At 35.8% G+C, this 261,575-nt stretch overlaps 25 protein-coding genes, 1 long non-coding RNA gene and 1 other non-coding gene across 48 annotated transcripts; 7 read left to right on the forward strand and 20 right to left on the reverse strand.

Moving 5' to 3' along the window:
• Positions 1-749: 749 nt before the first annotated feature.
• LOC121260475 (probable beta-D-xylosidase 2) lies at positions 750-6,732 on the reverse strand. Its single transcript, XM_041162356.1, has 7 exons — positions 6,251-6,732; positions 4,233-4,511; positions 3,596-3,765; positions 3,373-3,470; positions 2,451-2,801; positions 1,768-2,181; positions 750-1,694 (listed from the first exon to the last, which is right to left on the reverse strand). The coding sequence occupies exons 1-7, from the start codon at positions 6,662-6,664 to the stop codon at positions 1,093-1,095; spliced, it is 2,328 nt and encodes a 775-aa protein (XP_041018290.1). The 5' UTR covers positions 6,665-6,732; the 3' UTR covers positions 750-1,092.
• A 10,749-nt stretch (positions 6,733-17,481) lies between these two features.
• On the reverse strand, positions 17,482-18,242 carry LOC121260230. The gene has a single exon (XM_041162065.1). The coding sequence runs from the start codon at positions 18,091-18,093 to the stop codon at positions 17,482-17,484; it is 612 nt and encodes a 203-aa protein (XP_041017999.1). The 5' UTR covers positions 18,094-18,242.
• A 7,966-nt stretch (positions 18,243-26,208) lies between these two features.
• LOC121260477 (GTP-binding protein SAR1A-like) lies at positions 26,209-29,003 on the reverse strand. Its single transcript, XM_041162357.1, has 3 exons — positions 28,597-29,003; positions 28,101-28,232; positions 26,209-26,817 (listed from the first exon to the last, which is right to left on the reverse strand). Exons 1-3 carry the CDS (start codon positions 28,723-28,725, stop codon positions 26,497-26,499), a joined length of 582 nt encoding a protein of 193 aa, XP_041018291.1. The 5' UTR covers positions 28,726-29,003; the 3' UTR covers positions 26,209-26,496.
• A 12,062-nt stretch (positions 29,004-41,065) lies between these two features.
• On the reverse strand, positions 41,066-42,202 carry LOC121260478 (universal stress protein PHOS32). Its single transcript, XM_041162358.1, has 4 exons — positions 41,855-42,202; positions 41,647-41,759; positions 41,416-41,534; positions 41,066-41,317 (listed from the first exon to the last, which is right to left on the reverse strand). Exons 1-4 carry the CDS (start codon positions 42,018-42,020, stop codon positions 41,233-41,235), a joined length of 483 nt encoding a protein of 160 aa, XP_041018292.1. The 5' UTR covers positions 42,021-42,202; the 3' UTR covers positions 41,066-41,232.
• A 6,994-nt stretch (positions 42,203-49,196) lies between these two features.
• LOC121260480 (E3 ubiquitin-protein ligase MARCHF8) lies at positions 49,197-52,354 on the forward strand. The gene is made up of 7 exons (XM_041162363.1): positions 49,197-49,463; positions 49,578-49,649; positions 50,429-50,496; positions 51,032-51,161; positions 51,559-51,639; positions 51,755-51,850; positions 52,069-52,354. The coding sequence occupies exons 1-7, from the start codon at positions 49,326-49,328 to the stop codon at positions 52,138-52,140; spliced, it is 657 nt and encodes a 218-aa protein (XP_041018297.1). The 5' UTR covers positions 49,197-49,325; the 3' UTR covers positions 52,141-52,354.
• On the reverse strand, positions 49,991-64,378 carry LOC121260481. The gene is made up of 2 exons (XR_005939726.1): positions 64,336-64,378; positions 49,991-50,133 (listed from the first exon to the last, which is right to left on the reverse strand). It is a non-coding gene; the product is annotated as an uncharacterized LOC121260481 (long non-coding RNA).
• On the reverse strand, positions 52,564-61,843 carry LOC121260479 (DNA mismatch repair protein MSH6). 2 transcript variants are annotated; one of them, XM_041162359.1, is made up of 21 exons: positions 60,675-61,842; positions 60,160-60,256; positions 59,788-59,890; positions 59,644-59,697; positions 59,464-59,538; positions 59,180-59,248; positions 58,967-59,050; positions 58,271-58,459; positions 57,261-57,811; positions 57,025-57,154; positions 56,696-56,787; positions 56,414-56,592; positions 56,112-56,314; positions 55,904-56,005; positions 55,417-55,579; positions 54,841-55,130; positions 54,625-54,762; positions 54,163-54,242; positions 53,914-54,013; positions 53,624-53,753; positions 52,564-53,183 (listed from the first exon to the last, which is right to left on the reverse strand). In XM_041162359.1, the coding sequence occupies exons 1-21, from the start codon at positions 61,642-61,644 to the stop codon at positions 52,933-52,935; spliced, it is 4,050 nt and encodes a 1,349-aa protein (XP_041018293.1). In that variant the 5' UTR covers positions 61,645-61,842; the 3' UTR covers positions 52,564-52,932. The 2 variants fall into 2 exon arrangements, with proteins under 2 accessions (XP_041018293.1, XP_041018294.1); XM_041162360.1 differs by lacking the exon at positions 52,564-53,183 and adding an exon at positions 53,251-53,544 and having other exon boundaries at positions 53,606-53,753; positions 60,675-61,843.
• A 155-nt stretch (positions 64,379-64,533) lies between the features above and the next one.
• LOC121260482 (pentatricopeptide repeat-containing protein At3g62470, mitochondrial-like) lies at positions 64,534-66,953 on the forward strand. The gene is given in 2 exon segments (XM_041162364.1): positions 64,534-65,887; positions 65,890-66,953. Coding segments are annotated over 2 exon segments (2,058 nt in total). The 5' UTR covers positions 64,534-64,659; the 3' UTR covers positions 66,720-66,953.
• Positions 66,954-70,081: 3,128 nt separating this feature from the next.
• LOC121260231 (histidine kinase CKI1-like) lies at positions 70,082-77,019 on the forward strand. Its single transcript, XM_041162067.1, has 8 exons — positions 70,082-70,312; positions 70,419-71,039; positions 71,680-72,055; positions 72,166-72,728; positions 73,095-74,390; positions 74,677-74,892; positions 75,036-75,098; positions 76,735-77,019. The coding sequence occupies exons 1-8, from the start codon at positions 70,082-70,084 to the stop codon at positions 77,017-77,019; spliced, it is 3,651 nt and encodes a 1,216-aa protein (XP_041018001.1).
• Positions 77,020-77,615: 596 nt separating this feature from the next.
• Positions 77,616-94,509, reverse strand: LOC121260483 (bromodomain and WD repeat-containing protein 3-like). Its single transcript, XM_041162365.1, is given in 26 exon segments — positions 77,616-78,162; positions 78,528-78,586; positions 78,721-79,290; positions 79,401-80,214; positions 80,321-81,014; positions 81,017-81,167; positions 81,304-81,707; positions 81,796-81,840; positions 81,843-81,849; positions 82,183-82,242; positions 82,351-82,447; positions 82,857-82,927; positions 83,016-83,096; positions 83,721-83,791; positions 84,064-84,129; positions 84,132-84,231; positions 84,397-84,475; positions 91,190-91,267; positions 91,357-91,460; positions 91,587-91,717; positions 91,803-91,897; positions 92,133-92,239; positions 92,318-92,395; positions 92,502-92,611; positions 92,986-93,224; positions 94,373-94,509. Coding segments are annotated over 25 exon segments (4,491 nt in total). The 5' UTR covers positions 93,215-93,224; positions 94,373-94,509; the 3' UTR covers positions 77,616-77,972.
• A 6,986-nt stretch (positions 94,510-101,495) lies between these two features.
• LOC121260484 (DNA replication licensing factor MCM7) lies at positions 101,496-110,152 on the reverse strand. The gene is made up of 15 exons (XM_041162366.1): positions 109,930-110,152; positions 109,787-109,854; positions 109,395-109,454; positions 109,084-109,307; positions 108,459-108,636; positions 108,067-108,189; positions 107,802-107,891; positions 107,207-107,349; positions 106,697-106,874; positions 106,243-106,434; positions 105,598-105,770; positions 105,231-105,434; positions 104,073-104,238; positions 102,321-102,542; positions 101,496-101,880 (listed from the first exon to the last, which is right to left on the reverse strand). Exons 1-15 carry the CDS (start codon positions 109,967-109,969, stop codon positions 101,776-101,778), a joined length of 2,166 nt encoding a protein of 721 aa, XP_041018300.1. The 5' UTR covers positions 109,970-110,152; the 3' UTR covers positions 101,496-101,775.
• Positions 110,153-110,247: 95 nt separating this feature from the next.
• TRNAH-GUG lies at positions 110,248-110,319 on the reverse strand. The gene has a single exon. It is a non-coding gene; the product is annotated as a tRNA-His (tRNA).
• A 618-nt stretch (positions 110,320-110,937) lies between these two features.
• LOC121260485 (vacuolar protein sorting-associated protein 51 homolog) lies at positions 110,938-120,195 on the reverse strand. Its single transcript, XM_041162367.1, has 20 exons — positions 119,869-120,195; positions 119,418-119,557; positions 119,172-119,226; positions 118,951-119,058; positions 118,142-118,240; positions 117,931-118,008; positions 116,734-116,811; positions 116,288-116,443; positions 115,739-115,839; positions 115,541-115,608; positions 114,247-114,320; positions 114,039-114,105; positions 113,784-113,899; positions 113,116-113,382; positions 112,886-113,002; positions 112,409-112,480; positions 112,255-112,305; positions 111,827-112,054; positions 111,568-111,744; positions 110,938-111,362 (listed from the first exon to the last, which is right to left on the reverse strand). Exons 1-20 carry the CDS (start codon positions 120,052-120,054, stop codon positions 111,243-111,245), a joined length of 2,358 nt encoding a protein of 785 aa, XP_041018301.1. The 5' UTR covers positions 120,055-120,195; the 3' UTR covers positions 110,938-111,242.
• A 7,245-nt stretch (positions 120,196-127,440) lies between these two features.
• Positions 127,441-128,631, forward strand: LOC121260486 (bZIP transcription factor 53). Its single transcript, XM_041162368.1, has one exon. The coding sequence runs from the start codon at positions 127,983-127,985 to the stop codon at positions 128,418-128,420; it is 438 nt and encodes a 145-aa protein (XP_041018302.1). The 5' UTR covers positions 127,441-127,982; the 3' UTR covers positions 128,421-128,631.
• A 6,067-nt stretch (positions 128,632-134,698) lies between these two features.
• Positions 134,699-142,806, forward strand: LOC121260488 (probable glutamyl endopeptidase, chloroplastic). 5 transcript variants are annotated; one of them, XM_041162374.1, is made up of 11 exons: positions 134,699-135,049; positions 135,493-136,480; positions 136,748-136,876; positions 137,502-137,801; positions 137,891-138,349; positions 138,494-138,559; positions 140,829-140,889; positions 140,980-141,129; positions 141,257-141,394; positions 141,681-141,991; positions 142,400-142,806. In XM_041162374.1, coding segments are annotated over exons 1-11 (2,898 nt in total). In that variant the 5' UTR covers positions 134,699-134,754; the 3' UTR covers positions 142,401-142,806. The 5 variants fall into 5 exon arrangements, with proteins under 5 accessions (XP_041018308.1, XP_041018305.1, XP_041018306.1 ...); XM_041162371.1 differs by having other exon boundaries at positions 134,716-135,049; positions 142,378-142,806; XM_041162372.1 differs by having other exon boundaries at positions 134,716-135,049; positions 141,681-141,979; positions 142,378-142,806.
• Positions 142,807-143,972: 1,166 nt separating this feature from the next.
• On the reverse strand, positions 143,973-147,346 carry LOC121260490 (cytochrome c oxidase subunit 5C). Of its 2 annotated transcripts, none has more exons than XM_041162378.1 (2): positions 147,213-147,346; positions 143,973-144,371 (listed from the first exon to the last, which is right to left on the reverse strand). In XM_041162378.1, the coding sequence occupies exon 2, from the start codon at positions 144,339-144,341 to the stop codon at positions 144,147-144,149; it is 195 nt and encodes a 64-aa protein (XP_041018312.1). In that variant the 5' UTR covers positions 144,342-144,371; positions 147,213-147,346; the 3' UTR covers positions 143,973-144,146. The 2 variants fall into 2 exon arrangements, with proteins under 2 accessions (XP_041018312.1, XP_041018311.1); XM_041162377.1 differs by having other exon boundaries at positions 147,127-147,337.
• A 3,233-nt stretch (positions 147,347-150,579) lies between these two features.
• On the forward strand, positions 150,580-153,530 carry LOC121260489. 2 transcript variants are annotated; one of them, XM_041162375.1, is made up of 3 exons: positions 150,580-150,586; positions 151,393-151,856; positions 152,771-153,530. In XM_041162375.1, exons 2-3 carry the CDS (start codon positions 151,415-151,417, stop codon positions 153,322-153,324), a joined length of 996 nt encoding a protein of 331 aa, XP_041018309.1. In that variant the 5' UTR covers positions 150,580-150,586; positions 151,393-151,414; the 3' UTR covers positions 153,325-153,530. The 2 variants fall into 2 exon arrangements, with proteins under 2 accessions (XP_041018309.1, XP_041018310.1); XM_041162376.1 differs by lacking the exon at positions 150,580-150,586 and having other exon boundaries at positions 151,271-151,856.
• Positions 153,531-154,752: 1,222 nt separating this feature from the next.
• On the reverse strand, positions 154,753-165,545 carry LOC121260491 (histone-lysine N-methyltransferase EZA1-like). 14 transcript variants are annotated; one of them, XM_041162390.1, is made up of 20 exons: positions 165,326-165,544; positions 164,802-164,903; positions 163,581-163,852; positions 163,192-163,353; positions 162,749-162,833; positions 162,406-162,561; positions 162,237-162,284; positions 162,082-162,153; positions 161,420-161,455; positions 161,113-161,173; positions 160,831-160,944; positions 160,503-160,593; positions 159,659-159,812; positions 158,749-158,969; positions 156,996-157,127; positions 156,630-156,717; positions 156,450-156,497; positions 156,241-156,369; positions 155,335-155,412; positions 154,753-155,266 (listed from the first exon to the last, which is right to left on the reverse strand). In XM_041162390.1, the coding sequence occupies exons 1-20, from the start codon at positions 165,362-165,364 to the stop codon at positions 155,075-155,077; spliced, it is 2,280 nt and encodes a 759-aa protein (XP_041018324.1). In that variant the 5' UTR covers positions 165,365-165,544; the 3' UTR covers positions 154,753-155,074. The 14 variants fall into 14 exon arrangements, with proteins under 14 accessions (XP_041018324.1, XP_041018323.1, XP_041018315.1 ...); XM_041162389.1 differs by having other exon boundaries at positions 161,056-161,173; XM_041162381.1 differs by having other exon boundaries at positions 160,503-160,944; positions 161,056-161,173; positions 165,326-165,545.
• Positions 165,546-167,509: 1,964 nt separating this feature from the next.
• Positions 167,510-169,581, reverse strand: LOC121260492 (DELLA protein RGL1-like). Its single transcript, XM_041162395.1, has one exon. It carries the CDS (start codon positions 169,275-169,277, stop codon positions 167,535-167,537), a length of 1,743 nt encoding a protein of 580 aa, XP_041018329.1. The 5' UTR covers positions 169,278-169,581; the 3' UTR covers positions 167,510-167,534.
• Positions 169,582-174,635: 5,054 nt separating this feature from the next.
• LOC121260232 (DELLA protein RGL1-like) lies at positions 174,636-176,360 on the reverse strand. The gene has a single exon (XM_041162068.1). The coding sequence runs from the start codon at positions 176,358-176,360 to the stop codon at positions 174,636-174,638; it is 1,725 nt and encodes a 574-aa protein (XP_041018002.1).
• Positions 176,361-187,225: 10,865 nt separating this feature from the next.
• LOC121260493 lies at positions 187,226-188,232 on the reverse strand. The gene has a single exon (XM_041162396.1). The coding sequence runs from the start codon at positions 188,195-188,197 to the stop codon at positions 187,340-187,342; it is 858 nt and encodes a 285-aa protein (XP_041018330.1). The 5' UTR covers positions 188,198-188,232; the 3' UTR covers positions 187,226-187,339.
• Positions 188,233-193,606: 5,374 nt separating this feature from the next.
• Positions 193,607-195,099, forward strand: LOC121260495 (probable WRKY transcription factor 65). The gene is made up of 3 exons (XM_041162398.1): positions 193,607-193,919; positions 194,035-194,184; positions 194,401-195,099. The coding sequence occupies exons 1-3, from the start codon at positions 193,804-193,806 to the stop codon at positions 194,963-194,965; spliced, it is 831 nt and encodes a 276-aa protein (XP_041018332.1). The 5' UTR covers positions 193,607-193,803; the 3' UTR covers positions 194,966-195,099.
• A 2,106-nt stretch (positions 195,100-197,205) lies between these two features.
• LOC121260494 (ATP-dependent Clp protease proteolytic subunit 5, chloroplastic) lies at positions 197,206-202,331 on the reverse strand. The gene is made up of 9 exons (XM_041162397.1): positions 201,865-202,331; positions 200,611-200,727; positions 200,370-200,484; positions 200,058-200,150; positions 199,912-199,957; positions 199,732-199,804; positions 198,299-198,333; positions 198,115-198,203; positions 197,206-197,638 (listed from the first exon to the last, which is right to left on the reverse strand). The coding sequence occupies exons 1-9, from the start codon at positions 201,999-202,001 to the stop codon at positions 197,417-197,419; spliced, it is 927 nt and encodes a 308-aa protein (XP_041018331.1). The 5' UTR covers positions 202,002-202,331; the 3' UTR covers positions 197,206-197,416.
• A 591-nt stretch (positions 202,332-202,922) lies between these two features.
• On the reverse strand, positions 202,923-207,303 carry LOC121260496. 2 transcript variants are annotated; one of them, XM_041162400.1, is made up of 7 exons: positions 206,766-207,303; positions 205,137-205,847; positions 204,077-204,680; positions 203,863-203,963; positions 203,676-203,765; positions 203,460-203,587; positions 202,923-203,317 (listed from the first exon to the last, which is right to left on the reverse strand). In XM_041162400.1, exons 2-7 carry the CDS (start codon positions 205,803-205,805, stop codon positions 203,173-203,175), a joined length of 1,737 nt encoding a protein of 578 aa, XP_041018334.1. In that variant the 5' UTR covers positions 205,806-205,847; positions 206,766-207,303; the 3' UTR covers positions 202,923-203,172. The 2 variants fall into 2 exon arrangements, with proteins under 2 accessions (XP_041018334.1, XP_041018333.1); XM_041162399.1 differs by having other exon boundaries at positions 205,137-205,906.
• Positions 207,304-208,720: 1,417 nt separating this feature from the next.
• LOC121260497 (proline-rich receptor-like protein kinase PERK3) lies at positions 208,721-215,104 on the reverse strand. The gene is given in 9 exon segments (XM_041162401.1): positions 208,721-209,307; positions 209,310-209,364; positions 209,543-209,690; positions 209,775-210,018; positions 210,175-210,555; positions 211,683-211,895; positions 212,433-212,804; positions 213,042-213,407; positions 214,656-215,104. Coding segments are annotated over 9 exon segments (2,127 nt in total). The 5' UTR covers positions 214,687-215,104; the 3' UTR covers positions 208,721-208,990.
• A 14,100-nt stretch (positions 215,105-229,204) lies between these two features.
• LOC121260498 (peptidyl-prolyl cis-trans isomerase CYP21-4-like) lies at positions 229,205-234,507 on the reverse strand. Its single transcript, XM_041162403.1, has 8 exons — positions 234,373-234,507; positions 233,527-233,732; positions 232,796-232,829; positions 231,564-231,614; positions 231,302-231,387; positions 230,502-230,639; positions 230,241-230,397; positions 229,205-229,762 (listed from the first exon to the last, which is right to left on the reverse strand). The coding sequence occupies exons 2-8, from the start codon at positions 233,676-233,678 to the stop codon at positions 229,676-229,678; spliced, it is 705 nt and encodes a 234-aa protein (XP_041018337.1). The 5' UTR covers positions 233,679-233,732; positions 234,373-234,507; the 3' UTR covers positions 229,205-229,675.
• A 1,861-nt stretch (positions 234,508-236,368) lies between these two features.
• LOC121260499 lies at positions 236,369-243,113 on the reverse strand. The gene is made up of 8 exons (XM_041162404.1): positions 242,722-243,113; positions 242,533-242,600; positions 241,997-242,063; positions 241,737-241,891; positions 241,515-241,585; positions 238,155-238,223; positions 237,453-237,553; positions 236,369-236,850 (listed from the first exon to the last, which is right to left on the reverse strand). Exons 1-8 carry the CDS (start codon positions 243,076-243,078, stop codon positions 236,563-236,565), a joined length of 1,176 nt encoding a protein of 391 aa, XP_041018338.1. The 5' UTR covers positions 243,079-243,113; the 3' UTR covers positions 236,369-236,562.
• Positions 243,114-261,575: the final 18,462 nt, after the last annotated feature.

Genomic DNA, 261,575 nt, shown 5'->3' on the forward strand with positions numbered 1-261,575 from the left:
TATGTTGTTCGAACAGTAAGTCAATGTCCTACTAATTTTTTTCACTTAACGCGCCAAATTCTTGTTCGACTATATATAATATCCGTTCAAATGTTTATTTTATTTTGTTCGAATGTTTTTGGTCGATGTCGAACGGTTATTTTATTTGGGACGAAATTTTTCATCCCTATATGTAGTAAATACCTTCCGTTGATTTTTAGAAATGAAATTTGAATTTCATCCCTACATCTCATTTTTTGGGACGATTTTCATTTCCTCCCAAACAAAAATTGTTGCAAAAAAGAATTTTTGTTGTAGTCCATAAGCAGTAGAAATCATGTAGCATGGTTTGGGTCTTGGCTCAGTTTGGCCTGTTGTCTCCAACTCAAGAGTCTGCGCGCAAAGTCCACTCTAGTCCCCCAAGGAAACCCTTCAAGAGATCTGTCGATCCAAGTTCACACTATAAGTTGGATTCTTATTAAGAACGGTCGATTCTTTCGAATGGTAATTGTCGTTGTGACTAGTTGATGCAATGAATGCTACTGGCAATGGAATGGAGAAAGGCCTTGCGCGCGAATAATTGATATACATGTGGAGCTTTAAGTTGCATAACAATTGATATATACATGGTTCGACGATGATCTTGGGGATGGGAAAAATATCGATCGATTGGAATAAACTTAATATGAATTTGACCCTGCAGATCCCAACCATGGGAAATCAAGATACCTTGAATGATATGAAAGTAAAGCAAACTGGATGGAATTTAAGCTAAATCGTTGGAATTACATAGCTCACTGAATCCTTTTACATCATGAACATCTGTTTTATAGAATGTTCAAAATCTCACACAAATACAACTCCATAACCACACAGGTAGAGAATTCCTTTGTCAATCAATTCCTAAACCCAATTTTGATTTATTCACTTAAGTACTTCAAATTAGATGTTAAAAAAAGAGAAGAAAAAAAAAAAAAGGACTTTGGCAACAATCTTTCAGCTTGCGCTCTTGTTTGTGACTTTTCAGTAGTATGCTGTATGTCCATGGTATCCATTATTACATTATCATGGCAAAATGGGCATACGGGCAAACCCATCTTTCCACCAAGAAATCTATGATTTGATCACTCCAAGTGTTGCTGCTTGAAGGGATATAGAGTGTTTGGTATTCCCTATATGAAGACTATGTTCACCCATTGGAATTCTTCGAATTCCAGATCTATCCACCACACTAAGGAACTTGCACACATGGATGTTAATTCGGACTCGCCGCTGAGCCTTTGCCGGGACATGAACTTTTTCAAAAGCTACCAGTTGTTTGAATGGAACCCACTGCCCAGCAGGTGGTTTGGAAAATACAAGCATTGTGTGAGAACCATCCTTGGACCCTACATTTTTTACGTCTAGATCAACCCCGAGAGAGACCCTACCACACTTGGCATGTGTCACCCTGATTGCCTTGCCTGAGATGGTAGTGTTGCCACGAGCATGGCGGCCAGCAAGAGGGATAGCCACCACGGTGGGAGCACTAGCTACGGTGTGCACAAATTTTGTGTAGCTCAAACCGTGCCCAAATGGGTACACCACTGGACCTTTGTAAAATCTGTAGGTTCTTCCGGGATAGCCTCTTGATCGGCTTGACCTCATATCCATGGATGTCATAGGCAAATTTGAAAGGTAGTCTTGTGGGTACCATGTCATAGGCAACTTGCCCTCTGAAAGGCACCGAAAAAGGTTATTCAAATCGGAGAAAACTTTGTATTAATTCTTAAAAAAATTACTGCAAACCTGGATTGGATGTTCCGTACAAGACATCAGCAATGGCAGCTCCACCAGCTTGGCCAGGGTAACCGGCCCATAAGATGCCGCCAATGCGTGGATCATTCTGAGCAAAAGCCACATCAATAGGCCCACCTGACATCAAGACCAATATAGTTGGACCCCTTGAAGCTGCGGCTACCTTGGACACAAGATCTTGTTGGCGACCTGGTAAAAGGAGCCCAGTCCTGTCCCTGAATTCTGCCTCGATAGTTTGGTCAAGCCCTACAACTAAAACTGTTGCATCGGCGTTACGGGCGGCATTGACAGCCGCACTGAAGAGCTTGTCATCGGTGCAGGCGACATTAGTGCAACCCTGTTGGTGAATCGTTTTTGCATATCTCCCAATTCCTTGCATGGGAGTGATGTATCCACACGCAACACCTAGCGTTCCAAGCATAAAAATAGGTTCATTTCATCATGCAAATGGGTTTTATTTTGGTGTATTGATACACACAACGTATTTTCGCAGCACATTTCACAACAATATTTTAAGACGAGGATATTTTTGTAAATTAATGTTACTTTTATAAAAAAATTATATAAAATTACTCCTCATTTAACATATTATTGTGAAATATGTTATGAAAAATATTGTGTATAAATTATTTTACTTTATTTTTATAGGTCTTAGAGGAGGAATAAAGGTTTACCAGCATAGTTGCCAATCATGGTATCTGTGACATTCGAATTAGGCCCGATGACAGCAATAGTACGGTGGCGGCGAGGAGACAGAGGCAGCGAAGGTCCATGGTTCTTGAGAAGAACGATGCCTTGCCTGGCGGCTTCAAGCGCGAGCTCTTGGTGAGCCGGAGTGCACACATCTTTGGGGCCAAGGTTCCCAAATGGCTGCTTGGAGGGTTCCCCATCAAACATGCCCAGCCTCATTTGGACATTGAGTGTGTTTGCCAAAGCGCCATTGACATCAATCTCCTTCAATAGGCCTCTTTTCAGTGCTTCCTCCGTGTGCAAAGCCAGGAAAGGCCCGCAGTCCAAATCCAAACCTGAACATAACCAAATATACGTGTATTAACTTTTAAGAATCTCTCCATTTCATGCTATTCAGTTTATTAGAGTTATCATTTGGCATTGTGTCGAAAAGAATATCCAATATCTTAACTTAAATCAATACGGTACATTTTATTTGAAATTGGGAAGTTGCTGGATGGAATTGGAAAATTTCATTGCCATAGTTGTTGAATACTTTTATGACTCTGAAAAAGAAAACAAGCAAATATGCAATGAAGGTTCCATTCATCCAAGTTGCCATGGGACCAAATATCCATGTGGATCATGAGGATCCTATATAGTTGTCCTTATATATATGGGTCCCTACGTGACGAATGCCCTTCAGATGTTGTCTGCATTCTGAATACTACTTCCCACAAATTAGTTTTAAACATTTATGGTTTAATTCCATGCAATCGTATGTTTGGTAAAAACAAGACCTTGAAGTTTAGGATTTAGGAACACTTGATTATTAATTTGGAAGCATCCCCGGTTATAAATTTGTAATGGAGTAACATATATATATATATATATAGGACGAAGATGATGGCACGTGCTTAATCCAACCTGCTTTAATTGCATCGGCAGCTGCTTCTTCTGGTGTTGAAGTGTAATGTTGTGTATCATAATAAACCCCGACCGAATCACAATCCGAGACAATGTACCTACGGGGTCCACCCAATTAAACAAGATAGATAAGCATCAAACCGTTAAAAGAGTTGACCATGAGCAGTTGTTGAAGTCATCCAATCGTGTGGTGATTAACGATGCAGAAAGCAACTAAGCATACCCATCAAGACGCCAAACGCCGCGAACTGTTTTGCGTAGGAGATTGGGGTCAGCGCAGGTGGGGACACCATTGACCTGATTGTAGGAGCACATGACACTGGCCACCTTACCTTCTTTCACGCACATTTTGAATGGCACATCGAATGTATCCTCAATGTCCTGTTTGCTAACCTGCGTACAATCGTGACCCCCCGCCATCAGATGTCACTCATGCAAAAGTGAGCTGTAAATACATTATGGGTTTCATTACTTTCGTTTGGGTTGGGTGGCAATTAAATGTCAGCAACTGTAAGAGAAAACACAGAAACGCGAGTTGTTTGAAGTATGAGGCATGTTTCAATGGAACGACTTGAAGGATTTGGCTTTGTTTCATGCTTGTTAAGGAAAAGATCGAAGATGCTAATGACAGAGGATGTCTGCTTCACGTGACATTTGAAGTGAAATTCAGGTGATTCTCATAATGCCTTAAATTTCAAGGTGTGGGCCAACACAGACTGACCCAAGTTTCCTAACTGAACACGTCTCTAAATTCATAAAGAAGATCATATCAGACATCTACCAAATCATCTTTTCCACACGCATCTAATATCCTACAGCACCATAATTTCATTACTTCTCTGAAAACTGACTTAATTTACCTTAGCATTAAAGTGAAAGCGATCGACCCCATTCCAATTATCGAGGTCATAAGCCGTGAAGTGCTTGCAACAAGCCGCAACCTTCAACCGGTGGCCGGCGTTCCCCTGCAGGCCGCGGACGTAGCTGGCCGCGTACGTTCCGGCCACCACGGGGTCCTCGCCAGGAGTCTCCTGCCCACGTCCCCACCTCGGGTCTCTGAAAATGTTCACGTTTGGGCTCCAGAACGTGAGTCCGGCCGCACCCCCATTGTACATTGCTCGGGCTTCGTCTGACACAACCTGCACCACCACCGACACACGTTAGCAGTTTTCGTAGCTTTTGCGGCTCTAACCCCCAGATCAACTTGCCCGCGAAGTCCACACTTCTGCAATAATGGCGTGGGCAAGTTGACGAGAGAATTCAAGCAATTATGGTTCTGGTTGAGACCCTGCAGCTGCCAGCTACTTCTTCATTAAAACGCAAAAATGATAAAAAGTGAACGAACGAACGTACACAGCTTTTGAGTCCTAGTGTACTATTACTTCTCCCATCTTTCAAATCTTAATGCGAAAAGTCAAATTTACCGTCCAAATTTTACCCTTCAATTTGACTCTTCGGTGTTTTTTTTTTTTTTACCGAATTATTAAGAAAGTGATTTTAAATATATTAATATATTTTTTTATTTTTAAAAAATATTTAAATATATTAAAAAATATAAATAAAAAAATAAAAACTAGTTTTACAACAGAGCAGTGCTACTCGGCGGTAGCACCGCTCATCTTAATTAATGGCCAATTAGTTAAAGCAAAAGCTTGGATTATTAAGATAAAAACATGAATAATAATCAGAATAATTCTATCACATGTTATAAATATGAAGCAAATAATAAGTTACATGATCATCTCAAGTATCATCAATTAGTACCAATAATGTTTTGTGTAGTATTATTATCCTTTTCAAAAATTTTTTTTTTATTATTTCATAGATAAGTGTATTTTATATAAAGAATGATATGCATCAGTTACTATTTACTCTTATACTTTATATTTATAATTTTTTTTATAAGATATAGGAATATTTTTTATAGAATGTGAGGTGTGGAACGGTGAATAGTAGTCGATGAGAATAATTTTTTGTTTTATATAAAAAAACCGGTGAGTTATTCTTTGATATATCTGTGACTCTGTCTGGCTTTTGGAATTTATCAACATCGATTTCCAAAAGATATGTCCCCACGTCTGTCTCCCCATGATTCCAATACCCACTGGGAATGATGTAAGTCGATATCCTCCGGAAACCGATCGAATGAAATCATGTACAATATCTATAAGGAAAAATGCACTTGAAATTCATTTGGCATTAGAAATGCATACATCATAAATTCCAACTTACAAGGGAAACAATATTAACCCCACCAACTTATATTTAAGTAATTTGTATATAAAAAAAAATGCTATCTATACTTAAAAGTTTACTTGATAATTATACATGATGCTCGCATGTGTCAATTAAAAAAAAAAAAACTTTAGAATTCAAAAGTATCAAAATAAAATAGAAAACACTTATAAATTAATATTACTGCCAATATAATATTATCACAATAGACTTTCAACGAACTGCCCATTATCAAATCAAAACCACCCACTTCCCATAAACTATCCATTATCCAATAAAAAACTACTGCATGCCCACAACCCAGACTAGTTAACTCCCAGTACTGCACACTCACGTGGTGTATACAAGTCTTTGATCAGAACATGCAAACATTTTGATGATTCTTCTTTCTTTCTTTAGAAAAATGTAACCCGATATTCTTAGTTGTCGAAACTGACCAGTTTTCTATTCCAAGCAACACTGATCTGTGCACACAAAAGTACAAGAAGAGTTCAACCGAAAGCTGCTCTTTGGTTCTTAATAATTGAGGACTCATAGCATTTTACCTTTGCTAATATGCATAATGATATTCAGATATATTAATTGATGATAAATAATCTTCATTAATTCTTCAACCAAAAACACAAAAAGAAAGAAGTCTCACCCGTCCGATCGCCTCCCACAGAGATGCATTGAAAGAAGCAGCAGTGGTTATAACCTGAGGGAAGCTAGTGGCCCCAGGGAAGTGCCCACCAAACTTAGTCCCGGGACCCACATTTGAGACCCCATGAAGAGCCTCGGACCACCATTCATACCCTTTGATTCCCAGCCGTGGTACGGCTGCGGCATTGTTTACCAGCAGGCGAGTCTTCTCCCGCAGTGTCAATCTTCCAATGAGGTCTTTTACTCTGTCTGCTACTGCCAAAGAATCCCTGCAAAACGGCAACCCTCTCGTCCTTGCATCTTTTGGGTCACAAGCGAAGGGCTCACGCGCCTCGCAGCTGTGCCGAGAAACAGTACCCACCAGGAGGAGGAGGAAGATAACAAATGGCGATAAGGATATGGTGGCGGAAGCCATTTTTTGGGAAAAGAAGTGAAGAACTTTGTGTGAAGGTGTAGGCTAAAGGTAGTGAAAGGTTTATATATATATATATAGGTGAGGCATTTATGCTGGAACGGCAGTGATGATGTACTATAAAAGCATCCTCTTTAATGGTTGGCCAAAATTTATATAATTTATGTAAAAAAAATTCATATTCAATTAAACAAATTTAAAATAATTTAAGTTTTTGCTATGGTAATTGATTAAAGATGAAAAATTATAGTTAATTTATCAAATATTAAAATATTAATTTCTCACTCGAACATATGCGGGAACAACAATTCTAATCTAGGTATACAAATAATTTAAAATGTTACTACATTATTTGCATATGATTTAAAAATTAAAATAAATTTTAAAAATCTGGGTATACTAAAGGGAAAATGTTAGTGAACCTGTTGGTAAAATGTTACAACTTTATTTGGAAATATGAATTTTTTAATATGAATTTAATTATAATATAATTAATATTAATATTAAATTAATAGAATAATAAAATGTGATACAAATAAATTAAATAAAAAATTTATCAAATTAATAATATTTTATTATTATATAGAAAATAAATGAATAATCTAATATGAAGAATGAATTTAAATGAAATAGATAAATATAGAAAAATGTGATATTGATTATATTTTAACGATGAATTTAATCAAATCAACGAGGATGCGCTAACAGCTTTCATGATTGAATCTCCATTATTAACATATACATAAATGTATATATATTTCTTTATCTCTGTAAAGAAAAAGCGCATTGGATGGTGGAATGTAAAAGTTTGGCGCCAACTACACTTGATAAGTGAAAATTTACCTGCCATTTTTAAGTTGCAAGTATTGTAATAAAATAATATCTTTAATTTAAAAAAAACAAAAAAACAGAGAGGATAGTCAAAAAGAACACTCACGGGGTGGTGATAATCAGGTCTACAGGTGGCACATGTTGATAGGTTAAAGTTTGGGCATTGGGAGTGCTATTTCCAAGAGATTGCAGTTCCAATAATTAATCAGGTGGAGTTAGATGATCGATCATCTGATTGACTTCCATGCATGAATTCTGAAATTTCTAAATATATATTTATATTAAAAAACTCTTCAATTTTTATTATTTATTTATTTGCAATTGAAAATAAATAAATCTTGCGAGATTTGATTGCATAAAAAATCTCATGGTAAAACCAATAAAAACCAACAAATTGCCCCCATTTTTGTTTTTTTATGGCGTCAAGAAAATGTCGACGCAAGTAGTTGTAGTGCAAGTTTAATTGGAATAGCTTTGCTTGGAAGATCAGTCGAGAGAGCAGAGGGGTCGGAAAACCGATCCTTAAAATCAATCCAAGCCATTACATGATTGCATTACCTAAAGGATAGAAAAGCATTACTTCTCAAAATCAACAGATTGCAGTAGCAGCTTTGATCCAAGTTAAAAGCAACGACGAAAGTACGTATCCATTTTGGTTCGTGGGCACGATATTGTCTTTATGGGCGACAATATTTCAGGCAATTACTTGTTAAATTCCCTAAAATAAAGGGTCTAGCTCCAACAGTGGAAACCATGCGTAGAATTTACTCCTACAAAACCAAGAGAAAAGCTTGTATGTCTGACCGTTACAGTGTACTGCTCTTGATTTTTTTTTTTTTTTTTATGATTAAGGATGTAATTTTAAATATATGAGTGTATTTTTTTATTATTTTAAAAATATTTAAAAATGTGAAAAAATAATGATAAAAAAAATAAAAAGTGACTAGTGGTATAAACGAGCGGTGCTACTCAGACGGCAGAGTAGCACCTCTCCAAAACTAAACTATAGCATGTTGATAAAGTGTCAGCAATTTCTAGATCTGATTGACATAACTTTCAACATTTAAAATAGAGATTTAGAATTTAAAAAAAAATATTATCATAAAAATTCACCCGTACTTGGAGCATTAATTATTATTTTTTTAATTATTGGATACATACTATAATGTTGGGTAATGGAGCAAAAAGAGCCACTTGTTTTGTTGTTAGGTTTATTGGGAATGTGTCCATAATTTGCAGAGAAAGTTTATCTGTTTAATGCACTTTCCATTTTCAGATTTTTGGATCGACGTTATTACCAATACTGTTTTGCTATTATTGATGATAAATCTCAATAATTTTTGCTAGTAGTTGATGTGAGAATCAACCATTTTTTAACTTTTTTGGGTAATTTATATCATGCAATATGCATGCGGATTGCGTGTTGCTTTGGCAAGTCTAGAATACAACACATTAGGTTCAGCTACAATTTTATTTACAACTGTCCCTGAACCTGACTGTCCATGTCAGACACCGCAAGTACTCTGGCTCTATGTCATGAGGTGTGAATGGTCCAATATTGGATAGGCTTGTAGGCTGTACCGTACTATTAGATGTGAATATACATAAATACATATATATATATATAATTTCTAATAATTGTTATGAGATGTCAAGAGACTATATTAAAAATTAGAATATGATAGGTCATATATATCTAATCACATCAATGTGTATGGGTATACTTTTTCAAATTCTTATCCATAAGAGATTTTGTTCAATTATATATCTTATAGAATTTTATATTTTCAATTGACGTGGCATTTAAAACAGATAGATTGATCATAAATGAGAAGTATATAATATAGGAAAAGGGCGCTGCTACTCAAATCTCTCAAGTTATCTTCTAGTGAATTTTTTTTTTAATATTAAAAAAATACACAAATACATTAGAGGTAATTTTTTTAACATTAAAAAAAAAAATCAAAATACAGTACTAAAGACAACACAACTTCCATTTTTCATAATATAAAGGCATACGATCAAAATGGAAATATAAGTTGAGAGAGAGGAGAGGGAGGGGTTATGGATTTGCGTGTGATCGTACCCTTATTGCCCATAAAAAGGGCACCCTTCTTAGAAAAGGCACCGTTATCTTAGTTGGAGTCTGTTTCATACAACTTCTTCTTTTTATTTTTTTGTGCTAAATTGCAAGTTGCGAAGGGATAGGGGCCGTGTTAGCATTAAGTGCACATTACGTACTCCTTTTCATAAAGCTGCTTTCGAAAATATGCCCTTAAATAACGGCGGCCTCCTTTGGCAATTTTTCTCTAAATGCTTGCTTGCCCGCTTTCTTTCCTTTCGACTCTTTGAAATATTTCATATCTTTCCAACTTGAAATACAAGAAACCACATGAGTTTTAGGTTACATTTTCTATCGAAGGTTTTCCGATCATATGTTTAATGAAACTTTTACATATAATGTAGGGATGTAACCGGTCTAGTCTAGTTCGATTTGATTTTGGACAAAATTTAAGACCGAATTAACATGTATGTATCGATTTTACATTTTTAAAAATCGATTATGCATCAGTTATTCTCTTAAATCGACACATCTGATTTTACCGGTTCTGATCTAGTTTTTCAATTTTAAAGTATATGTACTAATTTATATATAAACTTAAAGTATATATATTACTAATAGTAATATAGTATTAGACTATTATTATTAGGCCATAAAATGTAAATTATAATTAATATACATTATATTAATGTATATCAGTACTACTAATTTACTAAAGTATTATGCACTTAGTACAGTATTTTATATATACTGGCAAATCGGTCCATTCAAAACTAGCTATATTCCTCCTATATTATCGTTTTCTGCAACGAAAAATCAAATGGAATAAAGTGGAAGTGTGTTTAGTCCAAAAGAGTAGTAAGGTGTGGCATGACACAACTCATCACCATGGCAACACTATCATTTTTTTGGACTCTATCAAAACTAATACTTTAGGCGGCTTCCCTCTTAATCTCACCAAGATTTGTGAAGATAAATTAGAGTACTCAAAATCAGTTTTTTAATATTTTTCATGTATTGTGTGCTAACGTCTGTAATGGGCGATTGTTTGATAACTTCGTCCCCTTACCATGCATTAGATAGCATTAGTCATGTTTGCTTGAAAAAAAAAAACATAGTACTTAACATGTCCCTACATAGCATTAGAAAACTAACCACTTCCACGAATAAGGCCCTGTTTAGATAAATAGTTGGTCTCATCTCATTCCACCTCAACGTTCAAATACTATTTAAATACATATTTTTCAATTTCTCTTTCATATTTTTTCATCTAATTATTATAATTTTTTTAAACTTCCATATAAAACATAAACAATAATTCAACTTTTTTCACAACTCAAAACAAAAATTATGTTAAAAAAATTATATTATAACAATATTTTTTAATTTTATAATATTTTTATTCAATATTTGTCTCTCATTTCTAAAACCTCAACAAAAATTTTAATTCAAACTATTTCATTACTATTTACAAACTATCTCAATATTAGTCACGAATTTTTTTATCTAATCTCATATTATCTAACTATCCAAATGAGTAGTAATTAAGTAATACTCTCGATTCAAAAAATAAAATTAACTTAGCCGATGTTGAAGCTAAAATTAGATGGCATTTGCCAAGTACAAGATTAAGAAACATAAGAACATGAGCATAAAACAAAGTAATATTCTTTCCACAACTCTTTTTTTCTTTTCTTTTCTTTTCTCATGTGAAAGCAAACCCAACTGATTTATTCCCTCTTTCTGGCCAAAATTTTCAACTAATTTGATGTGTTTATTAGTTTTGTTTATCTGATCAATTAATCGCCTGCGTGCATGTGAACTGCAGCCGCCACCACGAGTGTGCATAGACTTCACATGTTCAACTATTTTTCTACTCCTTATAATTAATCTCCTCTGTTCGCATGCCTAGAGTTTTCCTTAGCACCCATAGGCTCCGAGAGAGGGCTAGCTACCTAGCTAGATATCTCCTTCAATCACCTCAATTTTATAAAAAAAAAAAAATCAACCACTGATCTCATCTTTTATAGGACGGCATTCACTCCTTGTGAATTTAGTAGTAGATGCCATTTGGTAGTCTCCCAGGCTTTAGAGTATCTGCCTAACTAACGCCTATTTTCTCCCCTATATATTTTTTTTTCTTTTCTATTTTTTTTGCATGCCATCATCGTATGTGTACTTTTGGTAAGGACAACAGCAGTCTAATCAAAACTATGCATTATTATCCTCCTAATGGGAAGTAATTAGAATTTATATAACATATCTTCCCCCTTATTTTTATTGGAATTTTTTTGGAAAATGTTAGTTTGCGGTTGAGTTTATTCCCGTTTTGATAGTTTATATATTTAATTTTTTTTATTTAATGATTAAGAAAGTAATTTTTAATATATTGATATATTTTTTTAAATTTATTTAAAATATTTAAAAATATAAAAAATAAAAAATAATTTTTATACTAGCAAACATGGCCAGCAATTAAAGTTGGACGGAATGTTAGCTCAACTCATTTTTCTTTGTCTTTTCTCCCCTTATTTCATCTTATCAATCTAGCCACCACCCAATTTCTAATTCCTTAATTATTTGAGGCAGAGTACCTATCCACCCCATGCGCCAAACTTTTCTACTTATTTCTTCTTGTGCCTTTTGCTTTCCTTTTGATCTTCGATGGCGCCTCAGCCCTTCTGAAGGTTACAATCCCTTTTTTTGTCCCTTTTGTCCCCATTTTAGTGCTACTCGACAACCCAACATATATAATGTTAACTAAGCTAGCTGTTGATACTTGATATTCATGCTGCTCTTTCTTCAATTCTACTCTTTTTTATATGATATTAATCCATGCACTGCACCTGTAAGCAAGGCTGTCCCATTTAAGATAAGGACATTTCACTGGTCTTAATGGGGAAGGAGGTCGTTAGCACTACAAATCCATCACATTGTTGGGGGTAGTTGGGATGATAATGAGGTTTATGACCCTTACTAAACACAGTAATCATTAAAACTAAGCTGGAGATTATCGATGCACCGGCGGAAAACCACCTACTGGCATGTCATGATCATCAAAGACTGTGGGCCGGCCTTCTTCTTATCGCAACAGAATTACTTGATTGGATAAGGATTCCATCAGAAAAAAAAAAAAACAAAACAAAACAAAAAAGAAACAGGCCCGCCAAATGGGATCCATCCCCGTTATTAATGTTCAACTCTGGAATTATTTCATATATATTCTCTCCACAGAGAGAGAGGTCAGAAACAACCAAGCATGTGTGAAATGACAGATTCCAATCTTTATTTAGAAGATGAGTAGACGACAGAATGGAATTAGTGAATGGGGTTGGCGTGAGTGGATGGATGATCGGGTAGTGGGATGAGCAGAGTTTGAAGATTTAAATGCTCCTCATGTGTTTGTGCATATGCCATGGAAACCTAAATAAGCCAGAAATGAAATAAATGCTGCCGTACGTGGAAGTGATCCCGAGTCCCAAGAACATATTTGTATTTTTCTATCGATTCGGTTGTAAGATAATGAGATGCTCAAATTTGGATATACATAAACTAGTAAGGGTGCTACGTGCAAGACACGTATTCCCTTGCACGTAGCGCCCGATTGAAAGAATAAAATAGCTCTCGAGAAAGTATTTTTGCAAAAACAGATAACAATAACAATTCATTCAAAAAGTGTCAAAATTAATTAAAATCTTTGAAATAGAAGAATATATTATCATCTCATAACAACATGCACTAAACCTTAGAGTAGATTCATGAAAATTAAGTTAAAAACGTTGAATTGATGATAAAAACCAAGACGAAACCTCTTCAAAGATACATTCTAAACAACACCTAATTAAACACATTTTTTATATAAATTGAACAACATACAAAATTACTATTCAATTGACAAGCTCTTATTGTGAGAATTGCACATCCAAAATCGCAAAATTTATAAACACCATTCTTTAAATAAATATTATAAGGTTTGACATCTAGGTGAGTCATTCCTCTTTCATGTATAAACTGCAACGATTTTTGAATGCAATCTCGTGCAATTTTCGTGACCTATACATATAAAAAGAATCACAAAAAACTCATAAAGAGCAGAAAAATCCATCGTGATATGAAAATGAAAAATGTCACATGAAAAATAAAAATAAAAAACTTATAAAAAAAACTGAAAAACAAGGAACAACAGTTAAATTTGAAAAAAACTTATCAAAAAATCTATCATGTCATGCTTATTTTTAGGCAATCATTAACTGAGTTGAGATGGAATGTGCATCACGTGTCTACTTAAATGAAACAAATGGAATACAACGACAATACCGAACATTTCTCAGTCTTACTCTTAAGAACTATGCTTTATAAAAAAGTTTATCTATATGTGCAGAACATCTTTTATTGATAATTTTATACCATCATGATTTCGATACAATGAAAACATAAAGAAGACCATAATAGGATTTCAACTAATGCACAAAATCTTAACACTATATGTTATACATAACACAATAAAACCATAGATAAATTAAAACATAACACAACAACAACTTAGCATAATTTTTTTGAACGAAAGAGTGCCAGAACAACAAAAACACAATGATCACAATCAACAGTACCAGCATTAAAAATGAAATAAACAAAATGTTCTCACACGTACAAAAGAAAACTAAAACATACCAGAAAGCAAATGGGGAGCAAAAAAATAGCAGAAGAAAAAAGAACTAACCACAGCAGACACTAAAAAGGCCAACCAATTGGCACAACGAACTAACTTGAGAGAAGTGGAACATTAGAAATAAGACAGGCAGGAATTGCATGCCTATATTCAAAAGAATGACATCAACAAGAGAAATTCAAAGAATCATTAGAATACGAAAATTTTCAACCACATGAACTAATCGCAGTCAAACTAGGTCACAAAAAAAAAAAAAAAAAACCAAGTAAATAAAGTTTGAGTCAGTGTTTTGAACACAAAAAGAACAAGAACAAAAAAAATATAATAATAAACACAAGCTCGATTCTTGCAAGCATGAACCAAACCATTGTATATGAGGGAAAGGGGAAAAAGAAGCAATGGGTATATTTAGAAATGTACAACAACTAGCAAAAAAAATGAAAATGCCAATCAGTTACAACATAGATAGTACACCATCAGTCTGTTTGGTTCTAATGAACAATGACTAGGGATAAAATCAGAACTTACTCAACCTACCATAAGCTATTTTGTGCTTCCAAAAACAAAATACATATGATATGCATTTGGGGATCATTTTCCAATAAATGCCTCAAAATTAGTTTGGTTCAGATTTTTTTATTTTCATAAAAATTATATGACTCAAGTCTTTGAGATAATACAATTACTAAGCAGCCACATTTGAAACTATCAGACAACCCATCTCCAAATGTGGTCATCGCTGAAGTAGATGCAGTTATACTGTCGAGCTCTAAATCTCTTTTATGAAGTATTGAAGTTTTGACGATATTGTTGAAAATAACAAGTATTATCTTCGTTAGATCACATGCATCATTGTGGACGTTATTTTTAGATAAATTGATATTCGAAGAAGATCCAATTTCTCTTATATAGAGAATTTCATTGCTCTATGAATCAGAAGGTAAACTACACTGAAATTGTCCCCCTCTTTGAATTTTATGACGTCGAAGTATTTTCAACTTAGCATATATCTCTCTCTCCTTTTACAGCAAATCTCCTCTTTTTGCTTCTCTGATTGAGCAACGTACCAATTTCTTTTACAGGATTATTTCCAGATTCTTCAAAATTTATTTATAAAGAAAGTTAGATAAAAATTAAGAAAAGCAGTGTTAATGATATTTAAGTGTATTTCTTGATCTAATTATGTCTTACAGCTAGTTGCCATAAACTTATGGACGGTTACAAATTCAACATCAATTTGGGAGAATAATCTAACAAATAATTAAGAATATTATATCAAATATATAACTATACATCGAAATATATATAGATATATATATATATATATATATAATATGGAAATATAATACATAAACAATATTACAGGCATTTATATCCAAACAATAAAGAACAAACATTTAAACTGAAAGAAATCCCTACAGAATATATTAAATGAACTAATATAAGATTAATTACGATCAAAACATATAATAACGTTGTTACTAAACAAATACAATAAGAGTTTTTCATATAAAAAAGAAGAGAACGTACTAGAAAGTAGAGAACAAAAAAAAGAACAGTGAAGGTAGAGAAAATTAACAACAAGTGGAATGACGAAAAGTGAAACAACAACATAAGCACTAGATGATCTGTTAGAAAAAAAAATATATATTAGAAGAAGAGAAGACAATAATTGTATATTCACATTTATTAAATAGGATTATATTAACATATTAACAATAATAAGACATGTAAGAAATAAAATAAATATTTACAGAATACAAAATCGAAGGAAATAAAACACTGCAGCTAATGGGAGGAAAAAACCATCTTAAATTACAAATTGTAGATTTAGCTAAAATAATGTTAATAATATCAAATTTGTTGTTGAAGTATTAAATCTATCGAAGAATGAAAGAAATATTTACGTTATACTTCAAAACCATTTTATGTTACATGTCGATAAATATTCTCAAGTTTTTTATTTTTTATTTTATCGGGATTACTTCAATATTTCTAAACCAAATATATTTTGGGAAGTAAAATCTCAACATTAGCTGAACAGGAGCCGCCGGAGTTGATCGTTGCCTATCGAAACCAGCCACCGGTTTCCTAAATTGGTGAAGAACCAAATGGCCATCAATCAAATTTATAAAAATCAAGGTCGTTCGGTTCGGCAAAGTTGTAGCCAATAAACTGACAGATATATCATATATTCTTTTTAATTTTATTCTTATATAAAATAACGTCGTTTATATCTATTTTCAAAATAATAATAATAATAATAAAAACAACGCTATTTGATTTAATACACCAAATGGTATGGTTTTAGGTTAAGATTGAAGTCCTAACCCAAGCCTCCCATTCCTTCTTCATTTGTCCTCTTTCTCTATGGCCTTTGTCTGATTGTCCACCGGTGAAACCCATCTCGCCCCGACATTCTCTCTCTCTCTCTCTCTCTCTCTCCGGATATGATTCTGAATTTTAGGGTTTGCTAACTTTGCTTCAATGATATTTGTTTGTTTACTGGAGCGGCTACTTGCAAAATTGATCAGGAAATAACTCCATTCGGTTTGACTGGTTTTCTCCCACTTGATCGATCGGCTCAGCCGGTTTTATACAAACAAACATTTAGTCAATTTTCAACCCTAAAATGTTTTGCTTAGAATTGACGAAAGATGGACGCACAAACGTGAAAATAAGATAATTCTAGATTTTTTTTCAACGGAATTAAAAAGAGGACAATATGAAAGGTGTTAAATATTAATTATTAAATGTTGTTCTTGTTCATTAATTCTTAAATCACAACCAATGAAAAACTAATTGATGTATATTCTAGAAAAGTTCTACTCATCATGATCCCTACATCACATATCATACATGATTTTTAATTTTTTTTTTCTTTTATCAAATATGTGATATATGGATGATAAGTAGAATAACTCAATTAATTTAAAAAAAATAAAACAAAAAAACTTTATAAAAATAACAATAAATATAGTGTGCGGAACGAGGAGTAGGAAAACTCTCTATCCTATCCATAACAATTAATTGAGAAGATGGCAATCTCGTAGCTAGATGGTCCTCCTCCGGGCCGATCTCCCTGACCTTTACTGTACGTACTAGCCTTTCAGCACAATCAGAACTAATTGGGATCGCATAAGTGCATATATAATGCATATTTGACTGAAATTATTACAATATATATATATATATATATATATATATATATATGTGGATGGGCATATATTTTTAATGCGACAGTTACACAATTCCCAATTACGAACATTTTTTCTCTTTAAACACCCAATGAACCAATTTCTTCTTAACCTTCTTCTCCTTTATTGTATTCAAACCGGGCTTCCACCCCTTGCCTGATAATTGCCTACTCAGATATTCAGGCCTCCCATCTAAAATCTCCGGCAAGAACTCCGGCACAAAACTGATCTTCTCCGTCCTCTGATCTACGCCGCTAGTTTCCTTCTTGTGCATCGCATGAACCCCTTGTCCATCCCCTAAACCTGTATGACAGATCCGAGCAAACAAAGGAAGAAACCTTGGCGAAGATAAAACAGACCTCGAACGCCAAAGTACTGAATTTGCGGTCAAAAGAATTCGTCGAATTTCTTCGCTGGACAATGCAGCAGGCCGCCTCCCTCGCTTAACAGGAAGCATTATGTAAATCTTTTTGGTCTCTAAAATCTTGTCAGCAGGCAATGGACTTGGCCTTTTTTCATTCACAGCCGAGTGCAGCTCAACCACGACATGTTGCGAGTGCTCTAACATGAGCTCAGCCACGGTTAATGGTTTATCAAATTCATGGACGGTGCCATCCGATAGAATAACTTTGCCAGTGGCATTTGATGGTCGATATGTGACGTAGTTTCCCATGGAAAAGAGAGAGAACGAGCGAGAGAGAGAGGCTCAAAGGGATCAGTGTTCGTACGTTAATTATTAAGGGGTTGCAGATGATCAGATCATTAAAGCACCATGTGTATATGTTGCATTTTTATTAAAAATTAAGTTGGGGGGTTAGGATTTTGTAGGAGGTTTTGGTTTAACTGCTCCAGTTTGTGTTGGCCATATTAATGGTGGGCTTGGTATTAAACCACGTACTTAGATGGCGTCGTTGGCTTTGAGGTGAGACTGGTCGAAGATATTGACACTTTGACCTGATCCTCATTGGCACTCACTCTGCTTTATTTAGTAGCCTTATATATATATATATATATCTTTGAATGATCTTGGGGCCCTATATATAATGTGGAGTACTCCTTTGTAGTTTCTAGCCTGTACATGATACTTAAGAAAAGAAGTACTCAAGGAACGGCTCAACTGTATGGTAGTCCATTATTCCTTGGTATGATTAATAATGTTTTTGTAAGGGTAACTGTAAATTAATTAACTGAGCATCCTTAAATCATTCATGATAATGAAATAGTTGTTCATGAGCTGTCCCATGTCCACCTATAAATTAATTAATTTCCCATGTAAATGTAATTAATTTTGAGTCCACGTTTAAGGGAATTCTATGCATGTTTTCTATTGAGAAGCGTTCTTTAAATTCTAATTTAAAAACTAAGTAGAGAAAAGAAAAGAAAAGAATATGTTAATCAAATAATATTAAGTAGCGTCCATGAATCAAATAATCTAATAATCTAAAAGTGTCCATTAATCCTTCGATTTGGTAGACGATTTAAATAAGAGTAATGATATGTATAATCGTGAAATGCGTAAAGGTCATGTAATCGTTTTGAAAAAATATGGGATCCATTATAAAAAAATTAATTTTTTTATGTGGATTTCGTATTTACTCATTTTTTACAAAGTAATTGCGCAACGCTAGTGCAGTACTTCACGATTATAAATATTATTTCTCTTTAGGTAAGAGTTTAGCAAGTTGATTGTTTACATATATATATATATATATATTGTGCTATAATTAGGATGATTTACAAAAGGATTCAGATTTCTTTTTTTATTGGCATCGGATGTTTGTTCTCGTAAATGCACTTCAGGTAATTTAATAGAAAGTAATTCTTTTAGTTCGATGATCCCTAATAATTGTTTGGATTTAAGAGGATTCGAACCTTAGAGTTAAAAGATAACATACCACTAAGACTAAGACCTTTACCACTTGAGCTAAGGTTTGAGATTTCTTAATGTTATTTCACAATGGAGTTTTATAACCGAAGCTATCAGTTTCAAATTAAATAAATTTTATCATCAAATTTGCATATGCAGTATTAACTAATATTAAGTGAGCCAGTCACCGTCGATGAAAAAACCTTAAAATTCTTTTACAACCGGTAATTATCGTGATGCATATATATATCGCAAATAATGATTAAAACATTAGTCATAAGTCTATCGATCCAGTAATGATAGGCATAAAATCTTTTTTACAATTTCTTTTACAATTTTATTTTAAATGAAGTATATTTATGTGAAGGTAATGTGTATATATATATATATATATATATATATATAGAGGTATTTATTACGCATCAGTTACTATTCACTTTCATACCTCACACTTATAGTTTTTTCATAGGGTGTGTGAGTGTTTTTCATAGGGTATAATGATGTTTTTCATATAGTACTGTAGGGTGTGGGATGGTGAATAGTGACTGATGAGAATAATTTTTCATATATATAACTCTTTTACAAGTTAATTATAATTAAGAGTTGTAAGCTAGTCATAATTTTAATCATTTTTCTTTGTAAAATTTGAGATTCAAATAAAATAAAATAAATTATTGAAGTAGCACTATTACATTTATGGATTTTAAAACTTAATATTGTATGTAAAATAATATTATGAATGTCATTATTCATCGAAATATAATGGTTAATTATCACCAAAAATAAAAAGAGTTAGGAAAAAAATATGAGTACTAGGTACTCTCATCCTATCACAACATTCCATGTAAAAAATGATAAACTTACCATTAATCTGCAACTATTTTATAACTCTACTTAAAATCAATGGTAGTTATGTAAAATTAATTTCTAATAAAATGAAAAATTTAAAATAACTTGTAAAATAGTTATAAAAAGTTGTAAGTATATCATTCCTCCATAATTAACTGTCATCACATTTTATAATATAATGAAAGTACTACGCGTCAATACCCTCTAATTGTAGGTACTCTATAGTTAAAAGATGATAATCCTTTCAACTTCACCCATAAAATCATATTAAAATTATCTCTCGTTTAGTCATCACTCATAAGAAATGATATTTACAATGCTAAGTTATATGTAATTCCACCACAGTAAGTATTGCTCGTTCTTTTTTTAAAAAAAAATAATAAATCTAGAATGCATAGGACAAATTATTTTTTAATGGCGGACTCTCAAAAATTGCACAATATGATGACCAAGCATCACCATGGTTCGAGCACTGCCGCCTCAACAAAGAAGACAATATCCCCATAACTGCTGCTTGAGATCACCTAGAGCATAACAGAGTAGCATGTTCCTCATAGTACAGCAGAGCAGCCACTACCACTGCACAACACAACATAGCAGAATTAGTTAGGATTTTGTCTTTTACATTTTTTCTCTGCACATAACCCACGATCTCTCAAATTGTATAGGATTGGTTATTCTTTAGTGCTCTACTACTGCAAATTTATTTCAGAGGGATGTATATATATTTTTTATACTTCTTCTTAGGCCTGCTACCCGCATGGTGTGGGGCGGGGGGTGCCCTTCCCCGCACCCCGCCCCGCACCATGCGGGGTTGGGGATTTCCCCCCCGCCCCCCGCCCCCGGGAGGCGGGGGCGGGGTCCCCAGCCCCGGTGCCGGGGGGCGGGGGAAAAACCCCCATCCTCCCGGCCCCCCGCCATTATGTTAAAAAAAAAAATTTTTGGTCTAAAAATATTTTTTTAGACCAAAATTATAATATATTTTAAATAATAAATTAAAATTTATAAATATAAAAAAATTTAAACTCATTAGAGTTAGATTTTGGATTGATTTGGCCTCCTAGGCCAATCTTTATATAGGAGGCCTGCAACCTTCCCTTCTTCTTCCTCAACTCCTTCCTATTAAAACCTCTCTTTTTTCTCTTCTAAACACTTCTTCATGGCTAATGACACTGATACTGAAAACTCAATCCAAGTTCCCAATCCTAATCCACCTTCCCATATCTCTTCTCCCTCTAAAGATCCTAATAGTCATTTCTTTCTACACCATAGTGATAATGCTAACACTGTGGTGATCACACCACCCCTCTCAGGTGCAAACTACCTCCCATGGAACAGATCATTCACTCTTACTATATCCATAAAAAACAAGCTAAGATTTCTTAATGGAACAATCCCTACACCAGATCTGTCTAATAATCTCTACATACCTTGGTTAAGATGCAACAACCTCATTCTTTCTTGGATACTCAACTCCATATCAAAGGAGATTGCCTCAAATGTTTTGTATGTCACTTTTGCAAGGAAGAATGGGAGAAGTTCAAGGCTCAGTTTGCTAAGCTAGACAACATCAGTTATTCAACTTGGTTCAGTTGTGCAAGGGACACAATCTGTAAGTGATTATTTCACTCAACTCAATGCTCTTTGGGAGGAGTTACACAATTACAGACCTCTACCTCATTGCTCTTGTGGTTCTTGCACCTACAGTGCTCTTAAAAATGTTGGTGAAACTCAACAAATGGACTATGTTTTCAAGTTTTTAATTGGGGTTAAATAACACTTTTGATAGCATTAGAGGACAAATTATCCTTATGAACCCTATGCCTTTATTGGATAAGACCTTCTCATTGGTCTTACAAGAGGAGAGACAAAGGCATGCACGCACATTGACACTTCTAGCCCCTGAATCTTCAGCTCTAGCTGCCATTCATGGTCTGACCAAGAAGAAAGAAAAATCTGATGTTACTTGCTATCACTATGGGAAAGTTGGACACACCTAAGAAAAGTGTTATAGGTTGGTAGGATTCCCACCAAACTTCAAGTTCACCAAGAGTATACCTAGATACTCGAGTAGTGTGTCTCCTGGCATGCACTCAGCAAACCAAGTCCAGTCCCAAAGTCAAGAGAGAGCCTCTGTTAGTGCTTCTCAAATGCCCTTCACCCAAGCTCAAGTTCAGTAGATCATTGCTCTAGCCAATGCTCAGATATAACAGCTCAACCTCCATGAAACATCTCACCCTCAGCCACTCAACCAAATCAATTCCTTGCTACCTACACCCACGGATGCAATGACTAGCAACCCTCATTCCTCCAACATGGCAGGTATAAGCTCACGTCTCTTCAGTTTTTCAGATTCCTCTATTTTTTCCACTAATCTAAGCAACATCTTGCATCCCTCTTGCATCATCCACCACATGATACACATTCCACACCATAGATAATTGACACTGGAGCCACTGACCATATGGTCTACTCCACTTCCTTTTTCACCTTTATAACTCGAACCACTCAAGTATATGTTCAGTTACCCAACAAAACTCAAGCCAAAGTCACTCATGTAGGCACTATAAGAATTTATGATTCCTTAATCCTCACTGATGTTCTGTGTATACCCACTTTCACTTTCAATCTCATTTCTACCAACAAACTTACTCACAGCTCGTCTCTTCGCCTCATTTTTTTAAACAACCTTTGTTTCGTATAAGCCCTGTCTTCATGGATGATAATTGGGCTTGCTAAAGTCCACAATGGTCTCTACTTCCTTCTCCCTCCTTCTCGTCCAGTATTCTAGTATATTCCCTCACTTTCTGTGTGTTTTTTGTTTTGTTTTTGTTTGTTTTTCAGTCCAAATAAAGGAGAAATGCTGATTTGAGGTTTTCCGGTTGCCAAACTCATACACGTGCCCCACCAGGGGATTCCTCACCGGTCGATCTTCCAAACAACCAAATTCGACGCCAAAAGGAGTGCCGCGTCACACCCACGCCCAGGTCAAAGGGCGCGTGTGGCACCCACACGCCACCGCGAGATTTCTTTCGATGATGCCATGTGCGGCAACTTTGGCGCCAACGACCCTGGTACCTTCAAGATCGATCGACCGGCATACTCCTAGAGTGGCGTGTGTCCTTCATGCGCCACTACAACCCCTTTAGCTTGTGTTTTTGTGTTTTTGTTGTAGTGTTTTTCTAGTTTCTGTAATTTATTTATTTTTGTTTGTGTTAGAAAATAAAAGAAATAGACGATTGGATTTTGTCCATAACAGGAGAATCCCCTCCTCTTGTGTAGGAGGGATGGTGTTTTCCTTCTCCTCCTTTTGGAAGATAGGGGTGGTTTTTCGTTCTCCTCCTTAGGAATATGGAGGTTGGATACCCTTTTCTCCTTTGGAGGTGGGGAATGGTTATCTCTGTTTTTTTTACTGAAAATGATACTCTTAATTGAAAGTTTCTAAAAGTTAAGATAATATCCATCGTAAAGAAATTTGTATGCGGAGAAACTTTCAATAGATGTATAGTTTGACTTATATCTTGAGTCACAGTTGTAACTTACTTCTTTCATGGAATGAAATGATGTCTATTTCCTATAAAAATAGAAATTAGAATTTTGTCTTTTACACTTTTTCTCTGCACATAACCCACGATCTCTCAAATTATATAGGATTGGTTATTTTTTAGTGCTCTACTACTGCAACTTTATTTCAGAGGGATGCATTTATATATTTATACTTCTTCTTTGTAATCAACTATTCTTTCAGTGAAGGAAATCAACTTCAGTTTTCTCCAATCCCTTCCCTGTCATCCTTCCTTAATTCCTAACATGGACCTCACATTTTTTTCGAATGAAGTATTTGAGACTTGCGCATTCAAATATTGTAACTAACATTAATCTTTAGTGATTTTATTAAAGAATGACCTATTTTTGCTGGAAAAAAAAATATATAAAATAATTGCAAGCAAGCGTTAGGGAACTCTTGCTCAAGTTAACAACTGCTTTGGCATTTTTGCATTTTCAATTTTCAAACCTAGAAAAATCAAGCTTCTTTCTCATAATTTCTTATTGGGGTCAAAACAAGGCTATTTCACTGTCAAATAACTCAAGGCTGAAGTCTCTATGTAAGTGGTGGCCGTGGATATCCTCGACGATATGCAATAACTCTGTTGATCTACCATATATATATATATATATATATATATATATATATATATATATTGATCAGCTCATAATTCTGTTCGTTTAATTTGTTCAATAACTTGGAAGCATCGCATCCTTCTGAGCATCAATTGTCTTCAACTCAACAATAATAGTTGAAGAAAAGACTTCGAAATTTAGTATCGTACATATTCTGATTTTTCCATCCAGTATATAATTAAGGGAAATCAATAACAACCAAGAGAGACAGTTTGTCTTCTCAAAAAGCCTCGTAAATGGGCTCCAAAGCAGGACTCCACCGCCTTTGGTTCCCCAGATGGTGACCAGGAAGGCCAGAAGCCTCCCCTCCCAAAACCTCACCCTCACCTTCTCCTGCCACCTCCCTCGACTCCATCGTCATAGCCGGCGAAACCTTGGAACCACTTGGCTTCAATTTTCTCGCTTTCTTCTTACAAGCTAACTCTATGATTGCCATCTCTAACTCGGAAATCCTAAAGTGAACCCTACCTGAAGGTACCAGAAAGTAAACCATTCCCCCAGTAGCCCGTCGTCGGCCCGGATTGCCGATATGCGCCGAGTTCGACGTAGCTCCTCCACCAGAGCAATGGCGTGGCCGGGGTGTTCCAGCATGAGCTCCGCGGCCTTAACAGGGAGCTTGACTTGCTGGAGGTTACCATGAGCATCAATGAGTTTGGCTTTTTCGGAGTTTGATAAACTAGGAAAGTAGCAAGAAGCATAGTTTCCCATTCTTGGTATTCACGCAGAGAGAGAGAGAGAGAAAGAGAGGGTGCGAGGATTATGGGCTATGGCTGATGGGAGTGATCGATGAGAGCTGGGGGGAGTGAAGGTTTTTGGTTTATATAGCTTTTGAAGTTGAAGAAAACAAGGGGTCAAAATGGAAGACTAGAGAAGAGGTTAGGACTGATATTTTGATGATAGTGTCAAAAACGCGGATCGTTTATGTCCAGTTGGCTTTGGGTTTGGGCGTGGCCGTGACGCTCAGTCCTCAGACACAACTTACTATAGTTTGAAGGGGTGGGGTGATGTGGGTTTGCCCTTAAATTTCCTATGGTGGAAGGGTGTTTTGATACTTTTGTCTTGCTTGATTTGGGTTGTGTTGGACGTGGGTATATACGTACGAGCACGACAGTAGACATACCGATTTGATGTTTGTGGGGGATGATTAAGGATTCCACAACTCGAGTACATGCCACTTTACAGACAGCAATTATATGATGAACAACGTTTTGTGGCTGTGTGCGGGATGACACTAACGACTTTCAATTGTGGTCGAGACTCGAGAAGCTTGGCGTCATTACGGACAATATCACTACCAGCCTCTTAACAGGACATAAATATCTCTGAAATAAAATAAAATAAAAAAGGAAATATCTAAACGTGTCACGGTTGGATTAAAATTAATGTGATTCTTGGACAACAAAATATCGAGTATCAATTTATGTCTGATAGCATGTTGGCCCGTTCGTCTGGTGAAAGAAAGATTGACCCCCTAACTTACCCTAATTCTTTACCATTTGGTGTCAAGAGTCAAACCGAACTTGGGGATTGCGCCTTGAGGTAGTTTGACAAGCGCTACCTTGATTCACCTGCCTGGCCAACCTTTGGAGACCGCAGAGAATCCTGAGTATCTGCAACCAAGTCTCATTTGACCATTTCATTCAGCTCAATTTCATGAAATTCAAAGAGGGAGATTCCTGCCACGCAAAATTATCCTAGTCTCATTTGCAATTCACGAGGAAATTGCACACGGTTCTACATACACGGGAGGATAGACAGTCCAAAAGTTCAGGTCCTTTTGGCAAACAACTAGAATTCAGAAACATGACAAAAAAATAATAAAAAACTAGAATTACGAAACATGGACGCTTTTGTATCCTCTATAACTGATTCCAGATACAGCCAGAAACATCAAACGAATACAGTTTACTATTTTATGACTTATCACAAATATGTAGCAGATTAAAAAAGTCAAATAACAAATTACAGCGCCAATAAGATTTGCTACCACACTAAACTTAAGAGCAGTGACACTAAAACCTCCTTCCACACATATCCAAACACAATAATACATCCAATTTAAAGCCACTTTGAGGCTGAAACAAACAGGGTAATTGATACATGTTTTGGTACCTTGGGGTGTGGCCTGGTGGGACTTCCAGGTATAAAGGGACCGTAAATGTCTAGCTAACCATTAGCCTATTTGATGTATTGAGAAAGCCACTTAAAACCATCACCATACCCCATTTTCCGCACGATGCTGCACATGAATACCTCCAATGGACGGACATTAGAGTCTGCTAGGTTTACCTTCCCTTTGCCAGTAGTAAAGTTCGTCAGGCCAAGATGGTATCGCAACTCATCTTCCGAGGCAGCATATGGTATATCGATCTTGTTTCCCAAAACAAGAAAAGGGACATTAGCAAGGGCCTCGTCAGAAAGGAGTGCATCCAATTCCTTTTTTGATTCCGCAAATCTCTCCTTGTCATAGGCATCCACCAGGTACACCACAGCATCCACCTGTAAAATGAAAAAACAAATACATAATACCAGCACATGTTGCTAGTTAAAACATCATGTGAAGCCAAAATAACCAACACATATTTCAAACAATAAATTCCTGGGAAGTGAGAAGGCACAACCAAGATGTAAGACATTACAAAAGCACGTCCAAGGTCAGACTTATCAACTCATGATCAAAACACTGCCACATGTGGTGTAAGTAATTAGAAATTATGAAATTCTGAAAAGCACAAGTGACCAGCACATGTTGGTAGTCAAAACATCATGTCAAACCATGATAAGAAGCAGAGTTTTTAAAATTAAAAGTCCCTTGCAAGTGGGAAGGCAAAACCTAGATGTAAAACATGAGAACATCTCAAGCATCAAGGTCTCACTCGTCAATTTATAAAATGCTGCCACAAACAGTCTAACCTGGTAGAAAGAATGATAAGGATCGAATTCCAAATTTGTTTAGCATTTTTTTTTTTTACTTAAAACGGTATGTATTTCTCTATATCAAGTGTTTATGCATAGGTAGGTACGCAAACATTCAAATATTGATAATTGGTAAACATGGTTATCTATTTAGTACAACAGATTGCAATATGAATTTAAAACAAGAACATGAGACAGGAAGAGTTTTATTGGTAACCGCAAAACAACAGCATGGTGATGGATAGCAATATATGATTACAGAAGGATGACGGGAATTAAATCTTAGTTTGTTTTTTCTTTCAATACAAAAAGAAAGATATTCTATACAAAAGAAAGAAAGAGATAAATCAATTACACTTTTAATAAGGTATTCATGGCTTAATACCACTAATAAAGGTCTAAGTATCTATGCCAAATGGAAGGATAAGCACAACATCAAATTTAGTAAACAATCAGACAATGTAATGATGGTTGCACTCGACAGCTAGCAGCATACGAGGATAAAGAAGAATGAAGACTTGATTGAGAGCACAAATATTAGAATCTAAATGCATCCTCCCCCGCCAGGAATACACGCACACACAACTTATAACCATACCCCAAGTTATGGAAAATCAGATTGTGAGGGCAAATTGATATTATCAAAACATGGAAAACCTAGCCAATTAATTACAAAATTTTCGCAACATTTAAAACTAACTCTACTAACTGTACAACTACGTGAAAGCAACCAATGAAGTCAACTTTAGAGCAAAGATTGGGAAAGGATGTGGATCCATATAGAGAGACACTGCCAAAAAAAACTTTCTGAAGGTTAACACGGTACATAGCCACAACACTAGCTTGACTCTTTGCATTAAGCTTACTTTGGCATAGTAATCCTTCCAGACTCTTCGAGCGATCTGATGCCCTCCCAAATCAAATGCCTTGAACTTGATTTTTCCGATACTCAACTCCTCCGAGGTAGGATACTGTGTCGGCTGATGCTGTACCAGTCTCTGGAAATCAACAAAGAACGATCAACATTGCCACACAAAACAATAATAATCAAAATCAACTTTGTTCGATTGGGGAATTGAAAGCACAATTGGTCATCCACTAATTTGAAGCTTAACAAAACACAAAAAAACATATTGTCGGCTTAACTAGATCTTCCACTAAGTACTGAGGTCAGATTAAGCTTTATGTTTATTTACACATACACGTACTCCAAACTATATATGTTTGTATATGTGTGCGTAATTCATTTTCTGAATTTGCCCAGGCAATCCATCAGATCCTCAATTAAAGAAACGACGAATAGACAAGAGTCCAAAGTTAAAAGGGGCATAATCTCGGAGAAAATGAGAAGAGAAAGCGAACTTCGTCCTTCAACATATGGAGCAAGGTAGTCTTTCCAGCATTATCGAGGCCTAGGAACAAGATCTTCGCCTCCTTCTGCCAGAGACCGAGGGAGGCCAGGACTCCGTAGAACCAGTCCAGAAAAAACATGCTGCTGCTGCTGCTCTCTCACTCTCTCTGTGTGTGTCTCTCAGTCTTCGGATTGTGATTTATCTGATCGGGTCGGAGTGTGAGAGCGAGGGAGAGAACCGGAACGTCCGGCCGATTGGAGGTCTACGAAACGCCCTGGAGGAGAGGATTGATTGATACAAAGTATGAAAGCAAAGCAGCCAATATGTTATCGAGTGGAGTGAACAATTACCAGACCCTGGATCTGGCTGGTCGAGTGGAAGATGACGTCGTTTTGAGAGAGACCATAACAATTAACAGCAACGGCAATTGCTGGCTTTTTATTATTTTATACTGCCGACTCATTTTTGTACTTACATTTCTTGATTTTTTTTTTTATATTTTAATTTTTTGTTGTAGCCGTCTAAATAGATAAAATAGATTTTGACGAATATATAAATTGATCTTGTTTGTTGAGTTTATAACATACATTCAGTGATTATTCGGTGATTTTTCACTAAAAATTGTAACATTTTTAAGATATGTTGCCTTTCACGCTTCTTAAACTTACACATTATACCATCTTTCTAGAAATTATGCCTTCTGAGTAAGACGCGCATCCCATGAGTAACACGCGCATTCCATTACGGGAGGTAACGTGTGTCACAGTTTGTAAATTTAATACGAATACGATATAAAATTAACGAATTTGAATTTAATATAAATAGATTTAGGTAAAAACAGATTGACTTATTAAAACATAATTAATAAACGAGTTAGTCCGCTTAATCCAAAATCAACATGTAATAACCCATTTAAATTTTATTTCAAAATTATAATTTTATTATTATTGGATTGTAATAATGGTATTTATCAATATGTTTATGTTTTTATTATTGAGATTATAATTCTAGACTTATGTTCATAGTTGTTATTGTTGGGTTTGTAATATTGGTTTCTTATAGGTTAAAATCTAAAAAAAATAGATATTTTTTATTAAGAGGTAGTCTTATTATTACTATTATTTTAGATATTGTGGTTACTAGTAAATATATATTTAACTTTTATGTGAAATTATGTTAATCGGATCAAATGGGTTATACGGGTTAGTTCAACCCATTTATATGAAACGGGTTTGAAAACCAGACGATCGGATCCCACACATACCTAGGGGGTGAATAGGTGTTTCCTAAATTTACTGGACTATTTAAATTTATAATCAACCAATCAATAAATCAATCAGATCATAGTAAATAGAGTAATTCTATGAATCACTTACTATTCACTTTCACACCCTCACACCTATAGTTTTTTTATAGGGTGTGTGGATGTTTTTCATAGAGTGTAGGGTAGTAAATAGTGACTGATGAGAATAATTTTTCTAGTAAATAATAATACATCAATTTTGGTAACAAAATGGAAACTTATTTGAAGAATGTCTATAAAATCTAAAATCACTATGGGTGTAAGTTACCACCTAATATCCATTAAAAAAAATTTCATTCGTTTTAACAAATTTAAAAACACTTGCAAGACTTTTGAAGTAACTAAATCTGACTTGCAACAGCATGAGTATCTCACTCGATCTCTGTACACTGACAGCTCCAAACCACCGATCTTAATTTCTATAGTTTCACCACTAAAACCAACTTGTTCTCTGCACTCAGATAGCTCCGAAAATCCTTTCGACCAAAGAGCATGTCCACACCAATGAATTCAACAATACTCGAACACAACCACAATATGATGGAGGTACATTTATTAAGAGAGAATCAATTTTCAACACTCAATGAATCTCCTTAGGGTTTTCTCTCAAGAATACAATGAACATGACAGCTCTCGCCACTCTCCATGATCTAGACATCATGCATAATATTCTATATATACTTAGGGATTGAGTAGACCACTTAGAGAGTCCAAATCCTAATGAAAAGTAAACCTTGGATTCTTGACTGAAGTGTCGAGCAAAGTTTCTGTCTAATTGATATTGTCAAGCTCTTTTGACCTTCTAAACATTGAAATTTGAAAATTTTTGTGAAATATGAATTTGTAGATAATTGAGTTAGGTTTCCAAAAACACAAAGTTCATCTAAATTAGATAAGGGAATCGAAAGTTATGAATGATTTACTCAAGATAGGTCGATCTCACTAGGTCTTGCGAATTTGCAATCGTTGCACTTCTTGTTCCAAGTGCAACCTAAGCTCTCAACATATTTACAACTCAATTGGACTAAGTTTTATCACAAAAATATGCCAACATATTATTGTTATACTGACAGGGTTGAAATGAGTCATGTCATGTTGATCTACTTATAGTTAATTATTAAACAGGTCAAAATAGGTGACCCAATAAAATTTGTTATTTAAATGAGTCTTATTATGATTTGAAAGTCTGACCTATTTAGCTTAACAGATCGTGTTTGGATTGACCTTATATAGTCAAAATTCTATGACTTGACAAGACACGAACATGAATTACCACCCCTAAAATTTCCTATAGGACGAGCATGCTCCCCAAATGCCACTACCTTCACCTTAAAGCTTTCTTTCCGTGTTTGTGTGACTCACTTATTCATTTGATAGATGGAAGATCATAGAGTGTTGGTCATGAATTGTGGTTATGGATCCTCAAGGCCCATAAACAGTCGGTTGGATTGGTTTTTATGGTTTTGGGTATATTATATATATAGTTGATGATGACATATTTTCATGGCTCTTTGAATGTTTGACGACCGTCCTTCCTGCTCGCTTCCGCTTTGTGAATAAGATTTTTTTCCTCTTCTTGGCAAAGAGGGCATTGTTCTATACGTAAAAGTTTACTACTCTGGGTTTTCTTAGCATTAGATCATGGGTCTATTGGTTCAATCAAGCTAGATTTTTGTGTGTGTATTTTAGTAGAAAAGTGAAGAGGAGAAGTGGGAAGAGTGGCATAGAGAGGAGGCCAGAAGGATGATCTTCCATTGGGTAATGAAACTAAAGAGGGAGAAGAGAATGTATCTTTCCTCTGGAAGAAAGCCAAACTAAGAACAATATATACTTTTTTTTTTTTTTTTTTAAGGCAAGATAGTTATATTGTATTAAACTAAGAATAATGATAGGGTTACTACCTTACTACTACCCATCTACTACTCTTTTTGTATTTAATTTTTTTTAATTTTTTATTCTACTTAATGATTAAGGAAGTGAGTATTAATAAAATTATATATTTTTTTAATTTTTTCTTAGTGATTAAAGATGTTAAAAAAATACGTAAAAGAAAATGATAAAAAAAATATGAAATACCCTTGAGTAGTAGATGGGTAGTAATAGGGTAATAACCATATCACTACCCTTAAACTAAACAAAGAGAATCCTTGGTAGACAAAACTACCTTAGTTACAAACATATAACAGGCGGGTCTTTCCCACTATGAAAATCCAAAAGACGTATACTAATAATGGGTATGCTTCCAAATAGACATTTTGAAGCCGCTCATTGCGCTTTATTATGCGCACATCGATTATGATCTTGATGAAAGTTTTTAATACACCAACTCTCAAAAGATAGCAGGAGTATTCTTGTGTCTCTAACTATAGGTTCGATGATCCAATCAGTAGTTTTCTCAGGATTTTCAATCAATTTAATAACAACTTCTGAATCACCACCGATAGCTAATTTCTTTATCCGGTGTGCTCTAGCTTCTTCAATTCCTATTGAATAGAGTTGTTGTTTCTCCTTGGTTGGTATTCTTGGAATTAATAAAGCTAGTTTTAACAAAAACCACCGAATCATCTGATGTTTTGCACACTACAGCTGTAGTACTGCCAGATTCCCGAACTACTACATCAAATGTTAAAACATAATGTCTTGCTTGTATAGCCTTTTCATACACAGGGTTACAAAGATGTTTATTGCCCCTTGCATTACAATGATCTCTGAAATTCTTGACGGTTCTTGTCACAAAAGTCTCAATTTTAGGAATACAAGATTCATGAACAACTTTGTTTCTAAGAAACCAGATATTGTCTATTGAAATGATGGCAAACAATTGGAACCTGTGTTTATCCAGATTTGGAATTAACAAAGCAATCAATCCAGTTAACAATGTCTCTGCTTGCAAAGAAGGAAATAACAAGGGGCCAAGGTGATTGTCTCCATAATATTCTAGAAAATGGGCATCTTAGAAATATGTAGTCTAAGTGTTTCTTCCTCAAATTCACATATGGGGCAGCAAGATTGATCATCTGTTAAGGGAATGAATCTTTTTAGCAAGGTTCTTGTTGGGAGGATATTGTTCAAGATTTTTCAGATAAACATCTTAAGTCTATCATGAGTCTTGATTTTCCACACATTCTTCCAGATTTTTTAACTGATATGTGACTAGTTGCTCTATGTGGGTATGTTAAAGGCAGCATGGGCAGATTTCACAGAGAAATTTTGAGGTGTGATTGGTCTTGATTATTCTATCCTCCCTAGAGTGGAAATCAAACTGAGCTAAAGGGATCTTGATGATCTCAATAACAGTGTTATGATTGAAAAGGATATGGAGAAGCAATTCATTCCACCTTATAGGTTCCTCTAGTGTGAGTTCAGAGACTTTAAGAGTGGGATCTTTGAAAATAGTCTCATTTTGAGGGGTGAGAGTGAAGGAGTTGAGATTGAGGATCCACGGGTCAAGCCACACTTTAGTGTTAGTACCATTATTAATCTAATGACAAACACTTCTCTTAAGAAGATCCCTTTATTTTAAAATCCCTTTCCACAAACAAGAATTTGTCACTTTTGGGGAGGTGTCAAGGAAATAATTGTTTCTGAGATACCTATTCACAAGAAGAGTTTTCCAATTTGAAGTGCTATCATTAATCATTTGCCAATTTAACTTGCAAATGAGAGCTTTTTTGAAGTTGGTTGTTAATTTAAGGCCCAGACCTCCCATAAACTTGGGTTGACAAATAGTCTTCCAAGATTTTGGTGTGAGATTATGAGTTTTATTCGATTTGAAACCCCACCAGAAATTTTTGAAAGACCTATCAATGCTTTTTGAGATGTTTTGAGGAATCCACATAGTAGACATTAAATAAGATGGAATGGTACTAGTAACAGCTCTGATCAAGGTAGTTCTACCTCTTGTTATAGTAGTTTTGCCTTCCACCCAACAAGTTTTTGACAAATTTTTTCCTGGACCTCTTGAAAAAATAATTTTTTGGATCTAGGAATGGTTAAAGGAATACCAAGGTATTTAATCCTGGAATTTGCAGTTTTGAAACCTAACAAGTCTTTTAAACCTCTTATGTCCTGTAGAGTTGTGTTTTGGCTGAATTGAATAGAACACTTTCCTGTATGCACCCTTTGTCTAGACCAGGTATTTCTCCATACAATTTTGGAAGGTTTGGGCATTTTGAACAGTGGCTTTACCGAACAAAATGAGATCATCAGCAAAGAGTAAATGTGTGAGAATTGGACCATTGTTGCTAATTTTAATACCATTAAGGGTATTATTCCTCTCTTCCTTAGCAATTAACCTAGAGAGAACCTTAGTTCCCATGATAGACATAAAAGATGACAATGAGTCACCTCGTCTAAGACCTCTAGGAGTGAATAACCCTTTTGGATTCCCATTGATTACGATAGAAAAACTGACAATGAAAACACATTCCTTTATCCAATTGATCCATATGGGATAAAATTCTAAACAGGTAAAAATTTTGAGAATAAAATATCATTCTATGTAATCAAATGCCTTCTCCATGTCTATTTTGATGTTCATTTCTCCATTTTTCTCTTTTTTCCTTTTTAAAAGATGGAAGACTTCTTGAGCCATGATGGTAGTTTCTTGGATCTCTACTAGGAACAAAAGCAATTTGGTGTGGAGAGATCAGTTTTGGGATAACAACTTTGAGTCTATTAACAAAAATATTGGAGATGGATTTGTAATAGACATTTGAAAGGCTAGTGGGTCTAAAGTGGTGAACCATACTCAGGTTGCCAGTTTTTGGAATAAGAGTAATGTGGGTGTGATTTATCTCTTTGAGCAATTTTCCATAAATGAAGAAGTTTTTAACAGTAGCACACACATCACCTTTTAAAATATTTCAAAAATGTTTAAAGAAAAGACCAGTAAACCCATCAGGGCCAGGAGCTTTGGAGTTAGGCTTTTTCCTAATGAGCTCCCAGATTTCCTCATCACTACGTATCTCACAAAGGCTTTGATTATCACTATTTAAGAGTTTTTGCGGAAAAAGATCATTTAGCTCATAAGGAATATCAGGATTAGTGGTTGTGTAAATATCCTTAAAATGGTCAATAAACCTGGTTTGAATATTAGTAGGATCAGAGGTCCATTGATTTGAGTCAATTCTCAAGCTCTCAATGTAATTCTTTTTCCTTTTCATAGTGGCAGTCATGTGGAAGAACTTTGTGTCGAGATCCATTGTAGTGAGCCATTGGATTCTGGATTTTTGGCGCCAAAGAATCTCTTCCCTTTTCAAGGATTCATTCAGTTTTCCTTTAAGCTTTTCTCCCAAGAGATTTGAATGAGAAGTAGGAGTATTGGATTGGATGAGGTTGAGGGAGTTGGTCATACTTATTATAGAAGTTTGAATATGACCAAAGCAGTTTTTGTTCCAAAACTTTAGAGCCTTTTTTACCTCTCTTAGTTTTTTTGTGAGAACGAAATTGGGGTTACCTTGAAAGTTAATGTTCCAAGCTTTTTGAATAACCAAATGGCTTGTAGGATCCCTTATCCAAAACTCTTCAAACTTGAAGCTGATGTATTTTTCTTACTGCCCATAGTGTATAAGAGGATGGGGCATGATCAGAGGCATATAAAGAAAGTTTCTTGACAGTGGCATTAGGAAAAAGGAGTGACTAGGTATGATTTGCTATTCTCTATCTAATTTCTCTCTGATGTGATTCAGACCATGCCTATTATTAAACCAAGTAAAGATAGAACTAGAGAAATCTATATCTACCATCCCATTCTCATTCATAAATTTTTTGAGTCCACTAGGAGAATAGATAGTTGCATAAGGTTTTTCTCCAAACTTTTCATTTTGACCAAGAATGTCATTGAAGTTACCTACCCCAGCTACAGGTCCGGCAAAGTTATTGATAATGTTATGCCTATTGTCCCAAAATTTCCTTTTCCTATTGTATTGAGCAGGGCAATAAACAAAACTAATCAATCAAGGGTGGTGTGAAGGATTCGAATATACCATGCAAGCTATTATATTAACATCTAAGTAGATCAACTCAACATCCATATCATCTTTCCACCAAAGCAAAAAGCTACCCTATTTACCTATTGGTGGCATATTTACATACTTAGTTAAAACCAAGTCTATTTACAATATGTAAAGTATTAAGATCATCCAAAAGTGTCTCCGATAAGAAGATTGCATCAGGTTGGTGGTGCCTGATGTTTTCCCTCAAATTTCTGACTGCACGAGGTCGGACAATCTCTCTATAGTTCCAATATATTACCTTCATTGCTAATATGGTGGCAATTTTTTCCCTGCCAAAATAGCTTGAATATCACTTGAAATAAATTGAATGGTTTTTGGTTGAGAATTATTACCAGGGTTTGGGATGACAAAATTCGAACAATATATACCCTCTTAAAGATATTTGTGGATTTTTGAAGTTATTGTGACGCCCCAACTCCTACGTACAAAAACACGAGAATCGTGACGTCAGGATGATGACAACACGGGTCACGCATCCCAACGAAATGTGCTCAAGTGTGTGCAACATGCAAAAGTGCACAATAAAAAATCGCAGCGGATAATATAAATAAGTCATCTAAGTACCATAAGTTTAAATACAAATATTCAAAATAATAGTCGTTAAAAAGTTATACAGTCATCCTAAAATATATTACAAAGGCAAATACATAATAATTGATAAAACAAATCTCGATATACGGAAGCAATCCCAGATCACTCCTCCAACGAAGCCAAGCATAAGACTCGTCATCCACATATGCATCAAAATCTGCGATTCCATAAAATGATACCACAGGTAAGTAATAATCCAAATAACTCTCGGGATAAAAACACATTAATGTAACTAACGAACAAATCTCAAACCTCATTTTCTCCGAAAATGATTATTTTCCAACACACGCCAAAATCCCAATTCGACCGAAAAATAATCCGTCATTTTTCCAGAAAATTATTCACACAAAAATCAACCATTTATCAGACACTGTAGGCGGGAATCGCAGGCGGGACTATACCATCATCCCTGCTTACCACCATCCCTACCGCGTGCACCGTAAGCGGGAATCACAGGCGGGACATAACTACCATCCCTGCTTACCACCATCCCTACCGCGTGCACCGTAGGCGGGAATCACAGGCGGGACTCTACCACCATCCCTACAGTTCATTTTCACACAATGAATACTTATCAGAGCACTGTAGGCGGGAATCACAGGCGAGACTATACCACCATCCTTACCTCGTGCACCATAGGCGGGAATCACAGGCAGGTCACAACCACCATCTCTGCTTACTACCATCCCTACCACGTGCACCGTAGGCGAGAATCACAGGCAGGACTCTACCACCATCCCTGCTTACCACCATCCCTACAGTCTCTTTTCCTTTTTCTCAAACCAGTCAATCCAATCATTTCAAACATACTCAAATCATTTTACATGAAAATCTAATTTTCAAATAAATACATGAAAATCCAGTTTTCAATAAACACATGAACATGAATGTATGTACACGAAAATCCAGTTTCATTTACAAACATGATCATATGTGCAATATGCCATGTATATGAACAACGCCATAACAACAACAACAAACAATGCAAACCAAACACACAACCACTCCGTCCACAATCCATCTGACTCCCGAACTCCTCGGACTCAGTCCGACATAACCAACCAGTTCACAGATAAAATGAGTTAGTGCAAAAATACATTTAAATCACGAAAGCTCTTTGGAAAAATACTTACAGCGCTATATTATAATTTCTGAAGGATCACAGAGCTGCAAGAAGTGGCAACATAGCTGCAGAACAGTGCAAAATGCACTGTGGCCTTGGGTCTCAAAAACTCACTTTTGAACGGGGACAAACCAAGACTCGAAATTGATAGGGTAGGGCTTAGATGTGTCGGTGAAGCTAATGGTGGTGGTGGTTTACTGTGGGTGGCGGCGTAGGAGGCGGTTTAAGGCAAAAAATGCTCAAAACGAAAATGTTGATGGATGTGCTTCACCGGTGACGGATCGGGGCTAAGGATGGATGCATTGGGTTACTAGGAGGTCGAGGATGAAGTGGTGAAGAAATGGTGGCCGGAGGTGGCGCGACGGTGGCGCTGGAACTCAAAGGGTGCCGTGGCTTTGAGGAGCTCGTGGAAGCTAACGGCGGCGTGAGGGAGGCTAAAAATGGAGGGTGGTGGTCGCCGGAAGGAGGGGCAGCTGAAGGGCTGGGTGGTGCCAGCCATGGTGGCACGGCTGGGCTGGGAGAAGGCGACGCAGATGCGGGGAGGAGAGGGGAAAGCCGCGCGGGAGAGAGGCAAAAAAAAAAAAGAAAATGGAGAGAGAAAAAAGAAAGAAGAAAAGAAAATGGAGGAAAAAGAAAAGCGAGGGAAAGAAATGAGGTTCAATCCTCACATCTTGGGTCATAAAAATGATCCAATGAAAAATATTTTAAAACAACAAGTCAATTAAAATAATTTAAACGTAATGATAAAATGAAAATAAAATAATTAAATCCAACAATCAATTAATTTAAACAAAAATAAGGAACAATTTAAAAGCATAACAATAATTAATATTAAAGAAACATATCAAATTTAATTTTCACAAATTAAAAATCATAAAAATAAACCCACTAAAAATTCAACAATTTTAAAATAAGAGAATAAATTTTAAATTATTAAAAATAATCTTTCAATAAAAATACACTAAAATACGGGGTGTTACAGTTATATTGTTTGATAGGAAATGATAGAATATATAATATAATATAAAAGAAGATGGAGAAAAGAGAAAGTGGAAAAGAGGCTTTGATGGGTACATCTTTACTTTCGCAATTGTGATTGAATACAAGGTATACATCCCTATTTGTAGAAAAATTACATTAAGATAAGATAAGGTAAACATTATGAAAATCAAATAAAAATAATATCAAATCAAAGTGATTTGATAATTATGAAAATCAAATCAACATGATATCAAATTAAATTATTGATTTGAATTATCTTCAACATTCCCCTTCAAACTCAAGGTGGAAAACTTTGGAATCTTGAAAGTTTTCCACCTTGAGTTTGAAATTTGAAAGTAGCCTTCATATTCATTAATTAATCGTCGATAAGATGATAATGTTGATGATGATGTGGCTGGCAACTGGACCATCAAATTTGGAGATGTGGCCAATAATGGGCTATATATGGCCTTGGTCAACTATTGGACCAAAATCAAAAGGCTAAAATTGGATCTGGAGCTTCAAACAATGCTCATAACAGATCAAAATCCAATAAAAAATGTCTCACAGCTAGCAGAAATATTCCAAATGCATTAATCTGAGACGATACATAATTGAATGGCGATAAAAATTTTGTGAGAAGCAAACCTAGCGGAAGAATAAATATTCCACATGATCAAGCCTAGCAAGCCAATGACTCTAATACCATGATAGAAAATATAATATAATATAAAAGATAGGAAGAGATAGATTTTATTATTTATTTTATATTTTAACAGGAAACAACCAAAGATTAATTGACAAAGAAAGTTGTATAAAGAACTACTTTATGTACTCATGATGCATCAAATTGCCCCCTTAGAGGCTTGCAAGAAGATCATGTTTAGGGGTGTGCATCTAAACCAGATTTTTTTCTAGCCCGGTCTGAAATCTAGAAATTTGGATGAATTCGGACAGTTATTTGCCCGGATTGGACTCGTCCAAACCCGATCACAGATCCGGTAATTTGTAACCGGGTGTTTTTTTTAAAAAAAAAAAAAAAACAGAATTTTTGTATCAAAACTTCTAATCTTTTTAGTTATTAATGAAAACAGGAGAGGCTTGTAGATGGGAATTGTTTCAATATAGAGGAAAGCTTTGGGAGGACATGAAGATTCGTTCAACATTTCTGAAGCCAATGAAGACATGGGCTCATTGGATTGATCACAACGTAGATAAGAGCAGTACAAAGGTATTTTTTCAAGGCCTAACAGCACTACACTATACTAAAGAGTGGTGTTACAATCGAAACAACCCATTAAAGATGAGTCCTTTCAATTTCTCAATCCAATTGGAGACGTTGTTGAGAGTGTAATTGGACACACGAGGACACCAGTAACTACTAGAATGTCACAAAACTAACTCAGTATCAAATAGATGCACATACATCTATTTATACAATAAGGCGAGAGCTGCTAACACCAAAGCAACGAAGAAAACAACATTCCTATGCTGATTGCAGTCACTGGTGCTTGGCCGGAGTGCCGAATACATGGAACATTCTACTGTACGCATCCATGGTCATGGACGACTCTACTGATTGCAGGAAAAAAAAGTTAAAACCGGATACCCGCCCGGGTTGATCTGTATCCAGATGCACAATCTTAACCATGTTAATTGCCAGTATGAAATACCCATTGTGAAGTTTGGGAACTGTTACGCTTCAGTCTACAAAATTCAGCAGATTTCACCGATAGTAGGGTCCATGGCCCTTCATAGCTTGTTTCGTAAATTCTATTTTATAGTTTATTTTTTACTGTTTAGTTGAACTTGTAGTATAGTCGATAATGGGCTTGAGCCTGAGAGCAATCTTCATTTCAATTGTTTCATTGTGATGTTATTAGTCTGGCCCCATATGACAACCTTCTAACAATTCATACTATATGTACTGAGCTCTAGGAATAATAATCTAGAACGTTTTTTCAAAGAACTCTCCGAGCAAATCAGAATTTCACTGTTTTAATTTGTTAGGTGTTACAGGAACCAACTGATCTCTGGCAGTATCACTGGTTTGTTTCAGAGGTGGAACTTTTGGAATTTAAAGTTGGGTAATTCATCTACCTTCCACTCATTCAGATGTGCTGTGATTAGCAGCATTTCTCTGTTGTCATTACTTTTTCAGAACACTGGCGCTGAAAGTCGAAGTTTAGTTCCAAAAGAAAGGCCAGAAGAGGACTATGTGCAACTACTGGCAGGCTATCAGCTGCCGAATTCTGTCATAATGACATGAGAAATGCTATTTTTCAACTCGAATTTTGTCATTTTCAATCAGATATTTTAAGTTGATATTTTGTTTAAATAATCGACCTATTTAACTCTGAAAAGTAGCATTGGTTTATATGTCGCTCTCCAATGTCGGTCCTCTGTTCTCTCTCTCTCCGATTATCATCAGCTTAGAAAATAAAAAAAGAGCATACAACTATGGTTGTAGAAAGCTACGATCCTTAACATTATTTCTTCTTCTTACATCAGACATATGTGTACAGTACTTAATCCTTACTCCTACTCCACCGTTTCTCTAAAATCATCAACCCAAGTCTCAGTGGTGAATGCTGTGTCATAATTTCAAGGAAATGAGATCGAAGAAGAAACTCATTTATCATCTGGATGCTTCACGATCACCACGGGACACTTGGCATGCTTGGCGCAGTAGTCGCTCACACTCCCAAGCAGAGCCCTGCAAATATCGAACAAAGGATCAATCATTTCTGGGTAAAATTAAAACCACTCAATCAATCCAAGACAATAATACTTGGATGTGTATTCTGTAGATACCTCTTAAAGAAACCATATCCATGGCTTCCCATTACTAAGGTATCAGCTCCAAGTTTCTTCACAGTACTGCATATCACATCCTTGGCATCCCCACTTCCAGTTATTCTCTCCACGTTCGGCTGCAAAAACACCCAATATTCAATGGAATTATTAGAATAGAAATTAAACAATTTAACATTATGGTGCTGAATTCTAAAGCCAAAACATTATTTAAAAGGAAAAGAGGCATACGTTGTCGGTGCCGAAGTTCCTGATGACAGCTTCAGCTCTTGCCATCACTGAATTCACCAAATCACTGCCGTACTTTTCCAAGGCTGAAACCGCGTCATGGGCAAACATATATCCTGTGAAATCAAGCAAATCCTCCAAACCTTAAGAAAGGAACTAAAAATCAATCAGTAAAAGAAAATTAGGATATGAGAAGCAATTGAAATTAAACCTGCAGCATCTAGGGCGTAGACAGTAGGTGGTGGTTTGACATAGAGAAGTACGAGGGTGCTCTTGTTATTATGAGGAACGAGGTTTTCGAGACACCATGATAACGCGTACATGCTCTCCTCGCTCTCGTCCACTGCCACCACAATTTTCTGCTCTTCTTTCTTCATCTTTGCTCCTGATTCCTTTCCTGAGATCTAAACAAAAGTGTTTGTTTTAGTCTGAATTCTCGGATATATGGTTCTTCAGAAAGATCAATCTGAGCCTTGAAATGTTGATAACCAAGGGAAAAGGAATCAACATTTATAGGCGAAGTCGCCCGTGGGTTTCGGAGCTTCCCGTTTTGAGTTTCCGTTGGATCTCCAGATTGATTTTACATTGGATTGAAAATATGAGAAAAGATAAAAGAAAATTGTTAATCTGACCGAAAGTTGGTACCAATGGTTTCCCGACAATTTTTTCTTTTCCTTTTTCTTTTTTTTTTATTCTTTTTTTTTTTAACTTAGTAATAGAAAAGTATTTTTTAATAATGTTATGAGTTTTTTTAAAAATGTTTGAGGCTCTAAAAAAATGAATGAAAAAAATTAAAAATTTTACTTTTAATGGAGTGGCATGATTGTATTGATGGATTGAAAATGAGTTGTAATATAGTTATAAAAAAATTATAAATATATCATTATCCTTGTATCATTGTTCTAAAAATATTAGTCGCACCATTTGGAAACTGAAATAGTACTTTGGTCAAATGTTATTAAGGTTGTATTTGGTAAGTGACACTACTTTACTATTATTCACTGCTATTCATAAATAATTTATTATTTTTTTTTATTATTATTTACTAAATCATCTAAAATCATCTTTAACATCCAAACATAACTTAAAATAAATGACATGGCTACCTAAAACTTATTCAACTTTTAGGTATAACATATAATTAGAATAATTAAATAAATTATGATTTTTCAGAATTTAAATTTTGAATATGCACTTAAAAAAAATATTAAATATTAACCCAAAAGTCGTACCCAGTCCCTTTCTGATGGATCTTTGTGGTCAACATCTTGCTGAGCAAAGCTTAGCAACTGGTAGACCAATTATCTAACCAGCCAAAATCTACCAATGCTGTTGCATTCATAAGCTCATCCAATAATTCACTAGCTGGCGCATTTGCACGATTAATAAGCACACCCAATAATTCACCAACTGGTGCATGCATGTCACTTTCTCTGCCCCACCCCCCCCCCCCCCATAAGATATTTAAGATGGATTGAATTATTGGCATACTTCTTCTGAATCTACCTTTCAATCCTGGAAAAAGTGCAACTTCCTTTAACAGATCCAGAATTTAGGTACTGCCGGTTTGGATCACGGGGCTGCCAGTGTTTTTTATTCAGGCTGTGTTTGGATGTTAAGAATATCTAAGATGATCTGTAAATATTAATGAGAATATTAATAAACTAATAGTAAATAATTTGTAAGTAGTAATGAAATAGTTTGAGATTACTTGAGAATAATTGTGTTCCGAGACAGACCTCTATGTAAAGTGTAGGACAAAATCCCCCACAAATTGGACCATATAAAGTGTATGTAATGTTTGAGTCTTGACACGCAAACAGCTGAAATAGTGCGATGTACAGGTAGTAATGTAGTGCAACTTGCCTGGAAGGAGTGGTCATTGTCCATGCATGGAGCCCCATTTACGTACCTGATCTATAATCCGTTTAATGAGTGGTTTTGAAACCACGCCACAGCTTAAACTAACTTGCTTCAGAGGAAAGAAAGAGGAGTTGAAGGAAAGGAAAGGGAAGTGTTGGGATTTTGAGATGTTGTCTTCTTTGGTAGTGGAGGAACTTGACATTCTACCAATTAAAAGGGGGAAAGCAAATGTTTTAACGACAAAGAAACTCAACTAAATTCTTTTGATTTAGGTCCTATTTGGATACTGAAACGGTTTCATTTCATTTCTAATTTTTTACACAAAATATAATAAATAATATTTCAATTTTTTTAAATCTCAAAATAATAATAATATTAAAAAATAATATTCTAACAATATTTTATTTAACTTTTATCTAAAATCATCTTATCTCATATTACGGGCCCTTAATGGAGATCCTAAAAATGAAATCACTTTTAAACGAAAAAAAGACAACTTGGATGAACCCTTGTTAAGGTTAAGATAATCGGAAAAAACAAGTTTTATTTTTCCTTGAAAAGAAATTATCGATCAGTAGTACACTCATCGGGCTGGGCCCATACTCTCGGAGCCTCTGAGAGAAACTGCATAATGATGGGCTTTCTGAATAGCCCTAAACCAAATGGTCTTTACCTTCAGCATAAGGCTCTATTTTTCTTCTTTATTTATTTCTTCTTCTTCTTTGTTGGTATAAAATCAAATTCGTATGCCTACAGAAGGTTAGTATACCATACATGAACTTTGAAGCAAAGCCCGCCTTCAACTACCCGCTGTTCCTGATCAGGTAGGCAGGTGGTTAACTTGTACAATAGTGCACTCATTTTTTTTAGGGGGTTTGGTTGTACATTTAGAGAACATTTATATCTTTAATGAGTTATTCTATTCGAGTCGAGGTGTAGAGCATACTTAGTAAAGTATTTACGTAATATAATTTGTTTTGAAAGATAAATTTTAAAATTTATATATTACAAATTAAATTTTACCATTTAAATAATGTAGATGGTATGTTTTACACACCGAATTGAGAATAAAATAACTTATATTTAAGAGAAATGCTACTATACTGTTTCAGTTATATCACTCATTCTACCCTCATTGACGTAGCCTCATCATGTAGTGTCGCGTGGCTTATTAAAGAAAATTAAAAATACAAACATAAAAGGGATAGATGGAACTTAGAGTTTCAGTTTTCTTCTTTTTGTGTTTTCAAACCTCATTTTATTTTAAATATACTTTTTTAATAAGTTACGCAATACCACTATCAATAAGACAAAGTAAGCGGTATAGTTAGAGTGACATAGTAGCAATGCTCTCTATTTAATGTTGCAATATTAAATTTAGAATAATTCTATTTAGCATCTCACACACTTCACACTACACATGTTTTAATTTTCTTTTTCATCTTTTAATTTAAGAGGGATGATGAGTAGCCTCCTCTTAAATTTATAATTTCTAAGACCCAGATTTTAGTACATGTTAAATGAAGATCCAACCCAGCCTCCATTGAAAAGGGTGTTCGGTGCCTAAACTGTGTAGAGGGGTGGATAAATCCCAAATCCCTACACAGGCTTTATCTTTTTTTTAGGCTGTGAAAACTTAATAAAAATTTAGCAGACGTACCAAAACTAATAGGAAAATGATAGAGCCAACGAGAGTTGGTCCCAGCATGGGTCCGGACACTTTTTTCGCATTATTTATTTAGTGATTAATAATGTATTTTTAATGATATTGTAAATTTTTTTAAAAAAATATCTAAATATATTAAAAAAAACTGAGAAAAAAAAGGGATTTAACCTTCTCGCAACCTATCATCGGGCTACACTCTCAGTGGGGTAGCACTACTTAAACAAATATCTCAAATTTGTAAAATTAAAAAGAAAAAAAAAATTCTTAAATTCCAAAAGTGAAAAGGCACATGTTTTTTTTTTTTTTTTTTCCCAAAATTTCATTTTTCTAAAGCAAGGAATAATGCACTCTATATGCACAATAGAGATGCGTCTTTCTCATGTTTATTTATGAATACCCTTTGGGAAGTAGGAAGAATAGTCTTGGCTCAAGATCCACTTAATTGTTTTTTAGCAAAATGTGTAGAGTGGAAGAGATTAGAGATTGGTACTCTTTTAAACAAAAGAGTGTACAGAATGGGATTGATGTGGTAAAATCACATTCACTCCCTCAAAAGAGACTTGTTGCATAGTCTAATCCTAGTCCCACCCTAGTGATACAAAGTTGATAGTAACACGTTATTGGCAAAATTCCCACATCCAATAGCATCATGCCCACTGCCCAGCATCACGTTCATGAAGACTTGAACCCATTTACTTCTAATCTCCTAAGCCACTTGGGAGTGAACCTTCATTTTCAAGGAATTAAAGACCCCTTTTATGATGGCTCAAGATTTCAACTCAATAAAGAGTTTGTTTGAGAGAGATTACAGCACAAATAAGCAGAGTTTAAGAGTGTGTTTGGATGTTGAAGTGAATTAAGTTGAGATGATAAAATATTATTATTATTTTTAGATTTGAAAAAATTGAATTGTTTATTATATTTTGTGTTGAAATTTGAAAAAATTGTAATGATAAGTTGAGAGGAGTTAAAGACCCAAACTAAGCCAACCTATCATGTTTGAAAAAATGTTGATGTTCCTTAAAGCCAAGGCCTACAACAACTTTAGCAAGGTTAATAGGCCAATGAATGATTCCCAACTGCCTAACTACTTGAAATTTGCAAGGTATCAACCCAATCAAAATCCAAAATTATTTCTCAAATTTGTGCCAACTAAATCATTCACCTCAAAACCACCCCAAGGGTAGTTTCCAAAAAGTGATTTGTTCCTAAAGATGACTCATATTTGCTTAGAAAACTTTACCTAATTGTGAGATTCTATCGTGACCACCATAATTTCTTACATTTTCTTCTCTCTTTTTTTGGTTTGGTAATCAATCTCAAGCGATTAATTGGAAAGGGTTAGATTGATAGAGATCAATGTTACTTTTGGGGGCAACCATGTTAATTATAGCTTAAAGGCTTCAGTGTTATTGAGCAACACTTGGAAGTGTAAGGGTAGTGTCTGACGCTCTGTTTGTATTCAGAAAGTGTTTCATTTCATGTCATCTCATTATTATAATTTTTTTAAATTTTCAAACAAAATATAATAAATAATTCAACTTTTTTAAATTTTAAAAATAATAATAATATTAAAAAATAATATTTTTTTCAACTTCATATTTCATCTAAAATCATCTCATTTTATCTCTAAATCGACTTAATTTGGTGACGTAAACGCCAATGTCCCCACAGGCAACAACAACTTGCTTTAAAACGTTCAAACAAAGGATTCGAATCCAATCCCTTTATTGTTGCTATTTGTGAGCGTTAACGGCAGGATTCCACGCTATTAGATAAGACCAAGAAGGATAATCACGAATGTCTGGTCAGCAGCCCATCTTCCAAAAATATTTTTTGAAATAATTTTAATTATAAAATACAATAAAAGAAAACCAATCACAGCCTACATATACTACTTTTTCGGTCACCGCGTGGCCGTGGCTTTCTTTTATCCCAAAAGTGGGCCTCAGATATTTGAATTTTGGGCTGTTCAGATGATCGGAACCGTTAGACTGTCGATCGAAGGGTCCAGATTCAAACTCCGAAAGGAGAATTTTGAATTGGACACGGAGGGACAGGAAGGGTACAAAATTAAAAAAAAAAAAAGAAAAAGTGTAAACTCGATTTGTTTTCGTGAATGTGATAATATTCTGCGTTGCCGAGAAAAAACAAATAAAGTAATGATATTCTGTTAATATTCTAAGACAACATTGCCCCTCTATCTTTAATATATTATGCATAAGGACAGCTTTTTATTTTACGTTCACACAAATATTTTTCTAATTAAAAATAAATTGAACGTAGTATGAAAAAAAACTAATTTTCTTCTATTTTATGGAAATTAATTTTACAGAAGATTCCTTAAAATACTAGTTATTTATTTTGATATTAAATGGTTATGACTTTATCACATTAACATTTTTTCATTTTTTGTAATCTTTAATTATTTTATTTTTTATATGATTTATTTTAGAGTAATTCTACATACATACAAATTTTACTTATGATAATATTGTACGTACTAAGTAGCAGTCCCAATTTTATCAAGAGTAGTGCTATATGTATTTATAATTTTACTTTTAAAAAACTTACAAGGACTCATTTTGTTAGTTTCAGTTTGAGATTCAAGTTTTGAATTTTAAATTTTATAATTTACAGCCTATCAATAATTGACACATGGAGGAGCAAGTTTTTTTGAAATTTTTTCTTAAGTGTAGTTAGCATTTTTCTTTTATCAACATTTTCTTTTTTAACTTGAATTTCAAATTTTAAATTTTGAAATTCTCACAATTTTTAGGAGCTGACACATCAACGTGTATGGTTATGTAAGTAAAATTGTAAGTATAGAAAATATTTTTTCTGATTTTATCTTATGGGTTTCTAAACTTGAATCAATTAATTTTAAAACAATGGTTGTTATTTCAAAAAATATAATGTGGGGGTTATTATGTAAGATTTAAAAGAGTCATGATGATGAAAAACAATATAGAGTACTTATCTTTTATAGGTTGTGATATGACATGATTTAGATAACATGGTGAGGTTAGTTGTAGCTTTGGTTACTTCCAATCGGTAAATAAAGTTCACTTCAAAAGAAATTTCCAACATAGACAAGGGCAGTCCTATATGACATAGGCAGGGGAAGTCTTAAATGGACCACAGACTTTAATTTCTTTCATTAATCAATGAAAATATATCCTTTTACCATATGGTTTCATTTCAAATAAAAATAATAGGAACTTGGAGAAGCAAATACAGTTATCTAATACCATAATATATATTGGTATCAGTTTCACTTAGAATAAAAAATGTTTTAAAAAAAAATACAATACCTCAATTTTATTAATTACCTTCACTTGTGACAGAAGAACTGAGAATAAAAATTACTAGAACTTAAAATATGTGAATATAATTATGGAACAATACAATATTAACAAATCTCAAAGATATTATAAATTTCTTCAAAAAAAAATTCTAAAACTGGTTCCGATTTTACCAAATTCAACCTATGATTTAAAAAAGTATAATAAATTAAGAAAAACAAAATTCCTTTTTATAAGATTACATAAATATTTTATTAAAGAGCTATTGAGATTTGTAAAAGCCTATATCCCTTACTTTATAGAAACTCTTTTATAAAAGTTACTTTTAAATAAATTATTATTTAATAAGATATTAAAGAATAAAATATGTTAGTTATAGTATGGGAGCATGCAAAATTACATTACACGTACGAAGACTCGGAATCATCATCGAAGATTGTTTGACCCTTGATATAAGTTGAGGCCTTATTTGACCAACCTGGCCTTATTTGTTACGCCAATGACTTTACTTTCATAAGGCCTATTTTCTTGAAAACGCGTCTTTTCTCGACAAGTCCAAGCCTGACAATTAATTATTTTAATATTCAATAAATATAAATTAATAAATCCAAGTGAATATTCATACACAAGACAATACCCATTTTGATTTTGAAAAATGCAAGGGCAGTTTTGTAACTCGACGTTCCCTTTCTCTTTTATTTATTTAAAGAGGGAGGGAGACGCGAAGGGAGAGAGTCGACACAGAGAGAAACAGAGGAAGAGAGGATTTTTTGAAATAAGAAAGAGAGATCAGTTTAAGTTACATACACAGAGAGAAAGGTGGTGAAAAGAAAAAAGGAGAAGGAAAAATGGGAGAAGTTGTATTATTTGTGGATGATTTGAAATCGAGTATTTCAATCTATTCGTACTGTAGAATTTGCCATGAAGAAGAATCAGAGAGCTGTAAGAGCTTGGAAGCTCCTTGTGCTTGTTCAGGAACCGTTAAGGTAATTATAGATTACTGCTTGTTTTGTTGATGTGATTATGTTCTGTTTCTGCTTAATTTTCAATTTTCTAATTTTTTTTTTTTTTTCATTTTGTTTTTTGTCTTTCATTTTCAGTTTGCACACAGAGATTGCATACAGAGGTGGTGCAACGAGAAGGGGAACACCACCTGCGAAATATGTCTCCAGGTTGGAATTTATCTTATTCAAAGGGAATTGATTTTGGGTTCCATTTTTTCCTTCCCTCTGGTGTCTGGTGGGGTGGAAGGTTTGTCTATTGTGTTGGTGTGTGCGCTTGTTTTTTCTCCTTTGGATTTTGTTTTTTCGCATAAAAATGAATCGCTCGGCTGTATGTTTATGTATTTTTGTTCTTGTAATTCAAAGTAGCTGGGTCTTTTTAGTTCTTGCTAAAACTAGTTTTCATCGCCCTTTTGTTGTGTTTAGATTCTGGGGTGTCTCAAATTTGTCTTTTGCTTACTTTTCTTCATTTTTAAGTCTTTTTTCTTTTTCTTTTTTTTTTATCTTCTTTATATTATTGGGTCATGAAACGTTAAATTGCTTTTGACATGATACCTAATTAAAAACAATTATGGGCTTGTAGCTTTTGATTTTTAGCCCATTTTTTATGAAAAATTCTAGACATACGCGGTAAGCCTCGCATTCTTGTACACTTCTTAAAAATATGTGATTTGAAATATGAGGGTAAAAGAATAAAATCACATATTTTTAAGAAGTGTGCAGACTGTGAAGTTTCTATGTAGCCGGACTCTTTTTTTATATATTGTTTTTGTTTTTTTCTTTTTAACGTGAGAATAGATATATCTTCCTGAAAGTGAAGAACCAGTTCAATTTTTTTTTTTTTTTTTTTATATATAAAAAAGCTTCGACAATATACATGGTTTTATTGGAAGTGAAAAAATTAATGGAGATGAGTGTTATTAATGAGAATGAACTGTGAATTTGTGCAGCAATATGAACCAGGATACACTGCACCTTCAAAGAAGTCTCAGTTGATTGATGCAGCAGTGACCATTAGGTACTGGTTTCCAACTTGTTATTAAAAACAATCTAGAAAGAAATGGGTGCGTGACAGCGTGGCACAATCTTGCAGTTTGGCTAGGCTGAAAGCGTGTTAGAATCTTGACTCCCTTGATCACTCTCCTAAAAGACTAATGAAAGTCACTCACCTTTATTTACGTAGTTTATAATTGAAGTAAGCCACAAAACATGCTTTGCAACTAATCATTCTGTTAACGTGGGGCTAGTGTTTTTTTTTTATTCTCCCTTTTTCTGGACAAATATGATAACAAAAAAGGAAAAATATGGTCAGAGTGGGGCTTTCTCTGCATGCAGATGACATGAGTTGGCTGCACTTTCCATGAAATTTGCACTCTTTCTACGTCCTGATGACTATGCTGAGAATAATTACATTCTGTTAACTTGGGAATGGTTGCAATTTTCGAAATGTGCACCCTTTTGACTAATCCAATTTGTCATTTCTTCTGTTGTTTTCCCGTAGTAAGTAAGACCATTAATTAGTTAATCCATATGAATACAAACATTGTTAACAGAGAAAGCATGCAAATTCCAAGAAGAGAGCAAGAGGTGACAAATCCAGGATTAGGGACAATGAGCGAGTACTCGCAGTGCACGTCTGCTGCAGATAGAAGTGCTTCTTGCTGCCGATCCTTGGCCCTAACAGTAAGTTTGTTTTTTATTCAAAATCTCTGAGATTCCCAAATGGTGACAAATGTCCTTGTGGTCCAATGTTTATTGTATAGTTGTGATCAATTTTGCTATGAAAACTCAAGCTGAGCTGGACTCAAGAAAATTTGGAAATAGTAACAAAATTGGGTACTTAGTTGACCATTTCCTTGCCATGCAGCAGCCCATATTGGTAGTTGTAGAGGTGCATTGACCAAAATACATTAATAACAAGTGCATTCAGACTGTCCAATGATCAAGCATTTGGGCGGTTGGGGCCCTATATTGGGGCCACAATCCCACCAGTGCATTAAAAATTTCATCTGCAGTTATTGTGTTCATGATGTTCATTTACTTAGTTATTTATGCGACAATTTGTTGATTGAATTTGCAGTTTACGGTCATCTTGCTTGTTAGACATTTCTTTGATTTGCTTAATGGTGGAACAGAAGATTATCCCTTCACACTTCTTACAGTAAGTAGTTTATTTTCTTTTAGCAGCTGCTTCTGCGCTGCAACTGGGCTGGAACATCCGAACTGAACTCCTACTACTGAGTGGTTTAAATTGATCACGTTCTTGCAATTTGCAGGTACTTATTCTAAAGGTTAGTGGAATTATCCTGCCAATGTTGATATTGATGCGCATAGTCACAGCAATTCAAAACAGCATCAAAGGGCATTATGAGGTTAGTTCCTATTCTTACTATCAAAAATTAGTTCAATTCATAAAGAATGTGATCTCGATTATGTGTGCGAATGGGAACATGAAATGAATCCATATAACAAGGTGAGTTCAAAGTTAAATTGTCCTTGTAGTTTTTTGTTGTTATTATTATTGTTTTTTTTTTTCTTTCACTATTTACCAAATTGAGACTAAGCTAGGAACATTTTTTCCGCTTAGCAGGATTCTGAGTACGACACCTCAAACCTGGACGGAGACAATGAAGAAGACGAACAGCAGCACCATGCAGTCTAAAGCTACTCCTGATGTGTATAATCTCTACTCAGTTGAATTTGCATCAGAGCATTATAGCAGTGCTCACCTTTGTCATATATCTCCCACTTTTTGGAGGTACAAGCGACAAAGAAAAAGATAGATTCTTTCTTGAAAAATAAGTCATTCTTTCCTTTGTACCATCGAGTTAGGTATGGTATATAACTGTCTTTTATTCAGCCACCCCACCCACCCACCCGCCTAGCAAAAGTCGAAAATAAAACCCTAAAAGACTGAAAGATTGCAACAGCTACATGGACCAGCAGATTAACAGACTAGCTTTACCGATATGCATTCACGTCAAAAACAAGTCCGTTGGATGAACAATCAAATTCGTTGCGTAAATGGGCAAGGCCAGCCACTTTTTGGTTTGTTTGTTGAAAGTTGAATCCGCTACAATGAGGCTGAGATATAAAGGAATTTTACAATATGAACGCCACTCCTTCCAATCCAGGCACATAAACAATGAAGACTCAAGTTGTTTCTCAAATATAATTTATATACAAAAAAAGGTCGGTGACTCCAATTTACAGGTGAGATTCTGAAAGCAATCGGGTTGGATTTGAAATGTCATTTTCTATAAAGTAGGTCCCATTAAGCACGACCTCAAACTTACTTCGGGTTTTGAAATTTGAGAACCTTGGTCCAACAAAATTGGCAATGACTTAGGAGAAGGCGTGAGGAATCATCACTGGCCGAGATAAAGATTTTGATTTCACATCATTATCTGCTGAACGCCACCTAAGTCTCGCAAAACCATATATTTCGAGCAGTTCAACTTTTCTGTGTAAGTATCTGAACCCTATGTCGAAGTTCAGTCAGGCTGCTAAGACCAACGTTCTCAGGAGACTCGTGGCACCCCAAATTTTCTGCAACGTCTACAAACTTCTGGACAAGTTCTACCATTTCATCAACCCAACTTAGATTGGATAAGTTATTTTCAAATTTCTTCTTGTCTTTACCATATGTATCCTCGAATTCTCTAGACTTCGCAGCAGCCTTTTGAAGTACGGAATCGGGAAGTCCTGAAATAAATAATGGTAATTAAACTTTAGCTAAATGCAGTGTCAACTATGGCCATATTTAGTAATTAGTCGATAATAAGGAAAACTAATCATAAACCTAAACCAACACTATCTAGGCACGGGCATTTGATTTGCCCATTTTAGATTCAGACTCTGATGCACATAGATCCATCCCTCTGCAGCATTCATGACAAACTATTTATAACATGCTAAACCTTATCACATCTGCCCAAAAATGTCAAAATTTAAAAGTTCAATTATAACTTGCTAGGGGAAAAAAGAGTAAGAGCAAGCTCCGAGGCAAAGGTCATCATCCCCTACATTAAATCATTGCCAACACTCTAAATCGACTAAACCAAATAATTGCATGTTGGCCACTATACATCTGGTTCTTGAAGAAAGACCCTAAAGGAAGACAGTAGCAACGAAAAGAATCTTACCAGCTAACCTTGCAACATTAACACCATAGCTTTTAGGGCACGCACCAGGTGTCAACCTGTAAAGAAATGTAACTTCTTCCACATCTCCAACCCCATTTCCCACTCTACATGCCATATGACACAGGGAAACCTATACAAACATGAACAGACAGCATGAAACGTTCAAAGCTTTGTGGCTATTGGTAGAATAACAATCAGTGCCTTATTAAGGTTTCTAAATTGTGGAGATTTAAACATAAATTCTCCAAGAAAAAAAAGATAAGGAAAAAAGATAAAATCGCATGAAATACCTTGGGATCTTTCTGATAGTTTACAGCTAATCGGTGATAGTGGGTAGAAAACAATCCTCGACACTGCACTTTGTGTACAAAATGTTGAAGAACTGATTCGCTGCCGAGGGCAGGAAATCCAAAAGTAGAAATAAGGTCAAGCAGATGCAAAATTGAAAATATTAGAAAAGACTAATTTGCAGAGAATTGATCATTAATTTTGGATTCATTGCAATGCAATGGTTAGATTTGTCCATGAACAACACATACGCAATGGCTTGTCCATCTGCAGTTGATGTCCCACGTCCAAGTTCATCCAATGCCACTAACGAATTGCAAGTGGCTGAAGACTGCATTAACCGCAAAAAATATGTTAATGCATGATGTTGTTCAACAAATGAGATGCTGAGAGAACTTGCAAGAAGGGTGGGGTTAAAAATTTGTTCAACAGCAACATTTAGCATGACTCCGTGTAAAAGTTACAGAGGAGGAAATTTGTGTCCAGACTACAATCAAGCCATTCATGTGTCCTATAGACAGCTCAACCACAATAGGTTCGCATTTTGGTTGCGGAGATTTAATAAATTGAGCTCAAAAGTGAGAATTACAAGGACAAATCAATGAATTATAACATACTGAAGAATGTTGTGTTTCCGTTCTGCATGTAATCCATATATCACCCAATAAAATTATTCTGCAATGAAAACAATTTGATCTGCCGAGAACTCTTACCAGCATTAACGCGGTTTCTGAAAGTTCAGTCAGAAAGGTACTTTGGCCTGCCATTATGTGATCTTTGGCACCCATCCGAACAAAAATTTGGTCCACAGGTGACAGCTCGAAGTTTTCTGCAGGAACATCAGCCCCTACCTGGGAAGAACAAAGGTTGAAAACTACTAAAAGATAAGAAAACTTACAAACTGCATAACAAAAACCAGAAAAACTTACCTGTGCCAAAATTACAGCCAAGCACACTTGGCGAAGAAGAGTTGATTTTCCACCCATATTTGGACCAGTGAGAAGGATGAAGCTGGGTTGACCCGGACCACCAATTGTAATGTCGTTGGGGACAAATGTTCCCTTGCCTAAAGAATCACTTCTAAGTACAGGATGTCCCAAATTTTTTGTTGAAAAGCATGGCACTTCATCTGGATTCGATGAACCTATTATGGTCGGCCGGCATGTTGGCCCTTCATAAAAGTCGCTTGCAATCGCAAGACTGATCAAAACATCCAGCTCTGCAACATGTGCCAATTCCAGTCATTCCAAATAAATATATTTTTGCGTATAAGCTACAAGATTTTTTTCATGCACCAAATGAATGATGCGCAAAACTTTGAGCTCCAAGTAATAAAACATCATTTCCAATAAGGTATTTTAGTTTGGGCTACTATAGAAGATTATATTAATACCACAATCTGGAGATCCACCATTTCACCCAAAAAAAAAAACACAATATTTCCCTTCTCTTCATATCCATAATCATGCAGGCATGTGTGCACATGAGAGAGGGGGGGTGTATACCAGCAGTAGCAGAAGCCAATTGTCTCCACTTATTATGATGCTCACAGAATCGTCCAATTAACCTCTGCAAAATGCTTTTCAGCATGGATTCCTTTTCCGATTCTGCTTGCAAGAGCTCTCCCAACAACTTTTTAATATTTGGAGTCCAATATCTGAAGAAGCCCTGAAAATACCAGCAAAGAATTAAGAAAAGTATTGAAGGATATAAACAAAATAAAGAACTACTCAAGAAGTGAAATTTAGGAAATTAATAATGGAAAAAATAAAATCGTAACTGCTCTAAAATGATACTAGTGATCCTACAACCACGCCATCTTATTCAACGTGATACTGCTCTAAGATGCTTCACAAAAAATTGTAACTACAATAAATAAACGATAGGCACTACATCTTGTTAATTAGCCCAGGTATCTCAAAATTGTTCAAATATAGGATCAAATGTAGCAACTACTAAAGCTACTTCATTTGCCAAGCCTTTCGTTCTTACCTTTCTAGATGATCGTAACTCATAATCAGGAGGGATGCTCCCCCGCAAACTCTCTGGTACTTCTAAGAGGTATGCCTCTTTTCCAACTGTGACATATGTAATCTAACAGATCATTGGAAGACAGAAGTTGGTTATTTTTGTGGACCATAAACAAAGAATTAGACTACTGAAAATTCAAACACCCCAAACTGTTCACAGAAATTCATACTGATGCATCTCCAAGCAACTTTCGCTGTTCCTTGAGGTGTTTCGTTAAACTAGACTCAACCTCCTTGATTCTTTTACAGGCAGAGTCATACTCTGTATCGATTCCTCCATGGGGTATTACACGTCCTGAATTATTAGCTTCCACCCAATCAAAGGCGTCCTTGAAATGATTAATTACTGAATGAATGTCAAGGAGACCATTACCTGCATATATATAAAAGATGAGATGCCAGATTAGATTATTTTCAAAAGCATCATATAAATATATATATATATATATATATATATTAAAGCTAAACATACTGGGTGTTAACAGATGATGGAGGACTCTGGATTCAACATTTTCCAAAATAACACCCAGTGAAGAACATGCTTGGGCCATTAACTCACAACCGCGTAGAGCTGAAATGAACTCTTGGAGCTGTTTCTTTGCTGCATCCTCATATAGAACCACTTTGTTGGCGTTCCTTCCTTGAGCTTCACTGTGTTGAGTCAATGCCAATGGATATAAATCATGCTAATATTAACTATCCCTAAATTATAGTACAATATAATAAATTCTGCACCTAGGCTGATTGGATCTACCTGATGGCAAAAACACGTGCAAGCAACCGCTCCATGTCTGGGAGCCTGGACAATGCTTTTCGAAATTCAATTGCACAAGCTAGATTAATTCCCTAAAAAGCAAAATTATATATCAAAATCATTGTATGACACTGAACTTATAATGAATGCTACCAAACAATCCAGGTTCTATTCTATTTAGGAAGTCCATAAAGTTCGAATAATAAATTTTGAAACAACATTTGCTATCATTCTAACAATGAACTTTGTAAGACCTAACCAACAATATCATTCTGCAAAGGCTTGAGGCATGTCATATCAAGTTATAAGCATATCGATGTGAAACTCACCCGCAAACCTGCAACAGCATCCTGGCGTTCCCGAATTAACTCTGGACGAAATAGAGGCCTTGCAAGCCATGATTTGAGCAACCTCTTCCCAAATGCCGTCACACAGTGGTTCAATTGGGAGTAGAGTGTCCTTAAAAGAGACAGGAAAAACACATCAAAACAAGGTCTAAGGGACAATAAACAAAATGTATGTATGTGCAAGTGTTTAGATGTATACAACCACACAGTAAGGGTACCCTGAAGAGTCTCCATTTCTGCCATTTTCAAAAATCTCAAGGTTCTCCAGTGCAGCAGCATCAAGAACCATGTATTGGTTTGAGACAATATTACCAAAACCAGAGCAAGGAAGTAACTCAAACTTTGCAAAACGAAGTAATGTTTCATCCAGGAAAGCCTGCTTAAGATAGAAAAGAATGCCCCCAAGAGCTGAGAGTGCACAGCTGCCATTCTCCCCTGACCTCACTAGGTCTGAAAGAACATCTGGTAGGCAAGCCAGCCCATTTTCCTCCATGTGAGAATGGATACCATGAAAATTGGCTTCATTTAGAGATCCAGAAACTGATTGTTGCACAATGCGGCTGTAGATATTTTTAACTTCATGCAAAGTCTTCTCAGCATCCCAAAATTCCAAGAGTGGATCTAACTCATTCACTAAAGGATTTCTTGTGTGTCTCATCAGTACCCTTTCTGTTTCAGTGCTGAGCTGTTTTGCAGGTTTTACAATTTCCACAGGCCTTAACTCAGACAAGAGACAACACAAGGCACTGCACTCCTTATCATCCACAAACTGGCAAAGAGAGAAACATGCTTAGTTAAAAAAATCACCAAAGAAATTATTTAACTGATAAGTTAATGAGAAATCCTATACATGTACAGAAAAGTGCAAACCATTGTCCATTATGTGTGAGTACACATTATACTTGTAACTGTAACAGTTCACAACTGACATGAGTTTCAAAAAGGGAATGCAATGGCCAGCCATTACAGCTAATAGTTTAACAGCTGAATAAGCACATACACAACTGACAATAGCCCACAAGACCTTCCCACACCATTAACAAAAGAAGATCAGATGCATGAAAGCAATCCCGTTTGAAAACTGGTCAATGCAACCCAGCATACACGAGTATGAGCAAAATCAAAATAGTGTGCCATGTCCATAGCATATACACACAGAGAGGTTATGCCTGAGAACAGGAGAGTTACATTTGGTAGCAGTTGAAGTCAAACATTCTACTAGACTCACCTGCCCAAGAACAACCCTGCTGGTAGCAACATCTACCACACAAACACCAAAAACGCGCTCTGCATTTTGGTTTGCCAGTGTGCCTTCAACTACTGCCATTAGGTAAGAAGCATCAGGATTTGATAACAGCATCTCTCCCTCAGTTAGTGTTCCTTTTGTAACCACCGCACATACTTCACGTTTGACAACCTACCAATAAAGGGAATAATGTCAAAACCACTGAGGTCTAATCTTTCCATTTTTCCTTTCACAATATAGACACCAAACTAAGAAAAGAATTGCCACTAACAATCAAATACAGTAGCGAGATGATGACTCCAACATGAAAAATCATTCTTTGATCAAAATCCAATAACCAATATACTGACAATAAAAAGCCAGAATCACAGCTTGATTGAAGGCACAATTCCAGTTGAAAGATAAATTTCTTCAATTTGATCGAGAATGAGGCCTACGTGTCAGTATAATAAAGTAATCATCTAATCTATCTTTCAACTGGAATTTCCTAGACTTGACTAGACAATTAGACCTGTAGGAATCAGATTGACTCATCGTATATAACAAACTTACCTATCTATATATTAGTATATGCATGTATATATTTCTATACCTACTCAGTAATCAATTTAAGGAAAAGAATGACTACTAAAGAAGGTGGAAAGTTATCATTGTCCTTGAGTCTTCAAGCAAACAGACCTTATCCTTGGAACCTTTTTCTTTGCGACGAAGCTCTAGCTGTTCAGGGGTTTCTGTCTGCTCGACAACAAGAACTCGATAACCCTGATTCATCAAGGCAGATTATATTATATTCAGCTTGATAATAAAGAATGGGCTCATCAAAGAAATAGGGACATAATTAACTCAATAAAGAGAAAACCAATTGACAATAACATAAATGAGTGAGCCAACCTTTCTAGCCAATTTCTCCACATTCATTGAGAAGTTCTTTTCTGGGAATCCGCAATGCGGTTGTTCTCCCTAAAGTGCAAGTAGTGTCAATAAAAACCAGTAAAGATCATGGATATGTCAAACAGACATCAAAACCATATAGTAGACATTAGAATGAAAAAGAATCTAATCAAGTTTTTTATTTGTCCTGACTATCAAAATGCAGTATTACCCAGAGTAAAAATAAGGGTCAGCATCACAAGAAAACGAAATATTAGTTTGGATGCACTCAAACAGATTAATACCTTCATATATTGCAAGTTAAGCTCTTTCACCCCTACATGTGCATCCATTTCAAAAAGCTCATAAAACTTGCCCATCTGCTCCAACAAATAAAAGAAATTACAACCAGTCTGCAGTAATGGCAACGACAGCTTTTGTAACAATATCTAGCTTTATTCAGCTAATGTGACCTATATCCATACCTTGAAAAATAAAACCTTGTCCATATGCTTTGACTTAAACTCCCACCATTGTCTCTGCATGATTATAGAGGGATAAGATTGAAAACATACAAAATGAAAATGCTTAAAAGACTACTACACTGCTTGATGTCCGAAAGCAAGTACCTGGCCGCCTGACAAACTTCTTAGAAAATCAGGAGGCAAGTAAAGAGTCCTCGGATCATAGTTTGCATCACCAGGACGTCTTCTTTTTGCATCCCTGCGTTCTCTGTATCAAGACTAAACAAGTTCAGCAAATATGAATGAGCAAGACATCGACATTACTAGCCAAACAGCCAAAATAATATATGAACAGAAATCTCTGCATTATACTTACTACCTAGTTCCTTTTCTCACTCAAAGGCACTTTGATCGGACAATAATATTAATGTTATTTCAATCATACAATAATACATCAACAAGTAAATGCGGTCTTTTTATAGTCTTGATTGAAAGATAATTGGAAAAGATTAACTACAAAGATATATAAGAACTTACTCCCCAAGGAAGAATAACTTTTCAGTCTCACGCATACCAAACCTTTCTGCAGCATCGCCCGTTAAGGCATTACCAAGGTCATTAGATGCCTTCCCACCTACAGAAAGTGCATGCTCGAGTTCAGTCTCAGTGCCCAATAAGATGTAAAGTTCAAACATCTGCTCCAGTAACTGTAGGTTCCCACAGCATAAATCAGAACCAGAATGGGCATGCGGAAAATAGAAATCCTTCTTTAGAGTAAAGAAAAATAGATGAAGGAAAACATAGGGAGGCCCGGTATAAAGCTTTAATTCAATTAATATAATCCTATCTATTCCAATTTTACCAGCCACAGAAACCATCTAATGTGACAATTATGAATTATTCAAAACGCAAATAACACAGACCATTTGCAGCTCATGCTACAGATGAAACATAACATTAACATTTCCAGTGCATTCATTTATCCTACATTGTTCTTGTCTCCGCACACAAACCAACAAGAACGCGCCCAAACTCGAAACCCAATTACTTACTCTCCGCATTACTAAGCGTCTCCGTCAAAGAAATCTTGAAACCTCCTTTACAAGTATCCTGGCCACCACCGCCATTCTTGCTCTTCTTAGTAGACCCAAGCTTCTCTCCCTCACCGACCTTCCGCTTCCTCGACCCGCTGCCATTCCCTCTAAGTTTTCCTTTCGGCTTCGTTAGCCCTTCATTCTCTTCATCCTCCTCCAAATGCATATCCTCCCCACCATCCTCAATCATCTCTTCCTCCATATTTTTTCCCCAATCTTCATCGCTTGAATCATCATCACCACCGCCACTAACAGCATCAGTCTCCTCTACATTCTCCACCTCCTCATCTTCGACCACCACCTTCGTACCGCGCTGCCGCGACCGCTTATATCCCTTAACACCCTCGTCCTCCTTAACGATCTCTACCTCCTCGTCCTGAACCATCGCCTCCCTGGAATCTGAAGAACCCCGCCGCAACCGCTTGAATTTCTTCTTCACGCTCTCTTCGACCCACTCAATCTTCTCTTTCCCCAGATCCAACAATTCCTCCTCAGCGTCATCGTACTGAACCAAATGCTTATTAGCATCTCTGTCGAAAAATTTCACGGAACCCTCGTACCAGGACTTATCCAACGGCCAAAAGACCTTGATCCTCCTCCCCACAGCATCCTCACCGTAGGATTTATTAACGGGGGGAGTTAAGGGAGACGCGCCGATGACTAAGAGGGGCTTCTTGAGCTTGGATAGGAGAGGGGAAGGGGTGGTAGGGCTAGAGCAAGGGCAAGGGCTTGGAGTAGAATCGGGATTGGGATTAGGGTTTTTAGGGAAAGAATTGGAAGCGATTTTAGGGCTTTGTTTGGAGTTGGAGAGAGTGGGAGAAGGTGAAGGAGACGGAGACGGAGACGCTTTGGAGAAGAAGGAAGTGATTTGACGCTGTGGGTTAACGAGTGGCGACCGGCCATTGCTCTGTCGGCGTGACGGTGCCATTGCTGCTAATCACTCTCTGTGTGTTTGTGATCGTGCGCGAATGAGAGTGTTCAAGAGAGAGCTTTCTGGGTATAGAATTGTGATTTGTGAGTGAGGGGTGGCGGGAAATGCACCTAGAATAAATTCCCGGGAAACAGGTTTTGGGGTCGGAAATGTTGTTTGGCGGGAATTTTGCTGCGTATCGCAGTTCGCATCCTCAGAAGCGTCTTTTTTATTTTATTATTATTATTATTATTATTCAAAAAGTGGTGCTATAGTCACCAAAATAGTATTCTAAATGCATTTCATTTTTTCGTTTTTCTTCATGTATTTTTTTAATCATTATAAATATTTTTTAAAAAAATAAAAATTTACAATATCGTTAAAAAATATTTTCTTAATTACTAAATAATAAATAAATAAAAAAACTCATTCGAGACACTATTTAGATCCTGAATTTGAGACTCAAAGTATTTCTATTATTCAAAAAATATATACACAGTAACTTTTGTATATTTTTTATGTTAATGTAGTTCACTACGTCACTTTTTTCGAACCTAATACATATACATTAGTTTTGCACATTAATTATGTTAAAAAACAGTTCATGCTTTTATTTTTTTTAAATTATAATAGATTGTACTATAAGTGAAGTGTTAATTCTCTAACTTATATGTAGCAAAACTTATCTATAATAGTATTATTCATTTTGAGTAAAATTGTGAATCATGCTATTATTGCTATATTCTGTATTTATCTAATTTTGTACTATATTAATAAGCATTATTAATAACTTTTTATACTAAATATTATTAAAATAATAAATCATTAATGACTTTATGCAACATATGAAAACTCTTAAAATCGAATAAACGATTTTTATTTTTCATGCGTTAAATTCGTCTTCTAATCTTGCATTTGCATGTAAATGTTAATAGCTCAATACCATATATAAATAGCTCAATACCAAATAAAACGGTCCAACAGCATGAGAGGTCCCGTAGAAGAGCAATAGCATTAAAAGGAAGAGTGTTGCTAGTTAAAAATTTCATATTTTATATTTTTCTTTTATTTTTTACATTTTTTAACATCTTTAAATATACACCAATATATTAAAAGTAAATTTTTTTAACTATTAAGTAAAAAAATTAAATATATAGAACAATCAAAATAAAGAGACAAACTCGTGAGCGTAGTAAAATTTTCCTAAAAGCAGATATGAATGGTGTTGTGTATGGGTGGTGCGTTACGGCGGTCCATGGAATCTCCTTTATGCATGATGTCATCAATTCCAAGAACCTTCAGCTTCTATGATTGCAAAAACAACTGTTTTTTTCTTTGCCAACTCATGGATCATTAGGATTATGCTTTGACAATCTATCCAATAGAAATGATTTATATAAAGTTTAAATAGATAAGTCGCACGCATATTTTTATTGAAAAAGATATATCACCTTAAGAAAATGTTAAAAAAATTATTTGTTATTAGTAAAACCTATTTTTTTACAAAAAATTTATACAAAATTTATCTATTTGAGATTTATACCTAACATTACTCATTCATACGATAGTGTTTAACCATTCATAATAAATATTGGGTAAGGCTACTATGCCCGCCCGCTGAGCGTGCCTCCTAGGTGTTTTTTTTCTTTTTTTTAATATATTTAAATATATTTTTTTAAAAAAATATATCAATACACTTAAAATTATTTCTTTAATCACTAAAAAAAATTTTGACCAGCGGACAACTAGGGCGGTAAAACATGGAGGGCATAGAAGCTTTTCCCATAAATATCATTGGGTAGGAAAAAATCTGTTTGTCATCATTGTCTTAACGTAAATAATCGATTATATTCAAAATTATAATTAATGAGTAAGTTTTGTTAGGAGGAATGTTAATAACAGAATTAGTTACAAAGTAAAGCAAGGAGAAACAGACATTAGGTACCAACATTGTGTTATGAAAAAAAGCCAATTATCTTCACATTTTCAGTGCAACCAATAAATGCATAATAAAATATAAAGAAATGAATCAAACAACTCCCACGAACTAATCCAATGGTTTTTTTTTTTTTTTCAATCAAAAATCCAAAAAATATTTAAAAGTGGAGGAATTTCAAGACTACTGCTACATCAGCATGCCAGTAAAGACGATTTGTTCATTTTGGCATTTGATTGTGTTATTTAAACAAGGGTTAATGATATTACAATTATAATTATTTGTAATTATTTTACCACTCATTTTACAATCAACTAATAAAAATAGGCTCTTTAATTATAAATAAGAGAAATATTTTAGTCATAAAAAAATTTCACAGAAATAAACTCACAGATTGATTATGCTTTGACACGATATGTCATATTGTAAAATTATTTTTATTATAAAATAAATCTAATAAATCACATGAGCTACGTAATTTATGAATTTATTTTTATAAAATCTAGTTATATTTTTACCAAAATAAATCTCAATTTTATAAAAGAAAAAATTATATTCATCATCTCCACACACCACATTTCTTTTTTATTTTTTTCTTATAAAATGTGTAGAAGAATTCAATAAGTTGAAAAAGAATAAAACCAAAAAATAAATTAAAAAAATCTAAAAAATTAAAATAATAAAAAAGTGTGGTGTGTGAGGATGATAAATAGCAAAGCTCTTATAAAAATATCCTGGGATGTGCTACACAGAAGTCTCATGCTTATGCACACTACTTAAAAATATGTGATTTTATTTTTTTATCCTCGTATTTTATTTTTCACGTGTTAAAAAATAAAAAATATAATTATAAAAAATAAAATTATATATTTTTAAATAATGTGCAAAAATATGAGGCATATCTCTGGAATTTTTCTTTAATATAAAGTTATAAAATAATTATGAACACCGTTATTACTTAGAAAATAAACTTTAAAAAAATTGAACACCGGCCTTTTAGACGGTGCGTCTCTCTCTCACCAGCTGCCGCCATCTCCAATACCAACCACCACAACCGATCCTCCGCTCTCTCTATCTCTCTTATATATGGCTACCCGATGGCTCTGTGTCTAAGAAAACCCTCCAAAGCCTCGATCTTGCTCAGTCACTGCCGACACTTTAAGCCCCATTCCACCGTAATACCCAATCTCAATGGCCACTTCACCACCCAGCTACGCGCTCTCGATCAGGGACGACGACAAGAACGGCGTCGCGGAGAGCAAGTGTGGCTTCCTAGTGGTAGCTCTATGCCCTTGTCTCGTATGCTTCATTCTCCTCCTCATTGTACTCTCTATCGTTCTCCTTATCAAGTTCCATTTATTTTGCCACACTCCACTTCACTCTCTCATCTACAGGAAAAATTGTTAATTCCCAGCTGTAGGATTTTCAATCCTGGAATTGAATCATTTCCCATTATTAGTTTAGGAGGAATAATTCTAGATTGGAAGCATAGGAGGTTTTGTAGTGTCACCAAAGAAAATGTGCTGAAAACAAACTCTAGGGTCATTAATGTTAGATTTCCAGAGTTGCCCGTTGGTAGTTTACCAAGAAAAGCGTTGGCTTTTAGCTTTAGGGGGTTTGCTAGTGTGACAGGCAACGGTACAGATTCTGATGCTGATTATGAGAGTGGGGAAGGTGATTATGTTGATGATGACTGTACCAATGGCGATGGGGTTAAGTCATGTGCGAACCCAAATGAGGTTGACAGAGTATGCAAGGTGATCGACGAATTGTTTTCGTTGGATAGAAATATGGAGGCGGTTCTAGATGAATGTGGGGTTGATTTGTCGCACGATTTGGTTGTAGGTGTGTTGGAACGCTTCAAACATGCTCGAAAACCAGCCTTTCGGTTTTTCTGTTGGGCAGGGAAGAAGCCTGGGTTTACCCATGACTCGAGGACTTATAATGCGATGATGAATATAGTAGGGAAGACAAGGCAGTTTGAGACCATGGTGTCAATGCTTGAAGAGATGGGTGAGAAAGGCCTGCTGACGATGGAGACTTTTATGATTGCAATTAAAGCTTTTGCTGCTGCAAAGGAAACGAGGAAAGCCGTTGGGATTTTTGAGCTAATGAAGAAGTATAAATTTAAAGTGGGCGTTGATACGATTAATAGCTTGCTTGATACTCTTGGGAGGGCAAAGCTTGGTAAAGAAGCGCATGCACTTTTCGAGAGGTTAAAAGATAGATTTGTGCCTAATTTGCAAACTTATACAGTATTGCTTAATGGTTGGTGCCGAGTCAGGAATTTGCTGGAAGCAGGGAGAGTGTGGAATGAGATGGTTGAAAAGGATTTAAGCCTGATATAGTTGCACATAATATTATGCTTGAAGGATTGTTGAAGTGTAAGAAGAGGTCCGACGCCATCAAGTTGTTTGAAGTCATGAGGGCCAAGGGTCCATCACCCAACGTTAGGAGCTATACAATTTTGATTCGGGATTTATGCAAGCAAACCAAGATGAAAGAAGCGGTTGAATATTTTGATGAGATGACTGGATCTGGATGCCAGCCTGATGCTGTGGTTTACACGTGCTTGATCACTGGCTTTGGGAACCGGAAGAACATGGATGCTGTATTTGGATTGCTGAAGAAGATGAAAGAAAAGGGTTGCCTTCCTGATGGGCGCACCTACAATGCCTTGATTAAATTGATGACAAGTCGACGAATGCCAGATCATGCAGTGAGGATATATAAGAACATGATTCAGGGTGGCATTGAACCATCAATCCACACTTATAACATGATAATGAAATCCTACTTCCAAACAAGAAACTATGAAATGGGTTGTGCAGTTTGGGACGAGATGATCAGGAAGGGGTGTTGCCCCGATGATAATTCCTATACGGTTTTCATTGGAGGGCTTATACGTCAAGGAAGATCTGGAGAGGCGTGCAAATATTTAGAGGAAATGATAGAGAAAGGAATGAAAGCACCTCAGCTTGATTATGACAAGTTTGGAGCTGATTTCTCTAGAGCTGGGAAACCAGGCATACTAGAGGAGTTGGCTCGGAAGATGGAGCTTTCTGGTAAGTTTGAAGTCTCCAATGTTATTGCGAGGTGGGCTGAAATGATGAAGAAAAGGGTCAAGAGAAAAGAACCTGATGAGCAGTACACCTGAGTTACTTGTCAAGGCCAATGATACTGTGATACTCTGCCCAAGATTCCCACCCCCAAGTGCTTAGTTTTTGGTATAATTTTAGTTTGTTATTTGGGACAGGGCTTGCTTGAGCTGTGTTGTGTTGTGTATTTGTTATAGTTATTACGTTTTGTATTTTCAACTTTTATTATTTACTTGGTTCAGTTTGTAAATGACTTCTTTAATGTTGGGAATTACAAGTCATGATTTCACCTTGCTTTTTGCTACTACAAAGGAAAGACATGCTACTTTACTAATTAGAATAAAAAAACCTTAAAAAAAGAAAGAAATAAAAGACATATTTCACTTCAACAAGGAGCCGGAAGACTTGCTTAAAAAACATTTAGGCAATAATTTGCATATTAATGCAGTATCTTTTTGGATCACCAGCGTTTAATTCTTACCTTACTTGGCCATCTTCCATTAAAAAATTGGGGAGAAAACCTAAACACTCAAACCTACTGTCTTTTCAAATTATTAATTCAAAAAATATAAAAACACCCTTTTAACTTAGAAAATTATTATTTTTGATAGTTTGAACTTTGAGAAGATGATTATCAAAATTGATAGTTATCCAATTGAGTGGTAGTTTGAGGGGTATTTAAATATTTTGTCCAAAAAATAAAAATCACTTTATAATGTGGCAGGAAATACCTGGGAAAAACTCACAACTGTTACTCAGTCACAACTGTGGGAAAAACCACCCCACCATCTAGTAAATTAGTAATCTTTTCGTTCGTGGAGCAAGGCATCTAAAGTTCTAAACGACACTTATCTCATAATTTTATTAATAGTAGTAAAATGATTTAAATTAAAATATTTTATTAGGTTTTAAAAAATGAGACAGAAAAAGTCGAGTAAAAATATTATGAAATTAAAAAATTGTTTGAACATAATTTTTGTTTTAAAATTTGAAAATTTTGCATTGATTTTTAAATTTTGCTTGGAAATTTGAAAAGTTGTTTTGAGTTTTGTGTTTAGCTAATGATTAGGTAATAATTAAATGAAAATGTTGATTTAAAAATTAAAATACATTTTGTGTTTGAATGAAGTTTAAGAATGAAATTATGAAAAAATTTTAGAATACCTAAGAATATCGAAGTGTCCAAACATGTCAATCTAAAGTTTTACAATATTAAAATCATATACCTATATTTGAATTGGACAATGCTAACCTACTAGGGGGACCGAGAGTGGTGATCCCCCATTGTACCAAATACTAATTGGTGCAATTGCATTTTTCTTTTTTCTTCTTTTTTTCCAAACATTTTTTAAACATTTAACTTTTTTTTAATTTTATTTTACAAATTTACTAAAAAATCAATTTCTTAACCATTAAGTGAAAAAAAGTATCGATCAATTTAGAAGCACCATTATCGGTGCCCTAACATTGTCCTTTTGACCTCAATAGTCGCCCGATATGCATTTGTAGTAGGGTTGTAAGACTATCAGTTTGGACCAAAAAAATCAACAGGATCGATAGTCTTATTGGTCGGTCTCAGGGTGTACTTTTTTGTACCAGACCGAGACCGACCTAATTATTTAAATATTATATATAATATTATTTTATACAGTAATTGTATAAGTTAATTATTTAGTTTTCATCAAATGGATCACTATTAACCATATATGCAATGAAATTATTTAATATTCATTAACCATATATAAAATATTAAAGAGATCACTTAATTTTAATTTTTTTAATTAATTTTTATGTAAAAAAAAATAACAATGAGGAAAAAATTATCCATGGACTAAATCGAACCAATAGCAAACGGTCTAATCTGACAAAAATGATGAACTGAAATTTTCGATCCACGACCTTCTGAACCACACTAATTATATCCCTAATTTGCAGTGGTGAAGGGAGGGAAGGGAGGCTTGGCCCATGGCCCTCCGATGCAAAGTTTTCAAACCCCACCTATAAAATTCGTTATAACTTATAATCCATATTTTCTTTTTCCAAAATATAAAACTCAAGATTAGCCTAAAATAAAAATATCTAAAATTTTTATTGAGAATTGAAAGCTTGATGCATTCATTAAATCTATTCAATCTCCCTTACTCTCGTTAGTCATTTTTCTTTAGATTTATTCTGATTTTTTTTTTGTCTTGAACGATATATATAAATTTTTTAAAATAATACTACTCATCATCCATTTTACTATCATCTTTTTATCATCTCATAATATGATATTAAATGATTAACAATTATTTATTATGTTTCACTTATGGACCTGTCATTTAATGTCACGTCAAGAGATATTGAGAGGTTGATGATAAAAATGATGAAAAATGGATTTTTCTAATTTTTTTTATATTACTCTCTCTATATATAGAGATAATAGCAAAATATACACTATATAAAAAATCAATTATTAAGATATTACGCCGGCCTCCCAAAAAATGAAATCTTGGTCTTGCCACTGCTTTCTTGAGATCCAAATACACATTATCCACACCAGGATGGACATATGAGCAGTTATATTCTATTGACATTAGCGTTATCATATCAATTTAGTATTGATACAAAACTACAAAATACATGTCGCATGACTAAGACCCGTTAATTTGTAAATGGACGTAGTTTGGAACTACTTTTAGCATTTGAATTATTTTATTCTAAAACTGGTTTATAGATCAGTACACACTAAACATAACTTAAATGGTAAGATTTGATTTGTAAGATTTAAAATTTAAAATTATGTCATATAAACACTTTACTAAATATTATCTACGCCGATTTATAAATAGAAGTTTTCTTAGCATTTAATTCCCATATTTTTAGCTACTCGATCAATTTTGGCAATTAATCATGACTTCCCTAGACTGGAAACATTATCACGAAATGCTAAAGAATCAATTTCATTAAAGATTTGATTGAAGAATCTCGACTTATTATGGAGAGAGATTTTGATATCTTGGCATGCTTTAATTAAATGAATGCACTGTTTTTTAGTTGGGAGAGGGGGTTTCAACGTCCAGACCTCCATTTTAAAAGCTGAGGGTTATGTTAATCAAGCCGTTGAATTAATGCACTTACTATATATATGTATATTAATTCATGCATAACCTTCCTTCTCTATACTTTCTCAATGCAGTTAAGGTACGCCATTAGCTTTTGGTGATCAGTACTCGATCGATCGAAGTCCTGCATCCATGAAGCAACTTCATTCATTTATAGGGTTACGACCTTTGTCCTTTTTCTTTCTTCTGGTAATCCTTCAGCTTTCAATGAGTATACTTGTCTTGAGACTGACATGCATGCGTTATTTTCTTATATATTCATAATGTGTTTAGATTTATAAAACCTTCATTCCTCAAATATGCAGGCATTTGTAATGATGCTCCTACTTCCCATTCTACTGATCCCATGTTGGTATTCTATGGTCAATCGTGTTGAGCACCAATTGAAATACTGGAACTCAAACGAGTTTCATTCCATGCTGATGTCTGAAATTGAGAACAGAGCAAAGTTTCTAAGTCCAATAAATTCATCTGCAACTAATTTAGCAAGAATTTTAGGTTCCTTCCTCAATGGAACTGCACTATCATTCTCTGAGATCGAGACCAAGGTTTGTATCACACACACACATGTTTCTCTCGTGAACATTTTGATTACATCATTGGATTAATCATAGTAAGAAACAGCTAAGGATTTTATGTTTAATTTACATGCAGGTGGCTCCTGTATTGTTTCAAGAGTTGTCTACAATTCCATACTTATCTCAAATTTCTTATTTTGGATTAGACGGACTATTTTTCTCATACTATACCGAGGGCAATCAAACTCTTGCCATGTACACCAACTCCTCATTCTTCTCTGCTCCAAATGGAAGAGAAAACTACATCTGGCTTATGCAAGATGTGGACATTGAGACAGGAAAATTGTATGGAAAAGCCATTGAATACCCTCCCTGGACTATGGCAAATGCAAGTTGGTTTCAAGAAGCCTTGAAAAATAAACATGGATCTGCCTCGTTGGAAACTGGATGGAACAATGCTCAAGACCTTCTATTCCTTAACTCAGCTAGACTTAATAGAGGAGTTCTCTCTCTCGGGTTTCCAGTTAAAACATTAACTACCATTTTTACTGGTGTAGATTATCATGGTGGGAGCTTGTATTTGGCTACCCAAGATGGGAAAATGCTAGTAGAAGGGCTCCCAAAGACTCGTACACTCCTTGCTGCTAACGTTTCCTGCACCATGAAAGATGGTATGTCGAGAGCTTCTACTTTGACTATTCAAGAAACAGAATACACCTTTTATTGTTTGCCACTTGATATAGTGGGAGTGCAATCGGTACGTTTTAAGTTCATCCCACTATCTTGCATATATGAATTATCTTCATTAGTATTTATCTATATTCAAATAATTCTTCCATCTGTAGACCATTTATTTTTTGTTGCAATCCTTCTTGTTGCCGTGTACATGGTGTACATGAGATATATCACATGTTTTCTTTCCAATGGTAGAACATAAACTAATCTAGATTTTGCAACCACCAAATCCATATACTTCAAGCGTGGAGAACTCATGCTTGCTAAGTTGATGATCATGGACCTCACTTCTGTGCATCTCTCTCTCTCTCTCTCTGTGGTATGTTTTAGGCTTGAGAAAGCTATGAAACATTTCTGTTTCGAACAGGTCAAAGATGAATGCAGGCTTCCCCCACTTCCTTGACAGGCCAAGAGAGAGAAGTGTGCTCTTTTATATTTGCTAGGCAAAGAATTAGTGCACATACCTGGCGAAATGCTCTATGGTCATGTTTCATACCCATATATGCTAGATAGATTTGTGTCCTTTAGTTTGTAGTCAACTGTCCATATTACTGATCCAAACTCCAACCATACAATTACTTCTATGTACAATCGATACATAGATTAGTTGGGTCAAACAGTTCATACATAGATTTATTTTTCACTTTTATACTTTTTTCCAGGTATATGTGTTGGCTGTCCCGCAAAATGGATTAGTCAACCTTGTCCACAAGAACAAGAAAGTGGCATTGTTGCTCCTTATGGTTGTGATCGCTACAATGATTGGTTCCTTCTTAGGTTTTGTGTTTATAATCGTTAGAGCTGCCAGACGAGAGATGCATTTGTGTGCTGTGCTCATTAAACAAATGGAAGCAACTCAGCAAGCAGAGAGGAAAAGTATGAACAAGAGTCTTGCCTTTGCTAGTGCCAGTCATGATGTTCGTGCTTCACTAGCTGGCCTTACTGGTTTGATAGAGATATGCTATGTTGAAGTTATCCCTGGTTCCGAATTGGCTACAAACTTAAGACAAATGGATACCTGTGCAAAGGACCTACTAGGTAAGTTTGATGACTAATAATTTTTTCATCATATCTTACCAGGAAATTGTTGATGCAAGTATTTATCATTCTCTTTTACAACTAATATATGTATGCCTATACTTGTTTAGATCTACTGAATTCTATTCTCGATACAAGCAAAATCGAAGCGGGAAAGATGCTGCTTGAAGAAGAGGAATTTGATTTGGCCCAACTTCTTGAGGATGTAGTTGATTTGTATCATCCTGTCGGTATGAGAAAAGGAGTAGATGTAGTGTTGGATCCTTATGATGGTTCAATCCTCAAATCTTCCCAAGTGAAAGGTGATAGGGGAAAACTTAAGCAGATATTATGTAATCTACTAAGCAATGCAGTTAAATTTACTTCAGAGGGGCATGTAACTGTTCGAGCTTGGGTTAGGAAAACCAGTTTGCAGAATACGATGATTGCTTCTAAAAGGAACTGCCTGCCGTGCTTGTTTTACAAGAACAGTCAAGCATATAATGATTTTGAAACGATGGATGCTGCCCTAAAAGATCCAAATGTTATGGACTTTGTATTTGAGGTGGATGATACAGGTAAAGGTATTCCAAAAGAGAAGCAAAAATCAATCTTTGAAAACTATGTTCAAGTCAAAGAAACAGCTATTGGACAAGGAGGCACTGGCTTAGGACTCGGCATTGTTCAGTCTCTGGTACGTGAACCAACCCTGGCACAATCTGTCAAAATCCTTTTGTCCTTGCTTATCTAGAGTTCCAAATAATGAAACTCCAGTGGGTTATGGTATCTAAATTTCCATTTGATAATTTATATATTAAACACTGAATTCACTGGCACTAATAGGATGGAACTATCTATATCTTATACCAAGTGGTTTTTTTCCCTTTTAGAGCTATTATCCTGTGCTTGGATGGTGCATTTGGAGTGTAAGCTTGATTACATTCATATAATTATGAATAAAACCTTAGCTAAAGTGGCTTGATTATCTTAATTTTTAGTGATAGTCTTTCTTCATTCTATCGCTCAAGTGATTCCATTATCGTTTTAAATTGTGTGCTAGGTACGTCTGATGCATGGAGACATAGGAATTGTGGACAAGGAGATCGGAGAGGAGGGAACTTGCTTTAGATTCGATGTTCTACTCACTATATGTGAAATCGTCTCTTGCAATAATGTAGAAGCAGAACAGCTTGAAATGGGAGTTGGCACACATCTACTGGGGCTTAGCAGTCAGACCCCTAGCCCTGAGATGACTATTAGAACTCCTAGTCCTGGATTGTGTGCTCGGACTGCTAGTCCAAAGTTGACAATTCACTCCCCTAGCCCCAAGCAGAAGGCATCCCATGTTGTTCTCTTGATTGGAGATAATGAGCGTCGGAGGATGTCACACAGATTCATGGAGAACTTGGGCATAAAAGTATCAGTTGTTAAGCAATGGCAACATCTTCCTTCTACTCTCGAGACGATCACACATAAGCAAAACCATTCGCATCACAACTCTTTGGTAAAATCATATTTTTATTCTCCAAGTGAATACTTAAGCAGGTCTGCTACTAGTAACTCCATCACTGTAGAAAAGGATGTGCCTTTGAGTACCATGGATGGATCGGACTACATACTATCAGTCTTCAGAAGAACTACTCCTAGATGTGCATCAAGTTTTATATTAGTTGTGATCGATGCCTGTGCTGGACCATTCCCAGAACTATGTAGGAGTGTGACCGAGTTCAGAAGAGGGCTAAACAATACTTGTTGCAGGGTTGTTTGGTTGGAGAAACCAATGATGCGGATCATCAATTGCAAAGGTATTGCCGAGACCATGATGGAGCCAAATGATATTATCATATCTAAACCATTTCATGGTTCTCGTTTGTATGAAGTGGTAAGACTTCTACCTGAGTTTGGGGGTACACTGCTAGGGAATATGGGAAAAATGAAGAGAGAGAGTCTGTCACGAGTTGGGAAAATGCCTAGAGATCCCAGTTCATCTCAAGGACCAGTAGAGTTACCAGACCATGGTAGCAGCAGTGAGATTCCTAGGGAAAAAATCTTGTCACCCATTGAAAATCTATCTCATTTCAAGCCCAAATCAAGAAGTCCTCTGAATCATGGACACCCACCACAAGAGCAAGAAAGTAAGGAGTTGTTCTTGAGTGGGAAGAAAGTTTTAGTCGCAGACGACCAAGCACTGCTACGCAAGGTGACTGTCTCCCATCTTTTACGGCTTGGAGCAACTGTTGAGCTCTCAGAAAATGGCCAGGAAGCTTTAGAGCTGGTTTGCAAAGGTCTAAGCGATCAAAGGAAATGTGGAACTTCCAAGATTCTTCCATATGATTATATATTAATGGACTGTGAGGTAAATGAGCTTATGATTTTTAAAGACGAGTAATGCTATAGAGTGCGTAAGTGTCGTGTAGTCGTTTTGAAAAAGAATGAAGTTTATTATTAAAAAATTAATTTTCTTTTCATATAGATCCTATATTTATTTATTTTTTTTTAAATAATTATACGGTGCTTATATACTTATTACTGCAACTATAATTTTTCTTTAAAGATAGCTACAGGGCATCTTTTCAACACGAAGAAGGTTTGTCTTCAATTTCTTTTCAGTTAAATCATATACGATTTTTTTTGTTTGACAGATGCCTATCCTGGATGGATATAAAGCAGCAGAGCAAATAAGGAAAATTGAGAAGCATTACGGTGTCCATATTCCAATCATTGCATTAACGGGTCACACAGAAGGTGAGGAAACAAAAAAGATAATCGAGGCTGGAATGGATGTTCATTTAAGTAAACCCCTGGAAAGGGAACATCTGTTGGAAGCCATTAGATACATCGATAATAAATGGAACTGTGTTTGAGCATATCTTACTTCTTTTCTGATCTCTCAAGATAATATATTAATGGTGGCTATTTATGTTAGTTTGGACATTAAACATACATTTGCAAGGTGAAATCTTGCTTGCTATTACACAAATCTTTCTGCTTTGTGTGTTAGATGCAGATGTTAAAGATATTGTTTGACAATATGCAGTCCTGTATAGTTTTATCTGTTCGCCAAGTATTTCAAAGTGAGTCGGTTCTCATTTGGTTATGCAGTTTAGATGAGATGAGATCTTTTGTTAAAAGTTGAATAAAATATTATTATAATATAATTTTTTAATATTTTTTTTTGTTTTGAGATTTAAAAAAGTTGAATTGATTATTATATTTTGTGTAGAAATTTAAAAAAATTATAATGATTATATGAGATAAGATAAGATAATTCGGTAAAAAATAAAAACTTCAGTAATGCTGTTCCTGTATAATTCAAAACAGGACCTGCTGATTAATGCTTGAATCTTACTTGGGTACTTCAAACTGGGTTGCACATAAAGATCCGGGTCACCTCGAAACATGAAAGATAATTAGGAAAGTCAAATGCATTGAAGAATTAGCAAAAAAAACAGAGCAGGATTAGTTGATGCAGAGTGTGCAAGAACTTGGGTTGTAAATCAAAGCCCATCTTAAAACTTAACGTTATGGTCAGAACTCCTGCTTTTGTACCATAAATCAAGAGAAATTGAAGAGAATTGTAGCTGATAATTAAAAACCATCGGATTACATGGTCTTCTCCATGTATAATTTAGACAAGCTTTTACTTTCACAGCCTGTGGGACAATATTTACAGAGTTTCCAGCCTGCTGGGCATTTGGGATGTGATCAAAGTTGCTGAAGAACTTTACTCTTAGGCCTAATTTGATTACTATTTTCATAATACCTCACTACTATTTATTATTTTATTATTATTTTTCATTATTATTTAATATTTTATCATTACTTTTTTATTACTATTTACAGAATACTTGAAAATATCTCACTACCCAAAAAATAAAATTATTTTTTATTTTAAATTAACACATTTTAACTGATTAAATGCATAGTTACTTAAAATATACTATATCTGTGATAAAATCAAGAATAAAAACATCATTTCTCAAAAAAATTAACAATTTTCTGCTTAAACACACATTTGTTAAATTTCATTGTTTCAATGGAGCTCGCTTACATATTCGATCCAATAGAACTCCGATTACCAAAAATAAAAGAATGGACCAAAGCACAGCCGTCCGATTTAAATACCGGGCGGGATTGGCTGTATTTGGTCAACTCAATTATAGAATCATCAGGGTTACTAAGTAAACGACAACGTATGCAATTGAAATGAGTTTTTCACTTACAAAAACCTAGCACCAGGAAAGGATTGTTTCGCTCTAATTCCGCCGACTTCCTCAGCTCTGGTCGCACGGTGATACCTAGTTTAAGTCTCCTCCTCTTCTTGACTTGGCTTCCGAGAAAATAAGGTCAATTCACAATTAATTTTCTTCTATTACTTTTTTATCTTAGATTAGTAATAATTTCTTTTAAAATACCTGAGATTTAGGGCTTCTACATGCAAATGTATCAGCTGTCACAGACTCACAAGCACAAAGTTTCTCAGAACTGATGAAGAACTTGTGGTCCCTAAATTTGAACTCATCAAGTAAAAGAAGGTCCTTTCAAATATCAAATTGGGACACAACTGTTTTGGGTCAATGTGTTAATATAGTTGTTAATTCATCTTTAATTGTTTGTGGATTTAAGCCCCTCTGAAAATGCATGTGCATATATGACCAACTAAAGAGAGAAAAATTTGCCATTGCCTGATTAAAATGCAGTATTTGAAGGTTTTCACGGAGGCTGAATCTCAAGATCCTAGACCTCGGGTTAGAGCCACAGTTCGCCTTGAATCAGAAACATATTCTGTCAATGCAAACAAGGGTACTCTTTCTCAGCAATTGATTTCAATGAAAGAAGAAACTATGGGCATATTGAAGGAATTCATGACCAAATATAATGTTCCTAATGATGTCCCCGATGGACTTGTTGAAAGCTCTTCAGAAGACGATACCGAAACCCCTGAGAAGACCCATGTGAAGTCAAAGAAGACGAAATTAACATAATAGTTAGTACATTAGATGTCATGCAAGATGAAGTACTTGTGCCCTTTTCCATCTGAACTCTCTCTAGTTCTTAAGACTTTGCTTGTCACGGAATCTTTGTTCAAGTCTTTTGGCCGCGTGAATTCTAACCACAGAGGATCCGGAATATTGCTTTTAAGTGATTTACCAACTTTGAGGTAAAAGACTCGAGCCAGCAGTTGGGTGTTCACAGCAAGAAGACAATAGAGTTTGTCGCTGGAATTAGCAACGGGTCTCATTGCACATCTGAATGCCGGTTGGTGATTCAGAAACTTGAACGGGGGGGGGGGGGGGGGGGGGGGGGGGGGGGGGGGGGGGTAATGGGGAGATTTGATATGGAATGCTTGCAACACATATCAATATAGGGGGAGGTCAGTCTTGAGAGCATTTCCTTGTACAACCTGTTGACACCAAACTAACTCCAATTCTCCATATGAACAATATAAATGGGTGCTTGATAAACCAACTTGAATTCTCTACAGATATCACTGGATTAAACAAGGAGTTCCGGATGTTGAAATCAGAAAACTAGAGTGACTTCCTAAATAAAAAATGAAAAAAAATGGAGAATGTTATCATAGATCGTTATTAATTTTTGTTACTCATTTCATGAATGAACCATTTTTTTTTCCAAAATCAATTTGGTTTAAATCAATTCTTTTTCTAACCCCACACAGGCCACGACACTGCAGCCTGAAAAGCTAAAATCAGTGGACTAGAGAATTTAGAGCTCTTCAACCTTGCTCCATTTTCCTCTTCATAAAGTAATGACATCAATCAAATTGACACATATGTGCAAGAAGAATAACAGAGGACAACAAACTCGCTTATTTCACCGCCTCAGGCATCTCCTTTCCTAAGTCCCAGATACAATGTTGTAACCCCCATCAATCCAATTTTGGAAAACAAAATCCTGCTGTCAGAAATAAGACTTACTACAACCTCGACAATTTCCTTTTAAACCAATCTGACAGGCGCCTCATCTTACCCAGCTCAGGGTGTGAGAAATAAGACTCTGCATTTGACAACATAACCATTATGTCATGCTTCACAGCCTCCAAGCTCCGGTAGTACTCATTCTTTAACCTCAAACAAATCAGTTCCGGGTACAATGGAACTGGAAACCTGAATCCACAAAACCAAGGATCACAAATTGTATAAATCCCAGCTTTTCTTGGAACAATGAATTATATAAAAGATTACTACCCCTACAACCCCTGCCTCCTATACAACCAAGATGGGAAAAAATGATGATATGTTATTCATACAATGCTAATTTGTCCGCAGGTGATACCCTGTAAGTTGTTGAATGATGGATTATGTCAAGTCATTTATATGGGGTTCTAAGTGATATTTAGGTATAAAACAGTCATATGGTTTAGTCCATCCTCATGCTTTCAGCAGGCAACACATTAGTTACTAAGGGATTCGCAGGTAAGCACATATTCGATATAAAGAATAACGACAGCCCATGTCCAGCATTTTTCTACCTATTAGAGAAGTCTGACTTTTGGGCAGCATGATTCAATTTTGCAAGTCCAAAATAATCCTGCAGGATGCACAAGCGAGCTCTGAGTAAGTAGTGTTTCTAAGTGTCTCCCATAATCATAATTTAAGCTCCAAAATGCCAAATTTCTACCAAATCAAACACAAACAGGAACGAGAAGTTTGTGACAAAATCACCTTGTTTCCATCCACTGGCCGCTCCAATTTAGCAAAAAGAGACAGGAGCTTATCTCTGGTCTCATCATCAATATGGGGGTGCTCCCATAAAATGTCAGGATCATGCAGTTCCCAAGGACAGTGTAGATGGTTATCTCCAGGATCACTTCTGTAACTAACAGTATATCTTTCCCAAGGACTGTCAGGAAACTCTTGAGATTTGGGCTTTGAAGAAAGAATTCGACCTTCCCACCACTTACCACCTTCCCCATTTGGATTTCTCCACCAAACTAGGCATTTATCCCTATGTGTCCAATTTCTCCTAATAGCAGCATCATACCGTGTTTTCTCAACAACAAAATCAGGGAAATCAATCAGTTCAGGCAGAGTCAATTCGAATGCTTTACCAAACCCAACGGAGGGATTTGAAAATTCAAGTTTGATTTTACAGCAGCTATCCCCTGAGCCTGGTAATGTGGCATAATCAAAACCTTTAACTTTGCAAACTTCCACGGCACTTAAGTTTCTATTGATTGATCTCCAAGGACCTATTTCCGACAAGAGACTTGATTCTATAAACTCTTCATGGCCCTGACAAAAATAGAAAAGAATATTACTGTGAACAGAATTACAGAAAGCTGAACTCAAAACTGAATTACAAAAGGACCAGGATCCATTGATTGAAAACAATAGGGCGGTACCTGTCTCAAATATACAACTTCATCACCTAGCTGAGGGATGTAACGGTAGCCCTCCTCATGCTCTGACAACATAAGCCACGACAATTTTCTTCCAAAATGATTTAATTTCCTCCTAGCAGAAGAATTTGGTTCATAATCATTATACCGACCATGCTGATTTCTTGTAGACCTTGATCCTTGAAGAAACTGATCAGACAATTCCATGGAGGATTTTTCAGCATTTATAGATGTCCCCATCGATGCACGGCCACTTCGCAACTTGAAGCTATGTTTCACAACATTTGGCTCCCATGACGTTGCCTTTATCTTAATGGATCTTGTTCTACGTGTTGCATCATTAGAAGCTTCAGGGACAGCAGCTTCCGCATCATGATGGTCATTAAAAGTTGCAGTATTTTCTTCCAAATCATTATCAGAACCTTCTAAATCAGTTTTCGCCTTATAGAATTTCTCACTTCCATAAGTAGCATCAGACATCCTCATGTCTGAATACAAATGCTGTGACCTCAAAGAACTTGATGTGCCAATATTTTCACCTCTAGCACTTGACAGGTCCTCCACAGTTGTAGTGAATTTCAGTTTGGAAGGACTTTTAGGGTCTGTTGCTATCCTTGTCTTTGTCCTAATTATTAACTTTGTTGGCTTAAGTGGAGCGTTCTCTTTTAGTCTGTTTGAGTGGTTAGCGTCCACAACTTCATATATTTTTAGTGACTTGTCTCTGCATTGATCAGATCTAGACGAATCTTTGTATCCCATGTCAGAATTTCCATCGTATGGGGCTGCAGAAGCATCAGTGCCAAACTGCTCCTCATCCCTGCAAGACAACATAACTCCATGAGAATCGATTAATCAATTAGCATACAACTTTCCATATGTTATCAAATATGTGCTTTTCATTATGTTATCAAGTTTTCACATACCCATTCATATCATTCTTGTTTTCCTTTCGAACATCAAAACTTGCAACCGATTCACTAAATGCATCTCTCGGCATGAGATCTCCTGATCTTGAACACTTGGATGCACATCCATTGACCTCTTCCCACGTATGCTTACTCTCCTCATCACCTGCAGGTGCCTCTGAATGCTCCCTGGCCTTTCCACTTTGTGCTTTGTCCATGCAATCACTCCTGATCTGGTTTTGGGAAAGCTCCACATTAATTATATCAGTGAAAGAGGACATTGGATCTATGGAGCCTTTGTTAGTTCTGTCTTCTTGACTGGTTTCATGAGGTCTAGAGGATGGAAAAACTGGAGCAGCCTGATTCTCACATTTGGATCTTGCGTCTTCTGGAGGCACATGCTTCTTAGAATCACGAAGTGAAAACTTCAGGAGTAATCTTCGCTTGCTACCAACATTTGGATGAGGTTCAGAAAGTTCTGGAGGCTTGGGTACATCTGTAAACTCACCTACATATGAAAGTTCCTCTTTACCACATTGCCACTGCATATTCTGCAAGTTTGCATCAGTCCTGTTGATTTTGAGGTTTGAATCTTGCAGCAGCAACTCACTATCTGAGGAATCATTTTCTGAGTCATTTTCATCTTCTCCATCTGAAGACGTTCCAGTGATTCGAGAAAACATATTTAGCGCATTGAGTGCAGCAACACGCTGGGTCTCATAGTCTTAGCTTTAGAAGACTTCCTCTTGGAAACTTTCTGACTACTTCTTGATTTCTTCGTTCTGTTACTCCAAGATACAGTGCCATCACACTCATTCAGATTCCTTTTCTTCACTCGCCTCCCTGAAGAAGTCATTGACTCGACCTGAAAAGCAATCAAATCAGTCCACATAGGCAAAAGTAACCCCCCCCCCCCCCCCCCCCCCCCCCCCCCCCCCCCCCCCCCCCAAAAAAAAAAAAAAAAAACCAAAAAAAAGAGTAAAGGTGAAGGTTTCACTTACTTCAGTTTTGTGTTTTTTCCTTCTTGATCTGCGAAGGCTATCTCTATGGCTGCGTTCAACCTCACTGTCTTCTGCAGTGGACTCTAGATCACTAGAAGAGCTGGCACTTATACTGGCCTGGTCACCTTCACTGAAATTTTCCTCAGCAACATTGTACTCTGAATCATTATCATCACTTATTATGACTTCATTTTCTGGTTCCCAATACATGGCATCTACAAACTCTGGTAGTGGCTCAATCATTCTTTCCAAATCAGCCAAGGGGAGCATCTGATCATCCTGGCCTAGACCAAAATCCAGACCAACAGCATATTTTACGGATGAAGGCTGCCACTCAATGCCCAATGCACCAAGTCTACGTTTCTGATACATACTCTGATAGGGTTCTGGATATGGCATCATACCTGGCATTTCACGTCAATCTTTGATATTAGTAGTGTTTCTCAGAGATATACTATAAGCAAGATATATAAACAGGAGCCATGAACATACTTGAATCACAAAGAGGATCTTGAATGTTCCTGCGATGTGGGGAAGTTGTGACTCCTGCATTAGATGTAATATATTTCAGAATACCACACACAAATAAGATAGGCACTGAAGATCTTTGACCAATAATAAGCCTAGAGATTCAAATATAATGTTTCTGGAATTTAGTTAATGTGTTTTAAATCTGGACAAAAAATGACAATAATATTAAGAATAAAACTAGTTGCCTCAAATCAAATAGGATTTTTCCAACTATCACATAATGACCACTTCTGACCTTGCACATGATGAAGTTAAGGTATGCATGGCATTTGACCAACTGACTTTCTTCTTATGGAAATGAAAATAAATTTACCAAACAAGAATCAAATAGTAAGGGGTGACTATTACCTGATCAAGAACATTTCCCATGGCATCCCGAATGAGGGGACGATAGTCCCCTAGGAAGAACTGTAGTAGAAATTAGACAACATGGTCATAAGACAATTGCATACTACCAACTTAGGTTGCAAATGAGGGAATAATGAGGTTTATTTTGTATGTAAAATTTTGTGGTACCTGATCCATTTTGGCATCCTTTTGGGACTCGCCTTGACCTGTGTTTAGTAAATATATTTGGCCAACATCATCTGAAAGTACTATTGATGTCCCATCCCTTTGTTTAAAAAATGAATCATCACAAAAATCTAGCAAGAATAAGCAATGGGAAAGCAACATAGGATCTAAATAGCAAAGAATTTTAATATCAAATGCACATAACAAGAATCTTTGGGTAACTGAACTGAAAATTGAAGAACATAATTACAGATATGTACTGCTGGAAGGAAATCAAGCTACATAGCAGAAATAGCTTAAAAAGATTATTCAGAAAGAAAACTACAGCCTGGATACATGAAGCAGAAATTCCATCAAGCATTTTTTTGTAAGAGGAAATTCCATCAAGCATATGATTTAGAGTGATGACAAATGGGTTAAATAGTTTAAATAGGCAAAAAAAAAAATGTCAATCAAACCAAAATAATAAAGCAAAAATTGAATACTAGAATAGTCTAGAGGTTACTTACGGGGAAAACTTTCCATCGACCAACTTAAAACGTCCAATATCATATGTCCATATAGGTGTGCCCTCCCAAATCTGGAAACACAAAGAACCAAAGACCTCAATAAACAAAGCAATTTGAACACAACATATCATCGTAGAAAAATTAAAATCACAAACTTACATCCCAAACTATAGTCCGCCCATCATACCCAGCACTCATAGCTATCCGCGGATTGAAAGGATGAACATCCAAGACATAAGACTAGCAAGCAGCCAACAATTAAACAGTGATCCATGAAAGCCAAAATAAGAATCACAAACTATTGGATGGCAGATAGGACTTAAGATCAAGAAACCTGGACCTCATGCATGCCAATCATCAATAGGGTTTAAAAATTTATAATTTTTTAAAAACTTAGCTTGATCAAGTGAAAATTTAAGAGTCATGTCAGTGTGGAGGACACACCATCTAAACTGTTGATGTGGCAAGACTTGATTTGGAAATTCATATTTTTAAATTTCTCTCACAAATCAAATCATGTCATGTCAGCAGTATGTAAAGTGTGTCCTTATCTTCTAAAAAAATCAAGGGAAGCCATGCTAGAAGGCACAAACTTTGTGCGTCAAGTTAGATGAGAAAATGTAATAGCAGAATGCACAGCAGAAGAGAATGTTGCTTGAAATGTATCATTTTTATCAAGTGTACGTAACAAATTTAGGGAGGGGGAGCCTTGATAATGATGAGTTTCTACAAGCTTAGAAGGAAAGAATAACTTCCTCTAGATTGGTTTATTTAAGTCAAGCACAAAAGGGTAATGTCTATGCAATTGATACCATGTTTACTAAAATCTACCCATGGTAGGTTCAAACATTAGACAATACTTACAGATTCACTATGACCAGTTAAAGAATGTACTAAGCTACCATCAACAGCATTCCAGACACATATTCTGCAATCTGCACAAGCACAAAAAATAAAATAAAATAAAAAAGGGACGAGTCATAAGCCAAAATATAAATGATAAGATGCAACATCAGATTCTGTAACTTAATTAAAAGCTGTTAAATCCTTCATAAATATCCATAACAAGTGATTTGGCCCAGGATAAAGCAAAATGACAAATATTGAGCTAAGATGCAGGAAACTAGGAATGCTAAAAATAAGAGAATCTTATATTAATGTAACTTTTCTCCCATAACTACATAGTCAACTACTTTAAGTACTTTACCCATGATAGCTGCAAGCACAAACCGATTATCCAGACTCCATACAATCATATTAACACCACGGGGGTTGGAAGAAATCTATGACGTGGACCTCCTCGGGGAGGCTGAGGAGGCAGTGGAGGAGGTGGAACTTTTAAATGATAGGCCCGTGTCCAACGTCCAACTTTTCCCTAAAAAATGGGAGAAAGAAGAAAACAGGAAATCAAATTGAACAGGTCGATTACATATTAAACTGCATAAAAAAGAAAGTGCAAAATAACCCAGGAAGAGGAGGTAGAACATGGTATCCACCAAACTTTGGAATATCTAAAGGAATCTCTTGGGAAAGAGCTCACATGGGATCTACGTGATCTTGGAACCCAAATAATTGCACTGCCGTCACGAGAACAAGTGACGATGTTGTCATGACAAAACCTGAGAATATTACAAGTTGAGGTAGGACATTTAACAACATAGGAATGGTAGGTGTTAAGTACATTTGAGGAGGTGTTAAGCTCATTGCAATGACTATTGTCAAAATATTAATTAAATGATTGAATTTTCCCTCTTCTCATCAACATAAATATGTAGAACAATTGGAGATTTAAAAGAATATAAAGGTCCTAAGTTCCAATCCAATGTCTGAACTCCACTATCTAGCCCCCACTTCGGTTAAACATTTCTCAAATTGCAACCACTTGTTAAGGGAAGTGTTAGAATATTAATTGAAAAAAATCAACTTACCTCTTCCTATAAACTTTAACTTTTAAGACACTCGAACATTTAACATTCATTAATGGACGGCATCTGACTTAAAAACTTTAAACATTTAAAGGAAAACAGATCAAGGGATAATATCGTGTTACTTAGTAGCATCTGCTCAAGGTAAAAAGTTAGTCTAGTGTTTTCTCTCCGTACACTTTGCGAAAACTCCTCACGTTGATCCCGACGATGATTCTGCTAAGTTGATGGTGCAGTGGTGTTGCGTTGAGTCTAATGGGCTTCACAAGAGAGTTTGTGATAGATTCGAAATTATTCATACTTGTGAAGGAAGGAGGTCTGCTACATATTATAGAGAGAGGGTGGAAGAAAGAGCATGAGCTACTGGTGGAATCAAGCACAGTGATGTGGCTTGGGAAAACGCTGGAGGAATGCTTGAGAGGGAGAAGAGGGAGTTTTATAGCACCACCAAAGAAGGCTATCGTAGCTTTATAGCACAGAGGTGCTCGAATAGCCATGGACGTTACATGGTGGTTGCAGAATATTGTAAGGGAGGAAGAAGAAGCTTTATTTTCATACCAGAAGGGGAGAGGGGGAGGGATGGAGGAGGCTGAGAGAGGCTTTGTGGGAGTGGATGCAGGTAGGGAGAAACAGGGGAGGTTCTCTCGGAGGAGCCTAGCTGAGGCCGCAGAAGGAGGTGGAGAGGCCATATGTGAGGTCCTATAAGGAGGCCCTCATGCTGGCGATGGACCACCATGATCCGAGTGGGGGTGACGGTGGTGACTGGGTCACTGGCAGAAACATGCGTCAAGCCCTTCTTGGTGTACGAAAAAAGGGCTCTGGCAGGGAGGCTGTCGAGAAGGCTAAGTGGGACGTGTGCATGGTGTTGGTGGAAATGCAGGGCCAATTAAGGAAATTGTAGTTGGAGGTGGCAGAAATCCTCTGTCGTGTTGGGCTTAAAAAGGAAGAAGACAGGGTTAAGGATTTTAAAGGAAAGGGGTTGGGCTCAGAGCGAAGGCCCATTCAGGTCCTCCCTGTGCATTATTGTAAGTCCAGGGTGAGGGATCAAAGGGTGGGCTTAGCAAAAGGAATGGGCTTCAATGGAGGAAGGTAAAAGGAATGAAGGTAGATCACTCGGGCCATTTGGTTGGGCCTCAGCCCAAGGGTCAATCGGGAAGGAATGTTGGCAAGCAACCCAAGGATGATGGGCTTCAGCCCAGGGCCTAACGGAAGTGGAAAGAATGTCCTTGGGCTTCTTCCAGCGGTGGCTCTCATGTGCATCCACCAGAGACCACGCCGCGACACTCACAAACGGAGGTGGAACTGTCGGCGGGCACACAGAAAACGCCGACGACGACGGTGGAGCACTCCGATGATGGCCTGCACATGGTGGGTACGTGGAAATCGATGGTAGAATACGTGAAGGGCTCTCCGACACCTCTGGGTGGGGTTTCTCCGTCGTATGGTGGCCAAACAATGCCGATGAGGTGCGAGGGTGCAAGTGCGACTCCGGCAAACCTTCCAGTTCAATTCCTTGAGGACTCTAAGCCGAATGAGAAGGATAGGGTTAGTTCAGAGGATCTTTCGCACTCTGATAGTGAGGAACTGTTGACCTCTGATGAAGACAAATCCCAGAGACTTGTCCAGGCTCTAAGTGAGCATATTGGTTTGGACGAAATTTCTTTGGTGGAGGAGACACAAGGTTCACCAATGGACTGTAAGGTGGGTGAACCTATCCCCCTGAATTTTATGTTCCCTGTTCATCCTGAGGTTTCAGACTAGGTTTTTGATAAGGTCAAGGAAATGCAAAAATGTGTGGGGTTGGAGTGTGAAGGCTTCGAGGAACAGTTTATGACTTTGCTTACAACCATTGAAGTGGGGCACCAACAACAAAAGAAAAGCTGGATAAAAAAAACAGTGTGAGCTTAAAAGGTTGACGTGGTCGATGAATTATGAGGGCAGTTTCAACTAGGGGTGTAACCGGTCCGGTTTTGGACAAAATTTAGGACCAAACCGGTATGTACCGGTTTTGTATTTTTCAAAACCGATTACGCCCCAATTACCCTCCTAAACCGGTACATCCGGTTTTACCGGTTTCCGGTCCGGTCCGGTCCGGTTTTCCGGTTTTTTTAAAATGTAAAAAACATATAATAAAATGTTACTTCTTATTATAAAATGTTATTAATAATTTAATATATATATTATGCTTAAAGCATATGATCAATTAAATTTTTATCTTTAAGATTAAACTTTTATTTTATAAATTATAACAACATTATCTTATATATAATTATATTAATAACATATGATCAAATAAATTACAAATGTTTATATTTAAGATTAACATTTTATGTTATTATTTATAAATTATAATATGAAATTTTTTCATATATGATATATAATTATATATATTATATATAAAAATTTAACATATAATTATATATTATATATATAAATATTTTGTATAATATATAAAATTAATTTTTATATTTTTTTTTTCCAACCGGTCCGGTTCGGTCCGGTCCCGGAAACTACAGAACCGGAACCGGCCGGTTTTCATAAAATAGGAACCGGTTCCGGACCGGACCGGTTCAAAACCGGACCAACCGGTCCGGTTCGGTCCGGTCCGGACCGGTTTTCCGGTTTCCTGGTTTAAATTTACACCCCTAGTTTCAACAAGGGCAGGTAGAATGGGAAGGGGCTGGCCATCCCCCAATGAAACCCAAAATAGTGTCGTGGAATGTTCGCAGGCTCAACGAAGCCAATAAACGTCTTCAGATAAGAAACTTGCTTCGTGAATGGAAGGTGTACATTGTTTGTTTACAGGAGACTAAGATGAAACTGATTAATAGGAGAATTGTGCGAAGTTTATGAAGTTGTGTACATGTGGATTGGGTGCATATGGCTTCTAATAGAGCATCAGGAGGGGTAGTGGTGATGTGGGATAAACGGGTGGCGGAGAAAATTGAGGAATTCGTTGGGATGTACTCAGTTGCATGCTCTTTCAAGAGTGTGTCCGATAACTTTTTGTGGGCTTTTGCAGGTGTTTATGGACCAAACTTAGACAACAACAGTGTATTATTGCAGGAAGAATTAGCAAGGGGAGACTTTAATGTCACAAGATTTCCAAGTGAGTCTTCTGGAAATAGAAGAGAACGGCCAGCAATGGTAGAGTTCTCGGAATGCATCTTTGATTTGAACTTGGTAGATTTGCCACTAGCTGGGGGTTCTGCCACGTGGTCTAACAATCAAACATGGACTCGGTTGGACCGATTTTTAATATCTCCAGAATGGGAAAGTCACTTTCCGGATGTTTGGCAAAAGCGAATGCCTCGTCTTTGTTCGGACCATTGGCCTATCATGCTAGATTGTGGTGGTCTCCGAAAAGGTCAACGGTATTTCAAATTTGAAACCATGTGGCTGATATCTGAAGGTATTGTGGAAAGGGTTAGACAGTGGTGGTCCTCATATCAGGGTAACCCTAGCTTCATCTTTATGGGTAAACTGAAAGCTTTAAAAAGGGATTTGAAGCTTTGGAACACGCAATCTTTCGGAGATATAGGGGAGAACAAAAAAAGCAAGATGAGGGAGATCCAGGAGTTAGAGAGGCTCCAAGAGGCTCGGTCTCTTACCCAAGAAGAACTAGCTCGGAAGACAATGTTGGGTGCGGATCTTGAGAGGATTATTTTATTAGAAGAGACAGAAGAAACATCTTGGTGGCAAAAATCAAGAGCTTTGTGGTTAAGGGAAGGAGATCGAAGCACGAAGTTCTTTCATAGAATTGCAAACTCCCATAGGAGAAACAACAACATAGAGATGCTGAAAATTGACAGTGTCGAATGTAGGGAAGAACAAGTAATTCATGACCATGTAGTTGGTTTCTATGAGCAGCTACTAACTGAGCCGATGGGGTGGCGGCCTTCCCTTGATGGTCTTGTTTTTTATTCCATTGGGCCGAGTGATGTCTAGGATGGAGAGGGCCTTTGAGGAGGTGGAGGATTTCGAAATAGTGAGGAAAATGGTCACGGACAAGGCACCAGGGCCTGCTGGTTTCTCTATGGGCTTCTTTCAAGAATGCTAGGATGTCTTAAAGGAAGATCTTATGAAGGTGTTTCAGGAGCTTTTCTTGGCTAGAAAATTTGAGAAAAGCCTTAACACCACTTTTCTTGCATTGATACCAAAGAAGGTGGGGACTATGGAGGTTAAGGAGTTTCGGCCCATTAGCTTAGTTATACAAGATAATATCCAAAGTGCTTGCGAACCGTTTAAGTGAGTTAGTGGGGAAGATCATTACAAAAGCCCAAAATGCTTTTGTAAAAGGTAGGCAAATTCTTGATGCGGTTCTTATTGCTAATGAATGTCTTGACAGTAGATTGAAGGCTGGCACAACAGGGATCATTTGCAAGCTAGACAAGGAGAAGGCGTACGATCATGTTAACTGGGACTTCCTTCTCTACCTTCTTGGAGGTGCGGTTTTGGAGAGAGGTAGCAATCGTGGATTCGTTGGTGCATATCAACGGTGAAATTCTCTGTGTTGATAAATGGTAACCCAGCTGGTTTCTTCCATAGCTCACGAGGCCTACGACAATGAGATCAATTGTTGCCATTGATGTTTGTTATTGTTATGGAGGCGCTAAGCAGGATGAACTCGGCCTTGGTTATTAATGGCTTCGTGGATGCATTTTTTATTGGAACCCCAGATAGGGGAATCATTAATATTTCTCATTTGTTGTTTGCAGATGACACACTTATTTTTTGTGAGTCCGATCAAAATCAGGTTCGAGCACTAAAGGCCATGCTTCTTTGTTTCGAAGCAGCATCCGAGTTGAAAGTGAACTTCGACAAATCAGAGATGGTACCAGTTGGAGATGTTCCGAATATACCAATAGTTGGCTAGCACATTGGGGTGTAAGATAGCCTCCCTTCCTTTGACTGACCTGGGACTTCCGTTGGGGTAGTCGAGAGGACGTCCTTTTTATGGGATACAGTGATTAAGAAAGTAGAGCGGAGACTGGCGAGATGGAAGATAATGTACTTGTCGAAAGGTGGTAGGATTACCTTGATTAAGAGTACATTATCTAATCTACCAAAATATTTTTTATGCCTCTTCCCTATACCTGCAAGTGTGGCATTTCAAATTGAGAAACTCCAACGTGACTTCTTGTGGGGCAGAGTGGGGGAGGAGTTCAAATTTCATCTAGTCAAGTGGGAGATGGTATGTCTCCCTATCTCTAACGGTAGTTTGGGTATTAGAAATGAGGACTTTTAATCGAGCGTTACTTAGAAAATGGTTATGGAGATACAATAAGAAACCAGAAGCCCAGTGGAAATTGGTGATTGAGTGCCAATATGGAGGCTTATAGGGGGGATGGTGTACTAAAGAAGTTAGAGGAGCCCATGCAGTGGGGTTGTGGAAACACATAAGAAGAGGATGAGGGGTCTTTACTCGACATACTTGACTTCATTTGGGTGAGGGTTCTAGGATTAAATTCTGGAAAGACATATGGTGTGGTGACAATACTCTACAAGATTTATTTCCTTCACTATTCCAAATTGCAAATGCCAAAGATGTTTCAGTGGCGGAAGTCATGGGGATTTCGGGTGGGCAAATCCATTGGAATATCAATTTTAGTCGGGCGGCACAAGATTAGGAAATGAGTAGCTTTGCTGATTTTTACAGCCTTTTGTACTCCATAAAACCGAGCAATCAGCAAGAAGATGGGTTGTGGTGGATACCCGCAGGGCAAGGCTCTCTCGCAAGAGCCCCCCAATAGTCAATTTCCTTGGAGAAGGCTTTAGAGACATAAGGCGCCCCCCAAAGCTGCATTTTTTGTGTGGACAACATTGTTGGGTAAGATCCTCACAACCGACAACTTGAGGAAATGGAGGATAATCATAGCAGGTTGGTGTTGCATGTGTAGAAGAGGGGGCAAGTTGGTGGACCATCTCCTACTACATTGCGAGACAACAAGGGTATTATGGAATGAGGTGTTTAGTAGATTAGAAATTGATTGAGTTATGCCGGAGACAGTGGTGGCAGTGCTGGCCAGTTGGATAAATATAAGAGGCATGCAACATATTAAAGCGGTTTAGAAGATGATCCCTATATGTATCATGTGGTGTTTATGGCAGGAGCGAAATGAGCGGACCTTTGAAGACAATGAGAGATCATTGGAGGAGCTTAAAGCTTTATTTTATAGAACTCTCTATATCTGGGTCATTGCTGTTGACTTCAATGGCATGGACCTACATGATTTTCTTGTCTCTATTGCTCCTTCCTAGTTAGGGCATACAATTGTTTTCTTCTTGTGTATTGTACTGGGCTATGCCCATTCATTGATCAATAAAATTTGTTTACTTATCAAAAAAAAAATCGTGTTACTTAAATTTTGAAACGAAAAGAAAATGAAAAAGAGCATATGGTCAGACCAGGAATTTTTGAACTTCGGAATGTTCTCCTCCTTCAATGAGTCAGACATTGAAGTTTTTGAAGCCACAGCACAGCCACTGCACATGGAAGTAACACATAAGATATGAAATATCTGAAAGCAAATTACTTCCTTTTCCTATTCAGTCACTAACTGGAGCTGACTAACCTGAATTGCACATAATTGACATCGTTCTCATGGCCAGATAACACATCCATCTCATGCATTGGTTGATCAGAGTCATCTGGGCTAGATTTAAAAGCATTCCAAACCTGCAAAGTAACTGTTGTTGATGAACATATCCAAAAGATCTATAATAATAGCAACCAATACAAGTAAGCTAAATTTAGGTAGATGAACTATAAGAACTTAATTTTAGGGTGTATGTTTGAATATACCCTTGCAAAAGTGTCAGAACTACCAGTAACAAAAACGGTTCCATTGGCATTGTAAGCACAACAAAGTATTTGATGGCTCTGCAGACCATTGCTTGAGGAGGGTCCATTACTCGATGGACCACTGCTCTTCCCTGCAGTAAACTTCACAGTCCTACTTAAGTTCACATCACCCAGATTCAAACCAACTAGATAACAATGTAGAAACAATCATCTAACCATTTAAGACATCTGAAGGCTTTGGTGTGTATATTCGAGGCTTGCACTGGGAATACCTAGCATCCCAGATTCGACAAGTTCCATCATCCGATGATCTACAAATGTTATAACAGCAGATGTAATATAAAAAGAAAAGAACTCCAGCAAATCATTACTAACACCAGAAAGCTCGCTAGGAGTTAAAAGTTCCTAGAATGAATAAACTACTTTACATGAATACATAAAAGTGGTATTAAATCAGGTTTTTCAGATTAAACAATTATCACAGCAGATCAACTGCACAACTAGAAGGAAGCAACCAGGAGTAATGACTCAGAAAATGGGGCTCACGATAAAAGCTGGTAAACAGCACTTGGCCTGGGACTAAATACAATAGCAGTGACAGCGCCAGTATGCCCCCTTAAAACTGAAATCGGCATTCCATCTGGCAAACGCCACTGGGATAGAACAGAAAGAACTAATCAAATGTCACAGAATTTGAAAGAACATGAAATGCAGGATAGGGGTATACTTACAACTCGAATGACAAAGTCATTTGAAGCAGATGCCACCAAAGCGTTATTTGAACTCACAGCCAAGTCAGTAATGTCACCCTTTAATTCAAGAGTAGAGAATAATAATAAGATATGAAATACAAAAAGAGCAAGATGCATTATCAAAGTATTACTTTCACTCAAGATATGTACAATCCTAACTCACTTCATGTCCTCGACAACTGGCCAAGGAAAATGCTGTTTCCATTGACCAAATCTTGACAAGTCGATCATCAGAACCCGTGATAACATATCTTCCTAACCTATCAAATATAGCTACAAGAAAGAAGCAAATTTGTTAAAATTGTTTTATCAGCATTAAACTTTGTTCTAAATTTGGCACTATGACAGTATGAAACACAGATTCATATAGAAGAAAATGTCATGATGGACAATAGATATGTGGCAATATAATGCGTGTTAAGCAAATCAAGCTCAGCGATATTCTCAAGGAACAATACTAGTTCGAGAAAACACTGTCCATTTCTTTTTTAAATATAGTTATTAATTTATAGAAAAGAAATGCTAAAATCATGAAAATGCTTGGAAATAGTCCACATCAGTGGCCCACTTACTGTATCCTTTTTCCAGACTATTTACTAAGACATATAATATAACATGATCTCTTAGAATGGGATGAGAAACCTTACCACAATAAACAGCACTACGATGTCCCCTTAGCTTCATCTTATTTTGCATCTTTTGTACCATAGTCAATGGTTTAGCAACTGCATAACATGCAGAGCGAATGGATGGAGCACGATGATGCTTGGTGAACCCTCCTCCAATTTCCCTTAAATTTAGCCCGCGAACCTGATCAGCCTGCATGTGAGGCCAACGCAGGTAAGCTTGTAAAGGCTTAACTTGCTTGTTTCCCATATTCTCTCACCTGAAAAGGACAAGGAAAGTTCAGAAATAAGAAAATCAATAAATCAATATCATTTCACTAGAAATGAATAATAACACTTTTTTCGTCAATAAAATAAAGATTTTTCTAATGATGAAAAAGGGTGTTGTTACCCCAATACACAAAAAGTATACAAGAGTTCCACCTAACAGGCAAAAGGAAAAAAGAAGTAGAAATTCTTGAAAAGTGGAAATAAAAAGAGTTACACCATCTTAGGCGATTGGCCAATTATATAGGATGGTAAGGAAGAAAGATTTGAGCTCTGATGCCGATTTCTCGCAATCCTCAAAACCATAAAAAAATGATATCTTCTAGGCACTTTCTATACTATGTAGGTGGCAGTTAATGGTACTTTCTATACTAAAAAAATACCTCTCCATAATATTCCCACAAACTATGTAGGTGGCAGTTAGGAAAGAAAGAGAAAGACGGCTAGCTATTTGCAACAAAAAGATAGTCTAAAGTTCTCATTCAGGGACAAAGCTGCAGAGATGGAATTTCAATGAGTATTAGATCTCAATAAGGGAATGAAGATATGATTTAAAGCCATAAACACCTTAAATAAACATAACCGTGGAAAAAATAAATAAACGCTAAACTATTTCTTCTCATGCATGTTCTAATAGCGTTGTGTTAAGTTTACGATACTTGCATTCAACTGGAAAGCATCTTCAAAGAAGAAAAGGGTGAAGATGGCTTTGAAGATGCTATCTAACAAGTTAAAAAACTTGCTGACATTTCAGAATTGTCTTCTGGCTCTCTATTAGAGAACTACTGACCATATACTAGAAGTGTTTGGACACAAGCTCTAGGGAGTAGTTGTGCTTTAATTTAAATCATCCTTTGTTTCAGGAAAAAAGCTTGAAATTTATAATGATACTATATATTATGAAAACAGTTCACTATGTCAATCTAAAGAGAAAAGTTTGCTGTGCTTAGGATCTGCCAAATAAAGGTGCTAGCCTCCAGATAAGTAACAATGCAAATTCTTTCCTAATTCTAATAGTTCTCCATCCATGTCAGCATAAAAGAGCCTAAGAGAAACAAAACCATATACAGAAAAAGAAATTCATTGCTAAAAGCCATTTTCTCCAAGATATAAAAAACTCTGCAGATAAAAAAAAACATACAATCGAGAAGCGAAAAGGATCCAGATCCCAGTAGTGTGGGAACATCAGCTGCATTGGGAGTACTTCCTCCAACCTTGAGATGAAAAGGAGGGGCTACACTCGCTATCAGTTGCTTCAGAAGCCTTACCAAGTGATCCTTCTCAATGTGGGGATACCTAGGGGTTATAAAAATGACAAATCAATTCAATCGTATATGGCAGTAACACAAAAAGATGCACCATGTGAAATTCAATAAAAGAACATAAATAAATTGGTGCAATTCAATAAAAACTTTGGTAGAACAGAGCCAGCAAGCCCTGTGATAGTTCGGGGGATTGCATCTGAGCACCAGGATTAAATCCACAGTCCAGAGGTCAAGTAGGTTATGACAACAGAAAAATCTGATCGGAAAAAAGAAAACACTCCTATCAAACTCAAAAAACATGGACCTCCCTTCAAGTTTTGCATTAACTAAATCCACGTCCTTGTATTATGGGATACATTCAATTACCCACTCAACACAGTTTGAATATTTAATATCCACTGTCCAGACTTTATTCAGTCAGTGTCAGGAGATGACTTTTAATCACCCAAACCGATGACTCCCAAATCCATGCTAGAGGAAAATATATAATACAAAGCAAGGACGTGTGATATTTCAAGAGCTATACAGGAAGTGATAGCAAATAGGTTACGACAATAACAATAGGGCAGAAAGTAAGATTTATGGGATAGAGAAATAAGGTTAAGAGGAAAAACAAACCAGTCAGTCAATGTTATCTTCATAACAAACAAAAGAGATTTCCCATCATATGCTCATTATTCAATACGCTTCCATTGAGTAATACTAGTTTCCAGGTGAGGGGTTTTCAAATTAGAATTTTTCAGGCTACTGACAATGCAAAATTACAATGACTAGCATCAGAACATGTAGAACTCAATGAAAGAAAGGACACATGATATTATCTTGGAAAAAAACAAAATATAAATTAAAGAACATAAGAACAAAGTTTCTCGTTCTTTTTACATACTTTTTACAAGGTAGAATTTAGAATTTGACTAGGTAGAACAATATAACATGTATACCTCTCCACCAGATGATTATAGCTCAACGGGAAAGAGATGCCATCATCATCATCCTCATTATGTGTACCACTGCTTGAAAACCGAGCATGATATCTTCTAGGCAAAAGCTGATGTTCCAAAAGCTCATTGCAGAATTGCCCAAAAGTCCTTTGGCATGGCCCAGACGACAGGAAATGTAAAATTAAAAAGTAAACTTCTCTAAGGTCTATATCAACCTCAGTCTCAATGTGACCTGTAGCTCCTTTTTTAGATTGATCCTTTCCATGCACCTTATTTGAAAATTTTAAAGGCGCCATAATATGAGAAGGTGCATCAGCAGAGGATACGCACTTCCAACTATCCATATTATGAATCCAACCTGACACATTGCAAAAATGCTGATTCAAAACTATATATCACTTAGATGGATCCAAGGGTATATGCATACATAACAAAGATAATTTAATTCCTTGTATATGCTTGAAAGCAAGGAGTTATGGTCCACGCAATAATGTGTACTTGGGCTTTGCCTACTTCTATGAATAAAAATTCTTTATTACCTATAAAAAAAAAATGGTCCACGCAATAATGGCAAGGGAAGATCTGTTGTTAAGAAGGTATGTCAATCCAAAAAGTCAAGGATCCCTATTGGAGCTAAGGTCAAGCATCTTGGCCATTTCTCCTCAAGTTTTTTCCCTTTATCTCATATTATTAATGCCCTGAGTGCATCAATGTCCATGATATGATGCCCGAATTTTCACTGAGTACGAATGAAATTGAATCCCATCACTTAGTGTAGTTCTAAATCTATTCTTACCAAAAAAAAGTTATTAAAAAAATTAGACCTCAAAAGAGAGATAGTGAGAGAGAGTGAGAGAGAAACCCACCCCCCCCCCCCCCCCGGGGGGATAAAAGATAGTAGATTATTAGATTATATTAGTGAATAGGAGTCAGCAAATGTATAAAGGAAATCATAACAAGAAAACTAATCTTTCAAAGATTATGAAGGTAGTTGGACTTTCCTGTTTTGTCAACAAACTGAAGCTAGCAAGGAAAACATGAGGTGTTTATGGTCCTGTTATTGTATTTCCATATTAAAGAGTATTGTTCCTCTTTATAAATGATGTGGTTATATTGGTACAAATTACTAATCAAGGTAAACAAGACAGTATTCCCACCAGATATATGACAACTAAATATAAGCTTTTGGTGCTTTTCCATAATTTCATCATCAAATACATATAATTTGGGTCAAGGATCCTTTAACACAAAACACCAGCCTAGGGGAGGTGTTGATTTGTTAAAGTTCAAAATCCTAAAAAGTTTTCATGATATAAGGTATATTCTAAGTATGAATCATAGCCTTTCGAGATACAAACGGCGAATATAAAGAATATGAGAAAGTTATACAAATATCATATAGCTTTATTATTAAATGCATTTAACGTGCCGACTATCAAATTAGTTCATTTACATGGCCAAAGGTCATAAAAGCTAGTTGAAATCCAACATGCCATAAAGACAAAGCGAAGTGTTTAATAAAATGAGCAAAGCACTGGGCCGTTCAAAATTGGCTTGTTGGCTGAGATTGAGCATGTTCACAACCCAAAAATTGAGCTTAACCGACCTATATGCAAGCCCGACACAAATAATCATTAAACTAGTCATTTGAAAAAAAATGAATAAAGAAAAACAGATCATTGAAGTATAAAAAGAAAAGATCAAAACACCCATATACATATGAGACACTCATTTCATTGCTTCCCATCAAAACAGGTAATTAGGCATTACCTTTCTGTTGGAATTTGCAGAGTTTAGTAACATTTTATAATGCACAGATAAAAGATTGCAGGATGAACCTCAACCATTAGTAAAAGTAATCCTGCTGAACCCCATTTCTTGTCTTGTCAAGCTTAAATACATAAACTGGAGAATGGCTCGAACAACAAAGCTACATAGTTATCATGTTTTGGTCTGTATAGTTGGGCTTTAGCTCTAGACTGAGACACATGGCCAAAAGTAACTACATAACCAATTTAGGGATGTAAGGGTTGCATGGGTTATGCCAAAAAGGATTGTAGATCTCTTTGCAAACTGGAAAGGGTTATATAACATCCCACAAATTGCAATAGTGTGGAAGATGGTCCATATTTATATCGGGTGGCATATTTGGCAGGAAAAGAATTAGAGAGATTTTGAGGATCAAGAGCGGACGATGGAGGAGTTTAAAACTTCCTTTTTCAATACTTTGTTCCTTTGGTAGCTTCTATAAATTTTAATGGGTCGAGCTTGCATGATTTTCTTGTTTCTTTTTTATTTTTATTTTTATTGTTAATTAGGTGTTCCTCTTGTATACTTCCTATGTACCTAGACTATGCCTTTCGCCTTTTTCTAATAAAATCTACATTAGCAGTCAATCAAAAGAATTTTATTAATGAGATTCAGCACTCTACTCAACTGTGCCCTTGAGGGGGCAATCCATGAGACAACATATGGACCCCCATATATTTTTTTGATAGGTAAACGATAATATTATATTAATAATAAGAGGCTTAGCCCAGGTGTACAGGGGTATACAAGAGATAAACCTATACAAGAGTGCTTGCATAGATGATAAGAAACATGACATCCCATATATAGACAGCACATACCATGTATGATCAGGGTAGGTATCCGTATTAAATATCTCTGTCCAATTAAATACCCAATTACGCTTAAAGTATTCAATTTTAGAAACTAGTCTACCAAATTTTTTCAATTTAAAGCTTCAAAAGTTAAAGCAATCTTTTCTCATTTGCTAACAGCCTAAATTCTCATCTACTACCACTTTCAAAGGTAAGGATCACATTACCTTTTTCTTGGAATTTGGCATTTGCAGAGTTTAGTAAAATTTTATAATCCACAGACAAAAGATTGCAGGATGAATCTCAACTATCAGTAAAAGTAATCATACTGAACCCCATTTGTTGTCAAGCTTAAATACATAAACTGGAGAATGGTTCAAACAAGAAAGCTGCATGGTTTTCATGTTTTGGTCGGTATAGTTGGGTTTCAGCTCTAGACTGAGACACATGGCCAATTTAGGGATGTAAGGGTTGGCAATTGGCATGGGCTATGCCCAAACGGATTTTAGATCTCTTTGCAAATTGGAGAGGGTTATATGACATCCCACAAATTGTAGTAGTGTGGAAGATGGTCCCTATTTATATAGGGTGTTTGATGGGAAAAGAATTAGAGAGATTTTGAGGATCGAGAGTGAACGATGGTGGAGTTTAAAACTACATATTACAATACGCTGTTCCTTTGGGTGGCTTCTGTAGATTTTAATGGGTCAAGCTTGCATGATTTTCTTGTTTCTTTTTTTTTTATTATTTTTAATTAGGTGCTCATCTTGTATACTTCCTATGTACCTGGACTATGCCTTTCGCCTTTTTCTAATAAAATATTTAATTACTTATCAAAGAAATGGGATGTAAGGTGTCATGTTAGCAGTCAATCAAAGGAATTTTATTAATGAGATTCAGCGCTCTACTCACTCGTGCCCGTTGAGTGGGCAATCCATGAGACAACATATGGAATCCCCATATATAGACAACACATACCATGTTTGATCAGGGGAGGCATCCGTAATAAATATCTTTGTTCGATTAAATACCCAAGTATGCTTAAAGTTTTGGCTTTTAGAGATTAGTATACCAAATTTCTTTCAATATAAATATTTTTTTGATCAGTAAAAATAATTTTATTAAAAAGCGAAGCCAAGTTTTCAATATAAATCTTTTAAAGATTTAAGATATTTAAATAAGAATTTAAAAGATTTATATTGAATTAGATTTATATTGAATTAAAAGATCAAAATAAATCTTTTAAAGTTAAAGCAATCTTTTCTCGTTTGCTAACAGCCAAAGTCTTCATTTACTACCACTTTCAAAGGTAAGGATCATAAGTCCTCTGGCATAACTATATTTCTATAATCTAAGATTCCAAACTTCTAGAATAGCAAAACTATCGATCAATTTACCAAATTTATCACCATACAAACCAGAACTCTATCGCGATTCAGAAAACTATATGGTGTGTTCTTACTTGCAACATTGTCAAATCCAACAACAGTGAAGGAACTGATTTTCCGAGCATCTTTTTCGTTGTTTACGCAAAGAAAACTATGGTTTTAGCTTAAATTATAAGAAATATCACAAATAGTGCACTCCCTTAAACAGACAAACATCAAAATGAATCCAAGAAATTGATTTCGCGCTCCCCAAAGTGTTACATGTGCGTATAAATCAAGACACTAGCAGCCATGGCATCAATAATAGAAAAAAAAAATCCCGATTTCAACTATAAATACAACGACGGCCAACAGATAACAACAGGGAAAGCAAAAAAAGAAAATTGAAGAACCTGTGGATTGCTTCAACGAAGTGAAAGACATGCACAGTTGGATAAAACGGTAAGGTCGGCCGAGTCCATAAATGCAGTTCCTAAGACACAAACATAAAAGCCCAATTAAAATTTTGTTTTGCAATATATTGTACATACATACATTTGGGGGGGGGTGGCAAAAGGCATAAGATCTAAATCAAAGGAAGGCATGGAAAACCGCTGAGAAATCAGTTAAGTCGTATGTATCCAAACAAGACCTCGTTACGCTGAGTAGAGTTGGTTGTAGCTGTTGGAGATTAATTGAGGAAGAGGTTGTCTGAAAGAGCTCGTGTTCTGTTCTCTCTCTTTCTCTGTTTTTGGTTCTTTTTTTCCGGGATTTTCTTGTAGGGACCGGGGTTAAATGGAAAACGAATTTGGTTAATGAATTTTAATTTTTCTTTTATATTTTTTAAAAGCAACAACGATGAACGCTGGTTTTCCTCAAAAAAGATACACCACGTAAATAATCATTAATTCGGAACAACGATGTAAATTAATTATTAAATGGCGTCGTATTTGGTTGGGCTCCCAATGCGAAACGACCAAAGTACACCCGTGTTAAGTTCCCGAGCTGTCGTTTAGGGTTAAACCCACTGTTATGAGTAATTAGGGATGTAAATCGGTTTGGTAGGGTGATTTTCGGTCCATCATAGATCTCGAGACCGAACCGAATTTTTTTAGTCCATAATTTATGTGACTGAAACTGACCAATCTGAAGTTCAGTCCGATCCAATCGATTTTTCCAATCCAAATCAACTAGCTTAAAACCTTAGTTACGACAATTTTTTTCCCATATTCTTATTAAATAAAAGGCATTCTGAATGTGTCCCCACTTACTCTGAATGGTTGGATTCTTTTTATTTATTTTTTAAGAAACTTATATATTTAAAAATTTTAAAAAATGGTTACTTGCGTATCAAGTGACAATATGAACTGTATGTACTTTTGGAAGATTTTAATCTTTTATTATAGGATTTTTAAAATTATATGTTTTTCATCCATGAAAAATGATGGCAAAAAGCAGTATTTTCGGATCGTTTTTTAGCAAGGATTGAAAATGATGCGAAATAAATCTATGTAATGGGTGATATAAACAAAAAGAAAATTATTCGACATTAATTTCTGGCATTATATATAAGGGATAAATAGAATTGTGCCAACTTTGATCATTATTTTAAATAATATAGTTCCCCATTATACTAATGATCGTTTTGGAAGTATTTTGATTGTTTTCTTAATTATAGACATAACAGTGAAATGCTCAATTGGCTTTCCTGTGACGGGACAAAAAAAGAATCCCATGTGGCATGTACAACCAAAATATAAGAAGCTTTTTAAGGTAATATTAATGTCAATTAATCTAATTGATACCTGAAACAATAAACATGGATTTTGCCAACTTGTCTATTTTTTTCTCTCCAAAAAGTTAAAAATAGAGATTTACTCTAACCACAAATGGACCACACAAAATAATCTCACAAATTGATGTAACTTGATATGATTCGTCAAATTATAAAATTATTTTTATTGTAAAGTAAATCTGACAAATCATATGAAGTCACAGTAATTTGTGCCTTGTGGGTTTATTTTTGTATAATATATTTGTGGTTGTAGCACTCCTCTTAAAAATAAAGGCAACAAACAACACTTGGGGTTGTTCAAATGAAAATTCGATTGATTCCTGTTGCCTTGTTTACCTTACCACCAAACAAACTAATGACTACTACATCCATTCTCAAATTTCAAGTCAGGTACTTCAGCAACTTATAACTTAAATAAGCCTAACTCTAGCCCGCTCTAACAATCACAAGTACCTCCGAAATTCTGTAAAATCAAATTACAACATAATCCAGACATTAATTTTGAGCTTTCCACCTAACTTCACCTCAAGTGCTGGTTAATCAAAGCCATTCCTATACAAGCAAGGGCACACATCAGGCATCAATAAATCGGATGTCAAAGGTGTGGGGATGTATCTGCCACACATTTAAGGCTGCGTATTCCTCCAAACATTCTTTCAGTTGGGCTTCACTGTATCCCTGTTCAGAAGCAAACATTTGCACATTCAGAGGCCCTATTGTCTTCCATAGGACAAGCATTACTGTAATCCAAGAAAGCTATAAAGAAATAGAACAATCTCAAGTTTGAATACCCATTATTTCAGATACTGTATCCTCTCGATTGAATCCAAACAAGACTATAAATCACACCGCATCTCTTAATTCAGACATATTTAGATTGTCCTTGAAACCTTCCAGAATTTCATAGGAGTCAGATTTAACTCTTTTTATTTATGTTTTATTAATATATATATATATATATATATATTTTTACATGATATGGCTGGTTCAGTCTGGTCACTTATTCCTGTAGTTTCACATCCAATTCACTTTCAAAACCAATACCCAATTGCAAACAGAACTTTAAGTTTTTGAAGTCATTGCAAATAGGACTCAACCCTGGAATTCCGAGAACATACCTTCCGAGATATCCAGTTGAGTGCATGAGCATAGCTCACATCCATCCTGTTAGTCCTTGCAGCTTCATCTCGCAAGATCGAATAGATATCTGAGATAGCATCCAGTCCAGATTTTTGACGCTCGTCTGAGTACAAAGAGAACTTCGACATCTGCATTAACCTAAGTGCTTCATCCACATCACTCTGAGCCACAGTATCAGAAAAACGGAGTCTTGCAAGTGCCTGTAAACAAATGAAATCAATTCCAAGTGATGAACTAAATACAGATGAGCCCTTCTATCCAGCTATCTACACCGCACACCAAACTTGATTTTTTATATTTATTTTTAATTCCTGCTAAACTAAATGAATTCTTCTATTCATTATCCCTACACCACACACTTGCCAAGAGAAAAAAATAAAGAGCTAAAAAATAAAAATAGGTTTGTGGTGTAAGAATGGTGAGTAGAATTTCTCAATACAGATAACTATTGCTTGCTTCACCCTATGCATGCCATTCAACCCTTATAACAACCAGTTAAAAGCTTGTTCAATCAATACAATCAAACTTACTATAATGATATCTTAGGGGTGGGCAGCGGAACCCCGCCCCCATCCGCCCCGCCCCCGTGTGGGCAGGACGGATTCCCTGTCCGACAGATGCAGGGGGCGGGGCCAATCTGGCCTCCCCAACGGGGCAGGATGAGGGTGGCCCCCGCCCCACCCCCGCATATATAAGGGGAAACCCCCCCCCCCCCCTTTTCACTTTTCAATAGTTACTTCTCATTTTTGTTCTCAAATCTTCGAGGCTTCACCTCTTCTCTATCGATCTCTCTCCCAGACTAAGTTTGCGCCTACTCCAAGACATCGTAGCCTTCGTCCCTCTTCTCTCTCAATCTCTCTCCCACAGTTTATTGATATCCTTATGATTTGTTAGGGTTCCGACAAAAGGGATGGAGAAGAAAGACAAGGACTTGGGAACTGAGAAGAGGCTTCTGGATTCTGGAGGATCTGTTGAAGTGTGTGTGCATGTTGCAAAGTGATGAAGTTTGAAGAAGAAGAGGTCTAGAGGATACGACGTCATGGAGCAATTTGTACCTGGGTAAAAGTTGTCGTTTAAGTCAGGGTGTCGTTTCGTGTTAAGGTGTTGCGCACCATTTCAACACTTTCAATCACTTTCCCTTGATACAAACAGCAACCAACAACCAGGTTCGTTTGCAGTCTCTCTTTCGATTGGAAAGGCTAGCCTTTTACTATGATCAACTTCATATTCTTGAAGTTTTTGTTTTGCTTGTGGAGTTGTTTCTTCCATAAGACACCAATACGTCCGCGAGCTCCACAGAGGGCAGAGTAGTTGTGGGGGGGACAGAGGTCCACCCCCGCACCCCGTGCAGTGGATGGGGTACTCCACCCCCACATGAACGAGGGCGGATTGCGGGGAAAAATTCACTACCATCGCCCATGCGGGGGCGGGTAGCACCCCTATGATATCTATATAAAATGGATGTACTTCGCAGATATGTATCGCTCCATTATGGGGATGAAACTTTAAGACAAGTTATCCAACTAACTAGGTAAAGCTTTGAACAAATATGCAAATTTCTACCCTACATTTTCAAATTGAAGATTTGGCCCTAGTCCATATCTAGAAAAATGCAAGTTGAAAGCATAAAATGCTGAGATCCAGATGTAATGAGGCTGTTTGCTTCCGCCTGGACCTAATATCCTGTCAATCTAATTCTATTTTGATAGTAGTTGATATCCGGTACTCACAGCTGATATCCGGAGAATGCTGAGCAGAGTTCTGACAGTTGTATAGGAATGTGGAGTATTAGATTTGGCTTCTTCTTGCCGAATGCTGGAATAAGCACTAGCAACATACTCCTCCAGTTCCCTTGGGACACAAGGAGACACTCTTCTGGCTGCTGAAATATAAGCACTAGGGAAAAACACATATTAAGTAGTGCAATTATGTTGCTTGTAATATATAAATAGTGTAGATATTTGCAAAAGAACCAACCACGGGCAGAAACTTGTACTCTGAATTAAACACGTGAAATTAGCTGACAAAGCTAAAAGAATTGTAAGAAAAAAATATGACAAGTCACAGTCTCTCTCAATGGAGAACCTGAAGAACGTGGTAGCAGGCATTGTAGCAACAAAACTTGGAAATACAAATATGTAGAATTATTGTCAACCATGAGTCACTAAACTTTGCTACAATCTAAAAAGAAAGCAGCCTAACAAAAAATAAAATACGCACAAATTTATAAGAATCGCATCCACACAATTGATAATGAGGGTGATGTGAAAACCAAAAGCATGGATATATCCCATAACTTTCTGACAGCATAATTCCATAAGCAATAGAACTTTATAGGAGAAAACTCACAATTTGGCAATCACTCTACTAAACTACCAAAAACTTGCAATGTAACCCCTCCATAAAAATCAACCTTGAAAAGAAAATTCAAAATATTAAAAAAATATAAAAAAAATTATAAAAACGCTGAAAATTTTAAAAAAATAAAAACATAAATTAAATAGTTTTTTTTTAAATAAAAGAAACATGAGTTTTTTAAAATTAATCTAAAAGTTTGAGAAAAAAAATCTAAAGTGATTTTTTAAAAATTAAAAAAAATTCTTACAAATACTTTTATTTTTAAGAATACTTTTCCAAAAAAATTATGTTTAAACAAATAATGTTTTTGAATTTAATAAGGGTATTTTGTCATTGTTTGAGAACTTCTAGTGATGTCTTAGAGGTAATATATTGAAATCTTTTTGGTGGTTTTGAGGGGGGTTTGTGTATTTCCACAACTTTACATAATGCAAAAGTTACTTGATCAGGTAGATGTATCTGAAACAAATCATTCCTAAAATTGTCAGTAATAAATTTATTTTAATTATAAAAGAAGTTGTGATATATACCGAAGAACAGATGGATCGAGGGGAGTGAAACCAAGAGCAGGAGATTCTCTATTCTGGTGCACATAGACCACATGCCTAGCCAATTCAAGATCACTATCAAGATCTGCTCGATCAAGGATCAGCCATAGAAGGTCAAATCTTGATAGAAGGGCTGGAGGAAGATTAATGTTTTCAGCTGGAGTTCTTCGTAGGTCATATCTTCCCCTACACAAAATTATGACCTTACTGTAAGTGTTTGCATTGAGGACCATTTGAATAAAGAGACGTAGATAATTTTGTCTGCACTGGAAAATTCACTCATGCGAGCAGGATGTGGTAAAAGACCAGAAAGAGTAAAAATTGACTATGAAAAATAGAAAATTTGTACCAAGCTGGATTGGCTGCAGCCAGAACAGCAGTTCTTGCATTCAGGGACGTAGTGATTCCAGCCTTGGCAATGCTGACAGTTTGCTGCTCCATAACTTCATGTATTGCGGTTCGATCTGATTCATCCATCTTGTCAAACTCATCAATGGCACATATACCCATGTCCGCTAGCACCTGAATATAGTCAATGCTTCTGTATTGAATCCAAGAAATCCTTGAAAAAAAACTAGATAGAAGAATTTTTATTGTAATGATGACTTAAAGCTCCAGTTGTTTTAATGAAGTGTCAACAGCAAAGGCAGCATGTTTGGATACAATAGGTGTGGTTTGGATGGTGAGTTGAGATGAGATGAGTTGAGATGAAAGTTGAAAATTGAATAAATATTGTTAGAATATTATTTTTTAATATTATTATTGTTTTGGGATTTGAAAAAAATTGAATTGTTTATTATATTTTGTGTGGGAATTTGGGAAGGTTGTAATTATAAGATGAGATGAGATGAAACAATTCTTGTATCCAAACTGGGCCATATCTTAGATGCACACATACAACACAAGTATTCAGAGATTGTCATGCTATATCTAATGCTAGAATAAGCATCCAATGAGTGTCAACTGGCATGGAAGAAAAAATGTAGTGTCTCACCAAAGCTCCTCCTTCCAGGACCATCTCATTTGTCACTGGATCTTTCTGAACGGCAGCAGTTAGACCAACTCCACTGCTTCCTTTGCCAGTAGTGTACACTCCCCTGGGTGCTACATTAATTATGTGCTTAAGAAGTTGACTCTTTGCAACCCCAGGATCACCCATCAAACATATATGTAAATCTCCTCTAATCTGCAGTGAAGGGAAAAATATCACAACTTTTGGTTGTACCAGCTTGTCATATCTGCATAGCAGTTAGCATACTTAATTTGAATAAGTAGTGTGGGAGCAGAATAGCCAGGACACAGAGGACTGTGGTGGGAGTGTGGGTGGGGACATGAGGGAACTAAGATAGTTTCAATCTTATCAGTTGATGCGTACTTCTGAAATGACAAGGAGATTATAGCCTGCCAAACTTGGCTATTTTAATCAGCTTGCAACATGATTCGTTTACCTTCATTCCATCTTTCAACTTTCGGTGAGGAGCACCCACAAGGAGAAGAAGTAGAGCTTTTTTTATATCTTCATGTCCAAAAATTTCAGGTGCCAATGATCGGGACAGCTTATTATAAATATCACCATCCTCAGCTAAACGTGCAATTTGTTCTTCCTCATCTCCTCTAAGTTCATACCTGCAGTACAATAAAACTGAGTCACAGGAGTCCTTGATCCCCTAATTATTGACAACCTCATCTTATCAGGTAAAAAACAGCTTAAAGTTAGGCAAGAACTGCCATGAAAAATATATCTATAATCAAAGATAGAAAACAGAGAGAAATGAATAAATTAATATTCAAATACTCAGACACATACTTTTCGATGAAGACAGGAAAAAAAAGGGTGAGCAAAGGGTATTTGAAAGAATGATTAAAAATTTTATCAAACCATTGATTTTTTAGGGCTTTTTGGTAATTAAGAACTGAAAAGGAATAAAGAAAAAAACTGAGAACTACTAATGGCTTACTCTTCATATTTTTTCTTGAAATGTGTGACAGACATGGCCTCTAAGTATGTATCTGCAACTAAGCCAGCACGCATTGCTCTAAACCCAGTGTATGGAATGGGGAGAAAAATCCCAGACAATTCAATAACATCACCCGGGGCTACCTGATTATGTTCAACAAGACAAAAATAAGGATCTAAAAAATTAGTAGCAGACAACACGAAAACTTAAAAGAATCATGATATCAAGATCTGGAACAGTGCATTTTCTAAAAGGAAAAAAGAGATACTCTAATCAGAGGACGCAAACTTGAAAACTGAAATTTGTCACCACTTTACGAGTCACTTCTTTCCATGTCAGTTTACATTTCTATGTATGCTTATAACTTATACAGGTAGTCAATTCAAACTTCCTCTGGCGCATTTTCACCCATACTGAACTTATGGTTTTAATGAAAACTTGTTTCACCATACATGCCACTACTAAAAACGTAAATTAAAGATTATCCCACATGAATATCAGCCACGGAGGTGAATATCATTTTATTACTTCAAGAAAAAAATTAATGTTCACCCGCTAAAAAGAGTACATGAAAATTGACCCAAGGACAACCAACCTTTCTCGTGAGTTCTCCCCTCAAATGGACAGTCATTGTTCGTGGAATATGACCTTTTGGAACATGTTCAGCCAACTCTTGAATTTTGGCCTGCAATTGGACCATGTCACAAAGGTATTACCCAGAAGGGAAAATAAACATTATTGAATGAGAATACCAAAAAAAATGAGCAACCATGTTAGAATAAAAATATGAATATAGAATGGCTATTTGCTATGAACATGATAATCTCCTTTTAGCGAATGATTCAGTGTATAGTAAAAACCTCTTGAAACTTCAAAAACTTTGATGCCCTGAGCTGCAGAATAAGGTTCCCCTTTGTTTTGTTTGTTACACATCGCTTGGATGGACACTCAAACAGGGGCATGAAAACTCGAGCAGTCACTTCCTGTAAGGCACAAAAAAGAATAAATAAATCAACTAAAGCACTGTACAAAAAAGACCCAAGTGGATTTCCAAAACACTGTAACATTGGAAAGGAATGAAAAAGGAAGAACAACTTGGAAATGTTTGGGTTTGATCTTGCTGATTAAAAATTTCAAATTAAACAATATAATATTGATAGAAGGGGAACACATAGACGTGAGAGACCCTCAGTATGGCAGTGAATAAATGTCATGTAAGATAGCTGAACAATGTAGCAAAAGAGACAACTACCTGGTAAATTTCAAAACCGCAGTCTTCACATGTATACACAGCTACCTGCATTAATGGTTTCACATCTGAGCAACGTGTGACAATACCAGATATCCTCACAAGTTGGCCAATGTATGAAGCCTTGACCTCCCTGATAGTATATGGCCTTCCCTTTGATGAAGCTCTTATATAAACTTCACTGGAACACAAACAAAAACTAATTAACAATATCTGCGGTATCTCACAGTAGAATAGTAGATACAGAAATGAACATTATAGTACCAATATTTACTAATTCAATGTGATTGGTACTGGAATAACAACTGTATAAAAATTAGAAAAAGATGTCATAAAATCATATCAGAATTAGAATTTAGCCTCATATATGGACCTATCGAGACTTTAATATACTCCAACCATGAAAATTCTTCAAGAAATGTGTTGTAGTCATGTAATCCAAACAACAAAAAGCTGAGACTTTTTCACAATTGGTATAGCTTTAGTATTATAGTCCGGAAACTGCATCCTTACAGAAGATTCATTGTTCGTATATTAGTCAAACTATAACAATTTCTCCATTTGCGTACGACAGCCAAGGATTATCCATTTGTAATAAAAAAAAATTGGACGATCTCCTTGAACTTACAAGTAGCGTTTGATTTCTGGAGGCATTTTCTGAAGTGGATCAGAACCGTCCATATTCTCCGGCCCTTCATCAGACCTTTGTGTCATCAATATGTCATGATCATCATCCGTAAAGGCCTCCGTGGGTTCTGGCATGAGCTCATCAATTGCCTCAGCAAAAATCCCAATATACCTTCGGGTATTCTCGGTAATGCGTCTGAGAAATTCTTCATCCAAGTCCTTGTACTGATAATAAAAATGAATCAAGGTTTCAAATATAAACGTATAAAATTCAACTATTTCACAAGTAAAACAAAAGGGAGAGAATTTTACATTAAACAAGTCCTCGAGATCAATCTGAACTGCTCGGATTTTACGGTTCGCAACTTCTTGCTGAAATTGGGTAAAAATTAGGGCTAATCTTCGTGCAAAACAAACTACTTATCACTCTTTGGTGAAACTCCTGAGTTCTTTTAGTTGCAAGCTCTATATGGTTGCTGAGGCAGCTCAGTAACAAAATAGTCGTAATTTATAATATACAATTCACTATGCCAATAATGCTTGAAGCTGTTGTACTCCATGTTCGAGATAAAGACAAAATGCGAGACTAGATTTCAGCTTCGTTGTTCTGCTTCAATTTACCAGAAGCCAAACGAAGATCTAGGGTTTTAAAATCGTGTTTTCCTGTAAACGAGGAGAGAGAGAGAGAGAGAGAGAGATCTTACAAGGATGTTCATGTACTTTGCTTCGCCAATTGCATCAGCAAAGTTAGAAAGGAACTCTTTCGCCAGAACTGTGAAATAAATTTAAATAATTAAGAAAAAATAAACAATCTGAGAAAAAGGGAGAGAATAATGAGAGGCGTTACCTTTGTCTGTGCTGAAATCGAGGCCCTTCGCCATGTTCATGGTTTACCTGGTGCGAGAGAGATAGAGAGAGAGAGAGAGAGAAGTGGGGGGTTTGCCGTTTGGCGGCAAAAATGAAGAGGAATGCCTGGGCTAGAAGAATTTAGGCGGGAAAATGAGCCAGGTAAGATGCCCTATAGGATGGCATTTTTTTTTTTTTTTTTCTTATCCTTTTTAATGTGGGCGCTGTAACATGGCATGTACTATGATACAAATGCGGGACAGAGATCTGTGGTCTTGATTGAATCTTAGGGTATGGGACCCAAAAATACCAACAAAAATGTGGCTGCTGGGATTCGAGCCCAGGTCTCCACGGCCACAACGTGGAATTCTTACCACTAAACTACAGCCACCGTGGTTTGCTAACTAGAACTCTTTTTATATATAGCTTTCTATTATCTGGATGATATTCACCACAACAGTGACCTTCAACAAACCCAGTTCTTCATTGATATTAACAAGTTTATTTGTACAACTATTGACGCAGGAGAACACCCGAAGTTAAAAGTTTTCGATACTCTCTTCCTAAAGTTCCAGCTGTTCAGTAAGTTTCAAGTTCGAACCATTCTATTCTGTCCCCGGAGTCAGTTATTCATTTCTTGTTTTGATCATGATTACTGAATTTGTACCCAGTGAATAAAGGCAAGAGACTGATAAAACTCAATTTCAAACAAACCAATGCAAATCTCAATTGATTCGACAACCAAACCGAATCATACGTTATAGCCTGATTCAGTGGGATTAATCAGCAAATACAGAATGATAGGGAGGAAGAACAGAAAATAAAGCTGCCATATCCCGAATATATAGCGAATACTTTCAACTATACAAAAGTCAAGAGCAAGAAGGCTATCGAGTTATCGAAGGCTGAAAGATTCCCCCGTTCTCTTCACATAGTGAATTACAGCAAAAGGTACAAGCGAAGCTTACAATGTGCTTCTCATGTCCCATCTACGAGAGACTACTCATTATTTGCGATAAAGGGTGCATGTCCTCCCTCTGACTGAAGAATACTTGCACTAAATTGCAGACTCAAACCACTCTTCTCGAAGACATTCCATGTCGACACGATTGGAGAGCAACTATAGGCCTTGAAAATGAACTCAACTGACCCCAGTCAAAGAAAGATGTCAGTAACAACTATGGATAATCATTCTTTTTGTTTTTCAGATGTATGGTTGAGACATCAATGAAGCAGAATATGAGGAAGGAACGCAGTCCAAGAAATGGAGAATTAAAGGTCATTACAATCATCGGTCATGCCCCCATCAGATGTTTATGGAGTGACTGGATTCTGATGCCTTGTTTTGGCCAACTTTGCTTGTATGAGTCTGTCCAAAATGGGGGGCTCCAAAGGAATTGGGTCAAGACAACGCTCTGAAGCATTAACAATCACCTGCCAGACAGAGCAACCCCAAGACTATGATTTATTGTCTTCATAAATTATCTTACATTAAGTTCTGAACTAACAAGTAAACATACAAAGATGGTTTACTTCATTTCTCTTGAAATTCATCACACGAATGAATCTTATACTCCAATAGAGAGTAATGGGAGGTCAAATATTCAGAAGCTAGAGTCAGACTCTTTTTTTCTTTTACCTCGTCGAGAAGAAAGTCAATCACAGCTTGATCTTCAACAATTTCCTTCACAGGAGTCCGTAGGAACTGAATATCTAACTGAATCTGTTGGAATCCACTCCGATTGAAAGTCTGGAGTCGGACAAATTCTTGCAAACTTTTAAGACAAAGTTTTACTATTGTTGTCACCACTGACTCCTGCAGTTTACAAGCAGCTCAGTTCATGTTGTTTATATGCCACCATAATTATTTTCTTCACCAGTCTGCGAGGATTCAATACCTGTGTATATTCCACTTTTGTGAAAATTTCAATTTTTTGCTTAAACAATTTTGCTAGATGGGTTTCCAAAAGCTGGCTCCTGGCCCTTTGGGTACTGGACCGACTCAACTTTTCCTCTCGTAACGGATTGCTCCTTGATGAGTTAGTGCTTCCATTGCTGTCATTGCGACGATGCCTTCGCAGCCCTTCAGGCAAAATCTGCTTTACTTCACATCCTGTCGCTTCAAGCTGGTAAAGGAGTCAAAAGTCAAAAGGTGTGGTTAATTCTACTCTCAATTAATTTGCATGCATAGATTCATGCAATGCATACTCGAATGGAATAATTTAACAAAAACAGGCGGCCATACATAGCTTCTCCAATCTTAACATTTAACTGGAAAATAATTAACCACAGATACATTAAAAATGAAAAGCTAAGATATGCTGACCTCTTGGAGAAATAAATCAACAAACATATGAACTTCTCTGGGCTCCTTATGCTGTGCAAATTGTAAAAATATCAGTGAAGACAAAAAACCAAACCATTCCAATGCTGGCCATTTTCTATCAAATAAACAGAACATAGTCATAAAGCACACCCACCTTGACCCAATTTGGTGTCGTAAACCTCTTCTTCAGGAGAAGGGATATCCTCTGAGTTCTCATATTAATATACTGAAAAGAAAAAAAAATTTTGATTTGTCTCTTGTCAAATTTTTGGACAATATATAACATATTCAAAACAGACCAAAGCCCAAGGCACACATGGAAAAGATAAACAAGACTGGGAATGGGAAGTGACAACACAAAGGTAACATTCATGTCGAACTCTCAATTAACCCAAATGGCAGAAACACATTTCCAATTTCAAAGCGGATTTTGCATTCTATAAAGACGCAGATGGACATAACGCCAATTTGCCATCTGCTATCTGGGAACCATTATTGGTTACAAAAGAGAGACAGCAATGAGATTATGAAGATATGATGTCATCTACTAATCCAAAACCTACTTTTTTGTTCCCTTATCTAATATCATAAATGAAACAACAAACCAAACTACAAAAGTTTTAAATCATACAAGGTGCAGAAACTTCTCTCCAGCTGAACGAAATATTCGACAAATTTCTCCAGGAACAAATGCAGGCCCGTGCTCATAGCCTCTAGCACCAGCACCAGAAAAGGAAGCCGCAATTTCCTGACAAGTAGAACATGAAACTTCAACACAAGCCCCTGAGGACTAAGACAAATATAATTGCAGAAATAGTGCTTCAAAAGCAAATGTTATAAAACAATCAAGCAGCTCCTTGCCTCAGTGATTTTTGGGATTGCAGTTTGTTCAATGAAGACAGAAACTTGAGCCAGAACCAGGACAAGGCCAGCAAATGCTTTGTCAACTTGTGTCCCCTCCACAAAACCTTGATCTTGACTGACTGCATTATTTCCGCCTGAGAGCAAAAGGAAGTGATCATCAAGGGCCCCGAAGAAATCTTGAAATCCTTCTTGAACCAAATCAATAATCAAGGGTCTCAGCTGAACTAGTAGCTCCAAGTTGTCTTCTACAATTTGACGGAAGTCCTGGGGGAAAAACAGAAGAGGAGAACTCAAAACCCAAATGATTAAGTATGCAAACATATAACAAGAAGGAGGTTTCACAGCAATGATGTATAAAAGGTGAAAGTACTCAAAAACAAACCTAATGAAAAGTAGGGATTTTTTCTCACCACTCACCAAACAGTAAAATCATTGTCCCAAAAACATTGGATAACAGTTGCCAAAGTTTTTTTTTTTTTTTAAGAGAGAGGGTGGAGGGGGGGAAGAGAGAGACCACAGCATGCATGTTGAAATATTGGATGCTCGTTTATAATAATATCGTTCACCAGCAGAATAGAACTACCTATGACACCTGCATGTACATGCGAGTGCATTTCTTCATTTAAAAAATATGCAAGTACATTTTTTAAAACCATCTATATTACCAATAAAACATTCATACTGCCTTGAAGCACTGCTTTTTTGCTGGCCTCCAGGGCAGTCTGCAATGAATACTCCCCCACCCCCTCCTTTTGTTTAACATGAACTTCTGTAAGGGAATCTGCCATCTCAAACAGAAGTTAACTCAGAACTTTGAGCCTCTTGGAGTAGAAGATTGAAACAACATGAATCAATCTATGATTTTCAAGTTCTTTTCTGTTTGGGTCAAGTTGAAACTATAAAAAAGCATCAGAAATAACCTGAGATATCATGTAGAAGATGAGAAAATGTGCTCGCAACATACTGTTTGACAGCAACCTTTGCAGCCTGAAACCACATAGGGACAATCAGTGTACTAAATACACCCATCAACATGAAACTGTTGATAATATTCAAAATCAGGGAGCATGGAAGAAATGCACGTAAAATTAGCATCAGTAAATAGGCCACATGATTTTAAAATAAAACCTCCAATGAATAGTTAGGGAGAGCAGCCTCATGTAACACTTCATCCATCAGGAGCACATCTGTCCAAATAATTCCTGCATGCAAATTGGCAAGCATCAAAACAAATCAAACTCGGTTTGCATAATGAGTGTAAACTTAAACCTAATATTGAATTATTTTCATCCAGCCCACAATAAGATAAGAAAGCTAGAGTCAACTTTATTCCATAATTAGATAATATTAATGTTTTGATGCATCATCCAACTTTCATAGACCATGAAATGGAAGAAGGTAAAGAAACCCTCGTTCCTTTCTTTGGTTTGCAGGGATTTCCATGGACATGACGGTTCATTAGAAACAACATTTACTATGGCCAACTAACACTGGATACCTTAACCTATATCACCCAGGTTAAACATATCCATAGGTAACACTGAAAAGCTTGGAGCTCCATTACACCCTATGAACATGAAAGCTGGCATCACCACCACCCAACTCCACAAACATCAACTTCGACGTAGCAGTCCAAGAAAAGTTCCAAATGCTTGTTGTGGTCTGTCACAATTCAGTACATCTTCCCTAATCCCTATGTCAGGACTCTGGACCCTCGAGTTCCCACCAAATGAATCTAGTGTTGGAGAAGCCAAGCCACACTCCTTATGCTAAACAAGGTTGTCACCCTCGATATGGGCAAACTTATCAATGAAGATGACTCCCTCCATGTCATCAAATCCATTCAGCATCCTCCCTTATCTCAAATTAAATAATCGCCTTATACAACAAATACATTGTCACCAAGCTGGCTAAAGTCAAAAATTAGTCAGCTGACTAAATTCATCACATTGGCCCAATGGCATTACTTGATGCATTCCCATCATGCAAATTCCACCCCATCTCTTTTGCAATGATCATACTTTTGATCCCCCTTGAAACCCCCCGCCCCTCCACCACTTCTCTTGTATTGCTAAAAGAAAACACTACACCAAGCATCCAAAAGGGAATGCGTCGCGCATAATCTGAGTTGGTAGGCCTTGCAAATTAGCCCAAGCAGATAATAACGCTAGCATGAATAGAATTGAAGCTGTGGATATGGCCACAAGGCCCTTCTATAGAGCTCTGTTGGTATGTTTTGATGCATTTTTACACAATGAGAGATTGACCATTAGATGAAAGCATTTGTGTAACCAGTTTGTTAAGAGGGATTACATGTACTGATTCAAATAACTATTAAAATATATAATGGTGTAGAAGTCGGCGCAACAAAGTTATGTAGGGTTAAGGATAATGCAAAAGCATGATTGTTCGTTCCACTTACGAAGGACATGCAGCAGCTCTGTGGAGCAAATACGTTTCTTTACATATTCCTCAATTGCTTCAAAATGCCTAAAGAAACAAGACCCTGTCACATTCCTTGAGAAAAATTTTGCATGCTTCTATGCAGTTCAATCAGTCCAAAGGAACAATGAGCAGAGACCATAAACAGTTTGGAAATTAAGAAAAGATACTCCCTTACTTGGTAACCACGCCTTGTGAAAGTTTAATTAGTTGGCTTTCTGAATCAGGAAATATTATCCGATAAGCACGGATAGCCTCTGCAAACTCGCGAACAGAGGCCTATATTTAGAAAATCATAGAAATATTATTTCATTAGTGCAATAATTGTTTACAGGCAGCTAAGAAAGTGAGACTCACCCTAACTACAAGTAGAGAGTCATCATGGAGCACATAAAACAAAGAAATAATGTTCTCTAGAAGAGCTTCGATCTTTATTTTTCCAACCTTTATTTCTATGGGCCATAGCTAGAGATTTTAATGGCCTTAATTTACATGATTTTCATGTTCTCACTTCTGCGACCTAGATAGGTCTTTGTCACATGTATAACATCTTGTGTACTTGGGCTTTGCCTATTCTTATTAATAATATCGTTTACTTATAAAAAAAAGCAAAGAAAAAATGTTTTTAAAAAAATCCCAAGATGCTTCAAAAGAACAAAGAATAAGGAATTTCTATTCAATGCCATAAAATTGACTACTTCATTAGAGAAAAACTGTCACAAATTACCTCATGAGTAGCAGCAGGAGCTGATCCAGGATTGCTTTCTTCTTGAGAAAGATCATTAGGATCTACTGAAGCATTACTTATTTCTTCAGTCTTAAGCTGAAGGTCTGCAAGAGATTGTGCCAACTTGTCCAGTAGTCTGGCCTTTAAGCTTTCCACCTGCCAGGATATGAGAAATATGTTATCCTATGCACACTGATAAGTCAGAAGATTTTCATAATATTCGCTTTTTCACTTGAACAGGTAAAGCTCCACATTTATACTGCAAAAAACTACAAAATAAAGGCAATATAGAGTTTTTACAACAGTAACAACATGTGAACAGTCCTCATCAGTTCACCATATAAGTCTAGTAAAATATCCAGAAATAGAACTATTCCATTATATATTCAACACTTCTCTGTTATTCAAAAGACAGGAGCAGCTTGTAATCAGTGGTCAGTACAAACCGGAAAATCTAACTTTTTAAGAAGCACTGCAGCCTCTGCTCTTGCTTGTATAGATTCAGAATCCGAGAATAGCTTTCCCTGAGAAAAGCAAAACATAAAATGTCAACTTAGGAGACATGTTTCCAGATATAGTGATGACTATCAGGAACCTATGCAGCATGAAACTGTACTTTTCTTTACCCATCAGTGCCATCACCTTTTTATGTACAACCTATGGTTGCTAACAGGATAAATGGTTATGTTTAAGATCCTCAGGCATACAAGTATATCCATAAATGTAAGTCCTAATTTCACTCTTTTTTTCTTCTCTCTCTTGGGTAAGTGGAGAACTTGGGAGTCAAGAATTCTACGAAAATTTTGTCCAATGAACCCAAAAATACAAGTCATGCGGATTAACCATGACGTGAGAATTTGGCCTATTCAGATATAAACATCCAAAAAGTATTGGATTCTCTTTCAGATGGGCCATGAAAGGGGATAGAAGTCAGAAATGCCAAAAAATTTATGAATGGGTTTTTTGAATGATGTGAACAAATGTGTCTGTCTTCACTTATACAAAATTAAAGCAACTTGTGGCTCCCTTTCAACAGATTTTCAATCTTCTTTTCTTCATTTGTGGGCGTGTATGAGGGAGTATGGGAAGGGGGAATGAGTCTGTTATAGGCTTGCCCATGGACAGCACCTCAAAACTCCCCAATCTCATGTGATTTGATTCAAGAAGCTCTACACTAGTGTAATGCTACTTCCAGCCAGTTCACTCGTAATTACATGATATCATCCAAATGCAGAGAGCATAAGCACAATAGGAAATACCTTTAACAACAATCCACTACCAAAAATAGGACAACAGACAATCATATGAAAACTTTTAAATTCAGTAGAAGCTGAATGGTAACTTATACAATTACCAATAAAATAGTTCTTTTTTATTGATAAGTTGCACATGCTGAGCGGGTAGTGAACTGATGATGAGAAGAACATTAATCAATTCAGGTATTAACTATAAATCATCTATTTCTTGATAGGAAGTAAGTGTAAAGTTTATACATATTTATCTTTGATATTGAAAATCAAATCCAAGGGAATGTTTCAATGACACATGAAATAATGTCCCACTAGTCTCCTTTTATGGGTTTATTTTGACTTGGGGCTTCACCCGTGACAACCTGACTGGCATAAAATGAAAGGACAATATACCTCCAAGTTCTTTATAATTATAGCCATGGCTTCTTCAGATGCTCGTTTACAATCCTGGAATGATGAATCTCCATATGCCTAGTAGAGAGAAAAAAGAGAAGAAAACGGAACATTTCACCAATGGTGAAGATATTTCAATTGAATAGAAAGTAAAGGAATTGGTAGAAAGATTGGTCCAAAAATCAAAACACCCTGGTGAAGAAAATATAACCTTAAAAATTGGCATAGCTCCAGTGTAGAACCTGACTGCATCAGCATAGGCCTCTGATTTGATGCACTTTCCAAGCCTAGCAGGTAGATCATAAATGAACTGCCCTTCATCACAATTTACAAAGATGAAATCTGAGTAACTCATATGCGGAGAACTCCAAAACTTACATACAAGTATCTAAATGAATCACATAAACATGCTGTGAGCATGGAGGAGACAATTACCATTTATTACCACTTACCACAACAAATTTCAATACAAGGCTCCCACAAATGATTTTTTTTTTTTTTTTTTTTTTTATAACTAAACAAATTTTATTGATCAACGAATAGGCAAAGCCATTTACAGAATTCTAATAGAAAAACAAAGGCATGCCCTAAGCTAAGTAGGTGCATTAGAGACAAGAAAATGATTAATGAGCTGCAACTTGCATTGCTGGGAAGTAAAATAGTAAATATTTAAACCCACACCCCCGCCCCCCGGTTCTTCCAAAACAGCAACAATGCATGATATCCAACTATTATTATCAACTAGTATGGCTTACTACACGTCATCACTGGAGAGCCTGTAAGTTCACCTATCAATTAGCTTGTATCAATGCTGGTACAAGGAATCTGTCAACTTTGTTATATATTATATGCATCCTTCTCATTGGTAAATACTTAATAAGCTTGGCAATGGATATTCTAGGAGCTTAAGTTCACCTCTAGTGATGGAAGAAATTTTCATCAATCAAAGAAAAAATATATATATATAAAACCGCGCTGATCCCGCCATAAAAGATTTAATTATCACTGCTGCTATAATACCTGAACTTTACGAAGAAGGTTACGAGTGCGATGCAATTTCTCTACGTGTTCTCTCTTTTCAAAGAGCGAAGTGTTCACCCCATCACTTCTCGATTGCACAGACATGATCTGAATCCACAAGAAAAGTAAATGTGATTCCAAATCCATGCTTCTGTTCCAACTTTACCATAAAAGAAAAATGCCATCCAACAAAAATGCAAATACAGAAAACTTCTACATACCTTCTCAAGAAGCTGTTCCATATTTGACTCCATGCCTACGATATTACTATTCATCCTGCACAAGATACGAAGTTACGCTAGAGATTTCATATCAAGGGCATTCGGGACCCAAAAGAAATAGAACACGAGAAATCAGAGATCCACACAACCAAATTTGGCATCAACATCTCAGAAACATTTTCCACAAACTGGATAGCAGGGGTTGTAGCCACAATTCCTCAATCATGTAGAAATGGAAAGAATTACCTCTTAATCGTATCGGTAGCACTGATGAACTTGTTATAATTCTCATACACTAACATTTGTAGGTCAGTGTCAAGATTCTTTATCTCGGCCGCCATTTCTACATGCCTCTGCAGAAGCCTTTCTAAATTCGACTTGTGCACCTGCGAATTCGAGAGAAAACATATCAAGGGATCAAGACTTCCCATTATCAACTCCAACTAAATCTTCAATAACATCACAAAATGCATCGCAATCGGACAGATTAACCTCCCTAATTCAACCGAATACCCATGATGTGAGACTACCAAAAAGTGGTACAATAACAAAACAGCTCTATCTCAGTACACCCAACAGATGGCACTTTTTAGCATCCATTCCTATGAGAACGGCGCACTCTAGCTTCTGAACAAAAGCAGTAAATCACAACGGCAACGTTCAGATATACAACAGATCAGAGAAGGATAGGGCGTACCAGGAGGTTCATGTACTGGTCGGGATCGAAGGAGGAGGAATTTATGTCGTCCAGAGTGGTTCGTTTGGACGACGAGGACGTCGTATCAGGGGAGGAGGACATTGAAGGATCGGGGGAGTAGAAGCTCGAGAGCAGATCTCTCATCCGCTTGGCCTTGTCGTCCAGGGGAACATCGTCGACCCCCATTTCCGCTTCGGATTTTCGGTTGCTCAGAGTTGGTTCTGCGAGACCCCCTATCGGAGATTTGGTTTGGACGGACTGGAGACGATGTCGTTTGGCTACTATCGAGTCCAGACTCCAGGGACAGGTTAGATTCGGCGAAGTTACATGTAATAGCATTGCATTCGTTTCATAAAAGTTATTTTTAAAATTTGATGAAAAATAGATTATTTCTATAAATTTAAAATCTCTCTATTTATAATCTCATATTAAATTAGTTATTGAATTTATTAAAATAATATTATAATATTATTTTTTTAATAAAAATATTTTTATTTTTATTATATTTTAAATTGCACTAAACATAATTAATAATTTAATTTAATTCTTACATTATTATTACAAGACGGTTGGAGATTAAACGTGAATAAAAAAGACTTTTGAAGATTAAAAGTGAATAAAAAATAGATTTAATGAGTGAATAGACCCTTCAAATTTGAAAAAATCTATCAATTTACTATAGTTCAAAGCTTCACACTTATCTATTGGGCTAATCCAATGCAGTTTTATTTTGATGAAATTCATCATATTTTACATTTGAGTAGACTTTTGATAAAGCTAATGCCAATACTCTAAGAGTTGGGAAATATAGTAAATACAGCATGCTGCTCTGCAATGACCCAACTTCGTCGTATTTACTCGATTTTTTTTTTTAAAATGTTACTTTGCCCACTTTATTTTTCCTTCGTATATTTTAAATTTTGTTATTTTTTTAATTAATAATTAACGAAGTGACTATTAGTATCTTGATTTTTTTTATATTTTTTAAAAATATTTTAAAATGAAAAAAAATTGAAGAAAAATAAAAAAAAAAAATTTAAACTAGCGATAAGATGGAGCAATGCACTCTGAGTGACAAAGTAACACCGTTCTTCTTTTTTTAACCTGTTGTTACACTTAACTTGCATTGAGTCGTAAGGTATTCTATAAATAATAATAATAAAATATTGAATAATAGTAAATAATAATAAAAAGAATATGAAAATTAATAATAAAATAATAAATAATAATAAGTTATTCTCAAAATACCTAAAAGTATCTTAATACCTAAACTATGTATTAGGTGTGTTTGGTTTTCAATATTCTCTTATTATCACTATAATTTTTTAAATTTTAATATAAAATATAATAAATAATTTAATTTTTAAAAATTTTAAAATAAAATTATATTAAAAATTTATATTTTAATAATATTTTATTTAACACTATCGTCTCTTTATTTTCCTTTTCGGTAGGTAAGTAAGTTCTCTTATTAACTTTGACTATATCATTCAAAGAAAAAAATACAATAATTGTCCATACGACCCAAGTCAAATTTCCGAAATAGTTCCGAACGGAAAAGTACTGCCAAATTTTTTGACCGGAATAATTTTTCAAAACTGAGCGTCGTTTAGATTTAAAAAAAAGTAAAAATAAATTGAGATAAATTGTAAATAATAATAAGATAGATTATAAATAGTAATGAGATTTATGAATTAAAGTTGATTAATAATAATAAATAATAATAAGATGAATTGAAATTAGTTGAGATGGATTACGAATACAAACCTCTCATACTTCCAATTATATTTTTATTGGATGGTGCCACTCCAATGGCTCCTGAGTTCTGAGCTAGAGCTCCCGTGAGTTGTTTCTGGTTTTTTTTTTTTTTGGTTTTTTTATATATATTTTTTAATATTTTTAAAATTATAAAAAAAACAACACAATATTATTAAAAAATAATTACTTAATCATTAAGTAAAAAAATAAAAATAAAAAAACCCCACCAAAAGCTTCTAACGGAAAGAATCAAGTGGAGAGACTAGTATTTTCCGATCAATAACTTTTTAAATATTATCAAAACTTTTCAATTTTCAACCCGTTTCTGATTCACAACAATATATAAGCTTATTATATACTCATGCATCAATAATCATACAGGTTGGAAATGATTATTTTTCTCTTTCTAATCTGTTATGCGATTTTTATACATTAACAGTTAGCATCATTTGTGGAATCTGATTAATTTTTTACGCTAAAGGTAGGAGAGGACGATTTTTCGATGTGCTAAATCGTCTCAGACTAAGCAGATAAACTTTTCTCCAAATGAGTACTTTTAGCTCCTCCATTCTTATTTTTATTAATGAAGTCATCACAAAAATGGAACAAATAAACTCTTTCTCGCCCATGTAATTACCAATATTGTACACTTAAGTGCCTGAACATGGCATCGCGACTCAAGTGATCGGGTAGCTCATATTCCCGACCAGTAGGGTGTGTATTTTATGCATGGGATACGTGCATTGGCAGGCAAATACTATGCACTTAATTGCACAGTTCACCCAAAATACTGTGCACCTACCTGCATAGTGCCTATTGCCCATGCACATCCCGACTGTGCATGCAATGCACAGTGCGTGTTCGCCACAGTTAGGGGTAAAAAAAAAAAAAAGGTAAACCGGATCGGATCAGACCGAACTAGTGGGTTTGGCCCGATATCAGGTTTGGTTCGGTCTGGCACTTCAAAATCGTTCCGATTCTGGTTTTCTTTTTTCTAACACCAGGCCGAACCGGTTTATATATATTTTTTAATTTTTTATATTGTATAAAATATTTTTTTATATGGTTTTTTATATTATATATAATTTTTATATATACTATATAATTATATATAAAATAATTTTGTATTAGATGATAAATTACTAATTAATATAATATTAAATTTTAAAATCTTATATCACTATAATCTATAATACAATTATAATATACTATATGATATACCGAAAAAATCGAACCGAACAGGATCAGAACCGGTAAAATCGAAAGTACCGATTTAGGGGTATAACTAGTGCGATATCGGTTCTTCAAATCTCAAAATCGGTATATCTCAGTTTGATTCTAAAATATGTCCAAACTCGGACCGAACCGAAACAGTTACACCCCTAGCCATGTACTAACGAGAGGCTCGCCGCAGGCTCAAACTCCCTGCTAGTGGCCACCACTTGGGCCGCTTGAGGGTTATGTATCCGATCGGTTCATCCCCATCGCTGGGACCGAGCATGATGCACCTCATGGGTGCACGACAACGTGCACCCGAGAGGCTCACAGCCCATTCGTGAGCCCACTAAACTGAACCTACTGACAGCCACCACGTGGTCGCTACAGTTTCTGTCCCAATCTGGCTCATTCCTGCCGTTGGGAACAAGCACGGTACACCTAATGGGTGCAATGTGCACCCGAGAGGCTCACGATACACCTAATGGGTGCAATGTGCACCCGAAAGGTTCACGACAACGCCGTGAGCCCACTGAACTGAACCTACCAACGACCACCATGTGTTTCGCCGGCAGTTTTTGTCCCCGACCAGACGTCCCCCATCGATGGAGGACATGCACGCCGTGTGCCGCAAGAGGCATTGTGCACCTGCAAGTTAGCGAGATAACCCTTGGAACTGCCAAGCCCGTCGACAATTTCTGTTGCCAGCAAGACGTTCCATAGACCAAGTTCCTTGCTCTTCTAATGGCGGGCACCCTAGCTCAATCCGAGATATTTTCAGCCACCCAGTAACGACCAACAAGTCCCTCAACCATAGATCATGCCCAGCCACATAATGGTGGGCACCCACTCTCCTCGGCCATCACATGCATGGCCACGTGATCATCGGTCATGCACGATCACATGCACCTTGCTCTACCACATAGTGCATGGCGGGCACCCACTTTTCTCGACCATCACATGCATGACCATGTGATCCTCGGCCATGCACGAATACGTGCACCTTGCTCGGCCTCACAATGGCGAGCACCCACTTTACTCAACCACTCCACAAGTCGCCCGACCACAGACAGTACAGAGGGGAACGTCTCGACCAACCCAAAATCTACTCGCCCAACATACTCGCCCAACATACTTGCCCAACAAAATGTGGCATGAAGCCCCTCGCCTCAATTGCTCAAGCAACAGACCACAAGCTATAAAAGCCTCCTCATAAAAAATGAAGCTAGTCGCTCGCGTTCAGCATAGCGAAATTCACTCAGCAGTAATTAAAAAAAAAAAGAAGTAAGAAGAGCAATAATAGAAGAAACGGTGACCAATGACGGACAATTTCTGTCAAATAAAAATTGACTGTAGCAACAAAAATACCTGGTTTGTCTCTTTCATAATTTGTGTGAATTTATTTCTACGGACAAAACTGCTCTATGTGGTGTGGAACATCAGTCACGTAGCCCCACTCGGGCACCTCCCAAACATCTCAATATTACTCCACTGGGACAAATTATTTGTCACTAGTGCGCATGCGAGCACATCAAACCTCACTCATCGCGAAAACATAAAAACCCACAGGCCTCACCGGCTCATCTCCAACCTTTGCTGTGCTCGGCAGAGCAATTCAGGTTTGCCACCTCACTATGTGATTGGGGTTGTTTATGCTGACTGATTGACCTTTTTTGGCACGGACAAGCATCTCTTTCAGTAAAGTTAAGTCCCTTGACTTTCCGCGAAAAAATGGTCGGACACAAGTCTCTTGACTTGCCGACCCTCGAGCCAGCTAAGCCACAATGCATTGGTTGGGCTAGAGCTATAAGGCTCTCCCACACGATCAATTGGACACAAGTCCCTCGACTTGCCGACTTTCGTACCACCAAACCGGGTCCCTTGACTCGCCACGATGCATTGGTCGGGTTAGAGCTCTAGGGTTTTCCCACACAACCAATCAGACACAAAGTCTCTTAACTTGTCAATTTTCGTGCTACAAGTCGAGTCCCTTGATTCACCACAAAGTTTAGACCAGACACTAGTCCCAGAACTTGCCCAGACAACCCGTCAAACACAGGTCACTTGACTTGCTGACCTTTGTGCTACAAGCCGAATCCCTTGATTCGCCACGAAGTTAGGCCAAGCACCAGTCCCAAGACTAGCCCAAGCGACTAGTCAAACACAATTATCTTGACTTGCCGACCTTCTTGCCACCAAATCGAGTCCTTATAGTCACCCCTGGACAACAACACCAGCACAACATCTTCCCCAACAAATGCTGATCGTTACACTAATGCCACAACAATAGCCTCAGACTTTTAACACACGCCAACAAGACAATTCAAGTCTGAAAATTTTGCACTTGTGATAGGAGATTATTTACACTGACCAGTTTGACTTTTGCAGCACTATAAAACATCTCCTACCTACATTCCTGTCGAAGGTCAATAAGTGGGTCTAGCCTTATGGCAGCCCAGTCTGCCTCACGGCGAAGTAAAGACCCAGTCTTTCGGTTGCCCAACATTACTCCTAAAACGAGATCTCCTCCAGCAAACGTCTCGTATTTACACTTCGGCAACGAGTCAATAAACGGGAACAGGTCAAGGACCGCCCGACCTCCCGGGCGACCTACGATTGGGCAAGTCACTTGGGTGCTCAACCCTCGCACTTTATGCGGTCGAGCCAGCCTCCCGCTTATCTCACCCAGATGAGCTATGCGCTCCCATCTTTTGCGGTCGAGTACACTTCTCGCTATATTGGAGCTTCGCGCTCACATCCTATGCAATCAAGTACTAATCTCACCACATCCGAGTTTCGCGCTCGCATCTTATGCAGTCAAGTACACCTCATGCCACATTAGAGCTTTGCGTTCGAATCTTATGTTGTCGAGCACATCTCCCATTACATTCGAGCTTCGCACTCCCACATTACACCATTGAGAGTGTCTCCCGCCACATCTGAGCTCTGCGCTCACATATTAAGCAGTTGATAGCTTTGACCTTTGCAAATGGGTCTTTTCCAGTAAATATATTCAATATCTCCATTATACAATGAGAAATGAAATGTTATGAGAGACTGTAAACAATCATATTATAATGGGTTTCTTCTCCCTAAATGCCCTTAGACGTGAGCATTATGTCGAACCACGTAAGTTTTTGTGTCTCAATCTCTTACTTTTCCTGTATTTATTTTCTATACACTGTCATAGATATATGCACCGACATCGAACGACTGCACCGAACTATTATCGGGAGTACCAGACCACACTGATCAAGCCTTGAATCATCACAACAGGTCGTGAATAATTTTTTCTCTCATTCCGACCTGTTGTAAGATTTGTTATGCATCAAGACACTATGCTTTCGATCTCAAGTAACAATTGGGTGCCAAAATCTTAACTAACCAAGCCCAACAACTTTTTAAATATTATCGAAACTTTTCGATTTTCGACCTCTTCTCATTGTAAATATTTTATTTAAACTTTGATATACTCCTAAACTTGTCTATTACTCCTATGTAACTTATATTCGATGCTACCAAACGTTATATTTGTTAGGAGATTACAATATCTCCATATGAAGCTAATTTCAGGTTTAGTAGCAGTCTAGTTCTCAATTGATTAAAATAATGCTATATAAACTTGACGCCTAAAAACATCCTCATTGGCTAAAATGAGAAGGTTGGCTAAAATTTATATAATTGATGTAAAAAAATTTCACATTGAATTGAGTAAATCTAAAATAATTTAGACTTTTATTACAGTGGTTGACCAAATATGGAGAACCACAATTGATTCACCAAACATTAAAATACTAATTTTTCACTCCAAATAAACATTAAAATATTAGTTTCTCACTCCAATAAAAAATACTGTTTGGTTTGTAATTAAGAAATTTAGAGAATTTTAAATGAATTTAATCAAATATTTTTTATTATTAGGATTAAATGACTTTTGAAAATATGATTTTTTTTAATATTAATTTAATTAGAATATAATTATTATTAACATTTAATTGGTAGAGATATAAAATGTGATAAAAATAAATTAAATAAAAAAATTATTAAATTAATAATATTTTATTATTATATAGAGAGTAAATGGATAATCTAATATGATGGTTGAATTTTTTTGTAATAGATAAATGTAAAAAAGTGTGATATTGGTTAAATTTTGAAGATGAACTAAGGAAGTTAAGTATAAAGTGATATATGAGTATTTAATTATGGACCATCCCTAATAAAAAAAAGGCTAAATACCATCATATTGCAAATACATCGGCTTCTTACTGGCAATTGCAAGTTAAATTACAAGACATAAACAATGCAAACCATAGGATTAAAACATTATTCTATCATAAATTCAAGAAGACAAGTGGCCGATAGGTCATGTTGTCCTCCATACCTAACCCATTTAACAAAAACATGCAAAATACAAACATAAATTATTCAACTCTTGACCAAGAATATTCCCACGATAAATTCGAATTTAAATAATAAAAAAGGAATAAAATGAGCTGTCAAATTGCCTAAAACGTGTCCCGGCTGGCGTCACCCCTGACGCCAACCTTGTCACCACCACCCAAAAAACCATACAATATTGCCTTACCCACTCACACCTGCACACGTTTTCCCCTATAAAACCACCATCGTCTTACCTAGTTAACCTTCTTTCGCCTCACGTCTCGCCCATTCGCTTGATTTCTGCCTCCCCTACTCCTTTCTTCCCATACCTTTTAAGCTTTAGGAGATCTGTTTTCCCGGCCCCCTGATTATTCGATTAATCTTGCCATAGCTATTCGTGTTTTCCGATTGGGGTTCTGATCTGAGCCTAATCTCTGGGATTTGACACAAACCATTCGGGTTTAGGTTTCGATTGCGTCGATGAAGTTAGATTTTATATGACATTTAACGTCCTCATGCGTCGCGTTCGTTTGCTACACTCGTTCTCGGTTGTGTTTCTCTACTGGTTCTACGTTTTCTCATGAATCAATTCCCGATCTGAAGAAACATTTCTATCAGATTGACCGTCATTGATTTATAGGTAGCCTAACTCTTAGAACCCTAATTTCTGTTTGTTTCACAAATTTCTGATCCAAATTCGTTCAATTAATAAGTAAGAGCGCCGTTTTGGTAATTTCCTTTTGAGGGGAAATATATTGATGGCTTCGGTTCAACGATCTGCGAGTTCCGGATCCGATGGTGGTGACCCGCGTTTTGCGGTCGACGAGAGGAAGAGGAAGAGGATGCTGTCGAACCGCGAATCGGCTAGGCGGTCACGGATGAAGAAGCAGAAGCAGATGGAGGATCTGACGAACGAGACCAGCCGGTTGCAGATGGCGAACAACCAGCTGGTGCAGAGCATCAACGTTAAGGAGCAAGCCTACGTGGCGATCGAGTCCGCGAACAATATCCTCCGGGCCCAAGTCATGGAGCTTACCGATCGCTTGCGGTCCTTGAACTCAGTGCTTCAGATTATAGAGGAAGTGAGCGGGTTCTCGGTGGATATTCCGGAGATACCAGATCCGCTGATGAACCCGTGGCAGCTCCACCATCAGATGCAGCCGATCGTGGCGTCCGCCGACATGTTTCTGAGTTGATAGAGAATATCCACAGGCTCGGCCCTTTGGTGCGAGTCATTTTGTTTTCTAGCTTGATGTGTGTCGTTTGGACTGAAATAATGGAGTGCACCGTGTGGCACAGAGCTTAAACATGTTTGTGGGTGTTGTTTAATTTGGTCTCCTGTTTGGTATGTAAAAAGAGTTGTTATCGTTGTGTTCATGAGAATGTGATGTTTCTTTTTCAATGATACGTCGTTGTGTACTTTGAACTTTCAATTCAATATGCTTGTCTAATCTGGCATTACAATTGGTATCATTCAGACGACTCGAGCTTATTACACTAAAATTATTTCCTTCAAGTTCAACTCAAGCTCAAAATTTGGTCCTATTGATCCTGAAATTCCAGAATGAAAGTTTTAAGGTTTATTGGCATAATTTTAGAAGAGGGTTTTAACTTTGAACCCAGATGACAAAAGGATAGACCCAGTTTCCACTTTCCCCCATGTTTTCCCTCGTCGGTTGGGTCATCCGATAGAATGTAATAACGATGCCAAATTGAAACCATGAACCTAACCTTGGATTCAACTGTTCTACTATGTGTGAAAGGACAATTGGAAGGAGAACAACAAAACCTTATCTGCATTTATGACTTGTGGGTCAGCACAACCTCAATAATTGCGTAAGCGACTTCTTCAATCGTAGCTGTGACGCATCAAGTCAATATACAACATCCCGATCTCCATGTAAGCCAATTTGAAATTGTGGAAAAAATGTCCAATCATCTCATTACTTTATCTCTTTTCCAGAATCGACAGAAGAAATCCCACAGGCCGCCCGCCAAATGTGGGAGATGGGATTTGGATAAGGATAATGATAGGCTATCATTCATTTAATTATTTGAAATTTTTATTTTTTTAATTATTTTCTAAATAGTCACTTTTTTAATATTAAGTAAAATTTTTTTAAAAAATAATAAATGAATGATAGGAGATAAGTCATAAGAGCCTATCATTATGCTTAACCACACCCTCAAGTAAGGAAAACAGGGGGTGGGGATTGGTGGGGTCGTAAATTGTCATGACATCTAGAACGCGATAGCGTTGACATACTCTGCGGTGGTATTCAATGGGTTGAGATTATATAAGTAAAAGTTAAATATTGAATTAAATATTATTAAAATATTATTTTTTAATATTATTATTATTTTAAATTTTAAAAAATTAAATTATTTATTATATTTTATATAAAAATTTTAAAAAATTATAATGATAATATAAGAGATAAAATGAAACGCTTTAACTATCAAACTAACCACAAATTGTGCATTGACAGGTGATAAGAAACGAAGATAGAAATATGATATCCCTTCAAGAAGGATATCTCAACAAGGGAAAATAACTCATCTGCAGCAATTCAAATTTGATTGAAGAAATTGAAAAGGAATTTTTTTATTATTAATCCGTAAATAAGGACTTTATTGTTGGGGAAAATAGGCATAACTCAAGTACTATTAAAATTTATTAGAATCTGTTAAGAGGAATAAATGCTATAGAAAAACATTTTCAGCTCGTGATCTTGAAAACGTCTCTCGTTCCTCTCCTTCTAAAGGCACTATCATATACAAATTGGAACCATCTTCTAGATTGCTGCAAGTTGTGAATTCAACCACATTTCTCGGAATCGCCTAAACCAACCCCATTCTAACAAAGAAATCACAACATAGGATATTGGAGACTTCACAATTAATAAATGGTCAGTATACTCTTTACTCTTTCTTCACATGCAAGACGATCCATAACAATGGTAATGTTTCGTTATATTGTCTGAAGGATCTTTCATAACGAGGCCGAGCCTACCCAAAAAAAAAAAATATATTTTTTAGGAACTTTATAGCTCTTTTGGACATTTATAATATCTCATAATTATGTAAATACTAATAAAATGATTTGTGAATAAAAATGAACTGGTTTAAGTAAATAAATTTTATTGAGATTTGAAAAATGAGAGATAAAATTTATAATTTTTTAATATAATTTTTATTTTGAAATCTAAAAAAATGTGTATTATTTTTTGTGTTTTATTTGAAAGTTTGAGAAATTGTATTGAGTTTTGGGTTTGGATAATGATTAGATAAAAATGTTGAATATTTAAAATTAAAAACTATTTTATGTTTAAGTTAGGTGTGGGCAAAAACTCCTACCACTTCGATTTGGGACGACATCCACTGGTTTTGAAAAATTCGGAGTTCGGAGTTGGATAGGACTTTGTCACTCTGTATTCCGACTTTGATTAATATGGTTCATATATTTTATTTTGTAACACGTTTAATGATTTGCAGAATAGCCTAACGGTGGGCCCGTTGGGATATAAAATTTAAACACACCCCCAACATACATGTGGTCGAGCCCTCATACCCACAACAAAGGTTTCTCTCTCTTTTTTTATTTCCCTTTTACTTTCTTAAACGTTGTCCTTTTTCTCTTAATATATATATATATATATATATATATTCATCGTTTTCTTTTCACTAACCCTAAACCCTATTTTGTTCTACTCAAGTCTTTTCTCAACTTAGTCTCCTCTCTTCCTCTTATTTCTTCTTATTCTACAAATTGTCTGATCTCAAGAAAAAGTAATAGAAATGAAGATATGAGATCAAGGGAAAGGAAAAGCCTTGATCAAGAAAGGAATTTTTATTTTTTTCCATTTGGACAACAACTTCCTATCAATGCCTTCGTTTTCTTTCTTTTACAAGCTTTCTTTTGGATCTCATCTTTGTCGCGAAACTTCCTTTAGATTCGTCCCTTGATGTCGTTTGGGTGCAAGGAAAGCCTTTTCAGTCCAACCCTTGAATTTTGATCTCGTCTCTAATGTTGTTTTTTGATGTTGTTTATTTTTTTTTGTATACCATGTGTTGTTTGGAATTTTTAGGTATTTTTTGGATGCCACGAAAGTGATAAGAATATTGGAAAAAAAAGCCTAGCTCCGAGTTGGGCTCTGACTCCAACTTTGGCAACTTCGATTAGAGTCGGAGCTCAACTTTGTCTCCGACTCTGGTCGGAGTTGGGCATTCTAACTTCGTTGGAGTCGAAGTCCACTCTTAATTCGAGTGATATTTGAAAAAGAAATTAAGATAAATTTCAAAAATATCTGAGAAAACCCCGTTACCCTTTAGGGGGAATGATATGATATAATAATTTTTATGAATAGTAGTGAAATGATTTGTGAATAGTAATAAAATTATTTTTGTCAATATGTTTTATTAAATTTTGAAAAATAAGAGGGAAAAAGTTGAATAAAAATATTATAAAGTTAAAATATTGTTATAATATAATTTTTATTTAAAAATTTAAAAAATTAGTATTATTTTTTGTGTTTTGCTTGTGAAAGTTGTAATGATTAGGTAACTATTAGATGAAAAAGTTAAACATTTGAAATTAAAAAGTGTTTATATTTTAGTGATGTTTTGGAAGAAAATTATGAGACATTTTGAGATGAGATGAAATAAAATTAGATTCTTTCCCAAATAGCCCCTTAGAGCCTTAGAAACATAACCGTTCTCAGATATTCTTAAACTACTTTATTACTAGTTACTATCATTCACAAAATATTCACTATTATTTCATTATTATTCATATACCATTTCATTATTATTTACAAGTATTCTTAGTATCCAAACGAGTTCTTAAGCCCTGTTTGGATGTTGAAATAGTGATCTTAATCCATCTCGTTTCATCTCAATATCTAAATACCACTCAAATATAAATAATTTTTAATTTTTTAATTTTTAATTTTTTATTTAATCATTATAAAATTTTCAAATTTACAAATAAAAACACAAAAAAACAATTTAGTAAAATACTAAACTCGGTTGTCTAATTTTGAAGCTGGCCTTTTGAACAACCGGGCGATAATGGGTGAATATGGCCGATGTTAGACCTCAGAAAAGAGTAGGCCGAACGAGCCACAATGGGCTTGCGGATGAATTTGAAAACGAAAGTATATGTTGGGAATACGTTGAATAATAAATAATTTATGTGCAAATGTTTTGTAAATTAAATAATATATAAACTAATAAGAAAAAATTAAAAAAAGAAAATTCAGTGTTGAGGTACGTTGTGATAGACGTTTTCCTTAGAGTAGATTCTACCGCCTCCAAATTTAAACATGCACTAAGCTTTTTGACAATCTATTCCCAAGACACAACAACATTGATTCCTGTTAATCTCCTTATAGGTATATACAAAATGAGATTCTTGAACCCGATATAAAATAGTCAAAATCCAAATAAAGAAAGATAAAAAGAGAAAATGTTTCTCTACTTTTGTAGAGAATTTGGAGTGAGTAAATTTGTGAGTGGGATTTCCTATTTATAGAGAATGAAATTACACCTATGAAAAGTCATAATTGGAATGAAATAATGTTTGTGAAAAGTCACAATTTATTTAAATGAAACTTTACTTATGAAGAGTCACAACATATAAATGAAATGATATTTATTGGCGAAAAGTCATAACTAAAATAAATGAGCTATTTTGATAAGTCACAACTTCTTAAATATTAGAGAATACATTGAAAAGATTTATATTTCACCAAAAGACACAACCCTTTAATTGGTTGGCAAGTAATTAAGGCTCTTATTTTCAAGAGGCATGCATTGGTTCAGGTCACCATGACATCTTTTCATTTAAATCTAGACAATTGAACTCATACATTGAATAATGGTAATTATTCACATTATTTTTTACTTAACATTAAATATTTTAATATTTTTAAGTTTAAAAACCAACAGTACATTAATCAATCTTAATCTGACATATTACGTTTTAATTTGGACCATTTTTTCTTCTTCTAATTGAAGCTCTTATTTCTATATATATTTACCAAAGAAAGTTGATAAATTGAATCTATTTATTGAAATAAGTATGATCTGTTCTTAATTATATATAAAACGGAAAATAATAAGAACAAATTGTGTTAAAAGTTGAAAAGATAGATCGTGCGTAATTACAGTTCACGGTCAAATGAGCCATTTAGAATCAAGATAATTAAGGTTTCATGAATGTAATGATTTATACAAGTTCAAATTATGTAACATCACACAAATCTGATGTAAAAAATAGATCCTATATATATATATATTTTTTGCTATTTTATAACTTATAATTTAATAGTTAATATTACTCTTCATGTGTATGATTGTATACCCTGCATGGTATTGTCTGGGAGTTATAAAATATCTTCGAGGCATGTTGACAAGATTGTGCTACGTGTCGCTTCTTCTAAAGAAAGAAAAGAATGGCACCTTTCTTTTACTCAACATTTTGGGTGGCTTGCACGCACCACTTGTGTCACTTGACTTTTAAGCCAATTGGCGCACTTTGTTTTTTTGTTTTTTTTTTAAAGAAAAATTATCATAACTTACGTCTATAATTGATACGTGCAGAAATATCACAATATCAATCGTTATTTCATAAATTAATTAGTATATTTAAAGTTTTATTAGTATATTATTTTCTTTTATGATTGGTATGATTTTCACTACTATTAATACTCTTTATAAATAAATATTTAAAAGATAATACTCTACCTAAACAAAGACTCAACCTCATCCTTCATAGAAAGAGAGGATTCAATCTCAGATAAATATATAAGAGACGAACTCATTTTTTTATTTTACTAAATAATAAGGAAAACAATAAAGAAAATAATAAAATAGATGTGAGAAATAACGAATTATAATTTGAACCAAAAATAAATAATCTGTATTTTTTAACATTGAAGGAAATAAAATAAATTAAAAAAAAGAATTATCTTAATAGATAAAATGTGTAAATGAAAAAAATGAGAGAATGAAAGGGAGAAGGAGAGAGCCTCCAATGAAAATCAGATTTGGAGGCTTTTTAAAGAGAGATGCCTCGAGGGAGAGATTTCATCGAAAAGGTAATTGGCTCACTTGTTTAAAGGGTTATTTTGGAATTGATATTTCAATAGGAAAAGATGTTGTTAACTTATTCATATTTTTAATTATTATTTTCACATAAAATAAAACAGTTAAGAAGCAAATAATATTAAATTGCAAAAAATGTTTTAACCATAACTAAATTCTATAAAAAATAAAATTACAAAACGTTACTTCATAAGTTAAATTATAAAAATTACTTCGATTATTATGAATATATTTAGTCAATCAATTATCGTTGACACATTAAACTATCCATGAACCTGAACCCCTTTTTTTATTTAAATTTTGTTTCCAAACAGTCCGATTGGATGTACTGAACAAGGGCAAGTAGCGTTAGTACGACACCGCACCAAAGAATAAAGTGAAGTACAAAGTTACAACCCGCACGGCTCAGTACTCTAAAAACCGATGATGCACCTTCACAAAGTTTATCATCGTAGCCTCTCTCGCCTTGCTCTCTCCGTCTCTGCTCGCTCCCCTCCCTTTTCCCCTTCGTCTCTTTCCCTCTCGCCCCCCGCATTCCTTGCTCTCCGTCCCTTCAGAAACGCCTTTTCTTCCCTCAAAACCGCCTCCACCATGACCGCCTCTCGATTCACCAATCTCGTCCCCATCAACGCTTTGGCCGGTGAAGACAACGGCGGAGGAGCCTCCAACGGCGCCGTATCTTCTTCTTCTTCCAATACTGCTCCCAATGGAAATGAAGGTAATTTGAAATAGAACTTAGAAAATGGGCTTTTGGTTACTTGCTTTCGTTTCATCTTTTTAAGCAGTGGAATTGTTTACGGGATGATGATAATTTGTTTAGTCAATTAAAGAATCTCGTTTTTGGTAAACACAAGAGCTTTTGAACTTAGAGAATCTTTCTTGCTATACGGGTCTGATTGTGGAAGCGAAATTTTTTATTTTGAGTTTCTAATTCCTTGAGTTTGATGATTTAATGTGGAACCTCCTTCAGCTCGCAGTCCCGTTGAACTTTTATTTCTTGCATTCTCGAACTAGTCTTGTTACTGTATTCCAATGGAATCCAATTGATCAACTATCAAGTTTGACTTTAAATGATCTTTGCAAGGAATGCTTATTGCTATATGTGTAGACGATGATTGTATCTAAAGTGGCTGACTTGTATTTTGGATTCAAATTATGCAGACGAGTCGACACTGGGAGTTGGATATTGTCTTCCTCCACCGGAGATCAAGGACATCGTGGATGCTCCCCCGCTTCCTGCATTGTCATTCTCGCCACACAGGAATAAGATACTGTTTCTTAAGCGGAGAGCTTTGCCTCCGTTGGCAGAACTAGCAAGACAGGAGGAAAAGTTGGCTGGTATTCGTATTGATGGAAGATATAATACTAGAAGTCGGATGTCATTCTATACGGGTATTGGAATTCATCAGTTAATGCCTGATGGTACCCTAGGGCCAGAGAAAGAGGTACATGGTTACCCTGCTGGTGCGAAGATCAATTTTGTTACGTGGTCACTTGATGGTCAGCATTTGGCATTCAGCATCCGAGTTGATGAGGAAGAAAACACTAGTGGTAAGCTTAGAGTATGGGTTGCTGATGTGGAGACTGGGAATGCTAGACCTTTGTTTCAGTCGCCCAATATCTATCTAAATGCGGTTTTTGACAATTTTGTTTGGGTAAACAATTCTACTCTGGTAGTTTCCACCATCCCCTTATCCCGTGGAGCCCCCCCAAGTAAACCTTCGGTTCCCACTGGCCCAAAGATACAATCCAATGAGCAGAAAAACATTATTCAAGTTAGGACTTTCCAGGATTTGCTTAAAGATGAATATGACGAAGATTTGTTCGACTACTATACAACTACACAACTTGTATTGGCTTCTGTGGATGGGACAGTGAAGGAAATCGGCCCACCAGCTGTGTATACATCAATGGACCCCTCCCCAGATGGGAAGTACCTTTTGATTAGTTCAATTCACAGACCATACTCTTTCATTGTACTGTGCGGAAGATTTCCTAAGAAGGTTGATTTGTGGACAACTGATGGGAAGTTTGTTAGGGAACTCTGTCATTTACCACTTGCTGAGGACATTCCCATTGTATCCAATAGTGTGCGAAAAGGGATGCGCTCTATCAATTGGAGAGCAGATAAGCCATCAACACTCTACTGGTACATATCTGAGATTCTCTTAGTGTGTCTGGGGAAAAAATAACTGTACTATTTTGTGTTCCCACTCTATTTGGTAATTACAGATTATAAATTAAAATCAGTAGGATTTCGTTTAGTGTTGTATAAAATAATGCAGAACAAGTTACAGGGATTTTTTCCACATCACTGTAAACATTCAGCTACTTGTTTCACTTTCAAATGCTTGGGTTTTTATTTTACTTTTAAAAAAATGTTTGGATTCCTCCTGACTGTTTTGAGTTTTTTTAGGGTAGAGACGCAAGATGGAGGTGATGCGAAAGTGGAAGTTTCGCCCCGTGATATAGTTTATACACAGCCTGCTGAGCCACTAGAAGGTGAACAGCCAGCGATCTTACACCAACTTGATCTTCGTTACGGGTATGAATATGAGCTACATGATTGATGTTTTATCCACCGTTATCTTCTCACAAATGTCTGAAGCTGAAGTTGCTGGAAGAATTCTGAGATTATTTGACCTCTGTTTTATTTATATGGCTATGATGTTTATTAAGAACTTGTTTTAGAAGACTTGCCAACCTCAAGAAGGTACTAATGTAGCGTGGATACGTGATGATAGGTTTAATACTTGTTGGAGATGTATTATGGTCCACATCAGTGAACTCAACTATTCCATAGTTATGTGTATGTTTGCATGTGTTTGATAATCATGCCTAAACCTGTCATATAGAAAAAAGTTTGATAACCATACATCGGCCACTCATTCATGTTAAATTCTGGACCTTTACACTTTCTGCCCAGGATAGTTGCTTGATGGTGTTTGTATGTACCTATACTATTGATGCGATGTCTTAGGCACTTATTTTATTCCTAGACTTCTGGATCTTATAATACCCACCAAATCCAATGTATGGTCAGATGCTAGGATAGTTGCCTTTCATGTCCATAGTCAAAGTTTCTGACGGGCACGATAAACACAAAATATGCAATCTTAAAGCTATCTGTGCCCTTTTTTTAATGTATGTTACCTTTTTTATTATTACAGAGGCATTTCTTGGTGTGATAATTCGCTGGCTCTAGTTTATGAATCTTGGTACAAAACACGGCGAGTGAGAACCTGGGTGGTTTCTCCTGGATCTGAGGATTCTAGTCCACGTATTCTATTTGATAGATCATCAGAAGATGTGTACTCGGATCCTGGCTCTCCAATGCTACGGAGAACTCCCACCGGAACTTATGTGATTGCAAAGGTAAATAAGGAAAATGATGAAAGCACATATATTTTACTGAACGGAAGCGGTGCTACACCTGAAGGGAACATTCCATTCCTTGATCTGTTTGACATGTAAGTTTCGTAATAGTTCTTGTTCCTGGCGTGTTCCTTTCCAAATGTTCATTGTTGCTGCCATAGGGTTCTAAACCAAATACTAACAGAAATACAGGCAACAAAGAACGAATATGGCAGAGTGACAAAGAAAAGTATTATGAGACTGTTGTTGCTTTAATGTCTGATCAGAAAGAAGGGGATTTGCGTCTTGATCAGTTGAAAATACTGACTTCCAAAGAGTCAAAAACTGAAAACACCCAGTACTACATCCTGATCTGGCCAGATAAACAAGCACGTCAAATCACAAATTTCCCTCATCCCTACCCACAACTCGCATCATTGCAGAAAGAGATGATCAGGTATCAGAGAAAGGATGGGGTTCAACTTACTGCAACATTATATCTGCCACCAGGCTATGATCCATCAAAAGATGGCCCTCTTCCATGTCTGATTTGGTCTTACCCTGGAGAATTTAAAAGCAAAGATGCTGCTGGACAAGTTCGTGGTTCTCCTAATGAATTTGCTGGCATAGGTCCTACATCACCCCTCCTTTGGCTGGCTAGAAGGCATGATTTATCCCTATTGTTTGCTTATACTCTCTTTGGGTGTCTTTGGTGTGTCGTCATTATTCTCTTTCCCTTTGCTTCCATTGAGTTTCTGGTTTGTTGTGAACATGATATACCAATTTCTGATTGCTCAGATATGTTCAGGTTTGCAATTCTGTCAGGACCAACAATTCCTATTATTGGCGAGGGCAATGAGGAGGCAAATGACAGGTAACTTGATTGAATGTTTTCAAGAATATACAAATAGTTTCAAGGACGTGGGATTCCATACTAATCATATGATAAGATAAAATGCCTTTATGTGCTCATTAGAATTTTCATATAATTGATGACAAGGAAATTCATCATATTTTTAACCAAATAAGAGAAAATGCGTGAAGCACATTCGTCAACAACAATGGCAAGTTTGTGAGAAGGAAGTCTTTAAAGCATGTTTGGGATTGCGGTGGCTAATATAGCTTTTAGCTTAAGGCTTATAGTTGTAAGCTTAAAGTAATAAGCAATATTATTAAAATTTTATTTATTATTTGGTAACCATATGTCTAAAGCACTTTTAGACCTGTTACAGCTGTTTGGAAACAAATTAAAAAAATGCTTTTTGAGAAATGACCTAAAAGGTCATTTGATTTTTTAAAGATGGGAAAATGCTACCTATACTTTCAATTTTATTACATAACCATACGTGCTGATGTGTCAGCTACTGAAAATGATAAAAATTTTAAAATTCAAAATTTGAAAATCAAATTAAAAGAGAAAATACTGATAAAATGGGATTGTCACTCAATATGACAAGACAAGGGCAAAGCTGTAATTATTTGAAAGTTATACGAGTATTTGCACCCATTGATTTTTTTTTTAAGTGTAAGTACGTTCCGAAAAATGCGAAAAAGTATGTTTGAGGAAAAGTATCAATTTCTAAAATGCACTTTTTAGCATTTCCTAAAACGTATTTTTTTTTTAAATGTTAAAAAGTACTTTAATATGAATCAATCAAACAACATAATTTTATCATTAAAGTGCTTTTAAATCTATTTAAGCACTTTTAAGACTTACTTTTAAGTCTATTTAAGCACTTTTTAAGACTCCTAACACAATCCCAAACAGACCTTAAGACCTCGTTTGGTTATACAGATGGAATGAGATGAGATAAAAGTTGAAAGTTGAAGAAAATATTGGTAGTATATAATTTTTTAATATTATTTTTGTTTTGAGATTTGAAAAAGTTGAATTGCTTATTATATTTTGTGTGAGAGTTTGAGAAAGTTGTAATGATTGTATGAGATGAGATGAGATCGATCATCTACCAAATCTATCCAAACCAGGCAAGTGAGTATGAAAATTTTTTTGCTGCAGTTGGAAATAAGTGAAAACTGAAATTTCTTTCTCACCGTTCTGACACAAAAAATAAAAATTTATGACCATTAAAGGCTCGATCTTTCCCACCAAGAGACACACTCTAAACTTGGTATGAGAAAGCCTTTGTAGAGAGTGATTTGGAATGAGGTGAGAAGTTAGATTTTCCGGTTTCTAGCATCCACCTCACCACATGCGCACCACCACTATCTCCCTTGTCCTCTTTTTTCCCAGTCCCACCATCATCTGTCCATTTCCATTGATGCTTGAACCTCATGTGCTGTGTATGCTGCAGTCAGGATTATATTTTTCATTTGTTCTTTAAGGAAAGACTCTCGCATCTATCCTCATTAAAGATGGGATCCTTTGCCCTTTTTGTCGGGAGTTGCCATTTGTTCATGCTCCCCAACTTGAGGGAGTGGAGATATTTAGCGTGGTCCTTTTCATGGTGTTTTAAGCTATTGGATGTGACCAATTTGTTAACTCTAATTCCCAGTTTTTGTCATTTGTTGGAACAAATGTTATTGGGCATTTGTTTGGCCCCACCCCCATTTGTGGGTCCGGACCGGAGAAACCAACTGGACCGGACTGACCTGGGACCAAGACCGGTCAGTCTCAGTCCTTGAAATAGAGGACCGAGACTTTTCGGTCTAGTCCCGGTCTAGGGGTTTCCCACCTCGGACCAGACAGGACCCACCGAATTTTAAAATATATATATATTATATATATTATTTATATAATAATTGTATAATTAAGAATGTAATTTTTATCTAATTTATTATCATTGACCATATAAAATAATTTTTTATTGAGTTAGTTACATAATCCACATTAATAATTCACAAAATTTTAATTTAGTATTTTAAATAAATTTTTAAAATAATTTCTTTAAAAAAAAGAAGAAATAAAATAAAATAATTGGGCCGGACCGGATTGGACCGATAGCTACCGGTCCGGTCCAGGGAAAATGGACCGAAAATTTCAGTCCATCACCCCCCCGGACCTGACCGATTTACAGCCCTAGTTGTGCATGATTTTCTTTTCCAGCTATTTGAAGTTTCGATAAAAAAAAACAACACTATTTAACTTCTAGTTTCATGATCTCTATTTGAAATACCTTGAGTAGGTACATAGAGCAGTTGGTTGCGAGTGCGGAGGCTGCAGTCCAGGAAGTTATCCGACGTGGAGTAAGCTGATTCATTTTTTATAAGAATTTTGTTTTTGTAATTCGAGGGTGAACTTTTGATCCAAAGCATTCAAGTACTTCCTTTGTTAAGGTGGCACATCCAAACAAAATCTCTGTCGGGGGACATTCCTATGGTGCATTCATGACTGCAAATCTCTTAGCACATGCCCCCCATCTTTTCTGTTGTGGAATTGCTCGCTCTGGTGCTTACAACAGAACACTTACTCCTTTTGGTTTTCAGGTAGGACACTGATGCTATATATTTTTAACTCAACTGACTAGGTGCTTTTAGTTGAACCGTTTCTTTGCCCCTAGCGTTGTATCTAAATTCTTGATGGTCTAGTGATTTCTTAGCTCTATTTCTGTAGAATGAAGACAGAACTCTTTGGGAGGCCACGACCACTTATGTGGAGATGAGTCCTTTCATGTCAGCTAATAGAATTAAGAAGCCAATATTGCTCATCCATGGAGAAGAAGACAATAATCCTGGAACTTTAACGATGCAGGTAAAACAGGAAAAGATAAACCTTTCTTTCCTCTTTAGTTTGTTGTCATTCATGTTTGGTTCAACATTTTTCTTGCAATTCTATTAAGACTTGTATTATCCAAGTGCCCTTGATGGATTTTAACTGATTAGTTTCACTTTTTAAAATTAGTTTTTCGTAGTGCTGAGATTGAACCTATTCTCTGTGGCTAGCTCTTTTCTTGTTTACCTACACTTCTTTACTTGCCACTTCTTTTTTGTTCACATTTTACTTGCACTCTTAATTTTGTATTTGGTATTCCCTGCAGTCTGATCGTTTCTTCAACGCTCTGAAAGGTCACGGTGCCCTTTGTCGCCTAGTGATTCTTCCATTTGAGAGCCATGGCTATGCCTCACGGGAGAGTATCATGCATGTCCTCTGGGAAACTGATAGATGGCTACAGAAATATTGTGTGTCAAATAATTCTGATGTAAATGCAGATGTTGATCCCACATCTAAAGATGATTCAAGTAAAGGGGCTACTGATTCCAAAAGTGAAGCAGCTGCTGCTAGTGGAGGCGGTGGTCCAGAGGCATCACATTTTGAATGTGAAGAACTTCATCCAAGGTTATCATTATGGTAATTTCTTGAAATATATATGGAGTAAGAAGAAAATATTTGGGCAACAAAAGTAAGATAACAAAACTTGATAGCCTTCCAAGTTGTCAAGTTATTCATCTGTAAAAAGATCCCACCAAATATTATTTGCCAATTTATTCGATCTTGGCTACCCTTATCTGTCAAATATGTTGCGAGTTGAGTTTTCAAGTCGTGTAAAATATAGAGTAAGGCCTCCACTTGTTTCAACTCTGGATATCAATAATTTGTAGCCAATTGCAGGATAATAATTTGCCATTAATACTTGTCTGCTATACCTGGTTTGTGCAAACATAAGCCTCAAATACATTAGGATTGCATATAATTTATCCTAGTCCAATTTCGTTCAACCATGGTCCCTTACGTAATTCTTTGAACTATGAGGTGTAGATTACATTGCCATTGGCCACCGGGTGGTAAAGCTGGAGCATGAATATGGTGTACAATTTGAAGTCGGACGGCTTGGAACAGTGCAGACGGACATCAACTTCTTGTTTTTGAACTCTGCTTCCGAAGTCTAACTCATAATTGAAACACAAAATGTCATTTGATCCAAGCTTTACGGCACCGAGAAATTGTGAGTTGCTGTCAATTAACTAACTTGTGGATTATGGGATGTATTTTCTGTATTAGTTGCTCGTGCCCATAAAAAGCTTTTTGCACTAAATTATTTGTTGTCCAAGTGCATAAGAGCTCATTATTTCGCTCGAAGGTGTAATTTGAAGGATTTTCTATCGGTTGTAGCATTCATCTGTGAATTTATTGTACTAGATATGGCAGAATGAGCAATAATTTCATCTGTGTTTATTTAAGTTTGGACATATTACACGTTGGGTTGGGATAGCAGTTGGGGTATACCACCGAGCCAGCCAACTCTCAAGATAACGGGCGGATTTTGCACCCCTTTTACTTTGGCAGTGAATTTCTAACTAAATTTACAAAAGATGGGCGGGTACCGAGTGGGAATATGTCTATCCGTTAAACACTTATCCGTCCTTTTTTATCGTGGAAAATGGAACATTTTGAAGCTTAAACTATGAACCAACCCTTTTATTCTTCTCCTTTCTAAGAAACATGGTCTGCTTGAACTCTGTTTGGGCGTTCCTCTGCCCGGCATTGTGACTACTTAAGTTCGGTTGTTTGGAAGAGGTCCTTCTCATCTCATTCTCAAACATCACAAATATTTTTCAATTTCAATTTTTTAACTTTTTCATCTAATTATTTATTAATCATTACAACTTTCTTAAACTTCCAAACAAAGCACAAAAAATAATTCAACTTTTTTAAATCTCAAAATAAATATAATATTAAAAAACTATATTCTAATAATATTTTAACTTTATTATATTTTTATTCAATTTTTTCTCTTTTTTTTTTCAAAACTCAATAAAACATCATGGTTCAAATTATTTCCCTACTATTCGCAAATTTCTCATCTTATCTCATCTCATTCCCCAAACATCCATTTTTGGACTGATTTTGGTATTTTTGATTGAATGTTTTTGTTATACGGTAAATCTATGGTATCACATAACAATGCTAGTTTGTAAACTTCCTTTTGTAACACTCACATGGGACCAAACATTTCTCATTTTTTTGACAGAAATATTTTGATGGATTAAACTGATATTTTTTATGCAACTAGTGGGCGAATGAGCAAAATGCAAAGAGGGTGGGAGCAAGGCTGGAAAACCATCCCACCCTGCCCGGGGCAAGGGTAGGGAAAGAGAAGCATATCTCTGGTTGTAAAATTGGGAACACATTCCTCCAGCAGTCAATAAGTTAACCTAGAACATAAGATAATACAAAGAACTGTGCATCCAAGTCTCAAAAAATATCAAGCTTGTCTATCTCCACAGGTCTGTCTAATTCAAGTTGTGGAAGTGAGCTGTACACATGCAGCATAACTTTAAACAATTTGATTTTCCCCTTGAACAAATCATAAGAGAAACCACAAGCAAATACCATGAAATTTCACGTAAAGCAAACACTGCAGTCTGCAAATGAGTACAGTATATTATTCGCTTAAAATCCAAAATAAGCTCATCTTAGAGTCGGGAGCCAGATGGAAGGGAACACAAAATTAGAAACAAACAACTGGATGTGCCCACATAATCATGACAGAAACTAGGAAGATTTATTCTTCCTGTGCGATAACACTAATCTCACCCTTCTCCAACAAGTCATAAAATTGCCTCACTTTCCTCTGCTCATTCCAGTGATGCATTTTCCAGAGGCCACCAGCAGCCAAACCAAGTACAATCCCAATGCATATCTCCTTGACGACACTTGGTCCCTTCAAGGTGGCATGGGCAACCCTAGAACCAGCCATTGCTTCTTTAATAGGAAAAGCTTGCAAAATCTGCAGGTAGAAAATGGCATTTTAATCTTTTCCCCCCTTCTTAAGAGGCCCGAAAGCACTAGTAACAAATCAATAAATTAAAACAAAAACGACTAGACTATATCTCAGATTGACAATGGAATATTACAGAACGGTAATGGTTTCAATGCAGTCCATTAAAGAATATGGGGAATCTCGTTATTACAAACTTCCAAAAGGTGTTAATCTTCATGCCCCATGTGCTGATAGAATCAATCTTTATTTGCAACCAGAAGCATACCAGGCATTGAATTGTACGGTCAAATACTCAGTAACCAAGAAGAGACTTTAACAATTTATCCAGAAATATTTGTTCATCAGAAGCGAAGTTTCTGCATTTCACGACATCTGGGAAAACTTCTTTTTTTGATAAGGAATATCTGGGCAAACTTCTCAACTCCAGTCAACTACTTTGGCACACTAACCTTTACATCCATCATCATAGGTCTGTGAGATTATGTTCACTATACAGTTAAATCCTTTGTGATCCTCTCAGCCCCAAGAAAATATATAGTTTCCTTTACATTTGGAATTCAAGTCAACGCAAAGAACCAGCAAACAAAACAAGTGTCAAAAACCAAAGGCCCAAAACAAAGAAAATCACATTGTTATCTAAATACACCATTCAGCTTGAGTACAAAAGGACCTGGTAAAACTAGTTTTTGAAATTATCTAAAAATATAACTTGAGCAACATCATGCCTAGGAAAAATGAACAAAATTACACGTGATCTTTGTATATAGAAAAAAAAACTCAACTTTTCACGGGAAAATATAAGTAAAAAATAATGAAATATAAGGCAGCTCCTGATAAAAAAAGTTCCAAGATTTTAGCTCTTAAGAAATAAAAAACCAACCTGTTCATTGTCCTTACTATTCGCAAAAATAATGACCGATTCCAGATCCAAATATAAAAGCACGCGTGTTAGAGGTTCAGTTAGATGGGTTTTCTATAGAGCCATCAATGACTTATATCTGATACCTAGCACTTAAGGTTTCGGTTATTTCTAACGCTTTCTCACCAACCAAACAGACGATGAAAAAAAAAAGAAAGAATCATTAACAAAATGAACCAAGCAGACTGTACGAGCAAACAGATACTCACAATAACAAAAAAAATCATAAAACAAAATTAATATCGTTAACAAAAACTTCACCAGAGGTATAGACAAAGGAATCTTTTGGCTGAATAATCGATCAGATTTCTGATCTGCGGCGGAAACCAGAGAAATTGGGGAACCCGGTGATGGCTGTGACTTTTTGGTGGTATTGGGTTAAATCTCTGTTTTGCCCTACTCTTGTTGAGAAATGGACGAGTAGCGTGGCGTCCTAAAGCCCCATGTTTGTTTGTTGGAGTTATCGTATTCAGCACTCAGATTCAGGATTTCTGTTTTTCATATTTTTCTTCTTCTTCATTTGTAGGGCTTGAGCTTCAAGGTTTTCGGCCCAAAATGGATCATGATAATTATTAGGGGTGCAACCGGTCCGGTCCAGTTCTAGACAAATTTAGGATCAAACCGGTATGTATTGGTTTAGTATTTTCAAAAACCGATTACGCACTAGTTACCTCCCTAAACCGGTACTTCCGGTTTTACCGGTCCGGTTTTCCAGTTTTAATCATCTACCATAAAAAAATTCTGCCATAAAAAAATTGCTCCCATGTAAAAAATGTGCTATAACAAAATCTGCCATAACAAAAAAACTGCTATAGAAAAATCTGCTATAAAAATATAAAATCTGATATTAAAAAAAAAAAAAAAAAACTGTTAACAACAAAATAAACCCTAAATCAGAAGCTCATTAAAGTTTTTACAATATGCAGTTGTGCACATATTGATACCAGTTCACAAAAAATACACAAAAAAAAAAAAGAAAAGAAAGAAGGATCAACCAAAACTGACTTTTTTAATAAGTGTTCAATGGACACCAAATAAATTGATATAAAGGAATCTCAAGTACATGAATTGCAACGACAAGCCAAAAGGGAAAAGTACCCTGCCTCTCGTTACATAGCACAGGAGAAAAAGCTTCTGGGTTCCATATATCAATACACAGAATAAAGATTAATAGAGAAAGAAAAATCATCAATGCAATAACAGAAAATTCAAATAGAGAATACACACAATGCAAGAAAGATCATAAAGAATACACACAAAAAGACTACATTCAGAATACACGCATAAATAAATTCAAATAGAGAATACACACAATGCAAGAAAACATTGTAATGATTCAAGAAAACACAGAACACACAAGAAACCAAACCAGTAGAATCACTGATTGACATCCATGCAACCCAAAAAAATTTATCAGGTTCAAATCTACTAACAGATATATATGAACAAACAAACAAACAAAATTACCCACAAAAACAAAAAGGAAAAAAATCAAGCTATTTTCAGCTGGATGGGAAACTATACATGTTCATCCTCGATGGGGAGATATACAACATATATAAACCCTAATCTTAAAATTTAAAATATAAAATATAAAATTATACCTTCCACAATTATAGAATACAGATTCAGCTTGATGGGGAGCTATACAAAAAAAACTATAAAATATAAACCCTAATCAGATTTCGAAATCTGTTAAAAACCCTAAATCTCAAATCTGTAAATTTGATAAAAAAAACCCTAAATGAAATGAATCAATTAGCTATGAATTGAAACGTTGAAATGATTCATGAAGTAAATGTAAGATTTTGAAAATTAAAAAGCATATATATGTTCACATACCGATTAGCTCTCCAAGAGAGGGGAAAACAATATCTGTGATTCTGTAGCCTCGGGAACAAGTGGAAGTAGAGGAGAACAGAACGGACCAACAGTGTCGAAGGCGAGGGGCTGTTGACGTCGTGAGAGAGGGGCTGAGCGTGAGAGACGGCTGCGGGAACTCAGGGACTCGAGAGGCAGGGCAGAAATGGTCGACCGGGGGAGGGAGTATGTAACCGTAATATATATATATATATATATATATATATATAGCCACGTTAAACGACGCCGTTTGGCCTTTGGGACTAAAATTTAGTCTATATGCATAATATATCTAATATATAGTATAGTATATTATATATTAATATATATATATTTTGATGAAACAGATATAACCTTTCATTAAGAGAGGATTTACAAAGTTGACTTGAAAAATAAATCAATTACAATCGTTAAATAGCTTTTTAGTACACTTTCGTGACTGACATAGTCTAGTCCAGACGGTAAATCTCTAAAAACCTGGATCTTAGAGAAAATACCCCATCTATCCACGACAGAGGTTACAAAGCCCCATACCTCGACTAAGCAGGGTAGGGTACACCAAATCCTGTCAATGCGGAGGGAGGACCACTACTCCATTCGGACCAAAGTCCGAAGGCACTACTTTTTTTAAATTTTTATTTACCAAGAAACAATATTATACAAAAGAAACTACAAATAAAAACACTGCACAAAAAAGGAAAAGCAGTGCACAGAGGCTGCTATGGCGCGTGCAGTACACGCGCCACTCTGGAAAGAGAACCGACAGTCGACCTTGGAGATCCCAAACTCGCAGACTCCAAAAACTAATATATTATATATATGATATATATAGTATACTATAGTATATCTTATAATAATACTATATACTATACTAATACTAATACTATAAATAGTTATATATATTTTGTTATAGTGATCTATATTAGACTATTAATATTAGTATATATATATTAGTACTAGTTATTGCTATATAATATATTAGACTATATAATAGTATTAATATTAGACTATTAGTATCGTTGTATATTAGTATTAGTTATAGTGATTTAGTATAATTATATTAGTATAAGTACAACTATAGCCTATATTAGATTATTAGTATTAGTTAGACTATATAATAGTATTAATATTATACTATTAGTATAGCTATATAATATAAGTATAACTATAGCTATAGTGAGTTTGTTAATTGTTATATTAGTTTTTGTTAATTGTTACGATGAGTTTAATTTATTATAACTATATTATTGATAGTATTTTAGTGATGGTATTAGTATAGTAATTTATTATAGTGATAGTATTAGTATTATATATAATTATATACTAAAATATATTATACTTATATATACAACTATATAATTATATACTACTATGATATATAGTTATACTTACATATATAGTTATAATTATATATATATATATATATATATCTATTCACTTATATTATAGTTAGATATACAACTATAATATATAATATACTTATATATAGTTATACTTACATATACCACATCATTATTTTATATGTGATTATTTAGTATAATGATTATTTAGCTATACATAATATATCAGTTATATATTAGTATAGCTATAAATAAAATGTTATTAATAATTTAAATATATATTTTATGTATAAAGCACATGATAAATTAAATTTTCATCTTTAAGATTAAACTTTTATTTTATAAATTATAATTAGATTATCTTATATATAATTATATTAATAACATATGATTAAACAAATTATAAATGTTCATATTTAAGATTAATATTTGATGTTATAATTTATAATATGAAATTATTTAATATATAATTATATATATATATATATATATATAAAATATTAATTTTTTTAATTTTTTTTCCCAACCTGGCCAGTCTGGTCCTGTCCAGTCTTGGAAACCATGGAACCAGGACCGGACCGGGTCTGGCCAATTTTACGGTTACAAGAATAGATCCTGGACTTATGGGTGACAATATGTGATACGATCCATTAACCTAATACGAACACAATACGATGAAAACGGTTTAGAATTTATCCTTAACAGATTTGAGTCAAAACGGATTGACCCGTTAAGACATGATTGTTTAACGGGTTGATAATAGGTCAACATGTTTTGACCCGTTATAACCTGTTAAGAAAATTAAAATTAAAATTATACTCTTATACTTAAAAATAAAATTGTTGAGATTTTAATTTTGATATTTTTATTATTTGGATTGTAATTTTGCACTTATAATTAGTTTTATATTTTTTATAGATATTGTGATTTTAACATTTATATAAAATGATGCTAAACTTAACTAGGTTAAATATGTTAATTTCGAGTATGTTCAACCCATTTATATAAATGGATCAAAACGGACTGACATGACATGACCCGTTATTTTAATGGGTCGTGGTAGAGTTTGAGATTTTGATACGATAAGCTTAACGGGTCGGGTTATGGTTGATCCATATAGTATAATATACATATTTTGATACGATACGAATATGATCCGTTAATAGTATTTGGCACTCTTACCCAGACCGGACCGATTCAAAATCGATCCAAGTGGTCTGGTTTCGCCGGTTCAAATTTACATCCCATTAATTAGAGACCAATTTCGTGCGTGAGGTATATCAACACGTGAGAACACTTTGGGCCTTGGGAACACAGGAGGATCACACTGTAAAGAGAACACTTGATTCTTGGGCTAATAAAACTCTGATTTTTTAAAAGCCCACCGTAGATGGACAAAGGGATGATTATTTTGTTAAGGGCTGTTTGGAAAAGACCCGTTTAAATAGTGAATTGAAATAATTTATAAGTAATAATTAAATTGTTATAATTTATAAGTAATAATTAAATTGTTAGTCGAGATAAGACGATACGAGATGAGATTAATTCTGTATCTAAATGGACCCTACCTCTCATTATTAGAGAAGATGACCTTCTTAGAAAAGATAGAATGTTTAGTTTTGTAGGAATAAATAATTTTACTCTATTTCACTTTTAAAAGGATGGTATATATTTAGAGTAAAATATGAGATATTTTGATCATTTTATATCATCTTAATAAGCGAAATAATTTTTTGTTTTATATAAAAATGAATACTATCCTTTTTATTTGAAATAATAAAAAAATATTTATCTCTTTTGCATAATTACACGTGCTTCTGTCTAATATTTTTAGCCTTATCCCGCTTAATTATTTTAAGAACAGTTACATGTACTTGATCTCTCTAACACTTTATGTAAGTCGAGAATTATTGTCATGCATTTCATGAGGATGAAAGTAATTTTTTATTTTTATTTTTTTTCTTATCAAATATGTGGTGGTACGGATGATAAGTAGAAAAATTCAATTAATTTAGAAATAATTAAAAAAAAGTATGACGTGTGGTGTGTAAGATGATGAGTAACAAAATTAAAAAAAAATAAAAAAATATAAAAGCTCTCTCACATGCAAATTTTAAAACACAAGTTAAATAAACTTAGGAGGGGGAGAATCTCAACCAGTCCTCCTGAAGACCACATAGTTTGAACCAACCAACCAACGCCACTTGTAAAAGAATGGGTCTTTGTTTTTTTTTCCACATTTTAGGAGTATTTTTTAGAGGATGAAGACGCAAAGACAAAACCAATGTTTCCAATTCAGAGTAAACGGGTTCCCATTCCAGCATTCAAAGTCAATCACTGGTTGGTGCAGTTGCCACGCATTCACATCTATTTCTGCCATTTCATTCCCATTTTTCATTTTTATTTTTATTTTTAAAGGTTATCAAAGATTCCTAACTGCATTCAACAGTCCATGATTACTTTTCGAATTAAAAAGAAAAATTAAAAAGGGATCCAATTATATAATATATATAATAATAATAATACATATATATTTGAGCAATGATACATAATTTTTCAGTCTCTACATATTATATTTTTTTAAATTTTTAAATTTTTTTAAATTTTTTGAGTTTATTCTTTTTACATTAATTTAATTATTTTATTTATTATTCATATATTAAATATTTGATAAAAGAAAAAAAATAAAAAAATGTAGTGAATAAAGATTGTGTAAATAATAGAAGGTTGATTTTTTCTATATATTTTGGATACATGAAATTGCATTTATTTTTCCGTCGTCTACAAATAAATTAAGCACCTGAAAAAGTCCATGAAAGAAACTCCTGCAAACAGTCCTGCCGACTCCCGCTAGCTGCTACTGCACCTCACCCACCCTCATTCGCTCACAGACTCGCAGTCAAAACCATTCCTCTCTCTGTGTATCTGTGATGGCGTGTTGCTCCGCCAAGTCCCTGCTCTTTCTCTTCCTCATCTCAGCCATACCCATCGCCTACCTCATCTCCCTCGAGATAGCCAGGCCCTCCACCCACGTCTACAACTACCACAGCGCCGGCTGGTTCCGCGAGTGCGCCAAGTGGGACGATCTCAACCGTAGATTCCTCGTCTCTTTCCTTGAAGGTGGTGTGGGCCAGCTTTCAGTTCCCGAGGAGCTCGACGGGAAGTCAGCCGAGACCGTGATCTTACATGAGGTCCCGGTGGTAAAGGAAGTTGACTTGGCCGGAAATGGGTCCTTCGGCCTCGTCGTTGACCGGCCGAGGAACCGGCTTTTAGTGGCGATCGCAGATGCCATCGGAAACCGGTACGGTGCGGTGGCGGCTTATGATTTGTCAACGTGGAACCGGTTGTTTCTGACGCACCTCAGTGGCCCGAGTAAGTTGAGAACTCAGTAAAGAATATCATTTATTTGGGAGGATGGTCATGACACGTCAAATACTTTACATATTTTAAAATTATTATTTTATTTTATTTTATTATTATTAAATTAATTCAATCTACTTATCATCTATTCACTATATATTTATTATAAAAAAAATAAAAAATAAAAATAAAATAAATGTGATGTGTACTATCAGAGGATAAATAGAATTATTATTTATTTGGTGCATTCGAGGTTTGCTGTTACCTTAGTTGTCTCACCGACTATTTTCTTTCTTTTGCTAATCAAACAAAAAATCAAATATGGTCATGTTCTCCTCAAAAGGATGTAACTGTCAAAAAGATGTAAGTTGCGCAATACTGTAACCAGAAATGAATTTTAGGAGTAAAAGAATAGGAACATGCCCGTTAAGAATATAATATTCAGAACGCTTATTTCAAAAGTTTAAGTAAAAAGTAGATTTAATTATTTGTATTATATTCTCAACACTTTCCTTTTAAGTGTGAATCAGATTCATTTTTAATGAATCAACAAACATGTAGAATATATAATTAAATAGAGTAGAATGTAGAGTCAAAATCTCTGTTTTAATACTATGTGAGATTACTGATTGTCTAAAAAACTTAAGCTGATGGGAAGATATAAATTTAATTATTATATTATATTATTATTATTATTTTTGTTTGATAACATTATATTATATTGTTAACAATGCCATTTGCGTGACATGATAAAATAAGGTATAATATATGCTCAGTGTCAAGATGGGGATCTGAAGTGAAACACCCAAGAATCTTGTGGCAGCTATATATTATTGTATTCCTTGAGGTCAAACCAAATGTATATCCATCCACTTGATAATTTGCTCATCTCACGATTTTCCAATCTTTTTGAATGGATGGAGTAGGTGATGGGAAATCTTTCGCGGAGGATGTAGCAGTGGATGCAGAAGGAAATGCATACGTTGCTGATGCAAAAGGTAATAAAATCTGGAAAGTTGGGGTTGATGGAAAGCTCCTATCCATCATAACAAGCCCACTCTTCTCTCCAAAAGAGTGGCACAGAAACTTGGTTGGACTCAATGGAATTGTATACCATCCGGACGGTTTCTTGATTGTGGTTCATACATTTAGTGGGAATCTGTATAAGGTTGATATAGCAAAGGGATCAGATCAGGAAGTGAAGTTGATAAAGGTAGTTGGAGGGTCTCTGATATTTGGAGATGGTTTGGAGTTACTCTCTCCAACAAAGCTTGTGGTTGCTAAGAACCCTTCTGGGAGATTAGTGGAGAGTTCTGATGGGTGGGAGACAGCTTCCGTGGTTGCGACATTGTTGGGGCCGACGCATCGTGTGGCAACAGCAGCAACTGTGAAGGATGGGAAGGTGTATCTCAGTTACCTGCTTGGCATGGGATATCCTAAGAAGAAGCATGCCATTGTCGAGGCTGTTTTTTCTGCTTGAAATTAAGGGGGTGATCATTGTAACAGTGTTTTGTTTTGCGTTAATTTATTTTCCACTCTAATAAATGGTCTCTTTGAATTTTAGAGTTCGTATATTGAGAAATAGTAATACACACTTTTTACTACTCCTTTTACAATCTTGTGTAATATGGATGACTGGTTGTATGAAATTTGAAATTCAAATTAGACGAAATGAGTTATAAAATAGTTAGTGTGCTCGTGAACTTATAATTTGATATATTCAACGTAATTTACATAGTTTTTTTACTATAATATGCGTCAATTCAAGCGAATTAGGAGAGTTGGGTTGGGTTGTATTTTGCCCATTTCATTACATACATTCCAAGACACGCAAAAAGACACAAGCGTTCACCACGTGTTCTAGTTCTTTGCTGATGGTGCAGCATAACGTGATCCTGGATTCTCGTTTATTGAAGTAAGTTATGTATTTTTTTTAAAAATATTATTTCTATATACAAAATAAAATTTAAATTCTTTTAACAGAATGGGGATAAGGGATCCCACAAAAACTCAATATTAATTAAAAAAATAAAACGAAAAATAGAGTTAATAACAAGTTTTCCTTGAATGAATAATTAGCAAATATGAAGGAAAATTTGTCCAGCAAAATAGACTTTAAAAAAAAAAAAAAAAAACCAAGATAGGTAGATAACTTCTCAAAAAGAGAGCTCTACTTTGCAAATGGTCTTTGCCCAACATATAGATAATCCAAACACATAACAAGTCACAAAGAGGCATGTTACATCATATCAATAATTCATATCTAGAAAAAAAAGAGAGAAAGGAAAGTACATATATATATATATATATATATATATAATTTCAAACACACAACATGTCACTAGGAGGCATGTTAAATCATATCATCATTTCATTGATTTGTTATTGGCAACCTGTCATCATGGCTCATGCAGTTTCAACACTGTCAAAAATATGTGCCAATAAACCAATAAAAAAAATGCTACAGATGTTCACATCATTATTTTATTCATCCTACCATGCCCATAAACCCTAATTCTCAAAAATTTATTGGTCATTAATTTCTCAAGAAAGGAAGTCCATGGTCCTCTTGCATTGAATCCCTTCTGCCATCAATAGCAGGAAAGGGAGAGGCAACTCCTAGTTATTGGAAACAAAAGTTGAACAAAAAGAATAAGATATTATTTTGAGCAGAAGTTAGCAATAGATAACTACTGTAGTAAAGAGATTAACAGGAAACCATAGAAAATAGTTTATGATAGACTCTACAGGATATGAAGTTCTTAAGTTACCTGAGTCCGAGTGTCATTTGGCATTAAACAATACACACATAGCACTGTGCTTTGTAAGGAGCTGCAATCCATATGAAAAAGAAATCGGAAATAGGTGCTACAATTTTCAACAGGCAATTAAAATTTTTGAGGTAAACTACTGCAAACTGCAGTAACAAATTTATATGAAAAGGAATATTTACATCATTAAAATAACAATAATATATGCCTTGACAATGCTCTCTATCTATTGCCCTATTATACTGAACTGCTAGAAGGATTTCTTAGCTTATTTTTCGACAATTATGTTTGACCTTATTAGTACTATAGAATCTTATAGCTCGACCTTTATAATTTCTAGAAGCAAAATCGAGCACAAGAAGGTTCTCTGCTTTTAAGAAGTGTCACTTGTAGAAAAAGAACCTCTTGGGGTAGCCAGAGAAATGGACTACTATGTACATCTTGAACAAGGCCCAATGGCTAATGAGATTGATGTTTCTTTGCTCTGCCTTGGGAGACTGATGAATCCTCCCTCTTGGAACCCTCCGGCTTTCGAGCCCATGCGGGTGCTTGGTCTGGTCCATATCGATAATCATAGAAGAGCTCCTCACTAGCTTCAATATGCTCCTTGGCAAAAATGCCAACGCGATGATCTCCTGCAACCAGCATTACCTATACAAACCAGTGTATCAGCTTAATGAACAACTAATTCGAGAGGGAAGTTACAGAAAGTCACATACCTTTGCATAGCAATTAGGGTTTGATGAGTGGTTTGCAAATTTCAGCTTGTCTCCTTTGCGGTAAGCATCAAGAACAAACTGTAAATACTAGCTGCTTTCAGATTTCAGACAACGTAAACTAAGAGGTTGAAGCTACAGTGCATTATATTTGGCCATGCATGGCATGCTTGTATAAGAAGACACCAAGCAGGGCAAACAGAGACGAAGGAATTGGAGAATGAAACACAAAATGAAGCACTTCACTTTTCATTCGAAACTAAATGTTTGTTGAATGCAAGGCAACCTCAGGCCAGAACTCCAATTACATGATCCAATACATGTGTTCTGATGTAAATATCTTGTTAGGCGGCACTACAAGCTTTAAAGGAGTAAACACTTCCACACATTATCCTAACAAAACATTTTTTTTTTTCCAATTTCACCAACTTCCTCTTCTCAAAACAGATACTTTCCCTAAAGGCACTAAACACATTCACAATCTCAAAAGTAAGCTGATACAAAGAGTACTGATAGAATATTTCAAAAAACTAAATATTCATTTTATATCCCTCAAGAATTCTTTCTCTATCACCATATTTTCCCTTCGTAGATCCCTACCTCCTATATTAATTGGAAAAAAAAGCATAATGAATGTACATGTTGATCTAAAAGTCTGCACCAAAACTTGTCAGCTAAAGTGACGGTATGTTGAAAATAATATTCTGCGAGAACAAAAAGCCTCAGACCTGTTGGTCAAGTGCCCATTTGGTTTTGCATCAGGGAGCTTAAAAAGTGCTTTTAGCACCTTAAAGCACTTTCATAAGAAAAAGTGAAAAATGGCGTGTAACCTTTAACTTGCGATGAGGCAGCCTGACAACTCAAATTTTTAAAGACTAGTGGAGAAACTAAACAATGAAGGTCACTTGCCTGATCATTCAAGTCAAAAAGGAAAGATGAATTTGCCCGATCATAGATTTTCCCCCGCTTATCTGCTTCTCTATGGGATATCAATTCGCCAGTATACTCTCCAAGATAGTCATTTTTGTTCACAGGGTTCTGTAATCACACCAGCCAACTCAGTCAGAAGATTTGGCTAGATATTTTAGGGGAAAACAAAGAAACAATTTGTCTTCTACCTTCAAAAAGGCTCCCCATCCAGCAACATCAGACTTTGCCAAGAGAATCTAGTGTTCAGAAAGGAGAAAAAAAGGAGTTTACGATACAGTTTTGATCCTTGTGATGGGAACATTATCAATTTGGTTCTACTCATAAAAAAAACATTATCAATTTGGTTCTAAACACAAGGAATTGCTCACTCTCTGTTGTTGCCTTAGAAGCAGCCTCATGTTTCCACATTGGGCATCTCCTCGCCTGGGTGGCTCACCTAATGAACCGTCTCCACAACTGCATTAAGCAAATGACTTCAAACGCAACACTATAGATAAATGGAATCACAAAGAATGAACAACAAAATAAAATTTCATTTTAGACTTACTGAATTCACGATAATTCTTTAAATGTGGTGAGAAAATATCAAAACATCTTTAAGAGACATAAAAAATTTCATGACGTTTAATGGAGAACCGTCTTTATAGACAAATGAAAGACTAATGAGATTATAAGATGGGGTTTACCAACACCAGCGTAGTTAGTATCCAACTCAAATATATGAAACTCCTTACCTAACCCAGCAATTTCGGCAAACATCTGGGTCACATTCACGTCCGGCAGCAAAGCATGGGCATTGCCTACTTCTGCATTGACTTTTTGCACAATGGCATCCCCTGAATCGGTTTTTGCAGCTCTTTGAGCACCTGAAACATGTTTAAAAGTTCTATTTCATATTATGTATCGGTTTCATAAATGGAAAACGCCAGATGACCCTATGATTTTGCCCCCTTAATCTTACCACTCATGCATTTTATTTTATTTTAATTTTTTTTTCTTAATGATTAAGGAAGTGATTATTAATGAAGTTGTGTGTTTTTATTTTTATTTTTTCTTAATGATTAAGGATACTAAAAAATGTTTAAAAGAAAATAATAAAAAATCCAAAAAATTTTGAACTAGCGGTAAAAGCCAGGCGGCCTGCTAGCAGGATCCTTCATAAATATCCAACCAGCTAAACTTTTAGTCAGCAGAAAAAAATGTGATATCCCATACTAATTGATAAGGCTAGGTGGGGTATGAAATCCCACATTGCTTGGGAATGAGAAATTCTTGCTTTTTTTAATGGTTCCAATGAGGATCCAATTGTATTATTGACTAGTCAATTTTGGAGTATAGGCCCAGATGTGGCTTGAGCCTCCTTTGGGATGTTACAAATGGTATCAGAGTCTATCTTAAAAAAAAAATGTGGGACATGAGCCGTACCACTTATGATGGACTAGCCTAACGAGGATATCGGGAATTTAAAGGGGGAAGATTGTGATACCCTATATTTATTGATAAGGGTAGGTGTATGAGATCCCACATTACTTGAGAAGAAGAAGTTCTTGCTTTTTATAATGGTTCCAATGAGTTGGAGGGAGCGGAATGCAAGATGCTTTGAAGATCAAGAGAGATCAATGGAAGAGCTTAGAATTTTGTTTTTCAATACTTTACTCCATTGGTCAATTGTAATTGATTTTCATGGCACGTCTTTTCATGATTTTCTTGTATCTCTAAGCTAGACATTGCGACCGTGCTCATGTATATGTCCCGTATACTTGGACACTCTATGTCTCCCTTTTGATCAATAAAAATTTGTTTACCAATAAAAAAAAAAATTGGTTCCAATGAGACTCTAATTGTATCATTGACTAGTCCTTTTGAAGTATAGGCCTAGATGTGGGTTGGGCCTCTTTTGGGGCGTTATAAAAAAAAACCCAAGCAATTGATTCACCTAAGGTTTAATTGGAAATTTAATGTGACTAGATATTTTTAATAAGCACGGGAACTCAGAAAAGATTTCTTTAGCATCTCCATTCGAGTTTTTTAAGCACAAGAACGTATTCTGAATATTTTTTTTTTCAAGTTCTATTCCTCTCAAATTTGTGTTTGGATTTCAATGGCTAACTTTTTTGTTTTGCTTCTGCTAGGCCATTACCACTCCAAGGCATATAAGTAATTTGTTCGGTCCAAGAGCTGCACTAACAATTATTTAGAACCATCTAGTGATTTCACTTGGAAGTATATGAATTTACATGCATGTTGTGCACATTGGGTGGCTCCAAATAACTTGCTGGGCTGGTCATACTTCACAATTCATTTGAAAGAATCTCTAGTGACTTTACCAAAAAGCTATGTGTTGTCTGGTAAGTTTGCTAGCGGAATAGCTGGCACCTTCTATGCATCACATATCTTATATTTAACCAGGAATATTTATTGACCATGATAAAACAAAAAACATCTTCACCACTTGAACAGCTAATATTAAAAACCAATTGAACATACCCACAGTACTTCTCGCAGCAAGTTCCATCCTGTAGACAAGGGCATTGCTTTCCACACATCGACTGGCATCCACAAGGGCTATATTGCTTGCAAGACTGGTTTTTCCCATCAGCGATTCTTTTCCAAATTGATGGGAGGCCGGCAGATTTCCAGGAATATTTAAACTTCCGTGTTTTGCCTCTTCTACGTAGCAGCCGTGACCTTGCTGGCATATCTTGGTCCTAACACGAGAGTACAAAAAGTAAATCAAGGCCCTATGTTTCATAGCCAACTTAAGGCTACAATTGCCACAGCCCATTAAAAAATAAAGGCTAATTAACAATACTGGTTAACAAGCAAGTGGGGAATAAAAAAAAAATTTTGATAAGTAAAAATATTATATATATCAAAAGGAGCAACCAAGTACACTAAATGTATGCAAGTGGAGAATAAAATTCCAGTCAAAAGATGACTTGCGGCTATCAAGCCAGTTCGATTATCTTGACCCATACCACTGAAGCTCAAATATAGTCACTACAGCAATCTTGATTTTTAACTCAGTTGAAGCACATGGAGCTCCTTTAAGATTTACCAAAAACATTTGTACAACCTTCCAACGAAGGAAGAATACTACATAGGGAAACATGATTAATTTGACCAAATTGTTAATTCCCAAGGTTGAACCTTGATAGATGCACGCTTGGAGTTGTGGATAGTCAAGCCCCATTGTGCTTGAAAATTTCATAAGAAATCATCAACAAAACAAGCTTTATGTGAAGGGAGAAGAATATCCCCATTGCTCAGCTAGTATGACAGATAATTCCACAATCTTGTTTTAAATCTCACTGGAGCTACAACAACTTCACCTAATAACTAGATAAAAATCAAAAGAAAAATGACAATCAAGGAAAAAAATACTTGGAACGCTTACAGTATATTCTATATCAGCTTTCCCCTTGTCTTCAGTAAACGAGCTTGATACAACAATGGCTCTGTTTGGCATTGAAGCTCCCCCGTCATGCATGTAAGTGGATACCTCTATGCAAGTCTTCAAACCAGAAAGTAAGTTCCTGGCTATGAGGCAGCTGCAAATCATGAGTCCTACATTAAGTGCAAACTGATAAACAAAGATACCTGTATCCCACCTTGAAAACAAGAAAAAAGATCCATAATTGCAAAAAATATAAATTAAATTGATTGAGTTGGGCATCTACCAGAAGAAAACAGAACCTAATATGCACGTACCCCAACAACCCCAACAAAAACAAGAAAAAAAGTTATCAGATGAATTAGACTAGAATCTCTGGCTCTGGCAGGTTTAATAATTTTTTTACAATTCAAGCCACTTGTTGCCATTTGTAAAGCCATTTCCTCTCTCTCTCTCTCTCTCTCTCTCTCCCCTCAAATTTGTGTTCTATAGAGAAAAATAACAATTGACCAAGGGAAACTTTGGTCACCATGAGGCTGTTAGAAAAACACTGGTGTCCATTTATCTAGAAAATTATGGACACATATTTGAGCAAGTAAAATACATAAATAAACAAGTTATTCAAAGCAGAAGTAACAATGGAAGTCTAAGCTCATATTCATACAAAGAAACTGGAAATATTACACATATAAGCACCCATCCAAAACTAAATTGGATGCTAACTTCAAGTTCTTCCCTTTGACCCTGGACTTTTCTTGGTGACTCAGACGGTGGTCACTTATACAAATATATTTTTTATTGGTACACAAACGTTTGTAAAAAGTATGCAAAGCAGAAGGCTCCATACCTGTTTCTTCCAAACATCTCTATACCCTTTAAATACAGTTCAATCTCAATCGGTTTCCACTCAGAGCTACTTAACCCTTCGGTGCTTCGCCCTATAGAATTGGATGAGTGGTTCAGCTCAGGCACTTCTCTAGTGTCTTTTATTTCATCTCTGACATTGTCCTCAAATCTATCACAAGAAGCACTAACACAACTAACAAACTCGTTTAAAGTATGTTCAGCAGGTTCTGTTGGAGAGTATTTGGGGGTTGAAGTGTGATCCAGAGTAGGTTTCGCTTCACTACTTACAATTCCTATATCCAAAGCTGATAGTTTCTTCTGTTTCTTACCAGAATCCTGGAAATCATCAGAAACCAAGATTGAGTCAGGTCTTGTCACGTCTGTGAGCTCCATGACCTTGCGCTTCCCCATCCTTTGGTCGTCTACCATCGTGAGAGAAGTAACTGAAATCACAGCAGCAACTTCTGAACTACAAATAGCTTCAGAAGTAACAGGTGTAATTTTACCAGAAATACATCCTTCATCTTGTATAATGTTTTCACTATTATGTGTACCTAGCTCTTCAGCATTACAGGACACAGGAGTACCAACCCTTTCTTCTAAAGTTGTACCTTCCATCCTCTGAAAATCATCAATAATTGAAACTTCTGGCAAGTCTTTGGCAACTCTTAACTGCAAGAATTTGATAGACTTCACATATTTCATGTGCAAGAGTGGCAGAAACCCTCAAGTAAACATGAATGGAAAATGGTGACTATGAAAAAAAGGCCACTAAATTTAAAGGGAAAGTGAAATGAAGCAGATTGTGTGGCCTGTGATTTGTTGAGTTGAGTTGTGTAATCATTCATCACAGGTTCAGAAAACGCAGACAGTTTCATGGTTTTTTTTCTTGGGTAGATAATTTGATTGTAAACTTACCTCTAACTGAGCAGAACCATTTTGAGAGGGATGGAGCTTTATTGGAAAGAGAAAAAAATGTCATTAATACAAACACAATTGAATTAAAATGTATATTACACAGAAAATTATGTGTCTCTCATAAACAAAACCCTCCTTTCTGATTACTATTAGCAAACTACCCCTCCAGTCAGATGCTAGGCATTCACAAGAAGGAACCAATTGTAAATAGGTGGCTGCCACATCAACACAGACACCACACACAAAAAAACACACATGAACACGGGGATGATCCAGGTCTCACAAAAGGAATGGCAGCTGGTTAGGAAAAAACAAGAGAACAGAAAATCATGTCATGGATTTTTCTGGTCCAAGTGGTTGGGATTGGGTGTTCGGTTAGAGTTTTAGTTCTACGGGAAACAAGGGGTTGGGGTCGGGTTTGGTGTTTTCTGGGCTTTTTGGGTCATTAGGGGATTTTTGGGTCATTTTGGGCAAGGTGTTTTCTTGTATACATTCAGTGTACTTGGTTTCTCCTTTTGATATATATATATATATATAATATTTTTACTTATAAAAAAAAAAAAAATCTGGTCTAAGTGTATCTTGTTTATACTAAGAAATAAAACCCAAAGCCCCTTATCGGATTTGAACTGATGACTTTCAAGAGGGGGAAAAATCCTTACCTGAAGATAACACTGAGCACTGCAAGGTGTCCTGTCTTCTTCGTGTTCAGAGCAGTATGACTGCTTTTCAGTCTGTCAAGAAAAGCCTCTGGTCAAATAAATGGATGAAACAAACATCAAACTAAGTCAAAACTATAAACAGTGCTGCTTCTTACAGGATAAATTAAAGCTTGAGAACAGCCATGTAGCCGGCAGTCGAATAGCTGTTGGATAGATGCAAATAGATAAGCATTTATATGGAAGCTTTTAATGAATTATATTGGGCATGGCCAGTGATTCTCTTCACCAAATAATACAGATGAGAAATGTTCTAAGAACACATACCATACAACGACGACAGAAAAGGTTATCGAAAGAATCTAAAGCAGCACTAAGGCTCTTGTCCAAATATAAACCCCTGTCAGGTCCAAATTTCCAGGAGTCTTTGGAGTTCAGGTCATATTTCTCACAATACTTCTCCTTAAGTGTGTCATACCGCTCCTGCAATTTAAAAAACAAAAGCATTCGGCAAATAAGAAAGTGCTCAGAAGAAATCCAAGCCAATCATGTTTCAAATAAAGAATCAAGAAACTTCTACCATCCTCCTGAACATAATAATCAATATCATCTGTTAATTTTTTTTGATAGGAAATTCCAAAGGTTAAAAACATCTGTTAATTAAGATTACCTGCATTTCCAAAGTGGTGCCTCCAATAAACTGGCTCAAAATGTTCACAACTTCCTCGCCTAGCCCATGGTCCTCAAAAGCCAACCTGAAAATTTCAAAAGAGAGAAGATTTAAAAAAACATTCTTATGGTATGGAAGAACTCAATCCTCCTTAAGATTGTTGATAAATACACAAGCATAAAAAGTATATAAGACAAAAGGTTAAACATATTTCATGGCCATTTATGCTTGTCTGGACAACTTCTGAAGTAAGTCAAGCACCATCTAAGTTCCATGAAGTAGAAGCCAGCATAACTAGGAGTATCAATATCACTGTATGTAAGGCTGAACAAGGTAATGCAAAGGTCTTTCTCTGACAAGAGTTGTACCACCAAACACAGAATCGATTTCTGTTTAAAAACACCATATCTACTTTGCAAGTATAGCATCTCATTTAAACTTACCACAGAATACGATCTTCACCCTCAGAAAATTCATGCTTCTCTTCCTCAGGTTCTGTAGTATCATCCTCACTGTCACTACAGACCAGTGCTTCGCCACCATGTTGCTCATAGTAGATACGCCTTCTCCCAACCACAGACTGGTCTTCAGCCATTCTCTGGTTTCTGTGCTGTGTAACAAGTTTAAGATAGGAGGGAAAGAAATAAAATCTTCCTTTGAAACAATGGAACAAGAAGATGTATTTATTTTGCATTCCCTATCATTCCATGTTTCTCGCTTATAAAGAAAAAAAAAAAAAAAAGCATTAAAGAAGGGCACTGGACAAGTTCACATCAATGAAATGTCCAATTTGGTAAACCGAAATGGAGAGGACAGAGGAGTATCTCCATACCTGTCCAAAAATATCCAAGTTGTATATGGTGGTAACTTTTCGACATGTGGAAGTTTGGTACTTGTTGACAATACCACTTCGTGACTGTTAATATGGTCCTTATCTCCAAAACCTTGTGCAAGTCCATTAAACTTGCAGAAAGGACGTTCAGTTCTTGAAGAAAGCATTTTTCCAACCCCATTCTCCATGAGTGAATCCTCTTTTCTTGATGTCACCAATATAGCCTGAGAAACATGACTTTCTAGCTTCCTTCCATTCTTCACAATTTTGTCCTGTGCAAGATATATGGAGGAGTTAGATGCAATAGGATAGCAACATGTGCCAAAGCAGGCTTCTCACTCTTGGTGGATAAGGTGTTGCACATAACCAAATCCAAAGATATACTTGTAATGATTATAGTCAAAACGAGCAAGAGCTAATTCCATACAAAAACTCCCGGTCAGGGTTCCAATTCAACCAAGCTGTTTGATTGCTTTATAGTGACAATGGATAAAGGAAAATGATTCCCTTACAACTCTCCTACATCTATTTTACAACTCTACACAAAATTGAGGGTAGTTTTGTACAATTGAGATTTTTTTTTTTAATGAAGTGGTTTAATTGCATTGGTTGATTGTAAAATGATTAGTAAAATAGTTCATGATTTCTTGTCTTTAATTTATCGCTCTTAAAATGTATTTAGGTGCCTTTCTGTATACTTCCTGTGTACATGGACTAAGCCTATTTCATTCATATATATAATATTTATCTCTTACTTATCAAAAAAAAAAAAAAAAAATTGTAGGTTTATCACTACTCATGGAAAAATGCCAATCCTATACATGAAATATTTGGCACAGAAGATGGTGCTTTGCAGTATTCCAGAATCATATGGAGAATTTAAATTACCACAAAGCAAAGAAAAAAAAAAAAAAAACAAAGAAATGTATGATTCACTCAACTTAACAAATAATATAAAAATTAAATAATAGGGTTCTCTGTGTGTGCGCGCGTGTAAAACTACAAATAAAAGGGCATCAATGGGATGCAATTATTGAAGAAATTGAACTCGTGCAACTTTTAGTAGAAACTAGAAAGTGGATTACTCTATACTCCACAAAACCTACAAAGATAATCATGCAAGTAAAAAGGTGAGCATTCTAATACTGAGAATTGCATCGGCCTCAAATATAATAAAATATGAGACCTTGTTTTTAATATGTCATGAAATATGCGACTTACTTTGATTGAAACAATTCTCTCTGCTTGAATTTGCTTCTTTAGCTGATTTATCTTATATGGTAAGGTTCCAAGAGAATCACTTGACTGTTCTCCGCTTGATTTCTGTCAATGTAAACAACACATAAACTATAGAAGATAATTTTTTTCAAACATAAATTGCATGCACAATTATCGACGCCTTTATTAAGTCCTAAGTAATTTCACCTTGAACTGGATGTTTGATGTTAAGTCCTAAGTAACTCATTAGTTTCACCTAATGCCCCGTTTGCTGCAGAAAAAAATTAATTTCTCGACAAACAATTTGAGGTTGAACGGCTAGAGAATTGCTATAAAAGCGCTACTCCTAAACAAAAAAAATTTCGAAATTTAAATTCACGAAAATCGGGTACTGGATATCAAATCTACGATCTAAAAATCCAAATCATAAGAGAATTAAGAGTTCCAGGAAAATCATGGGTATATACAAAAACAAAAACCGCTGAAGGAAGTAGCGGATTCAATAATCGGGGAAGAGAGAGACTGACTCTGATTTTGATGGCAGAGTCGCTTGCTTTGGACACCATGGCTGCTCTGCTCTGCAACTCCGAGGCCCGAGGGAGAGACGAAAGAAGTAATGTTGGCCCTCCGAAACGGGGGAAGGTTCGGTGACGTGGCGTACACGATGCGAATGAGAGCACCTGAATGTCTCTGACCGAAACCACCACTTTCTTTTCCTCTCTTCTCCTCTTGAGGTGTTGTTAAATCTTTCTGTTTTATATCTAATCACCTTTTTCAAGGTTCCAAATGCGTAATCTAATGATACAAAGTTGTAATCTTTCGTTGGATTAAAGTTTATTAAAGTTGTCACTTAAAAGAGTTTTTTTTTTTGTTCAAGTGTCACATGAAATGAGTCTTTTTTTTTTGAAATGCTCATGAAATGAATCTTGTAACTTTAATATTTAACATTGAATAATAGTGAAAAGTTGGTGACAAATAATAATAAAATAATAAATAGTAGTAAATTATTCTCAGAATTGAGAATACTCTACAACCCAAACTAGTTCTAAAGTTGCGTTTGGGTAGTGAGGTGATTTTAAATATTTTGTAAATAATAATGAAAAAGTAATGATAGAATATTAAATAGTAATTAATAATAGTAAAAAATAATAATAAAATAATAAATAGTAGTAAAATATTCTCAATTTTGAGAATAATCAACTATCCAAACTAGTTTTAAGGTTGCGTTTGAGTAGTGAAGTGATCTCATATATTCTGTGAATAATATTGAAAAAGTAATGATAAAATATTGAATAATAGTGAATAATAATAAAAATTATGTAAAAAATAATAATAAAATAATATATAGTAGTGACTCACCAAATGCAACTTAAGACACCACCAATTGTCAAGAAACCTTTACAATAAATTGCTCTATTGATACTCTTTGTAATATATATTTTTTTAATTAGATCACATTTTATATTTGTCTTTTTTCACTAATGAAAATGTAATATCTTAAATTTAGTATTAGGGAGTTTGCGAAAGAAAGAAATTCATACTAATTATAAGTATTTCACAAGATTTAAATTTCAACATTGATGAGATCTCTTGGACTATAAAATAAATATGATTTGAGTTTTTATCGGATCATTAGTTTGTTATAAATGGCATCATATTTTAATCAAGTCCATTTATGTTCCTAACTTTGTTTGAGAGGATGTAATAGAAGTGAGAAAAAACTAATCCCTAAACTAGCTGACATTTTAGTCGAGTCCTTTTGTGCACTTACTAGTTTGTGGGTTGTATGCAAATTGAGACTTTTTAGTAGTTTATGAGTGTGATGTGTTAGCAAACATAATGAAAGCTCCATTCACTTCACAGGAAAAAGCAACAATTGTACGTGTGAGACCCCATGATTTGAGCATACTTATGATTTATTGATTTAGTAATAATAGATATAGTTTTGGGTCTGTAAGATCCGTGTACTCAATTTGAAAAAAAAAAAGTGGAATCTACTGTTAAAAAATTATTTTTCAAAAAGAATGTACGAGACTTGCATACTCTACTTGCAGATTTGCCAGAACTTAAAGCTGTGAGTGAGTGTGCGAATCTACTTGCAGATTACAAGTCTTTCGTTACTCTGTTCATTAAGCCTTTGTTCCCGTTTCTTGCTCTGGCATGAAATATAACTCTTAAGGAATCTTCCTAGCTAAACACTGAAACCACATTCGATGCCCATAAAAGATTGAACCATAATCCCAAAGTAAATAAAATAAACTAGTCAAGAAGAGGCAACTCTTAATATTTGGAATCATGTTTAATAAAAGAATAGTAGACTTGCTTTGTTCTTCAGAGTCTACATACTGCATTTGTTTCACAAAATAAACAAACATAGACAAATTGTCCAAGACATGACAATGCTTCATTTAGAGGTCTCTCCGAGAAAGGAATAATGCTACATGCAGTCGTGGAATGTGCAAGCGCCGTACAGTCATTTTGAAAAAGAGTAGGGTATACTATTAAAAAATTATTATTATTTTTTATATGAATCCCGTATTTATTCACTTTTTTCAAAGTGATTGTACGGCGCTTGCGCACTCACGATTGTAACTATCATTTCTCTATATTTAGGACTCTATATCAATATATAGGGTTTATACCGCGAATAAGATGTCCGAGATACATAGTGATGAAAACCTTTGAAGTTGTTGAGAATGAAACCTGGCAACTCCACACGAATGCTGCGCCTCTCTTTTAATTAAACTTCCAAACCGAAAGGGAATGAAGTGGGGTTCCCTTCCACCCAACAAGTAGACTTTTCCCATTCTTATCCAATGTGCAATAATTTGTACAAGAGAACCGTTCGACAACCAAACTGGCTTGGAATAGGGATGACTCACTTAACCCAATTTCCACCATTTTAAACCTCAAGAAGAACGCCCTCCAGACATCCATGGTGACATTCCGATTAGTCCTTCCTCGACCCTCTTCTGCTACAAGGTTTCTGATGTGTTCACCCAGAAGTGCTTCCGTTCTCATCCTCTCCTCATCATACTGTTTCATGCAAGTCTCCAGGCTATCAAAGTATGCACAATAAAAGAACAAAGCTTCAATGAAGCGATTCACAAATGAGGGTGAATTATGGTTTGCTTCTACTTCAAAGACAACCATTATAGATGGATAGAGATTTCTGATAACACTCATGAAGTTTTCAATGCAATTAGGCCTTGAAATCATTGTTCTCAGTACTAATGGAGCAAAAATTATCACTTCTTCTTCATCTTCAATTTCGAATAGTTCTTCCTTGATATCTTTCATGTCTGATAACAAAACAGACTTAAATGTAAAGGGCAAGTTTAAGGACTCGGCAACAATGGCTAACCTCTTACCGGTCTTCTCTATACTCTCGTTGCAGATTGATCCAAGTCCAATGGCAGTTATCTTAAGAAGCTCAATGGGGAAATCTCGTCTCTCTGCAAGAGCCTGCATCAAGAGTGACCAATGCACTCCAGACCTGATTTCGATATCTATCAAATGGACCTTACGCTTCAATTCAACGTTTTCAACTATGGCTTGGATTCCTGTGAATAGCGCTATCTGAGGGAAAGGAAGTTGTTGGTAAAATTTAAGCAATGCACTATTGCTACCCAAGTGTGCATTGTTTTGCTCGAATCCCGTTACTCTGACCCTTCCTGATTCATTTTGAATCCTCTCTCGGAGCGCTTCAGCAAAATGAAAAACAACTCTCTGCACCGGACTACCCCTTGAAGAAGAAATCCAATCACAACGTAAAAGCAATCTGCTTGCACGATCATATTGTTGGTAGCCAACCTTCTCAGCCACAGAGAGAAGATCGTGGGCAAGTTCCACATCTTTTTTTTCATCATCAGACAGACCCGAGAGAGCAAAACCAAAAGGATGCATAGGCATGTGGTAATTGTAATTATACATTTGAGTAGATAATTGTACATACCTTGCTCCGGCCACCCTAAAGATTTCCTCGGTTGATAATTTGCGGCTAAGAGCACAAGTTTCAGCGCTTATCTCGCTTAACTTTTCCGAGTTTTCTCCCTGCAATCTCTGGAACCCACTTCCATCATCTTGTAGGAGCTCTAGAAAAGCTAACGAAGATGGATGTGGGAATTGATTATCGTTTTCAAGAATTTCCGTAACTCTGGTGGGGAGATGTACAAGCCCTGTACTTTCTCGGATTGTTTTTGTTGGTGGGAAAACAAGGTTGAAGTGAAATTCGTCAAATGTTTGATATCCTGACTTGGGTTGTTGGTGCTGTAGTTGATCTTTCAAGAAATGAGTTCCTCTATTACCTCTGTCCCCATGATGAAAACCATATCGAGTAGAAATAGGACTACCCTCTCCCGATTCAAAATTAAAAAAGTGGTCTTGTTTCGCTTTCTCAAAGCCTTCAAGAGAACCAAAACTGCCTTGGATTCCATCAAAACCAAATGGGGTTGAAGAGAAGAAGAAGGTGTTATCCATAACAGAGCAGGAAAGCCAGAAAATAACCTGAAAATCTTCCTTCAAGTGAGTCAATATGGTTATATCTAGAACAAGACCGACTACAAGACCTGCAATATCTGCACTCAATCTCAATTACATTGATCGCAGAAATGGTGACGTAGAAAACAAAACATAAAAACACAATGCCAACATGATGTTGAGATCTCGATGTATCCATCGCAGCCAACGGCCACGAAATGCCAAGGACTGGATTTTGATGAAGAAATAATGTAGGTGAGAAATCAAAGTCTGAGTGACGACGACACAATGCTTATTGTATGCGTAGTTGTTGTGTCTTCATCGCCTGAAACAAGGGAAAACATCCATACAGATGACTATTGCTACAAACTAAATTAGTGCTATTATTTTTGTATGAAAAACGACAAAGTCCAGCCTGCGTGATCCGATATTGACGTTAACCAGAAAGGCTAATATTTATCTGGATGAGTACTGTAGAGTACAATGACATGTCTCGACTCTCGATCATGTCTACAGTTTTATTTTGTGTCTATATTATATTTTTTTTTCTTGGCCTACACATATGTAGCAGTATCTATCTTATTCATAATTCTTGTATGGATGCATGCATGCATGTATGTATCATGCATGTATGTCATGTCCACGGTTTACAATTTAATTATTACAGAAGTTCTTGCCCTTAGGAATTAGGATGCCATAGTTCTTGGTTGTTTCTGGTTTTGGGCTGTCAGTACTGACTTCTAGGCAAGTCAAACCGCAGAGAATAGTTTCAGAATTATTTTGAAGGTTTCAGTAAAATTGTTGCGGCAAAGAGAGTGGAGGGGATAAATATCCCTGGCTCAAAACTCAAAAGTGGTTTTCTAAGTCCAACTTAAAGGTGGGTCTCTTCAGGAAGAAAGAAAGAGAGAACCGAAGAGGAGACAAAAGGTCAAGGAAGAACAGAGTGTGATGTAGTGTCAAAATGAGATATGTGACATAGAGGAACAAAGAGGCAGAAGATAAAACGAGGAAACCAGACAACTGTTGGGGAACTTTTCGGGAGGCCTTCAGACGGCTTCTTCGACTTCCCTTTCAGCCTCTTCAACCTCGCAATCAAAGTACCAACAATAGGGCTACTTTCGGAAAATTTATCTCTTATCTCCATTATATAATGAGAATGAGTGACTATTAAAGATGATAAAAAAACTATATTATAATGGTTTCTTCTCCCTAAATGCCCGTAGACATAGCTATTATGTCGAACCATATAAATTTGTATATCTCAATCATTTTTATTTTTCTTGTATTTATTTCTTATTCACTATCATGGATGTATATACGGATTATATCGTAGAGCCGCACTGGACTATCAACGGGGACTCCAAACCATACCGATTGAGACTTGAATTGCCATGACGGGTCAGGAATGTCTCTTTCTCCCATTCCAGCCTATTGTGCTATTTTTAAGTGTTAACAGAGAGATTATTGTATTAATTTCAATAATCACATAAGACATCATAATTTAAGTGATTCTTTTTTTTTTTTACTGGCCAAGACAATCAGGAAGATATTTACTAATAAAAAATCAAGTATGAGAAAACAATGATAAAATTCACTCATGATAAAATATTCCGGGCTCAAATAATCAAATGATCATCACTAGAAGAAAAATAAGAAGAGAGAGGAAGAAGAGACAAAGAGGATACAAACAAGGGACAAGGGAAAAAAAAAGTGTAAAAGGGAAAAGAAGGAATGGACGGAAAATAAGAGAAAAATAAGAAAGGAGAGAAAGAAAGTTAGGCACGCCAATGAGGAGTGAAATAAAGCTGTCATCCCTCATCACTCCCAAGACCAAGGATAAAAAATGGATTAGATCGGACGAGAAAGGGGCTTCTGGGACTTCGGATTCTTTTTCTTCAGCTTCTTCAACATCACGATAAGAGTTCCAGCGAGAATTTCTCCTTCAATAAATAGATCTTCGACTTCTATTGTACAGTGAGAAATGAAAGACTATGAAAGACAGTAAACAATTATATTATAGTGAATTTTCCATCACCAAACGCCTGTGGACGTAGGCATTATCCTGTACCACGTAAATTTGTGTATACCGCTCTCTTTATTTTCTCTACATTTACTTCTTATTTATCGCTATGTATGTATGCACTAATGTTGTACAACCGAACCGGACCACTGTTGGGAGCTCCAAATGACACCGATCGAGGCCTGAGTCTTCATAGTGGGTCGGGAATGACTCTTTCTTCCTTTCCGGCCTATTGTGCAATTTTTCAACATTAACAGCTCAAATCCAAAAAATGGCAATACCCACAAATTCTGCTTATATATAAAAGATGAGTTTACTACCAAAGGGGAAGATATTCGATTTCAATAAAATTCTTGCAGCAAATAGAGATTATAAGATTGCTAAGAAGTAGTAAAAAAAATTGAAGTGATTCAGTGCTTTTGTTTTAATTTTTTAAAGAAAAACTTACATCTACTTGCCAAGTCAATCGAAAAGAAATTCACTAGCCAAAAAATTGATTATAAGAAAATAGTAACAAAATCATTCAAGCTGTGTTTGGTTGCAAGACTCAACTGAGCTCAGTCTAATTTTAAATTGAGTCTAATATCTAAACACGCAACTCTCAAATTACTAAACTCAACTCAACTCAAAACCTCTTTACACGCGGGACCCACACCATTTTTTAACTTAACACACATTTTTATACGTGGGACCCACAACTTTTTTCAATTTCTCATAAAAGTACTAAACTTATCTTAACATCTAAACATATTTTAAACTAAGTTTAGATAGACCCCACATAAATCCCTCCACTACTCAACTCACTACTATTCATAAAGAACTGAGCTCAGTTGAGTTCAGCTCAACATCCAAACACAGTCTGATCTCACTCATACAGACAAAATAAGACTTCACCCATACAGAAAATAGGGACTTTTTACAAAACAAGAAAATATTTTATTAGGACTTTCAGTTTAAAAGAAGAAAAAAAGACTTTTATTTGGTTACAGTGCTCTCAAGGTGCTAGTATATATATCTATACATATATATATATATATATATATATATATATAGATATGACAAGAATGGGTAAGGACAAGTGAATACAAATTTAGGTCATGCTCTAAATTATATGCTACCCGCACCCCCGGGGTGGAGCCCCTCGTCCGTGTGCCAAGATGAAAGGGGTGGAACCCTGGTCCGTTCACTGCCCACCCAGAACTATCACAATCGAGAAAAAAAAAATTCAAAGAAAAGAGAAAATTCATAACAAAATCCATAGCAAAATATAAATCCACAACACAATATACAACAAATAAAAAAAAACCTATACTAGTAAAAACGATTTCTTTAACCCATAGACATGGGCCCATGGTGACTGCGATAGTGAGAGAGGGTCTGAGAAGAAGAGAAGGAGGATGATGAGAAGAAGAAGAGGATGCGGGCTACGAGGCCGCGGTGACCGCAAGAGGGAGAGGGCCTGAGAGGGGAGTGCTGCATAAAGGAAAGAGGGAAGGGGAAGAGAGATTGCGGGGGGAGGGGGTTAGGTTTAACTTAACCCCCAAAACGACTTCGTTTCGTTGTTTTGCTTAAAAAAATAAATTCATTATCAAAATGATGTCGTTTTGTTAGCAAAATTATATCTTTTTTGTGGCCCAAGGTGCAGGATGCAGTGGGGGGCGGGCCTAGGTCGAGACTGCTCCAGCTCTTGCCCTTACTAAGTTGGTCTGATTTTTTAACATCTAAATAAAACCTTTTTATGTACTTGGTACTTCATGGGTTGTCCCATGAGAATGAACTCCTACGTTTTACAAGCCCATTGGTTAACGTTTTTAGTAACACAATGTTATTAATTATTTTAAATTGAATCACATAATTGACGTGGTGTAATATAAGAGAATAATGAAAATTATGAAAATAAAAATAAATAAGTGAATAATATGCCCTTACAAATTAGATAAAAAAAAAAAAACATGATTTATCATTATAGAAAGTGAGAATGCTAATTCAATGTGAGGTTTAAGTTTTAAGTGAATAGACAAAAGCTAAAAAGTGGGATATTAGCCAAAGTTTGGCTAAAATTTTGCCTAAACCAATGCTAATATTCTCAGTGAAGTTAAAATTCAAATTCCTACCGGCTAATAAGTTGACTCTGCTTTAAAGTCTATAACCAATTATGGGTGGGGGTCGGGTACTTGCACTAGCCAGCCCGACATATCTGCCTGGACTCGGCCTTGGGCGGGCGGGTGGGCAGTCTGCTTACATTAGGCAAGCAAATGGGCGAGCGCCGGCCCCCCTAAAAAGAGTGGAGACGAGTGCTGTGTGAGGCATTGCCCCCACTTGGGTATATATATATAGAAAATTCTATACACTATACTATCATCCCATGATTTTCATCTCACTATGTAAGATGTGGCTCATTTATCACAATTAACATTTTGTTTAAAGTAAAACATTCCCCCTGCTGAACCCATTCCTCTCGCCTCTCTGTCTCACTCTCTCCCACTTCTCGGTCTCTCGCCTTTGCTGCAGTCTTTGCATCATTGTCATTGTATCTTGATGTCTCTCACCTTTCTATCTCACTCTCCCTCTCCACATGTAGTGGCTGGATGGGCATGGACCAATTCGTCTGCCCACCTATAGTGGGGCAGGGTGGCGAGGCCGAAAACTTGACCCCTGTCTAGGCTGGTGTGGGGGCCGAGAGAGTTAGTTTTGCACAACTCTGTCGTACGTAGGATTCTTGGGACCCATCCCCTATGCGAATTGAAAGAACTCTAAACTTAGTTCTTTTTGCTCTCGATTAGATGCCATAGTTTTTCTTTCCTTCTTTCTTTTGAATCTTACAAATGTTATTTTGTGATGAGTACTTCACCCTAATAGAGCTTTGAATTATTTCATTTATTGTATGTGATATCTCTGGTTCGGTTTGGATATACAAATTTATCTCATCTTATCTCATAATTACAATTTTGCCGAACTTCCACACAAAATATAATGAACAATTCAATTTTTTCAAATTTCAAAACAATAATAATATTAAAAATTATATTATAACAATATTTTATTCAATTTTTAGCAAAACATCTCATCTAACCAAATGAGGCCTCTGTCTCATGGGTCCTGTTGAGTAGTCCGCTGATTTGAATTTTGGAGGTTAGCATGAGAGACATTGTCAAAATCATGTCTACAAGCCAACCGAATAAATAAACTAACATCAGGTAACTATTAGAAAATCTGGAACAGTTTTAGACATGGATAGAAGTGTTTAAAAAGAAGAAAACTCAAAAACCAGTTTCTACATTAGTTTCCAAGAACACAAACACCTGGCTAGAGACATGCTCACCCTCGTGATCTGTCTCTCAACAGAACCCCCAAACTGAAAGGGAATGAATTGGGGTTCCCTTCCACCCAACAACTAGAGATTTCCCATTCCTATGTATTGTGCAACAACTCCTGCAATCGAACTTTTGGAGAACCAAACCAGCTTGCTTGAAAGATGACTCACTTATCCCAATTTCCACCATTCCAAACCTTCCGAAATACGCCCTCCAAACATCCAACGGAACACTTCGAATAGTCCTTTCTTCACCCTCCTCTGCCACAATGTTTCGGATTGCATCACCAAAAATTGTTTCCAATCTGATTCGATCCTCATCATACTGTTTCATGCAAGTATCGAGACTTTCATAATATGCGCTATAGTAGAATAATGCGTCGGTGAAGCGATTCACAAACGAGGGTGAATTATGGTTTCCTTCGGATTCAATGACAACCATCATAGTTGGATTGAGATTTCTCATCACTCTCATCAAGTTTTCCAAGGAATCAGGTGTTGGGATCATTGTCCTCAGTACATACGGAGCATAAATGATGATTGCTTCACCCTCTTCTGTTTCAAATAGTTCTTCCTTGGCATCTTTCATGTCTGATAAAATAACTGACTTGAACGAAAATGGCAAGTTCAAGGACTTGGCAAAACTGGCTAACCTCGTACCTATCTCCTCAATGTCTGTTGATCCAACAGCAGTGATCTTGAGAAGCTCGATGGGGTAATCATGTCTGTCTGCAAGAGCCTGCATCAAGACTGTCCAATGGACTCCATACCTGATTCCCATATCTATCAGATGGACCTTCCGTTCTGATGCAATGGTTTCGACCATGGTTTGGATTCCTGTGAATACCAGTACTTGAGTGAAAGGAAGCTGTTTGTAGTTTATCAGGAATGTGGGGGTGTTAGTCAATCCCTGAACGATTTCATCTTTTTCCTCGAACCCCTTCATTGTAACTGTTCCTGATTCTTTCTCAATCCTCTCTCGAAGCGCTTCGGCGAAATGATAAATGACTCTCTGGGCCGGATCACCTCTGGCAGAAGAAACCCATTCACAACGTAGAAGCATTCTTTCTGCACGCTCATATTGTTGGTATCCAACCTTTTCAGCCGCAGCAAGAAGAAGGTGCGCAAGTTCTACATCTCTTTTATCATCGTCGGAGAGACCCGAAAGAGCAAAACCGAAAGGATGCACGGCCATGTAATTATAATCATCACACATCTGGGTAGAGAATTGTACGTACCTTGCTCCAGCCACCTTCATGATTTCTACGGTTGACAACTTGTCACTTGTACCACTAGTCTCAGTCTCTACTTTGATCAACTTTTCCCCCTTCAACTTCTTGAACCCACTTCCATAACTGGTTAGGAGCTTTAGAGAAGAAGCTAAAGGAGATGGATGTGGCATTTGCTTATTGTTTTCAGGAGTTTCTGAAACTCTGGCTGGGATATGCACAAGCCCTGCACTTTCCTGGATTGGCTGAGTTGTTGGGGAAAGAGCGTTGAAATGAAATTCATCAATGGGTTGTTGGTGCTGTATAAGTAGTTTATCTTTCAAAAAGTAATTTACTTTCTTAGCCATTTCCCCTTGATGAAAACCATACTCGTTAGGATTAGCTTCTCCCATTTCCATACCAATCAAATGGTCCCGTTTCTCTTTAAACGGGGCTTCCTCTTTCCTGAAGTCTTCGAGAGGACCATAATTTTCTTGGATTCCATCCAAATATGTTGTGAAAGAGAAGAAGGTATCAGCCATACTAGATCAGCTGGAAGCGAAACTAAGATCAGCAAGTTTGCATTCACGTGAGACAGTATCGTAGTGATTTGGATATATATATATATATATATATATATATATATATATGCAGCTTAATCAAGAAACGTTCAAGGCGTTAAACGCAAACTAGGATGTCGCTGTGTCGATGTACCCATCACAGCCAGCTAGCCGCCTTCAAATCATGCCAAGGATTATTTTGATTATAAATAAAGACATGCCGGGAAATTAATATTTATTGTCCGGCGGAACGATCCGAAGATATACTTTTATGATGTTTTCATCGCCTAAGACATGAGTAAGGATCCAAATAAAAGATTAAATTCTACAGATAAGGAGGACATTTTTATGATATAGACTCAACCTATTGTTTCAAAGAATCTCTTGCGGGAGAGACTGGACAAAACATACGAAACAATTAAATTCCATTTTCGTCCTACAATTTTTATTGAGTATAGCTAAATATAGGTCTGTAAATTTTGCACACTTATTTTATAAATAGTGCGATTGATCATTAAAAAAAAAAAAAAATTTCATATAAGTTTCATATTTATCTATTTTTTTCAAATAATTGTGCAAACTTATATATTCTAAGATGGTACGAATCATTTGAAATGAAGTTTATTTATTTTCTTAAATTTTGAATCGGTGCTACTCAGCGTGAGATTTGATTTTTGGTTTTGAATTTTGTTACTCATCATTTTTACGCACTATATATACATCATATTTTTTTTAATTATTTTTTGTTTTACTTTTTCTAAACTAATTGAGTTCTTCTACTCATCATCCATACACCACACATTTAGTAAAAAAAAAATTAAATATTAAAAAATTATATGTAGTGTGTGGTGTGAGAATGATGAGTAAATTTTTTCTTTAGTTTTACGCCAAAATAGTCTAATTAGTAATTATTATATTGTTAGCTCCATAAACGATTGTCATTTCCGTTGAATGGAGAACATCACTGAGCCTCATTTATTTTCACAACACATCTCATCTAATTATTATAAATTTCTAAAATTCTCACACAAAATAAAATAAAACAATTTAACTTTTTCAAATCCAAAACAATAATAATATTAAAAAATATAAACTAATAATATTTTATTTAATTTTCAATTTTTATCTCAACTTATCTCATCTAATTTGCGAGAATAACACATTTGATTGAGGGGGACTGGGCTGACTACTGTGTAGGCCTGTTCATCCGAGCCAGATTTTTTCCAGGCTCGGTCCAGAACCTGGTGCCTCCATCAAAGATTTAAATTTCGTACCGTACCGGCCGGTACGGCCGAAATTTTTCGTTTCGGCCGTCCGGTCGGTACAGGTACTATACCTGTTCCGTACCGGCCAAAATACCGGCCGTACCGGCCGGTACCGGTCATATCGGCCTCAATTTCGGCCTGTACCGGCCTATATTTCGGCCGGTATCGGCCGATATTTCGGCCTGTGTTTTTTTTTTTCGTTTTTTCAAACTACAAACTTATTTTTTAACCCTCAATTCAGACTAGACTATTTATAATTTATATATATATGTATTTGTATATAATTTATTTATATATGGACTATTATTTTAGAATATAATTTTTATATATATTTATATATATAATTTATTTATAGATTGACTATCCCGAAACGTTATCCCGAAACGCTATCCCGAAACGGTACCGGTACCGAAATATTTCGTTCCAGTGCCTTGACCGGTACGCTGTCCGGTACGGTATTCAAAACATTGGCCTCCATAGAAAAACTCGGGAAGACCCGGTCCAATTAAGTACCAGGTTTTTTTTTTTTTTTTTCTAGCAAGTAAATGGACATAAACTTAAAAGGAAAATGTAAATTATGTCAAATGAATCATCCATCTTATGTTTTTTTTTTTTTTGCTCCTCTTCTCCATGTGGCTTTTTTATTGGTGATCAATGAATATGTAGGTTTTGATTTTAAAAATTAAATAAATAGAGCTTGAATGTTGCATCAATATTTCTTTATGAAAAAATATTCATAATATGTAGGCTTTTATTAAAAAAAAAAAACCGGGTGCAACCCGGAATCTGGATTTTTAAAACCAGTTTCAATCCGGGTTCTAGCCCAGTTTTGAAACCCGAATACCCGGACTGGGACCCAGATGAACAATATTACAGTACTCAGAGGCGGCTAAATACAAATTGAGATCTAAGGCGAGATTTAAGTGAGTCATTTGTAATTATAATATAATAAAATATAAATTATTATATGGAATATTTTCAAACTTTTCAATAAAATGAGATTTTATTTAAAATATTTAAATATAATTTTTGTGAATTTATATTTACAACAATTTAAAATGAGGTCTCAATGCAGATTTTATATCTCAATTTAACAAGATCTTAAAAAAATTATTTAAAATATAAATAATTTATTGTATTACTTATAAAAAAAATCATTGTATTAAATATTAAATTTAGTATTATGGGGTTTGCACACATTGAAAACTATAAAAATTATTTAAAATTTTATTTATTGAAATTGTTTTTATTTTAAGAAAAAAATTAAAAAAAATACTTCATTTTCATTTTTATTTTTGAGGTCGTTACATAAGTGGAGCCTTAGACAATGGCGTAAATGGCCTTACCATTGAGCCGCCCTGACAGTACTGAGGTCTTAAGGGCTGAAGAGAAACATTATCGGAAGATCCCAACCATGAAGAGGATCTTACAGGAGGTGAAGGAGATTCGAGACAATACCTCCGAAGACTAGACTTCTTGGCCCTCCCTCTCGAGGTACTTCTATCTTTTCATTCTGCTTCTAGAGTTCCAATCCGTTGAGCAAGAAAAAACTTCATTCCCGATTAGTTTGCCTAGAAAGTTTTATATACTTTGTTGTTAGGGGTGTAAAAAAAAAAAAATCAGACTTAACGAAGATAAAGTAAAAGAAAAAAAAAATCATATGATTTTGTTTTCATATAAAAACCACAGCCTCATGAGGAGTAGATCATTCAGACAATATCCTAATCCATTGATTCCCATTTCAAGTAGTCCATGTAGCGAAGTTGCAGAACTTGTTCACTTCATCACTTGGGCTGCAATTGGACTGATATATATTCTGATCAGTTGAAATCAAATTCTTTCTTTTCCCCCATTTATTACTAATATATACATTAATCCAACCAAACCATATTTCCCCTAATTAAAGCGACAAATAATTAACGAAAAAATGCCTATTTGCTTAGCAGAAAAAGGAACATGTAACATTGAGGTTTATATATTTGAGTAAAACAACCATGGTTTGCAGAAAAAAGAATATAGGTCGTTACCACGTCCTCAGTTGACGCTAACGCTAAGATATGGGATTCTTCCTTGCCTTGGTGTACCTATTTAAATAATCTGACCAAAAAACAATGAGACGTGCTTATATCTTCATGGAAGCTTTGCAACCAAGCTGTGCGGTGGTTAACTAGGAGAGCCTGCACATAATTTAAATGACAGGTCTGACTCGTCTGAGAGGCATGCCTCTTCTCTCTTAGAGATATTATGATATCAATTTAAAAGAGATCCCGAATCTGTAATATTGTCCACCATCCCGATTCACTTTAATCTAATGTAGGCATCATCATCTCGAGCTGTCAATGACATGTTCTGCACACTGGTATTGAGCTCGATTACCTGCAATACAAATAAGATGAGGGCTCGGGATTAATGGATCACCTCCAATGCCTAAGTTAATTTTCTGTTCCTTGGAGAGCATTTCAGTATGCCAGCTAGAGAATGTAAGTTCCAAATTCTAACCCGGTGTTCAGCTTTTATACTACTTGTCGGGATGGTACTCCGTATCCCGTGTTAAAGACTCCCACCTTCCGTAAGGAATACCACGTTCTTGTCTTTAATTCAGCGTGGCCTCCCTAGGCCACCCCCTTGTGGTAGGTTGGTGGGTGCGGCTACCTTTTGTGCATCCTGTTAGGGACAAGAGGTTTTGTCGTGATCTTTGTCCACGTCCCGTATCTTATCCATAAATGTGGCGTGGCTCTGTTACGACGTGCGTGTGTAGGGCAATTTCAAGGTAGGTGGTGTCCCATCTTTCCACATTGACCAATTTCCCTCACAAGCCTTGGGCCCTCTTCTTCTTTATGTAACTCATGGCCCGACCAAACTTTCGATCGCAAGTCCTCTAGGATAAGCCCGGCCTAGCTCGGAAGGGGTGTAAATATCCATTTCAGTTACCCACAAGTTCCTATCGCACGTGTGTGGCAGAAATTTCCTCTTGCTATTATTTCCCTCTTTGTTTTTTTTAGAGCCATGATATTCCGTTTGTTACTAACACTTGACGAGTGAGTTACCAATTGTGTGCTGGTTCGCTTTCCCACGTCTGGATTGCATGCGACAGTTCGATCCCAGGCCCCCTTGTGTAGTAAAAATCGTGGGATCTGTTCCCATCTGCCCACTTTTAGCGACATGTTTCACTCTCTAGTCCGGGTAGCCTAGTTGATGCGGGCACCTGTCTAAACCCAACCCCATCACATCATCTTCCTTCTCTCACACTTCTCCTGTTTTTGTTGTAACCTCTAAGCACCCCTAGCTTTCTTGCTTCTCTACTTCCTTCATACCCAACCTTTTTTTTTTCTTCAATTGGGCCCATGAATGCTTCCCGTTTTGCTCTTCGGGGTTCACGCTCATCTCGCTCAGAAGGACCCTCCAGGGTTCCCGGAGGCCTGGATCCCCCTGAGGTTTGGAGCGACTCTCAATACTTCGAGGGGTACCACTGGTCCTCGATCGTTTCCCCCGCCAAACTAAGGTTGCTGAGGTCCTCTTTCTGAATGCCTAACTCCACCACCTTAGAGATCCTAGCGGCCAATCAGGGGGTTGTAGATTCAGAGGGTTTTGCTATGGAAGTGGCATTATACCCTTCGATGTTATCCAATGGACTACGACTTCCCTTTTGCCATCCTGTCTAAGACGTCTTGGACTGTCCCCATCGCAGCTCCACCCCAACGTGTGGTGGATTTTGATATGCTACTGCATTGTCAGGCATATGGTCTTGGGGGCCGTTGGTGAGAATTATCCGGACCTCATTGCCAAGGAGTTTCTCTTCATGCACAGGGTGAAGCGACTTGGTGGCAACTTGTGCAGCTTTCGTTTTAGACTAGAATATAGGGTTGCTTCGACTTGCCCGTTAGCTTGTGGGTGACCTGGGGAGAAATACTTGAACTTGATTCCCAACTCTGCACACCAGTCGCGATACTGCCTTGATTTGAATTGTCACCCATTGTCCTAGATTATGCAGCGTGGGATGCCAAACCTGCAAACCACAGGAATCGGATAATGTTGTTTGTTGTGATGGTTGTCAGGGCTTTTGCTTTTATCCACTTGGTGAAGTGATCCACGAAGATGACTACGAATCTCAACCCCCTTTGCTCGGGGGTAATGGTCTAACTAGGTCGATCTCCCACTGCCCGAATGGTTACGGCGACATGATCAACGTCAGTTCTTCTGGCGAGCAATGCGGTATAAGAGCATATTGTTGGCATTTTGGGCACTTCCAGACGAACTCTTCCGCATTTTTACTGGCGTGTGGCGGCTGTGGCTAGTAATATCCCGTTCTTACCACCTTTCTGGCTAGTGCTTTTTCGTCGGAATAATTCCCACATACCCCTTTGGGTATCTCGGCCAGTATGTACTGCAATTCCACTAGCAAGACGCACCTTAGGAATGGTGTCGAGAAGCCTCGCCTGTACGGGACCCCGTCTATCAGTGCGAAGCGTGCTGCTCGATTTTCAGCCTTCAGAACCTCTCACTTTTCGTCAGGAAGTTCACCAGCATCTAAGTACTTTATTACTTCTAGCGCCCATTTGGTGCCCCTGACCTTATATCTGAGACTTTAATTCTCACGACAGGTACCTCAAACATTCTAATGATTGTTTATTCCTGCAAGGGGAATACTCTTAACTCGAGGCGGCCTGTCCCAACTTGTCGGCCTTTTGATTCTCTCCCTTCAGCATCTATTGTATACAAAAGTACTAAAATCGGTCTTGCCATTCCTATAACAGTTGCAGATACTTCTTCAGCTTTTCACCTTTCGCGGTGAATTCTCCCAGGACTTGGTTGGCGACTACTTGCGAGTCAGCTCGTACTTCCACTTCCGTGGCCCCAAACAATTCGGTGATTGATAGTTCGGCTAGTAACGACCCGACCCAATAATTCTAAGGTCGAGATATTAACAATTGTTATTGGACCTAACTTATGTTTAATGGGCTATATTGGATAAGCCCACTAGCGATAAATTATTGAGGTTGATTATGAGTTTTAATTAGGCTCAATTACTAGGTTAAATCTCATTTATTATTTATTGAACAAGTTAGACTCATTTTTAAATTTAAAGATCATCCATTAGAAATTTCTTTAAATTTAAAATTATCACCGATTAAAGTCTTCTATGCAGTCTCAGTCACTGTCAATCCTATATTAAAGAACTACTAGATCATGTTTTAAAATTTAAACTCTCTTCTTGAATGATCGTGATTGGGTCCAACTTAAACTTGAACTTGTCGGCATCCTATTCCAACAGGGATGCAACTCCACAAGTCATCTTCTCGTTAAAACTCTTTAATTGAGTCCAACTCAAACTGGTTGTCACCCTCTCCCAAATCTTTCTATAAATATCTCTCTTCCACGTGTTGTTTGAAAAAAAAAAAAAAAACATAAACCTCTCAGTCCAGCACCATGATTGATTCTGTGTCAAAAAATTTAGGAAACAACACTGCAAAGTAAGGAGCTTAATCATAAATTAGAATTAGCATACGTTAGCTAGTTATATATTATTATTAAAGTCAATTTTTTGGAAACCAGTGTTTACATACCACGCATATCATGATATTGGCAAGCATATTATTCATCATGTTTCATTATGCATATTATATTTATATATGTATTATGCATCTTATGCATCTCACATTATATAAGATATGTAAACTTTCATAAAATTAAGTGTAAGATAAGCTCAGAACAGTAAACCAGATGGCCATTCAGATGTATGGTACCAATGTGAATTTATGGGTGGACGTGCAAACCACGGACCTAACCATAGTCCGCCATAGTATGCTAGAATAATATTAGCGGCTCCCCATGCGACCGCGAGATTTGGGACCGGTGCACAACCTTGCATACAATATTAAGTGTGTGAGATAGTATCATAAGTAAGAGAAGTAAGATAAACAAGATAAGCCAAGATATGTCATAGCATAAGTATGAACAATCATGATTTAAGTTCTCAGTATGAAATATTTTATAAAAAAACTTATGTTAAGTATGTTTACATTATGATGGATTTCTTACTAAGTCATCGACTCATTTTAGTTTGTTTTATATTTTTAAACCACCCTATGTTAGAATATTTATGAAGATAGAGCTGCAGGGCAGAACATAGTCCAGGAAGTCGTGATAGTGGCCTAGATCATGTACATAGATTTTAAGTTATCATTTTTATGGCTCAGATTTTGAAAATTTTTAATAAATGCTTCCGCACACTCTCTCATTTATTATTTTTTTTATTTTAATACAAAACGACTTTATTTATTATAAAGAATATTTGTACTTGACACTTCTGTAAAAAAAAATTAAATATTTTTTCAAGTCAGGTTCAGTAGTAATACTCTAGCTTCCCCAAGAATTTCTAAAAGTGACTTTATTATTAACTGTGAGGAGTGGAGTGTTACAGTTGGTATCAAAGCCCAGGTCGAAGATTCTATAGACTTTTCTAAAAAAAAAAAAAAAAAATTCTAGGCCAAGGTCTCCTCAAGGCATGTCTTGCTCTGTAGTAAGTATTTTTAATTTTTACTATTTTATTATTTTAATGAAAATTATAAATGAAATTTTTTTGGATACATGCTTGTCAAAGTGCACCTACTATCTATGTATGGTGTATGCTATTTCATGATGATTGCTGAAAAATATCTTATGTTCTATAGGTAACATGATTCTATCACTAAGAACGAGGTGTAAGATTTAGGATTCGAACTTTAGAGAGTTTTTCATAACGATTTATTGAGGTTATTATTTTAGGTGGTGAATTTTATTATTATTTCATGTGGAGATCGTTAGTTACTATTGTATGTGGAGTTAGGATAATTGTTCGGTGAATTTATTATTAGGCTTTTAATCGATCTCATTGTTAAGGCAAATACTTGTTTGGATCTCCCCAAAAGAGTTGTTTTCGTGTGCCAGTGTCTGGAAGGGCCGTTTCGGTCAGCTCCCTGGTTAGTTTTGCTTTGCTTAAGAATTTTAATTATGTGTTGTCCTCAGGGCTATCTTGTTCGATGCTCGGATGACTGTCCCCTGTCTGCCGAGTGCTGGGAAACTAGCCATTCTAGCTCTCCACTCCCTTTCATTTCTTCGATCTTCTTCTTGAGAGTGTAGCAGTCTTAAGTCTTGTGACTTTTTGACGGATGATAGGTGCAAAAGCGGGGTTCTTTCCATCGATGGTATTCGACGTTCATGCGACCGACTTGCTCTTTTTCTTGTATGTCCAAGCTAGCATGTGTGCGTTGGGCACCATGCGCTCTTATGGGTATGTTCTCTTCTTGTCTTCGGTCAAGATGTCCTTTCTTGGTTTTCTCCGCAGCCTTCACACGGCTTGGTCTGTCGAACTCCTTCTCTGCCTGTTCCAACTCGACTATTCTCGGGCTTTTAAGGCCCGTAGAGTGTCTCCCGCATTGATGAAGTCGTATGCCCGGTCCATGAACTCTTGCAAAGTTGTCAGTATTTTTCTAGCCAGCTTGGCCATGAACGGGTTTTGAGGCCAGATGCCCCCCAAAAGTGTCGCTAGCGTGATTTTTTCATCCTAGTCTTCGGTTGTCATGCACTTTCTGTTGAACCGCGACACGTACTCCTTGAGGGACTCGTCGTCCTGCTGCTTGACGGTGAGGAGGTATACTGTGGGCCTCCTTTTTCTCCTGTTCGCCATAAACTGTGTTAAGAACAGCTATACAAGTTCTCCAAAGCTATCAATCGAACTTGGTGATAGGGATTCGAACTCTTGTTGCGCCTTTGAGCGTCAATGGAAAGGCTCAACAAGCCACTTCTCTGTTGAACCCATGGAGGGTGATGTGTGCCTTAAAGGTCTCTAGGTGTTCGATGGGGTATTTGGACCCATCATACATCTCTATCTGCGGGACTCTGAATTTTGGTGCGAGTGGTGCTGCCATCACGTCTGCACTGTAAGACAGGTCTGTGCTACTGAGCAGTTGGTCAACCTATGACGATGCTCCCATCCTCCTGGCCATCTCCCTCGTACTTGTCCACGAGACTATGTAGCTCGTGGTGCATCTTTCTTCTTTCTTCTTCACTAGCATCCGTATTTACATGACTTCACGACTCAACACATTCATTTTGGCTTGGTGTTGCGTCTCCCTTGAGTCTGTGCCTCTCTTCTCCTTAGTACTTTGTTTTCCTGTTGGAGGTTTTCCATCTCCACTGCTATTCTCCTCATGTGCGCTTCCATATCTGCGAATCTCCCATTCATATTTCTCGAGGTTGCTTTCTAGTTTTGGGTAGTTTGAGAGCGTGTTGCAACCTGCACGTGAAGGACACTTTAATTACAAAGTATCCCATAGATGACGCGAGTATTAATGACGTGTTTCTTACACCAGGTATTGGGCTCGATTACCTGCGATACAAGGAAGATGGGGGCTCTCGGTTGATGGGTCACCTTCGATGTCTAAGTCAGTTTTCTGTTCCCTGGTGCGGATTTCAGTATGCGAGAGAAAGTCCCAAATTCTAATCTGGTGCTTGGCTTTTATACTACTTGTCAGGATGGTATTCTGTATCCTGTGCCAGAGGCTCCCGCCTCCCATATGGGATACCACGTTGTTGTCTTTAATACGGCATGGCCTCCCTGGGCCACGCCTTTGTGGCAGGTTGGTGGGTGTGGCCACCTTCCGTGCGTCCCCATCAGGGACATGAGGTCTTGTCGTGATCTCTGTCCATGTCTCATATCTGATCCTTAAATGTGGCGTGGCCCTGTCACGACGTGCATGTGAAGGGCAGTGTTAGGGTAGGCGGCGTCCCATCTTCCACATTGACAAATTTCCCGGCCCTGTGCCCTTTTCTTCTATACATAACTCATGGGCCGACCATACTTTTGATCGTTGGGCCTCTAGGATAAGCTCGGCTCGGCATGGAAGGGGTGTAAATATCCCTTCCACGAGCTATGCTCTACTATTAGAACTTCGTTGACGAAGGCATGACATCCTGAGTTTGTTCTTTTCCTTTTCCTTCGAAGGTATTCCGAGCTTCTAAAACATGTTAATTACGCTCCCAAAGGACCACAGATTCATCACAGTATGCCGAGCAAGTTACTTAACCAGGGAAGAGGTTGGTTGTCAAAATGTGATTTTGGACGACAGGCATGAGGTCCATTGGAATGCTAAAGCTGGCTCTTTCAGACTCTGTTTTAGTGCATGGTAGATGGCATGGATGAATGGTAGATATGCATAAGATTGAATGAATGTTGACTCGTTGGACGAAGTCAGCTTCTTCTTCTTCTTTTTCCTCTTCTTCTTTTTTCCCATTTATTCCTCACATAACTACCTGCATGGGATGCTCTGTTTTTTCCTGTTTGGTGGATGGAACAATCGACAAATGTTAAAGCTGTAAATTAAAACTTGACTGTTTGGTAGTCATACCATTGACCATCCAGGTTTTCTTCCCACAAATGTTAAAGCTATTTTATGTTTGAACCATTTTTTTCATGAGACAAGATGTCTGTCGTCTGGTAAGAGACGTCTCGAGCCAGAGCGTTGTTTAAATGAATGTTGATGTGTGTTACAAATGTCAACAAAGACTAGGATCCGCTATTCACTTTTGAGGTTGTTTATGGATTCCAATTTATTATTTTTTCCGAAGCGAATACAACAATGGGAGTCTCTGATGAGAGAACAATAACAAGACTCAAGAGTACTAAAAATAATTCATAATAACAGAAAGTGCCAAAACTCAAACTTTGTCTTCATCCCCATTAGAGTCAGCTGAGTTCCCTGTCACCCTTCTACTTAACAAAAGCATGCCAATCCACATAAAACCCTTCACAACCCTGATCATCCCAATTGTTACAGTCAGGTAATAGAGCCACCAAGCAACAAAGTCAGCCACCCCTCTACCCATGAACAGCTCTCTCTTAAACTCACCCACAACCACCATAGCCTCAACCTCATTCCTCAACTTCCACCACCATAGAGTACCAAAGCTCGCGGCCATGGCCACCCTTTCAGCCCACCTTTCCTCCCTGGCAACCCCGAAAATGGTATCATCCACCACCGGCCTCACTGCCACCCGAGACCAATGAAGCATCGTTTCATGCAACCCCAGGAAAAAAACTGCTTTTCTAAATAAGCTTCTCCCCATACCAATACTAGAGCCATCAATTCCTCCTGCTATGGTTCCTTCAATGCCCAAACCAACGAAGACTTGTAATGTACATACAAAGATCCATGCTATATACAAATGGGGACGTAGAACAGGCCCTGGAGACTCGCTTAAAAAGATAGCCTTTCCTGTCAAACCGTGGATCAGAGTGGCTATGCTTACAAAGGAAACAAGAAGGTAGAGAACACTTGGGTTGGTATATAGGACAAAAGATAAGAGAAAAGAAGAAATCTGTGACGAAGGATTATAAGAGTACTGGAGGCTTAGGAGATAGTAGTAAGCACAAGTTAACCTGGATAGGAGGAGAAATGAGAGGGGAAGCAAAAGGCTGAGGAGGGTGATTGTAAGGATGTGGAAGGGTTCTCTTAGAGAGGCAAGATTCAAGAGGCGATGCTGCTCAGCCTTCTGGTGCCAATTCAGCCAAACCATATTTCCCGGCCTAAAACAACAAATGATTAACTCAAACTGCCTATTTGCTTGGCAGAAAAGAAACATGTAACATTGAGGTCTATATATATAACAACTATATGGTTTGCAGAAAAAGAATATGGGTGGTTCCCACGTCCTCAGTTGATGTTTAAGACAGGGAATTCTTCCTTGCTTTGATGTACCTATTTTAGTTGTCTGACCAAAAAACCAAAACTTAAAAATCCTAGCATTATTAAATATCTGCTTTAAAGTGCATCCAAGTTGTGCGGTTGGTAAGGAGGATACCAAAAATTAAAAATTCTAGCATTATTAAAGAAAAATTATATTTATCATCTTCATACACTATACATCACACTTTATTTTATTTTATTTTTTATTTTTTTTCTCTTATGAAATGTGTGGTATAAAGATAATGAGTAGAATGATTCAATAAGTTTAAAAAGAATAGAATCAGAAATTTAAAAATATAAATTTAAAAATATAAAAAAAAATTAAAAAAAAATATAGTATGCGGTGTGTGAAGATAATGAATAGCAAAACTCAATTAATATTTTAAATCTGTCAAAAATAAATTAATATTTGTAATTCTAGATATGGAAGCGGACAACTCACGATATTTTGACATGATTGAATTTTTATCCACTAAAACTTAGCACACCGTGTGAGTTAAACATAGTTGAATCCCACATTGAAGACATTTCATAGGAGTTAGTTAATTTAACATGAGACACAACTTGGTCGAAACCCAAAAATAATTAAGTCCCACATTGAAAATTTTCATAAGAGTTAGTTAATATAACATCAGGCCGCAATTAGGTCCGAACCCAAAATAATAAATACCATATTGAATGAAAATTCTAAAAAATTAGGTCCAAACCCATTGACTTAACGTTTGAGATTTATCGCTGATCAACGTGTTGTATTATGTGGCATGCATACACTTGGTGTTTATACTTTTTATCTCCCCAACACTGTGCCACTGCCTCACTATTTTATCACTATTTTTGTGCAAACAAAAGACAAATCATAACTGCTCCATTTTAATAATTTTTTTTTTTATTTATCACCATTTTTAACATCGTTCTCTCAGTATCTTTTACAGAAATATTTTGGGATTTGAATTTGGTTTCGAAGAAGTGTCCTGAATGCTTTTTTTTTTTTAATGATTAAAAAAGTATTTTTTAATGATATTGTAAATTTTTATTTTTTTAAAAAATATTTATGATGATTAAAAAAATACATAAAAATAAAAAAAATAAAGTACAACGTTCGGGATATTTTTTCGGGACAAAACTTCGGGAGCCGTAGCATTACTCTATTTTTAAATGTGGTATTAAATAATTGACTTACAAGTGAAGCACAATAAAATAATCTTCAAGCATTAAATATCACATGATAAAATAGTGGAAGGAAAATAGTAAAAAGACTGATAAATAACATGAAAATAATAAATAAACATGGAATCCACGGTGGAATAGTTTGACCGGTTGCCTTTTTTCATAGCCAATATGTTGTACAGAGTGCTTGCTTTCCATGAAGTTTCTGATATGTATGTATTAATGTGAAGACGTCAGCTTGTTTTGTTTTGTTAGGACTTAGTGGGATAATTGCAGCCTTTTCCTTGGTCGCAATCATTGAACCCCATTTCGTTATACCTCTATTGATAAACTTTTTTTTAAAAATAATTTATTGTTTATTCTGTCATATATTGGGCAAGTTGTAGAATAAGATCTGCCCAACATATTTGACTCTTTAATGTCGTCATTCTTTTAGCTACCTGCTCTGCTCATGGTTTTAATTATTTTAACTCACAAAGCATTATAAATATATATATATATATAATTTATATTTACAAGTGAAGGACACGCCTTCCACAATATTGACGTGTTATAATTTAATTTGTAAGAAAAATTAAATTTTTTTATAAATTAAATCATAACATGTTAACAGTATCGAGAGATGTGTAATTCACACCAACTTATAGCTTGTATTATTCTAATTTAAATAAAAATTAAAAACTTGGGTATAAAAAGGATAAATAAATTAAATGAAAACTATGTCAGTTATTTGAATATTTAAATAGCAAGTCTTCTAGACATGTCTCTTTCTCCCTTAAATCCTAACAATTTCAACTGTGCTAAGTGTTCTTCGGTCTTATCAAAAGAAGTTCAAAGGTGGGAGCGTTTGTTTCCACCCATTGTCAGCCTAAAATGTGTATGTCGGTATAAAAATCTTTTGACTGGCCCTTTTAATAAACTCCAAACAAACAACAGTCTTCCAATTACTGAATGACAAATAGGCTTTCCACCCATTGTCAGTACAAAAGCTCTCTTCCCCTTCCCCTCTCCCCACTCTCCCACATCTCCCATCCCTCTCGTACGAAAACCACCCCGCTCTCCGCCCCCCCGCCCCCCCGGGACTAGACCGGAAATTTTGTGACCCTCCTCACTCGTGACTCTCCTGACTCAAAACTGTCGAAGCCGCCGCCGACGTAATACTCGAAACCTTGACACTCAAGTGTTATGGGAGCTCATATTGTAGTGATATTAGTTTTCAATTGCTAAAACAGGTATTTTACTTAAATTTATTTAAATGATAGTTAGTGGTGGCCAGTCCTTTATATCATTTCATTGAGGTTGGTTTTGTACTCTGTATTTTTTTTTGGTATCTGATCTCTGTAAAAAGTAAAAACATAAAGAATTTTATCATAGGACGTCAAGTGGAAGGGATCGAATAGCACTTTGCTTTGTTCCCCTACTTGTCCACGAACTCGAAGTCCACGATTAGAGGGGACTCCAAAAGATTAAAGATGTCAGCCAAATCAATTTAAATTACATAAATCAGTGCAAATTATCCCATGGAGAATCAAAAAATCAGTGAGAAGTCAGTGCAAAAATCAAACTATAGAGTGGCGAAGGAGACAGTGACGACCTCTGTTGACGATGACGGCTGCTATGGTGGACAACGACTGTTGTAGTGGGTGAAGGTTGTGATGGGAGACAGAGCTTCGTGGGGAAGAAAGAGCTTCGTGGGGGCGACGGAGCTTGGTGGTGCGATGGCGTTTTCCGGTTGTGGCAGCAATGGACCTGGTTTCGTGTAGCGGTGGTTTGGTTTTGGTGCGGCGGCAGACTAGTTCGAAGAAGAAGATGAAGTTCGTATGTTCCGACTTCTCACATTTCCAAACCGGAAAAATGACTTTTCTTAGAATAATCAGATGAGACAATTTTGTTTCGTTAGTCGATAGATTATCTCAATTTATCGTTATAATTTTTTAAAATTTTTAATATAAAATATAATAAATAATTTTATTTTATTAAATTTTAAAATAATAATAATATTAAAAAATAATATTTTAATAATATTTTATCATCTCAATTTAATTTAATTTAATATTTAAATACAACAATATATCTAATATAAAACTTTTTACGTGTCTTATAATCGTTGGTGAGTTCTTAAACGCCCAACGTCAACCAACCAGTCAGAAGCGGAACTTGTCCACAATTAGGCTCGACAAAACCTCTCCAAAAAAATTCCATCCCACAACACATCAAACTAAAGAAGGCTATTAGGAATTTAACCATAGTCCGATTAGAATTCTTTAGAATTTTTTATCCAAATATTTCCAATAATTTTGAGAAAAATATAGATATAAAATGTCATCTCACTATATTTAATCACGTTGAGATTCACATTGCTCACGAGTAACACTTTCGTTTAAATTTAAAGATGAGTTGAGATGAATTAAAATAAATTGTGAATAATAATGAAATTTATGAATTAAAATTCATGAATAATAATAAATAGTAGTGAAATAAGTTAAGATGAATTATGAATACAAACCTCTCCGTTCACTCTTTCCAAATATATATAATTAGTCATAACGTTAGGATTCAACTTTTTTTATATTCATACCATTGAATAACTGAATAATAAAATATTAAAATTTATGAAAATAATTGACGATGTGAGTCATTCTTTTGCGAAACTTTACTTCAACTTTTATATAGGTAATAAAAATCCATCCTTAACTAAAAGAAAGAGAAATAATAATTGATGTTTTGAATATGTAAACGTCGTGTAATAATTTTAAAAAAAATATATAAATATGAGATTTATATGAAAAAAAAATTAAATTTTTAATAGTAAATTTTATTTTTTTTAAAGCGACTGCACAAGACTTGTATATTCTACGAGTATATGTAATATTACTCATTTTAATAATCTATAAATAATAATAAAATAATTTATTAATAATAGTGAATAATTTATAAATAATAATAAAATATTTAAGAACAATTATATTTTCAAAAGAATCAAGAAGGGAATCAATTGAAATGGCAATCGAGCTTCAACTGCCATTTTTCATTTCTTACCATTTTTGCTTAGTAGTACAAAGGAGCAGGTAATTCTGTAAACAAATCAATTGTTCACACTTCACGCACGTTTGTTTGTTTGTTTCTGCAGCTTAACATTGCTCGTAAAAAGTTAAGTTTACAGTCTTGTGCAAGTTTCACATACAGTAGTGTGCAGAATTTGCGTACCACGAGACTGTAACCAGAAGTACTCAAAGAGCTTATTCAAAACTTGATTTGGTCGGCTGGCTTCTTCTATTCTTGCAAATAAGCCCACGGTGTGGTAACCGACAAACAGCCCGAACTGTTTAATAGCCCGTTTTATCTTTGGCAACTCTCTCTCTGAGAGGGTTGCTTTCATCACCGCCAAGTGCATCCAAGCGAACTTAAGGACATCCTGCTCAACGAATATTCAGAAAAAGATTCCAACCAACTGATCTCATCTTCATTACTATTTATTATTATCGACGGAGTTCACCACGACAATAAAAATAAAAAGTAGTTAAAATGTGTCCCTGCGATATACTCACCCCACCATATACGGCAATCCTGATCATGGAATTGCATTAATGCAAATGTTATAATTATAAGAAAAAAAAAATTATGAAAAAAAATTTATAAATTAATATGATTTTATATGATATATTAAATATATTTTATTAAAATAATAATTTTAGAATATCATATAAAATTACGATTAATTTATATGTTTATTTTTTTAAAATTTGCACGTGGATAAAGTGTTTCAAACCCATCTGTGTTTTGGAAGCTCCCACGCGTGTGTATGCATTTGGTTTGGTTGAGGCAGTTCTGTCTTGGTACCCTGGCCATGATTACAGCCACGTGGCAACTGTAAATTGTGAATCGAAGTAGGGTAGGGACCCACAACAGTGCCATGCAGACAAATAAATGGATATGGGACCAGCATGTTGTTGCATGGAAATATCTCTTTGCATACAAGTTGTATCGGACCAGCGGTGTACGGAATCATGGTTTATTATATTTGTGGGGGGTGGGAGGGCGATATATGCATAGTGGTTCCTATCCTTTATATTAAATGAAGGAACCGAAAGAAAGCAACTTGGGCTTGAAATTTCTTGTCTGTCCTCCTCCTTACTCTTTCTCTCCTCCTTTCTAATCAATTACAGCTCTGATCTTCATCTCTTTGGCTGCTTTATTACTTCTGCAACTTGATCTTGTAACAACTCCCTCTCTGTCTCCTATGATTATCGGCTTCATAAAAATAAGATCATGGAGATCAAGTGGAAGCAACATGCAGTACTCATGGATGGTTCTCTCTCACTAAACCCGGACAAGGAGATTTCAAAAGAACTCAAACCAGAAACTCAGGAGGCATCTAAAAGAAGGTCAGTTGCAGTAACTTAAAGGGGAAGATTGTATTTTTTGGTTTTTCAGGCGATTTATTTTTACACTTTATGCCTAATTTTATTTGGCATTTTTCTAATATTTGTTTGTGTACTGTTGCAGAAAGCTGGTTGTTCAGAAGAATGTTGTTACAGTGAAGATTGGAGCAAATCATGTTGGGAAACTAAAGAATGAAGGGCCGCCTTCTGATTTTTGGTCCTGGAGAAAATATGGGCAAAAACCTATTAAAGGATCTCCTTATCCAAGGTTGTTTGCATTACTACTTTAGCTTGATCGTGCACTCATGACTGTCATTTTCTTTTTCTTTCAATTCAAGAACTTCAGATCTCAAAAGAGAGAAGATTACTTTCTTTTCTTCTATAACCTGAAACTTTTTACCAAAAATGACTCAGAAGACTCTTTCTTAATTACTGATCCTCATCTACAATTCTCAAATTTTTTATACCTGAAACTTTTTTGCAGGGGCTATTATAGGTGCAGCACATCAAAGGGTTGTTCAGCCAAAAAACAAGTAGAGAGATGCAGAACAGATGCTTCAATGCTCATCATCACCTACACCTCTAGCCATAACCATCCAGGTCCTAATCTCTCTGACACCAACCTGATCCAACCACCAAAAGAACCCCAAAACATTTCCAGTACTGAAGATGATCTCCCAGAGCCCCCAAAACAGGAACAGCAAGCTGAAGAAAAACTAAACGAACCCACTGTGACCACCGGAGAAAAGGATCCAGATGAAAATCATTTCCAATACATACAATATTCCCCCATAAACAGTTCCCAGGATATAATCGCTAACCAAGGAGAGGACCCTTTCACAGTGCACCTAGAAAGATCCCATGAAACAATGGGTCTCCTCTTGGAAGAAGAGCCCTTGTGTTACTCACAGCTCATGACTTTCTCCACAGCGATCTCAGAAGAAAATGATTTCTTTGATGAGCTTGAAGAACTACCCACATATTCATCATTCATAAGTTTCATGAGGAGCAATTTCTCCGATGAAAGGATTCCTGCTGTACCTTCTTGATCCAAGTGTTCTTCGGTGCCGTTTCGACCGTGAGAAAAGATGAGTTGTTTCGTTTCGACTGTAAAATAAGGTGAGATAGTTGTAGATAAAAGTTAAATAAAATATTATTATTATTTTAAGATTTAAAAAATAAATTGTTTAATATATTTTATATAAAAAATTTAAAAAATTATAATAATAAAATAAAATAAAAATTTTTACTATTCAAACGGATCAACTGTTTGCAACCTTGGAATACGTAGTTATGTTGTTTTATGATATAACCCACTCCAAGTAAAACACACACTCTCTCTCTCGTAGATTCACAAAGTGAGAAAGTTATGTCACTTTAGCACGAGCAAAGTGGATAGACGTTATCTTTGCACCCGGTACCATGTGAGAGTGAGATGAAATGATGCAACTGTTCTACAATTTCATATTAAAAATTTATTATTTTAACTTTAATTCAAAAATATTGTCCATACAACTGTTCAAAGTACACATAAAAATATATATATATATTTTTTATTGTGATTGGGTTATTAGTATATCATTTTCCGTGAGATGAATTGATAGATGACACGGGGCTTGCGAGTGGGTGCTCTGCTCGTCTCACTTCACAAAGCCATCACCGATCCCTATGCCATGAGTCACGGGGATTGGCTAATCAACGCCATCATCCAACAAATACAGGCTGGCCCTACTCTCCTCCCTAGCCTTGATTGGAACTCCAATCTCTCCAAACATGTTCTGTCCAGTGCAAATTCTGACGTGCAACTGTGCAAGATGTAAACATTCTCATCGCCTCTCCAGCCTCTTCCTCACCATAGTTTCATAGCGTGAAGAACTTCCTGTCCCCATACTCTGCCACGTTTGATCTATCCGCTTGTTTGTCTTTGAGGAAAAAAAAAGGGTACTATTTTCCTAGTTTTTCTTGGAGTGGTTGATTTTTGAAAGAGATATTTCATTTATACTCGTAGTCGAAGATGTTTCTCTTCTGCCGATTCTTACTCTAGAGATTGATTTGAGGAATTCGGATCGAGCTACCAAAACCCTAATGGCAGTTTCTGTTTCTAGGTGTTTTGGCAGTTTACAGATTCCCCTCCACATGGTGCCAAAATCACAGCCACCCCCTTTTCTTTTTTTTTGACTGTCCCCTTTTCTTTCTTTGAAGTCTATCTATCGGCACAGAACACATGACATAAGAATCCAAAAACGAGCTATTTTGTCAATATATGAATATCTTTAGTCGGATTTCTTCGACACGCGCTTAGAACATTAGTAGGAGGAAAAGTACTCTATTCGACCCTTAAAAATTTTATATTCGACCCTTAAAAATTTTATATTTTGCATATTAAATTATCAAAACTAACATATTACACTTTCAAACTGCTAAAAACTAAGAAAAATGCTAGTCTTCCCGCTCGGGGATCTGGCTGGGATTTTTTTTTTTTTTTTTTTTTTTACTTTGTGATTAAAGAAGTGTTTTTTAATGATATCGTGAATTTTTTTAAAAGAAAATATTTAAAAGTGTAAAAAAAAATATATGAAATGCACTAGAGGGAGCTTTCAGGTGTGGCTGTAGAGCCACCCCAAAACTAATACTTGATGGAAGAGAAATAGATGACATTACACAATCTTGATCAATAGATGATGTAATACGATCTTGACCGTCAACTCTTAATAAAGGGTACAATGTGCCCATTTTTTTGAACTTTAGAGGATGTATTGAATCAGTTTTGATAATTTAGAGTGTAAAGTGCGATCTTTAACAATTCGAGGGTGCAGTGTTTATTTTTCCCCGCATACAAAAGATACCAATCATTGCAGGCTGAAATGGGCAAAGACTAGCGTTTAGGGAGACTGTCCCTTTGTTCAAAAAGAGAGGCAGGTTGAATGCCAAGTTCGATACTTGGCAAAATAAGCGGGCACGACAGCCAGTTGCTAATGGAAAATTTATAGAGGGCACATTTCACATGCACTAGAAAGCTCAATTGAATACTTAAATTAACATGGAATGTCAAACCATGGCCAAAGATTATTCCTTCAAATCAAGAAATGAATCCGAAATATAATCATACACCACCAAAAATTTTATCTGAAGAGATTGTAACCTGTAGAAAATGTGCGTGTGCTTGCATGAGAGAGAGAGAGAGGATAATCATGTTTAGCTTCTAAGTTATATGAGAAGTATATGCACAGTGAAAAGATCTGTTATAAAGAAGTAACAATAAATCACTATCACAGAGATTAGATTCTTGAAGGCAAACTGCATATCTAGAATTCGATCTATTTGTCAAAGTTTCAGTTCAGGTGCAACCAACAGCAAAATTTCAGGGTTCTTAATTCTGTGCTACACAGATAATCAAGCATTGCGAACTTAAAAGAACTCAGACACACTGAGAAAATGTCTATTTCCCCATTTAACTCATCCATATGCCACGTCATCCACTGCGCCGGTCAATCAAGAGGTCACACAACAGACTCGTCTTTAGTCTCTGATGTAGTTGCCAGTGGCTGGAGTGCTTTGAGAGGGTTCATGATGACACCATCTATAAGCCCATATTCCTTGGCTTCTTTTGCACTCATGAAGAAGTCGCGGTCAGTATCCTGATTAATCTGCTCCAGACTTTGACCAGTGTGGTAGGAGAGGTACCCATTAAGATTAGCTTTATGATGTAGCATTTCGTTTGCCTGAGAACCATGTCTCTTATTAGGGTTTTGTTTATAAAAATGCACAAGGACAGGAAAACATGATAACTAAATAAACAGAAACTTCAGTTATAGCAATACACTGTCCCGAGCATTAATTTTGTGACACGGATTTCCATTCCTTCCAATTCTTTATCATTTGAGCTCTCACAAGACCCAAACAGACAATCCTGCCTAATTTGTTCTAAAACATCTAATTGAGTTGATAATTGAAATTTCAAGGAAAGAAGAAACCTCTATCCCACCAAATGGTGGATAAGGGTCAAACTATTGTTGGAAGTTTGACAGAATGCGTAAAGCCTCAATTACCTCAAATAATACAGACATTATAACACGCTAACACTCTGAGATGTTAGGCATAAAGATGCTACTGATTTTGTGCGTTGGGGGGGGGGGGGGGGGTGGAGGAGAAGTTCTAGCCATACTCCATAGACAGAAGGTTCAGAAAACAAGCACACCTGAATATCTATGTCGGTTTGCCCACCTTGAGCTCCACCAAGAGGCTGATGGATCATTATCCTTGAGTTTGGCAAACTGTACCTTTTTCCTTCAGAAATGAGGGAGAAAAGGGTCTAATGTTTAGAAAATCCAAGAAACATAACTTCCAAATACGCTAAAATACAAATCAAAGGAATAATTTACCTTTGGTCCCAGCACTAAGCAAGAAAGCTCCCATACTGCACGTGGAAAAACACAAAGAAACATTGGTCACTAATGATAAACATTTTGGTTTGGCAGACAAGAAAAGTTAAATGTTTTCTCATTAAGTGTATTTTTTCTTTTATCATTGAAGTTGAGGGCTTGTTTGGATGTTGAGATGAGAAGATCTCATCTCATCTCCACATCCAAACATCACTTAAATATAACCACTTTTCAATTTCAAATCTTCAACTTTTTCATATAATCATTATAACTTTCCCAAACTTCCAAACAAAACACAAAAACTAATTCAACTTTTTCAAATTCCAAAACAAAAATTATATTAAAAATTATATTATAACAATATGTTAACTTTATAATATTTTTATTTAACTTTTTCTCTCTCATTTTCCAAAACCCCATAAAACATCTTAACTCAAACCATTTCACTACTATTCACAAACTATTTCACTACTATTCACAAACTATTTCACTATTATTCACATATTTTTCATCTCATATCATCTCAACATCCAAATAAATACATAAAGAGAACCACCTCCTTCTGGAACTTAAATGAAAAAGTGGGTGAGGGGAAGAGGGGGTGAGGATCAGGGTAGAAACATGAAGCCATTTTAGCATAAACTAAAGGGATCTATAACAGGAAATAACCAACAGCAAGCATAGAAAAAGTCCTTCATCACCCTCTCCAATGCTGTTCAATCGCATAGTCTTGCAACATATGCAAATGTATTACGAAGTACATATTTGGAGGATCTTCTTCTAGCATATCATAACAGAACCTTAATTCTTATTCCACAGCTATCAAGATTGGCAAATGGCATTTCAAACACCAGTGATTCTCTTTATCGATAATTACAAGAACTAATGCTAGACAACTCAACCTAACCATCAAATTAGAAAAGAACTATCACTGAGATTGCATCAAGGACTTGTCATCAAATGAATACAAGTTTTCATAGAGAGATGGGATCTTAACAAACACACTGCTCCATATCTCCAGTCTCTACAACAGAAAATCTTATATCATACATGCTGCTTCACCTATATATGGCTTCCACAAAAGAAAAGCTTCATAATTGGAAAATGCCAAGTATTACCTCAAGTCCAAACAAGCAACAATATTAAAAAAAGAACAGGAAAACTGAGAAAAAAAGAAACATAATGCTTAAGCTCAAATCAAATCAAGACAACTATATACATCTGCCCAGAAAGGAAAAGCAGAGACTCTGTGTGTGTGTGTGTGTGTGTGTGTGTGTGTGTTAATCAGAAAAAAGTTTCTTACTCATAAAAGTGCCTTTATTCTATTTAAGTTCATCTGTGGAACTTCTATAGAAGTTACGCATGGTCAAGAAATTTGAGTGAGAGGAAGAGAGAGAGAGAGAGAGAGAGAGATGCAGTGCTGAATCTTGTACCTAGCTGCTAGTCCAACACAAACAGTGGAAACATCAGGACGGATATGCCTCATTGTGTCGAATATTGCCATACCTAAGTCAATTTAAAGCAAGTCAGATAATAAGGCAATGCCAACCCACAAGCTCAATTGAACAAACCAACAGTGCTGTGAAATATGCACAATTTAAGACATATATTACCAGCGGTAACTGATCCTCCAGGAGAATTTACATACATGACAATATCCTGTTAATCACACCAGAAACTTTACTAACCCAATTAAACACTTGCACAATTATACTTGACTCGTAGCAAATTGAGAGAGAGAGAGAGAGAGAGAGATAACCTTGTTAGGATCAACGGCATCAAGATACAGAAGTTGAGCAACTATTATGTTTGCCATGTCATCATCAACAGCTCCACCACAACGAATTATTCTCTAATAGTTTAATTAAACAAAAATATCAAAAGTTTATTTCATACGTAAGAAAATTTCATTAAAAAGTTCAAATTTTGTAGTCCAAGAACACATGTTGTATACACGAGAGATACCTATCTAAAAAGAGGAAGATGAATGTCAAAAGTTGATAGAGAATAACAAGCACTTAAATACACAACCCAAAGTAACCAACACAAAAGCCCAAACCTACTCCCTTACATGCTGAAAAAGCTGGCTTATAACACTCTGGAATCGCTCCTGCACCATTGGGGGAGGCCCTTGGCCTTGCGCATATGCAGGGAAGTAGGGAGATGATGGGACTTGCAAGTCATCCCTAAATATCATATTTGGAGATTTTCTATGAGTCAAAATAAAAAACGAAAGAACAACAACTTATTGGGGAATTCCTAACATAGATACAAATTTCATAATCGTACATAAATCTGCAGATAAAAACGACCTTATGGACCAAATCCCCAGCTGAGAACTCCTTGGCGGCCAAGCCTCACCAGAATACACAGCCTTCACAGGAGAATTCTGTAGGCTCTTTTCATTACCAACTAATTTCCTTAATTTCCTGAAAACCATAGAAAAACAAAATAATATTTTTAACCACTAAAGAAATGAACCAATAGAAACAACAAACATAATTCTTTTGTAGTGAGCTTTGCTTTGGCCACAAAGGAATAAGAAAACCAATCAATGAATATATTTTTTTCTTTTTTGATTGGCACCAGGTGTCCGAGAACAAAGACCTGACTAATCTCGAGGGTGCACAGACTCTTGACAATGATTTTTCCGCAAGTGCATCTTGGATAATTCAAGGGGAATTCCCCCAATCCGATGGCCCCTAGAAATTGTTTGCACCTAAGAGAATTTGAACCTTAGACCTAAAGGGAGCATACCACCAAGACCAAGGCCTTTACCACTTGAACCAGACCCTAGGGGTTCAATGAATATATTAACAAGAAAAGAAGATTAAAAAAAATTATCCAAAAGTCTCAACAACTTAAGCTTGATAAAAGCATACCCTCAACTGAGCCAAAAACAATCACTTGGCCATTGGGAAGAAAAAATTTCATCTTCATAGAGACCACAAGAACAACGATACCAATCGTCATCTCATTACTTCTTCTTTTTTTCATTTTTTCCGAGTTTTTGTAAGAAGCCAATCAGAAATTATAGCCAACTGTGGCCCTTCTACTGTCCAAACAATGAAAATCCTTATCCAATCCAATTTAATAGCTATACCGCGTTAACACAATCAATTCAGCCGTCACCTCAGCTCTAAGTACAAGCAAGTAATTCAAGATCCTATCTAGTTCTTCGTCTTTGAGTGAAACTATTCGCAGGAAGCAAACAGAACTTAAGGCAAATCCAAAACTTAAAGCTTAAATAGACAGAAAAAAGATACAAAAATTAGATAAGAAACTAAAAAGGTAAAAAGCTCCCAATTTAATGCTGACTAATAATTTCCTCAAGGTTCACAGTTATATTTAAAAATCCTACGAATGAGAATTTTTAGCAACAAATGAAAATAATTTCACGGAAAATAAAAAATTACCTTAAAATTTCATTTAAAAGAAGAAGAACAAGAAGGAACAAAATTTATCAGTAATGTTATTTAATTGTTTATCTTCAAACATCATCTCATCAACCAAAAGGAAAGGAACAAGGAAAAACCGTACGGAAAACAAGGGTGCAGAACGAGTACCTGGAACGAAAGGGGTCAGTGGGGAGAGAGAGCTTCAGAAGGTCGGAGCGAGAGGCAGAGGTAGCATTAACGAAGAAGATTTGGGAGTTGAATCTGAGAGAGGAGGCGGAGGCTGTTGAAACGCATGTGTGGGCCATTTTTCTTCCCTGAACTATTGGGCTATTACAAAATCCAAATGGAAGGGTACAGAGGGGGGTTATTTTGAGAGCTTTTCTGGCAAGTAGCGATCGATGTTTGCTTTCAGAGAAGCGTGGGCTAAGGCAATGTCGTCTGGAGGCAAATCGATAGCAAGTCTTATCCGCCTAAAATGACAAAGCGCTCGGCGGCGAACTACACACGCTATATCCCTCCCCCACTCACTCACTCACTTGTACGCATAGTGTTCGAGTTTGTAACTTGTAAAAGGAGGAGATCTGTTCAAGCCTCACGGGTAAACATCCTCAAATTATCTCTCTGCCCATTAATTTACTCTTTTGCCCTCTTTTTCCATATATATTTATATATATATATATATTTATTATAAGGAAAATATTATAATTATAAATAAATCAAATATGATATCCTATGCATCAGCTTTTATATATAAAAAATTCTAGAAATGATTTAATCATAAGATATTATAAAAATAAATTCAGTAATCGATCTTAAAATAAATAATATATTAGTTGCAACACTTATAGATGACTTTTTCTTTTTTTTTTTTGGGTATATCAATCTTAAACCACCTACTTTTATTTCTAGAAAATTAATCAATATCCATTCATCTTATCATATTTTCTTGCACCTAAATCAATCAACAATACATAGCCATTGATTCGGCACCAACATTCATCTTAATTTTTTATCATATTCAACCACGTCAAATTAAATTTGATGTGTTACTTTTGAATCTTGCAATCAATCAATTAATATAATAATTGATAGTGACTGAAAAATTCAACAAAAAAACAAAAACTTCTAGTTATTTTGTCTTCACTCCTATAAATGAAAAGTTAATAGTTCCAAGGATCTTCTTTTGAACCGTTGGATAGAGTCACCCTGAAGAAGACATATCCAAATGAAATGACGACAGATTAAATCACTTCTAAAATTTGGGCTTTTTGTTTTTTGAAATAATACAGCTGCACAATTACAGCACAGTTAAAAAAAAAAAAAAAAAACTGTTCTTTGAATTTCTCTCTACAATAAGCTCAAAAATATGATCTTTCACCAATCTCCGAGTACAAGATATACCGAAACATAATTGCACGAGTTCCCTGCTGCATGCGCCGGGGAGGGGCTATAGGCAATATTTACTACTTTGCAACATTAGCAGGTAGTTTCAGCCAGCACCTTTTCCTGGATTGCCTTGTAGCACTGGAGACTGCAAAGAGGAAGCTTAGACTTGGAATCTCGATACTTGTATGGGTTAGTACAGGATGGTCCCGCACAGTTTTCGCGTGGCGGAGGATAACTGAAATTCCAGACCAGATAATTTTCAGTCCATCCATAAAGAAACCTTGATCTAATTTCAAATGCTGGGTTGTAAGGGTGGTGGTGTGAAATTATGAATTAGCGTGTGTAAATTTCAGATTTGTAATGGAGGAGGATAATACCTGCAAGGTTTGGAGTTGAATATGCTTGGGAGACCCATATCCTCGGAGAAGGTAACTACAGTTCCAGTAGGGCGCATTACCAATCTGATGGTGTTAGATGCAAGCGTCATAGCATTAGCAGCCTTCTCCTGTAGAAGTATAATGTAAAAAAAATTAACAGAACAGCTTTATTAGTCCCAAAGCCAGAGATAGAGTTCATCTAACATTTTCCAGTACCTGTGCCAATTCTTCGTTGCGCTTCTTCAATTTATCTTCCCGCTTTTTCCGGCTAGACTCTTGACCAAGAATTTTCCTAATAGCCTCAGCCTAAAATATACAATCCAAACTTAATTGTTTCGATTACCTTCTATATTAAATATAAATAAGGAAGAGAACACTGAGATACAGTGAAACAAAAGCCAACCTCAGATTCTCGAGCAGCCTTCTCGACCTGCATCCTACGTCTCTGAGCAGCCTCAGCTTTCTTTAGTTGTTGCTCTAGTTCTGAAAGTTTCTCCTTTTGCTCTGGGATTAACAAAATCAAAACCACAATAAAGATGGAAATTTACAAAATAATAACCCTACTAGAGACTTCAAGAAGTTCAGGATGTGAGAAAGGAAGTCAGACAAATGCTCACTTCGTGGTGGGGCAGGTGGCAATCCATTTGGAAACTCAATAAAGCTTGTACCAGGTGCTGCATCTTTGCTTGACTGAAGGGCCCGTTGTCGTGTTGTGAGAGTCATTTCCCTCTTATTATCCCCTAAGGAATCAACAGACTCCTTCATTTGCTTCTTTTTCTTACCTTCAAGTTCGCCATCTGACCCTGAATCCTCTTCAAAATCTGTTTCCTCAGATGCTCTATCCAATCTGGTCCTCTTACCATCTTTTCCTGACCTTGATGACCCACCATTTTGCACATTAGATACCCCAGAAAGTTTCCGATGCTTCTTGCCTGATTCTTCATCATCTTCTTTGGACCCTTTGTTAAACTTTGAAGTTTTAAGCTTCTCCAGGTACCGAATCTCATCATCCTCATCATCATCAAATTCCCCATCAAGTACACGCCTCTTAGGGACTCGCTTGCTCTTACGAACTGGTTCTAACTCTTCTGCTTGCTTATCAGATGTGGTCTTTCCAGACACCTTCCCCATCAAGGGCCCGTCCTTCCCAAGACTGAAACCACCTCTTGGGAAATCCTTCCACGGAATTCCTTGGAAGGGATAGTTATGATCTGAATTTCCCTGCAATAAAAACAATTTTTAAGAAAATGATTATGCTGGATTCTATATGTTACTTGAGCATAAGAGTAATTAATATGTTGATACACAAATATGGTATAAAAGCTGTTTTTCCATACGAGGTTTAAAATTATGAATATTAAACTAAATAAATCCACATTAGTAAGCAGCAAAATTTAAGCCACGAGATTATTCCGCAGCAAAATAATTTTTTTTTTTTTTACAAGTAAAAATTTTATTCCGCAGCAAAATAATGTATAACATAACTACAAAATTTTGAATCCTGTCATGGAATGCTTTAAAAACCAATTAGTACCCCATGAAAACTTCCTTTTTTATCTGAGTGCATCATGTAACCTTAATAAGATGGTTCAATACATGGAAAGAGAAACTATACTATAAATGAGACAAGGCTGCCACTATTTGTTAACTCAAGCTTGCAAGACACAACAATCATACCTGAAGATTCTGCTTCTGCCGCATTCTTGAGGCATCTGAGGATCGAAAACTATTTGTAGAAGACCCACCCCCTACTGCACTAGAAGTGGTGTTGGCTTGAATTGTGCGTGTCACACCACCAACCCTAAGTTTAACCATTTTAACCTTATTCTCATTTGTAGATCCATCTGTTACGACTCCCGCCTTCCCTGAACTCAGACTTTCACCATTCCTTCCACCAAATGTATCCACACTTCTTGACTCCGAATCAAACCCACCCTTCAACTTGCCAGTGCTTTTCCAGTTAGCAGGGGCAAGTACTCCTTCACTACTACGTCTGTTATTAAATCCACTTCGACCAGGCTCATTATTGTAAAATGCATTGAATTCTCCATCTCTTTTATTCTTCTCGTTGAAGTTTTCACTTTCAGCTCCGGCACCAGAAGGAACCCTAGACACACATTGATTGAGATTGAACTCTTTCCTCCTAGAATTAGTATCTCCACTGGCATTCTCATCACTAGAAAACTTGCTTGCATCGTCTGAAGGTGGTGTTGAGGACAATGGTGAATTATCATGACATTCAGCCAGTGGCTGTGACTCAGGCCGGGGTCGGCGAGAAGTTTGAGTCCTTTTCTTCCTTACAGGATTGCCAATACCATTGAACCGAGTACTTCCAAACTCTTCCATGGAAGGAAACGCTGTTATTGCACACTTCTTGTGGCGCCACTACTTTAAAGAGGATGGATGGAAAATAAAAGTAATGGCAATATCCAGCAACTTTGGCAATGCTACAACATAGATATTAAAAGAAGTAATATCAGAATTCATATTTAACAGTTCCTAACAAAGTCTCCACTGGATAGGAATGAGAAGGGAAGTGAGAGGATGTGAAGCATTCAAAAAATTAGCTCCACAAGAATAATTACAAGGAAATCAGTAAGTCGTACAAGCCGTATCCCAAAATGGGCAAAGAAAAAGGTAAAAAATAGAGCTTTTGAAAGAGGGTGGACAATGAATAAAGCTCGGCAATGTGGACAAGAGAAAATCCAAAAATTCAAAAAAAATAAAAGCTTTCATATCTAACAGATCCAACTGTTGAGAAAGAAGAGGGGGAAAACAGAACTTCAGCGAAATTTAGATAACGGGAGTTGGAGTAGATACAACCATACCAAAGAAGAACAGATTGAAAAGCACGAGAATGCAGTGAAAACAAATCACGTGAGATTGCGCTAAACTGCAACAAAACAGGACAGAACAAATCCGGAAATAAAACAATTGAGGAACAAAAAAAGCCCGTAAGTCAAAATTAACCTAATCTTTATTAACCCAGAAGAATTTTAAGAATTCCAGATGATACATATACAGCCTAATAAACCCGAACAACCAAAATCGTTGAATCAAAAGCAAACCCAAATTATTTAACACATACCAAACCCTCGAACAAAACCCAGAAAAGATTATAACCCCCCACACACACATACACGCACAAGCATTCATCAATCGCCATAAACAAGCAGAAACCCACCAAACAACACCTATCCAGAACCATGAGAACGCACTAAATAAACATTTTTTTTTAAAAAAAAAAAAGCCCACATAGAAGAGCATCACAGGATCCAGAGAAATTGAGAGAGATTTATGCAGTACCTTCTTCGTCTTCGACCACAAAATCGAAAACCGCGACAGAGAAGAAACCCAAAGGAAAGAACAAAACCAGAAGAGAAACAAAACAACACCGCGAAGAGATAGTACTAGCCAGGGAGAGAGAGGGGGAGATACGAGAATTATTGTCAATATTATTCTATGAGGTTGGGTGTGAGAAAATATGGCGGTGTTTGGTATCGGCGAGGATAGAAAAGGAGGAGAGCGTTTTAGGGTAAGAGAAGTTTGGGTAAAGAATGATGATGGGAACAGGAGAGAGAGAAGAGGTAGAGGTAGAGGTAGAAGACTAATAAACTTCTTGTTCACCATTTTTTTGCTAATTCCACGCCCAAACCCAAAAACTCCCCCCTGTGTTTTTTTGTTTTTGGGTCGGTCTCACACACACGCCCCAACTCGACGATCCCACTCAGTAACCCGTCTCTCTACTCTCTCTCTCTCTAAAATCTTTCCCGTTCTCTCTCTATCTCTCCCTTTGGCTTTCCTTTCCTTTTTATTTTCCCTCCTCTTTCTACACGCACGGTTGTGCATATGCTGCAAGTTCGTGCGCAGGTTAAGGAGGGTGAGCACTCCCCCAGCATACGTTAGTTACTTTCCTCTGTTTATTTCCACGTGGCAGTATTTTAATAGGATGATACACTACTTCTACATTTTTGTTCAGGTCGATTTATAATTAAGAAATGTTATGAATTTGAATTTCTAAAATTTTAATTCTATAAAAAAGGGATAAATATAAAATAAATCTCATAGAATTATAATTTTTCGAACAAATTTTACAAATAATATAAAATACTTAATAAATGTTATGAGACTTGCTTTATATATATATATATATATATCTTCTATTTTAGACCCTAGAGCTTGATTAAAAACTCTAAGAACTTCTATCCCTTTAGGTTTTATCATTTTTCATCCATATAATATGTTACATCTCGAGTGACTTTATGCATAAGTAACAAAATACCTAAAATGTGACATGTAATGGACATGGTTAGAATGATTTGAGATGAAAAATAATAGTGTTCATTATAATTATGTATATAATCGAAGATATTTTATCACTACATTTGAATAATTATCAAATAATTTAGATATGATGTTTTGATTAATATTTCTCAAGTCATTTACTAATTTGTTTTTTTTTTTATGTCAGAAAACCTCTCCAAGACAAGGCCCTTCGGACACACTCCTACAAAGTAAACTCTGGTCTCGTGCACCACACTCTCAAAAGTTTTCTTATATTGAACTAGTTTAATCACTGATTTTTCACTATGAGGTGTGACCTCAAAGAATTATTTGCACTTATAAAATGTTGAACCTTGGACCTTAAAGAGAATGATATCCCAAAACCAAGGCCTTCACCACTTGAGTCAATCCCTTGGGGTTTATTCATTTATAATCTTAAGAGAAATGCTTCAAGTACAAAAAGATTTTATAAAAGTAAACTCACAAATTAATATAGCTTGACGTGATACATTAGATTGTAAAGTAGATCTAACATATCACATAAAGTCAAGTAAGTTTCTGACTTTATTTTCGTAAAATCTCTTTATGGATATAGAACTTTTGCTCCGGCCTTTCTAGGACTTGTACCAAAATATAGTTTAACATACTAGGATGATTAAATATACATTTTTTTAAGAGCAAACAACAATTGAAAAATCATGTTTTTCCAACTTCAACGGTTCAACCTGAAATCCTTGGAGATGGAATCCGTACAAATCAAACCAATGGCCCTCAATAGTCGATACCATCACTTCGTGGTGAACAAGAACATAATGAAAATTGATCGATCTGGTGATAATGAACGTTGGAGGTGGAGGGACAATGCACAGACAAATCTTTCTCAAATTAATTTAATAATAAAATCAGACGACATGAGACGGTTTTATGATTTTAGAAACTATTAACTTCGAACTCAAAATTTATAACGATAGAGACATGGGGAAAAAGACAAGATTAATAAAATATAAAGCCAAGAGGATGAAGCAAGCTACAAAGGCATATTTACAAAATTTATCCATGAGGAGGACCACGGCCTACGGGGAAAACGAACAGTGGTTCTCCACAAAGGATGACAAAAGCACCTGTTCCCACCATCCCAACCAATCACAATTACAAGCATATGGCATATATCATAAGTTCCATATTTCTTTCCCCCTCCAACTTTACAAGGAGTGAAGACTTCCGGGTTAACTTACATTAAAAAGTCCTCATCTTCCTTCATGAAGATCTTCAGAGAAAACTGCTGTCCTTGAGATGTTTTCATTCTCAAAAGCACTGAAGCCAGAGTAAGGACCGGAAGAGAACATTGAAGATGTCCCATCAGACTCAAATGTTGTAGGCGACCTTAGGTTTGGCCGGTTGTTGGAAGTCGCTAACGTGGAATCTTGATGTTCTGTGACCCGCTGCACCATTTTAAGTGACTGTACCACTTCACCCATCGTAGGCCGTTGGCTTGCCTCGGGAGCAACACAAGCAGCCGCAATTGTGCAAACCCGTATAAAATCTTCCTTTGGGTATTTTCCCCAAGCCTCGAATCAGCAAGCTCTTCCAGCCTATCCTTGTCTCTCAGAATTGGTCTGGCCTGAAAGCAATACAATTAAGTAGTCTCTTACCCTCTGTCCAGATTAATAATTCTATAACACATAATTACCGATCTGATCATCATAAAAGGCCAAAATGCAAAACCTATGGCACCACAAACAATGATTATTGAAAGACGAATGAGAAGAAAAAGGGATATATCTGAAAATAAGACTAACCCAACTGACAAGATTTTCCTGTCCAGATGGCTGTGACATATCCACTGGTTTCCTTCCTGTCAGCAATTCAAGTAGTACAACCCCATAGCTGTAGACATCACTTTTAACAAGTAAATGTCCAGTCATGGCATACTCGGGAGCTACATACCTGTAAATTAATTTCATTCCATCTTAACACCGATTTTCAATTACAGAAACAATAAAACTAATGATAGGAGAGAAAGAGACCAACCCAAATGTGCCCATCACTCGTGTGGAAAGGTAATTTGCTCTGCCTTCAGGAGCCTGTTTAGCAAGGCCAAAATCAGCGACTTTAGCATGAAAGTTGTTCTCAAGCAATATATTGGATGCCTTGAAATCCCTGTGGATAACACAAGGCTGTGAGTCCTCATGCAGGTATGCAAGTCCTCTTGCAGCATCAAGTGCAATCTTCATTCTAGTGTCCCAATCCAAAGGACAATTTACTCCCAGGGGACCTGAGGCAAATAGAGTTATTGTCAATTGTGTATGAGATCTACCTTACACGTGGAAAGACTTCTTTCGTTTTAAGTTTCTGCTAAAAGAAACTCCAGTAAAAAGAGAAACATCAAACTCAAGATTCTAGTAGAACGTGACTCAAGAAAACAGATTACCATGGAGCCACGCCTCCAAGCTTCCATTTGGAATGAGCTCATAGCAGAGTAGGTTTTGGGAAGAGTCACGACTGCTGTAGTAACCCACAAGTTTCACAAGATTACGGTGATGCAGCCTACTAAGCATCTCAACCTCAACCAGAAACTCTTTATCCCCTTGTTGCCCTCCACCAGTAAGCCTCTTAATTGCTACAGCTGTACCGTCACTTAAAACACCCTTGAAAACTCTACCAAATCCACCTTCTCCAAGTACACTTGCAGATTCAAAGTTGTTTGTAGCTTCTTTAAGTTCTTCATATGCCAGAAACCGAGTGCTGGTTGGGTGGGGAAAGGATCCTACTGCAGGAACTGCGCCCACAGTCCTCGGCTTTTCTGAGGGAGCTGAAAAGAAAACCATCGATTGAAAAAGAAGAGTTAAACTAAAGGTTTCATGAAAAACAAGACCCATAACAGCCATGCAATATCATTTTTTGATAGTTAAACAAGAAATTTTATTGACTGCAACAGGCATAGCCCATGTACATGGGGTCGTATGCAAGAGAAACACCCAAGCATTGGTTAGCAATCGATGCAAGAAATTCATGAATACTCAATCCATTGAGAACAGCCGTGCAATATCAGCCAAAGTCTTTTTCTTCAGCAATATAGTTGTTTTAATGAGATGTCCAGTGTTGTTACATTCCATAAAGTCATCTCCGCTAATCATATCTTAAACACAGCAAATTGAAATATGCTCCCAAAGCAACACTTCAAACACAACAAGGTATTAACATATTCACAACGTGGGGAAAAACTTAACTGGAAGGCTACCTTTGGCAAACCAAGATATACTTCAACCTTTTTTAGTTAGGTGTATTTAATGTACATTCCGTGTACTTGGATATTGCCTTTTTGGCCATTTATAGAAAATTCTAGAAGTTAATGCTAGAAAAACATAAGAAGCAACCATCCAATAATACAGTGTACCAAAAAAAAAAAGCTGACTTTCTATATTGTCCTTCCACTGTCTTTGAAGCACTGATTGTTTCTTTCTCAACATATGCACCACATTAAAAAAATCAAGATTATTCTTCAGAAGATCCTACTGTGATCACTCTCTCAAATCTTCCTTTCCACCATACTTGTATTAAAGCCGAGCATAATGCCAAAAATAGGCCTTAAATCTCTCACCCAGCAAATATTTTTTTCAATCCCAAAGAAAGTTTAAGAACAATTCAAATGTCCCCTAACTAAAATAATAGACCTATATAAAATAATGATAAATAGTAAGCGATTGTGGAAGCTCGGTTATATTTTAATAATACTGTACAGATGTAGCAGTTAACAATTATCGAGAACAAAATTATTTTCAATCATACCTACACCACAGCAAATTTTAAAGGCATTACCAAAAGCTGATGCATAATGGTTTCCACCACTAGCAAGTTATTAGAGGGTTATCATAGAGATTATTAACAAGAAGCAAAAACGACAGTGAGAGACATGAACTCAGAATTTGAGATAAATACCAGTTTCTACAAGAGATGCTTTGGCCTTCCCTCGGTGGAACGTGCAACAACAAAGTATAAGCACAGATATTATGCCAATGAACAGCACACAAGCACCGATACCAAGTATAACAATTAAATTTGAATGTCTGTTTCTGCTTGAACCACCAGGTGATGTAGCAGTTGGTGACTGATATGGTGGAGATTCCACAGGTGATGGAGTAACAATAGGAGCTGTATATCAGATGCCCATGTCAGTGTTTAGAGAACAAAGAAAACTTCCATAGAACAATCAACGACATAATATTGGAGCCAAATAAGGTATTGTAATACACTATATTAAATATGGGAGGTGGTTAATGGGATCTCACATTGCCTAGGAGGGAAACGTCTTGCAGTTTATGACAATTCTAAGGGTCTCTAATTTGAGCAGCCAATTGTAATTTTTGAAAAGGAAAAGATTAACAAAATGCATACTAAACATGGTGTGTATGTATGAATTATGTTGTATGAAAGAAGAAAAAATTGTTCTTTAAAAATCAGCAAGTATTCCAAGTTTGGTTTTAAAAGAAGTGGAACGATGAGTCATAATCAAGATAAAATCCTATTTTTTAAGAAGTTCAATTAGTCAACCAGGCAGCAGCAATTTGTTATGAAAAAAATGTTAATCTGGTTGTAGGATCAATATAAAAAATTATTGCAGAGCCAAAATTCTTGAGTAACAGAAACCAGTAGCATCTTATAAATCCAAAAGACAGCCTGCCTGATTACCTGGTGAAGGCGGAGGAGGCTGAAACCAGGTAAAATTGAGAAGCTCATAATCACCAACTAATGTAGGGTCTAGATGAACCTTATGCATGGCAAGGGAAGAGTTTATTGCAGATGCCTCACTGGCAGAGAAACTGAATCCAGTACGTGGAACTATATGCATTGAAATATTCAACCTTGATAAACTGAGTATGTAAAAGTTGATCAGCTCAATCTGGGAAGCATTCAAATGAAGTTGGAAAGCTAATTCATCTAGAAAAGGCTTCCAGTTAGCGTTTTGAGAGACATTTAAAAGGAGAAGGTCTAGCTTTATCGGATACACACAGTCACACCCTTGAGTCCCTTGCTTCAATACCATGTCTTGTGCACAACAATCTGGCAAAATGAAAATTTATCGTGCGCATTAATATAAATGAGGTAACCACACATTTAATAAAAGCAAAACAAGGAAACTTAGTACGAGTCAATTACCAAACTTATATTAAAATTAAAAAGAAAAAAACTGTTCAAGGATCAATCTTTCCATGGAAGAGTTGCCTACAAATTTAAAATAATAAATAAAGAGGAGGGAGTAAGAAAACTACAAAACAGTTTAGTCCAAATAAAACTAACCAGAGATATAAGGAGATAGAGGTGGCTGAGCTAAACTGGACAGAGGTGCACCAGTATCGGGCTCTGTTGGGGCAATATTCTTCAAACTAGCAATAGGTAGTGCTAATGCATTCCTCTTAATCAATGGTATTGACAGATGTGAACTAGTAGAGTGGTGACTGGAAGTTACCAGTGGGCCATAAAAAGGAGAATGCGCTGGTGATAGTGCAATTTTTGGTGCACCACGTGGAGAAAAATGCTTGCGTTGGAGTTTATGGAACAGAGGAAGATCAGCTGGTAGAGGCAGATCAGGAATAGCAGGTGCAGACCAAGGTCCACTAGTTGGAGATACTGAAGGGGCTTCAAGATTATTGGATACATCAGCATCTGTGATGCATATCACATAAAATAACACAATCAACGGTTTGAGCAAGAAACATCGAAGCTTTTCCAGTACTCCTGCAATGTTTGTTCAGTATAAACACTCAATCTACTGAAAAGAAGAAACCATTGCAGCTATCAAAATAACATGAGCTTTCTATTTGATACATGTCAACAATTCAAGAACCCAGCAGGTGTGCAATACATCAATTTTATTTTGAATCGGTGAAACAGTTTGCTCCCATAAATATAAAAACAACACACCACAGAATAATAAACAAAGTCCAACATTGTGTACACTTTGCTCCATTTGGTAACTGACAGAATGCAGGAACCCAAAAGAAAGCAAAACACTATATGTTGGATTCTTCACAATATGGCAAATCTAATTCAACTATTGGCTGAGAAACTATTTCCAAACAACAATATGACAAGAGATGACTCATTTAAATTTCTATCTTCTTATCTATTTCTAGCTTGCCCACGTAGCTAAGAAGAAAGAATTGCACAACTAGAAATCAGTTTCAGTATAAATCATAACTCAGCAAGCCACAACACCAACAACCATTGCTCAACGAATTCAAAATTCCTGTCAATATACCAAGCAAAGTGCTCTTGATTTCCAATGAAAATTAAAGAAAATTGAATAAGTTTCAAATGCCAATTTCCCCACTTCTCGTAGTGTTTGCTCCCCCAACAAGAATTCAACTGAGCTGAAACAGTTCCTCACCACTGACCATAGATGTTTGTACTTTCCTGTTGCGATTAGCATATAATGAACTCACATAACAAAAGGCACTTTTTAGTAGCGAATACACGCTAAGAAAACAAAAATGAGAATCTTAAAAAAATGGAACCGAATCCTAGCATTTGGCTCGACTAGGGCCTGTTTGGATACAGAGGTGAGGTGATCACCTCATCTCACGTCATCTCATCTCATCTAATCTCAACTACTAATCTCACTACTATTCACAAATCATCTCATCTCATCTCATCTCATCTCATCTCACTTTCTAATTTAAGAGTTTAACAATTCAACAAGACTAACAACAGTGCGCAAGAGATGCAAAAACTAAAATTCCCTTCGCTTTTTTTCTCGGTTTTGCCAAGCTATGCATACGATTCAATATGTAACATGTTCTTTACTTTTTTCCCGACTCTTCTTTATTTTTCCACATTTTATCAGCAACCAAACGGAGCACTAAGAAACTGTCAAATGGAATTGAGATCAAACCACAAGCGAATGAAAATTACCGTTGGCGATAAAAACCACGACAACCGACATCACCAACGCCGTTGATTACCACTTAGCGCCTCGGATCTGTGACAGTGAGACTCGATGAAAGCAACGGCAAGATCACTCTACAAAACGAGCATAACACACACACCTGAACTCCAAACCAACACTAGGAGCTGAAACAATCTCTAGGCCCAAACGAAGGAGGATCCAACGGCAAATATATCGTGAAAATCCGAACTCGGGGCGTTGGACTCGGAGTCGAACATGCCATTACTGAGGGCAATCGGAGAGGCTAATTTCGAAAGCTGGAGCCCGTCGAGAGAGAGAGAGAGAGGGGGGGTTTCTGTGACTGTTGGTGGAGATGTCGTTGGGTTCGCTCTTTCTGTGCTCGAGAAGCCTTTTTTTCGCCTCTTTGTGAGTTTTTTTTTTTTCCAGGAAATAGTTTTTTGTTTCGATGTGTGGGAAACTGCAGGGGAAGCGCACGGGCTTTTATTGCGTCTAACGTGCGCCGTTAACAAAAAAAAAAAAACAGTATAACGGTAAAAAAGAGACGTTCCTTTCAGTTATCGACGCTGGAGCGCAGATCAATATTTTGAATACCGTACCAGACGTCATATCGGTTAAGATATTGGAATGAAATATTTCAATACTGGTACCGTTTCGGAATAACGTTTCGGGATAACGTTTCGGGATAGTCGATATATGAATAAATTATATATATAAATATATATAAAAATTATATTCTAAAATAATAGTCTATATATAAATAAATTATATATAAATACATATATATATAAATTATAAATAGTTTAGTCTAAATTGGGGGTTAAAAAATAAGCTTGTAATTTAAAAAAATGAAAAAAAAAAACACAGGCCGAAATATCGGCCGGTACCGGTCGAAATATAAGTCGGTACAGGCCGAAATTCAGGCCGGTATTTTGGCCGGTACGGAACATGTATAGTACCTGTACTGGCCGAACGGCCGAAACGAAAAATTTCGACCGTACCGACCGGTACGATACGAAATTTAAAACACTGACGGAGATACTAGGCTACGTTGAGCCTGGTACATGCTTCTGCTGTCATGATTCAAAATAATCTTTCAACTCTATTTATATTATCTCATTTTATTATTATAATTTTTTAAAATTTTTACATAAAATTTAATAAATAATTTAATTTTTTTAAATTTAAAAATAATAATATTAAAAAATAATATTTTAACAATATTTTTTTTTTAACTTTTAATTTTTATCTAAAATCATCTAATCTTATCTTATCTCTTAATCTAAAGGGTGATACTGTTATAGATTCTAAAGGGTGATGCTACACTCACAGAGAACCTCATCCAACTGTAAGACTTTTTTTTAAAATATTTTTTTAAAACACTTTAAACATTTAAAAAATACAAAAAAAAATCATAAATTCATTAAAACAAACACTTCTAACTATTAAGTAAAAAAAAACAACAACCCAATCTGTGGGCTTTCTCGATAGATTTTATAGGTGGGGTAGTGTTTTCTAATACTAAATAGACAAATTTCATACATATTCTTTATAAAAATGGGTCATACTAATAATAAATAATTTTATAATGTGAGATCCTTTTTTTTAAAAGGACTTACGTAGAGTTTTTATAAATTATTTCTCTTTTTATTAAGAGTAACGACAATCCTATAATTTTTTACAACTCTATTATCAATAAATAATAAAATTATATCACTCTATTAAAAACAAATTTTAATATTACAAATCTACTATCCATTTCATGTAGAGTTATAATTTAGTTGTAAAATAGCTATAAAATTATCATTTTCCTTTAGTTAAATCATTATTTTTTCATTTTAATCATTTCCTTCAATTATCCATTAGTTAACAATTTAAATAATGGAGTATTAGCTTGGATTATATTTCACATTCCATATTTTGGATGATATATATACTAATAATAATTATACTCATCATTTATATACCACACACCTATTCTTATTTTTTATTTTATTATATTTTTTTTCTTAACAAATATGTGTATAAAAATGATGAGTAGAAGAACTCGATTAGAATAAAAAAAAATTAAAACAATAGTGATGGGTCATGTAGGCAATTGGATAAAAGAATTCATATACTAGAATAGCGGAATATGTTAAGTTTTTAAAAGATTAAGATTCTTTTAAAATTAAGTTGGGAGGTCATGGTGGAGGTTGTGCTAGCATCTCCAGAAGTTTAGATTCTATGGATAAGTCCTAAGAGCTCTACCGTGAAGCGGTTCTCCGTTATAAAAATAATAATAAAATTAAAAAATATATTCGAGCCGCAGAACCTAAATCAAAAGATATTAGATTTATAATGAAATATAATAATATCATAGAATTCATTTTTTGTGTTTATCTCTTACACTGTAAACTCTATAATTCAAACATAAATCTTAGGAACTATTTACCCAAATTTCAATACTAAGATAAAGTAAACATAGTTAGATAAATAGGGATATAATAGAAAATAGTGACATGTTTGGTTGGCAAATAGCATATAGAAAATATAATATTATGAGTGCATACTCTAATCATATATAACAAGTATATATACATCATGTACATATTCCATACGTATGTGCCTCTATTTGGATATTAAAAAGAAAAAACGTTACTCTGCTAACATTTTCAATAGAAAAAGAAAATGTTTGCAAATATAATTATCTCGATTACAAACATGTATAAGATGGTCATACCTCAATTCTCAGTTAGGGTTAGACCAAACCAAGATATATATATATATATCCCAACAACATCTTAGAAATAACGTCCCAAGTCCACATCGGCCACAACATCGATGTTAGACATGAAGTACTGTGGCTTTAATTGGTTCTGAAACCTAACTTTTACACAAAGATGTTTGAGAAATTAAGATGGGGGGGGGGGGGGGGGGGGGGTTGGGCGTGGCGTGGGGTGGTGGTTGGAGTGCATGAAGGAAGGATATAGGACGTGGCTGGAGGCGTGACCATGAATCTTGGAGGCAGGCAGTATCACTATCATTTGATTTTGAAGGGTCCTCGAAATCCAATAGCACCCCGGGCCTAGACTAAAGTCTTAAAAGCGATTAATATTGCAATAGTAATACACAGCTTCAATATGTAACACCAACCTTTAATGTGGATAATGGACTGTTTGTCAATAATAAATTCTGGCTAAGCTATGTCCCACATGACTTGTCAATTCTTGAGGCCACGATAGATAGAACCAACACTTTTTTTTTTTTTTTTTGGGAGGGGGGTGCTTATAAGGGTGGGCAGCGGGGGCCCGTCCCCCGCTACCCATCCCCCATCCGCCCCATCCCTCATGGAAAACCCCTAGCGGGGGCGGGGGCGGGCTAATCCCAACGGGGCCCTGCCCCACACCCCGCTCTGCATTTCAGTTAAATTTAAGTTAATGGATTGCAGTAAATCCTATATTGCTTAAGTATGATTATTGTATTGCATTAGTCTTCTATATAAAAATTGGCCTAAAAGACCAAGGCAATCCAAAATTAAAAAAATTTATATTTTTTAATGTATAAATTTAAATTATATTATAATTTGGATCTAAAAAAATTTAAACAAAAAAAAAATTATAGACCCAATAGATCATTGGGTTGAGCGGGAGTAGGGCGGGGTGCGGTTTCAACCCCACCCCCGATACCGGGGCGGGGTTAGAAGCCCTCTCCCACATGGTCCGGGGGGGAGGAGGAGAGGGTGCCCCACACCGTATGGTGCGGGTAGCACCCCTAAGTGCTTAATAGGAATCTAGGTAGCTAGGGAACAATTCGAACGCTACTATTATTGATATATTTCTACATGCTTTTCGTTTTTAAAATTCAAATAATATTTAGGGTAATATCCTAATTAAGTGGAATTATTTAAAGTGGTTTAAGTTTTAGAATGGTAAGAGATGGACACGTGCAATTTGCTCTATATATTATTATTATTATTTTTATTATTATTATTTAGATGATATCAAAAATTGTACACTATTTATAACAAATTCAAACTCACTTTATATATATTTTAAATTTTGGTTTGAGGGGATGACGTTTTAGTTACGGTTTTTTAATAGAAAATTTTGACTTTTATTCTCTATTTATCTCGTACTTGTGCATAGCATCACGTTGTTGAGATCACGTCCCATTAAAGCAAAGTCAAAATTTTACTTATTCACTTGATTAGATGCTATGTTCAAGTCTAAAGTTTAATCCAAAAAAAAAAAAAGAATGATGCGTATATATTTTATACTGACCAACAAAAGAAACGTTTTTTTTTTTATTCTTGACTAAAAACTACCAACAAACGCAAATATATTTTAAAATATATTATAAAAATAATATCACTTTATAAAAAAATCTTATTTTAAAATATAATTGTGAAAAGTGATACTTGGCTATCCTTACACTATATATTAATCTCTTTGCTCAACTCTTGACTCGTTAGCATATTTAGTTTAACAGATTTTATTTATTTTCACAGATGAGATGAATTGAATTAAAATTAAAAATTGAATAAAATATTGTTAGAATATATTTTTTTATATTATTTTTGTTTTGAGATTTGAAAAAGTTGAATTGTTTATTTTAATTTGTATGAAAATTTAAAAAAATTGTAATAATTAGATGAGTTGAGTTGAGAGTAATTGTGAAAACAAATGTAATATTCTTAATTGGGATTCTTTAAAGTGGCTTAACCTCTTTGGGTATTAAGGATGAGATGATACATTAAATTAAATGTATATAATATATATCCTATGTGTGATTTATTTTCTTTATAACATTAAACATTATAAGATTATACACTACATGATACATATCGCAATCTTGAACTTTCTCTTTTTATGTATTTTAAAATAAATAAATAAAAAAAATTGGTATGAGGGCATGGGATATTGTTTTGGTATTTTAATAGAAAAATGGCTTTGTATTCTTATTCTTATTATTATTATTATTATTTATCCCCTACTTGTGTATAAGATCATTTCACAAAGGTTGCCTCCCATTAATAAAAAGTCGACAATTTGTTTAATTTGTGTGATTTGATAGCATTATAAAAGTCTATAGTTTCACGGGATAAAATATTTATACTGCGTTTATGCTAAAAATATCTTAAATACAAGTTTATATGTTAAAAACCTTCTTTTGTTATTTTATATAAAAGTATATTTATCAATCAAACCTCAATTCTGGGGTATATTATATATATATATATATATATACAGTAGCATTTTTTCCATCAACATTTGACTTGTTAGAGCATTAGCAGTGGGACAGTGGCCTAGCTAAAGTTTAGCTAAAATTTGTCTAGAAAATTCACTTTTATAAATTTGGTTAGTCATTTTTTAACAATACTATATAATAAATTCTTCAAATCTATCATTATTATACTAAAGTATTAATTTTGGCATTTTCCTTTATTTTAATTATAATTATAAATTAAATATTTATTCGTTATTAAAAAAGTATACATTAATTTTCTAACGATCAAATTATTCCTAAAGATATAATTTTCTAATGGTCTTTTTTTACAACGGTTATATTCTTTCACTATAAAACATAACATCTCATAATTATTAATCATTGGATGAATTGATCATGAATGCAATATATAAGAAATATTTGATATAGAATGATCCACTTGAAAGAGCTCTAAGAATTTTTTGTTTTTGTTTTTGTTTTGTTTTTTTTTAATTTGTTAAAAAGGCTAATTAATGCACCCCATTCTGAAAAAACACTCAATCTTGTTTTCGAGATAACTAGCAAGGTTTCGTATAAAACCGTTTTAAAAGGTAGTGGTTTATTTATTAGAAGCAAAATCAGCCAATTGTTGTGACATGATTCATTGTTATAAGCAAAATCAGCCAATTATTGTGACATGATTCATTATTATAAGCAAAATCGGTAATTTTTTATGCAAGGAAAATTATTTGGCCAGCTGTTTGGGTTGGTCAAATTTGGCCAGTGAAAAAGAGAAAGACCAAATTTATTGTACATTTGTTAAGTCTGGTGTAAGAAGTTTTAAAGCAACTTAGCTATAGTTTGACCAAAATTTAACTTTGGTTAGGTCACTACTAATGCTCCTCCAAGCGCACATGGTTTGGTTTAATACAAGTTGATTCAATTTTAGCTATATATCATACTGTCGTCTTAATAAAAGCTAGATTCAAATTCTGCTACATAGCATTCTATCAACCTAATAGCGTTTAAATTTGGTTAAGGGAAAAGAATAAATGATTTGTGCGTGTAAGCCATTTTAGAAAAAAATAAGATCAATGTGTATTTCACTTTTTTCTTTAAAGAACTTGCACAATTGACAAACACCCTAAGTTTGAAGTTTATATCCAATATTACTCTTTGGTTAAATTGGATTATAAAAGGATGTTAATATATAATATGATCCGTGAATTTAACATGAACACGATATGAAATTAGCGGGTTTCAATTTGATATAAGTGAGTTAAAGTTAAAATGGGTAACTAAATAAAATATGATTAATAAATGAATCAATTGAAGGTCAACTTGCAATCAACCCATATAACCAAAATAAATTATATTTTCAAATCTTATAAATTTTTAGTTTTATATATATTTGTTATTTTTGAGACATAATATTAATATTAGTATCTGACTACTTATTATCTCCAACTATTAAACTCTTTTTTTTAATATCCAATTCAATTTAATTTTTTGGATATTAAATTTCTTATTTATTATTGGTTTAGATATTGATTATGAAATATTTTATCATAAATCTAAATGTAGTTGTGATTATTTATACAGGTATGACATGGGTTGAAATCAATCGTGTTCAGAATAACCCATTTAATTAAATGTGTCGTGTCACGCATTATTTATACAAGTCGTGTTAGGATTTTAGAGTCTTGACCTATTTATCTAAATGGGTCGAGTTCAAATTGATCCATATACTCAAATATTCATGATTTAACAAGACACGAACACAATCCATGAACATGAATTGCCATCTTTTGATGATGGTTAAATTTAATTTTTCTGTCATTTATTTGTCAGACACAACAAAAAAGGGGATCTAAAAACGAACCACCCGTTCAACATAACAACCTATGCGTGAGATTTCCCCAATCTTACTTTTGTAGTGTCGGCTTCCGTCATACACCTCAATAACCTAAATAAACCGACCTCCTCTTATAGCAAAGCTCGAGTTGTACAAATTCATAAACAAACCATGTCCAAACAAAAGTTTGGGTTCGAAGACTTTGGCATCAACTGCTAAACCGCCTACAACTTCAACTTCAAGCGCTCTCAACCACCTCAGTGACTCTACGTCCTTGCCTCCTCTACCGCCTCCTCTCACCCCCACAACAACTACAAAGTTGGCAAACGAGGATGCCAACTTTAATAATATGAATTACGATGATAATGACGCCTCTCAGGACAACAACACCAACCAAAATTTACGAATTCCATCAATTTGTGAACTATATTTTGTGAGATCTCTTGTTACACTTCTCTTTTTAATAATGTCTATCACCAATGACCAAACTCCAGGTTAAACAATAATATTCAACTTATTACTAGTAACCACCAAGCAAGAAGAAACATCAATGAGAAAGATAAATTAACCTTGTCCAAAACATCCATTCAAATTGGGAACAAGTTATAACTTACTTTAGATGTTTTTATTTACTTCAAACATGTGATCAACTACTATACAAGTTTTTGTTTAAAAACAGTAAGTACCTGGCACCCAAAATGAGAGGTAGATCCGTTGATTATGTTTGGATTAAACATAATTATTCTTAAAAAGTACTCTACATTATCAGTAAATCAAAAAAGTAATTTCAATATATTAAAAAAAGTAGGATATTTCTTAACAAATCCAAATTACATGTGCTTACAAGCATGAACAATGTATCCACTAATCAGAAAAACAACCCTAATAAGATAGCAACAAGTGATCACCCCTTGCCTCTAATGAAATGGAAATTGATGCCACAAACATACATTTATAGAATTATGTTTGAAAAAAACAAATGAAATAAGCTGATAAATAGGGCCATAAAGCCATTAGTTGCTGAGTTTTCATTGCCCATGATGCCTTGCTGCCACTATCAACTGTGCTTGAACCATTGTCATTATATTATTCAGTAGCTCAATTGCTTCATGTATTGTTTCTTCTCCACAAGACTTCTTATTCAGATTCTTTTACAAGTCAAAGTAAAACTTTATTGATAGGAATAGGCATAACCCAAGTATCCAAAAAGTATACATAGAAAATGCCTAAGTTCTACTAAGCACCAGTGAAGGATACAAACAAATCATGAAAATAGTACTCATTACAACTAATCACCGAAGCCCAAGAAAATAACGTATTATAAAAGAATCATCCAAGGAACGCTTCAAGTATTCAAAACATCTCTTATTTCTTTCCATCCCCAAACATCACATAATGCAAAGGAGAATCATTTTTCACACGACGATAATGTAAGCATTTCCCCTAATACCTTTCCAGCACCTAAGAATATCCATAACTCTTCCAGGCATAACTCATACCACACCAATCCAGTTAAAGATCTTATTCCACAAGAATCGAGTCACCTCACAATATAACAAAAGATGATCTACGGATTATCCATTTTTCTTACACAAGAAACACCAATCCATAATGATGAGACCACATTTTCACAAGATACACCAATTGTAAACTAGATGATAGTTTAAGATGAGAAAAGTGTTACAGATACAAATAGATCTTATAAAAGTAAACTCACAAATTGATATGACTTTATATAATACATTAGATCTATTAATTAATAAAAAATAATTTTACAATCTAGCAAACCACATCAGTTTATCAATTTACTTTTTGTAGAATTTTTTTGTGGCTAAAATATTTCTCTTATGAAGAATAATTGTAGATGATAACCTATAGTCAACTTAGTGCAAATCCAATTCACTATTTCCTTATTCCATGACTTCAATTTCACCAATTTTACACAATTTATTATCATTAAACATCTCCCAACATAAATGCTTCAAATGGCATAAGCAATTAATGGCGAAAGAAATTATAATAATTTTGAAGATTATATAGAGCAATCACGGTCAATAACACTTCATTAATGCAATTGCGTTAGCAAACAACGGAGACATGCCATCGACAGGGCAAATACATCAACATTACTCAAGCCACAATAATTACTGCATTAGATTCTCACAAATTTGGAGAGTTGGTTTGGGATTTCCGCATTGAAATTACTCCCACAAGTAAAAATGGACCAAGTACGAGTAGGAAAACAAGTTCGAACATGAAATAAAACCCTCAGATCAGTAAGAAAAATAGTAGATTTAGGCCCTGTTTGAATTGAAAAATCATCTCAACTCATCTCATTTCATCATTAAAATTTTTTCAAATTATCACACAAAATACAATAAATAATTCAACATTTTCAAATCTCAAAACAATAATAATATTAAAAAATAATATTCTAATTGGAAGGGATATTTGAACCCCAACAATTTTAGCTATGAAATAAAGTCAAGAATGGACTTAGACTCCTAAAGAGGGAGATGACTCAGATTCCTAATAAGAGAAAAACTTAGACTCCTAAAAGAAAAAAGTTTCACAAGGCAAATTAGACTCTATCATTCCAAAGAAATAACCTCTATAAATATCCTACAGGAGGTAACAAATAATGGACTTGAACTAGACTTGATCTTTACATACATTTACTTTTATACTATTACTGACTTAGGCATCAAAGTGTCCTCAAGGCAACCAGTGTCGTCCCTTTATTTGTTGTAGGTGATCTGTGTGATTGGTGGTGTGAAACATGTTCTTTTACAGTGATGCCGTTTATGGGATCTTTACAGATTTCAACGTGATTTTCACATGCCAACTATTACGCGATCACACGTAAATCGCGATTTCTTAATGTTGGAAAATAGAGTAGGGGAATTCTGTGATTCACAAGATCGTCTCCAAAGACCATATAAGATCTCTTCAACTTTTTTATTTCCGATTATTTATTTTCCTAACACTGCAGGAAGGGTAAAAAATAATAGAGGAAGAACACAGGAAGTATACTACACGTGCAGCATGCACTACGTGCCATGCGTAATACACGGTAAGGGATGCATGGCATGCACCTAGTTCCTCCTCCACTAGGCGGAACCTGCAGCCACCGTCGACTGGTCGGTAATCCACCGGTGATGCAACAACGGTGAAGACTTCCGTTGGTAAGCCACCGGATCGGACCCCTGTGTGCGCTGCTGGCAGAGAGCAACTAGCTGCCAGGCGTCCACTTGCCACACATAGCCCACAGAGGCCACGACTTGGACTCATCGACACTTTCTGCCACCAGCAAGATTGTTCCAGACCACGACACTTTTTGTCATCGCCATTTTCTGCTCAACGCCATCACCGAAGCTTACCACCCATGGCCACGTCGCGAACCTCTAGCGTCCTCTGTTGCTACCATGGTGGCTCTCGCAACCATCAAACAGCACAGGGTACGTCCAAGCACTTAATGTGCATGGCCCAACGCACTTGCATGGCCCTATGCAAAGATCACCATGCATGGCAGCGTGCTGCCCACCATCTCCATGTGTGGGGCCACGCAAGTCTGGCCTCCCAGCTAACTAGCCAGACAAAGCCACCAGCAAGAGTTTCTCGTTGTTTCCTTGCTACCATAGAAAGCCAAGAAATGAAAGAGTGGAGCTGTCGCTAGGAAGGAGGTCACCACCCACATAGTGCTACTCGCCAAAGTCCATCTCTGTTCTCACCGATGTACACCACAGAAGCTCATGACTGTAGCTCGCCATAAAGGTCCAATCGTCAACCATCGCATAACTCACCGTGTGCTTTTCTCGCTGTGAACGTTTACTCGCCACGAAGTTGCTACCAATCATATGTTCCCTCGCCACAATGAGTTTCCTCGCAAACAATACTTGTCGCCATAATTTCATTGAAGCTCCTCACCACCGGTTCTCGCCATTATGGTCACTGGATCATCAACGAAAGTTTAGATAAGTTTTTCTACTTTTTTCACCTTTGTATTTATTTTACTAACACATTTGACATAATGGAAAAATATGAGAGGAATAGAGCAGATATATGGCATACACTACGCGTACATGCATGCCCTACTGGCCAAAATACACGTACATGCATGTCCCACGTAAAACCTGCAATGTGCATGTGATGCACAATGTTGGCAACTATTGCATATCGGAGCCATGTACCCACGGACTTTCGAAAGATCCGCTGCACCCAATAGATCGAAACCATAACTCCACTGCAACGCCGCAGCCAACACAACTGTTGTGCATCTTGCCACTCCCATGGCGAACAACACTTCACCAGAGTCACACAAGTGCAAACAATATCTCCCGGTTGCTAGTTGCGTTCACGACGGGCAGCATCCCTTGGCGGGCAACAAAACCCGCGCCAATTGGAGGGAAACAAGACCCACACCCCTAGGAGGGTAACAAGACATGCGCCACTTAGCGAGTAACCAAACCAATGCCTCTTGGCAAGCAGCAAAATCGACACTGTCACCATGCAACAAGACCAAGGTCTCCAAGGAAAGCATATGTGGTTCTGTCACTACCCGTGCCAAGGCATGGCTACCTACAGGTGCCCATGTATCACCAGCCTTCATCACACATTAACGAGATGACTCAGATTTGCAAATCTCAAACTTGTAAATTGTATTACACTTACCTATTTTGTTTTTGTGAGAACTTATCAGAACGTGGTGCAAACGAAAGGATGTGGAGGTCAGAAGATCACACGGCCTTTTCCAAAGTTAGCCATCAAAAGACGAGTGACACACCCGCAGTGCAAACGAATGTGGAGGTCAGAAGATCACACGACCCTCTTCAAAGTTCTCTAATGAACGGGCATGGAGGTCTGAAGATCACACGACCCTCTCTAAAATTTGTCATCAAACAGGCATGGAGGTCAGAAGACCACACGACCCTTTCCAAAGTTCATCATCGAACGGGCGTGGAGGTCAAAAGACCACACGACCCTCTCTACAGTTAGCCACCAAAAGACGTGACACAGTCACGGTGCAAACGAAAGGGTGTGGAGGTCAGAAAACCACACGACCCTATCCAAAGTTAGCCACCAAAAGACGAGTGACACACTCGCGGTGCAAACAAATGGGCGTGGAGGTCAGAAAACCACACAACCCTCTCCAAAGTTCGCCATTGAGCAGGCATGGAGGTCAGAAGACCATACAATCCTCTCCAAAGTTCGTCATCGAACGAGCATGGAGGTTAGAAGACCACACGAGTTTCTCCAAAGTTCACCATCAAACGGCATGGAGGTTAGAAGACCACACGACCCTCTCTAAAGTTAGCCACCAAAAGACGAGTGACACACTCGTGATGCAAACAAACAGGCGTGGTGGTCAGAAGACCACACGACCCTCTCCAAAGTTAACCAACGAACGAGCGTGGAGGTCAGAAAACCATTGAGCGGGTGTGAAGGTCAGAAGATCACACGACACTCTCCAAAGTTAGCCATTGAAAGTCGAGTTATATACTCGTGATGCAACCCGAAAGGGCGTGGAGTTCAGTAGACCCCACAACCCACGTACTAAACTTCACTAGCAAGCGCTGAGTGTTTACACTCATGCCACAATCGCTGCCAGCGAGTTACCTTCTGGAATGAGCCACCGAGCTCCACAACTGCCTCTCGCGGATTTTCTTCTGGAACGAGTTGACGGGCCCAACAACCGCCTAATGTGGATTTAAGGAGACGACGAGCTCCCTGACCACTTAAGCGCGAGTTACTACCAGCAAACATCAGCAACAAAATAAGAACACAACAACAATTTACACCAAAGGACAGGAAATCCACTACTACCAATAAAAGCAAAAACAATCACAAAAATACACACAAAAAACTAATAAACAAAAACAGTCACTCTTTGCTGATAATAAACAATCTCTCAGGCAAACATCTACACAAATATTCAAACTCTTACATCCACATCAAAACGGAAAAAGGCCAACAAAAAATCACAACACGAGCCGAAATCCTCTAAGGCCACCGAAAACCAAAAATGATCACCGAACACAGCTACCAGAATTGCTTTTTTTGCAAGTTACCTCTATCATGGTTGACCTGAAGATTCTCAAGACAATCAAAAGGTCAAGCCACCAAAGTTCGAGCCTCGTTCATGGTGCAACCAATTGTTGGCTAACCAAAAGGAAGTAAAGACACCCACACACACTAACAAGCATGAATCCTCGACAGAGTAGGGGAAAACAAAAGCAAGCTAGCACCCGCGAGCTAGCGGGGTAACAGGCAGGTATATAGAATGCAAAGTATTTAATTTCTCATGTGCCAGCACAAAGAAAATTAGCGGGGTAACTGAAAGGGATATTTGAGCCTCCACAATTTTAGCTAAAAGATAAAGTCAATAAGGGACTCAGACTCCTAAGAGGGAGATGACTCAGACTCCTAATAAGAGATAGATACAGACTCCTAAAAGGAAAAAGTTTCACAAGGTAAATTGGACTATATCACTCCAAGGAAATAACCTCTATAAATATCTTACAGGAGGTAACAAATGATGGACTTGAACTAGACTTGATCTTTACATACATTTACTCTTATACTATTATTAACTTAGGCATCGGGATGTCCCTAGGGCAACAGGGCCGTCTCTTTATTTGTTACAGGTGATCCGTGTGGTTGGTAGTATGAAACACGTCCTTTACACTAGTAATATTTTATTTAACTTTTAATTTTTATTGAAAACCATCTCATCTCATCTCACTATCCAAACAGTCACTTCGTAACGCTACCCGTTCCATGAAAACGAAAAGCAAATGCGGGAGTTGCATATGAATTTTTTTCCCACCGTCATCTACTACTTCTCTCTCTTACCCTCCTTTGCCCTCTCCGTTAGTTGCTGTAGACCTAGAGCTGAAGTTCCTGAACAAAGAGAACGGCGAACAAAATTAACAAATATGCAGAAGGACCCATTTATTTATTGGGTCAAGAAATTAACCAGAACCCGGTATTTTTTTCCTTGAAAAGAACCGGTATTTCCCGGGTTAAAGCAAAAATAGACCCAGTCCAACTTTGGAAGCATGGGCTCAAAAGCTGAGCACGTGCGAAGTAATTATGAATCTTGCTCAAGATTTTTTACAATTTTCTACCCGAAATACCATCCACTTTAAGAAATAGATGCAGCAAGTAAATCTTATTATATTTTATATTGGGATCTTTATTTAATATAATGAGAAATGTGTCTATTCGAATTGTGAAAAATATAAAGAAAAAAGAATTGTAGAAAATGTTTGGGTCCTAGATTTTTTTTTTTTTAAATAACCAAGAAGTTTTATCCATAGAAATAGGCAGAACCCTAGAATTATAGGAAATATCAAGCCAAAACTGTCTGCTCTTCAATCCATATTGTTGTAACAATAACTATAATAATGTGTCCCTGCTTGTATATATAATAATAAGTTCCAGTTCCAGGCTTCTGGTTCCACTGGTAGAAGCAATTGACGGACTTCTATCGCAGATATTTGGACCACAGAAAAATGCAAATGGAAGAGAGTATCATTCATTATCTTTGATTTCATATACTTCCAACTTCAATGAAGAACTACATTGAGAACATTGCTAAGCTGTTCAGTTTCTGCCAGCCAACTAAAAAAATCTTTCTTACAAAGGAACTTTAAAAAAAATACATAAAAAAATACAAGTATAATCAAATCACCAATCCCAAAACTAAGACCAAAAAAAAAAAAAAAAAAAACAAACAAACAAGGAGAAACACTCCGCTATACGTCATTCTGAAAATTTAGAGAAAGCTACTCTAATCTCATTCACCCGTGTAAAAAATTACATCAAACTTCTAATACAGAGCTGAATAGTGTATATCTATCAACCCTTCAAAGCAAGTTACGTTTAAAGAGCAGCATCATAGTTTAAATCTTCAGTGATAACCCCGAGTGGAGAATTCCTTCAGGGAGCAGAGCTAAATGCTCTTTAATGAGCAAGGAAACTTTTTCATATTTTCTGTCTCAGACTCACGTTGATGATGCGGATAGAAGATTTAGGTCGATAGTTTTCATCTGTATCCACCTCCTCAATTTCCTGGGTACAACAATGTATGAAGCAACCCAAAGTTATTATAATTGTAACCGTAAGAACTGTGGGTGCCAATGGAAATAAGTAAAACGATAAATGAGATGCTCGCATGATCTTTACAATTTCAAGAACAAAGACTTTAAATAGAATATGAAGTGACACGGCTACCGAAGGCACTTCTGCAATATTACCATAAAGAAAATCACCAAGTCAAACAGCATTCATCCATGCCACGTCTGGAAACATAGACCAGATGGTGCAGTGTAGTATGGCAAGAGTATGTCCAAAAGGTCAGTATATATGTATTATATATGTGTGTATATATAGAGATATATATATATATATATATATATTAAGGAATCAAAATATGTTCTTAACTCACGTCTAGAAGAAGTCCTAATTGGCAATGCTAATCACTAGCATCTAACTAACTACAGAACAAACAAGACACTAACAATTAGAAGAAACCAAAGTTGTTTGTTACCTGAACAACTTCCTCTCCCTTGACGACCTGCCCAAATACAATAAGTTGCTCATTTAAATTTGGGATCGGTGCAGTTGTGATGAAAAGCTCAAATCCTTTGTCATTGCGCTTACCCTTGGAAGTTCCAAGCATGAATGCCTCATGTTTCAAATTCAGACTGTTCATAAACATTACAATCGTCACATATCAGATGCGGCCAAAATACGACATAGTATAAAAGCATCAAATCTTTTTTTTGTCTTCTCACAAATAGCTGTCAACCTCATGTCGAGCTGATTGTAATGCTTTCCCCTCAGAGTCCAATCTTCAGTAGCTCCTAACCCTTGAGCAGTCCCTGCTTGAATGACATAGTGTTTTATGACACGGTTAAAAAGCATCCCCTTGAAGTGCCCTTTTTGACTGCAAAACCAATTTCGTTCAGATTCAGTAAAACTTGTCATGAAGAACATGTATCATGCCTCAGCAAACGCCTGCAGGTGGTAGCACAGCAGATATGTGCATCAAGCACAAGCAAGATAAAACACTTTCTGTACGAGAAGATGATGTTAACAACATTTTAGACACTTACAAATTTGACATGAAAAGATTACTTAATAATTATGTCTAGTTAGTTATAATAGATGTTTCTCCCAGATTTTACTATAATGCCTCCGTTTGAACCCTATGTGAACCCAATTCATAGGTAATCGATTCAACTAACAGCTTTCAACTACCACGCACATGGTTCTGATGAACTGTTTGAAACATGGAACTTCCAATAACTCAATGACTTTTCAGTATTATTCTATGGTGGTAGTTTTCTATCCATACACCACTCTCATTTTCATCTCAATGACCCACCCAAAAAACCAGAAATAAAGAAGAGACCTCCACAACCATCATCATTGTGTAATGACTATGATAGGCACTTATGCCTACTTTAATGATATTGTGCATATGCATAATGTCTGACTAATGTGCTAGTTAATGATACGAACAGAGGATGTGAAAGGAGATTTATGAAAAGTATAAATTAAGAATGTAGCAACCCAAGCCTGTGCAGTGGTTACTTGATTACTCACCATAAGTCAATGAATTCATCAACAACTTCAGGAGAACTTTCCTTGAAAAGTTCCGCAGTTATAGACCCTTTTGAGGTATTCAAAACCTATTGGAAAAGAAAAAAAAATACAACTTACATTATGAATGAAAATATTTGCCTTTTTGATTCAGAAGTTAACCAATGCAATATTTGACTTTTGATAAAGCAATGGCTTCCTGTCGCTCATATCTAAATTGCAACATATCAAAGGGTAGATTTCAGAGACAAAATGGAGAACCTACAGCATATCCAGGGACATCAGCTTTTTTTGCATCCACAAAGGCATTCCCATCCTACAGCAAATTAAAGAACAGATTCAGAAACATAGTGTTAATGTAAAAATGAGTGTGTTGGCATTCTTGTGAAAACTTTTGTAAAATTGTGTTGTAACAAGTGTTGAAGTGGGTTAAAGTGAAAAGGGATCAAAGTGAGCTCAACATGGCTCAAGCGGAACTCATACAAAGAGTTCACTCGACATTACGCTCGAGCGGAAGGCAGACAGAGAGTTCGCTCAACCCTCGCTCGACATGGAGCTCGAGCGACTTCTAAAGTATATCATGAGCTCGCCACAAGCTCGACACATAGCTCGAGCAAATGTTCAAAATTTTCACTTAAACTAGGGTTTGAGCATCATATTCCTTGATAGGTATAAAAGGAAACTTATGCTCTGTTCTAATGTGTGGAGAAACTGAGCTAAAACAGAGCCTCTTCCAAGAGCACTTGATAGAAACTCCCTTCCACATTCAAAGTTAATTCTCTCTTGGAAAATACATCTCCATCATATCACACTCAAGATTAAACACAGTTGAGTCCATTGGTGTGGATGTGTTCATTGGTCGGAAGGTTTTCGGAGCTGCCGTTGATGCAGAGATCGAGAGATTCTCGTGGGAAGCTATAGAAAGGTCGGAGTTCCAGCACCGCATGCGTGCAGAGATCGAGTGGGTCACTCGTGGTGTTGCAAGCAAGGTTTAGCCACTACAAAGGTTTTGTGAGTGTTTCTAAATTGGTTGTAACAAACTAAAGTTTTTATAGTGGACTTGAGGTGGTGACTTACATCCGGAGTGGTTTTAGATTTTGAAGACGTTCAACAAGCGAGTTTCCACTTCGTGACCAAATTGCTGTGTTGATTATTTGTGTGATTTGTTTCATTGATTAATTGTCTGTTTAACAATATTTTTTAATAGACAATCAAAATTGTAGTACACCTATTCACCCCCCTTCTAGGTGTTGTGTTGGCATTACTTTATTCTATGTATAAAAAGTTATTAGAAATGCTTGAGCTTGTACTTAGCATTGAAATCCTATAACAAAAGGATGCACATACAAATACCAGATAAATCAGGCACTTTAAGCAACATCTACAATTTAGCCAGTTACAATTCTAATCCATAATAACTAGAATCCAGAAAGAAAATAACTCAAGAACTGTCAATGCCATTATAGAATTAATAAAAGGCTCGTCGATAAGACATACCTCAGAAGCTGAGAAGTGATTATCTGTTTGGGATCTTGACCTATATACAAGTCAGCAAGTAAAGGTTATTATCCAACAGATATCTCAAATATTTACAATGCTATACGCAGACAAAACAGAACTCGCTGAAACAAATACTTCTGAATCATTCGCTAACTTCCAATTCCGAACTTCTTCATTAATTATATTAGTGAGAATATCCCTTATAAAAAAAATATTAGTGAGAATATCCTATATAATTTATATTATTTTTTTTATAAGTGAATATAATTTATATTATTCAAAAGCCATAATTTAAATCAGAGATAATGTCAATGATCCATAAATCATGCGAAATATTCCCACATGTCAAACATAAAATTCTGAAATTGAAGATTAATTATATGATTAATAAAATTCCGAGCATTATAAACACCGATAAGATTTCACTCAACTTGACCACATAGTTAAATCAACATAACCGGTCAGAAAGTTCCTTGTTCAATCAACTTGGCAGGTCCATATCTCAAAACTCACCCAGCATTACTTTTCAAACCCTGGCCCATATAGAATTTTCCTTAATATTTCCAAATATTTTCATATATTCCTACAGGTTCCATATTGTGCCAGGATATAATCTTTTTATAGGTTAAAAAAAAAAAAAATTTGAACATCATTTTCTAACAAAGATTCCCCCTTTATCATGAAAAAAATCTATGTGCGTATAAGCACAATCGATAAACCACACAAACCTTTGACTCCAGTGCCTGTATGTAGAAAACAGGAAAAACACGATTAACACAACAATCAAATTGCACAATATGATGGTAGTGACACTTATTCGAGTGGGCCCCTTCTTCTTTTTGCTTTGTTGTAGCAGAGCTTGAGGTTTGATCCTCGCCATTAAGGTTCAGGATTCGGCTTCAAAGCGTGACCAATTCCACAAAAGTCACAAAACCTAAACGTTAAAATAGAAGAATCATACTCGATTACCGAGGCCAATAAAGACACTAAAAAGAACATAAAATAGCAATTCATCACGAGACAAGCTACGCATAATTTACTTATTAAAAAGCTTGTCCATGGACGATATTATAGACCAGAACATGAAAAACGCCAGGTCTGCTTTAATTATAATCGAATTCCGTTCCTTAAATTCTAGAACTTGTTCTCGCGGATTTGAAACGAATGGAACTCAGAGTTCTTTGGTGTATAGCTTGCAGAGAGCGGCTTCAGCTGTGTGGATCGGAGATTCAAGGCCTTCAACGTTTTATGATTCAAATTAAGAAGCATCAAATGTAAACCAACCACTAAGAACTTCCAAAAATCAATTAATCAAGAGCTTCCTCATGGCTAAAAAGAGAAAGCTTGCCGGCTTGAATCAAAGTTCGAACTTCATTTAAATCCAATCATATAGTTGAAATAAATTTGATGAGTGGTTTTAAATTAAGATCTTGCAAAATTCAAACACATGCATACAAGTTAAACCTAAACTCCGCGGCTGTAAACCGATTTAGTAATATCAGGTGACAACCAGAAGAAAACCAGACAAAAAGGGAAACTTTTCTCGGAAAACGCTGAGAATTACAGGAAAGTACCTGAGAATCTGAGATTCTGATAGTCTCTCCGCAGTCCGAAGTTTGGGTAACCTCGGAGTTTCTATTCGATCCCTTCGGAAAATCGCTCACCAAAATGGGAACCGACGTCGTTTGCTCTCCAAATGCAACAAGTCAAGTGCGGTGATCAAATGGTTTTAGATAAAAATTAAAAATTAAAAATTAAATAAAATATTATTTTTTAATATTATTATTATTTTATAATTTTAAAAAATTAAGTTATTTATTATATTTTATATAAAAATTTAAAAAAATTATAATAATAATATGAAATAAGAATAAACACTTTTGTTATCTTAACGGGCTTAAAATTCGTTTTTTTGCAGCCCATCCAATTTGTCTTTGTAAGGTATTTTTAATGAAATTATCAGCGCCGTTATTAATTATTTTTCAAAAAATATTAAATATATTTAAAAGAAAATTTATAAAAAATTTATTTCTTTACATATCTTGATAAATTAAAAATTATAAAATTTGAATTTAAAAAAAATTAATAAAATAAATTTTGTAAGTAAAAATATAAATAAAACTAAATACGTGTAACATTACTCTTATTTTCTTAAGGAGAATGCTCGAAGCCTTTGAATACTGAGCGACAATAGCCCCCTTTTTTCTTTTAGCAGTATTCCAAACTCACTCACCAAGAATATTAGGTATGGATTTATAAATTTTTTCTATTCCTTTGTAGGAGCCAATTATGATTCAATCTTTTATATTCGTATTTTATTTTATTTTTTGGTGTCAACATATTAACGAGTAATGCTTAGCCAATACATTAACGAGTCAAGATATATGTCATTTTCGCTTTCATCATACTGTAGTCTCGTGATATTTTCAGAAATTGAAAAATAATATCAAATCATCACTTTAGAAGAGAAATGAGATAAGAGTGCAATATAAGACATTTTCCTTTTGAATCTCTTTTTCTGAAAAAAAAAAAAAATTAATACACTTAGCACCACTTCTAATCCAAGTGTCCATACCACAGCTTTTACATCAATTAAGGTCCCGTTTGGATACAGAAACACTCTCAATCCATCTCATCTCATTATTACAAACTTTTCAAATTTCAGATAAAATATAATAAACAATTAAACTTTTTCAAATCTCAAAACAATAATAATATTAAAAAATAATATTCTAACAATATTTTATTCAATTTATCTAAAATCATCTTCTCTCATCTCATCTAATTATTTAAACGAGCCCTAAGTTTTCAACTATCCTATCAAGGAATATGTCTTAGTCCAACCCATGGGTGGGAAGCGAGTTAGACCACTCTCATTGGATTAGCTAAAAGTTAAATCTAATGAATATTTAGTTATTTGAGAGCAAAATATGCTCACATTAGATTAGCTATTTGGAATTTAGCTATAGTGACTTTCAAAAGTTATTCCAAATTTGAAGGTTACTGTACATATATCAAATACATATTTTATTAATTATTTATCTCTTCATTTATTTCTATAACATATTTTATCACAATTGATATATTAATTTGAATTAGTGATATATTAATTTAATAAAAATATGATTATTAATTAATATATAATAGGTAGAATAGTAAAATATGATAAAATAAAATAAATTAATAAAATAAATAAATATTTTTGAAATTATTAGTTATTCATTACTATATAATGAATAAATATATAATCTAATATGGAGATTTGATGTGAATAACGAAAACCAAATTCATCTTATATTATTTTATTATTATATAATGAAAAAATAATTATTCCAATGTGGAAATTTATGTGAATGGAATAGCTAAAAATTAAATTTCTCTTACATTCATAAAAAATGTTCTTTACTTTTGGCTAATCCAATGAGAGTGCTTAGGAAGCATAAGGCCAAAAAGACCACTAAAGTGACAATAACATAACAAGGGAACCTTAAAGAAATGTTAAATCGCAAACCAATCTTTGCAGTAATGAATTTGATTCTAGTAACACTAAATGCAAAAAGAAAAATGGAGTTAAACAAAAGGCCATCATATTTAACATAAGGACCTAAATAAATTAATCATACATTAAAAAGTGTTAACACCCACAAAGGTGTGTAAAAAAGTTACACCTCTTAATTAAAAATGTGAGTGGAAGTGAAAGTACAAAGAGTACTAACTAAGTAGTACAATCTAAATGGAGGGTACTGTCCCAAACACACTGTATCCTAAAGATTCTCCATTGGTGTAAAGGGTGCATGCTTGGGTTTGAAAAGCCGGTACCCCACAAAAACAGACACGCATAGTGATACTACTGATAACAGAAGGGCAAAGGCACCGGAAACATTCCCGGAGCCACCTCGTACAGACATTTTTAAATTGCCAGAAGAGATATCCAGGGGAACCCAATCACAGTTGATGGAATAGTGCCCGGAACCATGCCATGGTTTTCCATCAAGTGGATACCAGAATGCCACTGACATCTTACTTGATCCACCAAGTGTAAACTGAGCATCCTGCAGGCACCAGGTAAAATATTAACAAACTAAGGTTCTGTTGCAACATGGTAAATTTGTAACATTGAATGTACAGATAACTCAAAGGTGCCAATGAATCAATGTCATCCTTGTGAAACATTGAATTCTCTTCAAACTAGAGAACAAGGTTTAAAAAAGTCAACAGAAATAATAATAACTGAGAGAATTTCAACAGAATAAACAGAAAATATCCAGAAAAGAGTTTCCTAAAGTTGTACTGTGGTTTCCATTTGAAAAATGAACTTCTGTCAAATATAGTTTTTTATAAGTAAAATAACAAAACTTCTATCAAATATAGTGAAATTTAGATTTTTTAAAAAGGGTCCTATTTGAAACAAACATAAATGGCCATCGGCCCATCAAGCTCATTTCACTAATATCATAAAGTTAAGCAATCAAATATGGAGGCAATTGTGTTCGCATTTTTAAGGATGATTTTCAATTGATTGAGTGCGTTTAGTCTTGGTCTGCATTTCATTATCCCCGTTAATTAACATTTGAAGAACCAATGAAGCAAATTACACACTAAGAATTAAAATATTTAAGAAAACATCGTTTCTCAATGCAGCAGATAATATAACCTGTTGAAGACGATCCATTGTTCTCAGAGGTCTAGAGAATTCAAAATAATATGTGCCTTTTTGACCATCTGATGCATATGGACTATCTTCCTCCACAAAACCTGTAATAGGCAACTAAAATATTAATATTCAACCTAAAATGGTGCGACATTAGGTAATTTATAAGATGATACTACAAATAAAGGTGAAATATAAGGCCACATATGGAAAACACATGGATCAACTTAAAAACAAACAACCACATGAAAATGGTGATGTAGCAGAAGCCAAAACAGTCATAAGGACCCTTTCACCAAAATGTTCATAAGGAACAAAATAAAGTTGTTTATCTTCTCTATTTTAAATTACTAGAGTTTAGTCGCATAGGAGGCTCAGGGGTCTTAAACCTACCTAAGCACCAGTGGATTTTTATTTTTTATTTTTTAAGAAAAGAGGTTAACAATTATGGATGTGCAGGAATTGAAACATATTAATAGAACAGTTTAAGTTATATGGATGCTTATGTTGACAATTCAATAGATGGACCTTCCATAACATTATGCATCCATTTTCTAAATGTTTACACTTGCCATTTTATGTCTCCATTTTATGTCTCTGGCATGGCCAAGTGATAGTTCTGTGTAAGTTGATAATCACACTACACTACTTATGAGTAGAACTAATAATTAAATATCAAACCCTCAACAATAGATAGTTAATTACCGGAGTGAACAGAGAAGCTGCTGTGCCACCATGCACCTTTCCATTCGTTCTGTGCACTAGTATCATTTCCTGACAATAAAATAGACAAAATCATTCATACTTTGGTCACTACAATTTTATCGTGGACAAAAAAAAACACCAAGTAAAACCTAGAGAAGGGGAAGGAAGAAGGATGAATAAGGGGAAATTTCTATTTTTCTTTTAGGTATGTGAAATTCATGCTCTAGGACCAATGTAACACCCCAATGGAAGGCCCAAACCACATGGCCTATACTCAAAAGGACTAGTCAATGATACAATTGGAGCCCCATTGGAACCTTATAAAGATCAAGAACTTCTCATTCCCAAGCAATGTGGGATCTCATACACCATCTACCCTTATCCATATCAAATGGGGCATCACAGTCTACCCTCCTTAAATTCCCGACGTCCTCGTCGGGCCTGTCCATTGTAGGCGGCATGGCTCAAGTCCCACATTTCTGGTTGGGATAGGAGAGATAGGCTTTATTTGATTGGTATTGATTTTATCTTAGTGATTGGAAAGGAGGGCGCCTGGGTATGTTATAGAAAGGGAAGGCAGAGGTAAGGTAGTACTTCGAATGGCGAAGAGAGGCGGCTCGAATCATTCCACTTCTCACACTACGGCGACTAAGACTTTCTCAGGGCTCAAAAGAACCCTATTTTGGAGTGCCATCATAGGATAGGAGAACGGAAAGCTTGAGCTTTCGAAGTCATCTTTCCAAAGGCGAGTCAAAGCCATCGTGCGGCTTTTAAGCCCAATCTTCCGAACCTGCTGCGTGAAGCCCGATAGGGCATTCTCCTTTAGAGACCCTAATGACATTGACCAAGGGATCTTGATTTGATCCAATTGATCTTATCCCAACTAGAAATGTGGGACTTGAACCATGGCACCTACAATGGACAGGCCCGACGAGGACGTCGGGAATTTAAGGAGGGTAGACTGTGATACCCCATATGATATGGATAAGGGTAGGTGGTGTATGAGATCCCACATTGTTTGGAAATGAGAAGTTCTTGCTCTTTAAAAGGTTCTAATGGGGCTCCAATTGTATCATTGACTAGTCCTTTTGGAGTATAGGCTATGTCGTTTGGGCCTTCCATTGGGGCGTTACAACCAACAACCACACCCTCAATCTCTTACTTAGGAGGAGAGGAGATGCCATTTGGTCAAAAGACCATTGGCATAAAAGGGAAGAGATAAAACAATAATAAAGGAGAAATTTGGGGATTTCCATTTTCCTTGATGAGGTATGCATGTCAAAGGATAAATAAAAATTTCAGATACAAGGAGAACCCCTTTTTGAAAAGCAATGGCACGATAAATTGTCTATGATCTTGACAGTAAAATATCCATCAAGAATTCTGCATCTATGTTCTGTCATAGACTAGTGAATACAAAGCACAAACCAAGAAAGAAGTTGCAATAATCTGGTATACTAAGTTCCAAAGAAACTTTATCGAGATTCATAACTAGAAAAGAATAAGAGGGTGGCGGATCTTTTGGCCTGTTGGTGTGGAACACGGGGAAAGCAGCTGTTTGGAAAATGGTGCCCCTATGTCTCATGTGGTGTATATGGAATGAGAGGAATGGAAGATGTTTTGAAAATAGAGTACGCTCATTGGGGTAATTAGAGACTTATTTTTCCAGTCTTTGTTACTTTGGGCTAAGGCTATTTGTATTAGAGGGGGTTAACGTTAATGACTTGTATGCTTCTTTTTCTGCATGTAGGACGTAATTAGGTATTTCTCTCATATATATCACCTGTGTACTTGGGCTATAATTTTGAGGATCAATAAATTTTCTTACTTATCAAAAAGAAAAATAGCAAAGAATAAAGAATTTAATTATCCCATTCTAAACATCAAATTGTTACATATCTATGGGAGGGATTACTAAAAAAGAAAAAAAAGGAGGCAAAAAGACATTTTTCTTTCCTCTTTTGTTTATTTATTTATTTATATTTATTTTTTAGCTGCAAATCAAAACTCAGTTCATGTTATATGCAACACAAGGTACTTCAGTGAAAATAATAAGCATATATGTCAAGGGCATAGAAACATCATTGATTGTGGTTTTGGAGAAGGTAGGCAAGGGGATAAAGTAGTATAAAGGCATTGTTGAAGACAAACAGTGATGAGGAGATAGTGGTTGTGGTAGTATAAGCACTGTTAATAGTGTTCCGCACTGGGGCTTTGTTTCACTTATAAAATCATGCCAACTTAAAAAGATACTAATATTTGACAACTCTCCTTTGACCAATAAAATCCATGTATTGCTGCATTCTTAAAAGGTCCCTTTTTGGGCTAATTGGGAGATATTGCTACACGTGTCATTCAAACACCCCAAGAGTGCCTATCATCAACTGTTGTCTGATCTAGTTACTGTCTGCTCTCAAGGGTGGCACTGTTCCTGTTCTAAATAATCAGATATATGATATTCGCATAATTCATTAGGCAAAACTTACAATTCTTGAGGGTGAATTTAGCATTCAAAGCTAGGATAGATTTATATTTATGCAGAAGCCAATATTAGCAAAGATGAAATAAAGCAATACAACAAAGGAACTTTAGATGTGGAAACCAAAAGTAAGTCCAATTTTACAAATTAGAGGATGTGGGTTTAGATGAATATTGTCTCAAGAAATTCAGGCTTAGAGGAGATGAGTTGTAGATGGGGAAAAAGGATTACAAAAATTGGGGGCAAAAGAAAATGAATGAAGTACTTATCAAAAAAGAAAAAGAATGAAGTAAAATCAAAGGTTATGGCAACACCAGAATTTGAAAAAGTAAATAGAAACGTAATTGCCACTATAATGGGTGATTTGCTTAATACTGAAGATATCAAAGAAAGATAAGAAGGTTAAAAGAACAAGAATAAAAGCTGTTAGAAAACGTGGTTGCAAAAATTTGAGGATAAGGAGGAGGTTGAGTAATTTTAGCAGGCATAAGAGAAGATGAACATTGTTCTTAAGATAATAGTTTAATACGTTAATGAAAAATAATTGTTGAGGCGATGATATTCATTGTTCACCAAGAGAACTAAAGATAAACCAATATTTGAATAACTCTTCTAGGTGAGTTCCAAGTTGTGCAAAGTATGCAATGAGCTAAACCACAGACAGTGAATTGTGTTGATGAAAGAGCCACAAGTTCAATGCCGCTTTAGTAGGTTTTTCTTTTGGTGCCTTATCGCTCTTTGCTTTCCTTTACTCAAAAACTTTCATTGCTCTCCTTCTAAGCCCATCAATATATTTCAATTTTCATTAAAAAAAAAATAGCAACAGGATATTATATTAATCCAAGTAACTAATTGAATAAAAATATTAATACCCGACATACCTGAAGGGCCAGTTCCATCTAGATATCTACAGTGTGGGGTCCAAGCATAAAGATCAACCAAATGACCAAACCTGTTCACAAAAAAAGTGATAATAGTATAAAAGAATATATTAAGAAGGGGATTTTACTAAATTGTCATGACTTTGTACTACATGGATGCTCAAAAGTGGGATTGTACTACATTGGAGTCAAGGCCAAAAGATGAGGATTGTACTACATTACCTGTCACCACCATATCCATCCCTGTTGTCTATCGGGTTGCCACCATACAGCCGTCCTGGAATGGCATTTCCAATTGAGAAGTGCATAATATCAACTTCATGCCCTTTGCATGTCTTGTTGGTGCACGTGTCTTTCCCTTCAGTACACCCACCCATCTTACAACACAGATCTTCTCAGTTTGAATTATAAAGTGGATAAAATGAAAAGCAAGATAAACTATAAAAAAATTCAGTGGGAAAAAATTAGATGGATTAACTTACGCTATGGTATGAGGCACCTTCTCCAATTTGGAACATAAGAGAGATAGAAGGACACTTGTTGCTATTGCTGCATCAGGGACAGCAAAACAATTCAACGGGAGCTTTTCATGTCAAGGAGTCTAGGCTTTAAGCTGATTGGGCATTCATTTCACCAAAGTATATCCACTTATATAGCATATCGGAGAATGCACAGCTGGGTGAAATAGAATTTCACAGCCAGCACACCAAAATTGACTAAAAAAATCTAAACCCATATAGTTTGTTTGCCTTCCAAAAAACTTTAAACACCATGATACAATGTAATAAGATGGGGAAGCTTGAAGAAAAGAGAAATCAGATTAGAACAGCAACCTTTTTTTTTTTACCATTTCTGGACGAATTGTATGAACATTGATTCATATCTAATTGTTAGGAGTGAATGTAAAAGGCTATATTGCGAACATAAAATGTTGCCAAAAGATTAAACAGATCGAGAAAAAAGTTATAATCTAATCGCGAACATAATACGACATTCCATTCTCAAAATCAAAACTTACCCTTTAGAGTACACATAGTCCCCATCTACTTGTAACATAAAGAAAACGTCATGACCATCATGCAAAGCCTGCAATATAACCATGCATATAACATCAAATTAGCAAAAAGGAATTAAAGAAGCAAAATTCACAATACACCACCCATGATTCCCGACGAAATTGAAATCAAGATTTGAATCAAGGAAGTACCTTAACGGTCATTTTTCCTCCTTTGTATTCGTCATCTTCATCTGGGTCGAGAGCGGGGAGGAGAGGGAACGCGAAGCCATCAATGTCCTTCCAATCGTCGGCGTGGCCGTCGAGGGTAATGAGGCCGGGACGGAACTCGGCCTCGATTCGGTTCTCCGAGTCGGACTCGCAGCTCCACTCGCCCGATTCTTCGTGCGAGTTGACCCGTACGATCAAAACGGAGCTTAACAAGAACAATAGAAGTAGAGACAGTGGTCGAAGCATCGTAGAGGGTCCGAAATTTCGTGCTTGAAACCTTGAACTGGATACGGGTTCGTGGCTTTGTTTTGTTTTGGATTCTGTGTCTTTGGTCCGCATGCCGTGACGTTGAGCTGAAAATTAAGCGTACCAATGCTCTGACTTTTTTCGACGTAATTATTGTAGTGGCGATCGTCGATGTCGTCTTTATATCTAGTAACGCCTCAAAGAAAGACCCAACTTTACATTTATTTCGGCGAACTCTAGTTGGTTTTTAGTTTGAATTTGATTTCTAATTCTAAATATTAAAGAAAAGTTCGAATGTTGAGTAAACATAAGAAACCTATGTATTCATTATTACAATTAAGGCTGATTTGTTTACATAAAATTAAACTATCTCATTTCATTTTATCTCATTTCATATAATTATTGTAATTTTTTCAAATTCTCATATAAAATATAATAAAAAATTTAATTTTTTCAAATCTTAAAATAAAAATAATATTAAAAAATTAAATTATAACAATATTTTATTCAACTTTTAATAAAACATATTCAACTTTTAATAAAATATCTCATCTCATCTCATCTGAACCGCATAATCAAACGAGACCTAAATCTACATCTTGATTGATTTTAAGTACCAAAGGATATCAAAGACAACTTCGATTGATCTCATGGATCCATCTCATGTGGCCTTACCCATATTTAGATCATGCATGATATGCCATGGTTTCTTGCCCATTCATTTGACATAGTACATGATTTTCATATGTTAACATAATTTAAAGATCGGATATTTTTAGAGTTATTGTCTTAAGTTTACAATTGAAGATCATGAAAAAATAGAAATATAAAGTATATCATATATTTAATTTTTCGGTGTATTCGCTCTGATTGTATAAGATATTTTACTAAAATATGTCTTCCACTCTAATCTTATAATTAAAGCACAAAAAAAAAAGACCCTATTTAATATAAAAATAAATTTTGAAGGAATATAATACCACCGTTGCATCAGAAAATCTTGTCGGAGGTCAAAATAAAAACAAACTAGTAATGCCATACATAATTTTAGAGTGTATAATTTCGTATATTTATTTAAAAATAAATATTTTTATATAAATTTTTAAATTTACTCAAATTTTTTTTTTTTTTAAATACACAAAATCCACTGAAACGCCGCCCTTATAAAAAAGTAAAAGTTGACGGGAAAACAGGCCAAAGATTTTGTTTCCACCGAAGGACAACGCATAATTTGACTTTTGTTCATTGATATGACGTATTATTGCATCTGCACGTTCTTTTTTTGGGGCCATGTGGCTGTTTTCCGGGGGAACATAGACATGTGAATAGTGTATAGTATTATTTTAATATTTAAGAAATTTAGATAAATAATAGAGAAAAGTGCCGATCGAGTATCTTTGACTGAGTTTAGACGTTAAATTAAGTTAAATTGAGATGATAAAATATTATTAGAATATTATTTTTTAATATTATTATTATTTTGAAATTTAAAAAATTTTAATTATTTATTATATTTTATATTAAAATTTAAAAAAAATTATAATAATGAATTGAAATAAATTAAATTGAGTTTAATTTCCAAACACAATTATCATCTTTTTAACACCAACCAACAACATCTCAAAAAATATCAAAAAATATAAAACTTATATGATTTATGATATATGCTAATTATTTAATCACTCTTCCTTTTCATTTCTCTACCCTCCTGTGTACTCTCCCCTCTTTTCTTTTCTCTCTCCCCATCTACTGATTTCCTCTCTTTGTTTTTCTCCACTCCCAGCGCCCTCTCTATGTCTCAGAGGTTATTTTTTCCAAATGGTTTAAAAAATGAGATGAAATAAAAATTTTATTAATAGTAATAAAATAATTTATAAATAGTAGTAAAATCGTTTGATTTGAATATTTTTTGAGTTTATAAAAAAATGAGAAAAAAATTGAATAAAATTTATTATAAAATTAAAATTTTATTATAATATTATTTTATAATATTATTTTTATTTAAAGATTTGAAAAATTGAATTATTTTTTATTTTTTATTTGAAAATTTGAGAAAGTTGTAATGATTAGTTTGAAAATGTTGTAATGATTAATTTGAAAATTTTATATTTGAATTATGTTTGGAAAGGACATGAGATGAGATAAGATGAAAATTTTGGAATGAAATCTATTTTCAAACAAGCCCAAACTCCTAATTTCTTTATCAAAAGGCTTTTAAAATCTAGATTGTTTTTTAATTTTAAAAATATAAAAGAAAATAAGATAACACATACTTCAATTCCTCAAATATCAATGCGAAAAAATCAATTTTAGGTACCAAAACTTCGTGGTATCTTCAATCTTTAATTTTCTTCCCAAAAAAAAAAAGAAGTAAGAGACTCGCATGTATGATTTGAAGTAAGTCATATTGGAAAATGATGGTCATAGTCTCCATGATCTTAAGCTAATGTCTACTAATTCAATTGGTGACGAAGTCATTTTACTAGATGGCCCTCGACTCAACTTACAAGATGAAGGCTAGCCATAGGCTTTTATGTATTTTTGTTCTGTTAGTTAGTTTGTTTGTCCTCTACTGAGTTGTTTGATGGGTTGTATAGTTTTTAATGGTAGAGTTTGTTATATATAGAGTTGTGAATATTCTTTTTACTCGAGAGGTAGGTTGTATATAGTACTCTTTATGTCCATTCTTTTGTAACCAGTTCATTCATTCAATCATTCAAAAAGAATATTCTAAATTCTTCTCGAACCTAAACTTTTCTTCTTTAGAATTTTTCTTACTACTTTCTTTCGTAATATCATAGTAGTGAACTATAGCAACTATGACCACAGAAACCCATGTCACCAAATCTTCATTGACCTCCCCACCTGAATCATCAAATCTCTTTCTCAACTTCACTGATATCCCTAACCCTTATCGGCTCGATAATAAGGACAACCCATATGTTTTTCTTATTCTTGGACTTTTCATTGTTGATAATTATACCACTTGGTCCAGGGCTATGGGAAGAGCTCATAGAGCCAAGAACAAGTTAAGATTTATCAATGGTGAAATTTCCAAATCCACCAATCCAAACGATCCCCTACTTGAAGATTAGGAACGTTGCAATGACCTTGTGACTTCCTGGGTACAGAACTCCATTTCGCCATCAATCAGGTCTAGCATTGCTCTTGTGGATGAAGATTTCGTGATCTGGAATGAGTTAAAGGAGTGCTTTACTCAGCAAAATGGTCCATGGATTTTTCAATTTGAGAAAGCACTAGCAGGGCTGCAACAAGAACAAGACTCAGTAAAGTGTTTATTATGGAAAATTGAAATCTCTTTTGGATGAGCTGAATTTGTTTGATCCATTGCCTAACTATATAGCTGTGGGAAATTAAAGATCCATTCAAATAGGTATCATAGAGACTGTGTGATACAATTCTTGATGGGCTTAAATGATTCATACACCAATTCAAGGGACCAAACCATGTTGATTGATCCTTTACCCTCAGTTGGTAAGGTCCTTTCTATGATCCAGTAGTAGGAGATACAATATCTCATGCTGAGTAGTTATCCCTCTCCTGATTCGATGGCCATAACAACTAATAAATTTTATCCCAGATTCAAACCAAACGAGATTGCCCCTATTGTACTCATTGTCATCAACCAAGACATTCCTTAGAAAATTGTTTTAAGGCAACAAATGCTGAGCCACCAACCTGTACCCATTGCCATATGAGTGGTCAAGTAGCTGAGAAGTGCTACAAACTTCACGGGTATCCTCCCTGGGCACAAATTCTTCAGCAAAGGGAAATCATTCACCTATTTTGCTAATTCTGCCATTATTGATCAAGAAAATGACTCGGATTCCAAGGTTGGTCTAACCAAGGAGCCGTATCAGCAGTTGCTCACTCTGTTGCGGCAAAAGGAGACTCTAGTGATGCCTTCCTCCTATGCCAGCTTCTCCAAGATAGCTTTTCACCCTCTTGCCAATGTAGCAAAGGCACTCACAATGTCTGGTATCTCTACACAATGTTCCATTTCCTCTAAAAAATCTTTAATATCTATTGAAATTCCTTGGATAATTGATACAAGTGCTACAGACCATATGGTCTATAACATTTCCCTCTTTACAACCATCACTGCTGAAATTTCTTACTTTGTCAAAATGCCAAATGGTGATGAGGCACAGTCAAAATTACAGACAAACTTCTCCTCAAAAATGTTTTATGCGTGTCATCTTTCACATTCAGCTTGATTTCAGCTACAAAGATTGCCAACTCACTTGCTTGTTGTTTTGTTTTCGTTTCTAATTCTTGTTTCCTTCATGACCTTTTATCTTGGACAACAATTGGGAAGGGCGAAGTGAAGCACGGGCTATACCATTTGCAGCATATTGAAGTGACTTCCACAACACTTGTTGATAATCTTTCCAAGCTTTTGAATAAAAACATTCTTGTTTCAGCTTCTATGCTTAGCAACACTCCTTTGACAGACCTTTGACACTATAGACTTGGTCATACTTCTTTGTCTAGGATATCTTTCATTGATGATCCTATTGTAAGCACTGAAATTTCTAATGTTAATGAGATTCCTTGTTGCATTTGTCTCATGGCCAAATAACATCGTCTTCCTTTTCCCATCAACACACACAGAAGTACTATAATCTTTGAGCTTGTTATTCGTTATATATGGGGACCCTGTTCTGTTACTGCACACGATGGATCCAAGTACTTCCTCACCATTGTTGATCATTTCTCTCGAAGTACTTAGATTTATCTTCTCAAAACTAAGTCTCAAACTCGGCCTTACATCAAATCTTTCTGCAACCTTGTTGAAACTCAATTTAATGTTAAAGTTAAGACCTTAAGAAGTGACAATGGTGCATAATTTAATATGACAGAGTTATTTAATAAAAAGAGGATTATCCATCAAACCAGTTGTGTTGAAACTCCATAGCAGAGTGCTATTGTAGAACGTAAGCATCAACACCTCTTAAACATTGCTCGTGCCCTCAGATTTTAAGCTGGTCTTCCTTTGAAATATTGGAATGAATATGTCTTAACTGCAGCCTACATTATCAATAGAATCTCTTCTCCGTTACTGTCCAACATAACCCCTTTTGAATTACTTTTCAATAGCAAGCCCAAATATGCACATATGAAAGTCTTTGGTTGTTTGTACTTTGCTTCTACCATCTCATATGGCTGCACCAAATTTGATCCACGAGCCAGAAAATGTCTTTTTCTTGGCTATCATTTTGGTGTAAAAAGGTTACAAATTGCTTGATTTTGATACCAAGAATATTTTTATTTCAAGAGATTTAGTATTCCATGAATCTATCTTTCTTTTTCATACCATCAAAACTTCTGATTCCTCTTCAAATTTTCCCATTGATGAAAATCATTGTCCTTTTCCAAATTCATCTCCTCCTCATGTTATTCAACATGCCACTGATCCTTCATCCCCTTCTCAGTTTTCACACATTAATAATTTTGATTTGTCCATCAGCCTTGTTGTTACCCCAAGTCCTACTCCAGCTTTTGAGTTACCTTCTTCTTCAGTTTTCTCTAAATCTTCCCCCTCTAACAGAAGAAGTTACTCAGGTTCAATCTCCCATCCGCAAGTCAACCAGGGTTCGAAAGGCACCTAAGTACCTGCAGAACTTTCATTGTCAACAGGCCCACTTCACTTCTCCAGATCAATCTTTCGCTAAGCAATCCTCATCCACTTCAGGTACTGTCTTTCCTGTGGAAAATTCTATGTCTTATCATCATTTATCCCCTAGTTTTGCTGCATTTTCTTCTTCTATTTCATCTCAAATTAATCCTCAAACATACCATCAAGCTGTCAAGGACCCGGGTTGGTATGAGGCGATGCAGGCTACGTTGGATGCTCTTGAGCTCAACCAGACATAGAAAATGACTGATCTGCCACCTGGTAAAGAACCAATTGATTGTAAGTATGTCTACAAAATCAAGTTTAATTTGGATGGTACTGTAGAGAGATTAAAGGCCAAGTTAGTGGCCAAGGGTTACACACAACAGGAGGGAATTGACTATCACAAAACTTTTTCTCCTGTGGCCAAGATGGTCACAGTTCGTTACCTTCTAGCTCTTGCAGCCATGTATGGATGGCATTTGCAACAATTCGATGTGAATAATGATTTCCTTCACGGAGAGCTATAAGAGAAGATATATATGTGTAAACCACTTGCTTACACCAAAGGGAAACCTAGACAGGTTTGCAAACTTCTCAAAAGTTTGTATGGCCTTAAACAAGCATCTCGTCAGTAGTATGCTAAGTTTTCAAATTCACTTATTCACTATGGATTTCAATAATCCAAGTTAGTTTACAGCCTTTTCACAATGATCAATGGGGATTCCTTTGCTACTTTATTGGTTTATGTCGATGATATTGTGGTTGTTATTAATTCCCTCAACTGCATTGATTCTCTCAAAGAGTTCTTGAATACTTAGTTCAAAATTAAAGATCTTGGTTCTCTTCGTTATTTTCTTGGCATTGAAGTGGCCATATCTACTCAAGGGATCTATTTGTGTCAACGAAAATATACTCTGGACATTTTATCAGACTCGAATAATCTTGGATCCAAACCAGCCAAATTTCCCGTGGATCAAAATTTGAAACTTAGCAAGGATTCATGTTCTCCTCTTCCTGATCAAAGCATCTACAAAAGACTTATTAAAAGGCTCTTCTACTTAACCATCACAAGGCTCGATATCAGTTACTCAGTGAAAGTTTTGAGTCAATATATGTCTCAGCCAACTGATGCTTATTTACATGCTGCTCATAAGGTTTTGAAGTATTTAAAGAGCAACATTGGTCAGGGGATCTTACTATCTTCTTTTTTTTTCCTTTACAATTGCAAGGATATTGTGATTCTGATTGGGCTTCCTGCCCTGATACTCGACGATCCATTACTAACTTTTGTATATTTCTGGGGAATTCACTTGTCTCCTAGAAGTCTAAAAAGCAATATGTTGTTTCTCGGTCATCTGCACAGGTTGAGTATCGGGCCATGGTAACAACCTGTTGTGAATTTACTTGGATCAAATAGCTTCTAGCTGATTTGCATATCTCACATTCAGCTATTGCAATCCTTCATTGTGACAATCAAGCGGCCTTACATATTGCTGCCAATCCCCTTTTTCATGAGTGTACCAAATACATTGAAGTTGATTGCCACCTTATTGAAGAAGGTAGCATTGTGACTGCCTATGTTCTTACTCATTTCTTAACTGGCCGATATTTTCACTAAGGTTTTCTCTTCTCCAATTCTTACTACTCTTCTGTCCAAGATGAGAATAGTGAATCTTTATTCTCCATCTTGTGGGGATATTGGAAAATGATGGTGATGATCATGATCTCCATGAAGATCGTGATCATAAGCTGATATCTACTGATTCAATTGGTGATGAAGTCATTTTACAAGATGGCCCTCGACTCGGCTTACAAGATGAAGGCTAGCCATGAGTTTTTATGTATTTTTGTTCTGTTAGTTTGTTTGTTTGTCCTTTGCTGAACTTTTTGATGAGGTGTATAGTTTTTAGTGGTAGAGTTTGTTATGTATAGAGCTATGAATATTATTTTTGCTCGAGAGGTAGGATGTACAGAGTACTCCTTATATCCATTCTTTTGTAAACATTTCATTCTTTCAATCATTCGAAAAGAATATTCAAAATTCTTCTCAAACCTGAACTTTTCTTCTTTCAAATTTTTCTTACTGATTTCTTTCAAGCCGATAAGGCTTTCGTGCATGCCCTTGTATAAGAAAAAAAATGAAGCTAAGGAGAAAGTTAGTCCCAAAAGAAACTCATCGTTTCATCTAAATCTTGATTTCAGCAAACTCGTAGCTAGGGTTCTTGTCAAAATAATAGATAGACATTTTTTTATGGTTCCTCCATTGCTTATATAATGTTTAGTGCATTTGTGGGCATCTTATACAAGCAATGACGGAACCATCAATTTTTCTGAGGGGGCTAATTTTTCTACCGCGTGACACATTTATATAAAATAAAATTAAAACAAATTAAAAATCATAAAAACATAACTATATATAAAATTAGATCTCTATAATTTGTTACATACATGCATAAATAAAATTATAAAAACACAAGTTAATATATATTTTGTATTTCTGACAATAATGTTTCGTGGAATAATATTCATCCATTATTATTTTTGTAAGAAAATATTTAGAATTTATTTTCTTCATACAAATTATCAAGTGATATTTTAGAATGTCATATTTCATTCTAGTATGTAAGCTAGTTTATCAAGTTTCGTATAAAATCTATATATTTTCATGTCACACTAAGCATACAATACTATAATTGAGACATTAGATAATCTTTTTCTTGCTCAATGAAGTTTAGAGAATAAAACTTCATAACTATTTTTCATATAGATCGTCAACCTTAAATGATTTTTCTTGTACTTTCACTTTGGATTCCATATTAAGAAGCCTAATATTGTATAATAAAAAAGTTTGAGATCCATATTAATAAGTTTATTATTTATCCTAAACTTTATTTTAATTTAATGTTGGTGAGGCCACATCCTTAAAAATAGATAATACATAAAAACTTTATGAAATTTTGGGACTATAGGAAAAAAATTGGAGAAAAATATTTCTAGGTATTGAAATTTTAAAATTTTTAGGAAAGCACATAGGAATTATAAGTTTTTGAAGAGTTATTTTCCATATTTATAAAATTATGAATAAAATCTGTTTTAAATTTTTTTTTTAAAAAAATGGGGGATAGCCCTACCTACAGTATACGTAGGTCTGCCACTGTATATAAGACATTCGAACTCTGCTCCAACACGCAACAATGGAGATTGTCAAAAGGATGTAAATCACGTGACACACCATCTAACAAAAGCTGTAATCTTTCTGGAGTTTGATAGTGTTTATATGGAGGGTGTCTTGTTTGGTTTCATTACAACTTTCTAGGATCGGTCTAGTTTGTTTTAATAATTCTTCTCAATTTATTTCATTTCATTTCATCTAATCATTATAACTGTATCAAATTCCCACACAAAATAAAATAAACAATTCAATTTTTTTAAATTTTAAAACAAAAATAATATTAAAAAAATATATTCTAACAATATTTTATTTAATTTTTAACTTTAATTTCAACTCATCTCATCTATGAAAATAAACGAATATATTTAATCACTTGTAATTTTATATGAAAATAAATAAATATAGTCTTACTTTGTAAAAAATAAAAAAATAAAAATATTACTAAAAATATTATATTCAATCAACTTTTCCATTATATCTATATAATTTTACAAACAATACTTATTTTTAACAAAAAATTTATTTAGATTTGTCTCTTTCATTTTTCAAAATTCAATGTAAAAAATTCTAAAAAATTATCCACATTTTTCATAACCAAACATAGCCAGTCCACGGATGGGTTTGCTTTCCTTTGTATATCCATAAATCCCCTGACCAAATCAAGAAGTAGATTGCTAGGAGATGCAATTTTTATGTAATCCATCGTGTGCACTAAGGATTGTAGTTGTTGTTGTTATTATTATTATTTTTTCCTTGGCAAGTTTGCTGGACTAATAAAGATAAAGGTTCATACAATATTAAATTACAACAAACCAAATTAAGGAGGGTCATTGCCACTATGAAAATTAAGTAAACTATGGGGGATTGAGGAGAGGGGTATGCTTCCATAGAGGTTGATGGAGGCTGCCCATTGCACTGTATCATGCGCGCATCGATTTCAAGATCGATGAATTTTCTTCACTGTCCAAGATTCCATGGATTTTAGTAGGTGTAGCATATCTGCAGCAATGTTTTCAATTTCCTAATCCGAGTTTGGGGCTTCTAGCAAGAGAGCATCTACTACCTGTTAGGAATCACCTTCAATGTAAATTTTTTTCAAGTTCCTGGGAAGAGCTTTCTGAATGCCTTCTAGAGCTACTGAGACTTCACCCACATTTGGGTTTGTGCTACATATGAAATTAGTGATCACAAAAATGGGCTTCTTATCTGCAGCTCTACAAATTGTTGCGATGATACTTCTATGTGTTTTAACAGCAACATCAAACTGCAGTAGATGGAAACCTTCCATTCCTTTTTGAGTGTTGTTGGGTGGGAACCATGATCTTGCAACCCATGCTGATTTGTGCTCCAAGAATTGATTGTTGACTGATTCAATGAGGTTACAGGGCAAGGGAGTAATGATATCATGGATGACCTTATTTCTTAGATATCAGATGTTGTCCATGGTTAGTGCAGCAAAGATTTGGAAGTCTTGGGATTCATTTACTGGAATTAGGATTCATCGAAAATTTCAATGTTGATGAGCCATTTTGATTGCCTCCAAAGAATCTAGGAAAAAGGACAATTGAGGAACAAATGATTAGTAGTTTCAAATGTAGTTTTGCAGAGTGCACAAAGAGTTTGTTCCTCATCCAGATTAATAAAATTATTCAACAAAGCTTTTGTGGGAAGGATGTTATGAATGATTTTCCAAATGAGAAGTTTTAATCTGTATTGAATTCCGAGTTTCCACAATTTCTTCCAATTTAGATCAATGGCAGAGGTGGATAGGTGGTTTTCCAAAGCAGCATATGATGATTTAACAGAAAACCTGCCAGAGTAATGATGAGTCCACTTAATCTTGTTATTGATGAATGAGAAATTGAGAGAAGCAAGTGGAATCTTTGAGATTTCAGTTGCAGATTGCGGACTGAAAAAAGCTTGAAGAAGTATTGTGTTTCATCTCCTGGGTTCCTCTAGAATGAGCTCAGCTACCCTCAAATTTGGCTGAATGAAATTGTGGTGAGAATTGGGTTTAAGTACACGGGAGGGGATGGTGAGGATCCATGGGTCACTTCAAGCATGAGTAGAGACTCCATTGTTTATTTGAAAGCAGATTCCTGTTTTGATGAATTCTCTTTGTTTTGGAAGGCATTTCTAGAACCAAGAGTCAGTCACTTTTTGTTTCACCTCAAAGAAAGAGTCATTTTTAAGGTATTTGTGAGATAAGAAAGTCTTCTAGAGAGAGTTAGAGTCATTTAAGAGCATCTAGGCAAATTTTGAGTTAAGAGCTTGATTGAAGGAGAAACAAGTTTTGAGACCCAAACCACTAAGAGATTTTGGCATACAATTTAAGCACCAACATTTGGGAGTAAAGCCTTTTGAAATATTTTTCCCATGACCCCACCAGAATTTTCTGAAAATGTTATCAATGTGAGAAGCTGTTGTTTTTGGCATTCTGAGAGTGGTCATGATATAAGAAGGGATTGAGGTTGCAACTGTGCGAATGAGAGATGTTCTGCTGGCTTGTGAAATAAGTTTTGTTTTCCACCCCTAAAGTTTTTTTTTTCAATTCTTTCAATGGATTCCTTGAAAATGTTTTTTTTTTTGGATGGTTCAATGTAGAGAGGAAGACCAAGGTATCTGGGTTTTAAGGGACAAGTTCTGAATTGAAAGATGTCTTTTATCTCTTTTATGATGTCGCTGGGGGTGTTATTGCCAAAATGAGTAGAAGATTTGTTGAAATTAATCTTTTGGCCAGACCAGTTTGTGTAAGTATCAAGACAATGAGTGATGAAAGTTACTGTTGAGTTTGAGGTCTTACCAAGAGGATTAAATCATCAGCAAAGAGGAGATGGGATATGGTGGGGCCTCCTCTAGAGATGCTAATACCTTCAAGTCTGTGATGGTTTTCTTCTCTCAGGATTAAACGGAAAAGAACCTCACTGCCAAGAATGAATAGAAAGGGTGACAGGGGTCACCCAGTCTAAAACCTCCAGAGGGGAACCATTAAGAAGGATGGAATAAGAAACTGTTGTGATACATTCTTTGATCCATCCTATCCATGTTTGACTAAACCTCAGGCTAGTAAAGATACTGAGAATGAAAGACCATTTCATGCATTCAAAAGCTTTTTTCATATCAATTTTAATGGACATGAGCCCATTTTTCTCATTTTTCTTTTTAAGATGATGAAAGACTTCTTGGGCTAAGATTGTATTGTCTTGTCGTCCAGGAACAAAGGTCGTTTGCTTTGGTGAAATGATTTTTGGAAGGATCTTTTTCAGTCTATTCGCAAGAATTTTTGCTATGATTTTGTAGCTTACATTTGCTAGACTAATTGGATGAAAATGATGGACAGAATTTGGAGAGTCAACTTTTGGGACAAGGGCAATGCTGGTGTGGTTGATCTCCTTTATGAGTTTTCCTTGAGTGAAGAAGTTAGTGATTGCTAGACCTAGTGCACTAAGGATTGTAGTTGAAAGTTGCAGATGATAATTGAGCATTGCAATAATTTTTTTTCGTAAGTTTTTATGAAGTATATTTAACATTTTTAATTAAAAAAAAGATAGTAGATAGATAGCTAGAATGGAACGAGTGGAAACTTGGATGAGATACAAGATTCACACATTGCTGCATTGCACACTAAGGCCTGGTTTGGATAGCAAGATACAGTTATTTCATCCAATCTCATTTAATTTTATTTCATTTCATCACATCTCATCTCAATATTCAAACACAAAAAAATACAAATATTTTTCAATTTCAAATTTTTAATTTTTTTTATCTAATCATTATAATTTTTCCAAACTTCCAAACAAAATATAAAAAACAATTCTACATTTTCAAAACCAAAACAAAATTTATATTATAACAATATTTTAGTTTTATAATATTTTTATTTAATATTTTCTTTCTCATTTCTCAAAACTCTATAAACATCTTAACTCAAATAATTTTATTACAATTCATAAATCATTTTACTACTATTCGATGTATTTATAAATCATCATCATCATCTTATCTTATTTCACAATCCAAATGAGGTCTAAAAAAATGGAATGAGATGAGTTGGATTTTAAATGGTGAAACCGAGGCATGGCTCATATAGAAAGAGTGGTGCTAGGCTGCCGTCTAGCAATGACAGCTGGGCGTGCTGCTTAGCACAAATTTGGATTTTTATTTTTTTCGTTTTATTTTCATATTTTTAAACATATTTAAATATTTTTAAAAATAAGAAAATACATTGATACACTAAAAGTCATTTCATTAATCATTAAGTAAAGAAAAATTAAAATAAATAAATACATGAGCAATCAAAACGAGGGCACAGACTCAGGCGGCATGCTAGCATTTTCCCATATACAAAAGGGTTGCTAGATTTTGGAACAAATATCGAGCTTCTCGTCTCTACAACTCTGCTAACCAAAAGTTTGATTATTAATGGGTAAAGAGCAATGCTACGTACAATTCTCAAATGGAGACTGCATTGCAAGCCTACTTAATTTTATTTTTAATTTTTTTTTAAATTACAATAATATCCTTATCAAAATGGTATTTTTTTCTATTTAATGAAGGGCTTATACATGTAGTCCCCATTTGGAGACTGTAAATAGAATTTCTCATGGGTAAAATAGATAAAGTTATTCTATTTAGTAGTTCTATACCTCACATCTATTAAGTAGATTTTTTTTCCCAATAGATTTGTGATATAGGACTGCAGAATATAATTTTTTAAATAAAAAGCAAATAGGCAAAAGGTTTGATGGGTTTCTATTTTTCATAATCTATCAAATCAAGATCAAGAAAAGATTAAAGAGAATCCAATAACTAATATTAACTAATGTTTTTGGATTCTAAGCTATATAAATAGTAATATTTTATAGATCTTATTGAGATGCATTTGAATGTAAATAAATTAGATATAAGTGTTTGAATAATGGTCTGTTTGGGGTTGCGTTAGGAGTCCTAAAATATGTTTAAACAGTCGTAAAATCTCTTTAATAGAAAAAATAGATTGATTAGATGATACATATTAAAATACTTTTTAATCTCAAATAAGCTAAAAAGTACATTTGAGAAAATCAACATTTTGATGCTTTTCCTCAAAAGTGATTTTCTAGATAATGCAGATCGTAATTTGAATTTTAAAAAGATTGTCGATGGGTAAAAATACTCATACAACTTTCAGATAATTACAATTTTCAAACTTTCAAGGGTATGATCATAATTTTAAAAAAATCAAATAATCGTGATTTCTACTTCAGAAAACACATTTTTAATTTGTTTCCAAATAAATATAAAATATTTGAAAATGCCATAAACATATAATTACTAAACAATAAATAACTTTTTAATAGAATAATATTTTCTATCGCAATCTCACTAAATCAAGTTGATATAAGTTTAATTTTTATAAAAATTAAAAAAGTAGATGATATGACTAACGATTTTATTGTGAATTGAAACTGTTTATGTTGAAACGATGATGCCTCTCATCTATCTACATCTATAATTCTCGACAAAATAAGCATCTAGTACCTCAAAAAAAAGTTGGAATTTAAAGATCCAAAGATTTGATTTCTAGTATCATTTTGGAATGGGAAAAAGGCAATCAAATCGAAACTAGACAGAGAAATAGATCCTGGAAGGGAGCTTCTCTCCCTACCCCCACCCGATGGGGTTTCTGGCCGGCGAGGATGCAGAGGGATTGAGAGATGGAGAGTTCTGGGTAGTAATTTCGGGAAAATGTTTTGTCACTTTTTAGCTAGGGACACAATCTCTTAAAGAGGACAGAGGGGAAAACTAAAAAAGCCCTTTTAGAGCATCCTCATCCGATTCTGCATCTCTCCCCCATCTCCATAATTTAGGGATTATTTTAGAGTTTTGGAGAAAAACCCTCTCCATCCCAATCTCCATTTTGTGGTTTGTTTATACGGTATCTACAGTCGTTCCCCATATATGGGGAACTACTGTACATCCGCATCGCCATTCGGATGCTTCTTCGTCCCGCAAAAACCCTCTCCATCGGTTGGCCTCTCCCTCGCAACACCAATGAACGCAATACATACCTCCATCGGCAATTTTTGTAAGTTTTTTACTTCGGTTTCTTCAAAATCAAAACCGTTTCTCTCTTCCCTCATTTTCTCTCATTTTCTTGGAATATCTCTCTCCTTCTATGTTTCTCTTTTCTCATTTTTCTTCCTCTTCACGCTATGATCAAGGTAAGCATACAAGGTCTTTAACTCTGTCTTTGGCTCGGCGATGTCTTCGCTGTTTGGCTGCCGAGAAAGTTATGGCTCACTTTCACTGATTTGCATTTTATTTTGATTTTTCTCACTCGGATTCAGTTTATGATTTTGGGCTTTGTTAGAGGAAACTACTTTTCATTTTTATTATTGCGTTGCCATTGATTTCTCTGTATTATTTTGGCTCTCTTCGCTGTTTGGCTGCTGAGAAACATCATGGAATCGTCTACTGTTTGATTTGCAATTTTTTTCGGTAGTCACTTTCGTTTAAATTGAGGTTTTGGGCTTTGTTGATGAAACCGATTCTCATTTTTATGACATGCGTTGCTATTGATTTTTCTGTATTATTTTGGCTCTCTCGAGTTGTTTGGCTGCCGAGAAAGTTATGAGAAATTATTATTATCATTTTGTAATTACTTTGTTTCTCTCATTGCTGTGTTGACTGTTGGCTGTGTTGATTGTTAAAATGCCGAGAATTTCAAGAAAAAAATCATAGATTTGATGGGTTTTTGGTTTTGACAAAAGTTTGGTGGAGTTTGTGGTTATGGAATTTGTGGGGTTATTGGTTTTGAGACTATTTTGGTGGAGTTTGTGGCTATGGAATGTGATTTATCATTGTTTGTGGTTATCCATTCATTAATTTGTTGTTTTGTTGGGTCCTTTGCAGTGTTTCATATCTCTCGGGGAAGGGAGTTGTTATTAGGCTGTGATGATGGTGTTATAGTAATGCGGTTAATTCACAAGTGTTAATAGGACTCCATCGATATGGCGGGGTAATCCTTACCCGGATTGTCATATTTCAGTTTTTGGTACTTTCCATAAAAGGCAATGGACGTTCGGGTGAAGTTTTGTAGCCATTAGATGTGAATGGCTCATTGCTTACGCATGGAGTCAATATTTCACCATTCTGAGCCCCATTTATTTATAAATTTGATATGAATGAATCTGATGAGAATGCTCTTATTTAGCATTATTGTGATTTGCATTGCTGTTTGGTTGTTGTTTTGTGTGAATATGTGAATTGGTCAGTTCTGTTCGATTGCTTTTTTGCTGTGTCTTTGTTTGAGGAAAAAATTGTTGTGATAAAAAAATTATGTGTAAATTAAACCCCATCAGCTGTGATGATGACAAAGCCTGGCGGAGATACAGAAAATTTATGGTCATTTCCTCAATGGCTAGGTAACCCGGACGGCCAACAAGTAGTGGCAACCGGTTGTTGCAGCCATTAAAGGGTGGCCAAATTTCGTAGATGTCACCATTTGGTTCCTGAGCCGACCCTTGGAAAAACCCCAAACTTCATACTTAAGTGTCTAACATTTTAATGCATTTTTAGAGATGGATTCATAAGACCCTGGACATATGTACTTCACCAACCTCCTGAGTGAAGATCCTCAACTAGATCCAACTTACGGTGAGCAAAGTGGAAACTCTCCTATGACTGTTGATGACTCTCCACCCCTACCTCATAACGATCTTATCGGCGTTAGGAAATCAGTCAGGGGTGCGAACTCACCCCCGGGGAAGACAAGTTACTTGTCTCCGCATGGCTTAATTGTAGTCTTGATACCGTCCATAGAACAGACTAAAAACACTCAACTTTGGGAAAATTTTTTTGAATACGTCCAGCAATTTAAAGAAACCACAAATGACCGGACTATTAAGTCTTTAATACATCGGTGGTTGGTTATTCAAAAGGCCACAAACAAATTTTGTGCGAAATTAGCGCAAGTTGAAGGGTTGAATCAAAGTGGCATGACCGAGCAAGACAATGTAGAAAATCCATACTTCTACTTGTTTTATGAATATTTAATTTTTTTATACATTGGTTTAACATAAACTTTTTTGTTTACATGCAAGTTTGACAAGGTAAGGTTATGTACGCATCGCTAGAGAAATGCTCCTTCCAGTTCGAGCATTGTTGGCACCTGTTAAAGGACCAACCTAAATGGATTTGGCATTCCACAAATCCAGATCCAAATAGAAGGAAGACGATGTCCCCATCCCCGACCCCGACCCCGACTCGATGTTCGGGCGCTACGGTGGATTCAGTTTTTGATCTAGAGGTGGATAATGTGGTAGATAATGACGTGGTCGAATTAGACAGACCAATGAGAATGAAAGCTGAGAAAGGAAAACAAAAGGCCCAAGCCTCGAATGCACAGGAGATTGTTGGGTTCAACAAACTGAAGTATACACTTTTGGAGGAGTCACGTGCTCAGGAGAAATAATATTTTCGTCTCAAGGCTGAAAAGATGAAGTATGACAAGAAAAAAGAGGTAAATTTCATCCGTCTCGAGGATGAAAGACTGAGGTTGGAGGCAGAAAAGATGAAAAATGAGAAGGACAAAGAGTTAAATAAAATCCGTCAATAGGACGAAAGACTGAAGTTGGAGGCGAAGAAGGTAGATCTCGCCAAGAAGGAAGCGGATCAGCGCATTATGATTATGGACGTGAGTGCCATGTTAGGACTGCAACGGTTATATTTCGAGCAACTCCAGAGGGACATCATGTCGAGATGCAATGATGCAGGACATTTGGATTGATTTTTTTATGTAAAAAAGTTAATTTTTTTATTTATTTTTTGTTTCAGACAATGATGAATGACAATATTAAGACAGTTTATTTCTTTATTTATCGATACTAAGACAATTTAATTTTTAATTTAGATTGTGTAAATTGATATTTTGAAACAATGAAATTGTCTATTACAATTTCAGAAACTATTACAGATTATCTCAAATATAATCACTACTAACATGAACGAAATACGAATGAAATTTTAATTTTTAAAAAAATATTTTATACTAACATAAAGGAAATACAAATTGAAACTTGATTAACTCTAATATAGTCACTAAAACATGAAGGAAAAATGGACATCAATTATGCGACATATCTACTGTTGGGAATATAATAACCACTGATGTTCAATTAGATCTGCTTGGAGCTGATAATGTGTCGAGGTGTCTCTAATATTATGATGACGTTGGATGAAGTCCGTAAGCTCAGTTGTATGATTGGGCAACAGTTCGGTGACTTCATCATCAAGTTGATCATACTCAATGTTCGATTCATGACTATCATCACGCTCGTCTTCAATGATCATATTATGTAGAATAATACATGCCTTCATTATATTTGTTAGTTTCTTAACTTTGAACATTCGGGAAGATCCACGAATGATTGCAAATTGTTGTTGAAATACCCCGAATGCACGCTCGACATCTTTTCGTGCGGATTCTTGTGCTTTCACTAAATTTTTTTTTCTTATTCCCTTGTGGTGATGAAATCGTCTTGACAAAAGTTCGCCACTTGGGATAAATATCATCCGCAAGGTAATACCACATCTCGTAGTGGTTGCCATTGATTGTAAAATTGATTGGAGAAGCACGCCCTTGGGCAAGTTCTGTGAAAATAGAAGATCTCTCTAGCACATTAATGTCGTTATGTGAACCGGACATACCAAAAAATGCATGCCATATCCACAGATCATATGAAGTAATTGCTTTTAAAATAATAGTTGGTTCACGAATGTGGCCGGAGTACTTAC

The sequence above is a fragment of the Juglans microcarpa x Juglans regia genome, chromosome 4D (genome assembly GCF_004785595.1).
Source record: "Juglans microcarpa x Juglans regia isolate MS1-56 chromosome 4D, Jm3101_v1.0, whole genome shotgun sequence".
NCBI lineage: Eukaryota > Viridiplantae > Streptophyta > Magnoliopsida > Fagales > Juglandaceae > Juglans > Juglans microcarpa x Juglans regia.

Excerpts from the sequence above, each read along its gene's own strand:
- LOC121260475 (XM_041162356.1), bottom strand. The coding sequence starts at position 6,664 with ATGGCTTCCGCCACCATATCCTTATCGCCATTTGTTATCTTCCTCCTC. Across the intron at positions 3,471-3,595 it reads GGCGTTTGGCGTCTTGATGG|GTACATTGTCTCGGATTGTG; the intron begins GTATGCTTAGTT and ends TGGACCCCGTAG. Across the intron at positions 2,182-2,450 it reads CATGATTGGCAACTATGCTG|GTGTTGCGTGTGGATACATC; the intron begins GTAAACCTTTAT and ends TTGGAACGCTAG.
- LOC121260230 (XM_041162065.1), bottom strand. The coding sequence starts at position 18,093 with ATGGGAAACTACGTCACATATCGACCATCAAATGCCACTGGCAAAGTT.
- LOC121260477 (XM_041162357.1), bottom strand. The coding sequence starts at position 28,725 with ATGTTTTTTCTGGACTGGTTCTACGGAGTCCTGGCCTCCCTCGGTCTC. Across the intron at positions 28,233-28,596 it reads TCCATATGTTGAAGGACGAA|AGACTGGTACAGCATCAGCC; the intron begins GTTCGCTTTCTC and ends GTTGATTTCCAG. Across the intron at positions 26,818-28,100 it reads GGAAGGATTACTATGCCAAA|GTGGATGCTGTGGTGTACCT; the intron begins GTAAGCTTAATG and ends TTCATTTTACAG.
- LOC121260478 (XM_041162358.1), bottom strand. The coding sequence starts at position 42,020 with ATGAAGAAAGAAGAGCAGAAAATTGTGGTGGCAGTGGACGAGAGCGAG. Across the intron at positions 41,535-41,646 it reads GGAACTTCGGCACCGACAAC|CCGAACGTGGAGAGAATAAC; the intron begins GTATGCCTCTTT and ends GTGTTTTTGCAG. Across the intron at positions 41,318-41,415 it reads GGATATGGTTTCTTTAAGAG|GGCTCTGCTTGGGAGTGTGA; the intron begins GTATCTACAGAA and ends CGATATTTGCAG.
- LOC121260480 (XM_041162363.1), top strand. The coding sequence starts at position 49,326 with ATGGGAGAAGTTGTATTATTTGTGGATGATTTGAAATCGAGTATTTCA. Across the intron at positions 51,162-51,558 it reads GCCGATCCTTGGCCCTAACA|TTTACGGTCATCTTGCTTGT; the intron begins GTAAGTTTGTTT and ends TTGAATTTGCAG. Across the intron at positions 51,640-51,754 it reads ATCCCTTCACACTTCTTACA|GTACTTATTCTAAAGGTTAG; the intron begins GTAAGTAGTTTA and ends TGCAATTTGCAG.
- LOC121260479 (XM_041162359.1), bottom strand. The coding sequence starts at position 61,644 with ATGGCACCGTCACGCCGACAGAGCAATGGCCGGTCGCCACTCGTTAAC. Across the intron at positions 57,155-57,260 it reads AGAAATGGAGACTCTTCAGG|GACACTCTACTCCCAATTGA; the intron begins GTACCCTTACTG and ends GTCTCTTTTAAG. Across the intron at positions 54,763-54,840 it reads TGGCTGTAATTTTGGCACAG|GTAGGGGCTGATGTTCCTGC; the intron begins GTAAGTTTTTCT and ends TGTTCTTCCCAG.
- LOC121260231 (XM_041162067.1), top strand. The coding sequence starts at position 70,082 with ATGCTCCTACTTCCCATTCTACTGATCCCATGTTGGTATTCTATGGTC. Across the intron at positions 72,729-73,094 it reads TCGGCATTGTTCAGTCTCTG|GTACGTCTGATGCATGGAGA; the intron begins GTACGTGAACCA and ends ATTGTGTGCTAG. Across the intron at positions 74,391-74,676 it reads ATATATTAATGGACTGTGAG|ATGCCTATCCTGGATGGATA; the intron begins GTAAATGAGCTT and ends TTTGTTTGACAG.
- LOC121260484 (XM_041162366.1), bottom strand. The coding sequence starts at position 109,969 with ATGAACATGGCGAAGGGCCTCGATTTCAGCACAGACAAAG. Across the intron at positions 107,350-107,801 it reads GGGGAGAACTCACGAGAAAG|GTAGCCCCGGGTGATGTTAT; the intron begins GTTGGTTGTCCT and ends GAACATAATCAG. Across the intron at positions 105,771-106,242 it reads TCCTGGAAGGAGGAGCTTTG|GTGCTAGCGGACATGGGTAT; the intron begins GTGAGACACTAC and ends GACTATATTCAG.
- LOC121260485 (XM_041162367.1), bottom strand. The coding sequence starts at position 120,054 with ATGGGGGTCGACGATGTTCCCCTGGACGACAAGGCCAAGCGGATGAGA. Across the intron at positions 115,840-116,287 it reads CTCCTGCTGCTACTCATGAG|GCCTCTGTTCGCGAGTTTGC; the intron begins GTAATTTGTGAC and ends TTCTAAATATAG. Across the intron at positions 114,106-114,246 it reads TCCCTAACTATTCATTGGAG|GCTGCAAAGGTTGCTGTCAA; the intron begins GTTTTATTTTAA and ends ATGTGGTTTCAG.
- LOC121260486 (XM_041162368.1), top strand. The coding sequence starts at position 127,983 with ATGGCTTCGGTTCAACGATCTGCGAGTTCCGGATCCGATGGTGGTGAC.
- LOC121260488 (XM_041162369.1), top strand. The coding sequence starts at position 134,755 with ATGATGCACCTTCACAAAGTTTATCATCGTAGCCTCTCTCGCCTTGCT. Across the intron at positions 141,130-141,256 it reads TTACTCCTTTTGGTTTTCAG|AATGAAGACAGAACTCTTTG; the intron begins GTAGGACACTGA and ends CTATTTCTGTAG. Across the intron at positions 141,395-141,680 it reads CTGGAACTTTAACGATGCAG|TCTGATCGTTTCTTCAACGC; the intron begins GTAAAACAGGAA and ends TATTCCCTGCAG.
- LOC121260490 (XM_041162378.1), bottom strand. The coding sequence starts at position 144,341 with ATGGCTGGTTCTAGGGTTGCCCATGCCACCTTGAAGGGACCAAGTGTC.
- LOC121260489 (XM_041162375.1), top strand. The coding sequence starts at position 151,415 with ATGGCGTGTTGCTCCGCCAAGTCCCTGCTCTTTCTCTTCCTCATCTCA. Across the intron at positions 151,857-152,770 it reads GACGCACCTCAGTGGCCCGA|GTGATGGGAAATCTTTCGCG; the intron begins GTAAGTTGAGAA and ends TGGATGGAGTAG.
- LOC121260491 (XM_041162379.1), bottom strand. The coding sequence starts at position 165,364 with ATGGTGTCCAAAGCAAGCGACTCTGCCATCAAAATCAGA. Across the intron at positions 159,813-160,502 it reads GAGATGTTTGGAAGAAACAG|CTGCCTCATAGCCAGGAACT; the intron begins GTATGGAGCCTT and ends CATGATTTGCAG. Across the intron at positions 156,718-156,995 it reads TGCCGAAATTGCTGGGTTAG|TTGTGGAGACGGTTCATTAG; the intron begins GTAAGGAGTTTC and ends TGCTTAATGCAG.
- LOC121260492 (XM_041162395.1), bottom strand. The coding sequence starts at position 169,277 with ATGGATAACACCTTCTTCTTCTCTTCAACCCCATTTGGTTTTGATGGA.
- LOC121260232 (XM_041162068.1), bottom strand. The coding sequence starts at position 176,360 with ATGGCTGATACCTTCTTCTCTTTCACAACATATTTGGATGGAATCCAA.
- LOC121260493 (XM_041162396.1), bottom strand. The coding sequence starts at position 188,197 with ATGGTTTGGCTGAATTGGCACCAGAAGGCTGAGCAGCATCGCCTCTTG.
- LOC121260495 (XM_041162398.1), top strand. The coding sequence starts at position 193,804 with ATGGAGATCAAGTGGAAGCAACATGCAGTACTCATGGATGGTTCTCTC. Across the intron at positions 193,920-194,034 it reads CAGGAGGCATCTAAAAGAAG|TTGCAGAAAGCTGGTTGTTC; the intron begins GTCAGTTGCAGT and ends GTTTGTGTACTG. Across the intron at positions 194,185-194,400 it reads AAAGGATCTCCTTATCCAAG|GGGCTATTATAGGTGCAGCA; the intron begins GTTGTTTGCATT and ends ACTTTTTTGCAG.
- LOC121260494 (XM_041162397.1), bottom strand. The coding sequence starts at position 202,001 with ATGGCCCACACATGCGTTTCAACAGCCTCCGCCTCCTCTCTCAGATTC. Across the intron at positions 200,728-201,864 it reads ACTGACCCCTTTCGTTCCAG|GAAATTAAGGAAATTAGTTG; the intron begins GTACTCGTTCTG and ends TATGGTTTTCAG. Across the intron at positions 200,485-200,610 it reads CTGGGGATTTGGTCCATAAG|GGATGACTTGCAAGTCCCAT; the intron begins GTCGTTTTTATC and ends TATGATATTTAG.
- LOC121260496 (XM_041162400.1), bottom strand. The coding sequence starts at position 205,805 with ATGGAAGAGTTTGGAAGTACTCGGTTCAATGGTATTGGCAATCCTGTA. Across the intron at positions 204,681-205,136 it reads GGCAGAAGCAGAATCTTCAG|GGAAATTCAGATCATAACTA; the intron begins GTATGATTGTTG and ends TTTTTATTGCAG. Across the intron at positions 203,964-204,076 it reads GCCACCTGCCCCACCACGAA|AGCAAAAGGAGAAACTTTCA; the intron begins GTGAGCATTTGT and ends TGTTAATCCCAG.
- LOC121260498 (XM_041162403.1), bottom strand. The coding sequence starts at position 233,678 with ATGGCGAGGATCAAACCTCAAGCTCTGCTACAACAAAGCAAAAAGAAG. Across the intron at positions 230,640-231,301 it reads GATGAATTCATTGACTTATG|TCAAAAAGGGCACTTCAAGG; the intron begins GTGAGTAATCAA and ends TTGGTTTTGCAG. Across the intron at positions 229,763-230,240 it reads AGGGAGAGGAAGTTGTTCAG|GAAATTGAGGAGGTGGATAC; the intron begins GTAACAAACAAC and ends TGTTGTACCCAG.
- LOC121260499 (XM_041162404.1), bottom strand. The coding sequence starts at position 243,078 with ATGCGGACCAAAGACACAGAATCCAAAACAAAACAAAGCCACGAACCC. Across the intron at positions 241,586-241,736 it reads GATGGATATGGTGGTGACAG|GTTTGGTCATTTGGTTGATC; the intron begins GTAATGTAGTAC and ends TTTTGTGAACAG. Across the intron at positions 236,851-237,452 it reads CAATGGATCGTCTTCAACAG|GATGCTCAGTTTACACTTGG; the intron begins GTTATATTATCT and ends TGGTGCCTGCAG.